The sequence below is a fragment of the Esox lucius genome, chromosome 11, assembly GCF_011004845.1.
Source record: "Esox lucius isolate fEsoLuc1 chromosome 11, fEsoLuc1.pri, whole genome shotgun sequence".
Lineage (NCBI taxonomy): Eukaryota > Metazoa > Chordata > Actinopteri > Esociformes > Esocidae > Esox > Esox lucius.
Genome location: NC_047579.1, coordinates 29,658,135 through 29,946,492, shown reverse-complemented (window position 1 = coordinate 29,946,492; position 288,358 = coordinate 29,658,135). Strand labels below are relative to the sequence as shown.

The 288,358-nt window shown below is 43.0% G+C and overlaps 1 protein-coding gene and 3 long non-coding RNA genes across 8 annotated transcripts; 2 read left to right on the top strand and 2 right to left on the bottom strand.

Annotated features, from left to right (window-relative positions):
• Nucleotides 1–42,453: 42,453 nt before the first annotated feature.
• LOC105029837 lies at nucleotides 42,454–56,445 on the bottom strand. Of its 2 annotated transcripts, none has more exons than XR_829531.2 (3): nucleotides 56,268–56,445; nucleotides 52,488–52,627; nucleotides 42,454–42,711 (listed from the first exon to the last, which is right to left on the bottom strand). It is a non-coding gene; the product is annotated as an uncharacterized LOC105029837 (long non-coding RNA). The 2 variants fall into 2 exon arrangements; XR_004576471.1 differs by lacking the exons at nucleotides 52,488–52,627; nucleotides 56,268–56,445 and adding exons at nucleotides 43,383–43,471; nucleotides 43,798–43,826.
• A 28,325-nt stretch (nucleotides 56,446–84,770) lies between these two features.
• On the bottom strand, nucleotides 84,771–89,646 carry LOC109616344. Its single transcript, XR_002197449.2, has 5 exons — nucleotides 89,559–89,646; nucleotides 86,952–87,155; nucleotides 85,970–86,164; nucleotides 85,786–85,865; nucleotides 84,771–85,342 (listed from the first exon to the last, which is right to left on the bottom strand). It is a non-coding gene; the product is annotated as an uncharacterized LOC109616344 (long non-coding RNA).
• adgrl1a (adhesion G protein-coupled receptor L1a) lies at nucleotides 89,341–273,502 on the top strand. 4 transcript variants are annotated; one of them, XM_013135861.4, is made up of 27 exons: nucleotides 89,342–89,995; nucleotides 90,233–90,351; nucleotides 169,142–169,317; nucleotides 209,971–210,184; nucleotides 210,944–211,053; nucleotides 219,309–219,323; nucleotides 229,786–229,993; nucleotides 230,555–230,819; nucleotides 231,158–231,485; nucleotides 233,517–233,813; nucleotides 236,085–236,188; nucleotides 237,853–238,038; nucleotides 239,349–239,387; nucleotides 241,375–241,555; nucleotides 241,703–241,825; nucleotides 243,417–243,622; nucleotides 244,444–244,617; nucleotides 245,872–246,081; nucleotides 246,524–246,744; nucleotides 247,023–247,089; nucleotides 247,272–247,363; nucleotides 247,556–247,724; nucleotides 253,321–253,476; nucleotides 256,258–256,354; nucleotides 260,241–260,363; nucleotides 266,580–266,597; nucleotides 266,717–273,502. In XM_013135861.4, the coding sequence occupies exons 3-27, from the start codon at nucleotides 169,248–169,250 to the stop codon at nucleotides 267,637–267,639; spliced, it is 4,596 nt and encodes a 1,531-aa protein (XP_012991315.1). In that variant the 5' UTR covers nucleotides 89,342–89,995; nucleotides 90,233–90,351; nucleotides 169,142–169,247; the 3' UTR covers nucleotides 267,640–273,502. The 4 variants fall into 4 exon arrangements, with proteins under 4 accessions (XP_019906604.1, XP_012991315.1, XP_012991316.1 ...); XM_020051045.3 differs by lacking the exon at nucleotides 266,580–266,597 and having other exon boundaries at nucleotides 89,341–90,351; XM_013135862.4 differs by lacking the exon at nucleotides 219,309–219,323 and having other exon boundaries at nucleotides 89,342–90,351.
• A 5,782-nt stretch (nucleotides 273,503–279,284) lies between these two features.
• On the top strand, nucleotides 279,285–286,662 carry LOC109616234. The gene is made up of 3 exons (XR_002197365.2): nucleotides 279,285–279,490; nucleotides 281,837–282,139; nucleotides 285,648–286,662. It is a non-coding gene; the product is annotated as an uncharacterized LOC109616234 (long non-coding RNA).
• The last annotated feature ends 1,696 nt before the right edge of the window (nucleotides 286,663–288,358 follow it).

Below are 288,358 nucleotides of genomic sequence, written 5' to 3'. Positions count from 1 at the left end.
GTATAAAAGTTTTGGTGCAACACATGCTGCCATCCAGACATCATCTTTTTCAGGGAAGGCCTTGCTTATTTCAGAAAGACAATGCCAAACCACTTTCTGCACATATTACAACTGCAATGCTCCTTAGCTAAATTGGCCTGCCCGCAATCCAGATCTGTCGGCCATTGAAAACGTGTGGTTCATTATTGAATGAAAAATATGACAGATCAGATTGAGCAGATGAAATCCTATATGAAGCAAGGATCGAAAACATTTCACCTTCAAAACTACAGCAATAGGTCTCCTCAGCCCCCAAAAGCTTACAAAGTATTGTTAAAAGGAGAGTAGATGCAACGTAGTTGTAAACATGCCCCGGTCCTAACTTTTTTTGAAACCTGTTGCTGGCATCAAATTCAAAATGGGCATGTATTTTTACAAAAACAAAACAAATTCTCAATTTCAACATTTGGCATGTTGTCTTTGTACAACTTCCAATAAAAAATAGGGATAAATGATTTGCACATCATTGTATTCTGTTTTTATTTGCATTTTACGCAGCGACCCAACTATTCTGTTGCAGCTTACCTTGTGTTTTGGATCATTGTTCTGTTGCGAGATTCATGTTTGGTTCAACTTCAGCTATATGACAGATGGCTTCACATTGTCCTTAAAAGATATCTGGAACAATATTCAATTCAAGATTGAGTTAGTGATGACAAGTTGGCTAATCTTTATGGAAGGCCAAGTTTTGGTGCGCCTGATTTAAATTTTAGACATTGTTGTTATGGTTTTGGTAGAGGTTTACTAACTCTCTGCATAAGGAAATAGAAATGTTGTTAATTTGCATAAATGGTTTCAAAGTTCATTTATTTATATGATTTGTTATCTTTATCAATGAACGGGGTAGAAATGTAGCTCAAATATCAATGTATCCAAATATGTAATAAAACAGCTTTTCTCATGGAGATGTGCCTACTTCTCATGACTGTGTATACAGTATCTGCACGCATGTATGTATAACCCATATAATCAATATTTTGACAAATATTCTGACAAGGTCTGACAAGGTTTGCAAACACTTTTGGAGCCACCTCCATGCTGCACATCTCTGTATCCACCATAGTTTACCAATGAATTCATTAAAAATCCTACAATGTGATTTTCTCGATTCTTTTTTCTCATTTTGTCTCTCATAGTTGAAGTGTACCTATGATGAAAATTACAGGCCTCTCTCATCTTTTTAAGTGGGAGAACTTGCACAATTGGTGGCAGACTAAATACTTTTTTGCCCCACTGTACATGTAGATATGTTTGTGCTTGTTTTCATTTGGATTCAAGCCTTGAGGCAGAGATGGTCTTGGCAAAACATTGATTTGGTGGTCACGCATTATACGTTACATTTACTTTGGGTATATGTGAATATAATGTGGTAGGAATGCACCCCTGCCTGCTTCCTCAACATCACAACAACCCCTAAAGATGGCTGGCAAGTACTGGAACCATCCAGGTGTAGCCAGCAGGGCCAGCAATGCCCCTGGCCCAGTTGTAACTTATCAGGACCTCATCAGTGGAGGTATAAGGAAGCCACCGGTGACCTGGTAGGCGGATGAGCCATAATTAGAACTGCCAAAGGACATGCATTGCGTAAAGTGTATGGAGCTTGAGAGTAGGAAGCCGCAGCAACAGGGCAGAGAGCGGGCATCCCCAAGCCATGCTGCCCTGACAGCTGATTGGCTCCAGTGAGGCGAGAGCCTAGGAGGGGGAGGGACAACTGGGGAAAGAAGTGTTTAGAGGCCACCGGGAAGCCGCCACAAAGATGACGGTGCCTTCCAGTGACAACAGTTTATTTTTTGATGTTGATTACTCCCTCAACTCCTCCCCTTTCCTTTAAGAAAACGTCCGCCAGGGCATTAAACACATAATCAGTATCACCTCCCTGTGTCTTCCCCGTTACAATATCTATCTATCAAAGACTGCTTTCCCATTTTAAATTTCAACTACATGTTTTTATGCTCAGAAATGCAACAAATTATGTGTTTATGTTTTTAATTTCTTCTGGAGATGAATAGTTTTGACTTGTGTTTTGATTCTGTGTAGTAAGGCCATCTTTAAAGCCAAACTGTGTTTAAACTGCCAAGTGTTCTAGTGTGCCACTCAGATAAACACTAAAAGCTATTTTTCATTATACCAAAAACGAATATAAGTAAGTGAATTATTTTTGTTTCTTTAGATTTGGAGATCAGGGTGCTGGTGCCTCATAGTCCACAGCTGTACGTTAACACATAAAATAACAATGACGCATGGGATAAAAGGCCCTGAAAAAAACACCACTGACAAAGTGGTAGCGAGAGACACTTTCATTTTTAGAAATAGATGGAAATAATCTGTGTGTGTGTTTGGGGTGGAAGTGTTGGGTGTGTGTGTGTGTTTACACATGATGTGAAAGTCAGGTAGGACTTCAAATCATTCCTCTCATCATCTTCCATGCAGTTTGTTGGCCGAGTGTCAGAGAACAGGAGAGTGATTGATGAAGTTCTGTCTTTCCTAGTGGCTAGTGTTATGGAGCAGTGGTTTGCAATGGACTGGAGAAATGAGATTACATTCAGATCGGACAAACATTACTACTCTAATCTAGTCTAACCTGGAGGGTATTAACGCAGTTAGCATAAAGTTAGCATAAAGTTAGCATAATCTCAATGCAATCATTCAGAGTATTCAAAGCAATGTGCTTAGACAGTTCTATTTATGTTAATATGCCTATACCAGCGAACTCAAATGGCAACCAAAAGCACTAAATGCCATAAATGCTTGAATGCTTGATTCTCCAGAGGCTCCGAATCACTAGTACAGGAGCTGTGTGCTTGGACAGTTTTTTGGAAATGTAGAGTGACTCTTGACAAGGAATTCTAATACTGTGTATGCAGAGTGAACACTTGGAGCCCTATCTTTATCCTCCATCAGTGGGTGACCAGGGCCCATACCTGAAAAACCTCTGCCCCACAACCACTCACATTCTTGGGTGCTCTGGGGGACGTGTACGGGGGGCAGCTATGGCAGCTATCCTCTATGGGATCGATAGCTTTGTCTAAAGCTGTTTGCAGACACAACTTAAGTGCCCGTGGGTAGCCTTGGTGACACACAGATAAAAAGGGGAAACACTTGAGGCTAGTGTCTGTCCCTCTGTGTCCTTTCCTCGCTCAAACTCCCATGATCTTCTCTTCTCCCTTCTCTTTCCCCACCAGGGGAATGATGGATCAACTAGGCACACCTTTAACAAGGAGGGCAAAACATGCTAATATTTTCATGATCCAAGACAATATTGTCATGACTTAACCTTTCTCACGCAGAAGGGAAGAATGGGGAGATGCAGCCAATCTGCTGTTTGCTGAGGCAGCACAACGTTCCAGGGAGGCGGGCTCCATGTATATTTACTAACTCTCGTCTCCATTAATCAAAAGCCAGTGTGCGTTGGCTCCACCTGTCTGTCAGTGCCCTTTTTCATTGCCTTTCCACTCACTCTTATACTGCCAGTAACAAAGCTCCGGCTCCAGAACTAGATACTGTACAGTATGTGCATCTTTAAAAAGTCTACAACTCCCCTCCCTCAGCCCTCACTCCTCCACTCTCATCCAGCTGTCCCTGGACTTGTTTGTGTCACAGAGGTCTCTATTCTCTTCCTCCCATCTGTTTTTTAGTTCAAACATCAAGAAATTAACGTTGATGTATGTTGAACCTAAGGGGCATTCAAAATAATATGCAGTGTTCAGTATGTTAAAAAGCTGTGAATTAAGGCCTATGAACTATTTCAAGAAGGCACATTCTAGAATAATCCTAAATATGTCATATCAACTAACATTTTCCATTAAACAACATACATTGCATTTGGAAACAATTCAGATCCTAACATGGATGAGAATTATTTTTATAGATAAAAAATCTTCATGAATGTACATAACTTTAGGCATTTTTTTTTATTCATAAAAAAAATAAAACCAGAAACAACACATTTACAAAAATATTCAGACCTGGTCACTTTGACAGAGATCCAGAGTTCATGCAGGGCGATGGATGTAACAATTCCAGTCAAACAGGATTGTTCCGGAACATGTTTTATGTGTGTTCTGGGGTTTGTCATGTCCTTGTTGGTTCTTTCGTGCTCTCGGTTCAGTTAATCAGTTCATTCTGTTCATCCATGTTGAGCCATCACCTGTTTCTCTTCCCCTTGTTAGTCTGGGTATTTAGTTCAGTCCTTTTCTCCCCATCATGGTCGATCATTGCTATATTGTGAGGTTCCTGTACAGTATGTCTCGTGTAAAAAACATTTGTTCAGCTTATTAAATATCCTTGAATTTGCCAAATGGCACCTAAAGGGTCTCTCAGACCATGATAAACAAGATTCTCTGGTCTGATGAATCCAAGATTGGAGTCTTTGGCCTGACTGCCAAGTGACACGTCTGAAGGAAACCAGGCACCACTCATCACCTAGCCAATACCATACCTACAGGGAAGCAGGGAGGTAGCCATTTAATGCTGTAGGGATGTTTTCCAATGGCAGGGACTGAGAGAGTAGTCAGAGTTCTTCTTTAAACTACTACCAGGAGAGGATACATATTTACTAGTATTTAGTGAAGTAATTACAATAAAGCAATTTTTACTGTGGCTACATAATTTAGTGGAAACTGGATATCAGGTACTGGTACTTCACAAATTCATTGATCATAATTTGCAATTAGGCCTTTCATAATTTAGATTGCATTTACCTGATGCAGCAGTGGATATGTTTCAAGTTTGTCATATGAACAGATTGCATAAGGTAGCTATTTAACAAAGTGCTTACTTGTATTTCTGGTATTTCTTCTGATTGCTCTTTTATCAAATCTAAGGTAGACCAGGTTTGATCCCAAATATGTCAGACATAAGGGTGAATATGATATAAATCGGGTCTGATATATATCAGACCATAACCAGATCTATCTAATATAAAATTAATTGTAGTCTACACTTTGATATTGTCATAATGACATCCTAATTTAAAAGCTGGGATAGCATGTCAGATCAATTAGGACATCATTATTGCATTCTTTACTATGAGTTGTAGCCCATTCCAGAACTCATTTTTTTATATATTTATTAAAGTGTATTATTTAAAATATTTCAATATGTTTTGCAATATATACGTTCATAGAAATGTTTAGCTTAGTTGAAATATGTAGATTCTTATGTAGTATTTCACTTCTTTTGAATATTTCATAGGTCCTTGAAAAAATTGGGATTTAAAAAATACTTTTCTTGTACTAGTATAAAAAAGGAAACATTAATCCCATGCCCGTCATATTCTATACGTTTTACTTAGTTTTACAGGCCTGTAATAGGGACGCAATGTAATTTAGCCCATGCAGTTTTTTGGTGGCAGTGTCATGTTTCTGCTTGTCACAGGCATGGTTTTTTTTTTTACCAAAGATTTGCTGCCTTTGCATGTCACCCTATAGGCTTACAGGTACTTTAGCCCCAACTCACCACAGTTTATTCCGAGAGATTATCAGTGATTATCTATAAATGACTGCCAAACATATTTACTGAGATTGAGACTGGTTTAGAAAGATATATATATATTTTTGTCATAAGTGTTGTGCAAAGTTGGTAGAATAGTGTTCCAAAGTATTCACAGCTCCAATAGCTGTCAAATGTATTTTCTCCAAGTAATAACTCTGGGGTGTGACAATGTACACAATCAATGCATCTTCATTTTGTAGGAAAAAAAAATCCTCTTTAAGATTTACTTTTGTTGTACATACTATACTGTACCTTTGAGTCAAAGAGGAATGCACAAGGTGCTGCTCTCCCTTTCTCTCTACCTTCCTCGTAAATTGTTATTGAATAAGCTTAACTTGCATGGGAATCGTCTATATAAGTACAGCAAGGGAAAACATCAACAAAAAATAATTATTTCATTTAACAAATTAAAGTTAAAAACAGTCAGACATTATGTAAAAGTTTACTAAAGAATAACATTTAAACACAATATTATTAGCAATTAAAAAAGTTATATAATTTAATTTGGGTATTATAAGCTGCCTACAGTTTTATGATAATGTTATTGTACATTGAAAAATATGGGCCAACTTTGTATTTGATGCCAGCTAAAATTTTTAACAGGGCAACAAAATACTGGAAAAGTTGTCTAATGCTAAAAAATAAACTTGGAGGAACATCTCACAACTATTAGGTTAATTGGCAACAGGTCAGTAACATGATTTGGTATAAAAAAGAGTTTTCAGAAATAATGATGGGGAGGGGTTGAACCCCCAATTTAAGAATAACGCTTCTCAATGTAAAACTGCGAAGAGTTTGGGGATCTAATAATCTACAGTACATAAAATCATAAAAAGTTTCAGAGAATCCAGATAAATCTCTGTACGCAAGGGACAACAATTAAAATACAACAAAAAGCAAACTCGCAATATTGTATACTAAAGCAATTTACTATACAATATATACTATAAATGTTTATATTGTGGGTATATATTTTATTATATACACACACTATACCCCCCATAAACACATGCTTTGTTTTTTGGTTGATTTCTTCCAGTTTGTCATATCGTTTTTCCCATGATTTTGTTAGGTGTAATTTTGTTGCTGTCTCGGGGCTCTGTGAAGCCTGTCTGCGAACAGAGCAGAAGGGCGAACAGAGCTCTTTTCTAGTCTTGCATTTCTGTGGATGAGAGATTTGTTATAGAAGGTTTGAGAATTGAGTTAAGTGTTTATCAATTTTTTTGATTCTTTGCTGCTAAGTGAACCCAATACTCCACAGCTATACATGGTAAACAGTTCGATTATAGATCATTTTTGGGATGATAAGGTTTTATGTTCTTTTCGGTGCAACAGAAGTTCCTTCTTGCCTTGTTTCAATTGTTCACAGCTTTGTCGGAGTTACCTCTGGTGTTAATGGTTAGGCCAGTCTAGGTGTCATTTTTTGTTGACTCTAGGGCACCACTGTATGCATAGGATTAGCTTTTTTAACTATTAGTATTACTTCGTGTTCAGGATATCCACCCTTCTTTTGAAAAACATTCATTTTGTCTTGCTGAGAATCACTGACAGAATCTGTAAAGAAGATCTAGCCCGCCCCACAGTCCTGTCCATCTCTCCTACCTCTTTCTGTGTTGTCACTCCCTCCTCTCTGCTCAGCTCTATGTTTCTGTCTCTCCCAGCAGGCTGCTGCAGGTAATTTGAGCATGTGTTGGTGGTGGTGCCTTGGGGCTCTGATCCCCAGACAGGGAGGGCTGGGAGGGGTGCTGCGTTTGGACGCTCTGCTGAGAGACACGAGAACGGGGTGTCGGTGCTGCTGTCGCCAAAACTGCCAGGATCAGTTACACCTTGTTAGAAAGCAGAGTAAGTGCAAATGAGTAAAGGAGTAGACCAGCACGGTGAGGAGTGATTGAAGTTTTATCCGTATAGACAGTCGACGAAGTCCACCATGATGTCCCCTCTCCACTGAGCGTCGTGTTTGCCTTTGCACTGATATCCATTTGCACCTGACATGGGGAGAGAAATGTGTTTTCTACCTGAATCCACATGTGTTCTGTGGGTATATGCGGGCATATGTGTCTGTGTGTGAGTGTGTGTGTGTACACGGATGCATGAGCACTCATGTGTGTGTGTGTGTGTGTGCTTTGTTTGTTTGTTTGATAGCGTTTGTGGGAATCAAAGCAGGACTGAATGTAAACCTGAGTGAATTTCTGTGCATACAGGGGCAGATGGAGAGTGTGTGGTGAGGCAGACAAACACAAACACACACAGAGTTTAGTTGGAGTAAAGCAGACAGTAGATGCGCGGCTGGTAGAGAGGCAGTTTTAATATGTTTGTCTGTCTCTCCCAGTCGGCCTCCCCTCCCCCGCTCAGCTCAGGGACAGCCCTAATGCCATTAACTGTGGGACATATCTGTTCCATGTCTGCAGGCCTGCCAGTCTGCTGGTCTGCCCCGAGACCACTCTGCCCCTCTAATCCCATCCTCCTCTTCTCCTCCTCTTCCACGCCAGAGACAGGAAGAGTCGGCGGGCGGGGAGAAAAATCTAATAAATAAATGAGAGGATGCAGGGGAAGAAAAAAAAAATACAAATTAAGTTCTCAGTTCTCGTAAATCATGTTGCGAACTTCCAGTAGACAGGAGGGGCGGAGCTTAGTACAGGAAGAGAGATCCAAAGAGTGGAGAGAAAAAGAGGAGAGGGGAGGAGAGGGAAGAAGGGATAGCAGGAGAGTGTTTGCGGGAAGCATTTCCGTTCCACCCACAGACCGGGCGGGCTCTCGAGACTTGGCGGCGAGGTGTTTTTAATTGATTTTTGATTAGACAGACATGAGAGGGGAGGCGGGGCTGTGGTGTCCATTAGCATGTAGGGCCGGCCAAGAGAGGGGGAGAGAGGAAAACAGAGGCAGGGTGGAGAACAAAAGAGCAATGAGAGAAATGAAGAAAGAGGGTAAAACAAAGGTACAGAGAATAAGGGGTAAAGAAATGTAGAGGGTGCTGTAAAAAAGGCAAGTATTAAGCAGTTTGTGAGGGGAGCGAGGAGCATGTGGAAAGTGAGTGCAATGGCATAATCCTGCACACGTACCACTGGGATAGACAGATCAAGTCTCTGTTTTATTCAAACTCTTTCACGGCTTAATTGACTCAATTATTTGGCTTAATTAGTTACAATTACCCTGGAGTTCAAGGTACTCATTGACTGCTGAGAAAGGAAGGCACAAATTCTGCTCTCTGGATAAACTCTTGACTTGCTGTGACAGACACGTACACACGGACGCAGTCACACACACGTAACACATTGTTCGCCCTCGCACAAACACAGTCACACTGATTCAAAGTCACACACGCATAGATGTACATTTAGAGCTTGTGCAAACACCAAATGCATTCATAGCACATTGAACACATGCACACATGGACACACACAAAACACACTTACACAGATGTGCCTGCATACTATTAGAGGTATAGAGACACATATAAATCACATATATCACACACTGCACATGTAAATCAAACACTCACACACATACAAAAGTTATTTGGATTGTAAGACCTTTAAAAAAATGTGGGCTCCTTATTCCAACACTTTGTATTGGAAATGACACAACATCTATGGGGCTTAAAGAGCAGACTGGTGGCTTCAATTTTAGGGATTTTCCATACCTACTGGAAACCATTTAGAAACTTACAAAGGAATGATGTTTTCATTCACATGCACAGCAGAGCTGTCAGTGTCTAGTCTTGATTCTTCACTTTGTATTCAAAATGCTTCTAGTGTCTGACAACATGAAACCAAAGTGTCAATGATGGCCATCGTGAAGGCAGATTCATCTGAATAAATTGATAAGTGACAATCAAAATCAACTGTTTGGTAGATTAAAAAGAATTTAAGCACTGTTAAGTTTAGCAGTGGCAAACCTGATTGACCATGGATTACCGAAGACTAGATTGTGAAGTGGCTTGTGTCACTTTTATTAAGTATGACGCTGGTGGGTGTGTCCATGATGTGGTGGGTGTGTCCATGATGTCTTAAGGGATGGGACTTATGGGATAACAAGGCTATACTTCTGTTATGACTGGGTTGGGCATCTGTTAAGACATAGGCATATTGAGGGAATCGATTATGATCTGATATCAAAGTGGGAAATGCTTGAACCATGCAAGGTGTGTGTGTGTGCTGTGTGATTAATCACTGATCACATTACTTACAATTAGAAGAAGAAGAAAAAAGACATTGGACAAGACAATCAAACACCCATCTATTGTTTTATTTCACAGTAGAAAAAATACTGTGGACCACCATAGCCCAATGACGTGACATCACCATCGATGATCAGTGTTAGATGTCCATAATAAAGTATGCAAAAAAAACATGTAAAACTGTAGTCAACAGAACTTGATAACATATGAATAGAATTAATAACGCACCCCCAAAAGTGAAATCCCATAACTCCACACACCTCTCTATTTATCATAGTCAGATCCTAAATTACACCATCAATCCTGTGTAAGAAGCATTTTCTATACGTGTTACCCTATAGCAATATGGAGTCATATCATCCCACGCTGATCATTCGGAGAATAATTCCAATCAACCCCACACACACATAGACAGGTGCATGCACTCACATACACACACACACGTTTCAACCACATCCATACATTATAAAAATCACTGCATATTAAACTAGTCTATCCCATGCGCAAATCCAAATCAAGCTAATGTTCGTGTAATACAGTTTATTTTAGTTAATATGGTGATATGAGGACGTGCGTGTCTGTGGAATCGTGATGGCAGTTTGTGGCGTCTCCCTGTATCTGAACAATTCTTAGGTCCTAAGTACAACAGCACATTCAGGACACTCAACAAATTGTAGGATACTGCACTTCGTAATACATTTCTAGAACATTCATATGTTGTGATTAATTCAAAAAGCAAGCTTAAGTGGTCAGTGTATCTGCGTTGTTCATGCAAAATGAAATAATCCAAAGACTTTTGGGGGTGTGTATGTGATTGGTCACAACCAATCCCTAAAATGCCCCTAGACTTTACAACCTTCACAGATACAGCCACCACTGGGTAATTGGTCTGTTGGCCAGGGGGGATATAACACTGAACCTAATGTAGAAATGTGTCTTATCTTATCATTGATTATTAAGTTCTACATTAGATTATGGCAATGCCACTGTTTAATTAAAAAAAGTGAAATAAAACAATAATTGCCGATGGGCAGATCAGATCTTAATTCAGTCTGCTGTCAAAAACCTGGCATGTAAAATGTAATGCTTTAAATATTATAGAAATATAAATATTGGGTGGATCTTATATTATTAAGTATTATTAAGTCATAAATTCTAAATCACACACCATCACATGCTAAACATGCCCACTGAGGTCATAAATGTTGACAGTGACAACCCTAAATACAGCCTTGGCAGAGCATCCCAAAAAAACATTATCAGTGTCCAATGATGCGTATGGTTTGGACCATCATCTTTGGACCGTCTTTGGACCATCATCGCACAAAATATATATGCAAACCAAGTGTTAGAAATGATTATTTTATTGTATATAATTTTTATCTGGCCAGACACTTTGGCTAACATATTCCAGAGGGACAATGTACAAAATGTGCAATAGTCACTAAATAGTTCATCGGATATGGTTGAATATATCCGAATAATAAAGCTGTCAGTCTGTACACCACTGTCATTTTATAATTCCAAATCCAAAGGCAGCAGGAATACACAGCCCGAGTAACCAAAACATTTACAGTACCTGTCCAAATACTTCTGTAATTCACTGTATACAAACTGGACATATACAAACATGTATACTAAACAGTCATACACAAACAGCAGAGGGAATTCATGTATAATTAAGACAATGCACCATGAGTGATTCCTATAAGTATTTATTATGCAGTCACTCATAACCATGTACAAATAGAAGCATTGACACAGCACTCTCGGGTATTGATGTGCTTAGACTCATACATAATGAGAATTTCACACCAATAAAAAGAAAAAGAAAATGTTATTGTAAACATTCATTGAATGTCTTCAGATTTTCCATGTTTGCTTGTGATGGAGGGAGATCACAAAATGTATCATTTCAATGAGAGATGTTTCTTCAGATCTCCCCAAAATAGATAATAAATATATTTTGCACGTCAGTGTTAACAAAGGCTACCTAAGATTAGACTCAGACCCACAAGACTCTGTGCTACTGGCAGCAGATTGCCCAGCTATGCCACTACTGTTAAGAGGTCCATTGCAAGCCTCTGGAGTAGCTGAGTTTATTTAGCATTTTTTACTTCACCGATGCAAAGTCTACCAGAAAGATCACCGATGCAAAGTCTACCAGAAAGATCACCGATGCAAAGTCTACCAGAAAGATCAGTTCCAGAACTTTCTAAAACTATGCAGCATTAATAGTTATTTTTGGTCAAGGCAATATAGAGTATACTTGAAGGTATGTATTTTAGTAATATCTATTTAGGCACAAAACTAAATATTTGAAATTAATTTCAAAGTAAATGATACGGTGTGGGACCTTTGTGAATAACAAAGTATACATATTTTTATGTGTAATATGTTATTTACAGTGGGGAGAACAAGTATTTGATACACTGCCACTTGTGCAGGTTTTCCTACTTAAAAAGCATGTAGAGGTCTGTAATTTGTATCATAGGTACAAGACGGAATCTAAAACAAAAATCCAGAAAATCACATTGTATGATTTTTAAATAATTAATTTGCATTTTATTGCATGACATAAGTATTTGATCACCTACCAACCAGTAAGAATTCCGGCTCTCACAGACCTGTTAGTTTTTCTTTAAGAAGCCATCCTGTTCACCACTCATTACCTGTATTAACTGCACCTGTTTGTACTTGTTACCTGTATAAAAGATACCTGTCCACACATTCAATCAAACAGACTCCAACCTCTCCACAATGGCCAAGACCAGAGAGCTGTATAAGGACATCAGGGATAGAATTGTAGACCTGCACAAGGCTGGGATGGGCTACAGGACAATAGGCAAGCAGCTTGGTGAGAAGGCAACAACTGTTGGCGCAATTATTAGAAAATGGAAAATACAAGATCATCCTCATGATCATCGTGGGGCATCAATGATCATGAGGAAGGTGAGGGATCAGCCCAGAACTACATGGCAGGATCTGGTCAATGACCTGAAGAGAGCTGGGACCACAGTCTCAAAGAAAACCATTAGTAACTAATTACGCCGTCATGGATTAAAATCCTGCAGTGCACGCAAGGTCCCCCTGCTCAAGCCAGCGCATGTCCAGGCCCGTCTGGAGTTTGCCAATGACTATCTGGATGATCCAGAAGAGGAATGGGAGATGGTCATGTGGTCTGATGAGACAAAAATATAGCTTTTTGGTCTAAACTCCACTCGCCGTGTTTGTAGGAAGAAGAAGGATGAGTACAACCCCAAGAACACCATCCCAACCGTGAAGCATGGAGGTGGAAACATCATTCTTTGGGGATGCTTTTCTGCAAAGGGGACAGGACGACTGCACCGTATTGAGGGGAGGATGGATGGGGCCATGTATTGCAAGATCTTGGCCAAACTACCTCCTTCCCTCAGTAAGAGCACTGAAGATGGGTCGTGGCTGGGTCTTCCAGCATGACAACGACCCGAAACACACAGCCAGGGCAACTAAGGAGTAAGAAGCATCTCAAGGTCCTGGAGTGGCCTAGCCAGTCTCCAGACCTGAACCCAATAGAAAATCTTTGGATTTTCCCACTGTATATGTGCATAGTCCATTAGTTGAATTACTATTATACCCTACCGTTCAAAAGTTTGGGGTAACTTTGAACTCTACTGTTTTTGAAATAAAAGCACATTTTGTCTATTATAATAACAAATAGATCAGAAATGCAGTGTAGACATTGTTAATGCTGTAAATTACTATTGTAGCTGGAATATTTACATAGGCGTACTGAGGCCTATTATCAGCAACCATCAGTGCTGTTCCAATGGCACATTGTTTGCTAATCCAAGGTTATAATTTTAAAGGGCTAATTGATCATTAGAGAACCCTTCTGTAATTATGTTAGCACAGCTGAACACTGTTGTGCTAATTAAAATGCAATAAAACTGGCCTTCTTTAGACTAGTTGAGTATCTGGAGAATCAGCAACTGTGGGTTCGATTACAGGCTCAAAATGGCCAGAAACAAAAAAACGTTCTTGTGAAAGTCATCTGTTTACTTGTTCTGAGGAGTGAACTCTATTCCATGTGAGAAACTGAAGATCTCGCACAACGCTGTGTACTACTCCCTTCACAGAACAGTGCAAACTGTCTCTAACCAGAATAGAAAGAGGAGTGGGAGGCCCTGTTGCACAACTAAGCAAGAGCACAAATACATTAGTGTTTAGTTTTAGAAACCGAAACTCACAGGTCCTCAACTGGCAGCTTCATTTTATAGTGCCCCCAAAAACCCAGTCTCAATGTCAACAGTGAAGAGGTGACTCCAGGATGCTGGCCTTCTAGGCAGAGTTGCACAGAAAAAAACATATCTCACACAGGCCAATAAGAATAATAGATTAATATGGGCAAAAGAACACAGACACCTTGATAGAAGAAGATTGGAAAAATGTGTTATGGACAGACGATTCTAAGTATGAGGTGTTCGGGTCACAAATAAGAAGATTTGTGAGACGCAGATCAAATGAAAAGACATTAGAGCAGTGCTTGACGCCCTCTGTCAAGCATGGCGGAGGAAATGTGATGGTCTGGGGGTGCCTTGGTGACGGTAAAGTGAGTGTCACGGTTGTAGTGGTAGGACACAGGCACAGATACAAAAGGGGGCTGTAGTAATTCATGGTTTAATGAAAAGAGACAAAACAATAGCAGCAACCGATGACTTCGGGCAGCAAGCGCAAACACAAAAACAAAATGATCCACCTCGGGTGTGGCCAAACATTGAACATAAGTAGGGTCCCCAATTGGAGGCAGCGATCTATCAATCAATCAATCAATCAACATTTATTTATAAAGCGCTTTTTACAACAGCAGTTGTCACAAAGTGCTTTACAGAGACACCCGGCCTTAAACCCCAAGGAGCAAACAACAGCAGTGTTGAATTTCAGTGGCTAGGAAAAACTCCCTAAGAAGGTCGAATTTTAGGAAGAAACCTAGAGAAGACCCAGGCTCAGAGGGGTGACCAGTCCTCTTCTGGCTGTGCCGGGTGAGATATTAAGAGTCCAATTTGAATAATAAATAAATTTCTCTTGGCTAAATCCAGAGTATATTCAATTTTAGACTAGGTCAGAAGTATGACCAGGTGGACAAGGACAGGAACAGCAACGGTCCCCCCAAACCAGGTAATCCGCAGGTGTGGACCAGGACCTCATCTCCTTCTAAAATTTAAAATTGGAGGAAACTGAGAAAAGTTAGTAGTACATCCCTCATGTCCCCCAGCACAATAATATAGCAGCGTAACACCTTGGAAACTGAGACGGGGGGGTCCGGTGACACTGTGGCCCTACCCGGGGGAGGCCCCGGACAGGGCCCAACAGGCAGGAAATCAATCCAACCACATTGCCAGGCATCAACCAAAGGGACACCCACCAACCGCAACCCCCCTGAATGAGGGCCGAGTATTGCTAGCAGCGTACTACACCTGCGATCTACACCTGCCTCCAATTGGGGAGACCAAAATGGATAGAGATGCCTAGAGGCATCACATTCTGTCCGGTCCTGACTATGGCCCCAGCCCAGCACAGAGATGGCATAGCCTGGACGTGACAGTGGGAGATTTGTACAGGTTTAAAGGGATATTGAAGAAGGCTATCACTCCATTTTGCAACACCATGCCATATTCTGTGGATGGCACTTAATTGGAGCGAGTTTCCTCCTACAACCGGACAATAACCCAAAGCACAGCTCCAAACTATGCAAGAACTATTTAGGGAAGAAGCCGTCAGCTGGTATTCTGTCTACAATGGAGCCAGCACTGTCACCGGATCTCAACCCCATTGAGCTGTTCAGGGAGCAGCTTGACCTTATGGTACGTATGAAGTGGCCATCAAGCCAACCCAACTCATGGGAGGTGCTTCAGGAAGCATATCTTTAAATATCTTCAGATTACCTCAACAAATTGACTACTAGAAAGCCAAAAGTCTGCAAGTAATTGCTGCAAATGGAGGATTCTTTGATGAAAGCAAAGTTTGAAGGACAAAATTATTATTTAAATAAATATCTGACGATATGTCCTATTCCTTTTGTTACATGTCCTATTCAGACTCATTTTGTTCATGTTTTCATGGGAAACAAGGACATTTCTAAGTGACCCCCAACTTTTGAATGGTGGTGTACCTTAGTCATGATTTATGAGTTTGAAAGCTAATAGTTTTGATGATATGGGGTACATAAACAAAATCTTTGCACCAGTTTTGGCTCAACAGTCCCATCGTTACAGTGGTCAAAGATCCAGGAATGTATCTATAACAACACTATCCCAAACCTTAGCCGTGACTTTAACCAGAAGCTGGTAATCATTGTTTCTGTTTTAACCCTATTGCAAAAAAAAATAATAATTGGGTTCCATAGAAGGGAATCAGAAAAATTATTTTGGTAAAGTGTCCGTATTTGCAGAAAAGGAGATTTCCACCTGGAGTGGAACTTCCACTTTGTTCTTGTGAAGCTGATCCCTGTTCTCATAAGTTTTAATGTCTCCAGACACCCAATCCATGTTCATCTGGTCAGCGGAAGCAGTCCCAACTCACTTAAACACAGACGCGGACTTGCCAACGTCAACACATTCACACACTCCCCTCACTCCTCTGCTCCCACACACTCCCTCTTTCCAAGGCACAGGAGGAGTATACTAATTTCCACAGTGCAGATGGGACCAAGTTTTCCTAACAGAAGTGACAGGCCAACGGATGAGCGGGTGAGGGGAGGAGCGTGGTAATGGAGTGATGATGGCTCCTGCGTAGCCAGAGAAAGTGTAGACAATAGCAGTGGGGATAAAAAGCGAGCTACTCATGGACTTGGGGAACTCACTCGCTCACTAATTGTGTCTTATGACTAATTGGTAAATTAGCGAAACCTATTTCAGGGCTCCTCGCCTAAAGCTTTGTGGGACACCCCCAGCTCATTACCTGATCTTAGTCTGGGCAGGAGAGGCTGTTGTGGAAAAATAAAGGAAATTATACAATTGGTCAGGTGAGGATGGCAATTAAGCATGTGCTTTACTTCACAAGCCAGAGGAAATGAACCCTTGTATAAGCATAATTTACCTCCAGCTCTCTAGTGCCTGTCTTTGAATCACCACTGATCCAGGGCCAAGATGAGTGGAGTGTCGAAAGAAAGTGAGAGATGGAGAGAAAGAAGCGCTATGTATGTCTGTGTGTGTGTTTCTATGTGCAATGACACTCACAGATGTGTGTGTTTGGTGTGGACGTAGTGGCTTTGTTAGTGTTCATAAATTATAAAAAATCATGTACATTCTGTTGTACATCCATATCTCTGTTCAACCAGTGAAACCTGCTCGCTACCACACAGCTTAATGACTTCCCTGCCGTGTCTCTGCTCTTAAGAACCTTGTAAGCCAACTAATCTCCTCAAATACATACTGTGAGGTTATGGAAGAAGACACATATGTGTAAGGACAGTATTAGTGAAGTATTCACCCCTTCTTTGCCCATCATTTGCAAATTCTCCTAAGGAATTGTTTTACGATGGTGACACCATGAATCCTTTTCCAAATGATGTAGATGTTCAGTTTTAGACCCTGTGTATCTCAAACTTCAATACAATTCTACAGATTGACTGCCATATTGCATATAAATGCATCCTAAACCATACAGTATGCTTAACTAATTAGGATATTTTTTTTAAGTGCATGTCCTATATCTGAGAGTTAGAAGAAAATACAGGGATCTCTTTAGTTATTCTTTTACACCCATTTTGGACAACGTTGTCTTGCAATAGTGGTCTTCCATTTGCATTTTAGCCATTTTTACAACAGCAGTTCTAGGCTTACCTTTAGATGGAAATCAAAGCTTGTTTGCGTCATACAGCAAAACAGCAGATTTTTGTATTCCAGCGAATCTTGAATCTAACTGATGTATTTATTACTTTGTAGCTCCAATTGTTACGTCCAAGTAATTCCTTTGACAAATTCAGGAAAAAAGTTGGCAACCCTTTAAACCAATTCATGTAGTGCTGGCTGTGAAAGTTCCAGCTAAAAACCAGGACTATGGACTGTCCTGTTCGCTACCACACAGTGGACTGTCTGATGTTTCAATTCGTGACTTGATTGTTTGTATTTCTCAGACAGTTCCAGTACCACAGATGTTTTGATGACCTTTGTACTTTCCAGAACCTTCTACCCTGATCGAATACAGCATTATTCAAGTCCAGTGCATTGCAATACATAAACGCATAGTATCTTCCACAAACACACACAGAGCTATTTATTACAGAACGTGATGACGACACTGTCTTGCCGATGAGAAAATGTTCCTCTGAGGTTGGGTGTAGGTGCGTCATGGCTATATTATGGAGGTTTATTGAATGGTTCTATACTGTAGATATGTTTTTTTACCTCACTTTATTTTGACTACACAAAATCAAGGAAAAGGGGTTGAAAAATGTTGCATCTCCTTTTTACTTTGTATCTATACCATGTTTTCCTTCCATCATCCACCTTGCTCCCTCTCTTTCATGTCCTCCTTCTCACCCATTTCCTTATCAAGACACAAAGCGCTCTATTATGATTTTGTTCATCACATTTTCTCTGCTTCTGGTCTCCTTATCTCTCTGTTTCTCCTCCACCATTTGAAGTCCATCACCACAAGGAGACCATTGAACTCTGAAAAAACATGCCCTTCCTCACACACACACCCGCCCCACCCGCCCCCCACACCCCCAACCCATTCCTCCCCAACCAATTTCCCAGCCAGTAAAACTAATATTGTTTTTAATCAGATGCAATTAAGGCGGCAAGTTAAGATCTCCTCGCAATTAAAACTCATTAGGTCCATAATATCATTAGAGTGTTGGGTAACTACTGCTCATCATGGAGCGAGGTGGCGGCACATTCAGGGTGTGTAGGTGTTGTTGTGTTGTTACCACTAGCAACACTACTAGCCAATAAGTGACCCCATGACGGGATGTGGGTACAACAACCGCGGTCAAGACTGCGGTTAACTAAGGTTAACCCTCTGCCCCCCCCCCCCCCCTTGTACCCCTGCCCTTCCAAAAACGATGTACCGACCACCAACAGCTGTCTGAAGTATTTATTTCACCTATACATGTACAGGGGATTCACTTAAATACTGGATTTCTAATTCATTCATATTTTAACGCTAGTGAAATCAAGGGGTAAAAGCAAATAAACGTTTCTTGGAACAACATTGTTTTCCACGTAACTCTGTTTTCTCTGTGTTTCCTGCAGTCGTTTTTTCCCATTAAAGTCTACCTTTTTCATCTCTTTGGCAAATACTACAGTTCATCATAACTACCATTACCATCTGTGCAATTCTAGCCACAATCTATTGCAAGAGGACCATGTTGCTTATAGTGTAGAGAACACTTTGAAGTTCATGCTCTCACATATTTGAATCATCGCTTAATATTAGTAACAATGGTAATACCCCAGAAAGGGAGGAACTAAGAGAAACTATTCATACTGACATGTACAACACATTTCATATGGCGTTATCAATGAAGCTGGAGTTGACGTATTCTGAAGGACAGTGTTTAATCAACTGCGCTGTCCATGGTTCTGAAAAGTAATTTCCCATGTTTGTTCCTCAGGGGAGGAAGACTGCATATAATCTTAATCCTGAATTAACTGAGTTACACCAAATCTGAAATGTTGCTTACCTTGGAAAACACAAGGTAAACAAGTTCATCTTATCATTCAGCATCAAAAAGCTATATTGACTTTTGATTACCTTTATGCATAACTGAAGGCATACAGTAGGTGGCTGAATTCTGTGTGTTAAAACAATTCCCCTGCCTACAGTAATTTGCATAACAGCATATTAGATCAACAGCGAGGAATGTCATGTGGGGAAATAGGGTTTTATGAAACACCACCTTTATCAGTACAGAGTCAAATAGTTTTGATAAGGTCTGTGGAATGTCTGAGTGTCACAGCCAATATGGGATAATTACCAGAGGGCCTTGAGTTTCTCTCTTGCCTATTTGCTTCTCGCTGTCAATCAACATGTTGTTTCAGTTCACTACTGTACTGCAGAGAGATGGCACAAGTAAGGCCAGTGGGATAATTGAGAATAATTGAACAAATTGAGAATCGGAGAAGTAGGCTTGATCGCCACTCACTCCGGGGGCAGAAACTGTAGCATGCAGAAGAGAAGAAAAAGTTGAACAGAGAGAGGAGTCAGATCTTAATGATAATGAACAAAACAGCCCCTCATTTGTCATCTCCACCCCAGAGGAAACCTCTTTCCACCTTATCTGAATAATCTTCCCTGTCCTGCGGCGCGTCTCCATGACATGTGCACGGAAAGGAAAGGCACCTCGGATTTCTACACCCTCAGCTCAGCTAGCTAACCTTTGGAGCCCTGACTGTATGTATATGTTTATGTATGGTATACAATGACAGCGGAGTTGTTGAGTCTGTTCTTATATGATTTATTGAGCGCCGGTATCCACTACTGTGTATTTTGCAATTGCATTTTCACGCATTATTATATTCTACAAAAGTTTGCTCCTGTTCAGACTTACTTGTTTGATTTATTGACTATGTGTGTGTGGGTAGTGATATCCGTCTGCCATTGTATAATCCTCCATATACCTCCTTCACTAAGTGTATGGCTATTTTACTGTCTAGTGTTAACTCACATATATTATACCTTGTTAACAGCAGAAATGTTTGCGTTTGCACTACAGAGGCAGCCCATGGAAGACAGAGGCAAGAAGACGGCACCAAAATTTTGTTTCTCGTCATCTCACTCCCTGGCCCCCCCCCACTCTTCCACCTACTCTCCCCGTCCTCAAGAGCTACTTACCTTCCACCGCTTAGAAAAAAGAAAAAAAAAAAGAAAAAAGAAAACATTTCACCGTGCAATTTACATTTCCATATGCTGGCAGTGGCGCCAGGGAGAGTGGATAATTGGGCTGAATGCGGTGACGGTGAGAGAGGGATAGAGAGAAGGCCATCTGAAAAAAAGAGCTATTACTGGGTGGTTTGCTTTTTTCCCTCCACCACCACTCGTCATTTTACCATCCTGCTCTCAACCACTTGTGCAGCTGAAAAGACGCACAGTACCTTGGCCTCCCTCGTTCTATCCCTCTCCCTTAGTCTCACTCTATTCTTCCCTCCCCCATCACACACCTCCTTCTCCCTGCTGTCTCTTCCTCCCTCCTTCTCTGTTTCTCCCTCATCCATATTCATCCGGCGTCTCTTCCTCTCCCCCCTGTCACCCACAGCACGGCGTTAATACACCAATTAGCCCTGAGAGCAGATAATGGACTATTTCATATTGCAAAGGAGAATGAGAGAAAGAGAGAGAGAGAGACCGAGAGATTGCCAGAGAAAACATTGAAACGCAGCAGCGTTTGTTGTTAAGATCCTACCGATGGACGGTGGAAGTCATACATTAGCGGGGGGGGGGTCGCCTTTACAGTATCAGCAGTTGGTGCGTAGAGAGAAAAGGCATCAGTGGTCAGGGGGGTAATGGAGGGAAAGTGTGTGTGTTACTACAACTCTTTGGCGTTTTATGAAACCATGATGCCTGCTTGGCTTTGTCCTGCTGCTCAAAGTGGTGGCCTAGCCTTTAACAGCCCATTCAAATGACACACAGTTGTTCCCAAAAATAAGTAGCCAACCTCAGTAATTACATCTCAAATCAAACTTTTCTCACCATGTATCTTTACCATGGAGACAGATTTAAATGTCACCTCAGATTGATGTCATGTCTGTCAACATGTTATACAGATATTAACTGATCATATTATTTTGGTCCCTAGGATGAATCGCAGCTGCTTTTTGTCAGTATCTATTTAGGAACCTAATAAAATCCCATACTCCAGAAAAACACATGAATTATTTTAGAAATGTCCCGTTAACTTGTAATTATGATAATAACGCGAGGATGTGATTTAGGGAAAAAAGATCTCAAGGTTTTGCAATACTTCTAACCTCAAAAAAGAATAAACTGACAGAAATAAACATAAACATCTATAAATAATACATAGCAGGTTAGACGTGTAGTAGAAGAAAAGTTTTTACGCAATAGTAATGATCTTTGACATTATACAATGTCCCTTGTCATTACATGAAATTAAGTTATTTCATTTAAGTGCCATATTTAACAATTGCATTGCTAACTTTAGTACTTTACATTATATCTGCAAATATGAAGCGTTGACTGTACCAGAGGTGTTGCTAATACACTTGTTTGTGATTAGTTTGCAGTACTACTAAGAGGAATAAAACCCATAGTACAATAGCTGCTAAGAGACTGACCTTGTGCTTTGTGACTGCATTGAACTACGCCGAATCATGAATAAAATAACCAATAACATGCATTTGCTGATCCATGGCTCACTTCATTACCATAGATGATACAGCTTCCATTTCTCCAACATCTGACACTTACATTTCATACTGTTGTGTGACAGACTGCACAGATCTACTATGACCTTTGATTTAGAACAAGCTAAGCTAGGCATACTTTTATATAATGATGCAAGGCCAGTTACTCTATGCATAGAATATACTGGAAGCTAAGACTAAATGAGAAAGTCAGTGAAAGCCAAGCAAAGATAAAACCATCAGAGGGCAGTGCAGCCAAGAAGACAGATCCATAGACATAGACTGACTAGTTGTCTCTGTTTGAGTCAAAGAGGATATGATGTTGCAGATCTAGAAATGATATGTCTATGAACGTGGAAGAGGTAAAACGTTCTCATCCTACCACACACCTGCAGTCAAAGACCATTAGTTACTGCAATGGAATTTCTTTGGTTTTGAAGGAAGACTCATTTGTTTCATACAAGCACACAGGTGAGTAATTCATGAATCAATATCATACAGTAATGTGAATATGTAAGCACAAACCCTGGAAAGTTGTATGTTTTTCTTTAACATGTTCAGAAATATGGATATGTAATCTTCACTACATATAACACTACTGACAGATAAAGGTATTTTTTTTAAACAAATAACACTGAAAATTGTACTTCACACATTGTCATAAAAAATCTAAAGAAATGCATTTTCATAGTGCAGAACAAATACGTTTTGTGAGTCTCTTACATTTTTTGCCCATGGTTCTTTACGCTTCTGCTTCAACTGTGTCATGGTTTGTAGAAGAACCTCATACCAGCCATAATGCATGGATGTGGTGAGTTTTTGGTTTGAAGATACTTTGGACCTGGCCCAACTTGAGTCAACCATGAATTCCACTCCACTATTAACTCATCTGTCCAGAGTACAGTTTCCAATAGTTTTTGTCTTTACCCAGGTGTTTTGGTCTTTACCCGGGCAAATGGCCTATATATCCTAGACACTTATGCAAAGGATTGAGAAACTGGGGTGGAGAGACCCCCTGGAGGGAGGTTAGAAAATTGTAACAATCTGTCTGTTTTATTCTATTGCATTTTTATATATTTCTTTTCATTGTAAAGCACACTGAATTACTTTTATGTATGAATTGTGCAATATAAATACATTTGCTTGCTTGCTTTTCTGAGCATCTTTCAGTCAGATCAGTCAGCTGAATTTGGTGGGACAACATGTCCATGTAGAAAGTGGTCTGGAATTCTTCACCATTTCTGAATGATCCGTTGGAGCGTGGAATGATTCACTTAAAATTGCTTGGAAATGGCTTTGGTATAGTAACCCCTCCTAGACTGATGGGCATCAGCGATATTTCTTCTGAGGCACTCAGTTAATGAACCGAGAGGAAGTCCTCAGAGGTGTAATGGAGGTTGAGGCTTGTCCGAGATGAAGGCGAGGCGACTGAGGGATCCGAGGGGGACAGGCGGTGGTGTGTACAAGGTTGTACACGGGAGGATTCCCAGCGAGGAGGAGGGAGCGGACGGTAGAGCTGGAGCATGCAGGTAAGCGGAGGAGGCAGCGGGTCAGGATGGAATCTTGGACGGAAACACAAGGGAACGTCAAACACTAGAATGCAAGGACGAAACAAAACAACAGGAGCTAGAGCCTAGTTACCACATGGGTTTGTAGTTAACGAACTGGCGCTGAAGAGTTGATCAGCCCGGGTTTTAGTACTGCAGTGTTGAATCATGGAGAGAGGTGAAGAAGAAACGGCTGTGAAGAAACGGCTGAGCAGGGCTGATGTGGCCAAGCCCCTAGATGTACTATCCTCTGGGAATGCCTTCAGTGCTCCGACAACACAGAGAAACACAGACACGACATAAAAGAGAGTAGCCAACCCATAACAGTACCCCCCCCCTCAACGGGCGCCACCCGGGTGCCCCCTTAGGCCCGGGCTTGTCAGGATGAGTCCGATGGAAGTCCCTAACCATCAGCGGGTTCAGAATAAAACTCCCGGGAATCCAAGAACGTTCCTCCAGGCCATATCCCTACCAGTCGACCAGATACTGGAGCCCCCTGCCCCGCCGCCCTACGTCCAAAAGACCCCGGACGGTATAGGCCGGGTGGTCGTCGACCATGCAGACAGGAGGTGGAGGGTCCGCAGGAGGGCACAGAGGGCTGGAAACAACAGGCTTAAGCTGCGACACGTGAAAGGTGGGGTGACACCTCATGGCCCTTGGCAACTTCAACCGCACAGCAGTAGGATTGATGATCGACTCACCAACGAACGGACCCAAAAACCGAGAAGCCAATTTGCGGGACTCGGTCCGCAGAAGGATGTTACTGGAGGACAGCCACACCTTCTGTCCTGGTTGGTAAAGGGGAGCCGGGTTTCTGTGCTTGTCCGCCGTCCTCTTGTTCCGCTCCGTGGTTCGGAGCAACGCCTCCCAGGCGTCACACCAAACCTTGTGACAACGGCGTACGTGCTCCTGAACTGAGGGAACAGCCAACTCCGTTTCATGAGCAGGGAACAGGGGAGGTTGATATCCTAGAGACGCCTCGAAGGGGGACAGGCCAGTAGCAGAGGCAGTCAGGGAATTGTGTGCGTACTCTATCCAGGGAAGATGCCGTGCCCACGAAGATGGATGTTGAGCCGCCACGCAACGAAGAGACGCCTCCAGGTTCGGATTGGCCCTCTCAGTCTGGCCGTTGGATTGTGGATGGAAACCTGAAGATAAACTAACAGAGGCACCGAGAGCAGAGCAGAAATCTTTCCATACATGAGAAATAAACTGTGGGCCTCTGTCTGAAACAATGTCCACAGGTATTCCATGAGGACAGAAAACATGTTGGACCAAGAGCTCCGCTGCTTCACTGGCAGTCGGTAACTTAGGGAACGCGACATAGTGAGCAGCTTTAGAGAATCTATCCACAATCGTAAGTATGGTGTCGTTACCTTCGGAAGGAGGGAGACCCGTGACGAAGTCCAAGGCTATGAGGGACCAGGGACGACTCGGGACCGGGAGAGGTTGGAGAAGACCCAAGGGAGATTGATGGGAGGCCTTTCCCCGGGCGCAGGTGGTACATGCGGCAACGTAAGCCCGGACATCGGCTTCCGCTGACGGGCACCAGAAATGTCTCCTAAGCAACGTTAAGGTACGCTGCATCCCTGAATGACAGGCGAAACGGGAGAAATTGACCCACTGCAACACTTGCGACCGCACCGACAACGGAACGTGCAGTCAATTAGGTGGTCCATTTGCCGGTCCAGGGTCGGATTCATGAGCCGTCTTGATGAGTGATTCGATTTCCCATTGAACCGCAGCCACCAAGCGAGTAGAGGGCAGGATCGTGTCTGGTTCACCGGACTCATCTGTGAAAGAAAACTGGCGAGACAAGGCATCAGGCTTCACGTTGCGAGAGCCAGGATGGTAGGTAAGGGTGAAATTAAACCTACTGAAGTACATGGACCATCTGGCTTGGCGAGAATTGAGTCTCTTAGCTGACTGGATAAAGGCCAGGTTCTTGTGGTCAGTCCAAACAACGAATGGCTGCTCCGCCCCATCCAGCCAATGCCTCCATTCCTCCAACGCCAGTTTCACGGCCAGCAACTCACGATTTCCCACGTCGTAGTTTCTCTCGGCCGGTGACAATCTTTTGGAAAAAAAGGCACAAGGATGGATCTTCTGATCCGTGGGGGAGTACCAGAATCGGAAGCGTCCACTTCCAGTATGAAAGGCAATGAAGTGTCAGGGTGAATGAGCACAGGTGAGGTGGAAATCTGTTTCCTGAGGGTGCTCATGGCTTGATCTGCTTCTGGTGACCACAGGAACGGCACTTTAGGGGAAGTGAGCTTAGTGAGAGGAGCAACTACCCGACTAAAGTCCTGGAAAAATCTCCTGTAAAAGTTGGCAAAACCCAGGAAATGTTGCAGTTGCTTACGTGTCTGGGGAATGGGCCACTTGGTTACCGCTTTAATTTTGTCCGGGTCCGCGGACACCTGACCTTTCTCTATGATGAACCCAAGGAAGGGTACTGACTCACGGTGGAACTCACATTTTTCTGCCTTGACAAACAGTTTGTTTTCCAACAGGTGTTTGAGAACAAGAAGAACGTGGGACACGTGTTCTTCAAGAGTTCTGGAGAAAATCAGAATATCGTCCAAATAGACAAAAACAAAACGGCTCAAATAATCCCTCAACACATCATTAACCATGGCTTGAAAAAAGGCAGGTGCATTAGTGAGTCCGAAAGGCATTACCAAATACTTGAAATGCCCCAGTGGTGTGTTAAATGCTGTCTTCCACTCATCTCCATGCCGAATCCTGACAAGGTGGTAGGGATTGCGCAGGTCCAGTTTCGTGAAGACCGTGGCTCCCTGAAGGGGTTCAAAAGCAGAATTTATGAGCGGTAACGGGTATTTGTTTTTGACAGTGATGTTGTTCAGTCCGCGGAAGTCGATACAGGGGCGCAGTGTTTTGTCTTTCTTGTCCACGAAAAATAATCCTGCCCCTAAAGGTGACGTCGAGGGGCGAATAATACCTGCTGCCAGAGAATCTCCGATGTATTTTTCCATGGTCTCTCTCAGGTCTGGACAGGTTGTAGAGCCGGGCTGAAGGAAAAGGGGCCCCTGGAAACAACTAAATGGCACACTCATAAGGTCTATGGGGAGGCAGAGACAAGGCTTGTTTTTTGCTAAATACATTGGCAAGGTCTAGGTGTTCCCGGGGAACAGATGACAGATCAGGCGGTGTAATGGATGCAGTAGACGTATTGACGATAGGAGGAATAGCAGAACCAAGGCAAGAAGAATGACAAAAAACGCTCCAACCGTTAATACTCCTGTATTGCCAATCAATTTGAGGATTGTGTAAACTGAGCCAGGGAAATCCGAGAATGAGAGGGGAAAAGGAAGCTGACCCTACTTTGAAAGAAATCTCCTCGCGGTGGTTACCGGATAGGAGCAGAGACACCGGGACTGTTTGCTGGGTCACTGTGGCTAGGAGCTGACTGTCAATAGTAGTCACGTTAATAGGGGATGGAAGTGGCCTGAGGGGGATGTTAGCCTGCTTAACCAGATTCACATCAATTAAGTTATCCTCTGCCCCTGAATCTATAAGGTCTGATAACGGTAGTGATAGCGTTCCAAACTGGATAGCGGCATGAATAGGGCTCTCTAACGTTCCCACTCTAACTAGCGAGCCTCGTCTTTTGGGGCGTACAGGACACTTAGCGAGGAAATGGGTGGAATCTCCACAGTACAGGCACTCACCTGCCTGTCAACGGCGAAACCGTTCGGCTGGGGATAACCGAGCCCGGCCCAATTGCATGGGTTCCTCTTCCTCTCTTGGAACGGAAACAGGAGCCACTGAAAAAAACCCACAGGGCGGTGAGGACCGAGGTTTAGCTGCTCTGAAATTCCAAACCGGAACGTGCGTGGGTCCATGCCTCTCCCGTCTCCTCTCCCAGAGCCTGTTGTCAATCTTGATCGCCAGGGAAACGAGGCTGTGCAGGTTACTGGGTTCATCAGGAAGAGCGAGTTAATCTTTAAACAAATTATGCAAACCGTGCAAAAATGCACCGCGTAGGGCCTCCTCATTCCATTTGGAATCAGCTGCCAATGTCCAAAAATCTACAGAGTACTCCACGACGTTCTCTGTGCCCTGTCGGAGGTCCAACAATCCCTTGGAAGCGTTTCCGACGTAATCAGGGTGATCAAAAACGGTTTTCAACCATGAGGAAAACTCAAGCTAGAGAGATGTTGATTGGAGCACATAGCCTCAGCCCAAACCAGAGCTCTTCCCCTAAGTAACCCCATAGCATAGCGCACCTTAGATGATTCCGAAGCAAAAGACAGAGGTTTCTGATCAAAGATGAGTCTGCATTGGAGAAGGAATCCTCTGCACTTGTTTAGCTCACCAGAAAACGGCTCAGGCGGTGTCAGGGCAGGGGAGAGTAGCCAACCCATAACAGCATGTGTTTGCACACAGGAATTTTTACATGTTTATACATACAGTGGGGCAAAAAAGTATTTAGTCAGCCACCAATTGTGCAAGTTCTCCCACTTAAAAAGATGAGAGAGGCCTGTAATTTTCATCATAGGTACACTTAAAAAAGAAATCCAGAAAATCACATTGTAGGACTTAGCTAGTAAGCTATATGTGTGTCCAAAACCATTTGCTTGTTAATAATAATTTGCCAATAATACTATAATGATAATTTCAGCTGCCTGTGTGATTGATTGAATTTGATTGATAATAATGTAAAAATATTGAGGTTCCAAATCACTTATTTTATAAAGCTAGCTAGATTACGAAGCTAATTAGCTTAGAGGCTGAACCTTAACTCCTAAAACTTAATCTGATTTGTTCCCGTAAAATCTTAATCTGATGAATTCCTTTAAAATCTAGTTGTTGCTAGCTAGTAAAATCCAATGTGTTTAGAAAAAGCGCTGCTCCCACAAACGGCGCTGTTAGCTCAAGTGCAGACGTTTACAGATGTTCTGAGGTAGTTCATCGTTTATGAAAAAAAATGTGGTTTCCCGTAGAACATAACCATTGATACTTTGCTAGTTTTGGGAAAAACCTATATCAATATATCCTGGCCTTCCCATTTTGGAACACTATATTGGTTTCCCTGTTCACTTCTATTGTTGCCTGGAGAGAGGCTTCCTGTAAATTAAATTACAAACTCAAAACTGTCATAATTCCAAAGAAAAATGTCCTGGAATATGTTAAATAATCTGAAAAAGGTCCCAGGGTCAAAAGTAGCGAACCTCTCCATTAATATTATTATTCTTTTTTTTGGACACATATTCCTGTGAGATGGCATGTGCTACAGACACGCCACTTTGCCCATACTTGTATATCGTCTGCCAAATGTATCTATTAGACGATGGGTCCAACTGAACCCTAGGTGGCACTATAGTATGCCATCTAATTTGCTCCAAAAGCTCCACTGGCATATCCACTCCATATAATCTAGAGGTCTGAAATTCAGTCCACAGGTCCCTCTTTACCTAAGGAACAAATTTGCCTCAAAAACCCATAAAGTCTGCCATTTTGGATGTTTTTAATCTTCAACTACCGCGCTGCACTGATCTTCACACAGCCCAGTATATAGCAACTCTTTTGTCACAAGCCAAACATTTCAAATATCATGTTTCATGGCCTACGTTATCCTCAATGCTCCTCATCAGTCAAGTCCAGAACACAAGGGACGGTGTAGCAACCTGGGAACTCAGAGATGATCAGTTTGGTGACTTTGATTTACGTATGTGTGTGTGCCTATATCAGTTATCATAAGTGCCCATAGGGTGTAGGTCGTTTAACACGAGCCATACAGTAAAATGGCGTGTGTTCCTGGGTCTAACAGAAAGTTAATTATGCCCACGACTCAGGGATGACTAGAATGTCATGGGTTCCTGGGCCTAACCAAACTGCTTTGAGAATTCCAGGACTTGGGGACTCCAAATCTGGTCACTTAGACTTACTTATGTGTGTGTAATTACCAGTAGGCCTACTAGCTTTAGTATGGAGATGAACGAGGAGTGCAGTAGTAATCTGTATTCCAAAGTAACACAATTTATTCCAATCAAGTAATAAAGTTACAATACAAAACATAAGTACATACCAACACGATTCAACATCCTCCCAACTAGCCTAGTGTTCTATTAATTATTCCATAGGTATTTCAGACAATATAGCACGAAGGTGTGCTAGGAGCTTCTGGTAACGATAGACTCCTGAATATGACTACGACACAACGTAGGTCTCTTTAATGATGACAAACTCATATATATTAATACAACACAGTGTGTTGGGAGGTCTCTTTAACGATGACAAACCCAAATAACATTTTGGAGACATGGCTATTTATCCTAAAATCAGACACATTTAAAACACTCCCCCAAATTGTCATTAGCATTACTTTTCCTAGGCAAACACAATGAACACGAAGGACAGGAATTGCTAAATTTTCGAATGGATGGGGCGTTGTTGCCGGTTGACATCAGACATGCACAATCATTTCTACAATGTTCTTGTGAACTTTGACCATAACCCGTACAGTACAATGAAGCATATCAGCCTATTCTGCCCTTTATGGGATACAGGGGAAATCCAAACACTACAGATAAATGTCCACAATATCATGCATTAAGTTACACTCCAGTTTGCTCAGAGTTTCACACCTCTCCAGGTGAGGGCAGATGACCCACATCTGGTGTTCCACAACTTCAGATAAGCAAATATTACCCAGGACACTGATTAAAATCACCAGGGGCATGTTGGAGACTTGGTGGGACCAGACGCGCCTCTTCGTCGAATACACTTCCACTCTTCCTCAACAGACATTTCTCATTACACTACAACTAAATGGGAGTCTGTGGGAAACGCATGGAAGTCAATGGGGAATGAATGGGAGCAGGGGCCTACCCAGTTTGATATCAGGCCTACGCAAAAAATTTCCCAGGAATTTTTCAAAATAAATTGTTTATTTTATGACATTTTTAAAAGAAATGTGAGATTTCTTTTCTACGGGTATTTTTTTATAATGTAACGAAGAAATAGTCGGTGACAATCAAGTTGGCTTCCCACTATTGGTTACTTTTGAATTGTTTTCAGACCGGGTATACCTCAACAACCTGGCAACATCACGTGGCTAAACTTTCTACCATGCTAGCTTATTTGAACTGACTCACCAGCTAATGTAATGTAGTTGTTCTAGCAATGGCAAATCAAATGTCGATCACAATTTTTTTCAAGAAACGATGTCTGGAGGAAAAGGAGTGTGTGCCAGATGTGGATCAATCTAACAGATTCCAGATTGAGACATTAACAGGTGGCACCAGAACAGAAACAACGACAATCGCCATCACAACTGCCAATCCCACGTTGAGCCAAGCATGCTCTCCTACCCCATCGGCTCCTCTCCTTGATCTTGCGGGCAGGGGTGAACCTGCACAAGGTCTACCGACAGACTTGTCTGTCATTGATGAACCAGCCTTTTGACCAAAGCTAGCAAAGATCCCTTCAAGTATGATAAATGGCAAATCACGCTGCTTCTCATTAAGGTGGTATGACCCGTTTGTGTGGATTGAGTATAGTAAAGCAAAGTTTCCTGGGGAAACTCTCTGTTAAGGGTCATTGTCACACTTGCAATGACATCATGCAGTGTGGAGAGACTTTTCTCGACAACGACTAGGATAAAAAATTGTCTTCGCACATCAATGACAAGCGTCCACCTGAACCACATCAGTTTGCTGTCTTTTGAGCATGAACTGACAGATAGATTGGATTATGATGAAATCCTCACCATATTCAACTCATATCCCACTGATGTAGGTCACGCCTTGAGATGTTAGGTACTATTTTATAATAATACTGCCTGCCGTGGTATAAATTGCAACATCAAATAAAGGCCTGTTTACCCATCGAGATTAAAGTGCGTCTGAAAATGATTTTTATGTTGTTGGCAAGTTGGCAACTGATCTAAATATTACTGTCTTATTTTAATATGCTGGGATATGTGTAACGAGGTTGTTCCAAGTTCTGTGCATTGGTATAAAACAGTTGTATTACGAAATAATATACGTTGCACGTCGCAAAATAAATTAAATACGTTTAAAAAATGCCCATCCAACAATGTTGATTCAGTGAGAGTCTATGGGGTACACATAGAAGTAATTGGGGAATGAATGAGGGGCAATGGGGAATAAATGGGGGTCTATGGGAAAGCATGGAAGTCAATGGGGAATGAATAGAGGTCTATGGGGAATTAATTGGAGTCAATGGTGACTCAATGGGAGTCTATGGGGAACACTAAGAAGTAAATGTGGAATGAATGGAGGTCAATGGAGAATGAATGGGAGTCATTGGTGATTCAGTGGGAGTCAATGGGGAATTGATGGTAGTTAATAGGGAATGAATGACAATGGATTAAGAATAAAAGGGTGTCATGGTGATCCTGGAAGGAAAGGACCCCGCCATTTCCACATGCGGATATAATTTCTGATGTATTTGTCTTGTTAGGGCACCAAATCACAGATAAACATCAGAGCAAGGAACAATGAAATGCACATGTACAGATTTAGTTATTTCTTGCACATATTCAGTTACAAGTTTGCGCATGGGACTGTGTTTACAATTACAGATTCTCACATCTAAGTTGGGTTTACAACTACAAATATATTATCCACATTCACATAATTATGTCCATGATTTACACTCATAGCAATCATGTCTTTTCAATAGACAATTTTTGGTGTTGGTCATGTTCTGACCCGGGTTCATTCAAGTAATGCAAATGGTAATAAAGCTGGGGCATGGGGCAACAGGGCTAGTTGGCTGGCTTGTTTAGTTTATAATAGTTTATTCCATTAATTTTAAGTTATACTATTTTAATACAAAGGAATATATTCACAGGAAGAAAAGTAGTTCCTAAGAAAAATGAAAAATATTGTCGGCATTTGCTCAACATTGTTTTCAGGGTAGTTCTATAATCTGTTTCTTATTTGACCTGTCAAATAATGTTATTTAACGTGTTAAATAGTGTAATTTAACATTTTCATTTTGACATGCAAAGACCGCCGTGAGATAGCATAGCAATTAAATAAATCTATGTGAAAGGTGAATTGATATATAACAACGTAAGGATAACAAAAATATATACACATGCATTGGCTGCGGGCCTGATAGTCGAGACTACTATACTTACTACTTGTAAATATCCTGCCCTCTTCTATTTGCACTTCTGGTTAGATGCTAACTGCATTTCTGTTATACTGTACTTGTATGGTTCAATGACAATAAAGTTAAATTCAATCTAATCATAGAGATATTAAATATTATGGATTCCTATTACTATGCATCATAGATGTTCTGTTCTTTGACGGTGAAATGGTGAAACAATTTGCATGTCCATGTAGTGGCAATGTTTCAACCTCTGTGTTGAGAAATGTGTGTTTAACCTACAGTTCTGTTTTTCTAAGAGCCCAAAAACTACACTAACCACATGCCTTAGCGGCACAACCATAGCCATTAATTATCTTCAGAGCCAACCAAAGTGGAAGCTAATTCAACTAATTTCATCTGGTGGTTTTGAGGATGGCCAGGTACAAGCAGCCAGTAGCCTAGTAGCTAAGGTAGTTATGTAGCAACATTTTCGTAGCTAGTAATAAATAATATTGCTGTACATTTAGCTAGGTAACTAGCTATTTACCGTATTAGTCTGATCCACCGGCACTTCTTAGCATCTTGTTGGGAAACCGGTAAAACTATTTGCAATTACTTACTCCACTTGTATTTAGTAGACAATTGGACAATACAGAACACAATGTTTAATGGGATAAGTAGTTCATTTTCCCACTCAATCTCCGAAAGGTGCACAGTCTTGTACCCTTTACTTTTTTCCAATATATCAAAATTATGATAATGATTTCCAAGCTTTGAAGGTGATAGTTCAATTGATAGCTTTGCAGAATGATTGATCATTTCAAACATCCATAACGTGTTATGAAATACATACATACATACATACATCTTCTTCCGCTTCATCCAGGGCCGGGTCGCGGGGGCAGCAGTCTAAGCAGAGATGCCCAGCTCTTCCGGGGGGACACTGAGGCGTTCCCAGGCCAGCCGGGAGACATAGTCCCTCCAGCGTGTCCTAGGTCTTCCCCAGGGTCTCCTCCCGGTGGGACGGGACCGGAACACCTTCCCAGGAAGGCGTTCCGGAAGCATCCGAAGCAGATGCCCAAGCCAACTCAGCTGACCCCTCTTGATGTGGAGGAGCAGCGGCTCTACTCTGAGCTCCTCCCGGGTGACCAAGCTTCTCACCCTCTCTCTAAGGGATCGCCCAGCCACCCTGCGGAGAAAGCTCATTTGGGCCGCCTGTATCCAGGATCTTGTCCTTTTGGTCATGACCCAAAGCTCATGACCATAGGTGAGAGTAGGAACGTAGATAAACCGGTAAATCGAGAGCTTCGCCTTACGGCTCAGCTCTTTCTTCAGTACGACAGACCGATACATCGACCGCATTACTGCTGAGCCATAAGGACCCGGAGGAGCAACTCTGGCTGGGACCACTGCTACCTGTGCCGTATTCTTCATCTGTTCCTGCTACTCCCACTGATGCACTGGGGACCCGGCACTCAGAGGGGAAAGCGTGTCGCCATGTGCAGCATCGCCGTGTCAGGGCTGCTCCATCAGAGTCAGGAACAACTCCAACTAACTGGTGTGAGAAGAGAGAGCCTCGACACTTTCTCCTCCTCCTCCTTCTGCCATTGGTCAGGCGTGGGGAGCTGGCTGGCTCTGCCGTACAAGCGAAGTTGCACCTCACGGGTTGGGGGTAGTGTCCCTCGGGCACTTCCCCACCCTGTGTGGGATTGGTGGGGAGCTTATCATTTGGTTAAAATAAAGCAATGTTTATATCTTATTTATTCATGAGTGAGCCTTCATTGCAGACAGCTATGGTGCAATTAGTGAGCGGTCCTCCTCCTCTCGGTCTCTGCCTGAGTGGACGGCCCCAGCTCCATGAGTCCTCCTCATGTTGTCAGGTGCCTTGTGGCAGGTGCCTTGTACTCTGCCATACCACCCGCTGTAGCTGTGCCTTCCCCCTCCCTTTCGGGTTAGCCCCACCTTGGGTGAGGTGGCTGTTTTTGGACAGTCCCCTCATGGTGGCCTCTCAGTGTTACTCAGAATGGTGGTGTCTGTGTATGCTGCCGGCCTGGTGAGATCTAGCTCTGAGAAAGGGTCCCGCCTCCACCATTCTTTGGAGTATTCGAAACATCTCCTGCGAAGTTCGCAGCCCTGAGAGACGAGATTGCGAACCTTCTGGAGAAGGGGGCGGAGATGCTGGTCCCGTGGGAAAAGAGGCTGTACTCCCCTTACTTCCTTGTGCCCAAGAAGATGGGGGGGGATGAGCCCTATCTTGGATTTCTCCGTTTTGAACCAATGCATGTCCAAGAGGCCGTTTTGCCTCTTGATGCTGTCAGCTCACGCGGTGGTTCCGTTGGGGCCATTGCGCATGAGGGGCTTACAGCACTGGTTTGTTCATCTCAGACTGGACCCTGTGAATCATCAGCGACATTTGGTAGTGATCCCGAGCTCTCAAGAGACAGACCTCGAGTATTGGAGGAACCCACGCACTCTGTTGCGGGGTGTCCCCAAGGACTGGGTGACCGCACGTGTCCCCATGTTCACAGACATGTCTTTGACGGGCTGTGGTGGGACGTGCCAGACGCTGTATACGAGCTGTGTGGTCTCCATCGGAGTGCGGCATCAACTTTCAGGAGTTGGACACGATCAGGCGTTTGCTGCTACATTTCGCGCAGACCCTAAAGGCTCAGGACATGCTGGTGTGGTTGGACAATCACACTGCAATCGTGTACGTCAACATACAGGGTGGGGTCAGGTCTACCACCACAGGGCGTTGACGAATGCAAACGGCTTGATAGGGGCATTTCCTGTGTTGGGTCAGCTGCTGCGAGCTTGGCTCCTGAGAGGGCTAGGCTGATGTGGCGTGGTTTGGCTGAGGATGTCATCACAACCATTCAGACCATGAAAGTGGCCTGCACGTGGTCTGCAGAGTGTTTATGCTCTGGTGTGACAGCGTGGGGGTGGACCCCCTTTTCTGTGAAATGGGCAGAGTCCTGATGTTCCTGCAATTCCTAGTTGATAAACAGGAGTCACCTGTAGGCTTAAGGTGTACGCGTGTGCGATTTTGGCGTGTCATGAGGGTTTCATTGGAGTGTCTGTCTTTAGTCATCCTCTGGTGAAACGTTTATGACTGGGTCCCATCGTCTCAGACCGGTGGCCTGGAGGACATTACAAAAGTGGGATTTGGCTTTGGTTTTGGAGGCATTGTGTGATGCACCATTTCAGCCTATAGACCAGTTCTCATTGAGGATGCTGTCCTCAATAAAAAACAGAATGCAATGATGATTTATCCCTAGATTTAATTGAAAACAGTATAAAGACAACAATACGTAATGAAACAGAGACTTGCTCATTTTGACATTGATGCCAGCAACACGTTTAAAAAAAGTGGGGTATGTTTACCACTCTATTGCATCACCTCTTGTTTTAACATTACTCTGTAAGTGTTTGTGAACTGAGAGGTCCAATTATTTTGTTTTTGAAAGTGAAATGTATTCCAATTCTTGCTTGATAAAGGATTTCAGCTGCTCAACAGTTCTTATTTTTCATTTCATAATGTGCCAGATGTCATGACAGGTCTGGACTGCAGGCAGGCGTGTTTTGCACCCACACTCTTTTACTAAGGAGCCATGCTGTTGTAATTCGTGCAGCATGTGGTTTGGTATTGTCTTGCTGAAATAAGCCTACCCTGAAAAAGACGTTGCTCCAAAACCTGTATATATTGTTCAGCATTAAAAGTGCCTTCACAGATGCAAGTCAAATTGAAGTAGGCATATGTTTTTCAAGAAACAATAAAATGTCTCAGTTCCAACATTTTATATTTTGTCTTTGTACTATTTTCTTTTGAATATAGTGTTCTGTAAGCGGAGCCGGCCAAGAAGAGCGAATGTCTCGTAGTGAGTGAGAGACTGACTGACCAATCGACAGCCTGCCCACCCCTTTTAAAATAGCGCAGTGGTTAGAGAAGTGGACCTGTGAACTATAGGTCCCGACTTCAAATATCCTCGCAGGCGAAGCGAAGTATGCATTATGAATTATTACGTATAGGCGAAGACTTTGCTGGCTAAAACCTCCAGTATCTATATTATAGTAAGCCTGAAATAATTAAACAGTTAACGGTTATGTCGCAACTGTTTCAGGTGGATTTTCAAAGTATGCATCCGTGCATGCGTTTTGGGTCAGGATAGACAAACACATTTGTTGGCTACAACATACAATAGTTACGTTATAGTAAGCCTTAACTGAAACTGTATGCGGTTATATTGCGACTGTTTCTGGCATGGAAAAGGTCATCTTCAGTCTCGCTAGCAATTGCTCAATTCTTATGATTATTCCTAGGAAGTTAGTAGATACTAGTAAGCCTATTACTGGCTAATAAGCTGTTAAAACGGCTAGTGGCAAAAGCCATACAGTTCATAGACGCTATGGTGGAGGTAAACTTAATAAAAAACTTTAGTCAGTTCAACACAATCCTCAATGGAGTCTAGCAACTGCTGAAACATGTAGCGCCGTGGCGTTGTGGTTAAAGACAGTGCCTCTCATGTGGAACACCTAAGTTCAAATCTATTGAGAGCAACGATATTTATTAATTATTTCTGGTAGATTCCAGTTTGTTATCGTCACCTTTATTGTATAAATGTCATTCATTAATGAAAGAAAAAAGTATGTTGTTACAACGGCCAGTGGCAAAAGAGGATTTGTTCAGGATAGACACAGGAGTCTATACTGACACCTGGCAAATGTACAGCTATGTGGTGCTGTGGTGTAGTGGTTAACGACACAGCCTTTCATGTGGGTGACCTGGGTTTGTATCTTGAGGGGGCAACACTTTCTAATGTTATGCAGCATCCCAAATTTTTGGGAAACCGGGGTTGAAGTTTTGCTCATGGGTACTATTTTGCCAAGTGCTATAATCCTGGACAGTTGTGTATCACAGCGCAGTTGCAAAGCTGTCTTTGCGCTACTTCATGTATTTTTTGTAGAAGAGGCAGAGTATACTGAACAACAGATCACACTGAGAAGTTCTACGTACAGTGGGCAGAACAAGTATTTGATACACTGCCGATTCTGCAGGTTTTCCCACTTACAAAGCATGTAGAAGTCGGTGATTTTTATCATAGGTACTCTTCAAATGTGAGTGATAAAAATCCAGAAAATCACATGATTTTTAAGTAATTAATTTGCATTTTATTGCATGACATAAGTATTTGATACATCAGAAAAGCAGAACTTAATATTTGGTACAGAAATCTTTGTTTGCAATTACCGAGATCATACAATTCCTGTAGTTCTTGACCAGGATTGCACACACTGCAGCAGGGATTTTGGCCCACTCCTCCATACAGACTTTCTCAAGATCCTTCAGGTTTTGGGGCTGTCGCTGGGCAATATGGACTTTCAGCTCCCTCCAAAGATTTTCTATTGGGTTCAGGTCTGGAGACTGGCTAGGCCACTCCTGGACCTTGAGATGCTTCTTACGGAGCCACTCCTTAGTTGTTCTGGCTGTGTGTTTCGGGTTGTTGTCATGCTGGAAGACCCAGCCATGATCCATCTTCAATGCTCTTACTGAGGGAAGGAGGTTGTTGGCCAAGATCTTGCGATACATGGCCCCATCCATCCTCCCCTCAATACGGTGCAGTCGTCCTGTCCCCTTTGCAGAACAGCATCCCCAAAGAATGATGTTGCCACCTCCATGCTTCACGGTTGGGATGGTGTTCTTGGGGTTGTACTCATCCTTCTTCTTCCTCCAAACACTGCGAGTGGAGTTTAGACCAAAAAGCTATATTTTTGTCTCATCAGACCACATGACCTTCTCCCATTCCTCCTCTGGATCATCCAGATAGTCATTGGCAAACTTCAGACAGGCCTAGACATGCGCTGGCTTGAGCAGGGGGACCTTGCGTGCGCTGCAGGATTTTAATCCATGATGGCATAATGTGTTACTAATGGTTTTCTTTGAAACAGTGGTCCCAGCTCTCTTCAGGTCATTGACCAGGTCTTGCCTTGTAGTTATAGGCTCATCCCTCACCTTCCTCATAATCATTGATGCCCCATGAGGTGAGCTCTTGCATGGAGCCCCAGACCGAGGGAGATTGACCGTCATCTTGAACTTCTTCCATTTTCTAATAATTGCGCCAACAGTTGTTGCCTTCTCACCAAGCTGCTTGGCTATTGTCCTGTAGCCCATCCCAGCCTTGTGCAGGTCTACAATTTTTTCTTTACACAGCTCTCTGGTCTTGGCCATTGTGGAGATGTTGGAGTCTGTTTGATTGAGTGTGTGGACAGGTGTCTTTTATACAGGTAACGAGTTCAAACAGGTGCAGTTAATACAGGTAATGAGTGGAGAACAGGAGGGCTTCTTAAAGAAAAACTAACACCCCTCACATTTTTGCAAATATTTGATTATATATTTTCGTGTTACAACACTGAGGAAATGACACTTTGCTACAATGTAAAGTAGTGAGTGCACTACTGCTCTTCCAGTGACCAATATGAGAGTGTGAGGGCGATAACACCAAATTTAACACACTTGCTCCCAATTCCCACCTGAGACCTTGTAACACTAACCAGTCACATGACACCAGGGAGGGAAAATGGCCAATTTGGACATTTTCACTTAGGGGTGTATTCACTTTTGTTGCCAGCAGTTTAGACATTAATGGCTGTGTGCAAATGTACACTGTTATACAAGCTGTACACTCACTAATTTACATTGTAGCAAAGTATCATTTCTTCAGTGAAAAGATATAATCAAATATTTACAGAAATGTGAGGGGTGTTCTCACTTTTGTGAGACACTGTATCCACTAAAGGGTGCACCGCGTATTACCAGTAGTGCACATACCATAATTTGAGGTCAAGTGATGTAGTGATTTACAGACCGGTTGTTTTCAGAAACGGACAAAAACAAAATTTTGTGAATAATATAACTCCATAGGAATTAGAATTTGCATAAATGGTGTTTCCAGTAACATTTGTTTTACATTAATATATTAATATACATGTTATACATATAATAATATTTATTTATAGTATTCCATTATAATATTTCTTTTTACTTTAAATCATTATTTCTTCATTAAACTTTAGATGCTAATTTAAATGTGTAAAATATTGGTGGGTGTGTAGAGGAAGTAGGCGCAGGCTTGGACGAGGGTCTGTAAACAGGTAATTTATTCTGAATTGGTACTCACAAACGAACACGCTAAAGTTTGACAGTACAAACAATAACCCAAAATGACTGGGAGGAAAGGATCAAACTAAATACACATACTAACAAGGCAACAGGACACAGGTGCGTGGAAACACAGGAGAGATTGTTGGAACTGATTAACTGAGGGAAGACAGGAAGGAAGGACCAAATATGGACATGGGAAGCAACAAAAGACCAGGAGAGGGCATGACAGGACAAGACAAAGCAGAGCTGCAAACAGTCCCATTCGGCTGTGACCGTAACAAAATGTCACGTCTGTCTTTGGATAAAATTGTCTGAAAAGCCAATAAATCTTTTGTTTCTTTTTGATAGCCAACATGTATTAACCTTAAAATGATGCAAGAGTTTAGTGCCAAACTAAAGATTGGTATTGATAATATACACTGCACCAAAAAATTAAGGGAACACATAATCATCACAGTATTACACCAAGTAAATTAAAGAAATCTCTAGAGACGCCATGGTGAACGTTATGCTGCCTGCAACATCATCCGGCATGACAGGTTTGGCGGTGGGTCATTGATGGTCTGGGGAGGCAAGTCCTTGGAGGGTCGCACAGACCTCCACGTGCTAGCCAACGGTACCTTGTCTGCTGTTAGGTACCGGGATGAAATCCTCAGACCCATCGTTAGACCTTCCGCTGGTGCAGTAGGCCCTAGATTCCATCTGGTGCAGGACAATGCCCAGCCTCATGTGGACAGTGTGTGAATCGATACCACTGACTGGCCCTTATGTTCCCCAGAACTGAATCCAATTGAGAACCTCTGAGACGTTATGTATCGGTGCATCCGACGCAGCCAAGTAGTGCCACGGACTGTCCACGGACTGTCCAAGAGCTCACTGATGCCCTGATCCAGTTCTGGGAGGAGATCCCCCAGAACACCATCGGCCATCTCATCAGGACATTGTCGGTAGTGCATACAGGCACGTGGGGGACATACACACTACTGAGTTGCCGTAATGAAATTAATGCAAGTTGGAATGGCCTGGGATTTCAGTTGTTTACTTAGATTTTTGGTGTAAATGTGAATCCAGCCCACAATTGGTTGGGGATTTTGGTTTCTATTGACCGTTATTATGTCTTTTTGTTATCAACGAATTACACAATGCACAGTAAAGATTTTGATCTTCAACATATTTTCTTCATCAAGACCCGATGTGTTATTTAAGTGGTCCCAATAATTTTACAGCTCTTGGCATTAGGTTCCGATACTCTGGGCTAACTCACTGCCATCACATGATCGTTTATCCAGTGTTTCTCAACTCTGCTCCTGGGCGCCCCCCTGCCCTGCATGTTTTGGATCTCTCCCTGCTCTGTCACACCTGATTCAAAAGATCAGCTCACTATCAGTGTACATTTTCTCTTACAGGCCCAATGGTTGTTTTTTTAGACAAAGCCTTTGAACATGTGAAGGCTTGGTCTAAAGGTAAATATGCAGTAAACAAATAGTTAATGCCTTCATGGCTTTTCGTCAGTCCATGGCGGGGCCTGTGTCCGTGACGGTGCCTGAGGATTTTTTTATGCAGATCGAAATTGGAGCCTCAGTCTGAATATGAGGATTTTTTCATATTGTTCTATGCTGAATAGCTATTTTCTTAGTCAATTTAGCTTTGAGGTACTACTTGCACTGTTTTGCCATACGTCTGGTCCTATTGCAAGAGGATAGTGATGATCACAGCAATGTTTTTTATCCTTTTCCTTGTTAAAATAGATTTAGTTCAGGTAATCACCTAATCAGTACCTCATTAAGTAAAATGAGGTGTGCCTGTTTTGTACACGAATGGAATGTGTGCCATACATGTAGACATGCTGATTTATGAAAAATTAGGAGTGGTCTCTTAATTTTTTCCAGAGCTGTATTTTTTCAATTCAAAAGAATCCTGATAGAACTCCTGAGTCTGATTGAGAATTTGAACTCCTACTTGATTAAATATAAAACATTTTGAGTATACTGCAAGTTAAGCTGAAAAGCCTAAAGATTACTGTGAAATGAAACTAACAAGTTTAAGTTTAAAGTCTACCTGAAGATGATCAGATTCCAGCCTCTGGAGAGCTTGCTTATCCTTCAATGGCAAAAGGACTTCATAGATTATAAAATCTACTGTATTCTGCTGTCCTGTTTGAATTTGGCGTAGGATAAGTGATTGTTTTTCTAGAATAATCTCCTGCTTCATTAGTATTTGCCAAATTAGCTCTGAAAAAATGTCAAGTGGCCTTTCAGTTTAGCAAATCCACCCCAACCCTCTACCAGCTCGTACTAAGACATGAACATGTTAAGTTTATATAATGTGCTCACCAGAAATGATTAGTTGAGCACATAAGTGCTATTCGTCTACAGAATGCTTCTGCACTGGCTTCTTTTGTCAAATGGAAAAGCAGCACCCTTTCTGTGGCAGACAGGGCAAATTAAATAAATAATTTCCTGGGTGTTGAAATTCTACACAGCTCACTTAATGTTCATGTGAGAAAAGAGATGCAAATCTTAATATTTCCAAAAAATTATTTGCTAAATTTTCCAGAATTTGAATATATTTCAAATATGAATTTTAACCCCACACTGAACATACCATTACATTCTAAACAGTAAAATGTTTACTTAATGTTTAATTATATTTCATAGTAAATGTTCCCTTATGGGTAGAAACTGGATGGAGGCCTCTGATGATCATGACTGAGAGGAGGAGAGACAGGAAAGATGTGTCCATCCTTGGCGACAGATGTACACATCCTCCCCATCTCTCCCTGGTGTGTCTGGTAGCTTCTTCAAATGTCTTGTAGTGGTGACATCTGCTGGGGCCAAGGACTAGTATGGACTTCTGTGAATAAAAAATAATATTTTGATTAAAACGGGTGGAACGTCAAAAGTGCATACTCACATACACAAGACTAAAAACATACACTGAACAAAATGATAAACACAACACTTTTGTTTTTGCCCCTATTTATCATGAGCTGAACTAAAAGATCTAAGACTTTCTCTATGTACACAAAAGGCCTATTTCTCTCAAATATTGTTCACAAATCAGTCTAAATCTGTGTTAGTGAGCACTTCTCCTTTGCCGAGATAATCCATCCACCTCACAGGTGTGGCATATCAATATGCTGATTAAACAGCATGATTATTGCACAAGTGTGCCTCAGGCTGGCCACAATAAAAGGCCACTCTAAAATCTGCAGTTCCATCACACAGCATAATGCCACAGATGTGAGCAGGAGTTTGGGTTGTCTGCCCGTATGCTTCCCTCACTATGTGAAAACTGGCTATAAGTTGTACCTTAAAGTTTGAGAGTTTTTTTCCCCTTTAGATTTAAGCCTCGTTGGGGGGTGCAACCTTAAGGATGCCGTATGGAGGGTAATGGGTCGGTTTTTGAGATTTTTATTACATTTTTGAGGATTTTCCCAAAACAAATCTCCTGCAATTTACCCTTTTACAATACTGAATTCAGTCTGCATTTAAATTTTCACATCTTCACATCAATTAGTGCACCTGTTCATTTAGCTGCTGTGCAGAGGAATCTGATGTCATCAAAAGCCTCTGGGAGTGATGTGGAGGCAATAATGAAAAGGTGGCTGCAGCTGACCAGGACGAAGGTAGAAGGAGACAAGAAATGAATAGTGACACGTCTGGCATGATGGACTTTGGAAGAGGTGTTGAGGTTATGAAGTGTGACATGGTATAGTTTGTGCCAGCTGATGGAGTGAGACATGGGGAGGGTGCGTCCATCCGATGTTGAGGATTAAAATGTTCGGTTTATCATCCCAGCTCTATAGTCTATAGACTTACTTGGGAAAATATTACTTACTCTGGAAATTGTCATTTTAGCTATTATACACTGATCAGCCATAACATTATGGGGTGTTCATAACATTGTGGGGTGTTCCCAGTTTGCAGTGGTCAGTACCTGTCAAATGTGATCCTAGGAAGGAAAAGTGGTGAACCGGTGACAGGATCATGGGCGGCCAAGACTCATTGATGCACATGGGGAGCGAAGGCTGGCCTGTGTGGTCAGACCAACAGATGAGCTACTGTAGATCAAATTGCTGAAAAAGCAATTAATGCTAATAATGCTGGTACTGATAGAAAGGTGTCAGAACACACAGAGCATTGCAGTTTGTTGCATATAGGACTGCGTAGCCGCAGACCAGTCAGGGTGCCCAGGCTGACCCCTGTCCACTGCCGAAAGCCCCTACAATGGGCATGTGAGTATCACAACTGGACCTCGCACTGGAAGAAGGTGGCCTAGTCTGATTAATCATGTTTCCTTTTACATCACTTGGATGGCAGGGTGAGTGTGCGTCGCATACCTGGAGAACACATGGCACCAGGATGCACTATGGGAAGAAGGTAAGCCGGCGAAGGCCATTCCCTGATGGCATTGGCCTCTTTCAGCAGGATAATGCGCACTGCCACAAAGCAAAAATGGTTCAGGAATGGTTTGAGGAACACAAGAACGAGTTCAAGGTGTGGACTTGGCCTCCAAATTCCCCAGATCACAATCCAATCCATCTGTGGGATATGCTGGACAAACAAGTCCGATCCATGGAGACCCCACCTTACAAATTACAGGACTTAAAGGATCTGCTGCTAATGTCTTGGTGCCAGATACCACAGCACACCTTCAGCACACAATATTAGGTAGGTGGTCATAATGTTATGTACTGTATATGTTTAAGATATAATGCAATTGAGTTTATTAACATACTAAAATGTATGGACTTAATTTGCACTATTAACTATAATAAACTCTCTCAACAGTCTCTTGAACAGTATATTTTATTTCTTGCCAGACAGCAGTTTCCAGCAGCCTGCAGGGCTTTTTCACCTCAGTTTCCTGTTAGAATGACTGTTTAACCTTTTCACACGTAAGTTCCAAATATCTCTTCCAGGCACCCCAGCGTGAGTTTTTTTGCGCGTGATTTCAGTGTTAGCTCTGAGTTCTAGAATGTGATTATGACGTCACAGGATTGACCTGCAGCTCCATTCGCTGCAGTTTACCAGAACCACGCTGTTTGCTATATATTTCGTTCTTTTTTTTATTTTGACCAGTCAATTTAAAATTATATTTCTATATGACAACCAGCAATAACATAGGTAAATCATTTTAAAAACACTAACTAAATAATACATTGACAATACAACTTCTGCAGTGTAGAATTTACTTGAGCTAGCCATTAGCCAGCGTGTTTCTTTCAATGCATCAACTAATGTACTACTGTAGTGGCTAAAAGCACATTATCTGCAAAGCATGGCACTCGTGTAAATTGTAATATTATGTTAAACAGTGCTTAGCCCATTTAACACAGTAGCCGATTTCATTTAGCCTACCCCAGTGCAATATGCAGAGAAAATATTTTTCTAAAAAACTTTTCAGTTGATGTTGGTAGGTTAGAACTGAAGTACTTAGCCGATGCATTGACTTTAGCTAGGTTGGGTATAGCTAAGGTTAACCTTATGGTCTGTCAACTTTTATGAAATCGTTAAGATTATTTGGGACACGAGAATTTGCTGAACGACTTCCGGACATGGCTATGCATTCGTGACTACGGATCTTTTTCCGACACAATGGTGAGTATTGTATAATTGCATAAACTGTAAACAGAAATGTGTTGGTTTTCGTTATGGTCTTCATGTCGATGTATGTATAGCCAATAACATTGTGATCAAGAGGCGGTCTGAATTCAGTGTCCTTGTGCATAGTTTTCTTGGAATTAAAAACAGTAAGAAAAGGCGTTAACTGTATTGAGGACACTGCATACGAGTATTCCACTGAAAAAAAACTTTATTTACAATTCCTCTAACTGGAATATAAATAACGCACAAAGTTAGAAATACAGTACTGTGAAAAAGTCTTATGCCCCCGAAAGACTAACTAAATACATTTTACAATAACAATTTATTTGGGTACTAAGACACTTACTAGAAGACAAAACATGCACAGCAGTAAAAAAGACCACACAAAACAGAACAAGGAATATAATTGCTCAATAGTGCTTGAGAGTGTGGTACTCCCCAAAGCATGGTGTAACACATAGGGATGTGTCACAAGGTACACACATGTACTTTGTTAACTTCCTCAGCTTCCTGCTCCTGGTCCCGGACAGACATACTTTGCAGTGCCTCCTTGTTCGGCTGCCTTGGGCATCTGTCTGAGGCATTTCAGCTGGGAAATGTCGTGCAGTGAGGCGCAGGGGGTTGTCGCCAGAAGGCCGGCCTCCTGTGGGTGGACGGCGAGGGATGTGATGCTCCTCCAGCAGCTCTCTCATGAGGTTCTCCCGATATTTCTGGTATGTGATAACCTCACCTATACGTGTGACAGAGTTGAAGATAATGAGTGAGAGTTACATTATGCAATTATATTGACATTTGTGTATACCCAATTACAAAGAAACAACTTGTTCAGTTGTTATCTTACCGGTCAGATGGCGATGTACAATATGGCTGTTGAAGAGTGCAGTGTCCACAAGATGGAAAAATATCTTCTTGTACCACTTGGTGGTTTTGCGGGCACACTCCACAAAGCTGTTGACCATGTCAACCCTATCAACAGCTCCCATCTTTTTATTGTACTCCTGCACACAGTCAGGTTTCACCTTCCTCTCTCCTGTCAGGTGGTCGACCCTTCCGGTTTCTGACATGGTGGCCGTATGGACAGTGGAGAGGACATGAACATCCCTCTTGTCATGCCACTTCACAGCTAGCTGTTTCCCATTGTCCAAGAATTCAACCTCCCCTTTCTGCATCTTCCTGCTGCTGAATCTTGGCATCCCCTTCCTGTTACTCCTGACTGTGCCACAGGCCCCAGTGTTGTTAGACAAGAGATGTTGAAACAGAGTTGGACTGCTGTACCAGTTGTCAACATAAAGTGTGTGGCCCTTGCCAAGGTGAGGAGCCAACATGGTCATTACCACTGATCCAGACACACCAAGACCCTCATAATTCTGGATGTCAGTAGTGGACCCTGTGTATATTATAATGTCTTGAACAAATCCTGTCTTGACATCACACAGAAGAAAGAATTTGACCCCGAACCTGTGCCTTTTGGAGGGAATATACTGTCGAAAGGACAACCTACCCTTCCACAGCATTAGGGATTCGTCGATGCACAGATCTTTGTAGGGGACAAAGACCTGACCAAATGCTTGTGTCAGTCCTGATAGAACTCTCCTTATTTTGTGCAAGGGATCTTGGAGGTTTGCTGTGGCGTTGTTGGCAAAGTGCAGGCATCGTAGGAGGACTAAGAAGCGGTCTTGGGAAAAGAGTGTTGCAAAGAAGGGTGTCGCTAACATGGGATCTGAACTCCAATATTCCCTCAGGGAGTTCTTCCTCACTATTCCCATGAGGAGGACAGCTACCAAGAAGGTATACATTTCATTAACAGATGTTGACACCCACTTGACAAGCTTCCCCCTTACTCCTGGCTCTGTCTTCTCCTGCAGCTCCAGTGCATAGCGGTTGGTCTCCTCCACTATGTCTCCAACCAGCTGCTCTGTCATAAAGAGCTTGAAGCACTCTGCCTCAGTGGGAGATGGCAAACTGGTTTGCACTCCTGACTGGCCCTCGTCAAAGGCAATGGCAGGGACAGGGGGGGTAAAATGACTGTTGTCCTTCCAGTGGCTGCTGCTGACTTCCATCACATCACCCACAAGTGGCCTGCCTCCATCCTCATCACCATTTTCCATGAGGATTTGGGTGGTTACCTCAGGGTTCTCCATAGCCACAAGATTAGGGGGTAGCTCCTGGTCACTGTCAGAGTCTGACGCCTCACTCTGATATTCTGACTCATTGTCAGAATTAAAAAAACAACTCAACTATGTCTTCATTTGTTAGCTGTCTCCGTTTGAAAGACATTGTATTTCCCCCAAAAAATGTAGTAGCTAGGTAAATTAGATTAGAGAATAACTAATGAGCGACTGTCAGCGGTGATGTTATTTTCATGAATGAGTACCGGCGCGAAAAGTACTGGCACGCGTCACTTGTATCAATAAAACAAGCTTACTATCTGATAATGATTTGTGTGGTAATAATTTCTTTATTTATGTTATTATACTCATGTTTTAAGTGCATATGACAAATAATTAATTCCGATTCTTGCATACTTAAGAGGTCGGTGTAAATAGTTTGTTTCAAGGTTATAGTGATGAGTGAGCTATTTTAGATAAATACGGTCTGAGTGCGTGGCCATTTCTGTTTACATTGCAATGCAGTATGGGAGTCGTAAGGTCAACCCAACCTAAGACAATCAAAAAGGAGCTGATTCACCAATATGTCCAGAAGGCAAGCAAATGGAAATGACTGGGGCTGACCGTCCGTTCAATTAGGATAACCAATCTACATACATACATACTCTTCCGCTTACCATTATATATGGTTGATTCGCATAAACGAACATAGCAGCGCCAACAAACGTTAGCTACTTTCGGGTTACTAACATCTATGGATTTATTTGCCCAATGATTTTGACCAGGCGTCAGCTCACCGGGATATGGTAAGTTGTTGCTAACATCATTCGTTTTAGTGTGAGGCGTATTATGAGTTTTGATTTTTTTAGATTCATCTTTGTCAATGAACAAGTACAATACTAAGAAATACAGTTAGCGTCTAACCAGCAGTGCAAACAAGAGGTCAGAAACTTTACAAGTGGGATGTATACATGTGCAATGCAGGCAATGCAGTACAAAAGTAGTGCTGTAATACTGTTTTAGTTTGAGCCATCGGTTCGCTACTAGATCTGCCAATTGAGCTATTGTTAGTGAACCCAAACAAACTGACTGGATTAACCCCACGTTAGCTACATGCATTGAGTGGCATTCAGACGGTTGACATGAACAGTCACTTTGCCAGATAAGGAACACGACATACAGTGCATTGCAAGCTTCTCTCTATGACTCGAATTCAAAGCTGCAAAAGCTGGTTGATGTGTAGCTAGCTAGCAAACGCCAGTTAACCGCTAGCTAACAAAGTGTGACAGCGAAAATGAAGATCACAGTTTTCCCAGGATGGCAAATCTGTCTGAAAGACTGGTAAATGTAAATGACCATCAGGTCTTAAGAGTTACTCACCTTTCTTTATCTTCGGTTGATAAAAAGCATAGCAGCGCCCTCAACGGGTAACGTAACTTCTAGTAAGGTTTTACAAAATTATTTTGACAACTTGTCAGCTCTTTCAGGAAATGGTTAGATGCTCTATAGAAGTCGCTAATATCATTCGTTTTTGTGTGTTATGTTTATTGTAGAAAATATAACTGCTAGTGTTGGCTGCCTGTTGGTACATAATTAACCTTTTTTTAATGCTTGCTACCTGGTTAATATCATATTGTGGTCTTGAAACAATTACAATCAGGAAATAAAGTTATAAACGCTGTTTGAGCTAAATGTGAGTAAATAACAGCGCGGTCTGACCAGCCATTGTTACGTCACTCGTACCTAGGCGTTCTAATGGTGCGTTCTAAACAACACGTTCTAATCACACCGGTGTGATCGTACGCTCCAGGGACCACTCTAGATTGATCACACCGGTGTGATCGTACGCGTCAAAGGGTTAAAGTCCAAGTAAGCATTTTCACGTTTTAGTCTTTATAGCCCAGGTGTCTGACACCTCCACCTTGGTTCAGCAATGTACAGAATATTAAGATAACAGTGCAAAATATCTGAAATAACAGAAACAAATGCAGTATTGGAAAGAAATGGTCAAGGTGTTATACTTTGTCCGATTCTATTTTACTTGTAATAAACAAGATTGACTTTATCTGCAACAGCTCATGTCTTGTGTTTTAATACAGCTTATTTTCATTAGGTTGCTAGTTTATTTTAGCCACATATAAGGTCGGTGTGGCCCTCTGCGTATGGCTCACTTCTGGACCAGGGACTTAGACAGGAATTCAGCCATACCTTTTTACAATATGTGGGCCAGACTTAATGTGTGAGCTAGATGGCCCAGGTTTGGGCCACACCTCTTAGAATGAGTAATTTACAGTGTGTAGGCCAATTCGATGCCAGGACCTTTAATTGTTATGGCAGTGCAGTATGTGTGCCAGAGTTGGGCCGGGGAACTAGGCATATAGTGGGCCAGCAAAACAGAAAGTATGTGGCCCACTTATACTGTTGGCCAGAGTAATTTTGCTGTCTGGCTTAGTGACAAACACTGGGGCTTTCCTTCATGCCAAGTTATTTAGTGTTTCCCATATATTACACATAAACAATAGCTAAGTAGCCTATGTAAAGTTGGTAATTAGATAATCTGACATCACTGTCACAGTGCTGAATCCAGTATTAGTTTAGGTCTTATGTGACAGCACACCTTTTTCATATAAGTTATGTTAATATTTTATCTTCCACAACCAAGGATGCAAACATTTTTCAATTATTGTTGATCAGGAGATTGAACTAAATTCTATGATCAAGGCTTGCTTTGAAATTTCAACCCATTCTAATCCATGCTAAAGGGCTGAGTCTTGCATCGGTGTAATACCATGTGATTAATGAAATCCGAAACCTCGTTTGATCACGTGCATTTTCCAAAGCCTCTTGTAAAATGTAGGCTTCTAGGGTTGTTCGGTGCCTGAGACTTTCAAACAAGTCCAGTAACTAAACAGTTGGTTGTGTCTCCAACTTTCAGTCATTAATTTGCTGTAGTGTGAGATCAAATCCAGATCATGTTTAACTTTCTGAATGCAAACGATACTGTTTATTCTTTTTTAAATAATTTGTTTTATTTTGTGTATCGTATGACACTCTTGACTTAATAATACAAAACATTAGAACGGATGCATAGCTGAAAAGGCAAGAATGTGAGAATTGTAATTTCCCTTCGCAAAGCGCAAGCTTAACCACTGCATCACTTAGTCATGTAGAATACTATGGAAAAGACGTCGATATAAACAATAAACGTGATATTTATTATTTATTCCTGACCAGCAGGTGACACAACTGTGCACAATTATTGGTGATGGTGGCTGATAATAGGGGGTCATATTTTTTTAGCTACGTTGCTAACCAACTACCTGAAAATATTAATATTAATTATGACAGAAATCAGGAATGGGGCTCATGTCACATGTCACTACTTTTCAGGAGAGCCGTTTGTAAGAAGAAAAACATTTTCTGGTATATTTTGTATTTTTTGCAGAAATGCCTTTTTGAAGGTGACTTATTTACACTTCGCACACTAGTTTGTTATTATGAATAAAATGTAAAACTCAAAAATACTGGGATTTTCCTGCTAGAGATTGGCTGAGGTAATGAAGTGGCTGGACATGCTGACATACTGAGTTCTGATTGGTCTGTCAAGTCACCGGCTTCTGTCATAACAAGACTACTTGGTCTGCCGGGATTTTCAAACATAGACAAGTGCGAACGCGTTGCTAGAGCTCTCAAACCATATCACAGCCCTGATTTTAGCTGACGTTGTCAACAATTCTGCGTGGTAACAAGTTGTGAGAGAATACTTTCTGAAGGAAAAAATTGCCATGACCGTCGCTGACTCGGAAGAGCATAGTAAACACAGTCAACAAATCATATGTAATCAGGGGATATTCCATCTGCCATACAACATTCCTACTGTAGATGTATACGTGTAAATCTATTTGCTATCTAATTCCTTTTCATAAAGTTGTCAAAGTCCTTTGCATTGCTAGTTATCTAGTTATAGCTACTGATGTTAGCTAGCTAGGTAATGATGTTAACTTACCAGCTAGCTAGCATTTCCTGGTTTGTAGCTTGATCATTGGGTAGCTAGCTTTTCTTCACAAAAGTGAAGAAGTCACTTAGTTTGATAATAAGCTACCTGATTGACTGGTATTCATACACTCTTTCTGATTTTGATGCGGACAACCCAGTCCATCAATACAGTAAGACTGGTAAACAGCTGCTAAGCCACTTTACCTTTCCCTGTACTGTTTATACCTGCTGTAAGAAGTGCATGTGAATTATTTGTAATTGCATTTAATTTTATATGGTATGTGTTTATTAGAGACCAACCAGTCTAGGTTAGCACAAGGCCAGGGTGTCCACATTTGAATACTTAAATAGCTGGGTAGGTTTATGGCCTAGAGGGTGTGAGCTACGCTGAATGGGCGTGAACATAGAACAGCTCTCTGGCAAGTGTGAATCCTTCATGTCTTTTTTCTCAGCATTCAGTAGAGCAGATTATCAACTTTTAAAGCTGCATATCTTTCCCACAACGTTATCAAACATATTACAATGTATTATATAACATTACAAAGCTCTGAATCTGGACCTCCATACAATTAAAAAAATGATAGGACCCCATTCCTAAATTATGTCACAATTTTGGAAATAATAATTAATTACATGCTAGCTAACATTTTTATGTCACTAATAACATCGATGTCTTGGTCAAATGATTACTCGGTACAAGAGGATATACTTCAAAACTTCTGTTGGATATGCCAATAATAGAGGATTCTAAACAAAACATCGACCTAAGGACGTGTTTTACAAAAAGACCAGGCAAAAGTAGCAGAAAGATGTTTAGCTTTACATAGCTATTCAGCTGGCTAGATCTATACAGTTGATAATGATTCTAGAAAATGTAGAAATAATTTACAAATATAGCAGTCGTCACATACTTCACCTCTAAACAGCATGGATAAATGCATTCTTTGTTAGGCGAATGAAGAGGTGACAGTGGTGGCACAATTCAGCTGTGCAGCAGCTGGATGAACAGTGTCACGTCAGGTCTTAAAATAGTTGTTGCACTGCAAACCCGAAAATCTGAATAAAAATGGAAATGAAGAAAAATTTGTCAATTATACAGAACATATGCCAGTTTTATGTCTTAACACAGTTGTTGTGCTTTGCAACAAGTTACATTTTATATACTTCATGGCAATGTATAAAATCTGTTTTTCTTAGAATGCTTCCTGATGTTGTAGATACAAACCTACTATCGTTTTGGTTCAGAAATCTGGTTACAAATCTACAAACCACTCATTTTCACAATCACACCATGAAAAATAAATTACTAATTTAGATGCATTATAATGTTTCTAAGAAATATCTCCCTATTACAAAAAAAGTATATAAAACAATGTCTCAAACAATTTTTAAAACAAACCAACGCCCTTGGCTACATCTGTAAAACCCAGAAGAGAGAGTACTGCACAAATGACAAAAAACAACGTTGACATCTTCTAAAACTAGGCTGAAAATCTTTACATTTTCTTCTGCCTTTTATTAATCTTTTAATAATCTTTCAGCCCTCTTTACCATGTTTTATTTGTGCCATTTCCTTTAAATGTGCACTTTTCTTTTGATATTTTGTTTTTTATGCTACATTTATTTTTAGTATGCCTGATGTTTTTCATGCCTAATAATATAAAGAACTTGAATTGCTTCTATCTATGAAACGGGCTATACAAATAAAAATGCCTTCTCTTGCCTTCCTTTGTTGGTACTGCCTGTTAATGACAGTTGCTGCATAGAGCATTGGTATTTTTCACAGATGCAAAGAAATATGATATTGGTGCCTGTTCAAGCAATGTTTTAAACAAGTGTGTAAGCAAAAAAGTGTATTTGTTCATAAATAATTACTATGTTAATTCAGAACAAATCCCCTCTCCCCCAGGTATGTAAAATTGTAATTTGAATGCCAATAATAATATTTCTGAAATTTCATTGGGACCTAATAAGACTGAAATATACAATTTTAAATATGATTGTTGAAAATTGATCACACCCATGTGGTGTTGTTGTGCGTGACAGTACTTATCTCATGCTGGTACAAAAATAGTGCTCTTTTGCTATTTAGTTTGCCTGATGGAGATATGTTCATGTACTCCAACGTACAGATTCAACATAGCTCGGTGGAACAAAGCACTTATGGATAACACCAGATTCTATATATTATGGAATCATTCATCCCACTTTCACCATTGTTGCCAACAACCACCAGCATTAACATTTTGAAAGGCTAAAATTATTTGACATTTTAACATCAGTTAGCCTATATGTAGAAGCAGTGTTTTATAAGGTAAAGATTGCTAGGCACAGATCTCAGTAGTCAGCTTCTTAACCCTTTATCACATACAATCACAAGATGTGATTACACAAGAGTGGTCCCTGATGTGTAAGATCACACAGATGTGATTAGAATGTATCATTAGAACACTTAGTTTTGCATGATGCAACAATGTGGTCATTCTGTTAGTCACTCACATTTAGCTCAACCAGTCTTTACACCTTCTACTCAGTATGTCCAGTTCAGTTCATAACGTAGATGTTCAAACTTTTACAATCAATCAAATTTAAATAAATCAAATTGATTTTATGAAGCCCTTTTTACATGAGCAGTTCTCACAAAGCACTTTTATAGATACCCAGCCTGAAACCCAAAAGAGAAAGCAACAAGAGTTAATGAACAGTGGCTAGGAAAAACTGCCTAGTACTGTAGGGTCCAAACATAGAAAGAAACCTAGAGAGGGACCAGACTCTGAAAGGTGGCCACTCCCATTCTGGGTCATGTCAATGTTTTTTCAGTGATCAGATGACAAGTAGGTCAATAAATGCAAGTGGGCTCTAACCAGAGTTATTAAACAGAATCCAATAACCAGCATAACCAGCTGGGCAAGGACAGGACACCAGGAAAGTTATAGAGAGCATTCTTAGGATTCACAAGGATACCTAAGCATACTTTTCAGACTGACTCTTTACCCCTGTTCACATTTACTAATGCAACGGAACCACTCAGACTGAAATTCATCAGTCCAATTGATTCTATAGGGGCTTTTTTATAACAGCAGTGTTTGTAAAAAATGCCCAGTCTAAAAACCCAAAAGAGCAACCAACAACTAGAGTTGATGCACAGTGGCTAAAAGAAAACTCTCTAGTCCCCCAAAACATAGACTATTGCAGTGTCGTAATTATGGATGGAGACAGCATGTGTGGGCAGATGGAAAGACACAATTTCCTTGTCCTGAAGGTGGCATAATAACTAGTTGTCCTCTCTTGGGTTTGGGGTTGAGTACAGTCCTCCCAGTGGAATGCATTACCCCCAGGCTAAACATAATCATAGATTATAACCTTGCTTTGTGGTAAAGAACCAAAAGACATATGCTGCGTCTTCTGACAGCATAAGCCATGACAAAGGACATTCTCATCACAGGAAAGATCAGCTAGATAATCTCACATGATTTTGTGGAAAATACGAATAGCATTTGATAAGGCTGAGAGAGCCAAAACACTCAGCAGAACAATTTCCAGTTAGCAGATGATTCCTGGCAACTAATTGGCACATCTGGCTCAGCCTCAATTACAGCCTGTGCTATGCGTGCCAAAAGTGGGCCAAGCATGGGATATGATTTTGTTTTTATCACAGCACGCCAAGTTTGGACCAGTTGTGGCTTGTGATATGTTGCCCACATTTGTTTAACCAAATTTGTGAAATTCAGAAATGGGGTCTTATCGCAACATTTTAGTTTGTCTTTTTTTTAATACATTTTATAAAGGTCCAGATTCAGAGCTTTGTAATGGCGATACAATACAATGCTGTTTGATAAAAGTAAATGTTTGATTATGGGTGTAATGATTGCAGTGTGTTGCGGGAGTAAGGAACCAGGTGCAGGCAGAGGTAGTCGGTGTAGATCTTTAATTTAAACAAAAGTAACACTGAGCACAAAACAACAAAAGAAAAGGCTGACTTCAGCAGCAAAACGGAGGTACACAAATCTCTAAAGGTACTTACATTAAACAGCAACACACACACACACACACACACACACACACACACACACACACACACACACACACACACACACACACACACACACACACACACACACACACACACACACACACGACAATAACAATGATCCACACTGTGGGGAGCAGAGGGGAAACATTCAAACACTTATAAATTAGTAGATAGGGACCTGGTGTGCATGATTAAGACATGTGACAAAACAAGTCTGGGTTAAGTCAAGTGTGAAAAGACAAAACAAGTCTTTTCACACTTGCCAGAGAGCTGGTCATTGTTTACGCCCATTCAACAAAGGTCACACCCTCTTAGGCCTTAATGCCACCCAGCTATTTAAGTATTCAAATGGGGACACTGTCCTTGTGCTAAACTGTTCTGGTTGGTCTCTAATAAACACATACTATATCAGACCAAAAAAGTAACAGTATTATTTACAAAAGTATATCAAATCATCAGGCAAAGCTAGATACAGAACGAAAATGCTAGAACCAGGATATGTTAGCTAGCTGGCAAGTTAACGTTGTTACCTAGCTTGCTTTCGTACATTAACAGTAATGTCAGTAGCTATTGCTAGATAGCTAGCAATAGAAAACACTTTTACAACTTTCTGAAAAGAAACAAAGAAATTATCTGTAGCTAGTTAGCAACTGTTAGACTTACATGTAGGTCTGTCGACTTTGTTGACTCTGTATGTTTTCGCATAGTTCACGCTCAAGGTGTTCTGTACTCCAAGAAACTATACATCACTTCATGTCTCTGTCATGGATGCCATGGTTGCCCTTTATTTGTTAATGTAATCTGTAGACAGTTGTTATATACAAGACGAGCCAGCGTTTTCTTTTCGGCCACCTCCACATTTGCAATGAAATGCCTGCATGTTGTCCATTTCCTTCTCATACAGTACGCTGCTTGCCCAGGAAATTCCACTGATTTCATCACATGGTCAACTTCCTCAGTGACAACAACACAGTACATCTCAGTTCCTTCATCATCACTTTCATCAGAAGAATCTACAAAGTCTTATTCTCTGACAATGTTTTGAGCAGTATCGGAGTCTGGGATTTCCTCATCGTTGTCCGATTTATCTTCTGAGTCAGAGAGGGTAATTTTCCTCCAGAAGGTCTTCTCTAACAACTTGTGCCCACTCTGATTTGCCTTGACCAACTAAATTCAGGGCAGTGATGTGGTGTACAGCTCTAGCAACTCATTTGCAGTTATCCATGTTTGAATATCCTGGGGTCGCAATGATTTACTGACCAAGTAGTTGTGTTATGACAGAAGCCTGTGACCTGGCAGACCAATCAGAACTCAGTATGTCAGCATGTCCAGCGCCTTCCTTATCTCAGCCAATCATCTAGCAAGAAAAGCCCTGTATTTTCCACTGGTTGAAGAAAGGTTTGCATTTTAAATTTTATTCATATTTACACTTCGCATACTAGATTGTTATGAAGTCACATGAAAGTTCACATATTCAAGAAGGCATTTCTGCAAAAATAAATGTCCCAGAACATGTTTTTATTCTGTCTGTAAAGTAGTGACATGCGACATACGCCTCAGTTTCTGAATACTGTCACATTTGACTCCTCTCCCAATTACATGATCTCTCATGAACCCACCACAGCGGGTTCATGAGAGATCGATAAACAACTCTGCATCTGATCAAACTGCTAATTCAACCATGTGTGTTCCCCCACCACATGTGTTAGAGGAGAGGACATTTCCTGGCCAACTACCATAATTGAGATTGCATGTACCTGAAGCACAAGACAAGGCCACCGTGTACACTCCTCCACCCTGGGCTGCGCTGAACCAATTTACACAGCTTTGTTGCAGGATCCCCAGGCACTGTTGCTATGCTGAGACCAGCATTCAACCTCTTGGCCAAAATGACATAGCTGTACTGCTAGGCAGGCCACTTAACCACTCACGGGCTCCTACTCATTACGTTTAATTAAGCCTTAAATTGAACATCAGTTTTCACAATCAAAATGCCTGAGTAACACTAACATCAAATTGAATATATTAAATAGAAATAGAAAATACTTATATTTGGAAACCTCTTGATTTTATTACTAGATAACTTAATTGAAACACATTTTTATTTACAGAATGGACCAAGGGGGATCTTATGGAGGAGCATTTACGGTTAACTGTCTTGCTCATGGACAGAATGACTTCACTTTCACCTCAGTTCGGGGATACCTTCATTGATGTAGTTTGAGGAACATTTCTGAAATTTTAACATGTATTGTATGTATTTTAACATGTATTATCCATTCCCTTATTTTAGGGCATGTAAAAAAAAAAGATCAATCATAAGGGTTATGTCCACATGCCAAGCTTTTTCAGTCTAAATTACTGAATCAAATTACAGTAGATTGGCTTTAGTTTTGAATGAATACTAGGTAGATTTGTGAACTGCTTGATTGTAGAGATTTGCGTTCAAGATTGGCCAGACAAATTCTCACATCGATACCATGTTAACATCATAACTCATGCAAAATGTTTAGAATTGCTGGAAAATGCATTTATTATTGCCCAACTGCAAAAGGAGAACAATTGCATGGGTTCTAAAAGGATTTTCTTTTTGCCCCTGACAATCCAAGGAGGCTGCAGGACACAGGCACAGAGGTGGTGGAACAAACAGGTATTTATTTCCAAAAGTCTTGAGGCAACATTACAACTGTAACATGCAACAATGACTGACAAAACACTAGGGCATGAGGAACTTAAATATTGACGTAACGAGGAGGCAAACAAGACAAAGGTGAAAGCGATAATGACAAGGACAGGCTGCATACAAGAACAAAGAAAAAAAAAATAAGAACAGGCTTCATTCAAGAAGGCAAAAATGAAACCAACAAAAACAGAACCTAACAACCCTATTGGCAAATACGTAAAATTGCAGAAAAACAATGGCAAAATGCAGTAGTCTTTAAATTATTTAATCAAGGTTGTATCCAAAATGTATAACCATTTGATGTCAGTTTCAATTCATGGGGATGTGCCTTTTGATCATTAATTAATCTTTTGAACAGTGAGCACATTGTAGAGCAGATTATTTTAGAATACTTCAAAGATTGCCAGTTCAGTGGCTTGTTGTATGAAGGGAGATTATGGTTTAGATTCAAACCTACAGTATTATATTGTAAGGGTTATGTATTAAACAAGGTTCTCCAGTTGGGTTTATTTCATTTTAGAACATTCCTTTAGTCCAAAGGAGAAACCTTCATCTACTTATAGACAGTGGTTCTCAAATTAGGCTTGTGTACACCACTAGACACCCAGATTCATCTCAGAAATAAAACTTTGACCTAAACCATTTTAGGGGAATAACAAAAAATGTAAATGTTTTCTATATTCATAAATCCCATACGTTTTTGATAGAATGTCTCTGTACGCAACTCTCTCACTCAGAAAGCTATTAGAAAGGGTCAACTTCAAAACCTGCAGCTGACATGAATCCCAAATGAATATGTCATGTACCAGAATCGACATGTTGGGGTTCGCTAATTTAGTGTTTTCACTGTGACAAAACATTTGTTTATCACAAATGAAACAACAAGTATCTATCAAATTGCATTAGTGGGGGGAGAGCAATGCAGACCTGTCAACATCTTTTTGCGTAGGATGTGCACTATTTCATGTCAAATTACGTTGCTATGAAATACTTGAGTAACCGGCCCAGTGTCTGCAGGTTTTCGCTCTCACTTTGTACTTGATTGATTAATTAGGTCACTAATTGGTCAGTTTCTACCTAACCTGGTTGTCTAGGTCTGAACTGAGAAACAATTTATAGGAAAAACAAAGAACCTGCAGACACTCGGCCCTCCGTGGAACTGTTTTGACACCCCTGATCTAGGTGGATAAACTACACTACAGGTGAACTGTGCCTTTAAGTGTATAAAAAAGAATGAGAATCTCTTAAAAGGAACTCTTTCCATGAGACAATAAAATAAACAATCTGCAAAAGATTATTATTGACTTCATTCCCTTTCTTCATTGCATACGTTTGTGTATGATTCTATGTATTAAACATAGTACGTATGTTAATAATACTTAATTGTATTATAAAAACGATGAGAAAATGTCTTAAACGATACTCTTTCCACATGAGATCCTGAAGCAGCTATTTCAGAAACAGAAAGAGTTTTATTGCCAAGTTTAACAACAAACTAGGAATATGTTCTGGTCTGTTAGTGTAGCAATTTTGTACAAAATAAATAAAAACAAATAAGAATAGTGGATTGATCATAAAAAAGTAGACTGAGCATTAATAAATTCCCCCAAAAAGATAATAAAAAATGTGTTAGTTATGTATATGTATGCGTGTATACATACACTCACCTAAATGATTATTAGGAACACCTGTTCAATTTCTCATGAATGCAGTCATCTAATCAACCAATCACATGTCAGTTGCTTCAATGCATTTAGGGGTGTGGTCCTGGTCAAGACAATCTCCTGAACTCCAAACTGAATGTCAGAATGGGAAAGAAAGGTGATTTAAGCAATTTTGAGCGTGGCATGGAGTATTTCACAATCTGCTCAGTTACTGGGATTTTCACGCACAACCATTTCTAGGGTTTACAAAGAATGGTGTGAAAAGGGAAATACATCCAGTATGCGGCAGTCCTGTGGGCGAAAATGCCTTGTTGATGCTAGAGGTCAGAGGAAAATTGGCCGACTGATTCAAAGCTGATAGTAGAGCAACTTTGACTGAAATAACCACTCATTACAATCAAGGTATGCAGCAAAGCATTTGTGAAGCCACAACACGCACAACCTTGAGGCGGATGGGCTACAACAGCAGAAGACCCCACCGGGTACCACTCATCTCCACTACAAATAGGAAAAAGAGGCTACAATTTGCACAAGCTCACCAAAATTGGACAGTTGAAGACTGGAAGAATGTTGCCTGGTCTGATGAGTCTCGATTTCTGTTGAGACATTCAGATGGTAGAGTCAGAATTTGGCGGAAACAGAATGAGAACATGGATCCATCATGCCTTGTTACCACTGTGCAGACTGGTGGTGGTGGTGGTGGTGTAATGGTTTGGGGGATGTTTTCTTGGCACACTTTAGGTCCCTTAGTGCCAATTGGGCATTGTTTAAATGCCACGGCCTACCTGAGCATTGTTTCTGACCATGTCCATCCCTTTATGACCGCCATGTACCCATCCTCTGATGGCTACTTCCAGCAGGATAATGCACCATGTCACAAAGCTCGAATCATTTCAAATTGGTTTCTTGAACATGACAATGGTGTGTGACTGGTTTTGTCTACTAGTACAAATGCTCTACAAAGCTAATTCAATTTCAGCAATCACAAACCGCAACAATAGAGCAGGGAAGCCACGTCCCCGATTTGTGCACCAGCTGTTCCCAGAACAGACTGTGAACATCCGGTGCTCAAATTGTGCATTTGTGCAAATTAACTTGTTACTGTCAGTATACAACATATAGGACATAGCAGTTATTCTATCTACAATTGACTACACAATGATACAGACCCCCCATGGTATGTGGCACCAAGACGTTAGCAGCAGATCCTTGAAGTCCTGTAAGTTGCAAGATGGGGCCTCCATAGATCGGACCTGTTGTTCTAGCACATCCCACAGATGCTCGATTGGATTGAGGTCTGGGGAATTGAGGGGCCAAGTCAAAACCTTGAACTCGTTGTTGTGTTCCTCAAATCATTCCTGAACAAATGTTGCCAGCCTAGAAGAGCGAATTTCTCTCACTGACTGACTGACTACCCACCCAGCCACCCCTTGTTAAATAGCGTAGTGGTTAGTGGTTAGAACAACAGGAACCGTGTTTGCCTCCCGTAACAACCATAACGCATTATGCCTGAGGTTCAGGACAGATTTTTTTTTTTGCTGGCTACAACCCTATGTAGCTACGTAATAGGAAGCCTAGAATAAAACAGTTCTGGTGGATATTAGGATTTGTTGAGGATAGACAAACACTTCACTGGGTACACGATTCTCTCATCTTTTTACTTGACAAAAAAATCAGTTATCGTTAGTGATGGCTGTTCTGTCATTAGATTTATTTAAAATTTAATTTATTCAAAAAAGATTTAATTTCATGTGTTAAATTTAAATCTGTTGTAAATTATATTTAGGAATGGTTTGCAAGGAACCTTTATTTTGAAATACATGGCACGTAACATGTTTACATTTCCGTAACTAGTTATAGTAGAAGAAGAAGTAGGCTAGACGAAACATGGTGAATCTCCGAGTTGGGCTATAGATTTTTCCCACGCCAGCATTGGCTGTAAGTTCAGTAAATCTTTCTGTCAACACTTAACCTGCATGCTTTATTTGGCTGTAAAGTCAGTGAACCTTGTTGAACCTTGTTCATTCATCATTGAATTCATGTTATCTGTCGCGTTTGTATGCTAGCAATGCTATTCTGAGGTTAATACAGCCTGTAATGTGTAAATTGGCAGTTAGCACATTGTTCACGTGTTGTATATGAATAGTTAAAGATAGCTTAGCAACTTGCTGTACAAGAGACTACGTATCTGTCTTTTCCTTTCTGTTTAGTTTTCACTCGTCAATTTCACCTGCCTGAAGTGAATAAAAGGAGCGAGGTGCTCATTGTCCTGGCTCGTGAATTCGAGTTTGGCTTGCTGTTAAACTGTGTCAACGTACTGGAAGTGCACAACACATTGGGAGAACAGTATAGTGAAAAAGCCGTAATAGCAGTGGGTGTAAGAAGAACACAAAGACCCAAGCATGGACACCAACTGCAATATCAGTGTTAGAAATGAAGAGGCGAAGTCTGAAGCAAATTCACGTCATCTGTCTTCTCCAAAGTCTTCACGCTATGCTAGCTCCAAGCACTCGTCATCTTCCAAGTCCGTCCAGGAGGCTGCCGCCAGAGCTAGAGCCTCAGCTGAAGCAGCGTTTACCAAGTTAGCCTATGCTAAAAAACTGCTGGAAATGAAAAAGGAGAGAGCTGAGCTAGATTTAAAAAAGGCTACATTAGAAGCAGATTTGGAAGCATTAGAAATAGAGAAGGAGGCAGAGGCAGCTAGGGTAAAAGCTGAAGTTTTAGAAGCAGCTATAGAAAACGAAGTTTTTTGTGAGAAGTGCTGTCCTGCCGAACTTGATTAGACAGCGCACAGAAGTGTATGTGCAATGCCATTCACAGCTCAGTTGTCGGTCTCCTGTCCACTTGCCATACCATGGAGTCCGCTACGATGAAAACCAGCCTACACGGCAGTCAGCACCTGTAGCTGCAGAGGAGAAGCTTCCATGGAATGCCTTCAAACCCCCAGTGAATGACCGTGCACATGCCACAGAACCAATACCTACCTCAAGACCATCAGACAATCCACACGGACAATATGGTCCGCATCCCCCTCTTCACGTCAACCCTCTGCCCACGATAGATAAAGTTCCTAGCACACAGAGAATTAGTGACTACTGGCCTCACTAGATTCGATGACACACCAGAGAACTTCAGAGCGTGGCAGTCGTCATTCTTCAATGCAACTCAGGGCTTGGGGCTCACATATAGTGAAGAGTTAGACTTCCTGGTAAAGTGGCTGGGTAAAGAGTCATTTGAGCCTGTGAAGAGGATCCGTGCCATCCATGTTGCCATCCCACGAGCTGCTCTCCATCTGTCCTGGGATAGACTTCAGGAATGCTATGGCACACCAGAAATGGTGGAAAATGCCCTATTCAAAATATTGGATAGCGTCCCCGTCTGTCTGCTAAAGACAACACAAAGCTGAGAGAGCTCAGTGATCTTCTCATGGAGCTGCTGGCAGCCAAAAACGATGGCTATCTCCCTGGCCTGGCCTATCTCAACACGCCCCGAGGGGTAAAGCCTGTAGTGGAGAAGTTACCTCCAGGTCTGCAGGACAAATGGCCACACACTGGCTCGAAATACAAAGAATTTCTCATTCTTTGTTGACTTTGTGCATGGCCAAGCGAAGGCCCGAAACGACCCAAGCTTCATCTTCTCAAGCAACAGTCAGCCATACAGCAAAGATGAGAGAATTACATCAAAGCATAATGGATTTAACACTGCGATCTGTCTTGCTGTATGCAAGACAGATCGGTCTGCTGCTGTTGACACAGGATCTACAAGCGCCACAGACCCTGATAGAAAAGACAATGATCCAGCACGATACTGCCCTGTACACAGAAAAACTCATCCCTTGGATAAATGTAGGTCATTCAGAATGAAAGCAATGCAGGAACGAAAGAATATCCTAAAAGAACACAAACGCTGTTTTAAGTGCTACTCTCCAAACCATCTTGCCAAGGATTGCCAGGCAACACTGAAATGCAGTGAGTGTAGCAGCAAAAGACACTGCTCTGTAATGCATCCAGACGCCTCTAAGCCTCCAGCTCCATCACCCACTCTACAGCCAGCTGCAGAAGCACAAAGTAGTCAACCACTTGACACCAAGGTCTGCGGTAATGGTGGCCTCGCGCGATCCTGCTCGAAGGTGTGTCTGGTGCGAGTTTTCCCCTGGGGTCAACCAGAGCGCTCCATCAAGATGTACATCATACTCGACGATCAAAGTAACCGCTCACTGGCCCACTCTGAATTTTTCCATCTGTTCGGAGTCGAGAGTAGCCTTCCAGCACTCTTGTTTCTCATGGACGGGTGGTGCTTTCTCTGCGTGCTTGTTTTCGTATAATGGCCATTCGAGGCTTCATTACCATTCTTCTAGCAGCAAGATATTATGCTAGCCGTGCTAACTCAGGTTTTCTTTTTCAAAATTAAAGCCATCATTGAAATATATAAGGTAATATAGTTAACAATCTAGTCTGTACATTTTTTGTTTAATATCCGTTCCAATGTTATTCTTGTTGGTTCTCTTTCACAGACTAGATTGTTAACTATATTGCTGTATACATTTCAATGATGGATTTGATTGTGATAAAGAAAATCTGAGTGCTGCCAGCATAATATCCTAGTTATTGTTACCTATATTGATACATACTGCATCTATGTCATTCACAAATGGCTAATTAGCTGTTAACCTTTATACATGTGAGTTTCAAATATTCCTTACCGACCCCCCAGCGTGAGTTTTTTTGCGCGTGACTTCAGTACTCTCCAGCATTTGAACTCACGCCAGCATTTGAACAGTCACCTTGCTAGGTAAGGAACACTACATGCATTGCATTGCAAGTTTCTCTCGTTGACTCAAATTCTAAGAGCTGCAAAAGTTGGTTGATTTATAACTGTAGCTAGCTAGAAAACGTCAGCTAACCGCTAGCTAACAAATCGTGACCAGTAATTCAGTGAAGTGAAAATGAATAAATTATATAAAATGCATACAACGGGTAACGTAACTTCTAGAAAGTTTTTGCAATGGTTTTGATCGGTAGTAGTCGCTAATTTGTTTTTGTGTATTAGTGTTGGCTGTCTGTTGGTACGTAAGTAACACTTCTTGTCCCGATTTGAATGCTTTCTACCTGGTTTATATCATAGTATGGTCTTGAAACAATTACAATCAGGAAATACATTTATAAACACTGTTTGAGCTAAATGTGAGTAAATAATAGCGCGGTTTTACCAGCCATTGTTATGTTACTTGTAGCTAGGCATGCTAATGGTGCGTTCTAAACAATACGTTCTAATCACACCGGTGTGATCGTATGGGTCAAAGTGTTAAGGCATATTTGAAACTCATGTGTGACCACGCAGACACCTGTGATGGTCATTCAGTATTGTCTGAGTAAACGGTCCTACACATTACAAACCATGGCAGCAATCAGTGTTTTGGGTGAAACACCATTGAAAGCTAACAGCTTAACCGCAGCTCAGTGAGTCGGCAAGAGATTACAAATGGACTGCAGATAAGCAATCAACATGCTAGCCCTGAAGAAACCGATGCAGAGTTTAACCCGAATCCATCAACTAAAACAGGATATGTTGGCATGGGAATGGATGTTGGATGACGGTCGGATCGGTGGATACATTTTCAACCCAGAGATACCGGAGGTTGAATTTTATGAATTAACTGAAGGCCAAGAGCTTAAAGGTCCCATGACATGCTACTTTTTGTAGGCTTTAATATAGGCCATAGTGGTCCCTAGTACTGTATCTGAAATCTTTTTTCAAAAATTCAGCCTTGCTGCAGAATTATAGCCACTACAATACAGTCACAGAATGATCTTCCTTCAAACAGCCCGTATTGGTGTCTGTGACTTTAAATTTTAATGAGGATGAAAAAGGCGGGGCAAGGTGGTGGGTGGGCGGGGCCTTTACTATCTTGCGGCAAAGGTAACGTGCATGTTTACCGGTATGTCTGGATCATATTGCAATGGCACGAAGACACATTGAAGTATTTCAGTTTGACCCAGAATCCGATCCAGATGGAGAAGCAACGGATGAAGAAGTTGCAACTCAGCGCCTCCAGAAGGATGTTTCCGAATGGTTAGTTAAAAATATTATGTCTATATGATACTTTGTTAGGATGTCTGATTATCATGTAAGTTTTTTTAAATGTAAAAATTCTCCCTTCATATCATGAAGTCACGTTACACAAGATATATAAAGCCTATATATTTATGTGCGCGCAGGAGTAAATCATTTTGTTGTGTAACATTATGTACATAGTCGTCGGTGAAATGTTTGCCACAGACATGCAAAACTTTGGGAAGCTGTGTCGGCGCTTTTCCGGAGAAAATGAAATCATTCCACTGGTTCTTCTGTGGCATGTACGAAGGAAGTAAAAAAAGGCTTTGTTGCTCATCTCTACATCCTATTACTGAGCAATTATTGTGTTTCCTTCGCTCAAAAGCCATGATGCCCCTCCTCGTCGCGTAGACAAATTGAAGTCGCGCTCACACACATGTGTGCCTCACACCTGGCTCTATTTAAATTCTTTCTCTGGGCGGGCAAAGCAGAAAAAGGGGAGTTACCATGGGAGTTAACAATTTCTCCTTGCGACGTCACAAAGAGACGGGTCCAGATCAGCCTGTTTGATTCTCCGTTTTCTCCAAGTCAGAGAAAGATAGAAAATGCTCAATTTACACCGAATGGAATTTTTTGAAAATATGGGACCATATATAGGCTAGGTGAACTCATATTAATGTTAAAAAACCTCACAAAATGAAAATTTCATGTCAGGGGACCTTTAAGGCCGGTGTGTCTGATCAAATGGTTTTTAATTCTGGTTTATGGAACACCTTTCGGAAAGTGATTTTTTTGGGGCCAAAATAGGGCACACATAATACAGTAGATATGCTGTTTAAAGTTGTTGAGGGAATGAAGGAGTATGACTCTGTTAGATTGGAACTGTTTCCGGAAAATGTCAGCGGGTTAGATTGTGACTGTGACTGCGGACTGTTTGACTGACGTAAGACCCTGAAGCCCTGCCTTACGCTAACACCGTCCTCAACACAGCATAAAAACAGACAGACCACCTGTGACTATCAAGCTGTCGGCAGAATTTCCGAAACATGTCTCAAGAATACAACCAACTGAAGCTTGAACTCCACAGGGTTGAGGGCTGGCTGTGCGACGCCATGGCTGACAACATTGTAGAATTCTATGGTACCCTGGATCCTGACAGCTCGATTCCACAGGCATACACAACAAGAAGCTACAATTGGCTTGACTGGTTTGGTGATCAGCTTGAACCTCTTAATCTGTCATACCTTTCAAATGCTGACAAGAGTTATCACAAAATGGACAAATGTCTTGCACCACACGTCTTAAAGATAACCAAAGCAAAATTGGGTATGATTCTGGAAAACGTTGTTGCGGCTATTCTCCACAAAGCATGCATCGGATGTGAAGTGGACCACCCGAGCTAGAGAAGACATTCTTGTCTCAATCCGCCTGATCATGTTTTGCGACCCATTATGATGACATCGCGGAGACAGTTTTAACACCGCGACTGAAAATGTGCTGGTCAAGGCTTTGAACGCATCAGGGTTTCATGCACCGATGACCAATGTTCACATGGCCACTGAGAACTTTCTGCATGAGCTCAAGTTGGAGCCGAACATCACACAGAGATTGAGCGAGAACAGGGATGAATACATGGATACATTTAATGAGTCCCTCCAGCGTGTCCTAGGTCTTTCCCGGGGTCTCCTCCCGGTGGGACGGGACCGGAACACCTTCCCAGGAAGGTGTTCCGGAGGCATCCGAAAAAGATGCCCAAGCAACCTCAGCTGACCCCTCTCGATGTGGAGGAGCAGGGGCTCTACTCTGAGCTCCTCCCGGGTGACCGAGCTTCTCACCCTATTTCTAAGGGATCGCCCGGCCACCCTGCGGAGAAAGCTCATTTCGGCCGCCTGTATCCGGGATCTTGTCCTTTCGGTCATGACCCAAAGCTCATGACCATAGGTGAGAGTAGGAACGTAGATTGACTGGTAAATCGAGAGCTTCGCCTTGCGGCTCAGCTCTTTCTTCACCACGACAGACCGATACATCGACTGCATTACTGCAGAAGCTGCACCGATCCGTCTGTCAATCTCCCGTTCCATCCTTCCCTCACTCGTGAACAAGACCCCTAGATACTTAAACTCCCCCACTTGAGGCAGGCACTCTCCACCAACCTGAAGTGGGCAAGCCACCCTTTTCCGACTGAGGACCATGAGCTCGGATTTGGAGGGACTGATTAACCCTGACCATGTCGGTATAAAACGTTTTAATAATCTGAAAAAGCATATGGAAATGGTCACATCTGATGATTGGCTGCAATTGTTGTCAAACGGTGTTGAATCAACAGCCCTAAACAACTTAATGTATAAACTTCAAACATTTTCAAATGCTGATAAAAAATACTTTAAAATTGGGCACCTTTTAGTTTGTTTACGTATGTAACAGATGTTTGTGTGGTAAAATAGTTGAGTATTGATGCTGTGGATGTAGAATGTATTTCTAAATTGTTTACAGATTTTCTAATCAGCAGAAATCTGAATGTTTGTGTAACTTTTCTGAATTTCTTCAGAATGAAGAAGTACAACATAAAACATTTTTCTACAGGAAATGATGTCAAAGCAAGTATCGTTGAGAGATTTAATAAAACAATGAAATCACAAATGTGGATGTTTCTCACAGCTGCCAACACTCATTGCTATGTTGAGGTTATTCAAGATTTACTTCATGGTTGCAACCATAGCTACCATCGGTCTATTAAGATGAAGCCTGCTGACGTCTGTCAAGAACCTGTTTGGTACAACAATAATGAGAAATGGTAATCACAGCTACAAGTTACGGGTTGGGGATACAGTGAGACTCTCAAAGTTGAGAGGAGTGTTTACAAAAGGCTAGGAAAAAGGCTACACAGATGAATATTTTACAATAACAGAATGCATTCCGAGGGTACCTCCTGTATATAGAATAAAAGATTACGATGGTGATGTGATAGTTGGGACCTTTTATGAACAGAAATTACTGAAAATAATCATGGCTAAAGATAAACTTTTGAAGTGGAAGCAGTTCTGGATGAGAAATTACAGGAAGGGATGAAAATGTGTCTTGTAAAATGGGTTGGTGTGCCTTAGAAATTCAACAGCTGTATAGCATTGGAACAAGTCCTTGACCTAGAAACTGGATAAAACTCAGGATCATGTCATTTACATTGACTGCAAACAGCATGGGTGATGGTGGTTTCTACATAACGCTGCCGAGTAACTCGTCGAGACATGTCTATCCAGACAATTTGAGTTCAAGCTATACCACAAAATTTGCCAAAGGTATAGATTTGAAAGGTAATTGGGAAGTATCTTTGATACAATACCCACATACGTGGAAGACTTCTACATGGGGTGAAAACGCATTTGAACTACATGACTCGAAACACGACAAAACTTGGAAATATGAACTCAACACCGGTTATTACAACGGCATAGGAAAACTAGTGGTAGAGATCAACATTTATATAAAGTCACATGGTGTATGAGTGGGGTATAATGAATTTAAAAATGGAATGTTTCTAAAAGGCAAGCCCCATTTTAGTTTGAAATTCAGTGCAAAACTGAAACAGACTTTAGGCTTAAAACCAGGCGATCGGTGGTACGCCCCGTGGTACGGATATTCTGGCAGAGTTTAACACCCTATACATCTACACATATATAATTGATTATCAACGTGTTGGTGACAGTCATGTCCCGCTGTTCCAAACTGTACATATTGCAGGGAAAAAGAACGAAGTTGTCACAGTGATGTACAACAAGCCACGTACCTACTTAGTAAGAGTCAGTTTGATGAGATCTGTATTGAAGTGAAATCTGATCAGAATCAGCTGGTTTCATTCGTATTGTGGAAGGTGATTGCAAAATTACACTTCAGACCAATCAAACAATCTTTTAGACTATAATATGCAGCCTCAGAAACTCTACGATGATCCTCAAAGGTATGTTGAATACTACACAACACAGGCCATTACGGTTCACCAGGTTATCATGGTAGCGGTGCAATGTATGGGACTGCTGTAGGGGGCCTTTCCCAAGATCTTTTCCAGATGGCAATACCTTTGTTGAAGTGTGGGTTCTCAATAGAAAAACCACATCTGAAAAATGCAGCAAGGAATATATATGGCGATGTTGTCAGCAGTGTTATGTTATGACAAACAAAACAGCAGGGCAGATCAGGAATGATGGTTATGAATCTTGGTGTCAAAAAGAGACAACCTGTTAGGAGGAGCCTACCAAAGAGTAACGCAAGAAGGAGAAAAAAACAAGAGCCACAGTTAAAAGAGGACATACTCAAAGGGAACACCACAAAGTTGATTAAGAATATATTTCAGAAAGATTGCACTCCTACACCGTATGTCTGGTGAATGTATGAAAACAGAGTTGGATTTATTCACAGTTCCCTTCACACAGACATCTATTAAGAAAAATACATACACTGAAATACCAACCCTATCAGCAATATCAGACACAACCCCTCTGGAGTCATTTATTGCAGATGAAGACAACATTGATCTAAACAATACTTTGTTGTAACTATGTGTAAAAGTCACTAAACCGGACTGAACTAATGTTGATGCCGGAGAACATGTTGGGGTTATCAACTACCCAATAGCCACCTATTTTCACAAGTGGATGTCTCCTTGTGTGATCGTTTAATTAGCCAGAGTAGCAACACATACCCCTACAGAGCCGTTATAGAGAGCATTCTGAATTATGGATGTGATACATTAAAGAAACAGTTTTCAGCTGGTTTGTTTTACAAGGACGCTGCAGTTCACATGGATGTTAAGGACCCTGCAGACGAGAATGGACTCACGATAATGGCTGCCCATTCAGCGGATTGTACAATATTTGAAATGATTGTCCCTGTTCATAGCGATAACTTCTTTCAAGTTAAACTCATGTTAAATGGCGTTGACATAAAGGTTAGGATGGTCCGCGGTAAAGACGAGTTCTGTTTTATGGGGGCAGGGGATGTGCGTTATCGTTTGCATATATTATCTGCGTCACTATTTGTCAAGAAAGTGACTATTTCACCAGCCGTGAAACTTGGACACGCTCAAGCGCTACTCTTAACCACTGCCAAGTACCCAATGGAAAGAGTGTGTATGAAGACATTTAGTTTAGCGGCGGGGGGCGCGTTTGCAACCAGGAAAACCAATTGTATATGTGTTGTCATTGGATTGGTGGACAATGACAATTTTACAGGAAGTTACACAAAAAATCCATTTAATTTCAAACATTAGAATTTGGAGAATTTGGAGTCAGCAGTGCGTGGATTTTACCAGTTGGCGTTAGCTTCAGGAGCACCTAAAGGACCAAGCCTTGGCTATTGACAGGTCTGACTTCTTACAGGGTTATGCCCTTTATGCATTCAACTGCACGCCGGATGAGGAATGTGGTAAGCACCTATCCTTGATCAAATCAGGGAATGTACGACTTGAGATGAGGTTCAGACAACCACTACCCCACACAATTAATTTGGTTGGTTATTCAATCTTTGACTCCATTATCGAAGTGTCAAACCGGCAACAAGTCATGATTGACTACTATTAGGAAAATGGTGTGGAAATGAATACAGCAGTTGACCAGTGTGGTGAACCAATTTTAATCTAGGATCCATTTCTATGGTGTGCTTGCATGCGACCAACTACCTAGTGTACCAGTTCAAGATGTTGCAGGACATGATTTCAACCACGTGTGGATAACATTGTGTTATTTCTCTATCTAATGACAAGAGGTCGGAGTTATAAAGTATGTATTTCTATATTGATGAGTTACTATGCGCTAGTCTAAAAGTTTGTAGCTAAGATGTACCAGAGTAAGCGTGATAAGCAAATGATTAATTGCATACAACATGCTCAATCTTGTGAATCGTTTAATTTGTGTCATGGTTGTTGAAGAAATAGAAAAGTAAATCATGTGTAGTCAGCTTTATTATTCAAAAATAAAATCATTTGTAAAACCACATCAATGTTCACATAGTATTTTCCATAAAACATTTATTCAAGGTAAAACATACACTTTGACCATTAATCACAAATGATTAAAAAAAGCATAAAATAAAAACACATAGAAATGGAAGCATTTTGTGGGGTACGTGGTAGGGGGTACAAAAAAGCTTTGGTTGGTTGATAACCAGTTGCTGGGGAAGTGGCTAAATCATCCATTGTGTCACCAGACGTTTGTTTATACAAATGTATTTTACGCCTTACAAGCTAATTTGGAATAGTTGCAAAAGGCCTCTGATAACAATGGCCATCTAGTTTCAGCAATTTATTGGTTGCTGTCACACTTATAACCAGATCCAACAGGTGGGAACCCTTGATTATGTCTCCTTTAAAAATGAATTCACCATTTGAAGTCCATGAAGTCAAATCTTTAGACCAGTGCATTCTATTAAGTATATATTCAACATTCTTCCTACGCCTTGCAGGAACATTATCCAAAATGTAAACAACAAGGTCAACATTTCGGTCAACAGTTTGCTTAATCTCACTCATGTTTACTACATCAGGCCCACGCTCAGACCCGGGTAGACTTAAAGTCAGCGTATTTGTGTCAAGCTCCCCCTGTCTCACAACAGTCCAAAAAAAAAAAAGGCAGATAATATTTTAGCTTTCTCATGTAAATCCATATCAGGTTTCAACAGTATATTGCAAATCGACTAGTCCAAATAATGTTCAACAGATTTTCTTACATCGGTGCTAGTCGCTTTGGATTCTCGCAGATTTTCTAACTGATGTTGTGGCACCAGAAACATTTTCTGAGCATGATCCATGTTGTTTAACCGTGCCTCGATGCAATTAGACTGGTTAGGAACGGTACTGCAACACTTAGTAACGGTAGTAGAAAACTTCCAGATTTGTTGATGTTTAAAATTTTCTTGTCAATAGTTTTGGCTTTTTGTCAATTTACTTTTCGGAGCTGAAATTCTGTTAAAGATATATTTCCGCGCCTTAGAATAAGCGCTATTACACAGTGATAGAATGAGGTTGGTAGATGCTGATTCTAAAATAACAGTTGTCACGTCCTGGCTGTGCCCCTAGCCATCTCTGCGCTGGGCTCGGGGCATAGCCAGGAGTTTTTTTGGGGAAACCAAAAAAAATCCTTTTTTTGGTTTCCCCAATTGGAGGCAGGTGTTGGTTATTGCCTCCAATTGGGGACCCTATTTAAGTTCAGTTTGTTGGCCAGGTTGGTGTGGTTTATTTGGGTTAGCCTGATTTCAGCCTTAAATAACATCTTCAAAAGTGGTACTTTTCTATGAATGCATTTAGACATTATCAAACTTTCTTAGGAACGTAGACGATAGGCCAATCCTCTGAAAATAACCCCGTTCTCAGACGATAGTCTTCTGGTGTTGTAGTTTTAAAGTAAATAAGTAAATAACCAAAAGGCGGACGTGTCTTTAAAACTTTCCTTGAAGAATTGAGAAAGACCGGGGTATGTCTGCCTAAAATACTAATCTGTTGATTGTCATGGGGGTTTTTAAACAAGATGAGGTAGTTTGTGTTCAAGTTAATATTTCTACTAGATTTTCCTTTAACAAACATGTTTTGAACAAGGTAAATTGCACTCAGGTTACGGTGGTGTGAATATTGTGTGAAAACTCCCCTCCTCTCCAGACTCTGATGCACTTTTCTTTAAATCGTCAATAATTAAAAGGTTGTTTTTCTGAATTGGTAGCATATTGTCATCACACAGCGATGTTGGTAGACCTTCTGTAAATGTAATCTCCCTCACCTTCAACATTTCGTCATACAGCGGTTGCCAACATGAATAAACCCAGACGATATTACCCAGACAATATTCAGAATTTCTTTGGAGAAAACAATGTCAGCATTATCTAACAACATCTTCACAAAATATGTTTTACCCGAGTTACTGGGGACACTAATGACACAGCTGAATGGGTGTTACAGTCGCGTGTCAAAACCGCTATCCATCCTAGAATGTGATTTTAAATACCTTTATAGGTATTGTAACCATATGTCTTTGGCTGACCACTAACAAATTGAGCGATGCTGTCACCATCTGGTAACTCATCGGTCAAGTCACCCAAGAATGGCCCCAGTGGGGGTACCAATCCCCATTGCATGTGACAAAGACCACTGAAACAGTGTCTGTGTAGAGTACAAGTCTATCCAACTTCTCCAAGAGTGAATACAACTCGAGACTAGCATAAGCGGTTGTGAACGCGGCAATAGACATTTTGCCGTTACGTGGTTTGATTAGTGTCTGTTTTGTACCATCTCAACTGTGTCTGAGATGAAAGAGAAATAATCAACTTCTATTTCACTTGAAAAAAGGTAGTGGCTAAACTCCTCCGGATCGCTCACCCCAAAGACTATTCATTGACAATTTTGTCAAAGATCGCCTAGCACGGTTTACAACAATGTTTTCCTTGTCAAGCTGCACACCCTCCTTTTCATGATATTCATGGATATACTGGTCTTTAGCATCATTGTCAACCACAGATGGCGGGAAGCCGCTAGCTTCCTGCTTGTGCTTCAGGAATGTTCTCATGTAATCTGCAAAAAAGATGATCTGATGTCCTGGTGAAATCCCAGACTTTGAATATTTTCACAATGCGATAACCTTTCTCAACAGCCTTAACCAACTCAATAGAAACCCAGGTACCAGTTAAAGATCTTTCTGAATCAGTATGTGAACAATCACTTACCTGGTTTTCAGACTCTGCACATAATCTACACAAGGGAAAGAGCAGTTTACCGCCAACCCTGTGCGGTAAAACGAGGTGATAAAGGCCTTTCGGTGGACACACCGTAGCCTTAACAATGCCAAAGTAGGTGTGTAGCGGTTTGAAATCTCAAAGATTATGTCTGGATGACCAATCGGATAAGTCTTTGTCTTGTTGCAGAATGGGTAAAGACTACAGACATCGTTATACTGAACAGTCTCCCCTTCTCGAGCTGTAAACTTCAAATGAATTCCGTTGGTACGACCGCCAAAAAAGAGCATCCCGAGGGTCAAGGCGCTCTGGAGCATTAAAGGTCTTCAAGAAAGCTTTGACATCTGCGGATGTGTTTTTAAGCTGATTCCACTCACACTCCCATATGTATTGAACGTTGTGTTGTTCTTTTAAAGCCTCAAGCTTTGTCAGCCATTGCTGGTGCATCAACCCGTACTGAATCTTTGTCACCGGATTGGTGCTTGCTGAACAAAGACACTTTGGGTGACCGTGCCAGAAACAGCATATAAATTCATAGACTGTGAAAACTCCATCGCGTTCAGCATATCAACATAGTATGCCCCGATTTTCACTTCACCCCTGTTTAAGGCGTGCTGTATTGATTTATTCTCATCAGAGGACACATTTCCAAGCCATTGGATTGAGCTGTTTGAGAATGTCTTCTGACAACGTTGGTAGTTGTCTGAGGGGAGTCGGGGACCAATGCAATGGTGTCCTTGGTGAGGAATCTGTTGCAAAAGACTTTCATGCAAGCCGAAGCAATCGTAATTGACCGGAATGGGTCAACACCACCACACTCCTGAGCTTGCTACCATTAGCAATAAGTGTCGTGCCAATACCACTGTTAGCGAGGTCCTGCATCAAGATGTAACCATTGAAACCTTTAGAGTTGTGTGTTATAAATGTGTAGTCATTATATTTCAGTTGCCTAAACTTTTGTAAAAAGCAGCGACACAACCATCTCCGGCTGAGCACCACGTCTCCTTATCAAAGCAAATTGCGCACACCATATTTGCAGTGTGTACACCATTCACCGGATTGGCAATTGTCTCAAAATCATAAAATATGTAGCGCACATTGGGGTCCTCAGGCTTAGAAGGTTTTATGAAACACTGATGATTAATTTCAACAGCCAGATCCACATTACTTTTGGGACACATGTTAGCCATGCGCTTTATAGTTGGTAATACTAACATTGTAATGACGGCCGCAATCAACACAGTATTTCTTCTGGTCATACCTGCTAACCCAACCACCCACACTTTTGTGTTGCTTCAAGTGTTTATGCTGTCTATAACAAAAGTCAGAATAAAATATCCGCTTACAGTCTGGGCACTGTTTTGTGTTACGGGGTTGGGTATGACAATCTTCATGAAGACAGACACTACAGCTATGTTTACAGCCATAATCGTCACAGGTGTTAAAACCTGTATAACACCACTCACAAACATATGACACACCCAGAAAACCCTTCAGATTCATGATACCATAGTACATAAAGACAGTTCTAGTGTGGGTGGCCTCGCTGTTTTGAAACTTTGTAAAGTGACTGTCCCGTATTCGATGAAAGACAAAGATGTTACACCCTGTAATTTCTTCAAACCGAACAATATCTGTGAATGCCACATAATCATGTAACGCTAAACCAGCACCCGTATGTAACTCACGACCACTAACCAGGGCCTCAGCATATGTGTACTGTGCATACCCATTAAACAGACAGAAAAACATGTAGAATCATTATTCAACACCACACATAAATGCCTTCTTTTTTTTATTGATAGTATATTCTATCAATAGTGTTTGAGCTTTACGTTGTGGGGCATCACCCTCACGGTTTTTGACAATTTTTACCACCAGCTCTAGTGATTCATCAATCATAATCTCAGCATTACTCTGCATAACACTCAGTAAATTACCAAACGTGCGTTCATTATATTCATCTGCTCTCATGGTAAGGGGGATATCAGAGATTCACCAATCAACTCAATCTGCAGACGATCACCAGGCCCATGTACAAAGTCTGAAGCTCTAACAATCAAAATATCCAAGCCTGCCATAATGATTGCATAGAATGTGCCAAAATCCCCAACTTCACCAGTATTTTGTAAATGTATCAACTGCCGTAATTCAATGTTGTCAAGCGCATTAAGTATGTATAACACTATCATCGCCATCATTGCAACGAGTTTGCATCTGAGAGGTTGGAGGACCATCAACTCGATTATGTGAAAAACGGGGGCTACTAAGCTCTGTTAACAAACCTTGCATCTGAGGATTATTGTGTGCATCGCTATGTAACAAAGTAATGGGTGGTTCATTTGTATTTTGGGTTGTGGTCTGTGGGTTATGAGTAGATGTTGGTTGTTCCGTGTCTGGTCTGTTGTTAGCATTATCTTTCGCCATTTCTCTAGCTTAACGTGTAAATAACGATCCACTTACAGGTTAAAATATTCTAACTCAAACATTTACAGGTGCTGGTCATAAAATTAGAATATCATCAAAAAGTTGATTTATTTCAGTAATTCCATTCAAAAAGTGAAACAAATTCATACTTATACCAAAATCATTGTTTTTATTTTTAACAATATTTTAAACCCAACCACGATACAATCAATCTGGGCATAATGTGTGGTCGGCCCAGGCCAAAACTGTTCCTTCAAAATAATAGCATTGCTCATGCAATGTTTGTTTAGTGTAGTGCTTTGTTGGACTACAATCCTTAAGACCCATTTCTTGTTAAAATGAAAAATGGGTTGAAACTCAAAATATTAAGTCCTGACCCCTTCTTTATATCTTACACAAAAAAGCATGTTTCCTACATGAAATTCTGTGCTTGTGGAAAAACACCATTGTAATACACGCATATTGTTAGCACCCACCGGTTGTAGGACATCTGTTGCCGGGGGTTATAGCATTGCTGAACCCTGGCGCCCCATTTGTTAAACATGAAACATCTTGCCTCTGATATAACACTTATTTATTGCCTGGGAATTTAACATTCTGGAACCTTAAGACCCATTTGTTAAACATCAAATATAACCCACCTGTTATAAAACTCGTCTGGGGTGCTTATCAGTCGTTGTAAAACATCAAACATGGACACATCAATGTAATCATTAATTAAAGTCATGCACACGTCATTCCAGAAGTCCAGCCCTAACACACGTCATACAGGAAGTCCATACGTCACACAGGAAGTCCCACCCTGCAAACCGGATGTCCCGCCCACCTGTCAAATCAATCTGGAAGCAAGGTCATAAATCACCAAAGTGATACAATATACCCTACATTTACTACTCTTGTCAAAGTCACTCAGATCCTTAAGCTTGCCCATTTTTCCAGCAAATAACACATCAACTTTGAGGTCAGAATGTTCACTTGCTGCCTTATATATGCCATCCACTGACAGGTGCCAAGATAACGAGATTATCAGTGCTATTCACTTCACCTGTCAATGGTCATAATATTATAGCTGATCGGTGTATATACACAACCACTTTCGCATTACAGAAAAAGATATGGTCTACACCTGATGACGTCCCCCGCTGCACACCTGGCCAGACCAGCGCCGACCTCGGAGGCCTCCCCGGCCTGACCCGGCTGCTCCACCACCCTCTCCGGTCCCGGCCTTGGCGGCGCCCCCTCCTATCCCAGCCTCGTCAGCGCCCTTTCCAGTCCTGGCCCCTCCGCCGGCTCCTGACCCTCCGCCGGCTCTTGACCCTCCGCTGGCTCCCCCTACCCGGCTTGTCCCACCCGCTCTGCCGCCCCGGCCTGTTCCTGTCCCTCCGCCGGCTCCTGACCCTCCACTGGCTATCCCAGCTCCTGGCCCTCAGCCGGCTCTCCCGGCTCCTGGCCCTCTCCCGGCTCCTGACCCTCCGCCGGCTCTCCCGGCTCCTGGCCCTCTGCCGGTCTCTGCCCCTGTACTGGCTCCTCCTCCCTGGCCTGTCCCGGCGGCTCTGGGTGCTGAGCGCCCCCCCCGCCCGCTTGGCTGTTCCCGGTCTTGCGGTCGGGAGCCCGCGCCTTTGGGGCGGGGTACTGTCACGTTCTGGCTATGCCCCTAGCCATCTCTGCACTTGGCATCTCTGCACTTTCCATTACTTTGACTCTGCGCCTGTGTCCTACCACAACCACGACCGTGACAATGTCTTTAATTACCTGCTTCTTTCCAGACGTGGCATCAAGTCCGGCAAGAAAAGATTTCAGAATGTCTGTGCTGATGACTCTTTTGAACTCTGCCCTAATCTGAAGAGACACAGAGAGCGAGTAAATACTACTCAAACATTTAGTTTCCAGTATGTTATGCACGTCTCCTTTTGCCTGGTTGTGAAATTGTTGCAGGGCTATTGTTGTTTGTGGCCATATTCAAAAGGTGTGTAAATACAGTCTCAAATCTGAGTTCGCTAACACATTCTGTTGCACTAACCACGAGGCTAACTCCAGTGATTAAGTAGATTTTCAGAGATGGCAACATTTTGTTTCGTGTGTCCAAAAGCAGTAGTATTATGCAGACTCTGATCTCTGATCCATATTGGCTTATTTGGTTGTCGGTTATCTCGGACAGAACTTCAGTGATCTCCTAAAAGTTTTTAAAGATAACGGAGACCATGGTCAGATGACCAGACCATTGTTGGTCCATTAGTCGCTTCAGGCTATCACCCTTGTAAAGGACCACTAATGGTTAGCTTACTAAAAAACTTGTAAAGCATGCCTCACATCTTACAGGACTCCGCATGCACGTACAACCACAAGATGCAGTTGGTGGTTTGACCAATGTACGTACGGTATCTTCCTTCCTTGTTTGTTCTGTTTTTGAACACCTCCATGCTTCCCCGACATGAGAGAGGTACCATAATAACAATGATTCAAAATCTTAGATGTGCTGAGCCCAGTTTTGGTCATTTCGGATACTATAGTGTCCTGTGAGTGTCTGTGCATCGCCTGCCTCAGAAGTTGCAACGGTGAGCAAACGCTATGTCACCTCTATAGTTTCCTCTGATATAAAGCGAATCACAATTAATATGTTCTCACAGCCAGTTGGATTGTTTGTCCCATCTACTTTAATCGTAAACCAAGATGTGCCTATGTTCCTCACAATGGCATCAGCCACCACATTGCTCATTACCTCTATAAGTTCATTTTGAATAACATGGCTTGTGTACGTTGAATTGCTAGGAATGGTTTTGATTACTTTGGCAAGCTCTGGGTCTTTTTGGAGAGTGTATTCAAGCATTGAAAGGAACATTCCACCCCCACCCCCCCTTCTGACATGCTATTAAATGCATCCAGCTTACCTCTCAAAGGCAACTGACTTGTTGCTCGAAATTCAATTATATCTTATGGATGAAATATAATATTTATTTCAGTTCAATTGGTCAGTGAAGGGCAATGAGGAAATCCAGAAGGTGCTTGGAAGTAGCATGTTTGTGAAATCCTTTGCTTGATTCCATGACATGTTTCCAACTGCAGTTAGGTAGCCCTGCAACCTAGGTGTTCTATTGACCTTATTCACTGCGCCTCCATCTTGAAATCCAAAACGAGGCTAGGGGGTACACTCTAAACCGGAAGTTCATTGACAGAGTGCAGCAGCGGGCGTCTGTCATCATTGCGATACCTGTGTGGACATCAAATCTTTCATGTCTTCCCGAAATAACAGTGGACTATGTCGAAAAATGGGCCAATAAGGACTGCATGATTCCCCGGGCTGTTTTGCTGAAAGGATACAGCAACTGGATCGAGGGATATGTGCACGACGTGGAAGGTAATGCACGGACGATCACAGCTTTTTTTCTGAAATCAACATTAGTTAACGTTACTTTAAAAGTTAGCTTGTTAGCTAGATAAAACAACAGGATGTGACAACATTACAAGCTGATGCTAAGCATTGTTAAGATATATTAACCACACCAGACTGACTGTTATTTTGAGTGTTAACAATAAATGATTTTACCAACAGTCAAGAGGAGCGAGACAGTCAGTGTGAAAGCTAAGTCTTTTCGTTCAATGCGAAAAAACGAGGCACCTTACAACATTCAGGTATCATGACTGTGGATAAACTGCTCAGTTTGCGGAGTGGTGCCACTGCTAGAACAAATACGCTTGCTAAACGTTCAAATGTTCATCTTGTTCGTTCATATCAATAGTTCATCTTGATCGTTCATATCAACAGTTCATCTTTCCCTGCTAGACTAAAAATAACATGTTATGTGCAGTTGATGTGATCTTTAGCCAAAAGTGTATTGGAACCATCAGTCAAAATAGCTTGTTTCCAATGTGTCACTACAAAGCAAGGCAGGGTGCTATTGTTGGTTATTAAAATTAATAAATATTAAGTATAAGTTAATTTGTTTACAGGCATGGGTTGCTCAGTTCACATAGCGATGTTACGTAGGGTTGGGGAAGGTACTATTCAGGTCTCACAGGTAACACAGATGCTAAAAACGAATCAGTAATGTTGTCTACTGGGATGCACGAACCCAGTAAAATAGATGTTACTGTTTATATGTAGTTGTGTGCATAACATGGTCTAGATTAGCAATGGTTATTATCATAAACAGGCACAGATCACGTCTTGTTTATATTTTGCTGTAAGACACGCGGCAGGATGTTAGCTGACCAGGCTAGTAAAAAGAGCAACAACTTGCTTAACGTTACCCCCGAATCAGCCCTTCGCTTGTTATAACTTAAAAAGGACCGGTTCGTGACTAATTAAGTCATGTCTATTTAGCCAGAAGGTTTAGCTAGCTATCTCTATGACAGTTAACGTAAATATGGCTAATGTTAGCATCGTAAACGAATGTTAATATCTTACCTTGAAATTAGCGACTGTGATCTCTTCTTATTTTATGAATCCATTCACGGCAAAGTAGAGGACCTTTGGGGAAACGATGGAAGGTTTGACCTGTATAGTGTTGAGATAAATGTAGTTTAAATAATGCTGATTTAATAACCATGTATTCTTGTGTTTTTGTTTTATTAAATTGTATGCTGCAGCCAGGTTAGGGAAATATGATTGAATACAATAACCATAAAAAGTTTACATTACACCAGAAAACCTTTGTCTCTCTTTCTGGTCACCTTGGATGCAAGATGAGGAGTCAGATAACGAGGTCGGAGAAGAAACTGAATCTCTTGTATAAATCAAGGTGTACTCTATTCTTTACAACTTGTTTACATTCCTTTCCAGCAATCTACCATGAAGTATTTTTACAACTGGTCTACAATAATTGATGTTTACATTTGTCATATTTCTGTTTAGGTAATGATCTTATTCTCAGTGACATTTATTGTTATTTTCACACCATAAATGGTGTGAAACGGGGGATTGTTGAGATAAATGTAGTTTAAATAATGCTGATTTAATAACCATGTATTCTTATGTTTTTGTTTTATTAAATTGTATGCTGCAGCCAGGTTAGGGAAATATGATTGAATACAATAACCATAAAAAGTTTACATTACACTCAGCCACACTCACTCAGACTTTACACCTGGCTCAGATAGAGAGACAGGATTAAAACCCCACAATTAACATACAAATGAAACTGCCTCCTATACAGCACAAAGAGACCTTCTGTCTCCAGCCCCCTGATATTCTAGTCTAGGTTAGGACAATAGAATGTAAATTACTGTAACCTGGTTAAGATTTCACACCTGTATGCAAATAACCTGTTGATCTATGACCGAGAGTGAGAGCACGTCCTTCCTCATTGGATGGCGAAAACCAAGAGATTCGTCCAACATGTCACCAGGCCAACGAAGAGCCAACAAGGATGGGTTTTACTCACGAGAGTGAAAAGTAACCGCCCCTGTGGCGGAAGTATTAAAACCAATGTTCGATCTTCTTTCGGTGCAAATATTTTGTGGAAGCTCGAGGGTTGAGCAAATATTTGACCGCTGCAGTGTATTTCATGTATTTTGACTTATCAATTCTTATTAATAAATCTTTGTGCTAAATTTCAATTTGGACCGGAGCCTCGTCCTTCTTCAGAAACTCTGATACACGTATAAATTCTTAACAATAGGATTTCTTTCTCTTTGAAGACGTATATTTGGGAACACAACAATGCGGCGGCATTGTAGGTAATGTTATGACAGAAGTCAAAGTTACTTCCGTACCCCTCAGCCTCGTTTTGGTTAAAAGGAAGTGCCGTAGGTGAATAAGGCGAATGGAGTAGATCTTAAATAATTAACAGTGAGTAATGGGTCAAAATACCCCACCCCCTGCCGCCGGGCGCTGGTGCCAGGGCGAAGTTTGGAGGGGACAATTACATAAAATGTTCTCAAGAGCAATTTTTGCTAATACTGTTTTAGTCTGCGCCATCAGTTTGCTTGCTACTGTAGCTCTGCAAATTCAGCTATTGTGTGTGAACCCTACCAACATAAAACAAATTTACTAGCCTCACGTTAGCTATGTGAATTGAGTGCCTTTCAGACAGTAGACACGAACACATGTCACCTTGCCAGCTAAGGAACACTACTTACACTGCAGTGCAAGCTTCTCTCATTGACTCAAATTAAAACAGCTGCAAAAGCTGGTTGATATTACTGTAGCTTGCTACCAAGGATCAGCTAAATGCTAGCTAACATAAAATGTGACCTTTAATTCAATGCAGCGAAAGTGAAGGCTGGTGATTGTTAGATTTATTTATTTTTTATTATATTGAGTGGTAGAAGTAAAGAAATGTCTAACATATGCTTTGTTTGACTGCCTTACTGAAAGTCCACCACCAATGACAGATTGACAGATTCCCATATACACTGTACCTGCAGGATGTGCCCCTGCTGAGGGTTGGGGGGCAGTGGATCAAACCACTGTGAGGCAAAGGGCAGGGGTGTCTAATATTTTTTTAATCTGTACTAAATCCTTGCACTTTTCTCACCCATTAGAAACTGCTGCCAATAGATGAGCTGTTCCTTTTCTTGATGGCCGATACACCAACCCCTAAGTAATCGCTGACTGCACAGAACTTAGATGTCAGACACCCTCTTCCCTCCTGCTGCAGAATGAGGTTTTCTCAACCTACAAGTCACACAGCACCTTCAAGGCCATGGTTGGCATGTCCCCTCACGGAGCCCTTACATTTGTATCTACCCTCTTTGAAGGCTCCATGAGTGACAAGGAAGTGTTTCGCCAGTCACAAATTACATCTCTTTTAAGCCCCCGAGATGGCCATTATGGTTGACAAAGGATTCCTGGTGGATGACCTGGTACCTGGGACTGTTTATCATGTAGCTTTTGTCACTCAGAGGGCTCAGATGCCAGAGGAGAATGTCTTACAGACCCAACCCATAGCTCGGCTGAGGGTGCATGTAGAAAGGATGATTAGAAGAGTCAAAGAGAACAAACTGTTTGACACCACCATCCCCCTCTCCATAACTGGGAGCATTAATCAAATATTTACTAAATGAAATGACAACTGGATACGTTTGATAGCAAGGAAACTGCATTTCCAGCTGTATTTGTGTGCATGTCGGGTTGTCAGAGGATTGACTAAACTCAAGTAACGTTATGTAGTCCATGGTTACGCCGCTGTATTGTATTCATTACGAAATCCTGCACCATGCTTGTAAAATAAACAAGACCAATGTCCTTTAATAAGTGCAGCAAAATCTGTTTGGGTCGACACTGTCTTCATCAACTTAAACTAGCATGCTGTTGTAATATGTCTGACTAATGATATAGAAGGTAGGGCGGGACTCAAGGTCAAACTACCTTTCTTGCTCGAACTTCCAACATTGATGTTTACAACAGTGTAACAGAATTTGTTTACGTTAGACAGGCTGAAAGGAAGACGGGGCAGTTTATTACAAACCCAAAACTTGTACTATTAATGCTTATTTAAAGTAACAAACAGTGAACTTACAGGTCTTTCATACATTTTTCATTATTTTATGTTTTATTTTATATTTTGTGTGAGAATAAAAAAAAAAGACAAGAACGTAACAATGAATTGCTGTTATTTATTGTATGGGACAGACACTTTACATGCATTTTGCCATATAAACATAGAAATAAAAACAGTCAATTTTTTCTCTGATGACTTTGCATACATCATTGTCCCTGTAAATCTGCTGAATCAGCAGGTCATCTTCAACCGAAATGACAAAATCACACCATGTCAAACCGGTAATGAGCATCTGACCCTGTACCTGCCAGTAATATGCATGTGATTTCTTTAGTTCCACATTGCCAGATTAAATTTTAAGGTACAGTCCACATAACTTTTTAGGTTGGGGCATTTCATTTCTATAAGCCCAAAATGAACTGACTCTGAAGGATCAAAAACAAGTCCGTCTGGAGACGCCCACAACCAGGGAGCATCAGGGTGGATTACAAATCCACAGGGGTAATGATTGACGCGTTTTATTGGGCAGTATTCCCAAATTGCATCTAGATGGTATCCCTGAAGGGGTAGAGAGGGCCATGGTGGGGCAACATGAAAGGAGTGGTCTCTCCTTGTTGCTGCTGGCTGCTGATAAGACAGTGGGCTTCCACTTTGGACCATCCTGAGGCTTGAGTTGGTGAGAAGGACGTCACCGCTGATGGCCATACTGCAGATTATTGGTTAATCAGCCGGGGGGAACTCTTTGTAGGCCTCGGTCACCTGGAGATGGACTAGTATTTTAACAATATACTTAAATACCAAGTAACTACAATTTCACATCACACGGAGTAATAACAAAAGACCAAATTGGCTATTTATTTGATATGGTATGGGAATCGGGTTCGATTCCGGGTTGCGGTCTTTTCACGGTCCCATTTAGTCTCTCTCACTCCCATTTCCTTTCGGTCAGTCTCTACTGTCCTGTTCATTAAAGGCATAAAGAGCCACACCCACCCACCCAAAATATACTTTAAAAACCATTATCCTTACATGTTACTCTATCCCGATTTACCTGAAGCACAGAGAGATCAGGTAAATCCCCGCTGAGGCCTTTGTACAGTGTGCTCCTTTGTGTAAAAACTTACGTTACTTGGAAGGTCAGGAAGCAAACAAATTTCAAATAATATTCACACATTCCAATACATCTAAAATATGTGACTTACTTGACTCCCTCTGTTGTTGCTTGAGTCTTGGGTTTAGCAGAGAGTACAACCATCCTGTCCACTGGGCCTGGCTTTATACCCTGTTGGGCATATTGGGTTTCAGCATATCCCGAAATCAGTTTGTAAATACAGATTTAATAATAATAACAACTACAACCACAATCATAATAAACATTATAATCACCAAAGTTCTAGGCTTGTGCCATTGTTGTTCTCCCTCAGTGCAGCTTAAGACAGGGGGAACTGCAGACAAATTCAGCTGACTACAATGTGCAGACTGAAACAACAATGCAACACAGTAGTTGCAAAGTGCTGCTCCCGCAATACATGAGCATCTATGATGTATTAACTCCACAGGGTTTGAATCTTTCAGGACCACCTGCAAAATAAAGTTGTCTAAGTAAATTCTCAGGCCTATCTAGGCTTGATCATTCACTGGATACTTTATGAAAGAAAAAGCATAGCAAGGAAGTAAGAGAGCATTAACCCTGTGGGGATCCAGCTAAATAAACGTACCTGCCTGGCCACTGTTTCTACTACATTTTAGTCACGCTAAACATGTATGAAGAAAACTACAGTACTGTAGGCCTAGAACTAATACTTTATTTCCATGTACAAAAATGTGCACTTCTACAGTAGTAGCTGAATATAAAACATACGTTTGTGCTTGTGTTTTATGTTCATCATCATGGACCTTAACTGAACCCCCAAGAACGTTAACACTGGGTTACAACAGCATAGTAGCGTAGCATAAGATAAAGAGACAGTAGACGTGAACAAAGTCCAGAAGGCCAGCGGGGACTGGCAGAGTAAAGTCAACAGCTATTTTCAGCCATTCAGTAGTTTATGTACAGTGTTGAGCTGAACTTAACACTGGATTGTGAAAGTCACGTAACAACAACATATCTTATCTAATGTTACCCCTATCCCTATATCTTCACCAAACACTCAAACTGTGCGCTTTCTCCGATTTCTTCAGGGACCTGTGACACTGTGCCCTGATGATTACCTCTCCTGACACCTGATCTTTATTAAATACTGAGAAAAGCAGAATCAATCAAATTATTTTGACATAGTACAACAGTTACAGCAAGTAAGTACCAGTAAAATAAGCTAGCAGCTAGCTCTAGCAAAGATGCTACCATCAAAAACAACGTAGTAATTACCCTAATAATTGTGGATATAGGATGAAATGTAAAAAAATTGAATCCTTTATTCCTCTTGGAGTTTGGAGCCATTGCACAGGAGTCGACAATCCTGTGTACGTCACCGATATTCAGACGTGGAAGGTCTTGGAGGCATCGGCTTAAAATAATGGAGGCTGAGTGATGTTTCGCCGGAAGTGGATGTGCCGATTTCTGGTCATGATGCTGTGCACAGAGCGTATTCGCAGTGTTATGTTCTTTCCAACTTAAAAACCTGATTTGGAATATTGAACACTCAAAACATTCAGTTGACATTGCTTAAATCATTGTTAAGTTGAAGTAAATTAAATAAATTATTTATCATGACTTAATGATCAAATATTTTTTTACAGTGTGTGAATCACTTCAGGGCCCAATGAAAAATGCTCAGTGAACTTCTGGCTCAGGAGATCCTTATTTAAACTGACAATATACAGTGGGGAGAACAAGTATTTGATACACTGACGATTTTGCAGGTTTTCCTACTTACAAAGCATGTAGAGGTCTGTAATGTAGAGGTTTTATCATAGGTACACTTCAACTGTGAGAGACTGAATCTAAAACAAATATCCAGAAAATCACATTGTATGATTTTTTTATAATTAATTTGCATTTTATTGCATGACATAAGTATTTGATCACCTACCAACCAGTGAGAATTCCGGCTCTCACAGACCTGTTAGTTTTTCTTTAAATTTGGTGTTATCGATCTCACACTCTCATATTGGTCACTGGAAGTGCAGTAGTGGACTCACTACTTTACATTGTAGCAAAGTGTCATTTCCTCAGTGTTGTAACATGAAAATATATAATCAAATATTTGCAAAAATGTGAGGGGTGTTAGTTTTTCTTTAAGAAGCCCTCCTGTTCTCCACTCAATACCTGTATTAACTGCACCTGTTTGAACTCGTTATCTGTATAAAAGACACCTGTCCACACACTCAATCAAACAGACTCCAACCGCGCCACAATGACCAAGACCAAGACCAAGACCAAGACCAAGACCAAGACCAAGACCAAGACCAAGACCAAGACCAGAGAGCTGTGTAAAGATATCAGGAATAAAATTGTAGACCTGCACAAAGCTGGGATGGGCTACAGGACAATAGCCAAGCAGCTTGGTGAGAAGGCAACAACTGTTGGCGCAATTATTAGAAAATGGAAGAAGTTCAAGATGACGGTCAATCTCCTTCGGTCTGGGGTTCCATGCAAGATCTCACCTCGTGGGGCATCAATGATCATGAGGAAGGTGAGGGTTGAGCCTATAACTACGCGGCAAGACCTGGTCAATGGCCTGAAGAGAGCTGGGACCACAGTCTCAAAGAAAACCATTAGTAACACACTATGCCGTCATGGATTAAAATCTTGCAGCGCACGCAAGGTCCCCCTGCTCAAGCCAGTGCATGTCCAGGCCTGTCTGAAGTTTGCCAATGACCATCTGGATGATCCAGAAGAGGAATGGGGGAACGTCATGTGGTCTAATGAGACAAAAATAGAGCTTTTTGGTCTAAACTCCATTCGCCGTGTTTGGAGGAAGAAGAAGGATGAGTACAACCCCAAGAACACCATCCCAACTGTGAAACATGGAGGTGGAAACATCATTCTTTGTGGAAGCTTTTCTGCAAAGGGGACAGGATGACTGCACTGTATTGAGGGGAGGATGGATGGAGCCATGTATCACGAGATCTTGGCCAACAACCTCCTTCCCTCAGTAAGAGCAAATTGAAGATGGGTCGTGGCTGGGTCTTCCAGCATGACAACGACACGAAACACACAGCCAGGGCAACTAAGAAGTGGCTCCCTATGAAGCATCTCAAGGTCCTGGAGTGGCCTAGCCAGTCTCCAGACCTGAACCCAATAGAAAATCTTTGGAGGGAGCTGAAAGTCCTGAAGGATCTGGAGAAGGTCTGTATGGAAGAGTGGGCCAAAATCCCTGCTGCAGTGTGTGCAAACCTGATCAAGAACTACAGGAAACGTATGATCTCTGTAATTGCAAACAAAGGTTTCTGTACCAAATATTAACTTCTGCTTTTCTGATGTATCAAATACTTATGTCATGCAATAAAATGCAAATTAATTACTTAAAAATCATACAATGTGATTTTCTGGATTTTTGTTTTAGATTCCATCACTCACAGTACAAGAGTACCTAAGATAAAAATGATAGACTTCTGCATGCTTTGTAAGTGGGAAAACCTGCAAAATCGGCAGTGTATCAAAAACTTGTTCTCCTCACTGTATGTCCCAGTTCTGGGGACCATGCTGAATTACTGCCTGCCATGCAATTATACAGTGGTTAGGTTCTGGCTGACTTTAGTGTAGCCGCAGCTGTGCCACTGCAGCTCCGGAAATCCCAAACTAATGTGGGCCGGAGAGAAGTGGCGGATGTGTGCCAGATCTGGCCCAAATATTTTTGGATGTCAGGGTAGGCCCTATACTCGTTATTTTCTCGCCGCATGAGAGCTTTTCAATTGAACAAAATCCAACGTCCACCTTTTAATCAATAATATTAGGCATATCTGAGGAACTTGACCTCAGCTGCGGGAGACCATCAATCTATGATTACGCACAATTATTTGGAATATTTACTTCATTCAGATGTGCGAGAATATGCGACTTGAGTGCTTTGGAGTCCTATGTAGGCTATCTGCGAGAGAGACGTTTCCACATTACTGACGGAGAAAGGGAAGGAACGACTGATCTTTTTCCACGCGTAAGGACATGAGTCGGGATAGAGACCTTTGATCAGATACAGTGTTTTCTTCACAGACTTGCGATATCTGCATTAAGAGTCGACATGGAATGGAATTTCTTAACCTCCTGCATTAAAACCGCGTCGGTATTTCAACACAATCTCTCTAGCCATAAAAACCGCCAATATTTAGCATGACCTCACAAAAGAAGTTTCTCAATTTCAAATAGCTTACTACCATTTCAAAAGGACTGCGCAGCACGAATTCGAGTAGCCTAGCCTGTATGTTATTGTGGTTAACGTGGTAGAGACGTTGCTTATCATGGAAAACTGGGTGAGTCGTTACGCGCCTCAACGAAACATTGTCTTAAAATGAGGCGAGGTCGCGTCTCTGTTATTTATTTTTGATGCATATCTTTTTAATTCCACGAGAATAGACCTAAGATATCAGCGATACTTCGCCACTGTTTTTTGTCATTTTTAACCGGGAGGATTTTCCCAATTTTATTTGCAGTGGTTGTCTCGAAGATAGCAGGTTATTAATTTTTAATCTTTATGCATCCGCACGAAGAAGGAACAAGAAAGGAGAAACGACGGATAACCAGAGGGGAGGAATGAGACTGAGTGAAAAGAGAGACAAGGAAGAATGAATGAGATAGACTGAGCAACGAAGGAAGGAGAGTAATCAAGGTAGGACACGAATCAAGGCATTTTAATGTCTATCCTTCGTAACCTATTTGGGTCTACAGGATGCTACACTCACTTTACGTTACCATGGAATAGGACTCCCACCATGGTCTTTTTAATTTATAGATATTTTATGCATAATTGAACAGCTGGAGTACATGTTTACGATGCGTCAATATCAGACGCTTCATCTTTAAAACGTGTGGTTTGCGTGTGTGTGTTTGTGTGCTTCTAGGCTCGTGTTTGGCAAAAGGGACATTATAAGGTCATTTATATTGGACAAATGTCTAAAGTGCAACGTGCAATGCATTAATTCAATTGACCCTTGTTAAAGTTAATTAATGTTAAGAGCCTCTGCCTGCTAGGCTACATAATAATGTCCCAGAAATTGAAAACGATGTCTTGGCTATAATCCACTTTTGATTTTACAACCTCATAATAAATGTAGGCTACATTGTAAACAATGCTTTTGATATTTATGGTTATGCGCAAAACCACAGAAACGACCGATTCTTATTTGATTTGAATTTGTCTGACCGTGCCCCAGACTGGTCATGTACCAGGAGTTGTACCATTCACGGGCATGACGTGCACGCAGATGACATGGGAAAAATAGTGAGCCAGTTTCCTCAACACTGAATGTGAATAAATGAGTGAGAGATGAACTGTCACGATAAGCTTGCCTGGACGAATTGCCTGGCTTAGAGCACAGGGGGTTCACATAATTTACACGGCAATATCAGACGACTGCCCAGGTCCTTTTCAACCACCCATGAGGAAAAAAGAAGCCGGTGTGCAAGAAAAATGCGATGAAGAGAGGAGGCAGCTTTAAGCGTTGTGATGTACACCTCCCTCCGTCTATTTCCCTTCATCCAGCAGTAGCAGCAGCACAGTAGCAGGATGTCTTACGGAGATACAGTGCACCGTTAATCATTAGGGGGCTCATTGCGTGTTATACAAGAAAAGCCGCATTAGAGCGATGGAGAGCTCAAAAGTGAACTACTCGTCCGTCCCCAAAGTGTGGGACTAAAGCGTTAATCCTCAAACTCGTTAAACCATAACCCAGCCTATAAACTATACACTGCATATTCTTTCAGTTTCATACTAACATATTCACTACTGAAATAGGCCTGTAATTTCTCTGATCTTTTTAGAGCAAGGGCATGAGAATTCAATGGTAGCCTATAACACCATAAGCATATTATATTCGGTCTCTCTATTTTTTCGGAAAAGGGAACCCCTTTTGAAGGTACTTTTAGATTTTCTACCAATGACTATCAGTTTCTTGTAGGCTAGCTAAGTTATTAAATACCAGAGTTAGTTTTAGAATTATGTTTTGTTTGCCTCTCCACAAATAAGTAGTGATATTAAAAGATTATAATAACTGGCAGTTATTTTGACCATTGCTGTACGGCCAAAGGCTCTATCAGTACCTTCAAGAAGCATCCTTCTAGAATTGGTCGACAGTCAAGCATTCTCTTCTCTCCTGGAAGACAAAACAGAAGGATTTATGTTTCTGGCTCATGTCACATAACCATCAGAAAAACTATTATTGTCTTTCAATTGGACAACTAATACTCCGGGCTAGATATATATCACATAATGTAATCCGAATTTTACATGGTGATCAAGATAGAAACCATTTGAATGCGTTGCCTATTCTTTAAAGAATGTCATCAATTTTAAACCTAAATCTAAACTGGCAGTACAGATCAATCAGCACCTCAAAAAAAAAAAACCTGCACCTGAACAGTATAATTCCCTGTGCTGTTGCCCTTGGTAACCATCTGTCACACAAAGAATTTACAGGACTATGATAGCCACAACAAGAGACCACCTACCTGTTAATTGCAAATTAAATAGCTCTATAAATTGCTCAGTCTAGCTACTCCAAAAATTGTCTCCATACAGTACATCTAAATAGATTAATATAATATTTCCGAGTGAATATATAGGATATAACGGATCTCAGTTGGTACCTACGACCCTTTCCATATCTCCCTAGCATTATCCACCCTGTTCAGCATATTCATTGGATTGTTTCACTTAACTACCCATATGGCTGACTGAATGTATAAGTTAATAAAAAGTTTACCTTTACTAATCATGTGGTCAACCAAACGGATAAGTTAATACAAAGTATGTCAAAAGGTACACTACTGATTTTGCACGCTAACGGCCCAGGATATTACCCAGTACCCTGTCGGGCACCTACTGCATCTTCAGTCCACTTTGAACTGATGCTAATAGTTGTATAGGGTTGTGTAACAACTGTAATGTTCAATCAATGTTAATTAGCCTTTTTATATTGAAAAAAAAAACTAAAGGCTATAACACTACATAATGATCCATAAATGAAGCAAAGGCGTCTATTTGAGTTAGTAACCTAAACTGAGTATACATCAGCACACTCTGGTCCCTTCTCTTGGATTAGGTTGAGGTGTTCACTGATGAATACATCCATTTTTTATAGTGTTAAGTGCAGTGCCGCTGTACGCCATTGTCTCATATGATGTTATATAGGCAGTGGCCAGTAATATTTTATACCTTTTCTTTAAAATAATGTCACATGCAAGTATTTTTCTTTCATCTGACCTAGAAACTATTGTGTGCTTTATATTACATGGCTCTGTTCGTTCTTTTTCTGTCGCCACTTTTCTGTCTCTGTTTGTCTGTGTCTGTTGGGATCTCTCTCTCTCTCTCTGTTTGTCTGGCTGTCTATGTCTCTGTCCTGCTCTATCATCTTCTCTCCCATTGGTCAGGGTGTTTACCTGCTGTTGACAGCTCAGTCCTCGCTGGTTATTTACCAGCCGTGTAGTGTGATAAGGTTTGTTCAGACACAGAAATCCATTATGATTCTAATGACAGTTATTGTGGGGGATTGTAGGGGGAGTCGATGGGCAACTTTGTATTTATTTCAGCTGGTAAAAAGCACGGACATACAAGGACGGTAGTAACAGCTGTTGACGGAAGTCATTATCGTGTTTAAATGCACCCTAAAAAATATTGTGTTTTTTAAAAATCTTTCAAAGCATTTTTTTGGGGGTTTCCATCATGATGAAGTTTGTGAATGTTTATGAATAATTGCACAGATGGGGGGTTGTAGATTTGTCCCCAATGGTCAACAAGCAGAAACTGTCCACGTTGTTGTGTGAGGGCACAAAGGCGATGGTACGGAGCGTCTCTGTCGGGGCCATTCCCAGACTTGGGCTCAGTCAGGGCCTTTGTGCGGTGGAGTGCTGCAGGGGGATATGTGTCTGTGAATGCAGTAGCCTGGAACCGCCGCCTCCCAGCACCAGCACCTTTATGTGAACCAGTCACACAAGGTCTACTACATCCTACACAAGCTGCTACACCTGGAACATGGCAAGGCCCCCCGACCCAGTGTTCGGTGTCTGTGTGTAAGACTGGGAAATGGTCCGATTCAACAAGTGGACAACACAAACAGGGAAAATCAATGAGGAGTACTCTTTCATAAATGGAGTGGGCTGTTGAATTAGCCTGATGGGTCCATGTTGGAACACAGTGGATTGTTTGCCCTCCGTATTTGGGTTGTGTCTATCGACTGTGAAGGGGCTTGGTTTACAGCTGTGAAAAGACAAAGGCCCAATCAATGGACCACTCAGCCAACCAAGCAACTCATTTGGATTTGCCTAGGTTTACAGTAGTGTGTGTTTGCGTGTGCGTGTGTGTGTATGTAAAAGTGAGAACTGGTGTTAACTAGCTCCATTGCTGTAGTGTTGTAGGAAATTCCGCCAGTCCAAACAATCACCCTGCAACCCACAGATACTAATTGCCCTTTACATGCCTGATTATTCCATTCACAGGGGGGAAAAGGTTTTAATTTAGCCAGTCTCATTTACAGTGGCTCTAGCCAGCGTCTTAATAATTGTTATGGTATATCCTGCAGCATAGCATTCCCTGCCTCTGCCCTTAAAGCTGAGCACAATACCAGGCAATTTCCGCCTCCTTCATTTCTCCACAAATATTGTATATTTAGAGTTGTAAGGTGGTGTTTTTGTAAAGCGTGCCAAGGGGTCCGTTGTGGATGTTTTTAAACAGAATAAAGGAATTGTACTTAATAATGATAAGTTATTAATCATTCTGGATGCAATAAGTCTGTCATATTATGAGGGAATCTGTTATGGAAGGTGTTCTTGCTTCCCTGCTACTGCTAAATATTTTTTCCTTAGGAACAAAGTATGAATATTACTTGAAGGGCTGTTATAGTTCAAAGGAGCTTATGAATTCATATAACAACTCAGGGGTTCACAAACCTACCTTTGCCTTTGACCTTGTTTTGATATATTTACTGCCTGGTAATGTCCACCATGTTATCTGAAAGAGACACAAAGATTGTGAAATGTTGTTTATTTTTTGCGAGGGAAAATAAAACCTGGAAGGCAATATTTTGTGGGATATTTAAAAAAAAAAAGGTAGTCCCACATTTTGTAGAAGATAATAGAAACTGCTCTGTGCTTTACTTATACATTTTTCTGCTGTTGGAGGTTTCTTGCATAATTTGAAATTAAATTCTAATGAAGTTTCTAATGAAACCACTTGGGGTTGCTACCTCTAGTTTGGGATCTCAGAACTGCTTTAAATTATGCCTTGAAATATTTTAATAAAAATAACTATTTTATAGATTTGATATCTTCTGTTATTTCTTTAAAAGTCATCAAACCTATTTGTATTCCAAGTACCTATCAACAATAAAGCAAGAATATACAGTTTTTTATTGACAATACCTTTAAGGTCAGGATTCTGTACTCTTTACACTTGACTCCATTTTCCCATGTCTGTTTTATCCAGAGACAGTAAAAGAAAATACATTTTGAGAAAGAGGGAGAAAGAACGGAGAGGAGAACCATTAGCACCATCCAAGTGAAGCTTTCCTTCTCGTTAAGCTAAATGGGCTGCCTGCTGAACCTGCCCATCTGAGAAAGTACAACTGGACCAGATGAAAAGAAACAGGAATCGATTGACCTAATAGCTTGTTCAATCAATCCCTATGTTTTTCTGATAGATTGACCGAGGGTATCGGCTGGAGAACCACTGGTAGTAATGAAGCTGCTGGGAGGGTCCAAACTGGTTGAGTCAGACCAATCCTTTTCCTATCCTGGTCTTGCCCACAAAGGGTAAAGAAATGAGAAGCTTTCATTCATGTGTGTTCATTTTAGTGGAACATTAAATGGCTCGAAGGGGCATTTTACCATAGCAAACTAATTAATGTACCAATTACCAATGTTTGCAATGATACATTTGTGTCATAAATACACAAGGTCTCTTCAACTGACTCTACAATGAGTCAAATTGAATTTAGCGGTAGAATCTACTTCCTCTGTATTGGTCAGTCCATAAAATCCCCCATAATTAACTACAACAGATCTCACTGGTAAACACCATATTTTAGTTTACCTCTAGTGCAAAACATGTCAACAACCAATAACATTAACACATATTTACGGATGGAAATTACCATTTCCATTGATAATTTGCTTTTGACATGCTAATTCTGTACCTTCGTGTTTACTGGGCAAAAAGGCAAACATAAATGAGTTTAATTCATGCTTTCTCAACTCTCCACTAAATATAGTAGTTCTATGATGGATGCCACAGCAAGGTAACCATGTTTAAAAAGAGTAGACATTGTACAGGAGATTGCTAGTGACAGATCACAATAATAATTTCCATAGCTGTGGTTTTCAATAACCAAGATTAAAATCAATTGCCGTTTTAACTAGACAAATCAAAAAACACTACATTAACCCTAGCGTTATTTTCAGCTGCGTTTGGCAAAAACATTAATCTATTTACCAGTGGAAAAAGCTAACAATTCAACTCTCCACTAAATCTGGTTGTTCTGTGAAGGATGCAATCGTTTGTTGTGCTAAATGTTCATACAGTAGCTCCAATAACAACAAGGTAACTGCATTTGTTAAAACATTAGGAAGTACAACCCTGTTTCCCAAAATGTTGCGACTGCATAAACTGCAAATAAAAACAGAATGCAATAATATGCAAAACATTCGTCTCTATATTTAATTGAAAATATTACAAAGGAAACTGAGAAATTGTATTGTTTTTAGAAAAATACATGGCCATTTTGAATTTGATGCCAGCAACCTGTTTAAAAGAAATTGGGACAGGGCCATGTTTGTCACTGTGTTGCATCACCACTTCTTTTAACAATACACCGTGTTGCACCCAAACTCTCTTACTACGGAGCCATGTTGTAATATGTGCAGAATGTGGCTTGGAATTGTCTTGCTGAAATAAGCAAGGCCTTCCCTGAAAAAGACGTTGTCTGGATGGTAGCATATGTTCCTCCAAAACCTGTATATATTTTTCAGCATTAATGGTGCCTTCATAGATGTGCAAGTCACCCATGCCATGTGCACTTATGCACCCCCATACCATCATGGATGCTGGCTTTTGAACTGTTCGCTGATAACAAGCTGGATTGTCCCTCTCTTCTTTAGCCCAGAGGACACTGCGTCCATGATTCCCACAAAAAAAATCACATTTTGATTAGTCAGAGCACAGGACTGTTTTCCACTTCGCCTCAGTCCATCTTAAATGAGCTTGGGCCAGAGAAGGTGACAGCGTTTCTGGATCTTGTTTATGAACGGTTTCTTCTTTGTGTGGTGGGGTTTTAACTTGCATTTGTGTATGCAGCGACCTACTGTGTTCACAGACAGTGGTTTTCAGAAGTGTTTTTGAGCCCATGCAGTGACTTCCACTACAGAATCCTGTCTGTTTTTAATGCAGTGCTGTCTGAGGGGCGGAAGGTCACGGCCATCCAATACTGGTTTCAGCCTTGTCCCTTGTGTACAGAGATTTCCGGCACAAATCGCTGAAAGACATCTTAATATTTGTTGTATAGAACAAACCGTCTTCAACTGAAAGTTGGCTAATAGTAGCAAAATAATCTATATAATACAGCCCGAGTAGAATTAAATATTTAATTGCATCTTAGTTTCTAGCAAATCATGTGAGTTGGTTTTCCATGATAGATGTTTGAATGATCCCCACGATCAGCCTCCTTATTCTCAGTACTTGTCTATACACTTGGTAGGTCGGTCTGTCGGTCGGTCTGTCTGTCTGACGGTCTCTTTTTCTCTCGATGTACCTGTGTCAACACTGACAACTTTTTCCTCATTAAATTGTCAGCCTGCACTCTGTGCCACACAGAGACACTTCTTCTCCCTTCACTGGCCCCTAATAGACCAGTCTTTACATGGCCCACTGGCTCCTCATTGCTCCTTACTGCCATTGACCCTCTCAGAGCAAAGCAAGTTATTCACAGTCTTCTTAGAGCAATCAGTGACTCAGATGGAGCATCAGGCTTCATAATGCATAAGGTTTGATAATCCATGGTGCTGGTTTGTGTGTGTGTGTTTGTGTGTGTGTGTGTGTGGGGTTACCGGCTCTGTAAGGGCAGTAGTAATGCTCACCTGAGACTGACATGAGTCAGTCCACAGAGGACTGTGCACCTCTGCCAGGCTCTGCTGTGTGTGAGGGGAGCTGTTATTTGTGTCAGCAACATTCCCTCTGGAATAGATATGTTTGAAGAGAGTGTTTGTGTGTGAGTGTGTGCGTTGTTTTACGTGTTTGTGTGTGTGTGTGTGTTCTACCTGTTTGTGTGTGTGTCTTTCTGTGTGTTTTTGTGTGTTGTTCTACGTGTTTTTGTGTGCGTGTTTTTCTGTGTGTTTGTGTGTGTCAGCCAGGGTTTAGAGCTGTGAGAGAAAAGACACCACAATGAAGCAACACGGGACCTCAGGCAGCTGTTTATTTGCCTGTGTGTGGAGAGATGGGAGATGGAGGGGAGATGGAGGAAGAGGGGGGAAATGGAAGGAACATAGAGAGGTGAAGAGATGAAGTTAGAGGGGCGTGATGGAAGGAACAGAGTAATGTGAGGGGATGGAGGAAGAGGGGAGAGATGGAAGAAACAGAATGAGGTGGAGTATGGGGGCTCATTTGGAGACAGGGTGAAAAGCCAATGTGGCTTTCATGATGATTCATAAATAAGCCTCCAAAACACCCACAGCGTAAAACATAGGCAGATGGAACAACACATTTAAGTACCTGAGCAGGTTGGAGAGGGAGAGAATACAAACCATTTAGATGTTGATGGTATACTGCATTAAATGATAACAAATTTAAATGGGCTATTCCTAAACTCTTCGATGCTATCCTGTGCGCTAGCATGTTCCCTATTATCCAGAAACTGGGTCCAGTCAGCCCTCAATCCCCCAAATCCACGATCCTTAAAAAGATAAATTGTCTTAAATATTTGAGTACAATTTGCATCCCACCCAGTAACTTCCTTATGTTTATTATTTACAGCATCATGAGATAGGAATGCAGCTTCAACTACAATCTTTCTGACATTTGTTTGAACAAAGCCTGCTGGTTCTGCGCGGTTTGAAGACAGAAACCCACAGAGCCACAGGCAGAAACAAAGATAGGCCCAACCAAATAATGAGGGAACCAAAGAGAACAATTTCACACACTAGAAAGAATCAACCAAAAATCTGAGAAAATTGGAATGCAATCTTCCCCTGACAGAATAAACAGTTTCAGATTTTTTACCAATGTGACCAAATTAAGAAAAAAACATGATTATGTACAGTACATATTCATTGTGTATGGCCTTGAAATCAAGAGTTCAGAATAGGCGTTGGTGGAATTCGAGCTTTAGTTTTCAGTTTCCACCAAACTGATCACAGTATAGATGTACTATATTTTCCCACAAACATACACAAGGAGAAAACATGGGAAAAATATTGATTAATTTCCATATCTGCTGTGCAGTCACAATGGTAAGATGTGTGTTCCGTTGTCATGTGAAAAGGGCAACCAGTGAAGCCCAACAACATTGTAAACACGACTAATAATTATCTGTTCATTTATTTTCCTTTAACATCAATATTATTGGCATTTTACAACACTGTACATAATATTACTAAGAGCGAGAGTGAGTGCATTGGATTAATAATTACAGTTACAGTGGGACTACACATTTCTCATCAGAGACTGGCCGTGTGGTCTGCTCCCCACTCAATCAATCAATCAATCAAATTTATTTGTAAAGCCTTTTTCACATCAGCAGATGTCACAAAGTGCTTTTACAAAACACCTGGCATTAAACCCCAAGGAGCAAACAACTGAAGTGTTGAATTTTAGTGGCTAGGAACAAAAAATGTGGCCTAGGAATGCCAAAATTTAGGAAGAAACCTAGAGAGGACCCAGGCTCAGAGGGGTGACCAGTCCTCTTCTGGCTATGCCAGGTGAACATATTAAGATTATAATTGTAATAATTAATAAATGCGTGTGGGCTGGGTCTATAGTCTATTTAAACTTAGTCCAGGTCGGAAGCATGACCTGATGGACAAGGAGAGGGACAACACGGGGAAGGGAGGGGTCAGCACAGTGGCAGCTGAAATCGTCAGGAATCATCTCGATCTGCAACACAACCAGGAGGACTCTGGACAGGGACAGCAACGGTCCCCCAAGCCAGGTACTCTGACTTGACAAACAGTCACAATGACTGGTTTCCTTGCAGTTCAATTGCTATTATACGTAAAATATCAGATCTCATAGCTTAAATAATTTAATGTGGATGATTGGGCTACACTGATACCGATAGCCAGATATACAGATATTAATATACCACGATCGACCGATGCCAGTGTTTTGACATTTCTGTACCTGTGTATCCTGGCATACATTTCATTAAAGAAAAATCTTGTTTCTGAGGATGCTCCTTATTTCAACAAATGTAAATTAAATCATACAATGGTTACCTTTGCCTATATTTCAATAACCAAATAATTCTGACAATGAATGGACAATGTATAAAATAAATGATAAATACACACTCCCTTTCTGTTATTTTACATTGTACAGTTTCAGGATATAAATGTGGTAATGTCGGTAAGGTATTTAACCTTCAAAACTGCTTCATCAAATGCCGTTGTTGCTCTTTCGATAGGGAGTAATTTGCTAAAGAGTCATTTATATGTATCAGCTGTGTTTCTGATGATCGTTAAGTGCTCTGACAGTTTGTAGTCTTAAAAGCACTTAAATCTTCTAGGTAGGGCATCGAGTTTACTTTTCGGTTCACCGGCAAATGTGCCAGTTTGATTCAAAATATTGACAGCCAACCCCTATCCCTTTACCCCATGAATTACATGATTCAAAAAAAAGTATACAAGTACTTCTAGTAACAAGTAACGTATGTTGCTGCTCTTTTGATATCACCTGATTCTACTCAAAGGGTTAGGGTTAGGGAAATGTTCAGCTGTGCCTGAAAAGAGATTACCGTGGTAACGGAAACAACAGCCCTTGCATACATCACTATGCAGCCGGCATTTGCTAGCTGACTAGAGATTTGTGTAAAGTTTCTTGCGCTGGAAAATAATCTTTCAACGATCCACTCCGGTACAGTTTCGCATACATACGCTGTTGCTGTGCGCTCTCTCTCTCCCTTTCCCTTACTGAAGACCATGCACACTCAGAAGTTGCTCGCGTGGCTGGTCTACATAGAGTGAGCTGGATTCTTTTGCTGGCTCGGACTATGCAATACTGAGTGCCACTGTAAAATGAACACAGGGGAAACGCTGGAAAGCACAATCTGTATGAAATAGCAGGTGAATTTATAGCAATCAGCCGATACTGCTTCTTACATTTTTTGCCTATAATTGGTCCAAACTGATGGCTGGCCGATATATCGGGCATCCCCAGTGGATTACACTAAAGTGTTTTCTTTATCATGTTCAGGATACAGATACACATTTACATGAATTTAGTGGGTAATTTAATATCACCTTGTGTGTTCAATGTCCTTGCACCATTTCTACTCAGCTCCACCAATAAATACGCTATCAAACAAACCACACGTCATATACCACACAATCTACAGTACACTGACCACATGACCTCATAGTCTTCCACTGACCACACAGTGTGCTCTAACCACACGGACCAAAGGTCTTCACACTTCCAAAGCATTAGCTTGACATCAAATGCAACCAACTACTATCATAATTACTTTGCATTACAACCGTGTTCTAACACTTTTGGTATTTTTTTGATAAGGGCTAAACAGTTAACTTAACTGACTGACAGCACGGCTGAAATGAAATTGGGAATTGGGAAATTTATATTCTGGAATCTGGAATAGGGGATTGATAATACCTCTAGAACAGGCAATTGAAAATGCCTGTGTAATTAGATTTTTTTTTAACAATTCGAGAATAGGGAATTTAACATGTCTCTAATTGGGAATTGAAAATTTCAGTGAATTTCAAATTTCTTTGTAATAGGTCATTTTAAATTCCTAATGGAATTCTGCATACACAGCGCTCCCCTGGAAATGGCTCATTGCTTTGCTTGTGACTTGATTTATTTGAAAGATTGGCTTTATTGATCTAGTGAATGAATGTGGTGGTGGCTGTATTATCAGTGTGTTATGGAACTATGCAGAAATTGACATCTCTGTGAACTCAAATGAATTGAGAGTACACTATTGATCTGGGTATCCACTGTATTTATACAGCTATTTGTCTAAGGCCTGATTAATTATCTGTGTCTGTGTGTGTGTGTTTGTTTTGGCAGTGGTAATTGGTTCTGTTATGGATGGCAGGTTTTACACCTTTATTGGAGTCACAGCAATGAGAGCAGGAGGTACTGTACTTAGAAATGATATTAAACCACCATTCCTGCTCAGACAGCACCACAGTTTAGCACACACACAAACACAGGCATACAAACACTATTGTGCATACTGAAATACTGTGTATTTTGTAATGTATACTGTTTGTTCCAACTCAGACCTGAGATTGGTGTTTTGTAATGAACCGAGTTCCAGTGAGAATAAAGATGGATGCTTCCTGACAGCTGTCTACAATGACGCAGCGCCAGTCAAACTGCACCGTTTGTTTGTAGATGTTTGTTTGTGCTCATTATAGATGAAAGACAGGGCCTTCCTCCATCCTCCCATCATTTTTAAGGAAAAACCCAGAACAAAATCAGGAGTAGGTAAATAAATGGATATTTCTTTTTTTTTGTATTTAATAAAAATCATAATTTACAATGATCAATTACATCAGGAACTATACTGACATTTTGCAGACATAATAACTACAGTGATGATCACCATTATATCTGTTCTAGAGAGAAGTTATGAAATAATTGACTGACATTTTTTGCTGTTTACTTTCTGCACATTGGCTCTTGCTGAACTCTGTGATCATTTATTAGTTATGGATCATTTATTTTATTAGATAACTATATAATTGTATTGATTTAAATTGAATGAAAATGTTTTATTTCACCTATTTGCACACGCAGGTGTATTCTGAAGACAGCACAGGCCCTAAGGGCGTAGCATTTCATTTCTATATCCCTTTATGGTTTCAACTAACACATTTATTTATTTTGTTCTTTCTCCTTTCCATAAAATAGTAAGCATCGCAATACCCACTGGAGGAGTTCTTTCAGATACTAATAATGCATTTCCAAGGTAAATTCTAAGTTGTTATTAATTACTCAGTAAGTGCAATTTCTCACCTCATAATTACCATGCGTGTTAAATTGGTTATTAAGACCAACACCTAACATATCATTCTGAGGATACCTTTATGGTGATAATTGGTAAGAATATATAGACTTATTTCTGTTAATTAACAACAAATTCAATGTCCCATTGTTTTACACAGTTAGTCTTTCACTGCGCTGTTTAGTTCCATTGATGGCCACTGACCTTTGTAGTCTAACTACTTACAGACTAGTAGTCCCTGAAATGCACTGCCATTCAAAGGTTCGGGGGGGCCATAGAAATGTCCTTGTTTTTGAAATAAACCATTTCTTTCATTCATTAAAATGGCATCCAATTGATCAGAAATACAGTGTAGACAATACAGTGTAAAACAAACTGAAATCTTTGAGGGGGAAAATAAATAAAAAACTCACAATAACCTGGTTGCATAAGTGTGCACACCCTATTAGCATGGCACATCTTGACATGGCAATATTTGCCCGCTCTTCTTTGCAAAAGCTCTCCAAATCTGTCAGATTGCGAGGGCATTTACTGTGCACAGCCCTCTTCAGAATCACCCCAGAGATATTACATTGGATTCAGGTCTGGGCTCTGGCTGGGCCATTCCAAAACATTAATCTTCTTCTGGTGAAGCCATGCTTTTGGGGATTAGGATGTTTGCTTTGATTCGTTGTCGTGCTGAAAGGTGAACTTCCTCTTCATCTTCAGTTTTCTAATGGACGCCTGAAGGTTTTGTGCCAGAATTGCCTGGTATTTGGAACTGTTCATAATTCCTCCCACACTGACTAAGGCCCCGGTTCCAGCTGTAGAAAAACAGCCCCAAAGCATGATGCTGCCACCACCATGCTTCACTGTGGGTATGGTGTTCTTTGGATGATGTGCAGTGTTGTTTTTGTGCCAAACGTGGCCATACCTTTTGGAATTATGGCCAAAAAGTTCAACCTTGGTTTCATCAGACCATAACACATTTTCCCCTGTGCTTTTGGGGGACTTGACGTTTGTTTTTGCAAACTTCAGCCGGGCTTGGATGTTTTTCTTTGTAAGAAAAGGCTTCCGTCTTGCCACCCTACCCCATAGCCCATTCATATAAAGAATACGGGAAATTGTTGTCACATTTAGCACACAGCCAGTACTTGCCAGAAAACTTTCCAGCAGTTCATTTAATGTTGCTGTAGACCTCTTGGGAACCTCCCTGGCCAGTTTTCTTCTTGTCTTTTCACCAATTTTGGAGAGACGTCCAGTTAATGTCTCTGTTGTGACATATTTTCTCCACTTGATGATTACTGTCTTCACTGTTCCATGTTTAAACTAATGCTTTGGAAATTATTTCCTCTTTCAACAATGAGATCTGATATCTTTCAACAATGAGATCCCTCTGATGCTTTGGAAGCTCTCTGCGGACCATGTCTTTTGTTCTGAGATGCAACTAAGAAAATGTCAGGAAAATCCTACTAGAACAGCTGAACTTTATTTGTGAGTCATTTTAATTAAATTATGGCAGATGTGTAATGACTTCTATTTAACATGAGTTTGAACATGATTGGTTAATTCTGAACACAGCCACATCCCCAGTTATAGGGGGTGTGCACACTTATTCAGCCAGGTTATTGTAAGGTTTTTCTTTTTCATTTTTCCCCCTCGACATTATATGTCACATTAAAAGTGGAAACATTTCTGACATGATTTATCTTTATTTCATTGTTTTACATCAAAAAAACCTGGCATTTTAACAGGGGTGTGTAGAGTTTTTATATCCACTGTATGTCCTCCAATCACCTTCACACATGCCCTTTCAATCAACCCCGTGTTAGCAGATATGGATAGAAATACAATCGACCCTGAATGAACCCAGATATTGAGCTTTAGTAAGGCTGAACCTATCCCTGTTCCTGCTCAGCGTTGTCTGTCTCACTGCAGTGGGTGGGGGCCGGGGTCTTCCCAACATGCACTGAGGAGTTTTGGGTTGTTTTTGGGGGGTGAATGAACATTGTGGTTCTCAGCAACGTATTAACATCCTCTGGCAGGCTGGCACTCTTCCCACTGGCTGGAATTTGCAAGGCGAGGTAAACAAACAAATTACAGGGAAACAAACAGAACGGGTAATAAGCATGTAGTGACATGAAAAGAATGCTTTCAGCAAGTTGTGTGTGTGTGTGGGGGGGGTGTTGCACAACATCATTTCACCCTTCTTTCTCCCTCCCTCCCCTATTTCCCAATATTTCCTCATCTCCCTCTCTCCTCTCTCCATTTCACTTTCCCTCCGTTTCCCCCCACTCTTCCCTCTCCCTCGCGGCCCCTCATCCGGAGATCATCCCTGCGTACAGGCAGTGGAGACAGATGGGCGGATGATGGATCTGACGTGATAGACAGCGGCGTGATGGATGGCTGGCCGGCTGATAGGGGATTAATGCAGTGGCCGGGCAGCGACGTCCAGAGCGGATGGCTCCGTGATAGATAGATTAAACTGACGAGCAGATAAACAAGAGAGCGCTAATCCACGCCCCCTTGATGGACAGAAAATCAAAGCCGGGGAAAAGAGCACAGTGGGAGAGGTCGGGTCTTAGTGCTCAGGGCATACCGCCTACAGGGGGCTTCATATGGTGTGCAGAGGTGCCTGGAGGAAGACAGGGACATGGGCTGAGGAGATACTGGAGAGGAACGAAGATTGGATTCGGGCGAGGTTGAGGTTTTGGGGCAAGTCTTTGGAGATAGGGCTTTGTGGGAGGGATTGCGGTGTGATAGGGAGTAACAGAATGGGACGGTGCAAACTGGGTGAGGCTAGGGTTTGGTGAGAGCACGTAACTGGGCGAAGGCGGGTTGTGTGGCTGTTGAGGAGAGATTGGCCGTAAGTAATTGGCCGTAGTGGGGTATGATGGGGTGATGGGAATTGGATGCTACAGAGTCTGCTGGCAGGAGTTCGGGAAATAGAGGAGGTCGTTGGTCTGTTTTTTCGGAGGAGGATGTTGTATTTTGTTATACTCACACACACACCCTGTGAGGGAGTGAAATGAAACAGACGAGTGGTGTTTTCTCAGGCCATCTTCACGTTATCATTGAGTGTTAAATTTTGTCTTTGTGTGCTGTTCTAGGGCGCCCCAGGAGCCGGGACATCGATCCCAGAGGCAGCGTTCGCAATATGCTCTTGGCCGCGTCACCTACTGTATTTAAACACACACTCCCTCTGCCATGCATTACCGTTGGCCAACAAACACAAGCCTTTACTTATTAGATCTTGTGCTGTTGGCCGCGCCGATGACAACCTGATTAGCACTTGAAGAGGCCCTTAAATCTTCCATTGGAAAAGGCCAGCCTGTGCAGTACTGAGGTACCAGTCTGAGAGCATGTTTCTTATGGTGGACTGCTATGACCTGGGAGCAGTCCAAGGCAACAGGGAGAATTATGGGGGATGGATAGGAAACGAAGGTGAGTGATTGCGAGTAACAGTGGTGAGATGACAGGGCGTGGCCGAAGGGGAACGGGAGAAGGAGTAGGGGAACCGAACATAGTTAGAAATGGAAGGAGCAAATGGGCGAGGATTCAGGGGAAAGAGAACATTTAAGGAATGGAGGAGGGGGGGGGTTGTAGACGAGAGGTCAAAGTCAGAGCACAAGTTGTCGAATGGGGGGGGGGGTGTATTGAATGAGCGAGGGTGAGGGGTGTAGTAAAGGCTGTGGGAACAAGCTGTTTAGTGAAAACAGAGGGAGTGAATGAAAAGGTGACCGAGGAGTGAAGCAGAGAGAGTGTGAGTGAGTAATGGGGGTTAGTGATGGGTCTGTTGACAGAAATCGTCAGCCTTAACCACACTGACCTGAGGAGGTGCCAGGCTCCTGCTGCATGCACAAAGAAACGGCTGGATTTGAGTGCCAGCAAAGACGTGGACTGACTGTAGAATTGAAATGTGAATTTCTGGTTGGATGTGAAACGAATGAGAATGGGAAAAGTGGGTGGAAGTGTTAGTGAATATCTACGTGTTTGTCTACTGTCCTTCCCCGAGTATTTTCTTTGAGCCAAAGCCGAGTGGCATTCTCACATTTTGATGCTACCTTGGATGTTTTAGTAATGCTGTGATTTCATCTTCAGTGCGTTTCCTTTGTGTAACATTTTTTGTTTGTGTTTTTCCGTCTTTGGGGAGCACCTTCTTCCTTTCTTGTTGTTAAAAGTTATAGAAATAGCTACATTCTGTATTAAAAAGACAGCAAATAAGACCATTAAATAGCGGTTCTTGTGATAATACTATCACTCCTGGCATGCTGTGAGTGGGAACCATTTTGTTTCATGTAACCGAACATATTTAGTCTCAGTCCGTCACATTCTTGCTCTGCCTGTCCTCAATTAGAGGGGAGCTGTTACTATGGAGCGCACACTGAATTTATTCTTGTTTCTTCATTCTTCTATGGAGCGCACACTGAATTTATTCTTGTTTCTTCATTCTTCTATTCCCTCTGGGAACACAGCTGCCGTGTCACTTCAGATGGCCTGGAGTGTGTTTATGTGTATGTAGTAGTAGTAGGAGTCAGATTCAGAGTAGTAGTAGTATGAGCAGCATGGAGTAGCAGCATAGAGTGGTAGAATTAAGTAGTAGCATGGAGTTGCTGCATGGAATAGTAGCATGGAGTAGTAGCATGGAATAGTAGCATGGAGTAGCAGCATGGAATAGTAGCATGGAGTGGTAGCATTGATTATTAGCGTGGAGTTGTAGCGTGGAGTAGTAGCTTGGAGTGGCAGCATGGAGTGGCAGCATTGAGTTGTAGCACAGAGTAGCAACATTGAGTAGTAGCATGGAATAGTAGCATGGAATAGAAGCGTGGAGTAGTTGCAAGGAGAATGCAGTAACGGTTGAGGACGACGCCATTGTCTGTCTTTATGTAGGTTGTGCTGCACTCAAATACCCTGACCCCCCTCCGCCTCCTTGTTGGTGGTGTGGTTGTGTGTTTGGGTTTGTGTGTGTGTGTGACTGTGTGTGTGTGTGCGCGATTGGGCATGTGTGGGTGTGTTTCTGTGTGTGTGTTGCTACAAAGCAGTAATGACCATGAAATGTCAAGAGAATCTGCACGGTATGAAACAGTACATTGTTTTCCTCTCCTTTCTCCCTCTGTTCTCTCTCTCTCTCTCTCTCTACTTTTTCCCTCATCTCCTCTCTCTTCCCCTCATCACTCCCTCTTCTCCTTCTGCTACCCTCCATCTCACCCTCCCCTCTCTCTTCTCCCGTCATTGTCTGTCTTCTCCTGTCTGTTCCCCGTCTCCTGCAATCCTCTCTTACACTCTTGACTCCAACATGTTTGTCCGACCCTGTTCTGGTCCCACCCCTCTTCAGCTCCATTATTTACAATGTATCCTGTTTCTCCATCAGTTCCCGCAATGGAACAATTGATACAGATTTCCCTGACTGTCACAATAGCAGTGGGCCCCGGCAGAGTTTGGAAATGGGATTAGGCTTAAATGGAATTTAATTTGCACCGTTGCTGTCTCCAACAGCCTGTCTACAAGCCAGAAACTGTTGTGCGCTCCTAGTGTGTGCTTACTGATGTGTGTCTGTCTGAGTATGTGTTGTGTGGGTGTGTGTTACAGGTTGCGTGTGTAACAAGGTCTCACAATCTCATTTTAGTATTTGATGTTTATCCAGAGGAGTTGAATGTCTGTAGGTTAAATTAAAATGTTTTCTTCCGCACCAATTTATGCGTACAGGTCCAGGGCACTAAATTCTGTGTGTGCAGAGTTTACATACAGTTAGGTCCGGAAATAATTGGACACAGACACAAGTTTTGATTATTTTGTTTGTTTACCAAAATATATTCAAGTTACAGAGTAAATAATGAATGTGGCCTTAATGTGGAGGTTCTCAACATTAATTTGAGGGTATTCACATCCAAATTGGAGGAAGGGTTTATGAATTACAGCTCTTTGATACACTCACCTAAAGGATTATTAGGAACATCTGTTCAATTTCTCATAAATGCAATTATCTAATCAATCAATCACATGGCAGTTGCTTCAATGCATTTAGGGGTGTGGACCTGGTCAAGACAATCTCCTGAACTCCAAACTGAATGTCAGAATGGGAAAGAAAGGTAATTTAAGTAATTTTGAGCATGGCATGGTTGTTGGTGCCAGATGGGCCAGTCTGAGTATTTCACAATCTGCTCAGTTACTGGGATTTTCACGTGCAACCATTTCTAGGGTTTACAAAGAATGGTGTGAAAAGGGAAAAACATCCAGTATGCTGCAGTCCTGTGGGCGAAAATGCCTTGTTGATGCTAGAGGTCAGAGGAGAATGGGCCGACTGATTCAAGCTGATAGAAGAGCAACATTGACTGAAATAACCACTCGTTACAACCGAGGTATGTAGCAAAGCATTTGTGAAGCCACAACATACACAACCTTGATGCGGATGGGCTACAACAGCAGAAGACACCACTGGGTACCACTCATCTCCACTACAAATAGGAAAAAGAGGCTACAATTTGCACGAGCTCACCAAAATTGGACAGTTGAAGACTGGAAGAATGTTGCCTGGTCTGATGAGTCTCGATTTCTGTTGAGACATTCAGATGGTAGAGTCAGAATTTGGCGTAAACAGAATGAGAACATGGATCCATCGTGCCTTGTTACCACTGTGCAGGCTGGTGGTGGTGGTGTATTGGTGTGGGGGATGTTTTCTTTGCACACTTTAGGCCCCTTAGTGCCAATTGGGCATTGTTTAAATGCCACGGCCTACCTGAGCATTGTTTCTGACCATGTCCATCCCTTTATGACCACCATGTACCCATCCTCTGATGGCTACTTCCAGCAGGATAATGCACCATGTCACAAAGCTCGAATCATTTCAAATTGGTTTCTTGAACATGACTATGAGTTCACTGTACTGAAATGGCCCCCACAGTCACCAGATCTCAACCAAATAGAGCATCTTTGGGATGTGGTGGAACGGGAGCTTCGTGTCCTGGATGTGCATCCCACAAATCTCCATCAACTGCAAGATGCTATCATATCAATATGGGCCAACATCTCTAAAGAATGCTTTCAGCACCTTGTTGAATCAATGCCACATAGAATTAAGGCAGTTCTGAAGGCGAAAGGGGGTCAAACACAGTATTAGTATGGTGTTCCTAATAATCCTTTAAGTGAGTGTATGTAGCCCCCGCTTTTTCAAGGGACCGTAAGTAATTGGACAATTGACTCAAAAGCTGTTTCATGGATAGGTGTGGGCAATTCCTTCATTTTTTCTTCATCAATTAAGCAGATAAAAGGTCTGGAGTTGATTCCAGGTGTGGCATTCACATTTGGAAGCTTTTGATGTGAACCCACAACATGTGGCCAAAGGAGCTCTCAGTGCAAGTGAAACAAGCCATCCTTAGCTGCAAAATAAATCCATTAGAGAGATAGCAGGAACAATTGCAGTTGCCGAATCAACAGTTTGTTATTCTGAGAAAGAAAAAGAATGCACTGGTGAGCTCTGCAACACAAAAAGGCCTGGATGCCACGGAAGACAACAGTAGTGGATGATCGTAGGATCCTTTCCATGGTAAAGAAAAACCCCTTCACAACATCCAGCCAAGTGAAGAACACTCTCCAGGAGGTAGGCATATCATTATCCAAGTCTAACATAAAGAGAAGACTTCATGAGAGCAAATACAGAGGGTTCACCACAAGGTGCCAACCATTCATAAGCCTCAAAAATAGAATGGCCAGATTAGACTTTGCCAAAAAACATCCAAAAAGGCCAGCCCAGTTCTGGAACAGCAGGCAAAGACATGGAATATTCTGCAATGGCCGAGTCAATCTATACTCAACCCGATTGAGCATGCATTTCAATTGCTGAATTCAAAACAGAAAGACCCACGAACAAACAACAACTAAAGACAGCTGCAGTAAAGGCCTTGCAAAGCATCAGAAAGGAGGAAACCCAGTGTTTGGAGATGTCCGTGTGTTCCAAACTTCAAGCAGTAACTATTAAAAATGAACATTGTATTTATGATTGTGTTAATTTTAATTGTGTTAATTCCAATTACATTTGAGCCCGTGAAATAAGGGGACTGTGTATGAAAATTGTTGCAATTCCTAAATGTTTCATATAATATATTTGTTCAACCCCTTGAATTAAAGCTGAAATTCAGCACTTATGAAAATTGTGTCAGTGTCCAAATATTTCTGGACCTAACTGTATGTGATTGTTTTGGGATGAATTTTCAATTATTTTCTAATTTGATATGAAGTTGTAGGACCTATCATGTAGCTTTCCTGCAAAAAAAAATAAAAGAAAAAGATTTGACATTGAAAGTTTGTAAAAGCTGATTCTATAAAATTTACCAAGTTGTCTATAAAAAGTTTTGTTTACTAATGTACTGAAACTTTTTTGATGGGGGAAAAGTATACATTTATTTTACCCTCATTGTCTACTTCCTTGTTCTAGAGGCTCTACTGAAAATTGTTACTAGTACCCGTTCTGTTGCTCCAACTGGTACCCGTTGTCTTTCTCCAACTGGTACCCGTTGTGTTTCTCCAACTGGTACCCGTTGTGTTTCTCCAACTGGTACCCGTTGTGTTTCTCCAACTGGTAGATGTTGTGTTTCTCCAACTGTTACCTGTTGTGTTGCTCCAACTGGTACCCATTGTTTTTCTCCAACTGGTACCCGTTGTGTTGCTCCAACTGGTACCTGTTGTGTTACTCCAACTGGTACTTTTTAAAGAATGTATTTGTAATTGCACATGATGAGGGTGATTCCCCACTCATTCCTTAGCTTATCTTTTGGTTGAGATGCCTTTTAGGAGTTTTACAGCAAAACTAAACACATCCATGGGTTCCAGAGCATCTCCTGATTCGATGAGTTTGTAGCTCCAACCATGATGTAGATGAGTTACGATGCATTTTAAGTCCAAAAGCAGAAATCACTGCTTTCCTTTGAAAACCGGGAACCTTCTTAGCATGAAAATTAAGGTTAGGTATATATTTATAAGTTGTTACAGAAAGTGTTTTTTTTTGTTTGGAAAGGCTTAAAATAACTATATTTTCTAATGTAGTGTTCACACTAGCCCCTAGTGGCTAGTTCTACCCACCTGGTGATGTTAGTCCGTTGTGTGTGTTTTTCTTTTTGCTGAATAGAAAAATGTGGCTGTGTTTTTGGCAGCTGGAATATCATACACTTTTGTAACAGTATCTCTGTGACAGTTGTCTTAAAGCATGTTAGTCTGCCTCAGCCTGCTCAATTCTATGTTAATGAAATTCTGTTTCTGCCTTTGCATGTTGTCATCTGTGGAGTAGATTCTAAAGATAATTTCCTTGATTAAGACAGACAGATAGACACACAGACAGAGAACAAGAGAGTGAGAAAGAGAAAAGGAGAGCGAGAGAGAGAAAAAGAGAGAGCGAAAGAGAGAGAAAAAAAACCTTTTTGATTGATGGCCATGGAAAAACACCCTGCAACAATATACTTTCTTTCTCTCTGGAGAAAAAAAAACTTTGCTCAAATTGTTCTGTTAGAAGCTCTGAAATTCTCCTTCCAGAATTAATCATTGACTAAACTTTATCCATATAGTATGGAGCTGGGTCAGCTTTGAGATGAAATGGATAAGTGGATGAATGAGTAAATAGATGAATGAAAAAGTGCTGTCGAAGTGTGAATCAATGTTTATGGATTGAGGTTCTGCAGGCCCACTGTGGTGCTGATGAAATGACCATAGGGCTTCTGTTGGGAGGGGCAATGAGTGGGGTGCATGTGTGTGGGTGTGTTTGTGGTGTGGGTGTGTGTTGTGTGAGCGGTGTGTGTGTGTGTGTGTGTGTGTGTGTGTGTGTGTATGTGTGAGAGTATGAGAGAGAGATTGAGTGGTGTGTGCGAGTGGTATCTGTTGTGAGTGGTATTTATGTTAGTGTGTGTGTGTTTGTCTGTGTGCATATTTAAACTAGTAATGTGCCAAGGGCTGGACAATATGAATTAAAATGTGTTCTGAGTGGTCTGAATGTATTGGCTTTCTACACTAGGATGATGTTATAGTCGACCAAAGTAAGACCTAACTGGCATTGTAGAACCGTTCACTTAGTTAAGCACTTTACGAAAATATTGTATTGGATGCTATTATAGGGATTGGTACCGGTTTTTCTATCCTTTCTAACTTGTAGTATACTGGTGGTAATGATATTTGGGCCAATGTGCCTACGTGCCTACGTGTGTGTGGGACAGTATGTGTACTTTTTCTCAAGCATGACGTTGGCTGTGTTTCTGACTAATTCTGGTGGTTGTTGTTCTGAATTTCACAATCTCTTTTTCCTCACACTTGGAGAGACATGATCAATATGGCCCTGGCCTTGGCACAGCATTTCCCCCACCCCCCCACACCTCCTCTACCCCAGCTGGGCTGAGAGGAGACGAGGAGAAGAGAGGAGAAGAGAGGGGAGGGGCGGGGCGAGCGGACAGGGCAGTAAATACAAGCGTTCACAGGGCCAAATTGGACGACGTTCAAACTTTTCTATTTTTTTTTATTTGAATTATTATTCTTTTTATTACCTGCCATATTAATTCACGTCCTTATTATTCAGGAGGTCATTGTGTTTTGCTCCCCACCAGGAGGATGGCTGCTGTCAGGGTGTGTGACTGTCTGGGGGTCTAGTCTGTGGGAGGACTGACTCCTGAATGGTTAGACGGGCCACAGGTGGGGGGGGGGACTGAGACAGATGGTTGTTCTGTGGCTGTGTGACAGACACATGTAGGAGGCGGGTCTTGTGGCCCCACTATTTCTCCCTTCCATGGTGCACTGATCTCATGCACTCCACATGACATGCCCTGAGGCTTTTGTGTGTGTGTGTGTGTGTGTGTTTGTGTGTGTGTTTGTGCTTTACAAAAGTAGAATCACTCCGAACACTAATATTGTGTAAAGACCATGAAAAGTGGTATAAGCATGAAAAAATTGCATGCATAAAAGTGATATCCTGTCTGATACTGAATACAAAATATATTTGTACTACGATAATTGTTTATTTGAGACTTAAATGGGCACAGTGTAGAATGCTGCTTAACAACCTTTACAAGCCTTAAACAATAACACAATAAACAATAATAACTTTCTCCTCCTCTTCCCTTACCGAAAATGACCAAGATAGTATTACCTGGTCTAGTGGAGGGGTGGTACTGTGTGTGTCTAAAGCGCATATCAGTTGATTACACCTCAATGCAAACTGATAGACGGGCTGGCTAGAAGGTTTGACTGGGAAATCTCAGGTCCTTGGAACAATTCAGTTGAAATAAATATTTGAAACATACATTTTAAAGCATTAGCCGCAGATGTCTTCAGGCAGTGATGCCGACGGGGGGGACAACCGTGAACGTTGTCCCGAGCCCAGGTCTGGGGGGGGCCCATTTGGTTGGCTTAAATATAATTATTAATGAGTCTGTCAGTGTTATTATTCAGTACTATCGAGAAAGTTACACAGTTATTGAACAGAATAATTGCATTGATGAAGGGATTCGTGTTTTTTCTCTTTGCTGTTTTTTTTTTTTAATACAGCGTTATGATTCAACCTTTTCCTGTAGAAATTGTTTGCTCTACCAACAACAATCAGAGTGATACCCTAACACCTACACCCAATCAGAGTGATACCCTAACACCAGGTCCAATGCAACTTTGTTGTCCATAGGGGAACGAACCTTGCTTATCTTAAGAATCTGTAATGGCAGCTTGAGACCAGGATGACAAACTGTCAGTTCCTCCCTGGTCTACCACGGCATGCACTACAAAACGGCGAAAAAAGCTTAAGAAGACTTAGGCCAACCCTCTGTAGCTAGTTACTAGGAACCCTAAGCTAAAGTAAGCAAGGTTAAGAATAAGTAGAACTCTTGGGAACAGGTCATTCTATTTTTCATATTTTTCTTTGGAATGTCTTTATCGGGCATTGGTGCGGAACCACTTCCTGACCGGTGAGTAATAGTTTTTTTTTTTACTGAAAAAATTGTGCAGCTTCAAGAATTTGTATTTAACCAACATACACTTGTCTAAATACAGTAGGTATCTGGCTAAAACATTGCCACCATGCAACCAAAACAAGGAGCACAGTAATGGAAGGACAACTCTAAAAGAGAACATGAAAATGTGTGTAATGTAACCATTGTGTGTAGTTTATTGAGTGTAGTTTATTTTAGCAAAGGGCAAGGCACCAAACTTTGTCATGGGGGAAACAAAAGGTCAAGACACAGAATCCTCAAAAGGCAAAGGTACAAAATCGCTAGACAGGAATTGTGGTCTATGGACAATGCTGTAATCCAAACATGGGTAGTCTAAATAACAGTTCAAAAAGCTTTAATACTCAAACAAACTTTCAACAAACTTCACATTGAACCAAAGAACAGCATAGGTAGAAATAGAGAATGTAATCAACAACAGGTGCGTAAGAAAACCGGTGAAACCAAGTAGAAGCAAAAGGACGGGCGACATTCAGAAACAAAGGAAAAAAACCAAGCAGAACAGGTGACATTCAAGAAGAAACAAACAAACAATTCTCACAGAAAGACATGGATGTTAACATGCTACACTTTCAGGAGGATTAACACAGTTTTCATATGTTTACATTTTCTGAGACTTACCCTGGACTCTAGGACATGTTTAACTGTATTGTATTTGTGTTCACTTACTGTGTGAGACAAAGCACTGTATATGTTTTACATATTAATAAAGAATGTTCGCAAATATAAGTAAGAAAGTGTTATAAAAACCATATTAAGACACAGAAACACACAGTGCGGTTCTTCAATCTAAATAAAATTAATTTTAGAGTTTTGTTTGCGAAGCCAATATAAAGAAATATAAAAAGGCAATGGTTATGAAAGACAATCGGTTTATAGCCTAAATATGAATTGTCTAAAATGGTCTCCAGAGAATTTTCTAGTGGAATTCCACATGAGATTAAAGTGGGTCATAGTGCAACAAGCAGATGCAGAATTTGAACCCCTGACATTTGGGGCTGGTTGATAGTCCATTTAACTGGAACGTTACACACTCATCCACAATGCAACACTGTAACACATTTATTTTGAAACCGCCAGAGAAATTAATGTTCAATGTTGAGACGACACATTCCCACATTTCCATTGTTCAGTGGCAGAGGCAAACAGTACCCTGCTATATTTACTGTTAAACCTCTCATTACTTCTGGTCATTTGGGTTATGTGCTCAATGCCTGCCAAAATCTGTTAAGCTGGAAAATGGTCAGATGCGTAAATCAATGTTAAAAATGTAAATACATCTCCAGAAGTTGTGAAATTCTGTACTAAACAACGAAATAATGTTTTCAACATGTTCATGGTAGTTCGTCCAGTCCCTGGCACAGTATAGCACAACATATGATACAACCCACAATACAATATTTCAACATCTCTCAGGATGATGTGTTTCAAGACTTGAATTCACAATATTCACAAATTCACTATGTGTGTGTTTGTCCATCTGTGTATGTCTGTGTGGGCAGGCGTGGGCGTGCCTGTGATTGTGTGTGTTCTCTTTCCGTCCATGGTGTGAGAACACACACAGAAAGAGAGAGGGGGACACTGAGCCGTTGAGCTCTGGAAGTAGAATGGTGATTTGTGTTGATTCTTGTATGCCTCTAATGCCGTCAGATCAAATCAGCCAGAGCCAATAATGCAACGCTGTGCCAAACGTCTGACTGCTATTTCTTCATATCTCACCCTCTACCTCACTCTCACTCTTCTTTTTACTGCAGCGGGGAGCCAGCCCTTCTGCAGAAATAAAGGCAACGGTTGGGAGAGTCTGAGAGAAGGATAAAGAGTGAGAAAGAGACAGTTAAAGACTGAGAGAAGATTGAAAAAGTGTTATAGAGGGGTAAGCACAGTACAGGTGCTGAATAACAGTAGAAGGTAGCGACTGATGAGAAAGAGATATCTGCATCGTTTATTAGTGTGCCTGCAAAAGTCAGATTCTTCATGAAGGAAATTCATATGCATCACACACACGTGCGCCGGTGGGCTACCCACAACACACACTCTACAAACACGCATTAGTGTGTGCTTTTGGCCCGTGCTGGATGGCGCTTGGCAGAGGGAAATTAAGTCGAACAACCGTGGCATCTGTCTCAGCAGCAGGAGAGCCCCGCCTCCCCGCACGCCCACCCACCCGCGACCCGCCCCGCGCCCCGTCCACTGAGCCCGCGCCAGCCCCGGGACGTGCCGCTGACTCGCCGTCACACCTCCATCCGGCCAGCCAACCGCTCCCGTGCCCGCGTCCATGCCTCCCGCGACAACGACAAGCTAGCTGTACCAACACTTCAGATATTCACGGCGCTCTCACAGCGCGCTGCTGCGGCATCCCATAACTCTCCTGCTTTAGCAGCTCGCGCCACCAATTACACCCCAGCTCTCGTCTCCTTCGCTGTTTGTAGAGAGGGATCTCTGGGAGCTGGCGCTAATGGGTGTGTGCCTCTGGTCCTTGGCCAACACACAATCAATGTTTATTGATGGAATATGTAAGCAGTGCTCTAATTCCTCACTCAGTGGCTCGCAGTGAAGCCTGCTCCTCCAGCGGTTCCAACAGCAGTCAGTCTTGCCTCCCAGCTGATTGTGCACGGAGCTAAATATAAATCCTGATCCCCTCACTCCCCCGTTTCCTCTCCCACTCTCTCGCACATGCTTCTGGTTGTTATCTCTCTCTTTCCTCTGTCTCTCTCCCCCTCCGTTGTCCCTCACTCCCTCCTTCCCTCTCTGCCAGGGCTCAGCACATTGGGCAGCGGTAGATGCCAACCAGTGGTGGACGCTAGCACACGCAAGGCTGGCAGAGGCCGAGCAACACACTACGCGAGGGCAGCCGTGCCGAAGCCTTGTGGCACGGCAGTCGACGGGCACACTCGCAGAAAACACACGTGTACGGACTGTGACTCATTTGTCTCATATCAAACACGCGCATCCACAAAGAAGCGCACACATGATGACATGAATGGAGTCAAACACACAGGCACATATGTATGAATCAATATAGACAGGACCAGTCCTACCTTTAAATGCGCTTACACCATGGGTGTGTCCAAACTATTGAATGGTACTGTCTATATACTGTATTATTATTTTACATTCATGTTGAGCGAGACAAAGATCTATTTGGCAAGGACAAAATAAAATAAAAACACAATAGAATCAATAAACAGCATTATAAAACAATCAAATTTCTCGGCAAAGAGGTCCAATGAACATTGCAAACTGCCAGAAAGGCCCTGTTACATCCATTTGAAAGGAACTCTAGATTGCTCCATGCAGACGGCACAAAGAAACCAAAAGCAGATTAAGTTAACTCTGTAGAGACTTAAGGGACTTACAGATTTTGCCAACCTCAAACGAATATGGTAACCAGTGCTACATTTGTGAATCTGAAGGTGTCTGAAAACAAAGTGACTGCAAGAGGTGACTTGGGGCGCTCTGGAATACCGGCACCTTGGCTATAATATAGGCCTTCCCTTGGTGTGGTATTCTGACCTGTTTAAATGTCTTTAAATCAGACAGCTATAGTCTGGCTTAATCCACCTACCTGACTGCACAGCAGTGAACTGTGACTCATTGATCTGGATTGAAGGCTGTGTAAAGTTCAATGTTTGTTCAAAGTGAGCAAACTTTTTCATTGGTTCTCATATTCATGCTATTTGCATTATTATGCAAATGCAACACCCTCCATCCTTCATCTACATACTGCTCTTGCGTGTAGCTCTCCATTCCCCATGGTCTGTTGCATTGTTCGGTGTTCAAGCAAAGCTATGGCTTTCTGAAATTGGATTGCTTTTTGTACAGTATATCAACACGGTGATGACGTAATGTGAGTACTCTTTTAATTACAGCTGCATGTCGGATGAAGCAAGCTTCCGTAAACCAAGCTTTGCCCTACTTTTTATATTGCATAATTTCAATGATTTACTTTTTTTAGGGACTTTTTTAGTCTCAAATTATTTGAAACAAATACAACGTTGACAGCTCCAGCCTATGGACCTCCAAGCCAATGCAATGTTTCATTTGAAAAACTGTGCTGTAGACATTTTAATGTCTCTTCACTATTTACAGCCATCTAGAATTGGAACCATAGTACTCCGAGGCTGAACAAGAACTGTTCCACTGCTCTGGGGTACAGAGAGAGATGAAAGACACTTTCACTCTGCATCTTCACCAAGTTTAACTTTTACATTTCAAATTCCACGTTTGCTTAATGCATAATGTCATACTGTAAAAATAAAGTACTTTATTTTTTTTACATGCTCTCTATTTTCTTCATCATTACTAGTAGTTGTTGCTGTAGAAATGTTTGCTTGACTGGGGTTTGGTCAAACATGTTATAGTCTGAGAGTTTGGGTCCTTACTATGATGTGTTCATGTATAGGATTATTACAGTTTTTCCAAAATTAGGAACCAAGAGCTCATGTTATTCCATTAGTGAATTAAATGTGAACAGAACATGCATGAAAGAAATTATAAATGAGGAAAATAAATAACATCAGTTGGGTAAGGAAATGTTCACAATGTAATTATCTAACTGGTACATGCATTACTAAAGCTAATGCCTATCACCCAAGTTCCTTGTAAGAGGGAACAAGATACAACATTTTATGGAGGTACACTATTTTATCACGCCTTTCAAGGACAATGAGGGCTTGAGCCCGATTGGAAGACCTTCCTTCCAGGTGATATAATCACAGCTCGGCCCCCTGCCCTCTGATTCAGCTCCGCTTTTAATTAGCACACTGATATCATTAGGCCTAAGTGCTGGGGCAAGCTTGTTGTTTCAGGACTATGTTTGTGATAGGACTCGGGCTGTTGCGATCGAAGGGGTGGTGCTGCTTCTTGCCACACCGCGCTGTTGAAACAAAGCAGCTTGCGTTTCGCAGGTCTCATTCACACCGTCCCAGATGCATTCACGTCGGCACGCAAAACACTCCAGGCTGGGCTATATATATATATTATTTTTTTTTACTGTTTTGAGCTGACAGATGCATGGGCTCCGATACCTTCTGGGACTCTCTGGCTTGCAGGGGCTGTGGAGGTCTTCAGTGGCTCCCTCTTATAGAAATCTGGGTATTTGAATTGATGACTAGTTGTCTTTTAAAATGCACATTACTGATGTAGTAATAAAACTAAATCTAGCTTGGACTCCTTTACAGAAATAGAGCTTATCTATCATTTAATAGTATAATAGAAACAGTCATGGGCACTTTTATTTCTGTCTTGGACTATGGGGATACAATCTAAACGCAAGCGGAGGCTTTTACACCTAAACTGTTAGATTCTGCCTGTTACTGTGTCCTATACGATTTATATCTGAGGATATTTTTAGGACTTATCATTTAAAATTGCCTGAAAAGGTGGGATCGGACTCTGTGTAAGACATGAGAAGCTTTAACAAGCCACTTATGCAGAAACCTTCAGCATATCTCACATCCTTTATTAAAGTTAAAACCATTTATTACAACCCAATAACACAGGATTGGTTTGTTCTGGATACACCAAGTGTAGACTCTGAAAAACGACATGTCTTGTCCCATTTAAGTGAAATGAACTTAGGCTTCAATACCTTGTACCCTTAAATGAATTTAGAGCATTATTGGAGGTTTCACTAGAAGACAAATGGTTTACGCTTGGGATGAATGATTGTGTGGTTTGCATTTTGAATGAATTATTATGCCTTTTTTTAGGGAGTGCCGTATATGTTCTATACTTCCTTATGAATGGAACTTTATAGTTTTTTAATAAAACATAATAAAAAAGTGCCCAGGATGCCGACACACCCCTTTTTGCATGGGCATCCTGTTTGGCAACCCCTATCCTTCACAATCCAGCAGGACAGCAGCAGCATTTAAAAAAATATATCGTACCAGGTAAGTACGACAAAGAACACATTCTCGTTTCGGGCAACAACCTGGGAGGGATTTACTGACTTTCTCAGGGATAGAACCAATTCTTCACTTTGACCTCGGGAATTTGAACCAGCAACCTTTCTTTCATCTGGTCCAGCTCTCTTGACAAATATGCTACTGTGTCGCTCCTAAGTGTTCGTGAAACACAATGAAATTGACTGTTTATGCTGAAAGAGTCCTCATAGGAACATCAAATTGTCCACGGTCGAGTTCTGAAAGAGGGCAATTCCCCTGCGTCTGCACCACGATTCAAGTGGCTGCCACTCATACGCGGAAAATGCCCTTGTAAAGGGTGTCCTTGCTGATGGAGTTGGCCCTCTCAGGGGCCTGGCCCATAGATTCCAATACTGTTGCCTTGCGTGCCAGTTCTGCCCATGTACATGGGACAGTAAATCCGGTCTAAATGGCAGCTGCCACGGATCCCTGCCCAACAGGCGGATTACATCCACAAACCACATTTTCTCTGGGCTAATGGGAGTCACTGAGTCGGTGGAAGGCCCTTCATGCGCACGCCGCTGACTGGATCCGGTCAACTGGGGGAAAAGTGTAATCAAGTGCCTGCGCCAACTGGTGCGAAGGCGTTCTGCTGCCCCCCTGTCAAGAAGTACAGCAGACTGTGTGTTTTCTACCCACGTGCGATGAACTACGTCGGCCCTGCCAAAGTAACCAATACCAGGGAATACCAATGGGTTGTGGCCTCAGGTCCCAAGAGCCGAGTGCTCTGGTGGAAATCAGAACTGCACTTAGGTCGCGGAAACTGGGAAGAGTTGTTGTGCATTGCGCCTGAAGGCATGCAGTGCTATATAAGTTTAGAATTGTCCCCAGGGTTTGAGTGTACGCCCGTTTGTGGACACCCCTGCCAGACTGTTGTCAGTCCTTACCAGCCGGTGCTGTTCCAATAGGGTCGGTGCAAACTAATAAAAGGTTTGCTAGAGTGTCCAAGTAATTTACGGGGTTTGTGCTTTCCAAACTGCACTCCCCTTATCGAGTTGCCACCAGACAGCATTCCCCACCCCACAAGGGATATGTCTGGCGTGATCACTCTGCCCATCCGAGTACCCGGCAACTGGAGTCAAAGGTCGGCGGAGTAAGTACACCTTCTCCCTCAGATATCCAAAACAGGCAGTATAAAAGTAGTTAGAAAAGCTCGTTCTTTAGTGTGAGACCCTCCATTTAGTGCATTCGACAGCAGAGGATTGGGGTGCTGAGGGTCGAGCCGTATTGATATTACCTGGGAGGCTCGGCGTCCGGTCAGGCTGGAGTTCTCACTGGCTTTTTGGAAGGAGTGTCTGAATATTCAGGTGTGAAATCTCCGACAGCGGGTACCCCCAATAATCTGCCCTACCAAAGTGAATGACTGAAAGTGAACACAAAGTGCATTTGCTGACCAATTTTGAGTTGATACATAAATATTTCTGTGGTGTTTCGCTGACTAGCGGGCTTGAAGAAGCCAACCGGAAAGGCCGGCTTGAAGAAGCTGACAGGCTGGGGCTGTCCCGTGTAAAACAATACATCATGATTTGTTCAGGTCGTTACAAGCATATCCGAGGAACGTGGGGTGCAGTCTAGAAGTCGTAGGGCACAGCCCCCACATTATCTAGAGTTCATTGCCACTACATCAAAGAATCCTTTCTAGCCTCTCAAGGCACAAGGGCTGGAGAGCTGATGTCAGCTGGACTAACCCCACTAGGCGTAATTCCATAACATTTGCAAATGTATCAATTTATCAGGGGTGCTGCAGCATGGTTCTCACCAAGGCAAGGAAATAAATGATGATATGCTACGCTGAAGGAATGATAGTTGCAGGCCCGTGTCTATCATTCAGTGAAGAAAGTGGGAGAAAGAGAGATGATGGGAATTGAATTAGTTCCTTCGGAGATGCTGCTGTACGGTTAGCGGCCGTAAGCCCGGCCTGGCCAATTTGAATCCATTTCTGCACAGCCAGAATATCCAGGCTGTGTTTCCACGTTGTGGTTTTTTAAAGGGGTAATAGAATTAATAAGGAGGCTACTCAGATAATAACTCGGATTAGCTTTTATTAGAATAGCCACGTTGCAAACAATGAACATTTTATTTCATGCCACAAGAGGTATCGGATCCCCCCAAATAGATGGGAGAAAACAGTACAAGAAACTGACAGGTGTTATGTTCCGCATTCCAAATTAAACCATCTTTGAATCAAACTAGGTATCATCAAAAAAGGCCAGCTTACACTCCAATAAAGGATGTGGTGACGTGAATGAAACCTGCCATCTGTAATAAAACACACAACAGAAGTGTTGATAAGGTAAAATGCGTCGGACAATTTTTGGGAAGTGGCATTTCCATTGATATACTGTAGTTGTTGATTATATAGTCAAGGGCCCGTGGGAACGTGAATTGAATGAACTGCTTTCTCCTATTTGGCGAAGCGCATGACCTATTTCTATAGAATAAATATGTGATTTACAAGCCTTCCGGGTAGCAGAGAGAGGAGCTTTATTAGCCGTCTCTGTCTTCCAGCCTCATTGAGCTACAGGCTGGAGAAACATCCATGTGTAGCGGCAGATGCCTCTGTCTCCCTCTAATGCCCTTCCTCTTCCTCATGCTCTTCGTCCCTCCTCCCTTGCATCCTACCCCCTGCTGACTGGTGTCTGCCTGTCTTCTGTTAACCATCCCTCTTCCTCTCCCCGTAACTCCCTCTCCCAGTTCTTCATCCCCGCCCTCTCACTCACTCCTCCTGTTCCCTTCATTCCCGCTCTCCCCCTCTTTCTTTCTTTCTTTCTTTCTTTCTGTCTGTTCCTTCCATACTCTTCATCCTCTGCTTCATGTAGGCCGCGTGTTCGCCCTGGGCCTTGGTTATCTCAGACTTCCTCTATCTCCAGTCTTATTTCTCTGGGGTGTATGCCCTAGTGCGCATTGTGTTATCAAGCTCATCAAGTGTGGAGTGGCTGGCAAGTAGGGGATGATGTCAATGCTTCAGCAAACAGGTGGGTGCTGGGACTTTGGCTTTGAGATATGGAGACGTGGTGTTATTAGTGTTGATATTATTAGGGTTATTGATGGTTTCCTAGGAGGTTTCAGTGAACAGAAACATATGGCCGAGACAATGTTGACTTGATATTATGCAGTTAGCGAGATATACTGTAGAGTATGCAGGATGCCAGTGAGCTGAGACACACAAGATGGATGAGGTGCCGGAACTAATATGGCGACCATGATTTAAACATTGGTCTTGTTTGAGCACGCTGGAAAACAGGTTCAGTTTGGGAATATTATGCTGACATTATTATGGATGTTTTGGGGAAATCAACTGAATTAGAACAGATTTTTGTTTGGTCTTTGATTAGTAGTCTTACGTGGTTTGCTCCCTTATGTTGGCAAAGCTAAATTACAATGAATCTGTTTTTCTTCCACTTCCTATCATGGCTTAAAACTGCACCCTATTCCCCTGAGAGAGATTACCATGGAAGAAGGGGGACAGAGGGAGATAACAGAGAGAGAGTGAGGGGTGAGACCATAGAAATAGAAAAGAAAAAGACCAAAGAAAAGGAGAGACAACATAGGCTGAGTGAGAGAAAATAGAGACCATGAAGAGAGAAAGAAGTGAAGGTGAGAGGTAGAGAGTGAGGGAGGTAGGGAGGGAAGGACGTAGGTAGGGAGGGAGGGAGGTAGGGAGGGAGGGAGGGAGGTAGGGATAGCAAGGGAAGTAAAAAGGGGAGGTGGAGAGAGAGGGAGTTAGAGACAGAAGAGGGAGAAGAGAGAGTTAGAGACAGAAGAGGGAGAGAGGCAGTTAGAGACAGAGGAGGAGTTAGAGACAGAGGAGGAGTTAGAGACAGAGGAAGAGTTAGAGACAGAGGAGGGAGAGAGGGAGTTAGAGACAGAAGAGGGAGAGAGGGAGAGAGGGAGTTAGAGACAGAGGAAGAGTTAGAGACAGAGGAGGGAGAGAGGGAGTTAGAGACAGAGAGGGAGTTAGAGACAGAGGAGGGAGAGAGGGAGTTAGAGACAGAGGAGGGAGTTAGAGACAGAGGAGGGAGATAGAGACAGAGGAGGGAGAGAGGGAGTTAGAGGAGGGAGAGAGGGAGTTAGAGACAGAGGAGGGAGAGAGGGAGTTAGAGACAGAGGAGGGAGTTAGAGACAGAGGAGGGAGTTAGAGACAGAGGAGGGAGAGAGGGAGTTAGAGACAGAGGAGGGAGTTAGAGACAGAGGAGGGAGAGAGGGAGTTAGAGGAGGGAGAGAGGGAGTTAGAGACAGAGGAGGGAGAGAGGGAGTTAGAGGAGGGAGAGAGGGAGTTAGAGACAGAGAGGTAGAGAGAAGTGGTCTGTGATGCACCAAGCCAGGCTCCCTTATTAAAGCTGTCCTCTGTGGCTGTCTGCTCCCCTCCCACTGTTTCGCCCTGTAAATCAGCCCTTTAATTGGAGAGGGCACCAGGAGAGAGAGGCACTGCCTCACCCCAAGTCTATTCCATATTCAGCCAGATGGATGGACATAGGGAGTGGGGGGGGGTGAAGACACCATTGGTGGTGGGGGTGGAATGCGTGGGAAGGACGGGAGGGACTACATTCACTGGAAGACAGCGAGAGACTTATAGATACATCACGAGGGAACGGGACAAGAAGCACAATATTCAGGGAAGCCAGGGTGGACAGGGACTAGATGGAAAAACAGCATAATCACGGAGGAAGACTGGTAGAGGGAGGTGATGGAAGGTGGGGTGGAGGAGAGCAGGGAAGGCGGAGTGAAGGACATGAGGTGAGGGAGGGAAATGAAATGAAGGCAAATGGGCAGAAGTGGTGGTGAGGGAGCGGGGAGGTGAGAAAGCCTGATCCCACCCGACATCCAGCCCGATTGTCCTTCCTTGGAGTTGCCATGACAACAGTACATAAGCTAGGCAGGCTCCTGTGGAGTATGTATGTTCACCCTACTCTTCCTCCGTCGAGTGTTTGTTTGTGAGAAGACGACTGGAGCCAGACAAACGCAGAGACCATTGTATGCGATGTATAGCTTTTCGTGAATCGAAGGAAGTGCGTTTTCCTTTCGATTTGGTCGTGGGGCGTCTTGTTTATTCATTGGGTGTTTGTCATGTGTCCTTCAATACAAAACAAAAGGGTGATGTAGATGGAGAGGGTGTAAAGCTCTATTTCTATGGCAACTACAGTACTCGTGTTCCGGGGTAGAGTTGGCTTGTTGCCGACGTTGGACTGTGACGGTCCCGATGTCAGACACCGTGTAACAGGTCAGGTGATGTTATGATGTCACAGCTGGTCAGGTGACATGGTTGTCACGGAGCCCAGCTGCCAGACAGCAGAGACAGTGGTCCCAGCAGAGGGCCAATCTGTCATCATTATATTAATGACACACGTTGCACTGCTTGCAATGTCATCTCTTGTGTGTGCCAAAGCTAATGAGCAGGCCTTAATTGTAAAATTAATTGAAAAACATTTTGATTAAAGACCACCCTCCCCACCCCTGGAACCTCCTCCATCTTCATCCATTCCCCTGTTCTTTGCACGCTTTTTTTTTATTCCATTCATTCGTCGCAGCCTGTGTTGGACCTCTGAGGGTGGCGATAGGTGTTTTGCACTCAGGTTGCTGTTTACTTCCCTAGTTTATATTCCTTGACCTCCCTTTATCCATTTCTGCCCTGTGTTCTCTCCTCCCACTTTCTGTGTTAATGTTGTTTAACCCCAGAACTACCGTCTGCTTTTCTCATTCACCCTCTCCTCTCTTTGGCTAGTTCGGTCTTTAGCCTTTCCACTCAAACCGGACGTTTCCTATTCTAAATAATGGATTCAACTCTTCCTTCTCTAAATAATATATCCACATTTGACTCTCCTCTCATTAATCCAAATACAACTCCCATTATTTCTCTGTGACTGTATTCCCCCCTCTTTTCCCGGCAGATTCCCTCTTGTGCGGCTGTCTTGTTCACTCCTCATGTCTCCATTCTGTTGTGTTTTCTCCCATCTGATTGTGCGTATGTCTTCCTCTCAGCAGGGGGGGGGGGGGGATTTGGGGTGTGGTCCTGTTCTCCCTACCAGTACCCTGGGATTCTGCCTGGCCTTACTTGACTTTCCTATTGGGCTGCTCTCTTTAGTAGCACAGTAGCACACGAAGACAAGCTGGCCCCTATCCTCTTTCTCACCCTCTCTCCCCCCTCTCTCCCCCCCTCTCTCCCCCCACTCTCTCTCACAGGTCCAGAAGCGGGAGGAGGGTGGAGATGAGGGTTGGGGGTGTGCTGAGGGAGCAGATCAGATCTCTCCTAGTCTCCTGCTCCAGCACACTCCTTCTTTTGTGGAGGGTGGAGTTAATGTAGAGTCTCCCTCTTCTCGCTGAGGTGTAGTTATGTAACGGAGTGTCTGAGATTTTTTTTTTATCTGAACGTTTGTATTTGATGTGGCGTATGGAGTCCATGCGTACTTTACTTACATGCCTGGATGCATTTGCCTGTGAGGGCAGTATCCAATTCATCTTATCCAATTCAGTCCATTTCCTTCCACTGGTAAACATAGAGAGTATTTTTAAGCTGCAGTAATAATTTCTGCTCTCTGGCTCATTAATGTAATTGTCTTTACTAATGATAGAGAGAGGATCAGACATTGATCATCAGTAAATCATCAATAATGACCTTCATTGATTAACACAGTAGTCTATCACCAATGAGCTGTCCCTCGAGGAGACTGGGCTTCCCCGGAGATTGCGCGTGCGTGCGCGTGCGTGTGTGTGTGGTGTGTGTTCATAGGAAATGTGTATGTATTTTCTCTAAGATGAAGCGTACAGTCAAACAAAGGGGACTCTGATGAATGTGTCTTCTGTTAAACTTAGCCCGTAGTCAATGGCAGAATGGATTAATGAATTAAATCCTCATTGATCAATAACAAGGCCTCAAACGTAAGTATTGAGCACTGGGCTAGGGGCAGGAAACAGCGCACATTTGTCATATTTAGAGAAAGACACTGGGATCCATGGAGTACTGACATGAATAAGAGCACATGTAAAAGATAACAACATATTTAAAGGATGGCAGTAAAGATCTCTGTGCCATCAGCATAGCATCCTATCCAATTCAGTCTATTTCCTTTTCATTGGACTCCAGCCCAAATGTTGTCAACATCCACACTTCTAGCTATTTTTTCTATCTGGATTCAGATGTTATAATAGAGAAAACGATCTTTCAATGTTAGAATGCAGAGAAAGAACGTCCATGTTAGGACCGAGAGAAATATTGTGTATGTTAGAACAGGGAGAAAGGTCATCCACATTAGGACAAGGAGGAAAAACATCCATGTTAGAACAGGGAGAAAGAACGTCCATGTTGGAACGGAGAGAAAGACCGCCCATGCTAGAACCAAAAGACTGTCCATGCTAGAACAGAGAGAAAGACTGCCCATGTTAGAACGGAGAGAAAGACTGCCCGTGTTAGAACAGGGAGAATGAGAGTAAAACAGGAAAGTGAGTGGAACACAGAAGAACAGGGTGCCAGGTTGCCATGGAAACGGAACATCATAGAGCCTGAGCAGATTGCAGATGGCTGCTGCTCCACTCTTCTCCTGTACGGTTGTGTGATGTCAACCATTGTCCTATCAGGATTATGTACACGGTACTGATGGATTGATCCAGTTTATTTAAGGGTCATACACCCATGGATTTCACCTTGTTGTCCGTGAACCCATGATGGTCTGCCAGGGTATGGCAGGTAGTTCTTGATATGTGGAAGTTATTTATGTCGTTGAGCAGTAAAATAATGATAATAAAACGTGTATTATGATATCATAATGGTCTTTTTTCCATACATTTTTATAAAGATACATTATACATTTTTCAAACCTCAAAGTGGTGCTGGAGTCCTGACTCCAACGTTTACAAGACGTTTAAAAATGTAAACCAGAACATGATTGTCTCCTCTTCCAAGATCGGAATAATATTAGCTAGTCCAGTTGCGGCGATAGTACTACATGTGTCTAAAGCAAGTATGAGGAGACTACAACTCAACGCAAACGGATAGATGGATCGGCTATAAAGTCTAAATGGTTAATATCTTGAATTGGGACTGTGAATGGTGTTCCTAAAGAGCGGTTAACATTGATTTGGTGTTCCCCAAAACATAAAATGGTGGAAACCACTGTCAAATAACACTTAACGTTTTAGCAACAACAACAACGTATACAAGTTAAATGCAATAATCACTGTAGGCACAGCTTCCATCTGCATAATCAATGCGTTACTTCTCACCGAAGAAATGCGTAGCCTACTTACAAAACATTGAGACATTCACACCATTTTTGTTTCAGCCCACTATTTTGGGCAGTGACCAGGAGTCCTATAATGGGCGTTACGTACTGGCCCGGCGCCGCCTGGGCAGGGAAGCTGACATTGTTTTCCTTGAATGTCTGGTGCCTAGAAGCTTAACTGAGGTTGTAAGTCGAAGGAGTTATCCCATCCACGCACTCGCTGAGCCTGGTTGAGTGATCAGTGTGGAAGGGACCGGAACGGCTGCTATCACACGTGCCTTCGTGGACAGGCAGTGACGCACAGATCACGTGCTGCAACCGGGGCGATCGTGGCCAGAGATAAGCTGGTAAGCCTGGGCAGAGGCTGTGTGGAGGGATATGACTGCGTTACATAGGCGGCGTTTGTAGAGAGACAATCTACTGGCGTTGCTGCAGGGGAGAGGGTGGGGTGTTGGAGGGAGGGAGGGGTCATCAGAGAGAAACCCGTAAGCAATTAAACCAAGCAAAATGAATGTTGGTCATCATTCCATCTGACCAGACGAGGTGTCTTTACATGGCATCCAGATGCACAGCCCGGGGAAATAATGTAGCCGGTCTGGTTTAAACCACTGAAACCATTGTTTGTCACTTACTGTAGGCGATTTGTTTTTTTTTATTTGTTTTTTTCAGACCAGCACTACTCTCCTTCTCTTCTGCTCATCCCTCTATCCCTGTTGTCCTGATTCTAGGTCCCTAGACGTGCGCGGCAGATCACCCAAACAGCTGTGTGTTAGTGACTGTGAGCGGAGCTGACGCTCAGTCCATCCGGTCTGTTCCTGCAGCTTGGCACGCAAAGGCGAGGAGCCTAGTCCAAAACGCTGCTCTCCAATCCACCCATCCTGTCCCCCCTCCAATCCACCCATCCAGTCCCCTCTCCAATCCACCCATCCAGTCCCCTCTCCAATCCACCCATCCAGTCCCCTCTCCAATCCACCCATCCAGTCCCCTTTCCAATACTCCCATCCAGTCCCCCCTCCAACCCCCCGTCCAGTCCCCCCTCCAATCCACCCATCCAGTCCCCTCTCCAATCCACCCATCCAGTCCCCTCTCCAATCCACCCATCCAGTCCCCTCTCCAATCCTCCCATCCAGTCCCCTCTCCAATCCACCCGTCCAGTCCCCCCTCCAATACTCCCATCCAGTCCCCCCTCCAACCCCCCGTCCAGTCCCCTCTCCAATCCACCCATCCAGTCCCCTCTCCAATCCTCCCATCCAGTCCCCTCTCCAATCCTCCCATCCAGTCACCTACCCCCCTTTCATCCCCCACTGGACAGTAGGGGGCCTACGCTAAATACCGATTCGGCCGAATGAGCACAGGTGCAGTGGGGGGCCTGTTCCCTCTGCCAAATAGTGTCCCTCTTCTCCTGAACAGGGGTATGGCTGGGGTCTGTGACCCATCATGTCATGTCCAAAGGGACTGAATATGCTGCAGATGATGAGTCTGATCAATCCTCCCTCCTTGGCCTAAGAACACAAGAGAGAGAAAATGAGAGAAAATGAAAGATGGAAACAGACGGGGGAGAGAGAGAGAGAGAGCGAGAGCTATTCGCTCATTTTTCCAACGCTGTCCATAGCTTATAATATAGCACTCGAAATGCCTTCATCCTAGAGAGAGAGAGAGAGACAGGGAAAAGAGAAAGCATAAAGAGACGGAATTGCTGCACTCGTGATAAACAGCCGTGTGATGTGGCTTGGTGTTCCGGGGAGTAAATGAGGGATGGAGTAGTTCTGCTTCAGATTCAGTGCACTGCCGCCAGGGAACGTCTTACGCAGGCCAGGCGGAAGTAAAGGGATGGGGGGCCGGGTTTTAGGGACGGACACCGCTGTTAGGCCATCCTTAGGAAGAGCTGTGTTTGGGCTTAGGAGGCGTCTGCCCAGGATATCTTTAAAGAGGATCACTGCAGGCCTGGGAACGAGGAAAAGGAGGAAGGGAACACTGGGACAGGGTCACGTTGTCTCTCTCTCTCAGCGTGCCTGCAGGAGAGCCTCTCAAAACTCAAGTGGAAGCTGACCTCCGTTTGTCGTGTATTTAAAAAGAATGCGTGCACTTATGTGCTCCTTGTTGCCTCCTCGGTCACGTGGACACAGACATGGAGTGAACAGGTACACTCGGAGCGAATGACATGTCATCTGGTTGGCTATGTATCCCACTTTCTCTCGCACCCACACATACGCACACACACACACACACACACGCACACACATACACTAGCCCAATAGCCCCGGCTCTCTGTAGCTTTATATCTCCCTGGACAGTGCTCAAAGATGCTGAGATGGGGCCTGACCCATAGAGTCGTTTAGACTTTAAGTTAAACAAGGGCACTTACATTTTAAAGGGCCATAATCGTCAAAAAGGCTAACTAAAATCGATACAGGAGACGTTTAAGAAGACAAAGGCAGAATACTAGGTGTGAATGTTGGTGGTGAGTAGAAGGATTTTACGACGAGACATTTATCTATGTGGGCAGATGTGTGGGTGTGTGTGTGTGTGTGCGTGTGTGTGTAGGGGTGTCTCCACACGTACATGTGTGTGTGTGTGTGTTTGTGTGTTGTTGATTTAAAGAAGATTGCCAAGTGATTATCAACTGGCTACCCAGATATCTGCATATCTTAAACACTGACTATACACATACACACACAAAGTATACAGTAATCTACCCAGACACTCACACATTGCCACCAATTTCCATGTACAATAAATATACCTAATTAAATTGTTCCCCTGCACACCAATTTGGTAAAGCTGCTCCCTGTTAATACAAGGTTATTAATGTAATTGTGTTTTCATTCATTTTTATTGGAATATATATATTCCACAAAAGTAGCTCCCCATTCAGTAGCTCCCCATTCACACCTGAGACCTTGTAACACATTCACATTCACACCTGAGACACGAGTCACATGACACCAGGCAGGGAAAATGGCTAATTGGGCCCAATTTGGACATTTTCACTTAGGGGTGTACTCACTTTTGTTGCCAGCGGTTTAGACATTAATGACTGTGTGTTGTGTTATTTTGAGGGGACAACACATTTACACTGTTATACAAGCTGTACATTCACTACTTTACTTTGTAGCAAAGTGTCATTTCTTCAGTGTTGTCACATGAAAAGATATAATCAAATATTTACAGAAATGTGAGGGGTGTACTCAATTTTGTGATATGTGCAAATCATTGATCAGTATTTTTAATTGAAAATTGTACATAGACAACATATCAAATGTTGAAACTGAGAAATGTTATTGATTTTGGAAAAATATATGCCCATTTTGAATTTGATGCCAGCAACACAAGTTGGGACAGGGTCATATTTACCACTGTGTTGCATCACATCTTTTAAAAGCACTCTGTAAGTGTTTGGGAACTGAGGAGACACATTGCTATAGTTGAAATGTAGTGAAATGTTTTCCCATTCTTGCTTGATGTACTGGATTTCATCTCCTCATCAGATTGGGGTCTCCTTTGTCATATTTTTCATTTCATAATGCACCAAATGTTTTCAATGGGTGACAGGTCTGGACTGAAGGCAGGCCAGTTTACCACGCGGACTATGGAGCCATGCTGTTGTAATATGTGCAGCATGTTTGGCATTGTCTTTCTGAAATAGGCAAGGCTTTCCCTGAAAAATACGTTGTCTGGATGGCAGCATATGCTCCAAAACTCGTATGTATTGTTCAACATTAATTTTGCCTTCACAGATATGCAAGTCAACCATGCCATGTGCACTATTGCACCCCCATACCATCACGGATGCCAGTTTTCAAACTGTGCGCTGATAACAGGCCGGATGGTCCCTCTTCTTCTTTAGCCTGGAGGACCCAGCGTCCAGAACACAGAACAGTTTTCTAATTCGCCTCAGTTCATCTAAAATGATCTTGGTCCCAAGGTGGCTGCGTTTCTGGATCTTGTTTACATATGATTTCTTATTTGCATGGTAGATTTTTTACTTGCATTTGTGAATGCAGCAACATACTGTGTTCACAGACAATGCTTTTCGGAAGTGTTCTTGAGCCCATGCAGTGATGTCCACTAGAGAATTAATGCAGTGCCATCTGAGGGCCCGAAGATCACGGCCATCCAATATAGATTTTTGGTCTTGTCCCTTGCATACAGATATTTCTCCAGGTTCTCTGAATCTTCTAATGATTAAATGTAGCGTAGATGATGGGATCCCCAAACTTTTAGCAATTTCTTTTGAGAAACGCTATTGTTATATTGTTGCAGTATTTGCGCGTACACAGAGTGGTGAACCCCTCCCCATCTGAACGACTCATCCTCTGGGTGTAACGGTTGTGTAGGTTTGGAAATAGGCGCAGGCAGGGTGGTGGTTCAAAAGGCAGGTTTATTGAACCAACAGAGAAAAAACTAAAGGGAACCAGCACACTCCTTTGATCCTGCGCTTGCCTCTGCCTCCATGCCTAGACGTGACACGTGGATGTTCTTTTAATACCCAATCATGTTACCGACCTGTTGCAAATTAGCCTAATTAGTTGTGAGATATTACACCAAGGGTTTTCTTAGCATTACACTGCTTTTCCAGTCTTTTGTTGCCTCTGTCCCAGCTTTTTTGAAATGTGTTGCTGGCATCAATCAAAGTGAACAATAAAATGTTTTCAGTTCCAATGTTTGATATTTTCTCTTTGTACTATTTTCAATATAATATGGTGTTTAAATGATTTGCACATCGTTGCATTCTGTTTTTCTTTACATTTTACACCGCGTCCCAACTTTTTTGAGTTTTATATACCTGTTTTTGTTGTTTTCTATCATCAGATTACTTTTATTTTCAGATTTTTGGAAAGTGTCCTGTTAGTATGAATGCAATTAGTATGAATAGTCTACTATTGTGCTTAAAAGATTTGTTTGAATTTCATTTGACTGGACCATGGGTGTGCAAACTACGGCCGTGGGCCTACTCTGGCTCACAAGGCAATACCATTGGAGCCGCGGTACTGTAGGTAATAAAATAGTTTTGAGGGGAAGTAAAATGTAACTCACCAGTCCATTCTTATACATTTGAATTTCAGTTATTTAAGCATTATAATGGACCTACTGCCCCTTTCTGGCCTGCAAATCATTTATGATTAACAGATTACAAAACAAATGTGGCCCTCCATTTAATTTCAATATCCTGATGTGGCCCCCTGAATTAGACACTGCAATTGCATCGATGTCAATGGTACCCTGGAAATGGACACAATTTTAAATGGTAAACCTGCTTAAATACACCTTAATAAACATCCTCCATCTTAGTTGAGGGGATCTGTGGGCTGTCTGGCATGAAGTAAATTCTCTGACACGTACTGGACCTCTGGGCTGGGGAAGAGCCGGACCCGTAGGGCCACATTGCTGCCAACCAGGCTGAACGTGTTTGAGGGTGAATGGAGTTGCTGGCAGCGGGTAAGGAGGTAGAGTACCAGACTACCAGACTGCTGGGGCAGGATGTGGACGTTGCTGGAAGCTGGCCGGTGTGATTGGATGTGGGGCTTTGGATGGAATAGCTGGCCTGTGTGCGGTGTGACATCGGGGGGCGTGTGCGTTGGTTTTTGTGCTACATGATTCTGACACTCTTCACCTTCATTCGCCATGAATGCCTGGATGCACTGGCTCCAAACGGAGGGCAGCAGGCGGAAGATATGTACCACATATAGATTTGATTGACAGCCCTGTTAATTCTATTGGGATTCATATTTTAGAGCTGTCTTGTGGTGAGGATGTAACTGTAACCTAGAAGAGTCTTTTAGAGACCCACTCAAGTCTCTGAACTGGGACATTCTCCGCAATCTGATTGGAAAGTGTCTCTTAAGGTCCTCTGTGTCGTCTTTCTGACTGAAACGGTTCTCTAAAGGTCCTCCCTGCCGTCGATCTGACTGAAACGGTTCTCTAAAGGTCCTCTGTGTTGTTGATCTGACTGAAACGGTTCTCTAAAGGTCCTCCATGTCGTCGATCTGACTGAAATGGTTCTCTAAAGGTCCTCCATGTCATCGATCTGACTGAAATGGTTTTCTAAATGTCCTCCGTGTCGTCGATCTGACTGAAACGGTTCTCTTAAGGTCCTCTGTGTCGTCGATCTGCCTGAAATGGGTCTCTAAAGGTCCTCCTTTCCAATGATCTCAGTGGTTCTATTGCTTTAATACTCATACACTCTCTGAAAATGTTATGCCTTTATATTACATGCACTATATGGCTCTGAAATAATAAAGTAATTCACTAGTTTTTTACAGGTCTGCAACCAAAAAATTATCAGTTTACTATATTGAATGTAAACTGCTATGTGTGAAGAACACTCCTGCGTTTGCACAGTACTCCAGCATGCACTGAACCCAAAACTAGCCAGCGGGAATTAGCAGAGATATATAGCCTGAATATATGCGGTTGGTTAGTGATTACCAAAGCCAGTTATATTCATCCTACTCTCCCTCCAGTACTTATCAGATCAGAAGACTCAGAGCAACCAGCTCACCCACAGCACAGGATTGACTTTCCAACCCAAGCCATAAGCCATGGATAAACATCAGGGAAGACATGGGCGGGCCGCCACTAGGCGTGTCTACGGCTAAGGTCAGGCAGGGTGTCGTGACATCACAGCAGACGTAATGGGACCGAGGGAGCCTGCACACGCACACGTGAGAGAAGGGGACTGAGAGAGGAGAGACGGGGAGAGCAAGCGAGTTGAAGAAATATTGAGAGGGTGGAGGGCGGGAGAGGTTTTTGGCGTAGATGCCGTGGTAGTAGAACCTCCGGATGTTACAGGATAGTTCTTTGTTGGTACGTAGCTGGTAACATCTCTTCTATCTCTCTGTGTATTGTCAATGACACATACAGACCTTGAAGGGTGGGAGACCTTCTCAGTCACTGTGGGAGTGGGAGCCAGCGGATCCTGATGACTGAGAGGAACACGATGGCAGAGTTCTGTGGGTTTGTATTTTCACTGCTGATAAAGGGGGTTGTTTTCCAGTGTGGTCACGTATGAATCAATTTCAAAAGGGCCTACGTTGCTGGGATATAAAACATGAAAAAAGTATCACTCGCATCATTTTTTCCTCCACAAATTGGTTTTAAATTAAACAGCATCTGACTCCAAATGATTCACATAGGAAGGATGCTGAGAACAAATACTGCATTTACATGTTGAATGGCATTTAATGGCACACTGTCGTTTTGGCTGTGAGAAACTACGGCTTTTTATGTTAACAGATGTATAATTGCACATAAATGCTGTAGACGCCAATAACATTCAATTGAAAACATTAGAAGCCAAATGAATGTTGGCAGAGGGACAATAGAGTCCCGGCAGGGGGGCCCGTCACTCTGACGTAGAGGCTGGGAGAGACGTGGCTGTGGACCTGGTTCTGACAGTGTCAGTGTGTGTCTGAGACTGAATGTTCACTGGGGGGTGTCTTGGGAAGGGGGGGTGGGGAATGAAAAGTGACAGAAAGCTGACAGAGGGATGAGGAACACTGTTTGTCCTTTACCGGCAGATCAACATGTGTTACGCAAATACGGGTCCCGAAGGTGGATGCGGTTTGGCAGATAGAGGGTTCCACGCTTGAGTGGAACTCGCCTGCCTGTAAGTCAGTGCGAATGCTATCCAAGCTAACGATGCTAACCGGGGAATAGTGCTTGAAAACACCGCACGGTGATAACGAGACAGCTATCGGTTGCCGACGTCGTTATGTATGAGCTCCCCTCGTTCTGTGCCGTGAGAAAAAAGGCTTAGAGAATTGTTCCGTTAACAAGGGTTCTGCCATTGGTTTGCAGATTAGGGTGAAACATCCGAGCCCTGGCCTACCTCCACCGTGCACCCCTCCTCTACTCCCACCTCCCGCATATCCACCCTGACACGAGGGGTCAGGGGTTGGGAGGTGGGCCTGGTGGAAGCACAAGGGAGCAGGGGTCAAGGGAAATGCTTGTCTGAAGGCTTCTGCAGGGTGTGTCTAATTGAGCGCCGTGTAGTTAATTGTTTGTGCGTAGGAGGGGAGAAATCAATCTGTTTTCTCACAGTCGTGACTTCTGGGCCCTGGGGTGATAGAATGGAACTGGCAGACACACACCAATCTCTGCCAAAACGTCCAAAAAGCCGACCTTCTTGTCTCTTGCACGCACATTACGTTTGACGAACACGCGCACAAACACATGCATGTAACAAACACACATACAAACATACATACAAACACACAAGCACCCACACACACACAGACATATAAACACACATACACGTACAAATGCACAAATACACACACACTCACACACACGCACACAACACACAGAGAGAGAGAGACACACACAGACAAAGACAACCCTGAGGAGAGGTGGAGGATGTGCATGAGGGGGTTATTGAGTCAGGGTAAAGTCAGATCCATCCATCGATCGCCTGTGGAGAGAGATGGAGAGAGAGAGGAAAATGAAACCTGTGCATGTCAGATGACCAGAAGACAGTAGTGAGAAAAGACTGGGAGGGAGGGAAAGATCAGGAGAGAGGGGGTTGGTGAAATATGTATTAAGACAAAGAAAAAGCCTTCAAGCTAATAGATGCAGCATCTGATTAGAAAAACAAGTAACAGTAGGATGTGACATTCAGACAAGGTGTGGTTGACTACAGTAGAATACGACAGTCAGATAAAACGTTGTTGACTACAGTAGAATACGACAGTCAGATAAAACGTTGTTGACTACAGTAGAATACGACAGTCAGATAAAACGTTGTTGACTACAGTAGAATACGACAGTCAGATAAAACGTTGACTACAGTAGAATACGACAGTCAGATAAAACGTTGTTGACTACAGTAGAATACGACAGTCAGATAAAACGTTGTTGACTACAGTAGAATACGACAGTCAGATAAAACGTTGTTGACTACAGTAGAATACGACAGTCAGATAAAACGTTGTTGAATACAGTAGAATACGACAGTCAGATAAAACGTTGTTGACTACAGTAGAATACGACAGTCAGATAAAACGTTGTTGACTACCGTAGAATACGACAGTCAGATAAAACGTTGACTACAGTAGAATACGACAGTCAGATAAAACGTTGTTGACCACAGTAGAATATGACAGTCAGATAAAACTTTGTTGACTACAGTAGAATAAGACAGTCAGATAAAACTTTGTTGACTACAGTAGAATACGACAGTCAGATAAAACTTTGTTGACTACAGTAGAATACGACAGTCAGATAAAACGTTGTTGACCACAGTAGAATATGACAGTCAGATAAAACTTTGTTGACTACAGTAGAATAAGACAGTCAGATAAAACTTTGTTGACTACAGTAGAATACGACAGTATGATAAGCTGTGGTTGGTTCTTCAGCAATCAGTGCTGGGAATTCTATTTTTGTTCAAGGGAACCCTCTTAATTTTGCCCATAAAGCAATGCATTATGTGAATGTTTAGAATGGTATGTCAAATCAATAGAGACAACCATAGACTGGTTAGAGACATGGACAGCTAAGCATCTGGAGAATAATCTCTAGGGTGTCAAGTCTATTTGGATTACTCAAACCAGCAGCAGAGGCCCCAAATGGGCCTGCCTCCTAATGGGTTATGAGGTACAACAAAGTGTGGTTCAGTTTAAACTAGCAACGGACGTAACAAATTAATGTTATTATCAGGACTGTAAAGAACTACAACTACATTTCTCTGATATTGGCATTATTTTTCACTACATTCTACGGCAGTGGACAAACACCCAAAACATGTTATTCTACCTTGAATCAAGATAAAGTGATCTCCTACTCTGTGTCTCATCCATATAAGCTTTTGCGACCTTTGGGTTTTTGGTACTGCCTCACTGGTTGAGTAAACTGGCTCTATATGAAACATTAGCAAACCAATGGAGTAGAAGCAGACACATTTGTAAACAACAATGAATGGTTATGATTGCTATTTTATTGATATCAATTGCTTTAGAGTAGATTATTGTATCATTACTATATCATTAGGTCATAAACAAAGCAACCGCATTCTGTCCTTATAAATGCCCTCCATACATAATCTGTTACAATGTTCGGCTAATAAGCTAATTTACTGCACATGTGTTTAGTTATATTTAGAGATCCTTCCAGTTATGACTAAGTGCTTCTGTCAAAGAAGCAAGTCTATTTGCATTTTATCTCCTCTTCCAAAGAGAAAACGGGGCTTCTGTTTGGTGCACCGAACCACCCTGTGAAGTGGGTTGGGAGGAGGACTTTTCAGTCAAAACATGTCGTCTAAATAATTTACTTGGTCTCTAAATGAGATCAGAGCACCGGCACACTTCTGATCTCATTTGAGCCCTGTCTCTCTCTCATTGGCCGTCAATAGCCTCTAGAATGGCTGTATACGCTCTTTCGATTGGCTGGGACTTATGTATTTTTCCACCCAGTCAACAACCTCCTTCATTATTGATAGGAATGAAGAGCTCCTTAGGTAGAATGGATGGTATCTAATGAGGAGAAGAGGAGATAGTGGGTTATGAAGGAAAGGAAGAGGACTCTTTGCGGAGGGATGAAAGGAAATAAATATAGATATATAGAGGGATAGAGAGAGAGATGTTAGAGAGAAAAATGTATCTATATAGAGAGAAAGAGATATATACTGAGACAAATGGAAATATAGTAAATCATATAGCTATATTTAGAGAGGACAGGACAATAGAGGGATAGAAAGATACTGTAAATCGAGGGAAATATATACAAAAGAATAGAGAGAGGGTTAAAGTAGGATGGAGAGATATATAGAAAAATAAGAGTAGTTCCACAGGGAGAAAGGGATGAGATGGAGGGGGGATAAAGGGATGAGGTGTAGGGGGTGTGAGGGATGAGGTAGAAGCACAGACATCTAAACTGCACTGTACAGTACTGCTGTGGCTGGTGGCCACTTCCCCCTCAGACCACATCTCATTACATGGTCTTTTATTGTCTCTCTATATCCGGCTAGGTCTCTTTTCTCTGGCAGATCCGGCAGAGTCTAACAAAGGCAGAGTAGCAGGGAGGGAGTGATTCAGACAGAGTGACCAGACACGCGGGACCTGGGGAACAGAGGAGAGAAAGGTCACACAGAACACAGGACTCCATGGAGACTGTCTGTCCAGAAAGAATGTGTCAATGAGCTGATGTTCTCAGCCCCCGGGACAGGAGAAATAGAGGGAGGAATTAGAGAAAATAAAGAAAAATAGGAAGGGAGAGGAATCGAGGTGTGTGTATGTGTGTGTGTGTGTGTGTGTGTGTGTGTCGGTGTGCACCCATGTGTATGTCTAGACTCAGCCGTGAGCATTAGGAGGAAGGCAGATAGAGAGGAGAACAGACCCTCTGGATCCACTCCATGCTCTAATGGGCCTTCACCTTGTAGCGGCCCTAGCAAATGGTTCCAGCGCCACACTGTTGGTAATTAACAGGAGCAGACAGTGGAAAGCAGCACCTGTTACTGCATGACTGGGGTTCTGGTCTGTGGGCTGTCTCCTTCCACTCCTCACTAATAACCAGCACACCAACACCGGGTGGCACACCCAGGGAGAAGAGGAGGGAGGGGGGTAAGGAGTGTGTGAAGCGGGGAGGGGGGGTATAGTTGGGTTGTGGTAATGCTGATGATGGCCGTGGTAGTTGCTCCCGACAATGCCTGAAGGGAAGGGTGGTTCTGTGCATTTCTCTGGATGGTAAAGAGCGTGGGTGTGCGGCGTGGCCCCGTGGAGGCCTTCGCTCTGCCCTGGGAGAAGCATGTGCAGCAGCCTCTCTGAAATTCGGTCAGTATTATTCAGGCATGACGTCCATATTAGGAACTCATGCACTTCAGACTTTTTTTTTCCCCATTGAGGTTTACATTTGTGTACAGGAAAGTAATTTGTTCAGGGGTTTTAGAGGGGGGGACAGACTGGCAAGTGTGTGGCGTAATGCACACAGATTAGTTTAGCTATGTAACGCTTATTTCCTGCTTTTATACACATCTCAATATATAGGAATTATGGACCTGCTAGACAATACTTTTTTTTAGATTGTAACAGTAAGCTTTGTGAATAATCTGGTTCAGATTTGACCAAAGCCTACCAAATTTAGAACTAATGTACTTTGAAGAGTGAGTTTAAAAGCTACACATTTTGTGTGCACATTTGTGGTGAATATATTAAAGATACCTAGATTTTCATGGTGTTTTGCAGTTATACATAAATCTAGTTCTATTTTGTTTTCTAAATGACTAAAATCTGAATAGCTTTATGTTTCATTGCAACATTCACCACCCCATGCTGTCTAACCCTGCTGGTATCTCTGTCATCTTCTGAAGCATTTCAAAGAATAACCTTTGTTTATTGTATTTTGCCTCAACAGTGAAGGCTAGATCACATATTTCACTATATAAAATCAAATAAATACTTGAGAGGCACTATGAGAAGTTCGGTATGTGGATTGGAGGAAAATGTAACTCAAATGCAAAGACTCAATACAGTAGATTGAAGTCAGACAGTCCATTACATGCATGTTTTCAACTTTAGATGCGTTATAGACGTTAATGGAGCTCCAAACAATGGAAACGCTTGGGGGAGAGATTGTCAATCCACTCACCGACCTCAACAAATTAATTTACATTCAGGCTATTATTTGCATGTGTATTTTACACTATGCTGATGAATGTTGGAGTGTGTTGTTTGAAGGGCTGCACGATTAATCAAATTATCACAGAAGAATATCTAGTTTGCGAAACCGCCAGTGAATCCTGAATGCTGATTGGCTGAAAGCCTTGGTAAATGAGACCATATACCACATATACCAAGTATGACTTTACATCACTTTTTACTGATCTAATTCCATTGGTAACCAGTTTTTTAATAATAATACGCCATCTCTGGGGTTTGTGGAAATTGCCAATATCCCAAGCCGAAGCACCGCGTCTAGGCATCCTGCAATATCTAGTGGTTAATATACATATACCACACCTTCCCATGCCTTATTGCTTAAATAACAGGGGATATTTTGTGAGGCATATATGCATTTTATAATCCAATAATAAAATCAATGTTTAAATAATGGATATGACCATTACACTGATTCCAGCATCCCAGAATATAGATTTTACTGGATTTTCATTTAACTCTAGAACGGTGTTTCAGTGTTCATCCTTTCAATTTTTAGGCTGCACAATTCACCTCAGGTCAATAGGAATTGTCTCCCCAGGCTATGTGACCCTTCTGGGGTCCCTTTCTTGCCTTTTAAGAGGTGTTTTTTTTTTATTATTATCTGGGAATCAACACGATAGCTATAACCAGGCCAAAAATATATGTTTTGGTTAGATTGCTAGTATGGACAACTTGCTGGTTAAAATATCTACATATATCTACATTTCCCCACACACCACAGCTGAATGTAAGCGATGTACACTAGATTCAAACACCGCCGAGCCTTCTAACTACACAAGAAGTCACTGTTAGTTTGCTTGTGTACAACTATCAGCACTTAATAACCCAGCTTTTGTATCACTGTGACATTCTAAAACTTGGGGAGACATAAATGTGATTTCAAAAGGTGAAGGAGCCATGACCCCCTGTCCCTAGTGAAAGTTCTAATACATGGATAATGGGTGCTGGCTGTGACTTGCTAGAACTTAAGTTTGGGCAGAGCAAGTGTGTACGTGAGTTGGCGTGTTACTGTCTCTTCCTTTAGTCGGTTTTGATTGACGGCCATGAAGACCGGCGTGCATGTATGCAGGAGTGTCTCTGTGTGTGTGTGTGTGTGCGCGTGTGGGTGCATGTAAATATGCACGTGTGCACGTGTAATGTCTCTGGTTGTGAAATCAGGGCACATCAGACAGGCCTGCTGTGTCAGAATCTCCTGATGGCCCACTCTGCCTACCATCCCTGGGCTGGTAACCTTTGCAGGCAGAATAGGGTCAGTACCATCAAGCCACATATATCACACGCAGACACAGACACATACTACGAGATGCACCATATACTGGACAGGTAGCACTGTACTGGATTTACTATAGTACAGTATACTGCCCATAGACAACATACTCCTCTACATATGTTGATACACTCTACATTCTATAGACCACACCTACCTGTCCATACTGTATAATGAAGATGTATTATGCTGTTTATAGGCAGCACACACCTGTACATATACAAAAGACATACTATTCATAGAGTGCTCATTTCATCACAATACTGTTTTTAACATCGTTTTGAAGCTAGCGTCCAATGGCACATTCTACTCAATGTGTCCTCAATGGGGGCTGCTGAAAGCCTTAGGAAAAAGGCTTAAAAACACATTAAGAACTAAAACAAGGCAAATAATTAGCTGCTACACCTTTTGTTGATGTTTTGATGTCACCAAATAGATTTTAGATATAGTATAATGTTAACTAGGTAATTATGGACTCAATCAAAACTGACATCGCAAGATATTTTTGACTGAATTTGGTATATATTAACAACATTGCCATCTGTCAAAGTGCATTTTATGATATGATGATGATGGCATTGTTGTTTCCTAATAAATACTATACTACTGTAACAATGTTGTAATATTTCCAAGTCCCTAGTGTAAATGTGCCCACATTCAGCTTCCGGTCATCAACATACCTGTGCAGCATCTATAGAATGTTAGTGGCTATAGCAGCGAAGCAACCCAGTCATGAAGGTGCAATAATTGAACAATAGAAAAATAGAAAACACAGTTACGCATGTAGCAATGACAATCAACACAATGAGACAATGAGAAACAGAACTCTGAGTTCTGGAATACAGCATTGAAGTTTACTAGACTAACCGGCCGATGTTATTGACAACAAAAAGACTGCTAAGTTTCATTGTATGGCCAAAGAAACCCATGAAAAGAATGTCAACCTATTTTTAAGTGTTTTTTTGTTCCTGATCCTTGCTCCACTTTGTGTCACAGATCTAAACTGGGTCAATATCACATGTGGCGCCCTGGTGTGCTCATTTGTGTGTGAAGGCTCGATGTGTGTGTATCTGTTTTCCAGTGTGTGTTCCTGTTGTGTGTGTGTGTGTGTGTTTCCATCAGTGTGTGTTCTAGTGTTTGTTTGCATGTTCCGATGTGTATGCATTAGTGAGTAACAAGTGTTTTAATGAGTATCTACTGTATAAACCCACACTCAGAGGATGGTGTACAATCCTGTTTCCCAAAAAGTTGGTCGCTGCGTAAAATCTAAATAAGAACAGAATGCAATAATGTGCAAGTGATTTAATCCCTATATTTAATTGAAAATAGTACAAAGGCAACGTATCAGATTTTAATGCCAGCAAAACGTTTCAAAAAAGTTGTGGCAGGGGTATATTTATTACTTTGTTGCATTTCCTTTTCGTTTAACAACACTCTGTAAGCTTTTGGTAACTTTTAAAAGTGAAATATTCTCCTATTCTTGCTTGATTAGGATTTCAGGATTATCGGCTCAACAGTTCAGGGTCTCCTTTGTCGTGTTTTTTTTTGTTTCATAATGTGCCACATTTTTCAATGGGTGACAGGTCTGAACTGCAGGCAGGCCAGTTTAGCACCCAAGCTCTTTTACTATGGAGCAATGCTGTTGTAATATGGGCACAATGTAGTTTGGCATTGTCTTGCTGAAATATGCAAGGCCTTCCCTGAAATAAAACGTTGTCTGGATGGCAGCATCTGTTGCTCCAAAACCTGTATATATTGTTCAGCATTAATTGTGAATAATGCACCCCCATACAATCACACATGTTGGCTTTTGAACTGTGCATTGATAATAAGCCATATGATTCCTTTAATTTTTAGCCTGGAGGGTGCAGCCTCCATGACTCCCCAAAATGATTTCAATATGTCAGACCACAGGACAGTTTTCCACTTTGCCTCCGTCCATCTTAAATGAGCTCTGGCTCATAGAACGCGGCTGTGTTTCTGGGTCTTGTTTATATCTGGTTTCTTCTTTGCTTTGTATAGTTTTAACTTGCATTTGAGGATGCAGTGACAAACAGTTTTTACAGACAATGGTTTTCAGAAGTGTTCCGGAGCCCATGCAATGTTTTTCACTACGGAATCGTGTCTGTGTTTAATCCTGTGCCTCCTGGTGGCCCAAAGATCACAGCCATTCAATATAGATTTTTGGCCTTGGTTTTATTTGTTTTTAGCCCTGCCTTATAATTTAAAGATTCTCTGAATCTTTAAATTATATTATGTTCTGTATATGATCAGATCACCAAACCCTAACCCTTTACAATTTTACATTGAGAAATGTTATTCTTAAATTGTTGCACTATTTGCCTGTGCGGTCTTTCACAGAGTGGTGAACCCCTCCTCATCTTTTCTTCTGAAAGACTCATCCTCTCTGGGGTGCCCCTTTTTATACCCAATCATGTCATTGACCTGTTGCCAATGCACCTAATTAGTTGTGAGGTGCCAGGTTCCTTTTTTGTATTACGCAACTTTTCCAGTCATCTGTTGCCCCTGTCCTAGCTTTTTTTAAATGTGGTGCTCAGATTGCTCAAAGGGGGCATATATATTTAAAGGAACAATACAATTTTACAATTTTAAAGGAACAATACAATCAGTTTCAACATTTCATATGTTGTCCTTTTCTATAAAATTTCTATTGAATATAGGGTTTCAATGATCTTTGCATTCTTTTTTCATTTCCATTTTACACAGCATCCCAACTTTTTTGCAAACGGGTTTGTATATAGCTGTGTTACTATCATCAGATTACTCTTATTTGCTGAATTAGTAATTGTGTCTCAGAATAAGAAGTGTGCAGGATGGTATCTGGGAAGTGCAAAACATCTTTGAAAAGTTGTATCTGGAAAGTGTTAAGTCTTTAGCATGTTATCTGTGAAATGTTATGTTTTTAATGTTCATATGCATAGGATACAAACCATACAACAACATTTGTATTTGCATGTTCCAGCTTGAAAATGCTAGAATAAAATGGTAAATGATACTTCAAACAGAAAAGGAACCAGGCCAGACTAGTTCAGCCGGCCCACAATTAAAAGTGATAAAGTGTTGTTGCCCTCGCTAGATTCAAACCCGGGTCTCCCATGTGAGAGAGTATTTAACCACTACACCACGGAGCTGTAAGGGTGTGAGTGTTGGTATAGCATTACACCACGGTGCTATACGTTTGCCCATTGTCGGTGTAGCATATCGACATTAGATCATTTTGTCACACATTTACATCACGCCAAGTCTGAATATTTTGCTAGACACCGTTAAGCATTGTGTTAAATTGACTAACTAAATAGCATCTATGAAATGTATGGCTTTTTCCACTGGCCGTTTTTAACAGCTTATTAGCCAGTAAAAGGCTTACTAATATCTACTAGCTTACTAATTGGAATAGTCATAAGAACTGAGCAATTTCTAGCAAAACTGAATATGAACTTTACATTGCCAAAGCTATTTAATTTCATGGCACCACACTGTTCATTTTTCTTTCATTAGTGCATGACATTAATACAATAAATATCAATATAGGTGATGATAACTGACTTTTTCGTCAAGTGAAAAGATGAGAGAAATTTGGATACTCTTTATCTTTTACTGCCCATCTAGCCTGTATTACCCCAAAAGGCATGCACGGATACGTATTTCGAAAATCCATAAGAAATAGTCACAATATAACCATAAACAGTTTTATTTTAAGCTTACTATAACACTAGCTACTAAAGGTTGTAGCCAGCAAAGTTTTTGTCTATCCTGACCCAGAAAGCATGCATGGATGCGAACTGCAAAAGTGCCCCAGAAATAGTCGCAATATAACCGTAAACAGTTTTATTTTAGGCTTACTATAACGTAGCTAGTGAAGGTCGTAGCCAGTGAAGTTTTTGTCTATCCTGAACAAATCCTAATGCATATTTGTTTTGACTGTGATGAGGCTGGAACGTGAAACATATTGGTTCATAGTCCACATCTCTAACCACTACGCTATGTAACATGGGTCAGTCAGTCAGTAAGTCAGTCAGTGACTTTCGCTCTTCTTGGCCAGCAAAAAATACTGTAATTATAACAACAATCATAAAAACAAAGCATATTAGGATTATTAGGGACACCTATTCAATGTCTCATTAATGCAATTATCTAATCAACCAATCACATGGCAGTTGCTTCAATGCATTTAGGGGTGTGGTCCTGGTCAAGACAATCTCCTGAACTCCAAACTGAATGTCAGAATGGGAAAGAAAGGTGATTTAAGCAATTTTGAGCGTGGCATGGTTGTTGGTGCCAGACGGGCCAGTCTGAGTATTTCACAATCTGCTCAGTTACTGGGATTTTCACGCACAACCATTTCTAGGGTTTACAAAGATTGGTGTGAAAAGGGAAAAACATCCAGTATGTGGCAGTCCTGTGGGCGAAAATGCCTAGTTGATGCTAGAGGTCAGAGGAGAATGGGCCGACTGATTCAAGCTGATAGAAGAGCAACTTTGACTGAAATAACCACTCGTTACAACTGAGGTATGCAGCAAAGCATTGTGAAGCCACAACACGCACAACCTTGAGGCGGATGGGCTACAACAGCAGAAGACCCCAGAAGTACCACTCATCTCCACTACAAAATAGGAAAAAGAGGCTACAATTTGCACGAGCTCACCAAAATTGGACAGTTGAAGACTGGAAGAATGTTGCCTGGTCTGATGAGTCTCGATTTCTGTTGAGACATTCAGATGGTAGAGTCAGAATTTGGCGGAAACAGAATGAGAACATGGATCCATCATGCCTTGTTACCACTGTGAATGCTGCTGGTGGTGGTGTAATGGTGTGGGGGATATTTTCTTGGCACACTTTAGGTCCCTTAGTGCCAATTGGGCATCGTTTAAATGCCACAGCCTACCTGAGCATTGTTTCTGACCATGTCCATCCCTTTATGACCGCCATGTACCCATCCTCTGATGGCTACTTCCAGCAGGATAATGCACCATGTCACAAAGCTCGAATCATTTCAAATTGGTTTCTTGAACATGACAATGAGTTCACTGTACTGAAATGGCCCCCACAGTCACCAGATCTCAACCCAATAGAGCATCTTTGGGATGTAGTGGAACGGGAGCTTCGTGCCCTGGAAGTGCATCCCACAAATCTCCATCAACTGCAAGATGCTATCCTATCAATATGGGCCAACATTCTTAAAGATGCTTTCAGCACCTTGTTGAATCAATGCCACCTAGAATTAAGGCAGTTCTGAAGGCGAAAGGGGGTCAAACACAGTATTAGTATGGTGTTCCAAATAGGTGAGTGTATGTATGTAATGGTGACTGTGTGCATGAGTGAATCCATGCTAATTTCAGCCGAGTCAGTGTAGGTTGACAGACAGGTCTGGTGTCTCGCACTCTGATGTCTAGAAACATTCTCTGAGACTGTCAGTGTCAAGTCCCTGTGCTTTGATACAGTCTCCGTCTGACCCACATTACGCACAGCGTTTGGTCGGAGTGGGAAGTGTCCTTGGTAACGTTGCAGGCTTTTATAAGGCATGGTTTCTGATACCCGTCCTGGATGGGTGGGGGCATGGCCCCGGTTTTCGCCACCTACTTGATGGCCTTGCGGTCATGCGTGGAGCAGCTCCCATGCATGCCAGGCGGAGAGGGCGTTGTGTGGCACTGCGGTGCCTGCTTGCTCACATCTTCCCTGAAGACTTACTCAACTGCCGGTCAAACGACCTAGAACCGTGCTGCCTTGCCTCTGGCAAACGTCACAACATAGTTGACGTTACGCAGGGCCACGCAGTAGAGTGAAGCAGACCTCAGTCCTCGTATGTTATATTGATACACTTCCTACAAATGGCGGCTGTGGTACACAGACGCGCTTGTACCCATCCCCCCTGAGCTGGCAGCCGGGCACTGCCCCAGCCCAAAGGGATTTTCCATGCACAAGAACGTGTCTGGAAGGAACAATATAACGTAGATGCGCCTCTTCTCTAGGTGTGTTGTGGAAATGTAAATCGTGGATCTGTAGTGGAGAAGGCTGTAGTGATCCTGGCATCATGCAGCTAGATTTGCCTTGGTAATCTGTGACGTTGTGTATTCCTTGCCAGCTGCGTCGCAAGACTGAATTGTTGAACCATCATTCAAGTTGGAGTCTGTATTTTATTTTTGCATCCTAAATGGTTTAAAGATCGTGTGTTTGCTTATCTTGTATGCATCATGCACCATTATTGGTGTACTTTAGTTTGACATTGAACGCTGAAGTACAGGCTTTCAGCACAGGCTGTCAGCACAATCTGGTTTTATCCATTCATCCAAGGTCTTTGGTCAGGATATATCCACATTACTTCTATGTCTCCTATTGAAGCCTGTCACTGTTTATGTATATTCCTCAATGTTGATCAGCCTCCTCAAGAGGTCGTTGACCCCAATAGGTCTCTAAAGGTCTTTAGCATATGTTATCTGTGAAATGTCCAAGGTCTTTAGCATGTGTTATCTGTGACTTGTCAAAAGTCTTTAGCATGTGTAGTGGTATTTTCGATGTGTTATCTGTGAAGTGTTAGTGGTATTTTCAATGTGTTATCTGTGAAGTGTTGGTGGTATTTAGAATGTGTTAAAAGTGTTCAAAGGTTCGACCACCTGTATATGTGTTTCTGCGTGTGTGTGTAGAGTACAGTCTGGTGGACGAGGGGTTGAAGTGGTGAGTGTTGCCCTGATAGAGCTCTGCAGATGAATAGACAGTGATAATACACACATCTCCTAGCCCCTCTGTCCCTAATGATGATGGATCAGGCCGGGCTGGCGTGTGCGGTGGGCTCACGGTGTGGCGCCATGCCAATCACAACGCCGCGCCACACAGGGACTGGAGAGAGAGAGAAGGAGAGAGGAGAGACGGGGGGTTGTAACTTCATAACATTATTATGTTATTATTATCTGTTGTTGGCGGCTCATAAGATTAATGTCTGGGACGTTAGTTATCACTGTTGTTGTTATTTAGGCTTAATGGTTATGGTAAATTATTCAAATTCATCTACTTCCACTGATTTGTTATGCAATTCGTGTCAGAAAAGTAGACAGGGCTGGTAAGAGATACAAAGTATCGCTAATTTGTGTCAGTGGGGGGGGGTAGAAGAGAGGGAAACAGACAAAAGTATGCAGAGAAAGAAAGAGCGAGACTAAAACAAGAGGTCAAGAGTCAGGTAGTGAGAGGAAAGAAAGAAAACACAGAAAAGTATCTAACAGAGGGAAGAGAACAGAGATAGAGACATTATTGTCCCCAGGGTGAGACATATCGTGAGCCTCATTGGCTTTGTGTTGTGTGATGAGACAGGTGGGCGCTGAGGTCACTTCCCCCCGCCGACTCCACCCCCCCCTCCATCGCCTCCTGTTGCCTCAGTAATAATAAGCAGTGACATGCCTCCCACAACTATACATCACAGTGAGGGAGAACACCCACAGGGAGCGTGCTCCTCACTGTACTGCCTGGAGCATGGTGTCACAGACTGACACACACACACACACAGTCTGCGACAGAGACGATATCACACACACAGACACTTACACCATGCATGGCACGCGGAGACACACCGCTATAGTAACTAGACTGTGACTGGACCATGTAGAAAACAAATCACGGGCCCCATCTCCCCTAATATACACAGCCGTATTCCACACCAGGTAGGCCTACCTCACACCCCGCCTCGCTACATCCCTGGGACTGGAACGGAAGCTATTTTGTTGGTAGGTTTGTGCAACAAATAGGAGCGCCAAGCATAACAGTAGCAGACAATTAATCAGGACCTTATCAAGCAGAAACACAGCAGCTAATCACAGGGGAGCATAGACATGCTGATGGCATGCATGGGAAAGGCCCAAAGCCCAAATTGAGACACATTTGTACAATAGCTGATGCTTGGGCAAAAAGACACAGTGTTCACACAAACTTCCAGCCAATGCCAATTGAAACTTAAAATTGTTGGACTTTTGGACTGAAATCTTTGCATTACAATAAAACATTACTTTTTAACTGCTTAGTGAGATTTGAGAGTAAAATAGGTTTATTGCAATCAATATTTGTTAATATTATTCCATAGTTTTTGTGAATTCTTTCCAGTGGCAAAAAGATAGTTATGAAATAAGTACCATGACTAAGATTAGGTTGTCATGCAAATACGTTCAGCTACTTTTTTGATATGTTTTTGATATGAGGCAGGATTTGCCAGTTATAAAAGGACCAGGCTACGGGCAACCAAAAGACCTGGGCACCTGCACCGTCACAAACACCTGCTCCAACACAAACAATCCAACATAAACACATCCAGCATAGACACATCCAACACAGACAACTTCAACACACACACATCCAGCACAAACACATCCAGCACAGACAGCTTAAACACAAACACATCCAACACAGTTATGCCTTCAACACAAATACATTCCACACAGAGGCCTTCAACACAAACACATCCAACACACACACACATCCAACACTGATGCCTTCAACACAAACACATCCAACACAGACACCTTCTGCACAAACACATCCAACATAAACACATCCAGCATAAACACATCCAACACAGACACCTTCAAAACACACACATCCAGCACAAACACATCCATCACAGACACCTTCAAAACGAACACATCCAACCCAAACACATCCAGCACAGACAGCTTAAACACAAACACATCCAACACACACACATCCAACACAGTTATGCCTTCAACACAAATACATTCCACACAGATGCCTTCAACACAATTACATCCAACACACACACATCCAACACAGACGCCTTCAACACAAACACATCCAACACAGACACCTTCTGCATAAACACATCCAACATAAACACATCCAGCATAAACACATCCAACACAGACACCTTCAAAACACACACACACGTCCAACACAGACACCTTCATAACGAACACATCCAACACAAACACATCCAGAACAGACAGCTTAAACACAAACCCATCCAACAGAAACACATCCAACACACACACACACCTTCAAGACAAACACATCCGAAACAAGCATCTTCAACACACACCTTCAACACACACACCTACAACACCTACAACACCTACAACACAAACACATCCAACACAAACAAATCCAACACACACACCTTCAAGACAAACACATCCGAAACAAGCATCTTCAACACACACCTTCAACACAAACACATCCAACAGATAAATATCCAACACAGACACTTTAACATACACACCTTGCACACAAACACATCAGACACAGACACTTTCAACACATAGACACCTCAAATTGTCTGTCCCTGAAAGGGAGGAGGTTATTAAGTGAGGCGAGTCAGTTCCAGTAGCATACAGTATGATATAGATAAAAGTCACTAGAGATTAAAGGTTGAGAGTGTTTGAGATTATGGAGAGAGGACAGGGGTGCATCTAGAGAAGAACAGAGTGGTACAGGAGACAGTTTAGTCAAGAGTTTTCTATCTCCGTCTCATCTTTCCTCTATCTTCCTTCCTTTCTCTCTCTTATCCTCGGTCTCTCCCGCCTTCTCTCCCATCATACCCCCCTTCCTCTCTTTTCCTTCATTCTCCCCTTATCTCTCCCTTTCTCTCTCTCTTGTACTGTGGCACCAGCTCTGTTTGATATCCTACCAGTGTGTTCTGCTGCTCTGCAGATTCCCCCGTCTCATTTGCATTCTCTTAGAGCACAGAGTTCCATTAATGTCTTCTTCTGTTTAATGTCTCCCCCCTCCGCCTTCCTCCCTCTGTTTTCCTCCATCATGCTTTCTTTTTTTTTTTTTTACAGCTCCCCCTGTTTTTGTAGCGGGGCCGTATTCCCTGTCGACGGTGATACAGCTCTCTGCTCAGCCAGAGTTAGTAATCAAACACATTTGCCTCCTAAAACACAGGCCATTACATGACGCCTGATGTTCCATCAGCACACGGCCTAGCACAATGGTGTCATTAGAAGAATAAGCCTGCCGCTCCCTCTAAAGTAGGACTAGTCACCAGCTCCCTCCTTTTTAACAGACCTGCCTAGCCAATAAATACAGACACTGTTAGCATGATCTGCCCTGGCTTGAATGTGCTAGTGTTGTTTAGCATTATCTGCCCTCAATGTGCTATTATTTGCTAATGTGTTAGCATGATTTATTCTGAATGCTTGCTAGAGTTACTACTGGCAGTGGTGCAGAGCAAGGTATCGTGTCATTCTGAGGCCACTGACTTGAGCAGTGGTACAGTGTGTAGTGAAGAGTCATTATATCATGGTGGTGGTATTGTTAGCTGTAAGACTATTATGGTGTGGTGTTAGCAGTTGCCTCACGAAAAGGATTAGTGTCGTCTGTGGAGAGGGGATAGGGTGAAACAGGGTTGTAATCTACTCTGATGTGTAATGCTAGCTAGCCAAAGAATGCCAGTCACTGTGGGCTACACAGACTCGGCTGCTTCATTGTCTCCTAATGTTTACTTAAAAATGTTAGTCATTTAGCAGAAGCACTTATCCAAAGAGATTTATAGTTAGTGCCTTCATCTTAAAGTGGAACTGACAGCATTCCTTTACTTTATAAGTGGTTTTAAAACAGGTCATATTTTAATAAAAATGCCATGACTTAGATAGACTTAGGCATTGTTTGCAGAATAGATTAATGCAATTTAATGGATAATTAATATAATTCAACAATATATTGATTAGTATTTGTGGTTGTTTGATTGGGACTTGTCTTGTAAGAAGACTCTAGTTTTACCTACCTACTGTATAAGTATGTATTATTTTCCTACAATGCTTTCGAAAAGTATTTAGACCCCCTTTACTTTCTCCACTCTTGTTGTATTTGTATACTTATTTTTTATATATATATATATATATACACACAATAAAAAAATGTTTGTTCCAATTAATTCAAAAAGAAAACAGGAAATATCTCATGTACATAAGAATTCAGACCATTTGCCTTGACACTCCAAATTCAGCTCAAATGCTTCCTGTGTAAAGAACTGGATTTGAGGCCCACCTGTGGTGAATTCAATTGATTAGACATGATTTAGTCTTAGGCACAGATATGTCTAGATAAGGAAGTGTATATTGACCCCCCTTATAGAATTGTGTTGAAGGATATATACCCTGATGAGCCAAAACATTATGACCACCTGCCTAAATTGCTGTTGGTCTTCCACATGCTGCCAAAACAGTGCCAACCCACCGAGGCATGTACTCTACAAGACCCCTGAAGGTGTCCTGTGGTATCTGACACCTAGGCAAATGCAGCAGATCCTTCAAGTCCTGTAAGTTGTGAGGTGGAGCCATGGATTTAATTTGTTGGTCCAGCACATCCCGGAGATGCTCTATTGGATTTAGATCTGGGGATTTGGAGGCCAGGGCAACACCTTGAACTCTTCATCATGTTCCACAAACCATTTGCAAACAATGTGTGCAGTGTGGCAGTGCATATTATCCTACTGAAAAAGGCCACTGCAATCTAGGTATATCATTGCTATGAAGGGGTGTACCTGGTCTGCAATGATGTTTAGGTAAGTGGCATGTGTCCAATTGCCATCCATATGAATGTCCAGAACTTCAAACTCCCTCCATCGGCTAGCCTTCAATGCCCTTGCACATTGATGAGCCTTGGGTGCCCAATGTCCGGTTGGTGGTTTGTCTTTCCTCAGACCACTATTGGTAGGTACTTGGCACTGTTGACCGGGAGTACCCCACACACCTTGCCGTTTCAGAGATGGTCTGACCCAGTTGTCTGGCCATAGAAATGTGGCCCTTGTCAAAGTTACTCAGGTCTTTACTCCTGCATCCAGCATGTTGACTACAAGAACTGATTGCATCCAGCATGTTGATGGTTCTAATCTACCCAGACCTTGACATGTGACCTTGTTAAGCCCAGGTCATACGACAGATGAATGTCAATGGCGTCATTATTGCACGCATAATTTTGAAATGATCGATTCACATTAGGCACGCCATTACTGCAAATGTTGTTCTTTGTTTACTTATCTGTATTGACACCTTTCTAGGTACTTGTTGGAATTCATGGTGAAAAGTATGTATCATGCCTAAGCAGTGGTTGACTTGGGCCTTCTAATTTTAGGCAAACAGTGTTTCGGTTCCATTTTTGAGGCATGCCCTATTAACACATACATTTTCATTAATATAGTCCAATGTGCAGTTTTTCCGTTCCTGCTCATATTTTATCCCAAGTCTAGCGCTGTGGGTAAGTGAGTGTTTGACTATTTGTAATACAAATATAACTTGATGATTAGCTTGCTTTTAATAGGGGTAATATTAATTAAATTGTCTCCAATAATGTAACAGTGTAACTACAGCCAATTGTATTGATTTGGATTTACACATCTTTATGTTCTACTTGAAATGGCCACTACTAGCAGGCTACACAAGATGCATGAACACAAGCTAGCTCAAATTCACTAACTACATATACATTGAAGATGTTTGGAAACAAAAAGGCTCCCTAGGGCTGGCTGTCAAGCCAATCTTTGTATTCGGGTAAGAAGGGCTTTGGTCTGGGGGGTGACCAAGCACCCAATTGCCACCCTAACCGAGTTTTTCTACAGTGATGCGAGTACCTGCCTGAAGGACAACAGTCTCTGCTGCATGCCATCAAAGACTGTAGGCCTTTATGGTAAAGTGGCTGGATGGAAGTCACTCTCGTAAAGGCATGTGACATGCCACCTAACATTGAGTGCATGAAAATAAATAGTCTCTAGTCTGGTGAGATCAAAATTGATTAGTCCTGAAGGCCAAGTGGTACATGTGGTGTAAACAAGATACCACTCATCACTTGGCTAATACCATCCCTACGGTGAAGCGTGGTGGTGGGAGCATGTTATGGGGATTCATCACAAAGCAAAGACAACGCTGGAATGGCTTCGTGACAAGCCTGTGAATGTCTTTGTGTGTCTTAGCCAAAGCTCAGATAAGAACCCATTTGGACATCTGTGGGAAGCCCTGAAGAAAGCAGTTCATCAATCCACTCGATTCAGTCTAACAGAGCTTGAGAGGATCTACAAAGAACATTTTGAAAAACTGCCCAAATCCTGGTGTGCAAAGCTATACCAGGAATACCTAAGAAGACTACTGAACAAAGGATCTGAATAGTTATGCCTCCCCAGACCATCACTGACCCAGTGCCAAACTGGATGATGTTGCAGGCATAATGTCCACCACGTCGTCTCCAGACATGTGACGTCTGTCACATGTGCTCACTGTGAACCTGCTCTCATCTGTGGCAAATGCCAGTCAAGCTGCACGGTGCTGGGATGTGAGCCCAGGTTACACTAGAGGACGTTGGGCCCTCATGCCACCCTCGTGGAGTCTGTTTCTGACAGTTTGGTGACAGTTTGGTCAGAAACATGCACACCAGTAGCCTGATTGGAATTCATTTTGTAGGGCTCTGATCAAAAACCCTTTAATGATGATAAACATTTTGAGGACCGTGACGTTGCCGGTATGGCGCAGCCGGGGCCCCACCCTGGAGACAGGCCCGGGGTTGGGGCTCGTATGCGAGCGCCTGGTGGCCGGGCCTTTCCCCACGGGGTCCGGCCGGGCTCAGCCCGAAGGAGCGATGTGGGGCCACCTTCCCGTGGGCTCACCACCTGCAGGAGGGACCATAAGGGGTCGGTGCGTGGAGGATCGGGGTGGCAGTCGAAGGCGGGGGCCTCGACAACCCGATCCGTGGACACGGAAACTAGTTCTAGGGACGTGGAACGTCACCTCGCTGGCGGGGAAGGAGCCTGAGATGTGCGTGAGGTTGAGAGGTTCCGACTAGAGATAGTTGGGATCACCTCTACGCACGGCTTGGACTCTGGAACCACACTCCTTGAGAGAGGATGGACTCTTCACCACTCTGGAGTTGCCCATGGTGAGAGGCGGCGGGCTGGTGTGGGTTTGCTTATAGCCCCCCAGCTCTGCCGCCATGTGTTGGAGTTTACCCCGGTGAACAAGAGGGTCGTTTCCCTGCGCCTATGGGTCGGGGATAGGTTTCTCACTGTTGTTTGTGCCTATGGGCCGAACGGCAGTGCAGAGTACCCGACCTTCTTGGAGTCTCTGGGAGGGGTGCTGGAAAGTGCTCCGACTGGGGACTCCATCGTTCTACTGGGGGACTTCAACGCCCACGTGGGCAACGTCAGTGACACCTGGAGGGGCGTGATTGGGAGGAACGGCCCCCCCTGATCTGAACCCGAGCAGTGTTCAGTTATTGGATCCGATGGCGGGGGAGGAAACTGGACAGACTCGGCAGACCCAAGCATACTGTAAGGGTCTGCTGGGAACGTCTGGCCAAGTCTCCTGTCAAAGAGATCTTTAACTCCCACCTCCGGCAGAGCTTTGACTGTATCCCGAGGGAGGCTGGAGATATTGAGTCCGAGTGGACCATGTTCTCCACCTCCATTGTCGAAGCGGTCGCTCGGAGCTGTGGCCGTAAGGTCTCCGGTGCCTGTCGAGGCAGCAATCCCCAAACCCGGTGGTGGACACCGGAAGTAAGGGATGCTGTTAAGCTGAAGAAGGGTCTGGTTGGCTTGTGGGACTCCTGAGGCAGCTGAGGGTGTACCGACAGGCCAAGCGGACGGCAGCCCGGGTGGTTATGGAGGCAAAAACTCGGGCCTGGGAGGAGTTCGGTGAGGCCATGGAGAAGGACTATCGGCTGGCCTCGAAGAGATTCTGGCAAACCGTCCGGCGCCTCAGGAGAGGGAAACAGTGCCCTACCAACGCTGTTTACAGTGGAGGTGGGCAGCTGTTGACCTCAACTGGGGATGTCGTCGGGCGGTGGAAGAAGTCACAGAGGTAGTCAAGAAACTCCTCGGTGGCAAGGCACCGGGGGTGGATGAGATCCGCCCTGAGTACCTCAAGTCTCTGGATGTTGTGGGGCTGTCTTGGTTGACACGCCTCTGCAGCATCGCGTGGCGGTCGGGGACAGTGCCTCTGGGATGGTGGTCCCTCTTTTTATGAAGGGGGACCGGAGGGTGTGTTCCAACTTCAGGGGGATCACACTTCTCAGCCTCCCCGGTAAAGTCTATGCCAGGGTACTGGAGAGGAGAATATGGCCGATAGTAGAACCTCCGATTCAGGAGGAACAGTGTGGTTTTCGTCCAGGCCGTGGAACACTGGGCCAGCTCTATACCCTCTACAGGGTGATGGAGGGTTCATGGGAGTTTGCCCAACCATTCCACATGTGTTTTGTGGATTTGGAAAAGGCATTCGACTGTGTCCCTCGCGGCATCCTGTGGAGGGTGCTTCGGGAATATGGGGTCCTGGGTCCTTTGCTATGGGCTGTCAGGTCCCTGTACGACCGAAGCAGGAGCTTGGTTCGCATTGCCGGCAGTAAGTCAGACTTGTTCCCGGTGCATGTTGGACTCCGGCAGGGCTGCCCTTTGTCACCGGTTCTGTTCGTAATTTTTATGGACAGAATTTCTAGAATTTCTTGTCATGTTGGCCCCTTCAAACCAGGACCTTCAGCATGTACTGGGACGGTTTGCAGCAGAGTGTGAAGCGGTCGGGATGAAAATCAGTACCTCCAAATCCGAGGCCATGGTCCTCAGTCGGAAAAGGGTGGCTTGCCCACTTAAGGTTGGTTGAGAGTTCTTGCCTGAAGTGGAGGAGTTTAAGTATCTAGGGGTCTTGTTCACGAGTGAGGGAAGGATGGAACGGGAGATTGACAGACGGATCGGTGCAGCTTCTGCAGTAATGCGGTCGATGTATTGGTCTGTCGTGGTGAAGAATTTACCGGTCAATCTACGTTCCTACTCTCACCTATGGTCATGAGCTTTGGGTCATGACCGAAAGGACAAGATCCCGGATACAGGCGGCCGAAATGAGCTTTCTCCGCAGGGTAGCTGGGCGATCCCTTAGAGATAGGGTGAGAAGCTCGGTCACCCGGGAGGAGCTCAGAGTAGAGCCGCTGCTCCTCCACATCGAGAGGGGTCAGCTGAGGTGGCTTGGGCATCTGTTCCAAATGCCTTCTGAACGCCTTCCCGGGAAGGTGTTCCGGGCCCGTCCCACCGGGAGGAGACCCCGGGGAAGACCTAGGACACGCTGGAGGGACTATGTCTCCCGGCTGGCCTGGGAACGCCTTGGTGTCCCCCCGGAAGAGCTAGAGGAAGTGTCTAGGGAGAGGGAAGTCTGGGCATCTCTGTCTGGACGTCTAACGGCCCTGTCTCCTAGAGGCTGTATAGGGAGACACAGCAAACCTTTATGCGATGGCACATATGGATGTGCCATTGTGGAGGAGCTAGACTACCTGTGGAACTTGAATGGGCTGCAGATACTGCCTCATGCTACCAGTAGTGACAAGGACACTAGCAAAACGCAAAACTAGAGATGAATCAGTCAGGAAGGATAAGGAGAGAGCAATTGTCTGTGGCCACCATCTATAAAACCAATCCCTTTTTGGGGGTTATCTTGGTGTTGCCTCTCCAGTGCACCTGTTGTCACTTTGATCTTCACCAAAACTGGTGATATTAACAAACGCTTATGCTTCCTAACTGGACAGATTGATTTCCCAGAAGTTTAATTTACTTGGTGTTATACTGTGATGATTGTTTTCCCTTAATTTTCTTGAGCAGTGTAAAAGTCAATTTGACAAAAATAATACAAACAAATACTAATCATACATCTCCAAATAGTCCTATAATAATAGTGCTACAACCTGGTTTCCAAAAAACATTGGGACGCTGTGTAAAATGTAAATAAAAACAGAATGCATTGATGTGCAAATCATTTATCCCTATATTTGATTGATAATAGTACAAAGACTACATATTAATAGTGTTTTCCACTGTGTTGCATCACCACTTCTTTTAACAATACTCTGTAAGCATTTAGGAACTGAGGAGACCAATTGCTGTAGTTTTGAATGTGAAACTTGACATAGTATTTCAGCTGCTTAACAGTTCGGGGTCTCCTTTGTTTAATAATACTTAATATTTTCTTTGGGTCTGGATAGGTCTGGGCTGCCGGCAGGCTGATAAAAAGCTGGATGGTCCCTCTCCTATTTAGCCTGGAGGATGGAGCATCCATGATTCCTAAAAATAATTTCAAAGTCAGACCACAGGACAGTTTTCTACTTCGCCTCAGTCCATCTTGAATTTGCTCGGGCCCAGCGAAGGTGGCGGTTCTGGATCTTGTTTGTATATGGTTTCTTCATTGCATGGTGGAGTTTTATTTGTGGATGCAGCAACGTACTATGTTCGCAGACAGTGGTTTTCGGAAGGGTTCCTGAGCCCATGCAGTGATTTTCACTACAGAATCCTGTCTGTTTTTAATGCAGTGCCGCCTGAGGGCCTGAAGATCACGACTATCCAATTTCGGTTTTCGGCAGTGTTCCTTGCGTACAGAAATTTCTCCAGATTATCTGAATCCTTTAATGATATTATGTACTGTATATGATGAGATCCCCAAACTCTTTGCAATTTTACATTAAGAAAAGTTATTCTTAGTGGTGAAAACCTCCCCATCTTCTGAAAGAATCATCCTCTCTGGGATGCTGCTGGGATGTTACTAACCTGTTGCCAATTTACCTAATTAGTTGTGAGATGTTCCACCAGGTTTTTTAGCTTTACACAACTTTTCCAGTCTTTGTTGCCCCAGTTACAGCTTCATTGGAATGTGTTTCTGGCATCAAATCCAAAGTGGGAATATATTTTTCAAGAATCAATACCATTTCTCAGTTTTAACATTTGATGTGTTTTCTTTGTACTATTTTCTATAGAATATGTGGTTTTAATGATTTGCGCATCATTGCATTCCGTTTTTCTTGACATTTTACACACCATCCCAACTTTTTTGGGAACAGGGTTGTGGTAAAAATAGTAATAAATGATTTAATAATACAAAAGCTGATGCTTTTCAAACATTTACAGTTGCTATTGTATTTAAACACAGGTCTGCTCATGAGATGGCATGTTGTCATTGGTATATTTGAAAACAGCCCTACTATGGCTCCAATTGGCCATGCCACGCTGGTCTGTAATTGGTCCAGATGCACATCTGCTTTCCACTGGTCAAATCACTTTTCTATTCAGGTGGCAAAGAACATCCTATTGTCTTTTGAAACTACACATAACATGACATGTGCCTCAGCACTCAACGTTACTTTTAGTGTTTACCATCAAAAGCCAAATACTTGTGTTGTTCCCTAATAATCATATTTATAGCGGAGAGAAGTGTGTCTAAATTGATACTTCTACTAATTGACATAATAATTTAATTAAATGTAACTGTCATACCTTCTTCCACGTTCTGAAACAAGAGTTTGACAGAGAAATCTCCACCGTTTCCTCCCACTCCAAAGCGCTCCAACCCAGATGGTGATGGTAATGATATTTCATGGTATGTCTGTTGCATTTTGAAAGGCAAAGTGGGATGATTATATTCATTTTGTAGAGTGATTAGTTTTGTGGGGGTGAAGGACGAGTAATTAATGAATTACATTTCATCTACATCTGTGTACACACCTCCCTGTATTGGTCATACTGCTGGATACTAAGCTTGACTGGTGCATTTTGTTTATTAATTTTTTGGGTCAGAAATCTAAAAGAAAATGCATATTCTGAGTCTGACATACAAAACCATTTACACCAGGCCCTATATTTTTTTTCCTTCCGATTCTTTGAAAAATGTGCATTAACGTCAGTGCTGCGGCCATTATCAGTGGCAAAATGTTGTTCAATGTAGCTGTAGAGAGGATGCAGTAATGAGTGAAAAATGGTAGCGTACTACTGGAAAAATGATACGCAACTGAAAATATTGTGGGATGAATCATGACAGGAGCTTGGCTGCGTTTCATTTAGTTGCAAATTGCCTCCCATTTAATAAGAGAGGAAACACAAAACTGGCACCTGTCATCATTATTCCTTTTACATATGCTGACCATCAACTTGCTTGCTGCCTACAGTTTCTGATTAAAGAGACTGAGAACAGACAGGCTATGCATTTTATAGGAAACCTTCTGGATAGAAAGAGATATCAAACTCAAATGCACACACTCTTGCATTTTGGTGAGAAAGTGTAGACTGTTACCACCCATACAGTACAGTAGCTTTAGCAATGAAATATTTGTTGGCCCCCAAGACCCTAGATGGATCATATCTGTCTCTACAGTCAATGACATCAGTTAATTATAATAGAACTGGTGTTTACTAGCTCTGGTAACAGGGTAGTGACAGTCAGATGGTTTGTGCATTGCACTGTGTTATAACTGGGCTGAGACCAAACCAAAGAGCCAATAAAATACCAGTATTGAATCGGGACCAGTAGAGCTAATGTACAGAGAACACTAAGATTTCATGGTAATTATGCCAGAATCTGCTTCTCCACCATATTCCTGATCACACTTAGTGTCTTCAAGATGGCTATTTTGGCTCTTAACACATTTACAAAGACAGGCAGTAACACAACTGGGCTAGTCCAGTAGTGTAGTTTCACATTATTGTGTGAAAGGAGAGCACATAATAATCTATTCCTATATTTATTAGAAAATAGTGCAAAGCCAACATATCAAATGTTGAAACTGAGAAATGTTATTGTTTTTGGAAACAATAACATTTTGAATTTGATACCAGTAACATGTTTCAAAAAATTTGGGACAGGGGCATGTTTACCACTGTGTTGCATCCCCTCTTTTACCAATACCTTAGAAGCAGTTCTGAAAGTGTAATGTTTTCCCATTCTTGCTTGATATAGGATTTCAGCTGATCAACAGTTTGGGGTCTTCTTTATTGTATTTTCTTTTCATAATGTGCCAAATGTTTTCAATGGGTAACAGGTCTGGACTGCAGGCAAGCCAGTTTAGCACATGGACTCTTTTACTTCAAAGACATGCTGTTATAATACATGCAGAATGTGGTTTGACATTGTCTTGCTGAAATAAGCAAGGCCTTCCCTGAAAAAGACATAATCTGGACAGCAGCATATGTTGCTCCAAACCTGTATATATTGTTCAGCATTAATGGTGCCTTCATAGATGTGCAAGTCACCCATACCATGTGCACTAATGCACCACCATACCATCGCGGAAGCTGGCTTTTGAACTGTGTGCCAATAACAAGCCGGATGGTCCCTCTCTTCTTTAGCCCAGAGGACGCAGCGACCATAATTCCCAAAAATAATTTCAGATATTGAATCAACAGACCACAGGACAGTTTTCCACTTCGCCTCAGTCCATCTTAAATGAGCTTGGGCCCAGAGAAGGTGTTGGTTCTGGATCTTGTTCATATATGGTTTATTCTTTGCATTTGTGGATGCAGCGATGTACTGTGTTCACAGACAATAGAATCATGTCTGTTTTTAATAATGAAGTGCCGCCTGAGGGCCTGAAGATCACGGCTATCCAAATTTTGGTTTTCGACCATGTCCCTTCCGTACAGAGATTTCTCAGGATTCTCTGAATCTTTTAATGATATTATGTACCGTAGATGATGAGATCCCCAAACTCATTGCAATTTTACGTTGAGAAATGTTATTCTTATATTTTTGCACTGCGCAGTGCAACAATTTGCCTGCACAGTCTTTCACAGAGTAGTGAACCCCCCTCCGTCTTTACTTCTGAAATACTCATCCTCTCTTTTTATACCCAATCATGTTATTGATAATCATAAAATTTGCGTGGGTGCCTCGTTATCTTACCGGTACGTTTCCCGAAAGCATCGTTACTTAAGTGGCACTTAACATCACTCGTTAATTAATCGGTGCTGGTGCCTTTCTACCTCATCAAGAAGAACATTGATTTCTTGAGCTCTGAATGCCTGTTTTCTCTTGCATTCCATTTTTATTCCCAACAATTAGAATGGATGTTTCCCACTATGATTTATATTTCCAGTTACCAATTAAGTGTTGTTTGCTATGTGACCAAGCAACGTAAATTCTATATAGCTACTAGAGGAACTGATAATTGGATGTTACATGATCAATTTCCAGAGATATGATTTTGATTAGCTGAACGCCACACCATGTGTTGGATAAAACAGTTTTGTCCACCCAAAAAGGCACAACTTTTTCAAGTTTTGCATTTACCTATTGATGCCTAAGTAGTAGTAGAATACATCGCCAGCAATATTATATGCTTCTGATGAGTAATCAAGCTCTATCGAAATGCAGTCGGCTATATTTCAAAACATTTTCATGACCTCCATTCCAAACCCCAAACATGGCCTGATTCCATTCCATAAGTATGTAACGTAGCACTTACGTTGCACTTTATAAAGTGCGACATACGTGGTGGTTTGGGAAACAGGCGTAATACCATCGTAACAGAGTCCATCTCATGGTTGCGTGCATCGTTAAACTGTCGTAAGTGCCACGTTATCGGGAAACCGGGACCTAATTATTTGTGAGATGTTCCACCAGGTTTTTTTCCAGTCTTTTTATGCCCCTTTTTTTAATTGTCTTGCTGTTATCAAATTCAATGTGGGGATTTATTTTTCATGACAAAATAACATTTCTCAATTTAAACATTTGATGTTGTTTTTGTACTATTTTCTTTAGAATATAAAATGATCTATACATCATTGCATTAAACGATTTACACATCATTGAATTAAATGATTTACTTATCATTGCATTCTGTTTTTACATTTTACAGTGTCCTAACTTCTTTGGAAACGGGATTGTAGAATAATCTACTAATCTGCAGTCTTTTTTATGATTGTTGTAAGAGTCATTTACATAAGCAGTGTTCTCATGTTGGCTAGAAAAAACGATAATGCCATTCACGGAATTACTTAATATATTTTCTCATATGAATTTAGATCTGTCTCTGCTACATTTCAATATGAACCCAGTACTAGGAGTTTGACCTCGGATGGCCTGTATTCTACAGTAATTACTTTACCAGTCATTTAATTCCTATTGCTACACAGATCTTATTACTGTCTGTACCGACTCATAATAAGACTATATGTGCATTGAATTGGCTTGATGGAATAAATATTTTTATACTTACCCTCTCTTAGACCTCTATCATTTCTCAAAACATCTGAGGTACAACCATCAATCCTAATCGCTCACGAAATGACTGAGCTTCGTCTTATAAAACACTGACTTTTCTATCCGTGAGGTAACTAGCCATCATAACTCATGACTGTCAAGCTAAAAACACCATCAGTGCCTTTTTTCCCACGAGCATTAGAGTTTATTTGTCTTCCTATGTTCGCCTACTTGGCCTGGCTGTCTTGCATCATTTCCTGAGGTTTTTTATGTTACATATGGTAGCTCATCTTGAAAGCTATTGAAATGCTAATTAAGTTACTTAGGGTTGACTGGGCTGTTTCTTTGGCAGGCGTTCAGGTGTAAATTTACTTTTGAAGATGAAGTAGCATTAGTCAAATCACCTGTGTGGATCTATAGGCCTCCGACCACAAACTGCCCAGAAAACACTCAGTCAAGGCCACCCAGTGACCACATGGTCATAGCTTAACCTCCCACTCATCATGTTGAGCTTGACATTGATTCAGTTTTTTTCTCATTCCAAGGTTTATTGGTGTGGGTGTATAGTACTGTATCCGAACATGATATGCATTCACTGCTTTAGCACCCAGAAGACCATACCAATATAGTGGGTCTACTGAGCAGTACGGCATTTTGCTGTGTACTTGACAATTGTAATCCCTTATATAATCCTTTATGAGGTAATTGTCAATTCACATCCATGCATTTCTTTTCTTGTCGTGTTATATAGACTGTGTACAGTGAAACTGTGTACATGGATGTGTTACGTCATAGAAGAACCCAATCAGCCCCTTCCTGTCCTTCTTGATGCACTAACAATCCCCATTCAGTGATAGAAAGATGCATAGCCCCCCCGATCCCCCCCGTTCCAGTTGAGCCTGTCTATCGTCACTAAAGCAAATAGATAATAATAATCACAGTGATTATAGTAATGATCCAATAGAAGGGGATAATTTGGTTATTTGCCCATAATCAAGGCAGCCAGTGCATTAATGGCAGAGGGAGACAGAGGGGTTGCATTGGAGACTAGAGTGAGAGACAAGCAGCGTTCAAAACAGTCCCAGACTCAAAGCTCCTGTTCCTTGCTGTCTATCTCCCTCAATGTCCCTTCCTCACTCTCCCTTCCACTCCCTCTAATGCTCCCCCGGCCTAGAGGAGTCAGTGCTCCATTATTTTACTGTCTCCAGTGTCGTCGTAGATATTCCACTCTTCTCCGTTGGAAGAGTAACGGTGATAGTAATAATGGTGAATATGATCGGAGCAGAAGGTCAGCCTTCGGCCCCTCGCGGCAACGTCCTCAGAGCAGAGAGGGAAAGACTGCCAGGACGCAGCTTCACGGCCCTCTGCTCTTCTGAAACACTGTTCCTCTGGATACCACGCTGTTTTTCTTACCTCACTTCCTTTTCTTCTTCTCAACTCCTTTCACTAATATTTCCCTATTCTCTCTGTCTTTCTATCTTTCTATCTTTAAATCTGTCTCTCTCTTTTTCTTATCAGCAGTGTCCACAGGAGAGCCATTGTGGAGAGTGCAGTTGGAGGCAGGATCAAAAGAGAATGGTTGAAAGACAGATTTTTCTTATTACCAACTACAAAAGGCAGGGGGAAAATAGAAAGAAGGCCGTCACACAGGAGGGGACCAGTTTTTGGACCATTAATAATACAGAGAGAATGAGGAGGGCTGGAGATAGAGAAGGAGGGAGGATTGTAGATAGAGAAGGAGGGATGGCTGGAGAGAGATGGAGAGAGGGAGTAGCCCGACTCCAGACTCTGAAACATCCTTGTTTGTTTACTGTTATTTCTACTAATTTCCTTGCCTCCTGTGTCCTTGTTTTGCAGACTGTCATATCATATGTGGTTGGTCTAACTCGCACAGGTTGGTGGCTGTGATGGCTTTGCCACTTGAGAGGAGGGTAAATATCAGAGAAGGTCAGAGGGAGGGGACAGAATCCCTGATGTAGGGGCAGAGGGAGGGGACATGTGTGAGGGACAGGGGACAGAATCTTTGATGTAGTGGCAGAGGGAGGGGACATGTGTGAGGGACAGGGGACAGAATCCCTGATGTAGGGGCAGAGGGAGGGGACATGTTTGAGGGACAGGGGACAGAATCCTTGATGTAGGGGCAGAGGGAGGGGACATGTGTGAGGGACAGGGGACACAATCCCTGATGTAGGGGCACAGGGAGGGGACATGTGTGAGGGACAGGGGACAGAATCCCTGATGTAGGGGCAGAGGGAGGGGACATGTGTGAGGGACAGGGGACAGAATCCCTGATGTAGGGGCAGAGGGAGGGGACATGTGTGAGGGACAGGGGACAGAATCCCTGATGTAGGGGCACAGGGAGGGGACATGTGTGAGGGACAGGGGACAGAATCCCTGATGTAGTGGCACAGGGAGGGGACATGTGTGAGGGACAGGGGACACAATCCCTGATGTAGGGGCAGAGGGAGGGTGGAGCCATTTCGATTGTTCGCACAGTGGAGTGCATGCACTGGACACCTTTTTGGTGTGTGTGTGTGTGTACAAATCTGATGGTGTTGTGTTTTTCTGCAATCTTTATTTCACTTCTATGGCTTGGGAAGATCAATCAGGGAGAGGGTTAGTGGGATCAAAGTAAATCCTCTCAGTTGCACAGGCACACACACACACACACAGACACAGACACACACAGCGCAATCTGTCTGTTCCATCAGCGGGCTCAGCAGGAGCGATATTAGCGCGTCTCCATCTCTTCCCTGGCTCAGCCCTGGAGGTAGCAGAGTCTACAACCAAATGACAGGGAAAGTTCCAGATTGTGATTTATTTCATTAGGCAAATGAGAAGTGTGATCCCTACAGCACTACTGACTGAGTCACCGCTGTCCACACCGTCGGACACACGCGCACACGTACACGCACGCACCCTTTTTACTTCGACTCACATGTTGAATATCCAGTGGCACCCTAAAGAGCCACGCGCATGCATATGCAGCTTGTCTCATCCAGTCAAAGCTTCTTAAATTACAGAGTGATAAGGCGGCTCTGGCTGGGGGAGCGGAACAGCTGTTGCCATGCCAGTGTGCACAAAATGGCTACCCTTCATCTCCCCGTAGCACAGTCATTCTACCTGGTCACCGCAGGGGGAGCCTCCTCTAATCTGGTTCTGCAACACAGATATCTGCAGTGTCAAACTAGCTCTGATAGGAATTGACAGCAGGCTCGGATACAGCCGGGTTTTTCATTACAAACAACTTTCTTGGACCTGCACTTCTTGTTCTCAACTGGGCTTAATACAGAGGGGGGGAAATATTGTAAGATACGTAAGAAACATAAAAATGTGCCAAGTAATTGTCACTCGTTGCGTAGAACTGAAATGCATTTGCCATGACAAATGTACAGTGGCGATTTACCAAATGTTCCTATATGAGGATTTGCCTGTATTTTAACATAATCGGATCATGCGACTGTTTTTATATAGCGATAGTGTGGTATGGTAATTTCTTACCAAAGAGGTAAGGGGAAAATTAAAAACACTATGCAACCAGTATGTTGCCATAAACTTTAGTGAACTATTTAAAAATGTATATCAATATTTATAGGAGAAGATATCCCAAGTGTATGCTTTTTCTATAGGCAAAAATGCATTGCTGCGAAATCGCTGTCTGCTCCTATTTCTTTCTTGGTTGACCTGCCATTTTAGGGCCTACCTTCCACTGCCCTCATTTCACCCAAGAGTGGGGCTAAAATATCCCTGGAAAGTCCATTTTTGAGTGTGTAGCTGTAACAATTAAATTGTGACTGAGTTATAAATCAATATTATTCATGAAATAAAGATGCAATCTATGCAATTATTTTGAATGCTATATGAGCCTATTTTATTTTGCTATTCAAGGTGAAATATTCCACTACTATGTTTTGGCAGCCTTACAGTTTCTAATGTTTCTAATAGGGTGATGGCATTTCACTGCAGGCAATAATAGTGAATCTAGACCAGCTGTTTAGTATCATAATTGCATGACATGGTAATAAGGCGAGATTGGCTAATCCGGTGGGTTATTCTTGTGGCTTTTCTGTTGCAATCAAGCTTAGTTTAGCTCACAGGTGCATGTAATCTCCTGCTAGTAGCGTTTTGTTAAAGCCAGCGGAAACCACTAGAGCGGTTGAGTTCTGCTTGTTGGTAGCAGTCTCGCCTTACTCTGTAAATATGATTAAGCCCTTATAAAAAGTGATATCAGAATCTTGTTTGTTGATCACCTGACTTCCTTTCTCTCTCTCTCTCATAGGATCACCCTCGTAGAGAGGGTGTGAGTGGAGGGGCTCTCTCCACACACCTGTGCCTGCTGACCACGCCCAGATCCCCACGGCCCGCCCCTGACCCCACCCTCCAACATGGCACTGTCTGTCTGGCTGCTGTGTACTTGTGCTGTCACCTCCCTGCTCATCGCCCCCTCAGCTCAAGGTTGGTAAAGCACTGCTGTCATTCCTTCATGTCCGTGCACTAATTAAGCAGACACTCTTATCCAGAGCAGCTTATGCTAATGCTTTCCCAGTCATATTGTGCGTGGACACAGGGGTGTGATGGTGCTGGACATAGTGTGTGATGGTGTTGGACAGGGTGTGTGTTGGTGTTGGACAGGGTGTGTGATGTTGTTGGACACAGTGTGGGATGGTTTTTGACTGGGTGTGATGGTGTTGGATGGGGTGTGTGATGGTGCTGGCTATTGTGTATGATGGTGTTGGACAGGGTGTGTGATGGTGTTGGACATGGTGTGTGAGGGTGTTGGAAACGGTGTGTGATGGTGTTGGACAGGATGTGTGATGTGCCGGCCACTGTGTGTGATGGCGTTGGACAAGGTGTGTGATGGTGTTGGACAGGGTGTGTGAGGTTGTTGGACATGGTTTGTGATGGTGTTGGCCACGGTGTGTGATGGTGTTGGACAGGATGTGTGATGGCATTGGACACAGTGTGTGATGGTGTTGGACAGGGTGTGTGATGGTGTTGGACAGCGTTTGTGATGGTGTTGGACTGGGTATGTGATGGAATTGGACAGGGTGTGTGATGGTGTTGGACTGGGTGTGTGATGGTGTTGGACAGGGTGTGTGAGGGTGTTGGACAAGGTGTGTGATGGAATTGGACAGGGTGTGTGATGGTGTTGGACAGGGTATGTGATGGTGTTGGACAGGGTATGTGATGGAATTGGACAGGGTGTGTGATGGTGTTGGACAGGGTGTGTGATGGGTGTGTGAGGGTCTTGGACAAGGTGTGTGATGGTGTTGGCCACGGTGTGTGATGGTGTTGGACAGGATGTGTGATGGCATTGGACACGTTGTGTGATGGTGTTGGACACGTTGTGTGATGGTGTTGGACAGGGTGTGTGATGGTGTTGGACAGGGTGTGTGAGGGTGTTGAACAAGGTGTGTGATGGTCTTGGCCACAGTGTTTGATGGTGTTGGACAGGATTTGTGATGGCATTGGACACGGTGTGTGATAGTTTTGGACAGATGGCATTGGATAGGGTATGTAATGGTGTTGGACAGGGTATGTGATGTCATTGGACATGGTGTCTGATGGCATTGGACACAGTGTATGATGGTGTTGGTCAAGATGTGTGATGGCATTGGACAAGATGTGTGATGGTGTTGGACAGAGTGTGTGATGGTGTTGGAAATGGTGTGTGATGGTGTTGGACAGGATATGTGATGGAATTGGACAGGTGTGTGATGATGTTGGACAGGGTATGTGATGGTGTTGGACAGGGTATGTGATGGAATTGGACAGGGTGTGTGATGGTATTGGACAGGGTGTGTGAGGGTGTTGGACTGGGTGTGCGAGGGTGTTGGACTGGGTGTGTGATGGTGTTGGACAGGGTGTGTGTTGTGTGTGTGAGGGTCTTGGACAAGGTGTGTGATGGTGTTGGCCACGGTGTGTGATGGCATTGGACAAGGTGTGTGATGGTGTTGGCCACGGTGTGTCATGGTGTTGGACAGGATGTGTGATGGCGTTGGACAAGGTGTGTGATGGTGTTGGCCACGGTGTGTGATGGTGTTGGACAGGATGTGTGATGGCATTGGACATGGTGTGTGATGGTGTTGGATAGGGTGTGTGATGGTGTTGGACAGGGTGTGTGAGGGTGTGATGGTCTTGGCCACAGTGTTTGATGGTTTTGGACAGGATTTGTGATGGCATTGGACATGGTGTGTGATAATGTTGGACAGGGTATGTAATGGTGTTGGACAGGGTGAGTGATGGCATTGGACACGGTGTCTGATGGCATTGGACACAGTGTATGATGGTGTTGGTCAAGATGTGTGATGGCGTTGGACAAGATGTGTCATGGCGTTGGACAAGATGTGTGATGGTTTTGGACACGGTGTGTGATGGTGCTAGCCACTGTGTGTGATGGTGCTGGACAAGGTACTTTATGTGTGTGTGTTCCCACGGTGTGTGTAGGTGTATTTGCATTGTTTGTGTGTCGTGTGTCGTGCCAGCTGGTTTGACCCCAGCAGCAGGTGACCTGGTTGGGCCACAGTGGGGCTCGGGCAGCATGTGTGGCGGGGGGAGGTATGGCCAAAGGGAAGGGGTGGGGGGGTTGTGGGGCATCCTGCTAGTTGCCTACTACACGAACAGCAGTACGCCATCTGCTGTGTGCTCTCTGTCACTTACTGTGCCAAGTAGGAGAGAGGAATGGTGGAACGGAGGGATGTTTTAGGCATGGATGGATTGAGGGATGACTTCAGAAAAAAAAAAGAAAAAATATGTTTTTACTTAATTATAAGATTCCAACATTTCTCAAGGGAGGGAAGGATGGATAGAGGGTTAAAACAATTCAGCAATATTTATAGGTGCACACAAAATAGAGATGCTTTTGTCAGTGTCAGAGGTTGATTGGCCAGGTGTGATTATTATGATAGTGGTTGGTTTGTTGCTGTTGTGTTCTGTCTCTCTTTTCCTCTGTCTGTTTCTCCTGTCTCAGTATCTCTCTCTCTCGCTCTTTAATTTGCCAGGTTTTGCTGCATTGGATTTATGTGACACACTCAGTGTTCCATTGGACACATTTGGCCCCTGGCATTAAGCTGATTTATCAACTGTGTGTGTGTGTGTGTGTTGCACACTTGCTCATGCTTGTGTGCAGACAAGTGTGTAAGTACCCCTCTTGGGTGTTTGCCCCTCTGTGTGTGTGTGTGTGTGTGCATGAGAGCCTCCAGCTGTCTATGTGACCTGGCACTAGAGAAGTATTAATAATGCATTTATAATCAATTGAGTGTTATCTGTGTTCTGCCCTGAGCACAGGCACAGCATTTGGGCCAAATTAAGAAAACCTTTTCTGATGGTTCCATCGATCAACTCCCCTCCCACACAAACACACACACACACACACACACATCACCATTGAAGGCATCCACGATTTTCATTTAGTCTAAAGTGTGAGACATCTGACTTCATTGGCTGATCCTTCCTGATCACTTTACTCATGTTAAGGTTATTATTAGGAGGGAGGCTTACTGAAACTGGGAATGAGAAGAGCTTGTTACTCCATGGTCTTGCCTAGAGAGGAGCAAGGGGAACTGCTCCTACCTAATTTCAGGATGTGCTGAAACTCCACACCCCACCTTACCGATGGGAGCTCCCACTTAACCCAATCAAAGCTCTTCTCTGTATGTTGCACCCCAGTGGTAGCTTTCATCAACTAATGCTTGAACCTTTCTCTCTCTTCTCCCCCCTACATCTAGCGATGACTTTGAGGATGGCTACTTAACTGAGTAAAAAATAGTCACTATTATCGGGTGGCGTGGTTGTCCCACCTACCTAAGTTAAGATTAATTCACTAACTACAGTACAAGTCACTCTGGATATGAGGGTTCTATAAGAATGTCTAAAGTGCCTTGTAGTGGATGCGAGCTTCAGCTAGATGCCAGTGGAGTGTCCAGCGTGCAGAGAAACATGGTGATACGTGGCAGTTTTGAAATACCGAACCCCACACAGATTGTATCATTCAGGATAATTTGCAGTGATTTGATGGCACAATGGGGGAGGCCAGTCAAGAGTTAGTTGAAGTAGTCCAAAAGGGATAGAACCAGTGCCTGGATTAGGGCCTATGCTTCTTCCTCTGGGAGGAAAGGGTATATTATTTGAATTTTATAGAGCATAATCCTGCTGGAGCTTTTAACTTTACATAGATGACAGCCTTTTATTTTGGGTCACGCCAAGGTTGGTTGCACTCCAGATGGGGACACCGTGGTGTTATCAGCCATGATGGAGAGGTATTTCAGTTGGCAGGCCTTTCCCGGGAGGAAGAGGAACTCTGTCTTGTTGAGGTTGAGCTTGGGGTGGTGAGCCGAAATATCGTCCAGAAATATGTTTCATGAATTACTGGAATTGATTCAGCCAAGTGCAGCTCTTAGTTAATTGCATCCATTTTCTTCAGCAGCCGTGGAGGGAGGTGCATGTGCGCTCCGCATCTTACCGCCTTGCCTTTTTCATTTAAGATCACTTCGCGACCCACACTAGCTGTAGTGCTGTGGTTCAGTAGATGTGCTTACACTGATTTGCCATTCTCGCTCGGCATTACTCATGCTGTCACTTAATGGGCTCAAATCGCCCTGCCACAAGTTCTGACTGAAGTTAGCCCTGCTTCAAACTTGTTCAATCCTCATGAAATGCAAATACACCCATGAGTTAGTTTCTCTCAGTTTCAAACACATTTTAGAATTTACAAGGAGTGCCCGTATTGTGTTTGCATCAGTGAACAGTGCTTAGACAGTGGATGCGTTAGCTTGCAATGTTGTCATTTTATAACTGATGACAATATATGTATATATGCCTAGTAGAAGCTGGTGTAAAAGTGATTAATATAATTTTCTCCAGTTAAGAATAAAGACAACCTATCAGTAAGCAGTATAAGTTTGGAATAAAAACAACATTAGAACAACGTTTTATTTTTCTTAATGGAATTAAATTAACATGAATGGATTGCCAATATGGGTAAATAATGATTGATTTAGTCAAAATTGCATATTCTTTAGCTATAAAGCAATGAAATGTACAAACATGTAGATAATTGCATGTTTTTATTAAGCATTGGTTGCCAATTATTTTTAAAATTATTATTCTATCCTGGGTCCCGGGCTGTAAACGAGGAACTCATGGCATAGCAGGACCATAGACAATGACAATATATAACTGATGTTGTGTATTGAGAATAAGAGATAAGGGCGAAGAGACGAGACAACCAACCAACATCACTTCACCTCCCCCACAACATCACTTCACCTCCATTCACCATCAGCCCCACATACTCCAGATCTCTGCACATCCACTTACATCAGCACACATCTCTACACATCCACTTACATCACCACACCTCTACACATCCACTTACATCACCACACCTCTACACATCCACTTACATCAGCACACATCTCTACACATCCACTTACATCAGCACACATCTCTACACATCCACTTACATCAGCACACATTTCTGCACATCCACTTACATCAGCACACATCTCTACACATCCACTTACATCAGCACACATCTCTGCACATCCACTTACATCACCACACATCTCTACACATCCACTTACATCAGCACACATCTCTACACATCCACTTACATCAGCACACATCTCTACACATCCACTTACATCAGCACACATCTCTACACATCCACTTACATCAGCACACATCTCTACACATCCACTTACATCAGCACACATCTCTGCACATCCACTTACATCACCACACATCTCTACACATCCACTTACATCAGCACACATCTCTACACATCCACTTACATCAGCACACATCTCTACACATCCACTTACATCAGCACACATCTCTACACATCCACTTACATCAGCACACATCTCAACACATCCACTTACATCAGCACACATCTCTATACATCCACTTACATCACCACACATCTCTACACATCCACTTACATCAGCACACATCTCTACACATCCACTTACATCAGCACACCTCTCTCCACATCATGCTCTGATACCCAATCTAATGGTAATTAGACAAAATATAGCTAGTTACAGTGCCTATCAAAAGTACTTACCTCTCGCAAGACCACATTTCATTCTGTGACAACATTAAATCAAAATAGATGTAGTTTAGAGTTTTTATTTTCAGTGATCAACAGACAAGTCCATAATGTCAATTTGAAAAATTAAATCTGCGAATGTTTCTAAATTGCTTGCAAATATAGATTGATCCAGTGTCGCTTTGGCTGTATGTTTTGGGTCATGACACACATGTCCTGTTGGAAGAGGAATCTTCTCCCAAGTCCCAGGTCTCTTGCCGCCTTCAGCAGGTTATATTCCATGTTTTCTGTTTACTTTGCTGCACACATTTTACTCCTTTATCTTCATGAGCTTTCCAGGCCCTGACGAAGAGAACCAACCCTGATACTGCCATCACCATGCTTCACGGTGGGAAGGTGTCTGCAGGGTCCTTTGCGTTGTTAGGAGTGCGCTAATCATAGTGCTAAGCTCCGAGACCAAAAGGCTCCCACATGCCTTCTTGTGAGTTTATTAACAATGGCTTTCTTTTTGCCACTCTTCCATGAGGGCCTTTTTGTGAAGCGCCCAGGCTATAGTTGCAGTATGCACCATGTTTCTCACCTCAGCCGTGGAAGACTCCCTTAACCCTTTGGCACGTTGCCGTAGGCCCCTTGGTGGCCCCCCTGACTAGTACCCTTCTCGCGCCATACTCAGTTTTTGAGGTGTGTCTGTTCTAGATGACCAAAAAAAATTGCGCTGCACCAGAAATGTACCGTGACCTCTAAACCAAAATAGGTGCCGTATCATGGCTTAGGTGTAGCGTTACACTCATACCTAACTCTAACGTATGGGTGTACAGTAATGTCTACATTATGGCATGCATTGTACAGTATCTACATGCTAAATTATTCAGCTGAGCTGTGGGACATCCAGTCAACAATATCAAAAAGCAATTGATGTTGAGTACATACACGCTAGCCCAGCACCGAAACACCGTCAGTCAGTCAGTCAGTCACATCCGCTGTCCCAGTCCCGGTGCCTGTAAACATATTGACATGCGTACCCTGACAAATAAACTCTCCCGCTGATTCCACACAACACTAGTTGCGAATATACAGCCTCCATAAGCTGTGTTGTGCTCTAAAACCCATTAGGCGTGTTTAATGTGGCAGGAAGTCATCGTATCCCAATGCAGGCAGCTGCACCACATGATGAAGCCTTGACACCCAGCGCACATTTAGCTACAGCACTGAGCCACTGTGTGTGTGTGTGTGTGTGTGTGTGTGTGTATGCGTGCGGGCATGTGTGCGTGTGTGTGTGTGTGTGGGTGCCCGGGCCGTTGATGGCGGCAAGGGACATTACCAGGTCTTTAGCACACTTGCGTGCGTGTGTGTTTGCGTGTGTGTGCGTTTGAGTGTGTGTGTGTGTGTGTGTGTGTGTGCGTGCGTGTGGGTGTGTGTGTGTGTGCTCCATCCGTCTCATGGTGGCCCAGCCACAGCTGACTGGTGGAATCTGTTCTCATCTCACATGTGTTTAAACGTTTGCTCTCAGATCAGTCTTGTGGAAAGGCCTCCGGTCCTTTAATGCACACGCACACATTTTCATCTTCCACTTTTTCTACTTCTCTTCTGCCTTATTTTCAAGCCTAGTTGGTATTTCAGGTTGGACGAACAGTTCATTTCTTATTACGTAGTTATTCCTGTTTCGTTCTGATTTGGTACGTATTGCTTATTTAATAATTCAGTCCTTATTAAACTCTATGCTTGTGTTTATTCTAAAAACATGATTTTCCCGATGTTGTTTAAAAGGAAATGTGTGATAAAAATGGGTAATGGCTTTTATTTCCATGCTCCCATCTATTTCCCTGTCTCTAGATCTGGTATGATTTGTTTATGGTAATGGTTGATGGTATATGATGTTTTTTTTGCACAGACATAGCATATTTTTTTGATCTGCTGTCTCTGTCTTTCTTTCTTTTTCCCACTTTTTTCATTTTGTTACAGCCTTTGTTTCCTACTACTCTCATATTCAACCCTCCTATCTTATTTTCATTCAATCTTTTTCTCACTGTCTCTCTCCCCATCTGTCTCTGTCTCTCTCTTTCTGTCTGTCCCTTCGTCTGTTATCTCCCAGTTTTGTTACATCCACTCCTAACCTTACCTGTCATATACTTTCCTTTCCTCTCTACTTCCCTCCTCTCTACCTCCCTCCTCTCTACCTCCCTCCTCTCTTCCTCCTTCCTCTCTACCTCCCTCCTCTCTACCTCCCTCCTCTCTTCCTCCCTCCTCTCTTCCTCCCTCCTCTCTACCTCCTTCCTCTCTTCCTCCCTCCTCTCTACCTCCTTCCTCTCTACCTCCCTCCTCTCTACCTCCTTCCTCTCTACCTCCTTCCTCTCTTCCTCCCTCCTCTCTACCTCCTTCCTCTCTACCTCCCTCCTCTCTACCTCCCTCCTCTCTACCTCCCTCCTCTCTTCCTCCCTCCTCTCTTCCTCCCTCCTCTCTACCTCCTTCCTCTCTTCCTCCCTCCTCTCTACCTCCTTCCTCTCTACCTCCCTCCTCTCTTCCTCCCTCCTCTCTACCTCCCTCCTCTCTACCTCCTTCCTCTCTACCTCCCTCCTCTCTTCCTCCTTCCTCTCTTCCTCCCTCCTCTCTTCCTCCCTCCTCTCTACCTCCTTCCTCTCTTCCTCCCTCCTCTCTACCTCCTTCCTCTCTACCTCCCTCCTCTCTACCTCCCTCCTCTCTTCCTCCCTCCTCTCTTCCTCCCTCCTCTCTACCTCCTTCCTCTCTTCCTCCCTCCTCTCTACCTCCTTCCTCTCTACCTCCCTCCTCTCTACCTCCTTCCTCTCTACCTCCTTCCTCTCTTCCTCCCTCCTCTCTACCTCCTTCCTCTCTACCTCCCTCCTCTCTACCTCCTTCCTCTCTACCTCCTTCCTCTCTACCTCCCTCCTCTCTTCCTCCCTCCTCTCTACCTCCTTCCTCTCTACCTCCCTCCTCTCTTCCTCCCTCCTCTCTTCCTCCCTCCTCTCTACCTCCTTCCTCTCTTCCTCCCTCCTCTCTACCTCCTTCCTCTCTACCTCCCTCCTCTCTACCTCCTTCCTCTCTACCTCCTTCCTCTCTACCTCCCTCCTCTCTTCCTCCCTCCTCTCTACCTCCTTCCTCTCTACCTCCTTCCTCTCTACCTCCCTCCCCTCTACCTCCTTCCTCTCTACCTCCCTCCTCTCTTCCTCCCTCCTCTCTTCCTCCCTCCTCTCTACCTCCCTCCTCTCTTCCTCCCTCCTCTCTACCTCCTTCCTCTCTACCTCCTTCCTCTATACCTCCCTCCTCTCTTCCTCCCTCCTCTCTTCCTCCCTCCTCTATACCTCCTTCCTCTCTTCCTCCCTCCTCTCTACCTCCTTCCTCTCTACCTCCCTCCTCTCTACCTCCTTCCTCTCTACCTCCCTCCTCTCTTCCTCCCTCCTATCTACCTCCTTCCTCTCTACCTCCCTCCTCTCTACCTCCCTCCTCTCTTCCTCCCTCCTCTCTTCCTCCCTCCTCTCTACCTCCTTCCTCTCTTCCTCCCTCCTCTCTACCTCCTTCCTCTCTACCAATCTTCTCTCTTCCTCTTTTCTCGCTTGTCCTCTATTTACCACTTTCCCGCTCTTTTTACTTCTCCCCTCCTCTCTTCTCCCCTCTTCTCTTTACCTCTCTCGTCCTCTCTTTACATCTCTCGTCCTCTCTTTACCTCTCCCCTCCTCTCTGTACCCCCTCGTTCATCCTTTCCCTCTCTCTCCCTAGTGGGAATGGTGGTGCTGTGCTCTTCAAAGCCCTTGGCTGAGAGCCGTAGATCACACAGAGGCCTGTGTGAGTGAAAGGTTAATGGATGGCCTTTGAACATATATTGGGAGGTGGGGGTGTGAGGGGGAGACGCTGGGCTGGCGGCGGTGTGTTCTTTTAAATAGCCCTTTGAAGATGGTGCTAGCCACTCTCATGTCCCCACGCCATGGTGTGTGTTTGTGTACGTGTTTGTTTATGCCTCAGCATGTGTGTGTTTTGTTTATATTTCAGTGTGTGTTTGCTCAGATGCGCGTTTGAATAAATGACGCAGAGGTGGGGGGGCTTTGTTCCTGTGTTTAGCCTGATAAGCCTATACTGGCCTCTGTGTATCTCTACGTGCATACCTTGACCTTTGTGTTTCAACAATATTTGTACGCAAAAACAATACTTCAAGGATATTTGTATAGCTTGGTTTGTGTGTTTTGGGGTTTATTTGTTGATGTGTTAAGGCTTTGTGATGTGGCCAAAATGTTTTTTTTTTTTTTTGTGTATAAGCAGATTTTAAATATACCTTGTGAGTAATGTAGGACCCAAGGGTTGTTACAGATAAATCATGAGTGACTTCAACATTGGTTTTATGCTGTTCAATCCAGTACGAAACATGAGTTATTTTCCTTTGTTATAATTTCTGTATTGTGAATGGACATACAGTGGATTCAGAAAGTATTGTGACCCCTTAACATTCTCCATACGTTGTTGACTTATTGACTTTATTTTCAAATTATTACAATCAATCTAAAATAAATCCCCATTGTGACAAAGCAAAAACACCTTTTTAGAAATCTGAGCCAATTTATGAAAAACTAAAAAAATACTTGAATATCTTATGTGCATAACAGTTCAGACCCTTTTCCATTACAGTCCAAATTTAGATGCATATTTTGTCCTTTTAACTTTCCCTGAGATGTTTCCATCACTTAACATTACTTTAAATATCGGATCCAAATTACAACAAGCAAATTACAACAAGCAAAGATCAATTTTATAGAAAGAGAGCCAGAAAGCAGAGAGAGATGTTGAGATTTTGAGAATCTGAGAAACCTCTGCTTTAACCCCTGCCATCATTGTTCATCTTTTTCTGGATTACTGTGTTAAGTTCTATGTGATGTGATCTTTACTGAAACATTTTACACAGAAACACTGTTTTATGCGAGGTATCAAAACACAATGCAAGCTTTTCTTTGCATTGTGTCAATTAATCAAAAATGGATTTATTAATCTTGTGCAAGCTGCTATTGTACTTCTCAACAGGACAGTGATTCCTCACAAATAGAGTCAAAACAATACACGATAATGTCTGGAATGTTGACCCAAATAAATCTGTATAATTCTACAGTTAGATTTTTGGAAAGGGGTGGTGATATGTATTATTTTTGAGGTTAGACAAGTAATATACAGTACTTAATTAATTATGTTGAATAACAAAGAAAGGCTACTAAAATAAAGTAAATCTCATTAGTATTACATAATTGAAAATCACTGATATAAGCAATAGAAGGCTGTTGAGCACTCATTCTCTTGAGTAAAAAATATATCTGGGGAGAGTTATGTGTTAATGAAAATGATAAGCTAAACGCATGCTGAATCCTGAATCACCACCTTCCCCATTGCCTAAATTATGCATTTTCACCTGGCCTCTGCTACTTACACAAGTATCCCACTTTTGGAATTCAATCATTATATTTTGGGAATCCACTGATAGCTTTGTGTGTCTAAATCCAACTATATACAGTGTGGAGAACAAGTATTTGATACACTGCCAATTTTGCAGGTTTTCCTACTTACGAAGCATGTAGAGGTCTGTCATTTTTATCATAGGTACACTTCAACTGTGAGAGACGGAATCTAAAACAAAAATCCAGAAAATCACATTGTATGATTTTTAAATAATGAATTAGCATTTTATTGCATTATTTGGCATTCTGGTGCCAAAAAAGTTTGCCAATGACCATCTGGATGATCCAGAGTAGGAATGGGAGAAGGTCATGTGGTCTGATGAGACAAAAATAGAGCTTTTTGGTCTAAACTCCACTCGCCGTTTTTGAAGGAAGAAGAAGGATGAGTACAACCCCAAGAACACCATCCCAACCGTGAAGCATGGAAGTGGAAACATCATTCTTTGGGGATGCTTTTCTGCAAAGGGGACATGACGACAGCACCATATTGAGGGGAGGATGGATGGGGCCATGTATCGCGAGATCTTGGCCAACAACCTCCTTCCCTTTGGGGTAATATAGTCCACAACACCCTGCCTAGTAAAAGAGGAGGGGTCTCCATGATTCTCTCGTCTTTTCACTAGACAAAAAAGTTATCAGTTATTGTCACGTATATGGATAGTTATTATATCATTGTCATTCACGAATGAAAGAAAACGAACATTGTTGGGCCATGAAATGAAATAGCTTTGGTAGGGTAAAGTTCGGCTTCAGTCTCGCTAGCAATTGCTCAATTCTTCAAAACAAATTATGCATTAGGATTTGTTCAGGATAGACAAAAACCCTGCTGAGTTCAAGCATCAGTAGCTACTTAAAAGTTCATCTTCACTCTAGCTAGCAATTTCTCAATTTTTATGACTATTCCAAGTAGTAAGCAGATACTTATAGGCCAATTACTGGCTAATAAGCTGTTAAAACGTCCAGTGGCGAAAGCCATACAGTTCATAGATGCTGTTTGTGGTTGAAGTACACTCAATAAGAAATGTAAGTCAGTTTAATACAATGCTTAATGATGTCTAGCTAAATATTCAAACGTGGCGTGATGTTTATGCATGACAAAATGGGTAGGAGTCTATTAGCGTGGCAATATATGCCCACTCTTCTTTGCAAAAGTGTTCCAAATCTGTCAGATTTCGAGGACATCTCCTGTGCACAGCCCCCTTCAGATCATCCCACAGATGTTCAATTGGATTCAGGTCTGGGCTCTGGCTGGGCCATTCCAAAACATGAATCTTTTTCTGGTGAACCCATGCTTTTGTGGATTTCGATGTGTGCTTTGGGTCGTTGTCGTGATGAAAGGTGAACTTCATCTTCAGCTTTCTAACAGACGCCTGAAGGTTTTGTGCCAAAATTGCCTGGTTTTTGGAACTGTTCATAATTCCCTCCACCCTGCCTAAGGCCCCGGTTCCAGCTGAAGAAAAACAGCCCCAAAGCATGATGCTGCCACCACCATGCTTCACTGTGGGTATGGTGATTTTTGGGTTATGTGCAGTGTTGTTTTTGCACAATACATACCTTTTGGAATTATGGCCAAAACATTCAACCTTGGTTTCATCAGACCATAACACATTTTCCCACGTGCATTTGGGGGACTTGTTTTTGCAAACTTCAGCCGGGCTTGGATGTTTTTCTTCGTACGAAAAGGCTTTCGTCTTGCCACCCTACCCCATAGCCCATTCAAATGAAGAATACGGGAGATTGTTGTCACATGTAGCACACAGCCAGTACTTGCCAGAAATTCCAGCAGTTAATTTAATTTTGCTGTAGACCTCTTGGAAGCCTCCCTGACCAGTTTTCTTCTCGTCTTTTCATCAGTTTTGGATGGATGTCCAGTTCTTGGTAATGTCTCTGTTGTGACATATTTTCTCCACTTGATGATGACTGTCTTCACTGTGTTCCATGGTATATATAATGCTTTGGAAATTCTTTTGTACCCTTCTCCTGACTGATATCTTTCAACAATGAGATCTCTCTGATGCTTTGGAAGCTCTCTTACCATGGCTTTTGCTCTGAGATGCAACTAAGAAAATGTACAGCTGAACTTTATTTGTGAAAAATCATAGTCACTTTAAATGATGGCAGGTGTGTAATGACTTCTATTTAACATGAGTTTCAATGATTGGTTAATTCTGAACACAGCCACATCCCCAGTTATAAGATGCACACTTGTGCAACCAGGTTATTGTAAAGTTGTTATTTTTCTGTTTGTTTTTCAATTGAATTGTTCACATTATAGGTCACTTTAAAATTTGAAACATTTCTGACATTATCTATCTGTCTCGTTCTTTTACATCACAAAAACCTGTCATTTTAGGGGTGTGTAGACTTTTTATATCCACTGTACCTGTTGTTGGTTTGGATGTTTGCTAATGTAGGGAACTAGTCTTGAGAACCGTGGAGTTTCGACTCATTGGTTTAACAATGCAGAACACTGCCTTGTTAATTTTCTTGTCTCCCAAAATTAATTAAAATCAAAACAGTATATATTTTGCAGCAATTTATCTAGTCCCCCCTTCTTGAAATGTCAAAGCGCTCTCCGGCCTTCTTTCTTGATTGAGCTCACAGGCACCCAAGCTGCCACAAGGTGTTGGTAATGCAAGTCAATTTGATTAATAACCCCAAACCCCAGACACTGCTGGCTAATTATATTGCCCACTGCTGGACACATGGGCTAATCTCTGAGTCTGATTCGAACACTGGTCTCCCAATGACAAGGCAGTGGCTAGTTCAGAAAACCTTGGGTCGTCAGTGCAACAAAGGTGTTTCATTGTTAGACCCTTTGCATTTCGTAAGCATTAGCCTAATTGCTTTCCAGACAAAATTATATAATTTGGGCCATAGCAAACATATTTGTGATATTATGACACTTAACCAGCTGTCTAATGGCAAGTTTTAAAGCTATTGTACTGTATCTTACTTGGCAGAATGGAAGCATCACAAAAGGGCATATTATGACTGCAGTATCTTTTCTCTATCAATCACACACACAGACAGAACAAACAAACATAACATAGATTTACTGACATAATGTAGAAATGAAAACTTGCATGTCAATAGAGACAGCAAGGAAGTGCTGAGAGAGCTATCTTAGGTAACTAGCTTTCTTAGCTACAGTAGGTAACTGCTTTTGCTAACATAGCTACTGTAGAAGTTCATGTTCTCTCCCAAATTTAGTCACTATTTAGCAATTATAAATTAGGGGTTTTAGCTTAGTTTAGAGCAAGACCAAATGGTAAAATGTATAAACAAATTATTTTTCACTTACTAATAGTATAACTTAAAATACAGTATAAGTAAGAGTCTGTCAATCAAGATTGTAGTATTTGAACAAGTGTTCTGTGTAGATTTCATAAAGTTTAATGAGTTGATTCTCTGTATGTTAGGATATTCAATAATACAGTGGGGAGAACAGGTCATTTATACACTGCAGATTTTGCAGGTTTTCCTACTTACAAAGCATGTAAAGGTCTGTAATTTTTATCATAGGTACACTTCAACTGTGAGAGACGGAATCTAAAACAAAAATCCCGAAAATCACATTGTATGATTTTTAAATAATTAATTTGCATTTTATTGCATGACATAAGTATTTCATCACCTACCAACCAGTAAGAATTCCGGCTCTGACATACCTGTTAGTTTTTCTTTAAGAAGTCCCTGTTTGAACTTGTTACCTGTATAAAAGACACCTGTCCACACACTCAATCAAACAGACTCCAACCTCTCCACAATGGCCAAGACCAGAGAAATGTGTAAGGACATCAGGGATAAAATTGTAGACCTGCACAAGGCTGGGATGGGCTACAGGACAATAGGCAAGCAGCTTGGTGAGAAGGCAACAACTGTTGGCGCAATTATTATAAAATGGAAGAAGTTCAAGATGACGGTCAATCTTCCTCGGTCTGGAGCTCCATGCAAGATCTCACCTCGTGGGGCATCAATGATCACGAGGAAGGTGAGGGATCAGCCCAGAACTACACGGCAGGACCTGGTCGATGAAGAGAGTTGGGACCACCATTAGTAACACACTATGCAGTCATGGATTAAAATCCTGCAGCGCACACAAAGTCCCCCTGCTCAAGCCAGCGCATTTCCAAGCCCGTTTGAAGTTTGCCAATGACCATCTGGATGATCCAGAGGAGGAATGGGAGAAGGTCATGTGGTCTGATGAGACAAAAATAGAGCTTTTTGGTCTAAACTCCACTCGCTGTGTTTGGAGGAAGAAGAAGGATGAGTACAACCCCAAGAACACCATCCCAACCGTGAAGCATGGAGGTGGAAACATCATTCTTTGGGGATGCTTTTCTGCAAAGGTGACAGGACGACTGCACCGTATTGAGGGGAGGATGGATGGGGTCATGTATCACGAGATCTTGGCCAACAACCTCCTTCCCATAGTAAGAGCATTAAAGATGGGTGGTGGCTGGGTCTTCCAGCATGACAATGACCCGAAACACACAGCCAGGGCAACTAAGGAGTGGCTCCGTAAGAAGCATCTCAAGGTCCTGGAGTGGGCTAGCCAGTCTCCAGACCTAAAACCAATAGAAAGTGGGAAGACCTGCAAAATCGGCAGTGTATCAAATACTTGTTCTCCCCACTGTATATATAAAAAAACAAGCATATCTGTAAGCCCAATTCATTCCATGTGTTTGCTTTCAGAAATCCCACAGAAGATGAGAGAATCTTATAAAAATCTAATTAATTATTTGAGATTTTTATAAAAATACAATAATAATCTATTGGTGTCTATTACACTTTGTATGAAATCCTATAGGATGTAGAAAATCCTGTAGAATTGTATGTGAAACTTTTTTGAATAGGGAGGGCACTCCTACTGAATTTTAGTCAACAATATGATTTAAATTAAGATTAAAATAACCATCTTTGGTTTAGGTAACTAGTCAGACAACTTGGGATTAGCATTAGTGGCTAACACACTATATTTTATCTACAACTTGCTAACAAGTTGTTTTGAAGATGTTTTGACCAGAAAGATACACAAACAAAAATGGCTTGAGACAGGTGCGACAAAAAGATATGATAGCTAAAGGGATAACAGAGAAACAAGATGACAAGCGAGGATGAGATGGCTATAGAGAAACAGAGAGGAGAGTTGGAAAGATGAGAAAGAGACAAGATGGCTAGAGAAAAAATGTGATGAGGTAGAAAGAAAGATTTACTGTTAGAGCTGGCTGTAGCCTTTTGGGTGCCCTTAGTGAGATTTGGTTTGGGCACCTCCAAAACATTTTAATGGCCACCTCCTTGAGGGTAGAGATACAAATGTATGTTTTAATGTTAACTTCCTGCAATTTTACAAATGTTGCTATGGGATGCAAAGAGAAGGTTGCAGTGTTTCCTTCAATACTGCCAGTTTTGCGGTGTAAAGAGAGATATTATTTGCCATAATACAAAATAAATCTACTGCAGCCTTGTTTTATAGTGGCAAATCCTGTAATTTTGCCACTATAAGTAGGAAGCATTGATAATTTTGCATCTTGGTTTTCATCACTACATTCAAGCATTCAATTGGACTAAGACACACACACACACACACACACACACAGTCAGCGCTGTGGATCAGCGTACGAGGTTAATTAAGTGTCTAATGCAGTGGCAGGGCCTCGGCTTGACACTCATCCCCCCTAACAGGTCTCTGGATGCCACTCGCAACTCTCCCGTACACACACTCATCTTTCTGACAGCTGGCCTTCAATGGTGCTGCTCTCTCTCTACCACCATGTCTCTCTCTTCCTCTTCATCCCTCCTCTTCTCTTTCTTCCTCTTTATTCCCCACCAACCCTCTGTGTTGTCTTTCCTCTCATCCTCCCTTCTTTCACATCCTGTCTCTTCATAGTGTCTTAGTCCATTGGGTTTGACTATATATTCTGAACTGAATCTCGCCTTAATCATAGTCATTGCTGACTGGTTGTTCTGATTTTGTAGATACATCATAGTTTAATATTAGGCCCTGATTGATTCTTCTGCTTGTGCTGGTTGTGGTGACGGGGCTGCTTGTGGTGACGGGGCTGCTTGTGGTGACGGGGCTGGTTGTGGTGACGGGGCTGGTTGTGGTGATGGGGCTGTTTGTGGTTCTGAGACTTGTTGTGGTGCTGGGTCTGGTTGTGGTGACCGGGTTGGTTGTGGTGCTGGGGTTTGTTGTGGTGCAGGGCTGTTTGTGGTGCTGGGGCTGGTTGTGGTGACGGGGCTGGTTGTGGTGTCGGGCTGGTTGTGGTGATGGGGTTGGTTGTGGTGGTGGGGCTGGTTGTGGTGACGGGGCTGGTTGTGGTGACAGGGCTGGTAGTGGAGACGGTGTCTGGTTATGGTGATGAGCTGGTTGTGGTAACGGGGCTGGTTGTGGTGACGGGGTTGGTTGTGCATTCCCTTTAAATGTTATCAGTGACCAGCACATTTTATTTGCTGTTGTAGCTATTGTAGTCCAAACATTCTGTGTTGCATAAAAACACTGATGTAATGAAAAGCTTGTTAATAACATCACAACGAGCCACATGTTTTAATAAAGTGTTTGCTTACACAATAATTGATTGTTGTAAAGCAATAAAAGACTGTGCTCAATATAAATGTTGATGATAGTGGTGACAAGAACTACATGTTACTGCATTAATGCATAGTTTGGGTTTATGAACAGGGAAGAAGATTTACTTCAAGACACAGTTTTATTAATTCACCTCTTCTTGGGGAAATCTGCTTGTGATGCTTCAGTGGAAATACTTGTGATTAGTTCTCATCCCTGCTTTAAATTGACACATACATATTCGAGTTGTAACAAAGAAGGTAAACTGAATAATTGTTTTGTATTAACTTTTTATATAAATATTTATAGCTGACATAATTGCTGTTCATCATGTAAACCCCAAATACGTTTTTCCTAAGTAATGTTTACTTTAAAATGTACAGCGGATATAAAAAATCTACACACCCCTTGTGATGTAAAAGAATGAGACAAAGATAAATCATGTCAGAACTTTTTCCACCCTTAATGTCACCTATAACGTGAACAATTCATTTGAAGAACAAACTGAAATCTTTGAGGGGGAAAAATACAAAATAAAAAACTCACAATAGCATGGTTGCATAAGCGTGCGCACCCTTAAACTAATACTTTGTTGAAGCACTTTTTGATTTCATTACAGCACTCGGTCTTTTTGGGTAGGAGTCTATTAGCATGGCGCATCTTGACGTGTCAATATTTGCCCACTCATCTTAGCAAAAGTGCTCCAAATCTGTCTGATTGCGAGGACATCTCCTGTGCACAGCCCTCTTCAGATCATCCCACAGATGTTCAATTGGATTCAGATCTGGGCTCTGGCTGGGCCATTCCAAAATGTTAATCTTCTTCTGGTGAAGCCATGCTTTTGTGGATTTGGATGTGTGCTTTGGGTCGCTGTTTTGCTGAACGGTGAACTCCCTCTTCATCTTCAGCTTTGCCAAAATTGCCTGGTATTTGGAACTGTTCATAATTCCCTCCACCCTGACTAAGGCCCCGGTTCCAGCTGAAATAAAAACAACCCCAAAGCATGATGCTGCCACCACCATGATTCACTGTGAGTATGATGTTCTTTGGGTGATGTGCAGTCTTGTTTTTGCACCAAACATACCTTTTGGAATTATGGCCAAAACGTTGAACCTCTGTTTCATCAGACCATAACACATTTTCTCATGTGCGTTTGGGGGACTTGATGTTTGTTTTTGCAAACTTCAGCCGGGCTTGGATGTTTTTCTTTGTAAGAAAAGGCTTCCTTCTAGCCACCTTACCCCATAGCCCATTCATATGAAGAATACCAATTGTTGTCATATTTAGCGCACAGCCAGTACTTGCCAGAAATTCCTGCAGTTCCTTTAATGTTGCTGTAGGCCTCTTGGAAGCCTCCGTGACCAGTTTTCTTCTCATCTTTTAAAAACAGCTGAACAGCTGAATTTTGTTTGTGATTAATCAGAGTCACTTTAAATGATGGCAGGTGTGTAATGACTTCTATTTAACATGAGTTTGAATGTGATTGATTCATTCTGAACACAGCCACATCCCCAGTTATAAGATGGTGTGCACACTAGATTATTGTAAAGTTTTTATTAAAAATGTTCCCCCCTAAAGATTTCAGTTTGTTTTTCAATTGAATTGTTCACATTATAGGTCACATTAAAAGTGGAAACCGTTCTGAATTTTGTGTAGAATTTTTTTGTGTAGAATTTTTATATCCACTGTAGTTTAAAAAATCTACATTTAGATTATCTGCTAATCCTTTGTGTGCACAATTTGGCTTGTGTTTCAATGCACTGTAAGCATTTTCTGTGTGAAACGGAATTCTGGCACGTCATTCATCTCGTCATCTGATGGTGCTTCACCTAACAATATTGTTATGAGTTGATCTTTACAAATGTGTACATCTGTCTGTGTATGTGAGGTGTGTGGTGTAACCATATTTGGTTTAGGTAACTAGCCAGCTAAGCTGGGTGTTTGTACACTCACCTAAAGGATTATTAGGAACACCTGTTCAATTTCTCATTAATGCAATTATCTAATCAACCAATCACATGGCAGTTGCTTCAATGCACTTAGGGGTGTGGTCCTGGTCAAGACAATCTCCTGAACTCCAAACTGAATGTCAGAATGGGAAAGAAAGGTGATTTAAGCAATTTTGAGCATGGCATGGTTGTTGGTGCCAGAGGGGCCGGTCTGAGTATTTCACAATCTGCTCAGTTACTGGGATTTTCACGCAAAACCATTTCTAAGGTTTACAAAGAATGGTGTGAAAAGGGAAAAACATCCAGTATGCGGCAGTCCTGTGGGCGAAAATGCCTTGTTGATGCTAGAGGTCAGAGGAGAATGGGCTGACTGATTCAAGCTGATAGAAGAGCAACTTTGACTGAATTAACCACTTGTTACAACCGAGGTATGCAGCAAAGCATTTGTGAAGCCACAACACGCACAACCTTGAGGCGGATGGGCTACAACAGCAGAAGACCCCACTGGTTACCACTCATCTCCACTACAAATAGGAAAAAGAGGCTACAATTTGCACGAGCTCACAGTTGAAGACTGGAAGAATGTTGCCTGGTCTGATGAGTCTCGATTTCTGTTGAGACATTCAGATGGTAGAGTCAGACTTTGGCGTAAACAGAATGAGAAAATGGATCCATCATGCCTTGTTACCACTGTGCAGGCTGGTGGTGGTGGTGTAATGGTGTGGGGGATGTTTTCTTGGCACACTTTAGGCCCCTTAGTGCCAATTGGGCATCGTTTAAATGCCACGGCCTACCTGAGCATTGTTTCTGACCATGTCCATCCCTTTATGACCACCATGTACCCATCCTCTGATGGCTACTTCCAGCAGGATAATGCACCATGTCACAAAGCTCGAATCATTTCAAATTGGTTTCTTGAACATGACAATGAGTTCACTGTACTGAAATGGCCCCCACAGTCACCAGATCTCAACCCAATAGACCATCTCTGGGATGTGGTGGAACAGGAGCTTCGTGCCCTGGATGTGCATCTCACAAATCTCCATCAACTGCAAGATGCTATCCTATCAATATGGGCCAACATTTCTAAAGAATGCTTTCAGCACCTTGTTGAATCAATGCCATGTAGAATTAAGGCAGTTCTGAAGGCAAAAGGGGGTCAAACACAGTATTAGTATGGTGTTCCTAATAATCCTTTAGGTGAGTGTATGTGTGTTTGTACAATCGTGGCCAAAAATACTGGCACCCTTACGCTTTCTTCAAATGACTTGTCTCTAATAATATGAGTATTGTTTTTGATTCAGAACTTAATATTAATATTTTAAAGCAGGAAATGAAAATATATTACATTGGATTAACTTAATTTTGTAGCACATCCTTTGGTTGAAATAGCTGAAATCATGCATTTACTATAGCCATGAATTTCCTGCCCCTCTGTATTGGCAGTTTGGCCCTGTCTTTTTGTTCTAACTCTTCCAGTTCTCCCAGATTTGAAGGGTGCATCTCTACTGATGTGTTCAAATTTCTTCACCGGTTTTCAATAGGATTTCGATCTGGAATCATTGCAGGCCATTTCAGAAGGGTCCAGTGTTTATTCCTTCCTGGGTGCTTTTTGAAGTTTGAAGTCATTGTCCTGCTTGAAGACCCGTGACCTTTGAAGGTGACCAAGCTTTCAGAGACTTGGTTTGACATTGCGCACCAAAATGCCATGATATTCTCCTGATTTCATGATGGTTCAAGGCTTCCAGTGCCTGAGGCAGCAGGGCAAACCCAAAACATCACTAAAACATCTCCTCCCTGTTTGACTGTGTGGAAGTTGGTCTTTTCTTTAAATGCTTCATTTTGTTTTCTGTTAACAAATGGTGTGCTGTTCTAAACAACCCTGTTTTGGTCTCTTTAGTCCACAGGGATCCCAGAAGAATAGTGACATTTTCAGGTGTTTTGTCAAATCGCAGTCAGTCTTTCTTATGACCCTCTCAGCAGTGGGTTTCCTAGAATACGACACCATTTCACTGAGTTAGCAATGGATGATGCAAGTTGAAACAATTTTAATTTGTGTCTGAAGGTCAGGTTGAATGTGTGGCAGTTGATCGAGGAGCTTCTCCATTCAAACCATCCTTCACACTGAACTTACATCAAGATGTCTATGTCTAGGCTGATTGGCTAGTCAGAGTCGTCTTACTGTTTTTCCTCACAATATCCGACCACCATCGTAATACATTTACAGCCGCAGCAACTAACCCAGTAGCACCCCAAAAAAAGATCTTTTAAAGCCATAACATAAAAACATTTGTTGTACTCTTCCAGACTGTCCCCACCAACACAAGGATTACAGAGAAAATGAATCTGTTAATAATCTACTGTAACAAGGGTCTAATCTCTACCCTCTGTTATACCTTAGATATGGCTGCTCCATTTACAGAGCACTTACGCAAGCCTCTAGAACATTGCAATGCCTGTGGCTCTCCATCAAGTTGGAAGTATTTAGACCAGCCTGGAAAGACAGTGCAGTGCAATACCAAAAAAGCTCTCCTACCTGCTCATTCAGTTGCAAAGTTAACAAAAAAGCAACATTCAACAAGTAAAGCAGGTCTTCACTTCAGCGGTGATGAATACATGAACTTATTTAATGAAAAGAATATCATAATTAGAAAACAAAAAAATAAGCATACTCTTAGTTGTCCAGAGAATGCACAGAACATCCCTGACCTGGAATCAATGGGGATACCTCTACTATTTAATCCTGTAGCACTTGACATGTTCACTAAAACAGTAGAAAGCTCAAAACCCACCAGCTGTCAACTGGACCATATTCCAACTTAACTGCTTAAGGAGCTACTTCCTGATCTTGGTCCACCTATGTTGAACATAATACATTGCTCTCCATCTTCCAAGTGTACCTAACTCCCTAAAAGTGACAGAAATAGAAAACATTTAAAAAAAAATTAAATTAAACAAAAACATATTGGCCCATATCAAACCTTAAAGAAGTTGGAAAATGCTGTTTCTCAGGAACTTAATGCCTTCCTAAAGAATAATATTTACACAGTGCTTCAGTCTGGTTTCAGAACCCATCATAGAATTGAGACTGCACTTGTGAAGTTGGTAAATTACATTTTAATTCCATTAGACAAAGGTTCTGCATCGGTTCCATGGCTTCTTGACCTTAGTGCAGCCTGCCTTCGACACCAATGATCACTCCCTTATTATGAAGAGATTGGAAACTCAGGTTGGGCTACACAGACTTTCTTGCATCGTTTAGATCCTATTTATTAGATTGATACCAGTTAATATGTTTGGATCGCCTGTCCTCCAACAAATCAAAAGTCAAGGCTCAGTTTTGGAACCACTATTGTTTCCACTCTATATGCTGCCTCTTGGGGATGTCTTTCGGAATCACAATGTCGATTTTCAGTGTTATGCTGATAACACCCAGTGGTATATTTCAATGAAACATGGAGAAGCACCAAAATTACCTACCCACAAATCTTTCAGACATAACAAAGTGGATTGTTTTTGCTTCTAAATTATTTTTGCTTCTGAAATGCTTGTTGTAGGACATAAGAAACGTAGATTTGTTGTCAGATCTCACTGTGAACACCAGTGGTTTTACGGTCACCAATAAACTTTGAGAGTCCTTGGTTACCCTCAACCCTGATCTTTCTTTTGATTAACATATAAAATATATTTCTAGAGGCTTTTTTTCCATTGATGCAGAAAGGCTAATTCATGCTTTTGTTACTTCAATATTATACTATTACAATGCTCTTTTCTCCACTTACCATGATAAGATGATAAATAAACTTCAATTAGAATGCTAGAAACTTAACTGAGATAAAATATATTATCACTTTACTCCAGTTTTTGCCTCTTTACAGTGGCTGCCTGTTAAGGCTCGGGATGATTTTATGGTTTTATTATTAAGATGCTCATACTTGGCTTCAGTCTTGTGTTTAACCCTCTGAGGCAATTCCCTGGTTTTCTTTCTTTTCCCATATTCATTGGGGCATAGACAGGGACAAACTGACACCTGCAACTCACCTGAACCTGCAGTTCAATTCTGAAGAAGAAATTAAATAATTTGTATACACTACTAGAAATTGCCAGTAATATGTCCAGGACATTTTAGGACATATTTGTGGCATGAGTAAATTATTCATATTTTAGAGTTTTCTTTTAACCAAAGACATAAACATGTAGATACCAAACAATTTTTTTATGTCTATTGTTTCTGGAAAATAATACTTTTACTAATACTTTTGGCCATGACTGTATGTGTCTATGCATGTGTGTGTGTGCATGCATTTGTGTGTTTATCTCTCTGGGTGATGTAATGTTGTGCTGTGTTCTGTAATTGGGTTCAGTCAGAGTGTCGGGGCACTGCAGTCATAGTGAGAAGCTGTGATGAGAAGAGAGATTCAGGACAATGAGTTTTTTTCTGTTTTTCCCTCAACTGCTTTCCAGCACTCTTTATTGTCTCCCCTATGCTGTTCCCCTGACCTTCTGTGTCTACAGTGTATGGGTCTATTGTTGGTACATCCTTTGTTATGTTTTTTTCCTGTCTTAATGTCTTTGTCTGTCTGTCTGTTTTATGTCTGTCTCTCTCGGTTCCCCACTCTTTTTCTTTTTATCTTTCTTTGACTCTCTAGCTCTTTCTACTTCTGGTTGACTAGGCTTGCACAGACGAGTGGACATGTGTCATTTTGGCACTGCTTTGTCTTTTGACCCTGTGGCATGACTGGAGACTCTCCATTCAGTCAGGTCTCATCTTCTCTCTCCCTGTCCTGTCTTGGCCTGACTCTAGGGATTTAGGGGTTCACATGTCACTCTATAGAGAACAAGAGGGGAAGACCTCTTGATTCTTCAATGTCTTCTATTCCTTTTATTCTGCCCTGTGAAGCACAGACACACCCAGCCCAGGTCAGCTGCAGTGCTGAAACTGGGGCCATGATTACTGTACTGTACTAACTAATACTCTTAGGCGCAGTACTGCACCAGCACAGTCATTTTAACCAATGACTGTAAGTTGATTTGCTACTGCGCAGTCTCACCAGAAGTATCCGACTAAGAAGTTATAGCAGACTTACAGTGCCAATGCAAACGAATGGCAGAAGTCTGCCAATTACCTCTAACTCCAGTCTGCACTGATGCAGTAGTAATGCTACAGCAGCACATTCTAATAGCATACTAACTAATACTCTAACCTGCAGTAGTAATACTAACCGAGGTTCTACACTACCATACCATACTAACGTATACTCTAACCTGCAGTAGTAATACTAACTGAGGTTCTACACTACCATACCGTACAAACTAATTCTCTAACCTGCAGTAGTAGTACTAACTGAGGTAATACACTCCAATACCATACTAATACTCTAACCTGCAGTAGTAATTAGGGGACCAAGTATCGTAGGTACTGGTACCCTATTGTTTTTGTTAGTTTTATTATTATTTTGTATGGTACCCATACTCCTCATGGTGGCGCTGTAGCACTCAGTCAAAAATGGAAAAAGTGAAGCTCAGATCATAAACCAAAAGTTATAGAGACATGCAACCAAGTTCCAGATATACCCCTTCTCATGCTGACCAAAAAAGTCTCTGGGGTCTTTCAAATTCGCCAAATTCCTTCATTTTGAATTTGGTGAAAAACACGTTAACGACATCTCCTCCGAGACCGCTGAATGCATTTGCATGCTGTTTGGTGTGAAGGACCTTTGAAACATTATCTTTAAATGTTATATAAGGAAAGTTGATCTCAAACAATTGGGCCAAAATCTGCGAATTAAATTGAGCTGGGCGGGTCTATGACTTTAGACGTCCATTAATCCCAAATGGAACATCAGACAGCTACAAAACGAAACATACTCGTAAATGTGTCTGCTAGGAACGGACAGGAAAACTCCCATACAGAAATACCGCTTTGGGGCGCTATAAAGATAACCGATGTTTCTCACGATTTTGCCGTTGATAAAAACACACTTAAACGACATCTCTTCCGAAACAGCTGAATGGATATGGATGACAATTGGTGTGAAGGACCACTGGACCATTGTCTTTAAAGTTATATAAGAAAAGTTGATATCTCAATATTGCCTCTATTTTAACTTTTGTGAAAAACTTGTTAACAACATCTCCTCTGAAACCGCTGAACGGATTTGCACACCATTCGCTGAGATGGACCCTGGGACCGGTATCTTCAATACATTTTTTTGGGGAATTTTGATATCTGAAATGATGTGCGCGTAATAGGCTAATTACTTTTACATGGGTGTGGCACTTTGTCAGGCTATATATCCCGTCAGGAATATCGGAGACTTACGCTCTTTAACACAGCACTAAAGCAGTACCAACCAAATAGACCTTAAGGGGGCGCTACAACGACCCTAACAACTTTGAGCATTTATGAACTGTAAAATACACACTCTAAGGACATCTCTTTGGAGACTGCTGAACGGATGTGCACGCTGTTTGCTGAGAAGGACCCCTGGGACCAGGATCTTTAACTGAATTATTTGGAATTTTGATATCTCAAACGATTTGACTGCAATAAGTGAATGAAGTAAAAATCACCTAAACGCCATCTACTCTGATATCATTTAATGGATTGGCATGTTGTTTGCTTGTGAAGGATCTTTGGACCATGGTATTTAAATGTTCTATAAGAAAAATGTATATCTCAAACAATATGGCAGCATTCAGTCCCCAAATTTTAAAATGTAAACATGTTCCAAATGTAAATATATAAAGGTAAAGTTGAGATATAATCAAGCTATATACAATTATTTACTAAAAAAGCAGGTGTAGCCATAGGCATTTATTTTTTTAGCTTTGCCACTCTTCAAAACAGTTTATGTACACAATTATACAGAGAGCTACATTACAGGCCTTGCATTCCCAAGAGCATGAGGGGTTCCCAAATAGTGCAAATAGAACATAAAAAAGGAAACATTTAGATAAAATCAAACTATATTTGGCAAAAATCAGGTGTGGCAGTAGGCATTTGTTTTGTTTTTTTCAGCTTTGAAATTCTTCAAAACACTAATTACAATTTGACAGAGCTAAATTACAGGGCTTTCATTCCTTGAGTATGATGAGTTCCTAAATAGTGCCAATATAACATAAAAAAGGTAATATGAACACAAAATCAAACTATTCAAACAAATATTTACAACAAAAATCAGGTGTGTTTTTTTAAATTATTTTTTTCATTTGTGCCACTCCTCAAAACAGTTTCTGTCAACAATGAGACAGAGGGCTACATAACAGGCCTTGCATTTCTCTGGTGTGAGGTTTCTTTTCTTCTCCACTTGGTGGCAACGTTGGCAGGACCTCCGGCCATGTGTTGCTTTCTTTTTTACATCTGTAGCCACGGCAATGGCAACAGGAACATGGTCAGTGGTCCTTTGAATGGGAACTCCCATCTTGTCCACTCCACACAGCTGCGACACCAGTTCTACCAGGAAGTTCTTGTGTGTGTTGAACCTGAACCTGTTGTGTGTTGCTAGTCTCACAGTGCAGGATGTAGGCATTTGTTGTAGCAATGTCCACAAAGTGCAGGAACAGGGTACGGTACCAGCGAGCAGTTCTGCGGTGGGTGGAGTAATCCTGGAGAAGCTCGTCTGACAGGTCAAGCCCTCCCATGTTCTTGTTGTAGGCGATGATGGGGGTAGGCCAGGGAATGTCTTTTACTGCCCAGTGTCCAGCTCCACCCTTCACTCTCCTCTGGACAGCCTCACCAGAAAACGCTGGATGGACTGTGGAGCACACTGACACCTCCTGTGTGTCCATCCACTTCACAAAGACCAGGGGATCCTCTCTGATCCATCTCACGGTGCCTCTCTTGAATTTTTGTTGAGGGCATTTGCTCTGCCACTAGGACACCCTTTCCAAACTTCATGCTAGCCAAATCAAGCAACAGTTGTGTAGAAGTTGTCCATATGTTATCCTGTCCCAAGATGTGATGGCTGAATGAGGTCCATGACAGCATCATACGACAGTCCATGCATGCTGGGTGTGTGTGATTTGCCCATGTACAGGTTGAAGTTGATGGTGTAGCCATTGCTTGACTCTGCCAACACGAACAGCTTGATCCCCCATTTTGTTGGTTTGTCCTTCATATATTGTGTCATGCCAGTTTTAGTTTTAGTTGCCACCATCCTCTCATCGACTGCCAGTTCCTTCCTTGGGTGGTAATGAGCCTGTCAGGCATTCCGAATGTCATCCATCAGAGGATGGACTCTAAACAGCTTGTCTTACTGTGGTGTTCCCTTCTTCTGGTCATTTCTTACATCCTCCTCTGGATCACAGAGGTGGATGTTCCACAATAACAACCGGAATCTGTCTCTTGTCATGACAGTAGCTGGAAACGGCACAGACGAGGTGGTTTTGTTTCCAGTAGTCCTGGATACTTGGCAGCGACACCAATGATATGTACATGAGGAGACCAAGGAATTTGTACAGTTCCTCAACTCCAACATCAGTCCATTTGTTTATTTTTATTTGCTGCCTGCTTGTTGGTGTTTTTGCAGAGTGTTCTCATGGTATCCGTGGCAAACTACAGCTGGAAAAGGTCCATTGGTGAGTGTACTGAATGCATATTCACCTGGGCTCCTAGAGCGTTCCTAGGGCAAGGCACTACCCTAATTTACTCCTGGAAAATGTACCTGTACTTATAAGTCGCTCTGGATAAGGGAATCTGCTAAATGACTAAAATGTATAAACTGTACATATTTTTCACATTAATGCATTTGATTTGTCTGTAAACACTATTTTTATTTACAATCTTCAAAGTGGAGTAAGACAAAAATGGAAATTGATTCCTTTATTAGAAACTTGCTAAAATTGCAATAAAAATTATTTGACATAACTACTCAATTCTGGTAATGGTGTGATTGTTATTAATGTACAGAAGTAACTTCTCTAATTTATTACCTACATTATCTAGCCCGGCTAGCTTAGCCTTTCAAATAGTAATTTCCATTTTCAATGGGTAGCTTGGAAACATTTAGCTTTTCACTATACAAGATGTTCTGTGAGTGACATTCATCAACTATCTACTTTTATTACACTGATGCTGAGAAAGTTTTTTTGTAATAGTCTAAGCTATTCCACAATCAAAGTCATTAGGGTTTCAACAGTATGCATAGAATCCTATTATGTTTTTTCCAGTTCACTAATATTTTTCTTCTGGCAAAAAACTCATTTTTATATATATATAGTAAAGCTTCAAGAAACACAACTTCTGGTGCAGTGGACATGCTAATCAAACATGCCTCATGGTGGCACAATCCTGTAAAGTTGGACATTTTAAAGGTTCACCACACCCATCCCTTTTGACCTAGTCTTGGAAATCAGTTCATAGGTGTATCTCTTGTATCTTGGATTTTCAACCATCTTAATTATTTTGAAAAACACTTAAAACACTACTCATATGGCAGCAAATGATCAATCTTGATGTAGTTTGACATTTGGTATCTATGTATGAAGATCTTCAAGTGTTGTATAAACCAGACCAGTATGTAAAAAACTACATGGGGTCACCATTGGACAGGAAAAAACATCCAACTTTGGGTTAAATGTTTGTACACGTGTGCACATTTATGTCTTTTACCCTACATACCGTATTGCATAATTTCCATGCTAACTAAATTCTGAAAACCACTAAATGCTGCTTTCAGCTTTAATTGAAGTTGGAAATGTAAAGACAATTGTTTAGTTACAGTAACATATACATTCCAAGGGTCTTCAACATTTCCTTTTGTCATTACTTGGTCCCCTTAATCGCTGCTTGCAGCAATATTGCTAACTGAGGTTCTACACTACCATACCATACTAACTAATACTCTAACCTGCACTAGTAATGCTGACTGAGGTTATACATTACCATACCATACTAATACTCTAACCTGCAGTAGTAATGCTAACTGAGGTTCTACACTACCATACCATAATAATACTCTAACCTGCACTAGTAATGCTAACTGAGGTTATACACTACCATACCATACTAACTTACTCTCTAATCTGCAGTATTGTAGTAATGCTAACCGGGGACCAATGCTGCTGTACTACACTATACTAATACTCTGATCTGCAGTAATTATGCTAACTGAGGCCCTCACTACCATAGTGTATTAATGCACTTCACTACTGTGTTATACTAATGAGCAGTTGGGTGAGATGATGAACGCTGGAATAGTCAGCAGGGCTTTGAGAGGCGGAGCCAATGGAGGCCCAGACAGACAGACAGACAACACTGGGAACTGGGGTTCTATAATCTCCTAAAGAGGCTCAATGACAGACAGACACACACATCACAGCACTTGCCTAGTGTCTGCCTGGAAGGTCAGAAGTTCATCCTGAATCAGTCCCAAAACATGGGCAGTGGCAGTGTGTTTGTCTATGGCAACACCCCAAGGTGAAAATAAAGCTGCTTTCAGTTGGATTCCTGAAGGCTTTATGTTTGACTTTCAAAAACTCTCTAATGTGTAGATTATGTTAGAAAGTTTGATCCGTTCATTTAGATCTCTGAGTTTGGTGATCTCTTATTGGCAGTCTTAAATATCGCCAGTCTGTGTCTCTGTCTGCTTTACTGCCTGCTCGTCCGTCTGTCTGTCTTTATAATTGCATCGCTTCGTCTCCCTCACTGCCTTGTCCTGTTAACAGCATTTAAATTGTCCTCTTCCACATTTCCTTGGCTCTTGTCTGTCTGGCCATCTTGCTGGCTGTCTGTTTCTCTGTCACTCTGTCTATCTATCTGTCTTTAGCCATGTATGTCTGTACTGTATGTCCCTGTATGTCTGTTTGTATGTTTCTCAGTGGGTCTGAGTCTTAGTGTGTTAGTGTCTGACTGACCAATACTATCCTGGTCCTCTGCCACCCCCAGGCCTTTTTTCCATGGGGAGGATAATGAGTGATTCAATCGGATGTGTTTCCCTCTCCTGCCTCTTCATTAGTATGTTGCTCCCATTATGGTGCCACCAGTCTGATTTCCAGTCACACCATCTGACCTGGAGACTAGTTTCATCCTGCAGACAGCTAACTGTGTGGGGGTTACGTGAGTCATTATACACACTGTGTACTGTTGCCCTGAGAACTTAGTTGTGTGGTGTTCTTGTTGTGTGCGTGGCTGTGAGAGACAGCTCCAATCCCAGGATGATAACTATGCCTCCAGAGAGGGATAAGTGACTGTTTTGGCCGCAGAGGCCCAGAACCATTGGTGGATACCAGCAGAGTGAAGGACACCACGATAGCTGACTAGCACATCATACTTCACCTTCAGCCCTACTTCTGCCTCCACTCAGTAAACACACGCATTTACACATTCACTGACACACCTGCACACACACTCAATGATCATATCTGCATAATCACAGCTGTCATGAATGACTACGGAATTACTTTAATGTCTTTGTCAGGGGTGGTTTATTCCTTTTTAAGTATATGAAATGTGGCAGTCAAACCTGGCTTCAAATGGAATTCCCCCTGATCCTGACATTTCACTTGACTAGTCAGTCAGATGCTATAAAAGGCTGAATAAGAGAGCATAATTATGTAAGATTCTAAACAGGGAATTTTAAGAAGTGTGTTTTTATTGCAAATTTATTGCAAAGGATCTTGTATACTGTGCAATTTATCTTCCCCGTTTTTAATTGCAGGTGTGGAAATGTAAAAATGGCCAGTCAACCAGTAAAAAAAAAAATCCAATAGTATGTCCTCCTGTTACTATTTCTCCCATGGCCTCGGGCCAATCAAATGGCGGATCTCTATGGCTAGACACACCATTTACCAAAGTTCTCCATCAGGCCTATGGCGTCTGTAGTTGTCACATGTCACTAAATAACGAATGGACGGAGAGAAACCCATACTCCTCGCTCCATTTCACCCCCATTGTAAAGTGGAAGGATGGCAATATATTTGACTTCATCTGCTTTCTGTAAATATGGCTGTATCCTGTGATGTGGCCTCCCAGGTGGGCATATGTCACGTTTAAACTTGTCTCTACAGTCTTCTGAGGGGAACGAGGTCTGGGCTCCTGTGGCCCAGCTCTGTTCTGCTCTCCTGATTGCCACCGTATTATGATCTAATACGTGGCCAGGCATATGTAGCTGTGTACTTACACCACAGGGGAGCTTAGGAGAGCTGGACCACACACTGGCACAATACATTAACCCACTGGGTCACTTTGGGTGGGTGTGTCAGTGTGTCACTTGGTGTGTGTCTGTGTGTCACTGGTTCAGATGTGATGGGTGTACAGGGCTTGGCATCAACGCTTGTCTGGGTCAATTAAAAGGAATAGTCAGAAAAGGAGATAGTAAACTGAGCTTAGTTATATATATATATATATATATATATATATACATATATATATATATATATATATATATATATATATATATATATATATTTATATATATGTATAGAGAGCGAGTGAGAGAGAGAGAGGGAGAGGGAGAGGGAGAGGGAGAGGGAGAGGGAGAGGGAGAGGGAGAGGGAAAGGGAGAAGATATAAAATGTCTACACACCCCTGTTAAAATGCCAGGTTCTTGTGATGTAAAAGAATGAGACAAAGATAAATCATGTCTGAACTTTTTACACCTTTAATATCACCTATAACGTGAACAATTCAATTGAAACACAAACTGAAATCTTTGAGGGGGAAAAAATAAAAAATTACTACAACCTGGTTGCATAAGTGTGCACACAAATAAACTAATACTTTGTTGAAGCACATTTAGATTTTATTACAGCACTCAATCTTATTGGGTAGAAGTCTATTAGCATGGCACGCCCACTCTTCTTTGCAAAACCACTCCAAATATGTCAGATTGCGAGGACATCTCCTGTGCACAGCCCTCTTCAGATCACCCCACATATGTTCAATTGGATTCAGGTCTGGGCTCTGGCTGGGCCATTCCAAAATGTAAATCTTCTTCTGGTGAAGCCATGCTTTTGTGGATTTCGATGTGTGCTTTGGGTCGGTGTCGTGCTGAAAGGTGAACTTCATCTTCAGCTTTCTAACGGACGCCTGTAGGTTTCATGCCAAAATTGCTTGGTATTTGGAACTGTTCATAATTACTCCCACCCTGACTATGGCCCCAGTTCCAGCTGAAGAAAAACAGCCCCAAAGCATGATGCTGCCACCACAATGCTTCACTGTGGGTATGGTGTTCAGTTCTTGGTAATGTCTCTTTTGTGCCATATTTTCTCCACTTGATGATGACTGTCTTCACTGTGTTCCATGTTATATCTAATGCTTTGGAAATAAGTTTGTACCCTTCTCCTGACTGATATCTTTCAACAATGAGATCCCTCTGATGCTTTGGAAGCTCTCTGCGGACAAGGAAAATCCTGAACTTTATTTGTGATTAATCAGAGTCACTTTAAATGATGGCAGGGGTGTAATGACTTCTATTTAACATGAGTTTCAATGTGGTTGGTTAATTCTGAACACAGCCACATCCCCAGTTATAAGAGGGTGTGCACTTTTATGCAACCAGGTTATTGTAAAGTTTTTATTTTTCATTTTTCCCCCTCCAAGATTTCAGTTTGTTCTTCAATTGAATTGTTCACATTATAGGTCACATTAAAAGTAAAAAAAAATGTCTGACATGATTTATCTTTGTCTCATTCTTTTACAACACAATAGCATTTTAAGAGGGGTGTGTGGACTTTTTATCTCCACATTATCTCACAAAAGTGAGTGCACCCCTCACATTTTTTAAATATTTGAGTATATCTTTTCATGTGACAACACTGAAGAAATTACACTTTTCTATATTGTGAAGTAGTGAGTGTACAGCTTGTATAACAGTGTACATTTGCTGTCCCCTCATAATTACGCAACAAAAGAGAGTACACCCCTAAGTGAAAATGTCCAAATTGGGCCCAAAGTGTCAATATTTTGTGTGGCCACCATTATTTTCCAGCACTGCCTTAACCCTCTTGTGCATGGAGTTCACCAGAGCTTCACAGGTTGACACTGGAGTCCTCTTCCACTCATCCCTGACAACATCACAGAGCTGGTGTATGTAAGAGACCTTGCGCTCCTCCACCTTCCATTTGAGGATGCCTCACAGATGCTCAATAGGGTTTAGGTCTGGAGACATGCCTGGCCAGTCCATCACTTTTACCCTCAGCTTCTTTAGCAAGGCAGTGGCCGTCTTGAAAGTGTGTTTGGGGTCGTTATCATGTTGGAATACTGCCCTGCGGCCCAGTCTCCAAAGGGAGGGGATCATGCTCTCCTTCAGTATGTCACAGTACACGTTGGCATTCATGGTTCCCTCAATGAACTGTAGCTCCCCAGTGCCGGCAGCACTCATTCAGTCCCAGAAAATGACACTTCCACCACCATGCTTGACTGTAGGCAAGAAACACTTGTCTTTGTACTCCTCACCTGGTTGCACAATAAGTCTCATCAGACCACAGGACATGGTTCCAGTAATGCATGTCCTTAGTGTGCTTGTCTTCAGCAAACTGTTTGCTGGCTTTCTTGTGCATCATCTTTAGAAGAGGCTTCCTTCTGGGACGACAGCCATGCAGACCAATTTGATGCAGTGTGCGGCGTATGGTCTGAGCACTGACATGCTGACCCCCCACCCCTTCAACCTCTCCAGCAATGCTGGCAGCACTCATCCCAAAGACAACCTCTGGATATGACGCTTAGCACGTGCACTCAACAAAAAATTTTTTTCAGATCCTCAGAGAGTTCTTTGCTATGAGGTGCCATGTTGAACTTCCAGTGACCAGTATGAGGGAGTGTGAGAGTGATAACACCAAATTTAACACACCCGCTCCCCATTCACACCTGAGACCTTGTAACACTAACGAGTTACATAACATCAGGAAAGGAAAATGGCTAATTGGGCCCAATTTGGACATTTTCACTTAGGGGTGTACTCACTTTTGTTGCCAGCTGATTAGCCAGTAATGGCTGTGTGCTGAGTTATTTTGAGGGGACAGCAAATTTACACTGCTATACAAGCTGTACACTCACTTCTTTACACTGTAGCAAAGTGTCATATCTTCAGTATTGTCATATAAAAAGATATAATCAAATATTTAAAAGAATGTGAGGGATGTACTCACTTCTGTGAGATACTGTATACATATATATACACACATATTACTAGTCAAAGGTTTAGACACACCTACTCATTGTCTTTGTTTCTGGGTTCTCAATGTGCATAATAAATTGCTCTGCACTCACATGCTCCAGGGCCTTTCACAAGGGTGTACTCTTGAGAACGGTCATATGAGGATGAGTAGCCTATGTGGAGATCCAATAAAATTACATTTGAGAAGTACTCATTAGTCTGTAATACACCTCCCTAATCGAGACCTGCTTCCCATGCTGTATATATATATATATATATATATATATATATATATATATAGGTACCTAGTTACTTGAAGTTTTTAGGTAAATATATGTGAATTGTAACAATCGGGCTTGCCAGCTACTGTTCATTAAACTAAACAAAAAAGACAAACTATTGTTGTGCGGTAGATGACCCATACTAGATATAAATTGTGATGCATGTGGGAACTTGGGCTCTGTTAGCTTGCTTGCTAGCTTCCATTTCAGAAGCAAGTTTCCAAGCAGTTTAACATACCAAAATGAATTATAGTCAGTGTACATACTGTATTTGGTATTGACCACACTTTCTCTCACAAAATCTTTACGTGGTTGTGACAAATTATGTCAGCATGTAGGGAAATATCTGACAACAGTCCTTTGTCTTATGGAAATACAGCAAATGTTTTTGCCATCTTTTGCCAGGTGTGATTGTATATCCTTATGGAATTAGTGAACAGGAAATTATACAAAATAACTGATTGGTATCATAGCTTGTCCACACATGACTTATAGGGTAAGAAAAACCTTTTGTAAATGTGTAGTCTTACTGCCAGAAGATATCCAACTGCAAAAATGTGCAGTAAGATTATCGACTTTAAAAAACTGCCAGAAGATAACCAATGCCCATGATGTGGATGTTTGAATGGTTGACATTTGGAACTATGAGACGGTCTCATGCAGTGAGTCATGGACCTGTAGATGCTCAGTAAATGACCGACATTGACATTGACTCTGAGGAGCACATTTCCTGAATGGACAGAGACTGAAACCTAATGCAGCCAGAGCCTGGTCATCAGCTGCCAGGGATAACAGGCCTGATGGGCAGTGTGTTTTCCACACCTGAGAGAAGAGTCTCTAATACAGCTCATTTCCCTCTCTTAAAAAGAAGTGCACAAACAAACATGATATGCTTAATTTCAGTTATTTTTATATTCATATTTATTATTTTTGATCTCCCACACCTGACCAGTACTGTTATGTTGAATGTTATTCGTTTTAATTGATTTCTTTTTTTTTCATATCACTAATCCAACAGCAAACCTATACCTGGTGCATGGTATTCAACATCTCTCTCAAAGGTTAACACAGCCAGGCCAGGGAGGAGAGAGGTTAAGAGAGTGAATGATTCACTGAATATATGAGGACAGATTGAGTGAGAGGCTGATGACAGTTAAGTATTTGTATATTTTTGGGGGATCACCATTTGCTACTGCAAACATAGCTCATAACCAGAAAAGGAACCAGACAATCCTAGTTCAGCCGGCCCGCAATTGAATGTGTTACATGTTGTTACCTTCACTGAATTCAAACCGGGTCTCCCACATGAGTGGCTGTGTCTTTAACCACTACACCACGGTGCTATACGTTTTGCCCATTGTCAGTATAGCATCTCGACATTAGATCATTTTATCAAGCATTAACATCACAAAAAAATCAATCTAGACAGCATTGTGTTAAACTGACTGACATTTATTATTAAGTTTACCTCCACCACAAATAGCATCTATGAAATGTGTGGCTTTTGACACTGGGCGTTTTAACATGAGTATGAGTATTTAACTCACTACTTGAACAGCCAAAACTATTTAATAGCGCAAAAACATTTTAATTTTTTTCATTCGTCAATTACATTGATACAATCAATATAGGCGACGATAACTGACTTTTTCGTCATGTGAAAAGATGAGAGAATCGTGGAAACCTCTTTTCTTCTACTGCCCACTACTGGAGGTTGTAGCCAGCGAAGATTTTATCTCTCCAGAACAAATCCTAATGCATCATTTGTTTTGACTGTGATGAGATTCTCAGTCACTCAGTCATTCACTCAACTACTCACTCACTTACTCACTCAACTGCTCACTCACTCAACTACTCACTCACTCAGTCACTCACTCAACTACTCACTCACTCAACTACTCACTCGCTCAACTACTTACTCACTCAACTACTCACTCACTCACTTACTCAACTACTCACTCACTCACTCACTCAACTACTCAGTCACTCACTCAGTCACTCAGTCACTCACTCACTCACTCAGTAAGAGACATTCACTCTTCTTGGCCGGTTTCGCTTCTTGTGCAGCAATAAATATATGTGATCAAGTATTCAGACCTCTTCACTTTCTCTGCCTTTTATTGTGTTTTAAAGTTTAAATGTATTTTCGTCATCAACCTACACACAATACCTCACGGCAAAGTGAAAACACGTTTTTGGAAAAAAGTAAAATATTTCATGTACTTATGTATTTAGATGCTTTATTCAGTACTTTGTAGAAGCGCTTTTGGCAGCGACACAGCTTTGAGTCTTCTTGGGTATGCCTCAACTGGCTTTGCACACCTGAATTTGTGGAGTTGCTTCCATTCTCAAGCTCTGTCAGACTGGATGGGGAGCGTCAGTGAACCACAGTATCCGGGTCTTCCTGCAGATGTTCAATCGGGTTCAAGCCCAGGATTTAGATGGGCCACTTGAAGAAACAAAGCCAACTTCAGTGTTGTCTTGGCTGTATGCTTCAGGTAGTCATCGTGCTGAAAGATGAAGCTTTGCTAAAGGATGTTGCTAGTTTGAATTACAGAGACGTAATAATTACTGTTTTTAGTTCATGTCCCAGCCATCCTGCTGGACTTTGGGACTGTGAAGAGACCTCTGGTGGCATGTCTCGTGTGGTATCGATGGGTGTCTGAGCTGTGTGTTCATTGATTGAACCGCCATGTCGGTTCAACACGTCAACACCTCTCACAAAGACCAATAGTGTGGCAGTCTTTCTCCCCTCTACTTTGCGCCAGGAGAGACTGACATGCAAGTTATTGACATACGCCCTCCGGGTACATCTAAATGTGATATCTGCTGCTCTGTTGTGGGCCAACTGTAATTTGCCTGATGTCCTTCCTTGCTGTTCAGGAACAAACTACTGGGCAGTAGTCCGATGTGACAAAACAAGGGCCTGTCGGACCTGTCTAGTTGACTGAGTTGTCAAGAAAGAAGAGCACCCTCTTATTATGGACCAACCTCTTGCCATCCCAACAAGCACTCAGTCTATTATGTTTTGTCAGAGGGAAGTAGCTGCTTTCTTAAGGCTTTCAGCTCCAATCCGGTTGAATGTAGATAGCAAGATAGATTGAACTCTGGTGTGAGGTGAGAAAATAGTTCAGAGCTATGGACAGGCCTTAATGTGTGAAATGTCCCTTCTGTAGATTCAGTGCTGTTTTCAGTGGCATGGACAGTCACTAAAAAAGCACAATGCATTGCTTGCTCCATTGGTTTTTTCAGTCTGGCTGATATAGCACATAGCAAAGCTAGAAGAATCCTTTGTTTATTGCTCTCTAAATACAGTTCTGACATATTCTCATCACCCTACTTCAGCACCATGGACAACGCTTGTCTGTCTAGCTTGCAGCTCTGCTCCTTTGTACTGGCTGTCCTTCAGCACCAGGAGAGCTCCCTGCCAACTCCAGTCCCTCAGCCTCTAAGCTCTGACTGGCTGAGGCTGCAGCCATTTTGTGGGGAGCTAAGAGGCTGAAGGGCTGAAGCAGAGGCAGTTGGAAAGCCTACTTGTGCAGATTAAGAGAGATTGAGAGAGGGATGTGAGAGATAGAGAGAGAGAGAGAGAGAGAGAGGGAGTAGTGGGAGAGTGTCTCTGTGCTTCTCTACAGTCCTCTCAGCCTTGGCACTGTGATTAACCCCTGGTACCCTGGTGGTCCTCTCAGCCCTGGCACAGTGATTAACCCCTGGTACCCTGGCGTTCCTCTCAGCCCTGGCACAGTGATTAACCCCTGGCAACCCTCTCAGCCCTTGCACAGCGACCCTCTCAGTCCAGGCACTGTGATTAACCCCTGGTGGTCCTCTCAGCTCTGGCACAGTCATTAACCCCTGGCAACCCTCTCAGCCCTTGCACAGCGACCCTCTCAGCCCTGGCACAGTGATTAACCCCTGGTGGTCCTCCCAGCCCTGGCACAGTCATTAACCCCTGGCGGTCCTCTCAGCCCTGGCACAGTGATTAACCCCTGGCGGTCCTCTCAGCCCTGGCACAGTCATTAACCCCTGGCGGCCCTCTCAGCCCTGGCACAGTGATTAACCCCTGGCGGTCCTCTCAGCCCTGGCACAGTGATTAACCCCTGGCAACCCTCTCAGCCCTGGCACAGTGATTAACCCCTGGTGGTCCTCCCAGCCCTGGCACAGTGATTAACCCCTGGCGGTCCTCTCAGCCCTGGCACAGTGATTAACCCCTGGCGGTCCTCTCAGCCCTGGCACAGTGATTAACCCCTGGTGGTCCTCCCAGCCCTGGCACAGTGATTAACCCCTGGCGGTCCTCTCAGCCCTGGCACAGTGATTAACCCCTGGCAACCCTCTCAGCCCTGGCACAGTGATTAACCCCTGGTGGTCCTCCCAGCCCTGGCACAGTGATTAACCCCTGGTACACTGGCGGTCCTCTCAGCGCCCCGTCTCAAGATTATTCACCTCTCCTCACCTATCCTTCTTTCGCTCTCCTCCTCTCACCTCCCCTCTCCTCTTTTCACACCTCTCTTTCCCTCTCCTATTACCTCTACTCCCCTCTCCTTCTCTCACCTCCTCTCCTCTCCCCTCTCCTCTCAACTCCCCTCTCCACCTCTCACCTCTACTCCCCTCCCCTGTACACCCTCCCCTCTACTCCTCTCACTTCTACTACCCTCTCTTTTCCTCCCATCTCCTCCTCTCACCTCCCCTCACCTATTCTCTGTTCTCCTCTCCTCATCTTCTCCTCTCCCCACACCCATTATGCTGACTGCAAGATGGCAGTCATTAATTGGGGACATTCTATTTTTAAAGGGAGTGTCAGACGTGTGTGTGTGTGTGTCTGTGTGAGTTGTTGGGGTTGAGATGCTAACTATGTGTAGGAGTCTGTTAATATAACAAACTAGAAAGTTACAAAGTTACTCTTTCAAAATGGGTAAATGCATTGCTGGGAGTGCTGCGGCATCTCCCAAATGACACCCTTTTCCCAACCCTTTTCCTGCTCAAATCCAGTGCAGCAAATAGGGAAGAGGGCGCCTTTGGGCCGGCAGTGCTCTTTTAGGATCCGCCATCTGCTTGCGCTCTCCAACTATATGAGGCTGGCTAAACTCTGATTTCTCTTGTTGCACTGTAAAAGCGCACTCTTTAAATAGTTCTGATGGCGTCACTGCGTTCATATTACATTCTGACTGCTATGTGAAATCTGTCTCATGGGCTTCTGGAGTGACGCAGACAGCTAAGGCACTTCACTGAAGTAGAGTGCTGCGCCACAACAACCTGGTGCCATTCCAGTCTGTGTATCAGCCAGCTGGCTCAGCACATCTGGGTCAGGGAATTGTGGGCCCACCCGGCAGGGTAGTGTATGGCTCATCGCGCTCTAGTGACTTCTTGTGGCGGGCACGGTGTCTGCAAGCTGATAGGTCGACAGCCGAACCATGTTTCCGGAGACAAATTAGTTCTGCTGACTTCCTGGTTAAGCAAGCGTAGGGCTAAAAAGCGGTGCATCTTGGCACAGCGTGTTTCAGACGGTGGCTCTTGCTGCAATGAGACATGGTTGAAATGACAAATTGGAAACCACGAGAAAGATGGTATCCAATTTCATCCAATAACACTGTCTCTCTGCCTCCCTCTGTCTCACTCTCCCCTTTCTCACTCTCCCTCCCCCTCTCTCTCTCTCCACCTCCCTCTATCCACTTCTCTCTCCCCCTCTCTCTCTCTCTCTCTCACTGATATAGCTCTGAGTCGGTCAGCGATGCCCTTCGGCCTGATGCGTAGAGAGCTGGCGTGCGAGGGCTACCCCATCGAGCTGCGCTGCCCTGGCAGTGATGTCATCATGATCGAGACGGCCAACTACGGCCGGACCGACGACAAGATCTGCGACGCCGACCCCTTCCAGATGGAGAACGTCCAGTGCTACCTGCCCGACGCCTTCAAGATCATGTCGCAGAGGTGCGTGGCGGGGGGCGGGGGTAAGGTGGGCACACGGCGGATGTGGCGGAGGCCTGCGGTAGGCGTTGTCTGTGAGCGTGGCGGAGGACTGTGTCCGTGTGTCCTCGGGGGTGGGTTCATGGCGTGGCTTCACTTTAGCGTCTCCTCCTCCCGCAAACGATCGAGGCCGGCCTCTCTCCCTCGCATCCACCCCGCACATATTGGAGGGAGAGGTGCTCCTGGGGAGGAGAAATCTAGGCAAGGAATGGGGTTGGGAGGGAGGGAAGGGGGGAGGCAGAGAACCGATGATGGAGAGATAAAGGGAGTGCAGCGGGGACGTGGATAAATGGAGAGCGAGAGGAAACGGGAGGGAGATGATGCCAAAGCTGGCAGAGGAGGAGAGAGGTGGGAGGATTATGTGCTGAGAAGGAAGTGTGTGAGGGAGCATACATTGAGCCGTTCAGATGATGTCGGTATCATGTGCATATAAATGTTACCCTGCGTGTACGCCTGTGTGTGTGTCTGTGTGTGTGCGTGTGTCTGTGTGTGTGTGTACGTCTGTGTGTGTGTGTGTGTGTGTGTGTATGTTAGCAGCACTAGTCCCCCCGTTCTCTCACCTCTAATTGCTCCCACTCGCGAACCCTCGGGGGAGGGGGGGATCTGACGTCACTCCACCCCCTCCCTCTCAAGTCTAGCTGTCACGTGGTCTACTCTTGTCGAGTGTGTACGGTATGTGTCTGTCTGCAGTATCATTTGTCTGACTGTGTGTGTTTGTCCCAGGTGTAATAATCGGACACAGTGTGTGGTGGTGGCTGGGTCCGACGTGTTCCCAGACCCGTGTCCCGGGACCTACAAGTACCTGGAGATCCAGTATGAGTGTGTCCCCTACAGTGAGTACCCAGACCCCCCATCTCCCCCGCCCCTTACCCCCTTCCCCCTTCACCGCCCCCCCATCCCCTCCTCTCCCCCACCTGACCCCCTTCAGCCCTCTCAACAATCGACCGGCATTCACACCAACACACACACGCACACGCTCTCTCACACACACTCAGCCAAGCACACACACAAACAGACCGAGACCAGACCAGACAGACACACACCGCTCTCTTGCTCTTGCTCTTGCTCTCCCTCTCTCTCACACACACACACACACACAGACACACAGACATAGCGCTAAACCCTTTTTCTCCATCGACAGTGTGGCGGTCCAGAGGCTGAGAGAGATTTTCACATGGGGAAGGTGCTCCACAAACACACGGCAGATAAGCACTTCACACAGCGAGTGCAGCGAGGGGTCAGCCTTTATTGGCGATCACGGCGGTAACACACACGCGTTGACCCCGGGGCCCGCTGGCTCGCTTTATCTGGTGCCAAACACCTTAGCTGTCTCTCTGATTTCCAATAAAAATGAAAATGGTCGGCCGGGAGACGGGGAGGCGGCGGTGTGTGTCTGTGTCGCCGCGGCACAATGGGAATGTTAACACACAGTGAAGGGCTCATTTCAGACCACGTGACCCCCGAGCTGCGCACATTTCAATATCCCCATGGTAACGGGCTGCCGGCTTCCTCGGGTGCCGCTCGCAGCTCCGTGGCAGGTGCCACATACACACGCAGCATGCGCTGTCTCGCTCACACGCGCGCACACGCACAGCGGGAAACAGACAGACAGGGTGATGGTGTTGTGTGGAGTCTCAGCCATGTGAAAAGCTCTTTTCAGGTGTGTGCCCCTCCTCCCTCTCATGTACTGTTACTCTCAGCATTGTCCCCTTACTGTGCAGGAGTACTCTGGGGGTGGGGCTCCCCACCCCGCCACTGGGCAAAGCCAGGAGTACGAGGTAGGGTGTCTGAGTGGGGGGGGGGGGGGGTGGCAGGGGGTTGATTGATGGCTATGGGAGGGATGGAGGGATGATGGGTAGAGGGGGGTAAGAGAGGTGAATTTCTCTGCTTTCTCCTTCAGGGAGCCGCGTGGGGACGAGCTGGAGAGCACAGACGGAGATCTAGAGCTCTCTAACCTGTTCTGTCTCCTCCTCTTCTCACCTCCCTCTGGGTCAATAATACCGCTCTTCTTCATCACTCTTTCCTCTCACCGTCTACTCTCCATATCATGCCATTCTCCCATGCTCTGTCTGCCTGTCTCTAGATCTCTCTGTTTACAATGTTTACTCTTTCATTCTCTCTATTTCACTCCCCCTCATAATCTCTCCATCTCTTTCCATCCCATATCTTTTGCTTTCTCTTTCTTTTTCCTTTACAGGTTGTAGGAGCAATACACTTTAACACACTGAGCATACACAGTCTGCTCCACACCACTAGGGGAGCTGTTTTAACCATTGGGCCTCTTTAAGATTTCAGTGAACCCTCCTTTGCTCAGCGCTCACAGGACCTCAGCTAACCTAGATATGATGTATTCAGGGTTGGGAAATTCTTGAGTCTGTGTTTTCTTTCTTGATCCATCTCTTATTCCCAGCAGCTTTTGGGTGAGCAAGGTCCTCTTCTGTCTCTCCTTTGAATGGAGCCCTAGCATGTGGTGTGACTTGATGTGGTTGTTGAAGAGTTGTCATGTTGTTTGGCCCCTGCTGGTTTGGCCCCATGTTGGTTGGCCCCTGGCTGGCTGGCCCCTGGTTAGTTAGCCCTCGTTTGGCCGGCCTCTGGTTGGTTGTCCCTTGGTTGGCTGGCCCCTGGTTGGTTGTCCCTTGGTTGGCTGGCCCCGGGTTGGCTGGACCCTGGTTGCTATGTTCTTCTTGATTTGGTTCTCCCTGGTCCTGGATTCAAAATAAACAGTTTCCTCCTCTCCTCCTCTCCCTTATCCCAGCCCAGGCTTTTCCCTCTGACTGCACACAGGAGCCAATTCAAAGTGATGATTAAATAGCTGCTGACTTGCATTTCTCCTATTCCCCATCTTCCATTTCTAAAATGTTGTTTATTGCGTCGGAGATGAAGGGTGGATGGTGCCGGGGTTTAGAGAAATTGGGAATCTGACGGCATCCTAAGGAAAAGCCTCGGCTATCTTAAGTGACAACGACATGCCAATTAGAAGAGTCCTGCGTCAGTCTCCCTCAGGGATGGGGTGTGGGCCGGGCATGCAAAGACACGCACACACGTTCCTTCTTCCCGCCCACACCGATTCTGGCCGCGTCTGGTCACATGTTGTCGTTCTCCACCAGGGGAATAAATAGATTGTGACGGAGTGGACGAGTCAGTGGTAGACCTCCCCTTCACCTCATCCAAACCGAGTGGCCGTCCTTAATTGCTGAGAGAGGGGGGTAACATCCCTCCTCCTCACTACCGCTCTCCCTCTGCCTCCCTATGCCTCCCTCTGCAGAGATTTGTCGAGATGAATTTAATTTGCTGGTGCTAATCGCTCTGGTAATGCCCCATCCTTCATGGCTGGCTGGGAAGGCAGGGTGTTTGGGCATCTTTATGGGTGACATATGTTTGTTTGTTGGTTTGGTTCTACTTAAGGGGTGAAGGATGGGGAAATAAAGTTTTAAGGGCCGCTGTTGACAGCTGACTTGGCGCGTACAGGCATGACGCGCATGTGTGAGTATGTCAAGGGGAGCGAGCGGTGTGTGTTTTGTGTGTGCGTGTCATACGGTGTGCTAGCGTGTGTCATATGGTGCTTTGCGTTGCCAGCCACCTGAAACATGGAGGTGACAGGTGAAGCAGCAAAGTCGACATTTCTGTCAGGTGCGCTTAGAAGACGGGACCAGGGTGTGTGTGTTGGGGTGTGTGAGCACGCCACCAGAACGTAGCAACAGCCAGCAAGTCATAACACTCAAAACCTCTAGAGCCTTCTGCCTTAACCAGGCAGAATAGTTTGGTAACCTTGTGCTGCAGAGCAACAGATTCACATCAGAAGAGTCTGTTGTATTTATTACCTCAGAGCTACAGACGGCTGAGTAGCCTACTTTTCATGAGCAATATACCACTACTATATCCTACTAGAACCGTCTTTATTTATTTTCATAATTGGGTTCCTCAACCAGGAAGTCAACATGTCTGAAGGTAGGCTGACTAACCCGACGACCTCCGTTAGCTTTGCAGCTACCGGAGTCGCCTAAGTGAGTTTCTACAGCGGGATAACACCAGGAAATCCCTGCCGATGATGCCTCCTGGCTCTCCAGTCGATGCTGGCCAATTTACATCACCCATGGGGTTTCCCAGGGGTTTCTCGACAGCTAGCGCCACAGTCGAGGCTCACTGTGGGACTGTGATGGTTAGCTTGGTTGAAATGAAAGTGATCCTTAGACCGCAGCGCCACTAGGGTGGCACGCATTATACTTCACTGTTCTTCACTATACTTTACTGCACTGTAACACAGTCCTCCGAGGTGCCATTTTGAGATCATAAACTGGTTACCAGCCAGAATAAAATGTTTTTTTTTGGTCAAATACCCAAGTTGTTTTGAATCATGAATGTTGAATGGCTGACATACTGTATCATACCAAAGGTATGACATCACATCACGTTTTACTGCTCTAATTACATTGGTAACAGGTCTATGATAGCAATAAGGCATCTCAGGGGTCTGTGGTATATTGCCAATATACCATGGCTGAGCACTGTATCCAGGCACTCCATGATGTGTTGTGCATAAAAATGATTTTGTTTCTATGCAGAAATGTAAGTACTTTGAGGTAGGATATGTAATGCAGGGAATTGACATTGTGTAGTGAAGTATAGTGACATCTCTTCTAATGAAGTACTGTATAGTATTCCTACGCAATGAGACATGCCAAAGAACAACTTTTAGCTGTGGTATATTCGCAATGTCGCGGTGTTGCTTAAATATAGAACAGCTTACAGCCAATCAGTATTCACTAGCCAGTTTTTACATCTTAGGCTTGGAGACAGCTCTTAGCCAATGTATATTGGCCATACACCATAAACGTCAACGTTTCCTTTCTGCTGTTATGAACCTGTTATAAACTTGTTGGCAACGCAACAGAGTTAAAGTAATGTAATGTTTTTTCGTACCCGTGATATACGGTCTGATACATCAGAGCAATCTGCATCCTGTATCAGAATCCAGGATTCAAACTGCTGGGTTTATAATATACAGTACTGCAATTCACTTTATTATACTAGGCTATACTTCATGAGCGGGTGTGGTATATGGCCAACTTACTACGGCTAAAAGTGGTCCTTAGGCACGACTCATCGCGGAGTAATACTACACTTCATTAAACAACACATCACTGTACTTAATTACACTACGTACATTTCCTGTGTTAAATATCCGACAGCGAAGTACTTTCATTTCTACATAGATTTTCCCGGGCAGAAACAAATGTAAATGTAGCCTGCAGAGGACAGTGGAACTCTGCCTGTCTCTGCCGCTAGTGAATTTAGCACTACATCATTATTGATCCCTGATGCTCGTTCCAGTGGGGATATCCATGCTGCACCAGCAGGCCGATCAGGCTCAGTAGATCTGGCCCTGCTATTGCATCAGATGGCCCCCCTTGCCTTGTTAATATTCACCGTGCAGGTACCTGAACAATCAACCACTAAATCCCCATCGTGTACAGTGGCTAGCTTACACTGGATGTTAGCCCTAGCTATTGTATAATGTCCTTCTCCACTAAGTCATCGCTGTGTCCAAGCACTGTGGATCGGGGCATTTTGCAGTTCATTCATTGATTCATGGAAATGTATTCAGGGGGCGTTCAATTCATTTTGAAACGTTGCCTTTCTGGACACAAAGCATCCGTAAATGATAGTTTACGTGTCTGGATGGGTTTGTCAGGAGGAGGCGTGATTGTGTTGTAATTTGATCAATTTTGGAGAAAAAGCGCGTGAAATGCTTTCATGTGTCAGAAAAGGGAGATTCTATAAATATGTATTTGGGCACCATTAGGCGTGAGACTGAATGACAAGGGAGAGGATTGGGTTGAGTCCGCGTGGATGAAATGCTGGGGGGGAAAAATGAGAGAAACGGAGCGAGAGAGGGGAAGAAATAGAGAGAAGGACGGAAAGACAGCAGGAGAGGAGAGAGGGCGCGCTCGTCTGCGAGAAGCGCGGTGAAGGATGGAGGGGAAGAAAGGTTGTCCTGCCGTGCTCTTCAGGTGTCTGTGTGTGCGCGGCTCTTCGTTAGCGTGCTGCGCCTCGTTAGCGGCGGGGGTAATTGATAGGGTTCTGAAGAGCAGCGCTGAGCAGAGGGGGGCCCTGGGTTTTCATCCACAGCAGGGGCCAGAGATGGAGCCTGAATGAATCAGAAAAACAGGCACCCGGGTGGTCCTACTGAACATGCCGCAACACACTGTGTGTGTGTGTGTGTGTGTGTGTGCGCACGCATGCTTGCGTGTACATGTGTTTATTCTCTGTCTGTCTTTGCTCTTTCTGTGAGCGTGTGTGTGTGCATGTGTGTGTGTTTTTGCTACTTCACAGGGCGGCATAAAAGGACCAGCGGATGTCAACGAAGCAAGGTGCCTCTCTTCTCCTCCCTCTCGCTTCATCACCAAAGAAGTTCACCCCTCTTTTATAGGACTCTACCTCGTTCTCTCCTTCTCGTCCTTCTTGTTTCCAATCCTTCACTTCATGACCCCCTGCATATGCTAACACAAACACACACCTCCGTGACGGTAACCTATGTGTCTACAGAACAGGTTTCTCAGAGACGTTCTGTGAAGGACCCCCTGCTCCCCGTTGGATGTGTCTGACACATCACCACCATGACGTCAGGCCCCGACAAAGCGCCACGCAGGGCCCCTCTTTACCCATCAGCCAACCGGGTTTCTGCTCTCTCTCTCGTCCATCCATACTGATCTCACAGTGTGAACTGAACGCTTTGGGCTTTCCCGTGCCCAAACCTGCCTCGCCTCCCCCCTCCCTCTCCCCCACTGCTCTGACCGCTCTTAAGCTGCTTCAGCAGAGGGGTTAGCTCCTTCCACCTGCCCCGGCCACTCAGGTGGGACCCCTGTGCTCCCCCCCAGGGATAAAATGGCTGTCGTGCCCCCAGTTTGGGGGGGTGTCTCCCCGTCTCTGATCTGGCTGTCGCATGATAAAAGCTACAGAGATGCTGCTCGAACGCCGCCAGGCGGAACGGCCTCAAGACTCTGTTTCTATGCACCCTACTTCATTCTATCTCTCCCTTTCTCTGCTCCCTCGTTCTACCTCTCTGTTTCTCTGCTCCCTCGTTCTACCTCTCTGTTTCTCTGCTCCCTCGTTCTACCTCTCTGTTTCTCTTCTCCCTCGTTCTACCTCTCTGTTTCTCTGCTCCCTCGTTCTACCTCTCTGTTTCTCTGCTCCCTCGTTCTACCTCTCTGTCTCTCCCTGGCTCTCGCGGGATGTGTCCAGTGCCGACACTTCTCGCGCCGTACCCCTTTGACGAGAGAAGCGATGGTGATGAACTCACATAGCACGGCTCTCCAGGGACTCAGAGCCTTCACACGGCATTGGCACGTTCAGTTGCAGCATCACGCCAGACACATGCCGATGACACGTCTCCCTCCACATGGCAGGGAAGACACGCGCTCACAACTCATTTGTCAGCCACAGCGAGCGAGACACATGACAGCGACAGCCAGGAGGTAAAAGGCAAAGCCAGGAGACTCCTCCTGTTCTGCCTGTCTCCCCATCTGTTTCTCGACCTCGCAGACAAGCCCTCGTCCCGTTGACACTCAGTGAAGGTGCCCAGCCTGACACACAAGCTTTTGGTGTCAATGAAAACTGCCTCCGTGACGGTTTTAAAGGAGATGTTTATAACTTGACGTTTGATGGTTTGTCACTGTGAAAGTCATTTATGGGCCAAGAGAAACTGGAATATGTGGTACGGTTTTCTTTTCAAACCGCCGTTACAGACTTAGGCTAATTTTAGCTAGCGCTAGCGAAACAATCTAGAAAAGTAAGTGAGCGTATGTGAGCGTCTTTCAAAAAAATGGTACTCTCTTAATAACCTGGTATCAAACCAGTTGATTTGGCCTGTAAACTGTAAACATGCTCACATGCCCTCATTACTTCCATTGATTTTTAGCTAGCGATGGGTAAAGAGAGCTAACCTTTGTAATGGCTGTTTAAAGAAAAACCGAAGCTTGGATTATAATGAATACTTAACATTTGAGTTGAAAAAAAAAATGAAATTTTCCTTTAACTGCTTATGTCAGCCAAGGCCTCAGTGTGGCTTAACACTGAGGCTATTGATTAGTGTGTGATAAGCCTCTTGTGGAAAATACCATATGTGCTCCCTCTTTCCTTTTGTCTCTCAATACCTCACAGTATTTTTTTTCTCTCACACACTTTTCTCTTTTTCTTCTTTTTCTTTCTTTTCTGTCTCTCTTTTTCTGCTCTCTCTCCCTCTCTGAGGGGAGCTGTTAAACTCTGACAACCACCCCTTTCTCCTCCTTCCTTGGTCCGGTGTTTATTCTCTCCTCTTTTGATGAGCCCGCCTGGGCCCGGCGAGCAGACCGGTCGATAGATTGAGCGAATGGCAGGGTTCCGTAGCTGAGTGGCGAGATTCGGCGCACCAGGCACAGTCAGACACAGCACCGCTTTCTCTGTATTATGAGACAGGTTCAGTCTAGACCCTGTTACCTTGTCGAGGCGCTAGACACGAGACGTATAAGCCCTCACAAGGACACATCTCAGCCCCCACACTGGGCCACTTTTCACATCTCCTTCCATCTCTATCACTCTCTCTTTTTTTATTCTTCCTCACAGCTGCTTCCAAAGACGATTATTAAGCAGCATAGGCGTGTGTTTTTTCTCTCCCTGACAGGAAACAGGAGTTGCTGTTTGGAAGAAGGAAGAGAAGGAGAAATTACTTGGGGGGGCTAAGACTTTGAAACGGGAGTATGTGCTGTTGGTTGGGGGTGGTGTGTGTGTTGTTTGGGGGGGGTTATTGGGTTAATGGAATGGATATAGAGTTAAACCCAGGTCAGGCCATTTTCCCTCCTCATTTTTCATTTGAGCCACCATCCTTTCTCTGAGTAGCCAACCGTAACACAGTACAAATAACATGCTTAAAGAACAGAGAGAAAGGACAGCGTTTTATTTAATCTCAATTTTCTCTTTTTTCCTGCACCTGTTTTTCTTTCATTCTCTTTGCTCTATCTCTCTCTCTCTCTCTCTCTCGTTTCTCTATCACTCTCTCTTCCTCTGTCTTTCTCTCTCCCTGTCTCTCTCTTTTTTTCCGATGCTTGAATAGAAGTGGATCAAAAAGGTAAAGACCACAATGAACATAAAAACCACAGCTCGCCCCTTCCTTCCTTCCTCCTTCCTCCTTCCTCCTACTCCTCCCCGTATTCTCTCCTCCCCTCATCCCCCTTCCTAACCCAGCACCTTGTGTAGTGGTCATGTTTGATGTTGATATCCCTCCCTTTCTTTTCTTTCTCTCTCTCTCTTCCTCTCTTTCTGGCTTATAACCAAGACTCTAAGATCCTTCCAGATTTCTGCCTCTGATGACAACAGCCTGACCTACATGCACGCACCATGCACATACACACACACACACAGACACACACACACGCGCGTGCACGCACAGACACTCAAACACACTAACCAGCCAACCACTCTGGAGGTCTACAAACTATTTCTGAGTGATTAAAAGAGGGTTTTTTGTGTGACAAACTACATGCTGGTAGTCATTTCCAAATATACAGTCAGAGGACGTTGTGTACATTCATGGCGGTCCATGGGCGCTAAACCTCTTCTCCTCTCCCATTTGCTCTAATCCATATCAGTCCACGTTCAGAGCCAGACCCACCCGCCGTCTCATACTGACATACATACTTCGCCATCTGACTGTGCACTCGATCGCTCTCATTGAGTCTCATTGAATCATTTAACCCTTTCTCTATTGTTTGCTATTATTAATTTGTCCCTATCTCCAAACGGTCCCGTCCAGATCCAAATGACTCGTCTCCTTTTTCCTCCCCCCTCACATTGTTTTGGATCCTTCTCTCTGCCTCCTTTTCTCTTTGATTCTGACTTCCCCTTTTTCATTTCTTCCTTCCTTCAGGAGGAATCTTGCGTTTTTTCTTTTTTTTTTCTCGACTCAAAAAGACAAGGTGTTCAGAATGACACGATCACTAGGCCAGCGTTTCCTCCTGGTCATGTGACATGGGTCTGTCCCTCGTCAACCCGTTTCTCCCATTTCCAGGTGCTTCAGTGTCCACTCTCACACAGCCTTCCATTCAGCTCCCTGTGCTCCTCTCTCTCTTTCTTCTGGCTCCGTTTCTGCCTCTCAGATCTCTCATCTGTTCATCACAAGCAGCCGCTGGTTCTCTGAGCCTCCCCAGATAGCCCCTCCTATTCCCCCTCCTCCACCTCCTGTCTCTCTCCCCTCTTTCTCTCTTTGCGGTTATCACTGCCATTCCCTCCTTCACCTCCTTCCGTTGCACTCCCACCCCCCCCCCCCCCCACACCCGTGTCCTGATTGGGCCATCAAACAATCCTCTTTATAGTAGAGTCTTCCCAGCCTACAGCAGGTCTGTATGGATCCAGAGCGGTGCTCCAGTAGGCGCTGTAGCATCTCTGTTCACTGGGTGGATGACACTGGGCCAAAGAGTCAATCAGCCTCTGGTCTCCCAATCACAGAGCAATCACAGAGCTTGCAAAATGCTGCACAGGGGACGCCAGGCACAGTCTGAAGGTTAGAGGAAGGACGAGTATTGCTTCCACTGGGAACAGGCACCATCAGGGCCACCTCAAAAGGGCCCTTTAGTCTCTCGGGTTTGTGTCCAAAACAGCTTCAGATGGATACCTTTCTTCATCTGACCCTTGACCTTGTAGACGTCCCCGCCGACCACACCGTCTCACATCAGTCTTGACTAGTACCCATGGCTGTCTTTTTCCGTGGATCGATTGACATGTTGGTTGTTATAGGTGGAGAGGATTAACCTCTAAAGGAATGCCATTACCTCCTTTATGGTCCCATATCCATCTGCCTGGATGTAGCTTTTCACTGACATTCATTGTTCCTGACTGTCTCGTCTTCAACTTCCCACTGACCACCATTTTGTTACTCCCTGCCTGGTAGATATAGCGACCTGCCCCCCCCCCAGCCTCCCACTGATCCTGTTGTTGTTGTCTTTGACCCAACATTTCCTGCCGTTCCTCCATGTGTCCTCGAGACCCCCCGTCACCCCTCTCCCTCCCTCTGTTCGCGCCTCGACTCTCCTGCTAATTATGATTACCTCTGTATCCCATAGTCTCTATTAATGAACAATTCTCCGAGACTCTGTTTCCCCTGGTCCCTTTGTTCATTCCCCAACCCTCGTTGATTGATCCATTGATTGACAGATTATGGTTCATCTCGGCCGTTTTGTCCGGGAGCTGGTCTGTGAATGTCATTTGGCCTGACGGACACTCTGTCCCCCTTTCGTCAATTTAATTAGTTAGCGAGACAGACACTGACTGCGGGGCCCACACCCTCCCTCGGCCGCTCTCTCCTCCTATCGCTGGTCTGTTACTTAATAGTCTCCCATGGTCCTTTCTTTGTCACTGTTCCTTTATTACTATTGACAGGCAAATTGACTGAATGTGTGTCCGCCGTCTTTCTGCCACCGATGCAGTGCTTTTTAATCAGTGATCATGAAGGAAGCTGGGTTTGACTATTGGTTTTCAGACTGTATATTGGTTTCTTTGGGGGATAATGAAGGGCTATGTCCCTCACACCTGCGGACACACGCAGTACTGTACCGCTGATGTAGTGTCGCGCTGGGCCAATGAGGAGAGAGGGCGAGAGACGGGGGAGCAGTCACTATAGAGACAGACGTGAGCTAGGTCCTCATTAGGAATGACCCAGCACACACGCCTTGTCACGTGAAACCCTGCAAACAGACACTCAGCAGGCAGGCCAGGAGGGAGGAGAGAGGAGACAGGAGAGAGAGACACAGAGGGAGAGACACTTAGGAGCTCTCTGACTGTACGCTGAGAAGTCATTGCATTGTTACAGCCGGAGAGCTCTGACCCAGGGCAGGTGGCCATGAATATAAATAAGGCTGGACTCAGATGGGTCTTTATGGACAGAAAGACAACATGGCCGTCGGGAGATGACAGTGTAGCACTCACCAGAGTAGGAAGCGATGAGACAGGATGAGGGTAGAAGCTGGCAGGGTGACTTGGCTCTGCATCTGTTTAAATTCAGTCAATTCAGGAGGTGAACTGAAAGTGGAATTTCACTTTTAATTACAAGGAAATTAGCAACACTTGCGATTGTCCACCTTCTTTGCAAATTCGTAGCTACCCAATGGTCCCGGGAGAGTTGAATGTCAGGACATCTTCCAAAACAAAATCTGTGCTGCTTTTTGTCGCACCTCTTGTGAACCAACGTGTCACTGGAGATGCTGCTTTGACTGTTGACCTTAGTCGGTAGAGCACAAGGAAGCTCCTGCTGCCTTTAACTCCCCCAACCAACCAGCAGGCCAATACGGACAGCGCTTGTGGGACCTAAGCACGGCAGGTGTGGGGCAAGCGGGACTCAAACCCGGGTTTCAGTGATGCAGCCGCAAGCACCATTGCCCTGGCATTAGAGACCCCTGGATCCTACCCGACGCCTGTAAAAGGCACATTTTCTATTGACTTCCTGAATTTACTGACCGGCACCCCCCACAAACCCTCCCCCCCACAACCCCCCCCCCCCTCCCTCCACCAACTAGAACTTGATTCCCACCGCCTGTCACCGCAGACCGTCAGTCCTGGGCCGTGCCGGGACCAGGCAGTGTCCTATGTACTGTAGCTTTGTCGGCATGACCACCTGTGCCGTCACTCACAAAGATAATGCGTTTCAATGGCCACTATGTTTCTCTACCCAGGCCCGGCCTGCTGACCTGCCTTTTGGTCTCAGTTAAGGTTTTGTTTTGTCTGGGGGAGAACATGAGGGCTGATCAAAGCGCCAGCCCCTTCCTTCTGTCTGTACGGTGTGTCTGGGTGTCTGTTTATGTCAGTGTGTGAGTGTGTGTGTGGTTGTGTTTGTGTGTGGACATGTGTGTCTGTTTGTGAGTTAGTATTCTGTTTTGACAACCATGCCTTGACCCCTTTGCTGTCCAAAAGGAACAGGACACAATCTGGGACTCCCACCTCGCTCTCTCTCTCTCTTTCTCTCACTCCTCCGCAAAATTAACTCACTCCCTCTCTTATTCTCATTTCACAGGAAGTAACCTATTGACTCCTCTGACACAGTCTGTCTCTCTCTCTCCTCCCTCTCTCTCATTTACACACAAAATACACTCTCACTCTGTCCTTTGCTTCTTCTCCCTCTTTCTCTTTCTCTCTCTGTCGCTTGCTATCTCTCCACACACCCACATGCACGCACACACACCAACATGCTCATGGGTGACAACACACACACAAACAGACACATCTACACCCCACACAATACAAATATATTCTTACCGCGTCACACGTTCGTGCTGACGGAGGGCTTCTGTGGCCCTCCATTGTGCCTCCTAGTGGTTGCTGGCTGCGTCTACCTGTCAGGAAACATGAGATTCAGTTTGAACATTGGGCTTTCAGCAGCAAGGCCATGTTTGTCCAGCGACTACCTACCTCCTGACTTAAAACCATTTCAAAACGACTCCTGATGAGCATAAACGTAGGCAAAGCAGGGTGTGTCTAACCTCTATGAGCCAGGCTAGGTCTTAGAGTCATCTCTTCAGACAGACACAGAGAGTGTCAGATTTAGAGTAAGAAAGATCTGGTCAGGAAGTCTCTGAGCCAATAGGCTGTCCTTCCTGTCCATAACAAATATCAATCCATGGACTCACATTACATCAACCTGACAGCCATTTTAGATGCAGTCTCCATTGTCATTTCTCTGTATGCCTTTATCTTGGAATTAGAAATACATTTATTGGCAAAGGGGATGCGGTTTTCCCTTCAAATTACAGTAGAATAAGATTGTTTTTGCTACTGTAATACATATTCTCTATATAATCTAAATGATCTCTCTCTATATATAAATAGTATGCATTCTAGGGCACAGTGTAGTGTGATCCTACACACATTCATCACTATATAGCCTGTCACCAATCAATCTTTTATCATTATTATTCCAAACAAGAGCAAGGTACAGTAGCTGTCATTTCAAAGGCGATCCGGTCCTTTCATCATCGTCGTGCTGCAGCTTCCTATTGACGAGAAACACTGACTTTCTGCTGACCTGTTATATCGTGCCGGGGAAAAAACAGGAGATAATGAATTTCTTATTATTTTATATTATTTTTCCAAGTCAGAATTAGCTGTCACTCCGACTGGCACAGGCACACTGACACGTTAGTGTACGCACTAGAAAATACAGGGTGCGTCCCAAGTGACACCTCTGTTCTCTTACGATGCCATTTGGGATTCTGACAGTGGAGATCAAAGCAAACGGCTGTCTTGTTAATCCTTGATGAGGTAAGTTGTTTTACAGTAGGTGAGGCTCCATTTGGGCCGTGACTGCTCTGATCGCGTCGGGCCAGATTTCCACAGTTTCTAAAAATGTATTTAATCTCATCTAAAAATCTCAACTAATCCCTGCTCAATATGACTCAGGCTAACCTGTTCTAGGACGGACTAGGATAATACCTAGTAATATCTAATGCTCCATCCCTAATACCTCATTCACAGAGTGCTGGTCTTAGTAATGATAGGCTGTGCGGTGGTGTGTGTTAGCATGCCGTGGAAGCCCAGGAGGTCAGGCTGTCCACACAGAGAGAGAATAAACAGGGAGAGGGCGTGCTGGCTGAAAGAACAGGTCAGAGTTAATGAAGCCTCCCAGGCAGGGTGTGGAGCTGAGCAGGTCTGTGTGTGTGTGTGTGTTGTGCATGTGTGTGTGTGTGCGCGCATGCGTGTGTGCATGTGTGTGTGTGTGTCTGTCTCTGTGTGGGCGAGTGTGTGTGTCTGCCTCTGTTTCTTTTTTCTCTCTCTTTCCCCTCATCTCTGGTCTGTGTGTCAGTGCCAGCTCAATGTGAGCGCCTGGGAGGCCAGTCCAGTGTTGAGGCCAGTCCTGTGTTGAGGCCTGCTGACTCCAGACCCTGCAGGGCACCAACACTCAGCTAATTAGAATAAGCATAGCCAAACAGCCTGTTTTACAGTTGCTATATCTACAGACTGTATTTTAGGCAATAGATATTAACATTGTGAATCAGATAGCAGTAATCCAATCCCTTGTGAAACAGTGACAAGCTACTGTTCCTCTGTGCTGTCAATATATTACAGGGTTTAGTTTCATGGTGCTGTCAATATATTACAGGGTTTAGTTCCATGGTGCTGTCAATATATTACAGGGTTTAGTTCCATGGTGCTGTCAATATATTACAAGGTTTAGTTCCATAGTGCTGTCAGTGTATTACAGGGTTTAGTTCCATGGTGCCGTCAATATATTACAGGGTTTAGTTCCATGGTGCTGTCAATATATTACAGGGTTTAGTTCCATGATGCTGTCAATATATTACAGGGTTTAGTTCCATGGTGCTGTCAATATATTACAGGGTTTAGAACGATGGTGTAGTCAATATATTACAGGGTTTAGTTCCATGGTGCTGTCAATATATTACAGGGCTTAGCTCCATGGTGCTGTCAGTATATTACAGGGTTTAGTTCCATGGTGCTGTCAATATATTACAGGGTTTAGCTCCATGGTGCTGTCAATATATTACAGGGTTTAGTTCCATGATGCTGTCAATATATTACAGGGTTTAGTTCCATGGTGCTGTCAATATATTACAGGGTTTAGTTCCATGGTGCTGTCAATATATTACAGGGTTTAGTTCCATGATGCTGTCAATATATTACAGGGTTTAGTTCCATGGTGCTGTCAATATATTACAGGGTTTAGTTCCATGGTGCTGTCAATATATTACAGGGTTTAGTTCCATGGTGCTGTCAATATATTACAGGGTTTAGTTCCATGGTGCTGTCAATATATTACAGGGTTTAGCTCCATGGTGTTGTCAATATATTACAGGGTTTAGTTCCATGGTGTTGTCAATATATTACAGGGTTTAGTTCCATGGTGCTGTCAATACAGGACGGAGTTTACTTCCATCGTGCTGTCAGTACAGGACAGGGTTTAGTTCGACGGTGCTGTCAGTACAGGACAGGGATTAGTTCCATGTTGCTGTCAATATATTAGAGGGGTTGGTCCATGAAATTATGGCTTTCACCTCGATAGAAGATGAGATAGCATTGTGGATGAAAGGTAACCCTTAACAGAGCTCTGCACTAATCATTGGTTTTGAATGACACAGCATTAATCCCAGCCTGTATAGTAGATCTTCTAGCAGATAAAAAAATAAATACCTTGACTTTATGCTTTCCTTGTTTGGTTGTGAAATACGGGTGATCTGTCTGTCTGTGTCTGTGTGCCCAGGTGTCTTTGTGCCCAGGTGTCTGTGTACCCCATGTTACTTTGTGCCCATGTGTCTATGTGCCCATGTGTCTGTGCCCATATGTCCGTGTCCAGGTGTCTGTCTGTGTACCCCATGTTACTTTGTGCCCATGTGTCTGTGTACCCATGTGTCTGTGCCCATGTGTCCATGTCCAGGTGTCTGTGTGTGTATCAGTCTGTGGGCATGTGTGTCTGTATTTCTGTGTGCCCATGTGTCTGTGTGCCCATGTGTCTGTGTGCCCATGTGTCTGTGTACCCATGTGTCTGTGTGCCCATGTGTCTGTGTACCACATCTGTCTGTGTGCGCATGTGTCTGTGTACCACATGTTACTTTGTGCCCATGTGTCTATGTGCCCATGTGTCTGTGTGCCCATGTTACTTTGTGCCCATGTGTCTATGTGCCCATGTGTCTATGTGCCCATGTGTCTATGTGCCCATGTGTCTGTGCCCATGTGTCCGTGTCCAGGTGTCTGTCTGTGTATCAGTCTGTGGGCATGTGTGTCTGTATTTTTGTGTGTCCATGTGTGGTGTGTTGTTTATTGTGTGACTGTAGAGAACATGTCGATGTTGCTTTGTCCTTTATCCTACCTTGAGGCAGGAGAATGTTCTGTCTTTGTTTACGGGTCACCTACATAGAGCTGTTGGTTCCACATTGCTTTTTGCATGCTCTAATTTTCCTTTGATCTTTACTTAGGAGTTCTGATGTCTCTAATCCTCAACACAGCTTGGTCAATAGCATTCTTGATTCAGGCATTTATCAATGAGCAAGTTTTGTTGGATGTTTTTATAGGATTCCTGAAAATGTTACAGTATAAAAATAGAGACCAAGCTTAAATATGTTACCATACAAAGTCGCTATTGACAAGGGCAATGAGTTCAAATTATACATTGAAGTGAACATTCCCCAAAACCAGTGGACTGTACCAATGTTAATATTTTGAACGCTACGGGGGTGCCATTGCCTATGTTAATAAATCAAATCACTGTGGTGGTGCCCAGCACGCTTTAACACCCTGCCCATTGGAGCTATTCTTATATCAACCACTGGAACTTCACGGCTGCGTGTTTAAACAATGGAGCATAACAGTCCCTGTGAGAATCCCTTCTCTTCAATGTGTTTATGCCCGGGTTTGATTTAATTCATGTTTGGACGTCAGATATTCATCCCTTCTGAATCCCTTCCGACACAACAGCAGTCTCATAACTGAAGACGGGTCATAGCCGCGTGGAGTCACACACCCATAGTAACCAACGCCAGGAGGGAGAACGAACACAGAAGCAACATATTGCTGTTATGCCGGCATGTATTTCCTCAATCCATTGAGGGATGAACAAAGAGGGAACCAATAGAGTACCCTAACTCCTGCTGGGGCTCTTATTCTAGCCCTCGTTGTGTCCCTGTCTACAGTATGCAGCATCCTGGGGTTAGTTCCAGCCTAGTAAATCTGACAGCTGCGTTTGTCCCTCTCAGTGTGTGGACCATGTCTAAACGCCCCTGCATTGACCAGTTAGACCACAGGTCCGTTCAGTCATAATGTGGCCAGCGTGAATCTGCTCTGTGAGTTTGTTTCCTGTACACTGTTCTCATCACTGACTGGCTGTGTTCTGGTCTCAACACTGACTGACTGTTTCCGGTTCTCATCACTGAGTGTCTGTGCTCTGGTCTCAACACTGACTGACTGTATTCTGTTCCTAACATATAGTGTTCCTGTAGTATCCCTGTAGTATCCCTGTAGTATCCCTGTAGTGTTCCTGTAGTGTTCCTGTAGTATCCCTGTGGTGTTCCTGTAGTATCCCTGTAGCGTTCCTGTAGTGTTTCTGTAGTATCCCTGTAGCGTTCCTGTAGTACCCCTGTATTATGCCTGTAGTGTTCCTGTAGTATCTCTTTAGTACCCCTGTAGCCCTGTAGTGTTCCATTTGTGTAACTGTAGTATCCCTTTAGTATCCCTGTAGCGTTCCTGTAGTATCCCTTTAGTACCCCTGTAGCCCTGCAGTGTTCCTGTAGTATCCATATAGTGGCCCTGTAGTGTTCCTGTAGTATCCCTATAGTGGCCCTGTAGTGTTCCGTTAGTGTTCCTGTAGTATCCCTGTAGTATCCCTATAGTGGCCCTGTAGTGTTCTGTTAGTGTTCCTGTAGTATCCCTATAGTGGCCCTGTAGTGTTCCATTAGTGTTCCTGTAGTATCCCTATAGTGGCCCTGTAGTGTTCCGTTAGTGTTCCTGTAGTATCCCTATAGTATCCCTATAGTGGCCCTGTAGTGTTCCTGTAGGGTTGCTGTAGGGTCCCCACTGCTCCTGTTGTCAACTGTACTGACGATGGCAGCGTCCTGTTTCCATAGATCTCCCCACCCTACTGGGCTCCCACCAGCCCGCCCCACCTGACAGTCCTCAGGTCCCAGGGCAGGCACTGTCTGGCTGAGAGAGAAAGTGCGTCAGCCAGCCAATTTACACCAGTCCCCAGTGGGTGACCTCCAGGAGAGAGAAATGAGACATAGGGAGGAGGGGAAGTGTATGTGTGTGTGTGTGTGTGTGTGTGTGTGAGTATATACGTGTGTATTGTGTACGTGTGTAGTATGGATTGCAACGACAAAGGAAGGGGAAGCCTGGTCAGACTCATATTTTCCACCCCAGACTGCTTCATGGCGTTAATCTTGACTGAGATCCTACCACCTGTCCTTTTTCAATGTTCTGCAACTCAGACTGTTATTTTCAGACCAGAAAGCAGGAAAACCGAGCCTCTTAGAATAGAAAATCACAATAAATCCTGAAGTAGGCCAAGATGAATCAGATTATAAAGACCCTATCTGAGATGCCGCAGCCAGGATTCTACAACGTACCATAACACTACGGGCAGCTCTTATAGGCCTCCATGCTGATATTTAACAAATGAGCTTTTTGTGTTCCTTCATTTTCAATCTGATAATATACCTTACCTCGCTCCCCTTCTCTCTATCTCTCTCTCCCATTCTTCTACCTCCTCTTTGTCTACCTCCCCTCAAAATCTGAAACTTTTTATCTTCCACATCTCTCACATTGCCTCCTTCCGTCTCGCTGTCTCCTCACAATTCTCCCATACCATCTTCTCTCCTTTTTTTTCCGTCTCCTCTTCATCACCTCTTCTATCTCTCCTTTCCCCTTTCCATTTCCTTCATGTCCTCCCTCATCTTACATTGCTGCTTTTTATATCCCTATCTCACCCCCTCTCCCGCGGTCCGTCTCTCTTTCTCTCTCTCTCTCTCTCTCTCTCTCTCTCTCTCCCTCTCCCCCTCTCTCCGTCTCCTACTCGGTTCCCCTCTCCATCTCTCCTCCAGTCTTTGTGTGTCCGGGCACACTGCTCCGGGTTCAGGCTGCCAGCTCGCTGCAGGAGGCGGAGCATCAGTCGGGGGCGTGGTGTAAGGACCCCCTGCAGTCGGGGGACCGGCTCTATGTCATGCCCTGGACGCCCTACCGCACGGACATGCTGTATGAGTACGCCTCCTGGGACGACTTCAGACAGAGCCGCGCCACAACCACCTACAAGTGAGAGGCGCCGCCCCACCCCTGGCCTTTCACATCAAATCCTCCCATGGCCTCGCCATTGATTTATTTGAATACTGCTGTAGACGGATGTCCAGCGGCTCTGTGGTTTTGATGGGCCCGTGTGGTGATGTGTAGACCCCCTGCCAGACCTCCGCGGTCCATTGGGTTTTGTACAAGGAAGGGGAAGTGGACAACATTTGTGCTGCAGGTTATCCTACTGTTGGACATGGATTTAGCGGTTGAGCAGCGGGGGTCGTAGCCTAAAAGGTCATAGGTTAATAGGTAGCACGTCCCAAGATTAGAATAGGAATGACGTGTCACTTATCAGTTTATCGGGCCCCAGGAAAATACGCTGACGCGTTGAAGGCATTGTAGCCGAAAAGCATCAGCGTATTTTCTCTCCAGGATCCCGGCAAACCCTGTGCATTGTAGTGATTCATCATTCTAGTTTTGTTTACTGTTTTTGAGTTATCTTCAAGTTTGCTTTTTTCTCACTCTTTCCACAAGGTTTGAGTGCACTTTTCTCTTCCTGGTGGTTAATGTCTCTCTGCCTTCCCTCAGATTGCCTAACCGCGTTGACGGCACCGGCTTTGTGGTGTACGACGGTGCCGTGTTCTACAACAAAGAGCGCACGCGCAACATCGTCAAGTACGACCTGCGCACGCGCATCAAGAGCGGCGAGGCGATTATCGCCAATGCCAACTACCACGACACGTCACCCTACCGCTGGGGGGGGAAGAGCGATATCGACCTGGCGGTGGACGAAAACGGCCTGTGGGTCATCTACGCCACCGAGTCTAATAACGGACGACTGGTGGTCAGCCAGGTGGGTGGAGGAGAGACAAGGATGATGGAGGCAGTAGAGGAAGAGGTGGATTTGGTGTGGACGTTTTATAGCACAACCGCATAGGCCTGCAGTAGGCCTAAATTACATGTAGTTCATTTTGGGTTGAGGACACTTTTATTTGTACATTAGCTCCAGCAAAAGATTGCCTAGGCGTCAGGGCATCTGACCAGGAACAGAAGGCTTACTGAAGTGAAACCGTGTAAAACAACCTTGAATCCTGAATTTAAGCAACAGCGTCTTTTGAAATTGCTCACAGGGCATGTTCGCTAGTGCGGTTTTCAGTGTCCAGTGTTCACGTCGGCCATTGTCTCCCCCAGGTGAACCCGTACACGCTGCGCTTCGAGGGCACCTGGGAGACCAGCTTCGACAAGCGGCTGGCGTCCAACGCCTTCGTGGCGTGTGGCGTGCTGTACGCCGTGCGGAGCGTCTACCAGGACGACGACAGCGAGGCCGGCGGGGACCTGATCCTGTACGCCTACAACACTAACCGTGCCCGCGAAGAGCCCGTCCACATCCCCTTCCCCAACCCCTACCAGTATGTCTCCTCCGTGGACTACAATCCCAGAGACAACCAGCTCTACGTCTGGAACAACTATAATGTCCTGAGATACCCGCTGGAGTTTGGTCCACCGAACCCCACCACTGGTGAGTCAGAACGTAGAGACTAGCATCGTCCTTTTAATTTGGGTCTATTCAGGTCATTGATGTCAGTGGGAGTGGTCTATTTCTACAAATCACCAATGTTGAGCCCAGTAGTATGTTGCTTACATCAAGTATCCATTGATTTCTGGGTGAATATTTTGGGTGTTTTTTGTCTGATGCTTGTCTTTATGGAGCTGGTATTTGTACCTGGAAAAACTGTGAAAGAGGGAAAAATGGAATGAGTAAGAAAGAGAGAAAGCGGGAGAGTTGGTGAGAGACAGATAGTCTGGTCCCAGTGCAGTTGAAGGAGAGTGAGCATTAGATCAGTTGAGATGTGTTTCTTTTATGAATGCTTTAGAGTTGGTTGTTAATGTTGCTAACCACTTCTGTGATACATTTGATCAATAATTTATTTGCTCCTTTCTTCTTCCTTTTCTTGAAATGCACTCTAAATCTCTTATTTTTTCTCTCTGCGGAGAGGCAGATGTAGGAACACTAAGAGTTATGTGCAGATATTAAACACTGATATACTGTAACTACTATCAAGCTAACTTTTGAACCAAACATCCTGAGAGACATCTAACATTGTTTTAATATTCTGTTTTGTCTCACCTTATCTCTTCACTTAAATGTTCATTCCAGCACCCTTTTAAATGTTTTCTAGTCTTAGTCATTTTCACTTTTAGTCAAATTATTGTCATTTGAATCATCATTTAGTCTAGTTATTGTCAATTTGACCAAATCAGTGGGACATTTTAGTAAAAAAAATTCACTTAGTTTGGAGTGACAGTTTAGTCAAATCCAATGTGTTGCATCAGCTCATAACAGTAATTGTGGCAGGTTGCCAACATGTGTACGGGAACACAACTTTTTTTATTGCAAAAAATATCCTGTAAAATCGTCTAGGATAAACCGTCAATACAATGGCAATGAATTACTTGTATTTTCTCAATTTGCTTGTTCAGAAGAGAGATGCCTGCTGAATGAGAATAATCTACATTTGGAATTTACCTCGTAGAACCATAATGCAAAGCTTCGTGTTTGCCACAGTGGATAAATATCATGGCTTCACTTAAAACCATGTCTGTAGTAAAAGCATGCACCTACTGCCACGGACTAGCATACATTGTTTGTGATTAGACGTTACACGTTGGAATATCCACAGAAAGCATGTCTCTCTTCATTTTAGTCAACCAAAATTCATGGAAATGTTTATTTCTTGTTTTTTTCTGGATATATTTTGTCAGTATTATCTCATCAACTGCCCCTTCAACATTTAATTTGACACTAATTAAAACAGCTTTTACTCATTTAGTCTTTATTTTCTGTTTCTCACTCTTTCACACTGGTTGTTTAAACCTTTCACTTTATCATCATCCTCAGTGAATAATTTTATAGGCATTGAAATGGGGAGAGACACAGGGAAACAGACACAGAGCATGTGTTTAGGACCCTGGTGGGCGTTTTATTAAAGAAAAGATAATTGGAAGGGGAAGAGTTGAGGGAGTAATCAACAACAGAAAACAAACCGCTGTGACAGGCTGGTGTCTCGTTGGCGGCCTCCAGGTGCCAGTTTGGGAGGTTTGTGCTCCAGTGGTTGCTGTTTGAAAGGCCTCTCCACCCCTCTTCCCCGACCTGCCTTTCTCCCTCCTGGGCTCTTGTGTCCCTGGGGCTGGGCAGCATCGAGAGCATCATGGCTGGGGGTCGCTCTATGTCTGACCTCCGTTGCTGCCGCTTTCTCCTCTCCAGCTCCTGGAACGTCTCCCAGAGTGTCTTTTTCTGAGGTTTCTGTTCCGGATAATCCCCTGTGCTGCTCCCCTTTAGCCTCCTTTTTGCCTCCCTTGACGAGCTGAGCAGGGGTGGGGTTGGCCCAGCTGGCTGCCCCCAGAATGTCCCGGAAGCTGCCAGCTGTCTTTGGGGGTGTTGGTGCAATGCTGATGCAGCAGATGGGGGTGCGTTTGCTCTGGTGTGCTTGGTAATGTCTATTTAAACTATACATAAACGCTTCCTTTGTCTACTACCCCTTTCCCTCAGGCCCCGTGACCACCACTCAGGTAATCAGCACCACTCCAGTCCGACCCTTCACATCCAGTTCCAGCCCTGCCACAACCCGCCCCCTGGCACCGACCTCTCGCCCCATTGGTTCTATCAACAAGGGCCCAGACTTGCGGCCAATCACAGCCACAGTACCAGTCACCAGGCGTCCACCGCGCCCTCCCGCTCAGGGCCCGGAGTCCCAAGTGTGTGAAGGCCGAGTGGCCAGAGGGGTACAATGGCCCTCCACCCAGAGAGGGGAGACTGTGGATCGGCCCTGCCCTAAGGGATCCTTAGGTGAGGACTTCTCTTATTTATCTTCCGAGGTTATTTCTGTGATCCAGGTCTTACAATACAATGTGGGGACCAGACGTTGTTACATACATAGGAATTGTTGGCAAATGGATCCCTCCAAGGGCTTTCAGAGGGTCCCAACAAGGGTTTTTAGATGGTCCCCACTAGGAAAAACGCTATTTTGGTTAGGTTTAGAGTTAGGGGATGGAGAGACAGATTTCTGGTTCTCAGTGGAAAAGGGAAAAAAATATGTATGTGTGTCTGTGATTGTGTCTGTAAGTGTGTGTGTGTGTGTGTGTGGTTTCCTCTGGGACCCAGCCTGCTGTTGAGACTAACGCAGGGACTGGAGAGGGTTGACAACACAGTAAGCCACAGAAAAACAAGAGTTGCTGTACAAACACACACAGGAACGGAGACGTGTGTGTGTGTGCAGCAGCGCTTGTTTTTCCGCGGCTGGCCGTCGTCTCCCCTCTCCTGTCCCAGTGTTGGACTCAGCAGCAGACTGGGTCCCAGAGGAATCCTCACATGAAAGGTCTGTCCTACTCTGTCCTGCAAATGAAAGACTTATCTCACAGCCAATCAGGGATAGCCAAGTGGGGAACAATGAAATGAATGACTTCTAAAACTCATACAAGCATCAAATACCCCTCACTAGTTTTACAAAAAAATACTCTAATTTTACCACCCCATGTCCCTTTCTGCTTTCCTGTTGAGTCCTCTTTCGCACTCGTCTCTGACAACAAGAGCAACGCTAAATTAGCAGCTGGCTTAATTGCCGTGTCTTGGCAGAGCTTTCAAACCCAATCTGCACTAGATGGAGGAGCGAGGGAGCAGAGCGAGGGAGGAGAAGGAGGGCACCTGAAACGCAACGTCACGTCTGCTCTGATCCCTCCGCTGCTGTCTCTGTCATCTTCTGCACCTCCCTCCCTCCCTCGTCCTCGCTCTCCCCTCTCGCTTTCCAGTCCTCTGCTGTTCCCTGTTTGGAGCTGTTTGTGCAACTGCAGTGGAAAGAGCATTCCCTGGTTTGATCCCAGTGTGCTGTCCTCTCTCTGAACTCTCCTAACTGAACAGAAAATGTAGCTGACAGCCAGGGTGGAGGGAGGTCCCTCCCTGCAGGTGTTGTTCTCGCCGATGAGAGACAATGCCTGATGGTGCCGTCTTTGGTGTGTTCATGTGTTGGATGGGTGGGGTTGCTGGTATTTGCATGCGTGTAAAGCACATTTGTGTGCATTTGTTTTCCTTTAAAGCCATCTTCTTACATCCAACTCACTTTAAAGCCCCGCCCCCCTCGACTGTTCTTTCTTAGACTCTATTGTTTCACCTTCCCAAGTCTTTTTGTAATTCATTTGTATAATATTTAGGGGTTCAGCAGTTCACTGGGGAAACAATATTGTATCTTTTATGGTTTATTATCATTATTATTATTATGCTTCCAGTGATTTCCGTTTTTTTGGCTAATTCCAATGAGGTAAAATAGTCCAAAAAGGCCTAAACTTGCATTGTAGTACGGTCCCATGGGCCACACCCTCACATGCAATGCTTTGCCAATCAGCCTCATGGTGGCACTACAACAAGTATTTAAATTGACCGACTTAGCAAGCTCACCACTCCCATCACATGTGACCTAAAGTTTCAGTCCGTATGTGCCTCTCACAGGAAAAGGTTTTGCCATTGGCACTCTGGCAGTCTGCTATATTGGATTTTCATCCATTCTGAATTGTGTGAAAATCACTTTTGATTTTGTACCACATTGCCAATTTTCATGTAACTCTCAACGTAAAACATTGTTAGTTGTTCAAAGAAAAGGCCACTTTTGACTAATAAACATACAAGTGTGTGTGGTTTTGTGATTATATGCACGCAAAACAGCATGCATAATTGGATTATAGTACCACTTAGTACACATTATCTAAATAAAATCCCACCCACACAGCGGATGATGCTTGGCCAATAAGTATTGCCAGGGGCAGGAAGGGGCGTAGTCATGACTCGACCGTAGACTGTGATGGACAGCTTGACACTACCAAAGATCAGCTTAGACAGTTGCACTACCTGGGTGCCCCAAAACTTTAAATTATCTCGCACACACTTACTCCTCCCTCCTGTTCTCTCCTCCACCAACACATTGTGCATATTTAAAGTTAATTACATTTTTCTTTTTTATCTACCGTACTCACTGAACATTTCTTTTTTCTCTTTAAAATCAATTTTCCTGTAATTGCCCATTACCTAAAGCTTATTATCTCTCCATCCTTCCCTCCCTGGCCATCCCAGGCATTGCCTCCTTCCAGTGCTTGGTGGCCCCAGTCATGTGGAACCCTCGGGGGCCTGACCTCAGTAACTGCACCTCTCCCTGGGTCAACCAGGTTGCCCAGAAGGTAAGACCTCCACCTCTAGTCGTCCCCCTGTTAAGGGCCTCTGGCCCTGCGTCTGGGCCCGTCCCTGTGTTGTGCCCTGTCTCTAGGCCTGGGTCCCTGTTGGGTGCCTCTGGCCCAGTGTCTAAGCCTGGGTCACTGTGTCAATTAGCATGTCTCCGAGGCTCCCGATTAAATCCCCCTTAATCACCATATCACTAACGGTTTCACTCATTAGAGTGACTAATTTCCACCGGACCCATATTGAATTGCACCTACTGATTATACTGTATCTGGATATGCTTAGTAATTAATCCTATGGACAATGTCGGGATATAGTGGATATAAAGTCTACACACCCCTGATGTAAAAGAATGAGACAAATATAAATCATGTCAAAACTTTTTCCCCCTTTAATGTGACCTATAACGTGAACAAGTCAATTGAAAAACAAACTGAAATCGTTGAGGGGGAAAAATAAAAAATTCAAAACTCACAATAACCTGGTTGCGTAAGTGTGCACACCCTTAAACTAACTTTGTTGAAGCACCTTTTGATTTTATTACAGCACTTTTTGGGTAGGAGTCTATTAACATAGCACATCTTGACGTGTCAATATTTGCCCACTCTTCTTTGCATAAGCGCTCCAAATCTTCTGGTGAAGCCATGCTTTTGTGGATTTAGATGTGTGCTTTGGGTCGTTGTCAGGCTGAAAGGTGAACTTCCTCTTCATCTTCAGCTTTCTAACGGACGCCTGAAGATGTTGTGGCAAAATTGCCTGGTATTTGGAACTGTTCATAATTCCCTCTACCCTGACTAAGGCCCTGTTTCCAGCTGAAGAGAAACAGCCCCAAAGCATGATGCTGCCACTGAATTCGGGAGATTGTTGTCACATTTAGCACACAGCCAGTACTTGCCAGAAATTCCTGCAGTTCCTTTTGTGTTGCTGTAGGCCTCCTGGAAGCCTCCTTGACCTGTTTTATTCTCCTCTTTTCATAAATTTTGGAGGGACGTCTAGTTCTTGGTAATGTCTCTGTTGTGCCAAATTTTCTCCACTTGATGATGACTGTCTTCACTGTGTTCCATGGTATATATAATACTTTGGAAATTATTTTGTACCCTTCTCCTGACTGATATTTTTCAACAATGAGATCTCTCTGATGCTTTGGAAGCTCTCTTACCATGGCTTTTGCTCTGAGATGCAACTAAGAAAATGTCTAGAACAGCTGAACTTTATTTGTGAAAAATCATAGTCACTTTAAATGATGGCAGGTGTGTAATGACTTCTATTTAACATGAGTTTCAATGATTGGTTAATTCTGAACACAGCCACATCCTCAGTTATAAGAGGGTGTGCACACTTATGCAACCAGGTAATTATAAGGTTTTACATTTTTCCCCCTCAAAGATTTCAGTTTTTTTTTCAATGGAATTGTTCACATTATAGGTCACATTAAAAGTTCTGACATGATTAATCTTTTTTTCATTCTTTTACATCACAAAAACCTGGCATTTTAACCGGGGCGTGTAGACTTTTTATATCCACTGTACATTAGAAATGAAAATATATTTATATTTCCACTGTCTGCTGGGTAACCTGAACGTGCTGCTCTGACCGTCAGCAAACCTAGGCACACACCCACTCAGTGTTGAGGTATCCACTATTGGATGTGTGTGTCTCACTGTAGATAAAGAGCGGTGAGAACGCTGCCAACATAGCCGGGGAGTTAGTGAACCACACGCGGGGGCGGATCCACGCTGGTGACGTCAGCTCGTCGGTGCGTCTGATGGAACAGCTGCTGGACATATTGGATGCTCAGCTTCAGGCCCTACGGCCAGGCAACAAAGAGTCAGCCGCACGCAACTACAACAAGGTACTACACAAACCTCTGCGCGAAACACACTTACAACCTGGTTGTATTATGATGCGCACTAACAGGGGCTCACTTGAAGATATCTGCTGGTTAAAATTTTAGTCCTGCTCTGAAAAAATAGACTCAAAACAGTGTTGTATTGAAAGCATGAAACCATGAAAACATTTGGCTGCCGTCTGGTGTGGGAGGGCTGGACTGTTTTATAATGTTATAATACACAGAAAGGGTTTTAATAAGAAATGCTTTGAAAAATAAACAGAATATAAGTACTCAGAAACACTCCCAGGAACACAAAGTGCTTTTGCATTTGTGTTAAGAATCTTGTAATTCCATGAAGTGCAATATATCATGAAGAATAAAGGTTAAAACTAACCAGCAATATGGCTATCAATTTCACATTTCCAAACTTTAGAAGAGCCAGTGTCCTACAATAGTGCCTGACAAAAGGACTGATGTAAATATCACTTTTTAACAGGCCTTATGTAGATTTATTACACAGTAATGTAAGAAAAAGTGTATAATGTATCTGCAGCTGTACAGTAGATAAAGGACAGTGTTTCAAAACATTTATTCAGCAAAAAAAATGTTGTTGCATACAAAAACATTCCTGTTTACAATAGAGCACCAACTTCTATTGTCAAATGGAAAAGCCGCACCCTTCCTGTCTTTCATTGGTGTCACTAAGACATGCTATTTTATTTAATTAACCAGGCAATGACAAATGCACCAAACAAAATCCCTCGGCTGCTTCCTGATAAAACCTGATAAAGTTCATAAAATGTCTGTTAACGTGCAAAAACAAACACTTAATAGTGTTGGGAATCAATGTGCCATCTAAAAGACATTCTGACATCCTACAAAATAGTTTTACAGCTTTTTTTTGTTAGCAGGTTGCCCAAAATATACAGTAAATCTGGTTTGAATGTGACGTAATTCCGCTAACTTCCACAAGGCGAGAGGAAATTTGGATATCCTCTTTAACATTAAAACACATCAGAAGAAGTGAAAACTAGTGTAGTGTTTAGAATCTCTTCTGAAACAACATCAAAAAGAAAATATCTTACACCACAGTAGGGTTTTGAACCTTTTGCTGTAGTTTATCAAGTCTCTGGCATGGTGGTTGCACATCAGTTTTGTAGAATTTCTATAACATAGCATATTTCTATAACATTTATAATCACCTCAGGATGATGTGTTTCAAGGTTTCATCTGCTTGGCATTGGTGGCAGCTTAGTTGCCACCTGTTTCGGTGTGACAAGGCACTTTGTTTTAACATTGACCAGTAATTACCTTCTCCTCCCACCTCTCAGCTACAGAAGAGGGAACGGACGTGCCGGGCTTACATCCAGGTAACTTTCCCCTGTTTTTATCACACCACTTCTAGACTAGCCTTTCAGTGTATTGACTGCTGACTGAATAACGTGGGAAAGAGAAACCCTAGACATTTCTGTGTGCTCAGGAATTTCTTTATTTTGAGGTATAAGGTTGTGTGTGTGTCTGTTTTCAGTGTAAATTATGTCTCTAGCTGATGCTAAAATTTTGTGTGTCTAGTGTACTGTGTGTGATTTATGTAGCCTAGGGTATCATGTAGTGGGCTTATAATCACTCTAGTTGCTGCTTTAGCGTGTTGCAGTAGTGTGTGTTTGTGAGTGTGTGTGTGCATGCGAGTGCTCTGTATGGATGATATCTCCCTGTGGATACTTCATTGAAATGTTGGTGTGATATTTCCTCAGGCATCCACTTGCTTTGTAGTTTTCTCAGACGCTCGTAGTATATCTCAAAAATGTGGGTCGGAGAAAGAGAAGTGGAATGTGTTCGTGTGACTTATCTTGGCAAGGTTTTACCGTAACGTTACTACGGCGCTGCGCAGTGCCCTGTCATGAGCCTCGGCTGGGTATTGTTCGGTATAGTATGTTATCTCTGACGAGGTTAAAGGGTCGTTCCACACTGTATGGAATTGTACTCAGCATGATAACGTTTGATGTATTTCTGTTGTTCTGTCGCTCCTTGACATGCCAGCGCTATTATAGACTACACATCTGCTTTGGTGGAAGATCAATGCAGAATAGGCTGTGTTGTAGTGTAACTAGAGCAGCCTGTGATGGGTGGCTTGTAGTATAACTTATGAAACGGCATCCTTTTAAACAGCCTATGGGATGTTACCACGGTGTTGACTAGAAGGGAACGTTTGGTGATGTATGAACAGCAGAGAAGTGGATGTGTCCTTTCAAATTTAGAATAAAGAGTGTCAATTCACCATATGGTTCACCATATAGCACTCTATAGATTGATACAGTTGATTAAACACACAACTCTCTGTTCAACTCTACATCCTCACAAAAATCTGGTCTACCGCTGGTTTAGAAGGCTTGTAAATGTGCAGTGGTAGCTTGCGGAGCGTATTGCAGTGTTGTTAACCATAGCGCCCCCTGTGTGTTGTCAAGGACGTAGTGCAACGGTGTTATACATAACGCCCCCTGTGTGTTGTCAGGCTGTAGTGCAGCGGTGTTAACCATAGTGCCCCCTGTGTGTTGTCAGGCTGTAGTGTAGTGTTGTTAACCATAGTGCCCCCTGTGTGTTGTCAGGCTGTAGTGCAGTTTTGTTAACCATAGTGCCCCCTGTGTGTTGTCAGGCTGTAGTGCAGCGGTGTTAACCATAGCGCCCCGTGTGTTGTCAAGGCTGTAGTGCAGCGGTGTTAACCATAGCAGCCCCTGTGTGTTGTCAAGGCCGTAGTGCAGCGGTGTTAACCATAGCGCCCCCTGTGTGTTGTCAGGCTGTAGTGTAGTGTTGTTAACCATAGTGCCCCCTGTGTGTTGTCAGGCTGTAGTGCAGCAGTGTTAACCATAGTGCCCCCTGTGTGTTGTCAGGCTGTATTGCAGAGGTGTTAACCATAGCGCCCCCGTGTGTTGTCAAGGCTGTAGAGCAGCGGTGTTAACCATAGCGCCCCCTGTGTGTTGTCAGGCTGTAGTGCAGCGTTGTTAACCATAGCGCCCCCTGTGTGTTGTCAGGCTTTAGTGCAGTGTTGTTTACCATAGCGCCCCGTGTGTTGTCAAGGCTGTAGCACAGCGGTGTTAACCAGAGCGCCACCTGTGTGTTGTCAAGGCTGTAGTGCAGCAGTGTTAACCATAGCGCCCCGTGTGTTGTCAAGGCTGTAGTGCAGCGGTGTTAACCATAGTGCCCCCTGTGTGTTGTCAGGCTGTAATGCAGCGGTGTTAACCATAGCGCCCCCTGTGTGTTGTCAGGCTGTAGTGTAGTGTTGTTAACCATAGCGCCCCCTGTGTGTTGTCAAGGCCGTAGTGCAGCGGTGTTAACCATAGCGCCCCTGTGTGTTGCCAGGCCGTAGTGCAAACAGTGGACAACCTGCTCCGGACGGAGGCTCTGGAGTCATGGCAGGACATGAACACCACGGAGCAGGCCCACACCGCCACCATGCTACTGGATGTCTTAGAGAAAGGAGCCTTCCTACTGGCCAACAACATGTACGGCCTCCGCTTCACTGACCGGGCTCCCAACATCGGTAAGAGACAAAGATTGGAGGGGGGAGGCAGACGTGTGTGTAAGGAACCGTTTGTGTATAGTAATAGTACTGGTTGTGCAGAATGGTGTAGAGGGTGGCAACATCCTGGCAAAGCTGAACAACTCAAACCCGATACGTGTGTTCCAGACCTGGAGGTGCACGTGTTGAACACAGAGATGGACCTGCAAGACCTGTCCTTTCCCCAGAATTATGTGAGCGACAGCACCATCAAGCTCTCCGCCTCCACCATCAAACAGTACAGCCGCAACGGTCAGTAACCTCATCACGTCTTCACATCGCGGTCGAACCCCAGAACCGACCAGAGATATGGGAACTGGGATCAATTTGCGTTTCCATGCAAGTCTAGACTAATGTGCATGCAGTTGACTAAGCTGTTGGTTCATAATAATGATATTAATAATAGTGAGACAGTCAGATTAATAAAGCGCTGTGACCATTTGATTCTTGATGGTTTGTGTACTGCACTTCTAATATAATAGCTGTAGAGCTGGGTAGATGCCTATCACCACAGCCTGAAAGCAATATCAGCACACTCCCTCCTCCCTACATCCCGTCCCTCTCCTCCTACACACCTGTCCCTCTCCTCCCTACACCCCTGTCCCTCTCCTCCCTACACTCATCTCCCTCTCCTCTCCCCCCTACACTCCTCTCCCTCTCTTCTACCCCCTACACTCCTCTCCCTCTCCTCCCTACACTCCTCTCCCTCTCCTCTCCTCCTATACACCTGTCCCTCTCCTCCCTACACCCCTGTCCCTTTCCTCTCCTCCCTACACCCCTGTCCCTCTCCTCCCTACACCCCTGTCCCTCTCCTCCCTACACCCCTGTCCCTCTCCTCTCCCCCCTACACTCCTCTCCCTCTCATCTCCCCCCTACACTCCTCTCCCTCTCTTCTCCTCCCTACACTCCTCTCCCTCTCTTCTCCTCCCTACACTCCTCTCCCCCCTACACTCCTCTCCCTCTCGTCTCCTCCCTACATTCCTCTCCCCCCTACACTCCTCTCCCTCTAGTCTCCTTCCTACATTCCTCTCCCTCTCGTCTCCTCCCTACACTGCTCTCCCTCTCCTTTCCTACTCTACCTCTCCTATCCTCCACTCCTACTCTCTCCTTTCCTTTTCCCTTCACTCCCTCAATTCTCCTCCTGTCCTACTTTCCCTGTCCTCCCTCTCCTCCTTCCTACACTCCATCTCTTCTCTCCTGCAATCCCTCTATTTCCTGCTCCCCCACCCTCCTCTACTCCTGCCCTGCACGCTGTCTTGCTCCCCTGCATTCTTGCTTCTCTCGCTCCATCTCTTATCCTCTCTCATCTCTCTCCTTCCTTCAACACACCTCCTCCCCCTCCCTCTAGCCCCCGCCTCACCCTCTCCCTCTCTCTTCCTCTTTTTCTTTTTCCTGTCTCCGCTTGGCTCTGAAGTTGAACGAGATTAGAATGATTGAAACATAAGCACATGAAAAATGTATATGGAATAATAAGAGATCTGTGAATGCTTGAGGGATGAATGTTCCATTGCCCTCCACATTAATTCTCCCCTCTTTCCTACCAGTCAAAATGAAACGGTCCTTACCATCATTCTAACCTTCACTAACTCTCTGTCTGTCTTCCGTCTGTCACTCTCCGCCTCACTGGCTCTGCCTCTCCTCCTATCCTCTTATTATTCCTCCCCTCTCCATTTCTCTCCCTTTCTATCTCTCTGTCTTTCTTGCTATTTGTGTCTTTATTTCTGTTTCTCCGTTCCCTCTTCTCTACCACTCTCTTCTTGTCCTTATGTTGTTCCCCTCACACTTTCACATGATCTCACTTTTTTTCCTTTTCTTTCACTGTCCTTTCTCTGTCTTTCTCTAGGTCAAGTCAAAGTAGTGTTTGTGCTTTATAAGAATCTGGGCTCCTTCCTGTCTACGGAAAACGCCACAGTGAAGATGGAGCTGGAGGCGGGGCTAGGTGGCCGGGGCTTGGCAGTGAACTCCCACGTCATCGCCGCTTCCATCAATAAAGAGTCTAGCAGAGTGTTCCTCACTGAGCCAGTGGTCTTCACACTCAAACACCTGCAGGTAGACAAAGGCACCATCCAATAAAAACACACACCAGAGCGCACACATACTGTACACACTAAATATTTTACACTTCAATATGCAAACTCAACCCTACATGACAATATACTAACTAGTCAAATATACACTACTCTAAAGTACACTAACTACTCAACCCTAAACAACACTACAATAAGTTACACTACTACTCAGCACTACACTGCAATATGCTGACCACTCATCCCTGTACTACAATATGTAAACTACTCTACTCTACAATACACAACAACACGCTAACTAGTGAACAATACACTAAACTACAATACACTAACTAGTCAACTCTATACTACACTATAATAAACTAACTACTCAACCCTACACTACACTACAATACGCTAACTACTAAACACTTAAACTACCCTACAATACGCTTCTGTAGCTACTCAACCCTGCGATACCCTAACTACTCACCTGTACAAACTACACTAACTGTGTTCTGTCCCCTAACACATGCAGTGCCATAGTACACAAACTCAGAGTGTCACAAACACAGAGATCCAGCTTGACCTCCCACACACTGTACTCAGACTACAAACATGCACTACATGATTTTTCACCTCTCAGCTTTTCCCTCTCGCCCCACATATGTGCCAGCTGTTTCAATCCACAGGTATTTCTTTCCCTGCAGTCTGGGTTCCACGCAAACGTTTCAATGCATAACAGCCTTTTGTGTTCCATGTTTCTGTTTTGTATGTTGTAAAACCTCCATGGATTGCATTTCCCCTCATGCATCAAAATAGTTTAAATCATTCTGTTAATTCTCTCTCCCTGTCTTCCTCCAGTTGGAAAACCACTACAGCCCCAACTGTTCCTTCTGGAACTATTCTGAGCGCTCCATGACCGGTCAGTGGTCGTCTCAGGGTTGTCGGCTTCTGGACACCAACAGCACGCACACCACCTGTTCCTGTTCCCACCTTACCAACTTTGCCGTGCTCATGGCTCACCACGAACCTGATGTAGGTCCAGTTTCTAGTAATTCAACACACACACACACACACGTTTGTTTCACAATCTCTGCGCCCATGATTTATTTCCCCACTCCGAACCAACATCGTTTTGCCTTCACAGAAGGCTTCCTCTGGTTCCTGGATGTGACTTACGACCTCAGATAATACACATGGCTTATACCTGGTAAAAAAGTGAAGCGTTGTTTGTTTGGTGAGGGGAAATGAAGAACTAGAAGAAGCATACATTTTTGTGCGGGAGCCTTCTTATTTTTCCATACACTGTTTTGCCAAGACAGGGATGTGCATATCTACCACCACTTCCTCATATTGACCTAAATATGTTTCCTATTCAGAAACTGCTAACCTTAACCGCCAACCCCTAGCCCCTAATGCAAATAACTTTTACTTGAAATCTAACCACTAAGTCTAAAATAGCCTCCTCATGGGGACTGGCAAAATGTCCCGTCAAGGTCAAGTGTTTCTTGTTTTACTGTGCCGGCTGGGATGTGTGGCCTACACATGTACAGTTATACCTGTCCACACACACACACTCTGCACTCCACACTACTCTCTCTTTCTTCTTTCATTTCTCTCTCTCTCTTGATTTATTTATTTCAATCTCTCTTTCCCCCTCGCTTACTCAGACGCACTTATGAATTCATGTCCCACAACGCTGACTGACATTCAGTTGAATTTGAATGTCATGTCTTTTTTCAGGATGTCTCCTTGTCTCTACATGGTAGCTGAATGCGAATACATTTACAAATACCAGGCTCAAGTGGAAAATAAGAAAGATAAAATTAACAATAATGTAGGAAATTTGAAAATAAAATAAAAACTATAAAGGCATGTCTAATGCTATATCATTATCTACTAATGTATGAACATTGTTGTAAGAATAGCCAACTATTTCAATTATGAATGTAAAGTTTAAAAAGTTCACTGTTGTTTGTGCTCTACTGGTTGGCTTTTTGTCATGGCACCAGGTTACAAATCACACTGGTCTGATCACACTTTGTGGTATTTTGCCTTACAGATAATTAGAGATAATTAGAGAGAATTTGTTATTCAGCATAGGTCTATATGACCTTACAGCAGCTTGATTCTTTCTAGCATGTCAAATAGTTCTCTTTTCGTCTGGTCCCTATTAGATTAGATTTGATTTAACTAGTACAGTACAACAATCTGGTTGTGTCTGTCTTTGTTCTGTATTTGTGGGGCCTGTCTTTGACCCCGTCCGCCATTGTCACTTCTCCTCCACAGTACCCCGGGAGGATGCATGAGTTGATCCTGTTTGTGATCACCTGGGTGGGCATCGTGATCAGCCTAGTCTGCCTGGCCATCTGCATCTCTACCTTCTGCTTCCTGCGAGGCCTTCAGACCGACAGGAACACGATCCACAAGAACCTCTGCATCAACCTCTTCATCGCAGAGCTCCTCTTCCTCATCGGCATCGACAAGACCCAGTACCACGTGAGTAGAATAGAGACGGGCAGTCCCAGATCTGTTTGGGCTGCAAAGTTCCATTACCTTCGTCACAAATCCAGATAGCCCGGTAGGAGGATTCCCAAAATCAGAACAGAATAACTGGAAACCAGAATTGCCAACCAGGATTTCTGGAGCACTCAGATATGGAATTTAATGAAATTTTGCAACCATACTTAACAGTATGTGACAAAAGCTCTTAAGGTAATTGTCATATGGTAGTTTGTGAACTGGTCTGGAACCAGGGTTGGCCTTCTTACATGAATCCACGACAGGGAGATGGATGAAAAGGAAAAGGCTTTAACTCTGGTCCGTCCTATCCTTTAGCTCTCTTACCTTCGTTTGCTCTATTATCCCATCGGTCCTCTTTCACCCCTATAACAGTCCTTCAATTTTCTTTTACTATCCTTCCCTCTCTCTGTATTTTCAGATTGCCTGTCCCATCTTTGCTGGTCTGCTTCATTTCTTCTTCCTGGCTGCATTCTCCTGGATGTGTTTGGAGGGCATCCAGCTCTATCTGATGCTGGTGGAGGTGTTTGAGAGCGAGTATTCCCGCAAGAAGTACTACTACCTGTGCGGCTACTGCTTTCCTGCTCTGGTGGTGGGCATCTCGGCAGCCATAGACTACCGGAGCTATGGGACCAAGAAAGCGTACGTGTGAAGCAGTCCCTTTTCACCTGCAGATTGAGAGGCACGATTATGCCAGCCCAGACTGCCGAGACTATTCCCCCAGCAGGGAGAGTAATCTGGAGTGCGGTGTGAAGAGGATCGTTCTCTTTTGTTCTTTTCCCCCCACGGACGAGGGGTTTGGAGTTAGCCAAAAGCCCGCTGATTAGCTTCTGCTGTACACAAGATAATCCTCTGAGAGTGTGTGCGCGCGCATGTATTTGAGGTTTATAACTGAATCTTTTCATATGTCCCATGTGTAGGTGCTGGCTGCGGGTGGATAACTACTTCATTTGGAGCTTCATTGGACCTGTGTCTTTCGTTATTATGGTACAGTCATTTTTTATGATGCTGCTTACATACTTAACTAATCCTCTTTGTCCCTGGAGGAACGCAAGGCCTATACTCAAGGCTAACTTGAGTAAGTGTTATTATTATTTAGGATGAGTGCCTTCTGGGCTTCCGTTGGGTGTTTTCAAAGTGTGTAACCTTTGACCTCCACCTCCCCCCAGCTGAATCTGATATTCCTCATGATCACTGTGCACAAGATGACCCGTAACTCCTCAGCACTCAAACCTGACTCCAGTCGACTGGACAACATCAAGTGAGTCCCTCTCAGCCGAGGTCAGGGATTAGTAAAGCGTCTTGTGAATGTGCCGACACTGTACAGTGCTTTGGGCCGGAGCACATCTGAGCTGCTTACCTTCTGCTATTTTGTAGTCTGGTTATTCTGATAGAATAGTTTTTAAATTCAACCCCTGTATGCTAAGCAAACGGTTCTGCTTGTCTTCCCCAGGTCGTGGGCTATTGGGGCCATCGCACTTCTGTTCTTGCTGGGTCTGACCTGGTCTTTTGGCCTCCTCTTCATCAACGAGAACACAGTGATCATGGCCTACCTCTTCACCACCTTTAACGCCTTCCAGGGCATGTTCATCTTCATCTTCCACTGTGCCCTGCAGAAGAAGGTGCGTGTGTATGTGTGTGTGTGTGTGTGTGTGTGTTAATGCATGTGTGCACGCATGCGAATAAACTCTGAGAATTTGCCAAATGATGGTTGGTTAATAACTAGGGCTGTCAAACAGTGTGTTAAAATGTGTTGTGGCGTACTGACAGTGCCTGGGAGCCTCCACGGGGCACTACATATTGGCTGGGCACCACTCGGGGTTGGCGGGGTTTGTGTCGGACTAGCTAGTCCCTGGCAGCCACGTTTGTATGATGCTTGCAATGGCAGGTTGGTGGTATTGATTTCCATGGGGGCACAATGCACACAATAATTACTATAAGTCTCTCTGGATAAGAGCATCTGCTAAAGGACATAAATGGAAATGATTTCTTGCCAAGTCACATTGTAGCTAGCAACTGCTGGTGCAAGCTCAATTTGTGGTTGCTGTCTGTTAGATATTTGTTTTTATTCATTGTCATTTATATTACCTGGTAAGTATGCTAAGGACACATTGTTATTTATAGCAACGACCTGTGAGTAATTAGGGTTAACAGTCTTGCTCATGGACAGAACGACAGGGTTTATCACCTTGTCGGCTCGGGGATTGGAAACAGAGCGGCTTGGCAAGATGTACTTTGAGGACAGGTTTTGATTTTCAACTCGCAGCCTGCCAAGAGTATTTGAGCTGTGGCAAGGCCTTTAGTGCAAAACATTACGAAATTGGAAAGATAGAAACAAATGATTGCATGAAATACTGTTGTTACAATTACTCACAATATTTGAATTTACTCAAATTTGGATGTTTCCATTTTAGAAAGCAGCACACTGAGTTACAGCCATACTACTCTTTGATTTTAAAGGGTGAATACACAAACAGCATGAACATAACAATGGTGGTAGCAGCATCTTCACCAAAAACAACATGCAAGTCACTGCAACACATACATACATTGTCATCTGTAAGTATTGGGACAGTAAAGTCAAAACTGATATTTTTGCAGTGCACTAAGGAGTATGAAAATACAATTAAAACCTACATAAGGGTCAAAAGTACAGAATGACATCTTGTATTAGTCTGTTTCAACACAATCATGGTTTACTTAAGTAAGAGTAAAAATACTTTTAGAGTCCCATCCCCACATTTTATGAAAGCATAAGTCTTTATGTACAGTGGGGAGAACAAGTATTTGATACACTGCCAATTGTGCAGGTTTTCCGACTTACAAAGCATGTAGAGGTCTGTAATTTTTATCATAGGTACACTTCAACTGTGAGAGACGGAATATAAAACAAATCCCATTGTATGATTTTTAAATAATTAATTTGCATTTTATTGCATGACATAAGTATTTGATCACCTACCAACCAATAAGAATTCAGGCACTCACAGACCTGTTAGTTTTTCTTTAAGAAGCTCTCCGGTTCTCTACTCATTACCTGTATTAACTGCACCTGTTTGAACTCATTACCTGTATAAAAGACACCTGTCCATACACTCAATCAAACAGACTCCAACCTCTCCACAATGGCCAAGACCAGAGAACTGTGTAAGGACATCAGGGATAAAATTGTGGACCTGCACAAGGCTGGGAAGGGCTGCAGGACAATAGGCAAGCAGCTTGGTGAGAAGGCAACAACTGTTGGCGCAATTATTAGAAAATGGAAGAAGTTCAAGATGACTGTCAATCTCCCTCGGTCTGGGGCTCCATGCAAGATCTCACCTCGTGGGGCATCAATGATCGTGAGGAAGGTGAGGGATCAGCCCAGAACTACACGACAGGACCTGGTCAATGACCTGAAGAGAGCTGGGACCACAGCCTCAAAGAAAACCATTAGTAACACACTACGCCGTCATGGATTAAAATCCTGCAGTGCACGCAAGGTCCCCCTGCTCAAGCCAGCACATGTCCAGGCCCATCTAAAGTTTGGCAATGACCATCTGGATGATCCAGAGGAGGAATGGGAGAAGTACCATGTATCGCGAGATCTTGGCCAACAACCTCCTTCCCTCAGTAAGAGCATTGAAGAAGGGTCGTGGCTGGGTTTTCCAGCATGACAACGACCCAAAACACACAGCCAGGGCAACTAAGGAGTGGCCTAGCCAGTCTCCAGAACTGATCCCAATAGAAAATCTTTGGAGGAAGCTGAAAGTCTGTATTGCCCAGTGACAGCCCCGAAACCTGAAGGATCTGGAGAAGGTCTGTATGGAGGAGTGGGCCAATATCCCTGCTGCAGTGTGTGCAAACCTGGTCAAGAACTACAGGAAACATATGATCTCTGTAATTGCAAACAAAGGTTTCTGTACCAAATATTAAGTTCTGCTTTTCTAAAGTCGATCAAATACTTATGTCATGCAATAAAATGCAAATTAATTACTTAAAAATCATACAATGTGATTTTCTGGATTTTTGTTTTAGATTTCGTCACTCACAGTTGAAGTGTACCTATGATAAAAAGTACAGACTTCTACATGTTTTGTAAGTGGGGAAACCTGCAAAATCGGCAGTGTATCAAATACTTGCTCTCCCCACTTTATATATCATTGTTCCCAGTTTTAAAGCAGTATTATGATTCTTATGAGGTTAGACCTTATTCTGAGATTCATTTAGCTTTCTAGTTGTGTGCACGAGCCATATACTGCAAAGACTGGGCTCACCGAAATAAATTATTCAAAAAGTCCCAAAAATAAACTGCACAACAATATCATGTCTTTCAGGACTACAAAGGCATGTCAATGTAAAATCAGAGCTGTTTCCACTGTTAGATCATAAATGTGTATCACTTAAACTTTATTTCCTCCTTTGCCCTTTTCTCTGAACTCATTTCTAAATCTGTGGACTGCTAGTCTCGGGTAGCCACACCTCCAAAATTCAATGGAGCGTGGTTCTCAAGGCTACCCCGTTCAAATATCTGACTGTGATTGCAGTCTTTAGAACACGTTTTTGGGTGGGTCCCTGCAGTATATGGTTTGTGAGCACTAGACAGCCAATTATAGATCCGAAATTTTACTTGGACCAAAACAACTGCCTGGATGAGTAAAAGGAGGTGGAAAGTGAGGTCTAACATGCTAAAAACAAAAAATATCTATTTAAGTATGCCTAGTTGCAGCTGGCATTTTTTCTTCTTCTTTGGATTAAAGAACAAAGTGCTTTTCAGTGTCCAAGAATGTTAAGAACACACATTAACCATCTTTAATGTTCAAATAACTACATAAATACTGTGGGCATATACACTCTAACTCTCGCACTTTCTCTCTCACACACAACACACACACACACACACCACTCTTGCATAATGTATAAAGCCTATCCTGGAAGCAGATCTCTTTGAATAGCTTTGAGTTCTTTCTGCACTATTCAGATGTGTGCATAACCTTGTAGTCAATGTCCAAGATATCTTGTTACCTATAGCTTGCATGACTTTCTAAACATTGCTTCTTATCAAACCAAATAATAGTGCTTTGTAAGTAGCTACAGTAACAGTCAAAGGTTTGCACACAGCTACTTATTCAAGGGTATTTCTTCCATATTTTCCACATTGTAGAATAATAGTGAAGACAACAAAACTATGAAATAACACATATGGAATCATGTAGTAACCAAAAAAGTGTTAAACAAATCAAAATACATTTCACATGGTAGATTCTTCAAAGTAGCCGCCATTTGCCTTGATGACAGCTTTGCACACTTTGCATTTTCTCCAACAGCTTCATGAAATAGTCACCTCAAATGCATTTCAGTAACCTGGTGTGCCTTGTTAAAATGTAATGTGTGGAATTTCTTTCCTTCTTAATGTGTTTCAACCAATCAGTTGTGTTGTGACAAGGTAGGTGTTGGTACACAGAAGACCATCATTATGTCTGTACTCTTGTAGTCCAAATATTGTGTCAAGAACAGCAAACAACAAATAAGCAAAGACTCTTCAAGTGCATTTTCAAAACCATCATGCTTTATGAGGAAACTGGCTCTCATGAGGACCGTCGCAGGAAAGGAAAACCAAGAGTTACCTCTGCTGTAGAGGATAAGTTCATTAGATTAACTAGCTTTTTGAATCAGCAATTAATTGCACCTCTGATTGCAACCCAAATAAATGCTTCACGGAGTTCAAGTAATAGAAACATCTCAACATAGGCTGTTCAGAGGAGCCTGAATCAGTCCTTAATGGCCAAATGTCTGGGAAGAAACCACTGCTAAAAGACATCAATAAGAAGAACACACTCGCTTTGACCAAGAGACCCACGAAATGGAAATCTGTGCCTTGGCCTGATGAGTCCAGATTTGAGATTTTTGGTTCCAAACGCTGTGTCTTATTGAGATGCAGAGAGGGTGAACGGATGCTCTCTGCGTGTGTGCTTCCGACCATGAAGCATGAGGGAGGAGATTCAATGGTGTCGGGGTGCTTTGCTGGTGACACTGTAAGAGTCAACCAGCATGGCTACCACAGCATTCTGCAGCAATATGCCATCTCATCTGGTCAGCAGACAATGACCCAAAACAGACCTTCAGGCTGTGTATGGGATTTTTGACCTTGATGGAGGCATCCCCAATCACCCAACTTCAACCTAGTTGAGATAGTTTGGTATGAGTTGGACTGAAGAAAAAGCTGCAAACAAGTGCTCAGCATATGTGGAAACTCCTTCAAGACTGTTGGAAAAGCATTTAGGTGACATGAAGATGGCTGAGAGAATGTCAAGTGTGCAAAGCTGTCAAAATTCATTTAAAATATACATGTATTGTGATTTCTTTAACGCTTTTTTGCTTACTACAAACTTATTTCATAGTTTAAATGTCTTCACTATTATTCTACAATGTGAAAAATAGTAAAAACAAATACTCTTGAATGAGTAGTTGTTTCCCAACTTTTGACTGGTACTGTAAGTAAAAGTGAAGACCTGGATATGCGATTAATGCTGTCAAAAGTGTTGAAAAGTGTTCAGGGGATAATTGTGACGATGACAGCCCCATTACTAACCCAGCTAGTGCACATCAGCTGTAACTGCCATTGCTAATGGAATAGTGTCTGTTGCTACTGGTTAATGGGTACGGTTCATGCAAGGACTAACAGTAGATATTGCTAGGCATGAATGCCTTGTTGTCATGGTAGCTACTAAAGTTAGACAAGCAGTATAAGCAACAGCATACATTCAAAATCATACTGTTGTTTGAAGAGTCTGGTTCAACACTGCTCAACTGACCAGAGTAGAGTAGGCCATGTGTAATATATTTTACTTATGGATTAAACACCTGATCAAATCCACAAACCTTCAAGGTGAAAAGTCTGTCAATCTGTCCCTGAGCAAGGCAGTTAACCATGATGTTGGTGGGTGAGAGAGCCTTTATTATTCCAACGGGGAGATACATTTTTGCATCACAGCAATCCCCTTACAGCAAATACATAGAAGTGCACAAATGTAACAATCACAACAGCAAGAACATGACACGACACACAATGCTACTGCAGCTCCCCTGAGAAGGCTGATCGCGGTGGAAACAACGGGTTTCATGACCAACTTGTTTTAGGCGTCAGACATCTCTGTTTCCCTAAGAGCGTATTGCACCTTTGGTCTAACGTGTTGGATAGTGAGCGAGGTCAGTTAAATAAACCCCCTCCCCTTGCAGGTCCATAAGGAGTACAGTAAGTGTCTTCGTCATTCGTACTGCTGCAGCCGGACCTCCACCACCAGCTCCCACGGCTCCCTGAAGAACTCGGCCCTGCGTGCCAACAACCGCTACTACACCGGGAGCCAGGCCCGGCACGCTGCCGCTCACAGACAGGTCAGTTAACACACACACACGTATGCAGCACACAATCACTCTAGGGACCACACACTAAAACAGTACACGGGTTCACACACACACACACACACACACACACTGACCTAGATACTAGATCGCATACTAGGGAACAATCTTGTCTACACACACTCATGAGCTCATACAGTTACTCTCCACAATTGTCACACCACACTTCCCAAATGTAATCAGAAGCCCTAATCAGAAGGCTTCATCTCTATTGGATCAGACTCCAATTATTGTTTACCACAATTAAATCTGACGGTTTTTGCCTGTGCACATTAGCTTGTTTTCGGTAGCACTTCATGTATCTCTGTTTGCTTGCATATCGCTGTCTGATGAACACTGCTTCTCTCCAAAATAGACCCCTTTCAGGAAATTGTCAAAATTGCCATTTCATCTAATTACCTAACATAGAATAATGATACAGAAAATATTTGGACATTTATTCCTATAGTCATAAGAATAAATGTCATAAATGAGTAGTGGCAGAGGAAGGATTTACAGTATGTTGATGTATATGGTAAACATTTAGTTACAAGATTTTCACAAGACAGACAGGTTGTCTTACTGTCATTGTGTATCCAGACTGTTTTGTATGATCCTGTCATTGTGTATTCCAGACTGTTGGTCTGTATGATCCTGTCATTGTGTATTCCAGACTGTTGGTCTGTATGATCCTGTCATTGTGTATTCCAGACTGTTGGTCTATATGGTCCTGTCATTTTGTATTCCAGACTGTTGGTCTATATGATCCTGTCATTGTGTATTCCAGACTGTTGGTCTGTATGGTCCTGTCTTTGTGTATTCCAGACTGTTGGTCGGTATGGTCTTGTCATTGTTTTTCCAGACTGGTGTGTATGGTCCTGTCATTGTGTGTTCCTGACTGGTCTCTATGGTCTTGTCATTGTTTTCTCCAGAATGGTCTGTATGGTCTTGTCATTGTGTTTTCCAGACTGTTGGTCTGTATGGTCCTGTCTTTGTGTATTCCAGACTGTTGGTCTGTATGGTCTTGTCATTGTGTATTCCAGACTGTTGGTCTGTATGGTCTTGTCATTGTGTATTCCAGACTGTTGGTCTGTATGGTCTTGTCATTGTGTATTCCAGTCTGTTGGTCTGTATGGTCTTGTCATTGTGTATTCCAGACTGTTGGTCTGTATGGTCTTGTCATTGTGTATTCCAGACTGTTGGTCTGTATGGTCTTGTCATTGTGTATTCCAGTCTGTTGGTCTGTATGGTCTTGTCATTGTGTATTCCAGTCTGTTGCTCTGTATGGTCTTGTCATTGTGTATTCCAGACTGTTGGTCTGTATGGTCTTGTCATTGTGTATTCCAGACTGTTGGTCTGTATGGTCTTGTCATTGTGTATTCCAGTCTGTTGGTCTGTATGGTCTTGTCATTGTGTATTCCAGACTGTTGGTCTGTATGGTCTTGTCATTGTGTATTCCAGACTGTTGGTCTGTATGGTCTTGTCATTGTGTATTCCAGTCTGTTGGTCTGTATGGTCTTGTCATTGTGTATTCCAGACTGTTGGTCTGTATGGTCTTGTCATTGTGTATTCCAGACTGTTGGTCTGTATGGTCTTGTCATTGTGTATTCCAGTCTGTTGGTCAGTATGGTCTTGTCATTGTGTATTCCAGACTGTTGGTCTGTATGGTCTTGTCATTGTGTATTCCAGACTGTTGGTCTGTATGGTCTTGTCATTGTGTATTCCAGACTGTTGGTCTGTATGGTCTTGTCATTGTGTATTCCAGACTGTTGGTCTGTATGGTCTTGTCATTGTGTATTCCAGTCTGTTGGTCTGTATGGTCTTGTCATTGTGTATTCCAGACTGTTGGTCTGTATGGTCTTGTCATTGTGTATTCCAGTCTGTTGGTCTGTATGGTCTTGTCATTGTGTATTCCAGACTGTTGGTCTGTATGGTCTTGTCATTGTGTATTCCAGACTGTTGGTCTGTATGGTCTTGTCATTGTGTATTCCAGACTGTTGGTCTGTATGGTCTTGTCATTGTGTATTCCAGACTGTTGGTCTGTATGGTCTTGTCATTGTGTATTCCAGTCTGTTGGTCTGTATGGTCTTGTCATTGTGTATTCCAGACTGTTGGTCTGTATGGTCTTGTCATTGTGTATTCCAGTCTGTTGGTCTGTATGGTCTTGTCATTGTGTATTCCAGACTGTTGGTCTGTATGGTCTTGTCATTGTGTATTCCAGACTGTTGGTCTGTATGGTCTTGTCATTGTGTATTCCAGACTGTTGGTCTGTATGGTCCTGTCTTTGTGTATTCCAGACTGTTGGTCTGTATGGTCTTGTCATTGTGTATTCCAGACTGTTGGTCTGTATGGTCTTGTCATTGTGTATTCCAGTCTGTTGGTCTGTATGGTCTTGTCATTGTGTATTCCAGACTGTTGGTCTGTATGGTCTTGTCATTGTGTATTCCAGTCTGTTGGTCTGTATGGTCTTGTCATTGTGTATTCCAGACTGTTGGTCTGTATGGTCTTGTCATTGTGTATTCCAGACTGTTGGTCTGTATGGTCTTGTCATTGTGTATTCCAGACTGTTGGTCTGTATGGTCTTGTCATTGTGTATTCCAGACTGTTGGTCTGTATGGTCTTGTCATTGTGTATTCCAGACTGTTGGTCTGTATGGTCTTGTCATTGTGTATTCCAGACTGTTGGTCTGTATGGTCTTGTCATTGTGTATTCCAGACTGTTGGTCTGTCTCTGTATTTGTGTTCCTCACTGTGTTTCTCTCCTTTGGCGTTCCAGAGCCGGATCCGCAGGATGTGGAATGACACGGTTCGAAAGCAGACAGAATCTTCCTTTATGGCTGGAGACATCAACAGCACTCCTTCACTCAACCGCGGTGAGACCTCCCTCTCACCCTGCCCCCCCCCCCCTTCCCACTGTCCTCCTCTCCAATCACACATACCACAATCGCAGGCTCATCAGAACAGACAGACAGTTGAACTGAAGTGGAAGCACTGCTGAGCCTCCTCTGGGGGAGAGGAAGAGGTGTCAGTGTACATCGACATAAGCAACAGTCTGAGCTGCCGTTGGCATAGCGTCGCCTTGGCAGCCATCGTCATGGTGATCAGCATGATCTAGGAGGAAAGGTGTGTGGGGGGTGATAGGGAGGGAGGGGTTGATGATGACAAAGAGGCAGTCACTAAATCAACCGTCACTCTTTATGGTAATTTCATCCATTTTGTTTTTAATGAACTGATTAGCGTACCAGCGGGCAGGGGGGGGAATTAGTCTAATTGAGGAGAGTGACAGGAATATGTAGGGGAGGGGAGCAGGGTGGGGAGGGAGGGAGGGGGTCGGAGGAGGGAAGGCTGGTGTAGCTCTCACCTTGTGGAACTGATATCCTGGAGCAGCAAAAGAGGGAGGAAGGAATGGAGAAATAGAGGCATGGCGGGATGGAGAGAGAGAATGTTGAAAAAGAGAGGGGGGCTAGAGTTAGAGGTTTGAGAGAGATTGAGAGAGAGAGGGATAGACCGATGAAAAACAAAGTGAGGAATAATGAAGCAGAGGAGCTACAGGTAGGGAAAAAAACACCAAACCGTAGAACCTCAAATACAAAACAAAGGTGCTGCCAAGTGTAATCTTTTCCCCCTAACATTTCAGTAAATTTTGTCATTGTTGGCAGAAAGTGAAAGACAGCCGCTTCATTTAAGGAATGCAGAGAAAGAAGGAGGAAAGAGACGCTATCATGAAGTAATGATTAAATAGGACGAATCTCGGCGAGAGTCTCTGTCATCGTGGCTATCGCTGGCATCTGTTATCGCTTTGATTTCCCCACTTCACTTCTTTATGAACTTGTTTCTCTCTAGACAATAGTGATCTGTCCAAGAGACAAGACGTGATGAGGCTTCCTCCTCTCTGAGTGAATCCCTAGCTTCACAGTTTTCGCCCCATTTTCCCTCTCCAACACTTGAAAGTTGTTTTATTTTTTTTATTTTTAGATAGGATATTCCTCTGAGGTGTTTCTGGACAACTAATCCTGAGTAATGTGGTGTTTGTGTTGAGAGAGACGAGGATGAGAGAGAGAGAGAGAGAGAGAGAGAGAAAGAGAGAGAGAGGAGAGATTTGTATCGGTGGTGATAATAAACTATGGGCATTATGTACAGAGAGAAAGAGCATAAGAATAAGTGAGTGGGTGAATTGATTGGTGAACAGATTTACCAAATAAATAAATGAAATGAATGTTTGTTAGTGGGACATCCGCGGTGATGAATTCTTTGAGACCTGGAGGTTGCACTTCTCCTTAGACTACACTGGTCATGCTGTCCTATTTTTAATTTCATGGCATTTCCACTTGCCTGCCTGGGGCTGACACCATACATGGGCATTATAGAACATTCTCGATGTTCCGTTTCTTTGAATGATATTTGTCTACCGGTGGTATTCACATTTCAGTGTGAAATGAACAGTGTTTCAGTGACTGCCCCCTCCCACTACTGTACGTAATGGCATTCATTACTATTCCCCCTCAGACTATGTTGGGAGAGACAGAAAAATAGTTCAAATGGCAATGCAGCCTGCACCTTTTCACTGAGAATGTGTTTTGCTCAAAGGTTACAATAGCAAGGAATAAACATATCCAGGGTGAACTGCACCAGCACATAAATAATCGCTATTGATTTGAATATGAATGTATTGTCTATTGGAATGAGCTGTGCATGTGCCTTCAGTATTATTGTTATATTTTGAGTCACTGCTGGTGTTTCACTTTTGTTTTGTCAGTGATAACAATGCCTTGAATTACATTGTATTATCATATATTTGATGTTACAATTTAGCAATACCTTATATTGACTCATTTTCACAAATTAATATTGTATTGGCACATATTCAATGTAGTTTATTCATTTGTTACTCTTTTTTGTGACTAAAGTATAAATCGGAGAGAAATAATTAGATAATATCCACCTCAAATGTATCATCAACTTAACATTTACAAAATGCCATGTATTATGATGTAATTCTCCTGTGGAGGATGAGCTGGCCAATCAGAAGTCTGTAGGGATGACTTAGCCAATTGCATTTTTGGACAGTTATATGCACACACAGTTCAGGTTTTGCGGTACACCCACAGCAATCCTACACAGAAATACAAGTTTTTAACATTACCTCTCTAATTGGAAGTAATTATAGGTTGTATTTCAAAGCAATCTGGACATACTGAGCAGTTACATTTTTGTAATTTAGCAGACACTCTCATGCAGAGTGATTTACAGTTAATGTATTCATATTAAAATCAGTGGGACCACATAACTCATCTTCATAGTAAGTACATTTTGCTCAAAGTGCTTAAGTCTATAAATTTAAAACTACTAAGGGAAAATAGTAAAGTGTTCAGAGGATGGGCAGGGACATTGTCCAAGCATTTACCCAAGCTGGTTCCATCATTTGTGTGTCTGGACAGAGTAGAGTTTTTACTGGGCAGAGCCAGAGAGAACTGCCCCCATGCTTGTGGGAGGTTTAACAGTCCAGAGTCAGCAGAACTCAGATTTGGGTGTAGGGTTTCACCATTGCCAGAATGTTGGGAAGGCAAGATAAATGCTAGGAAAGAACACTGAAAATCAGTGCTTAAGTAAGAGTATGGTTAATGATGTAAACATTTTCCAAAGGTTACCATCTGATAAACCTTCTCAGGTAAGAGTAAAAGAGTACTTGGTCAAAAAAGTACACAAGAACCTGTTACAAATTTAGTTGATACATTATAACACCACAGACCAAGGACAGACCAAAAAAACACCCAGGACTTTCACCCAAACCGGCCACCACCACAGCCCAAAATTGATGTCTTATCAAGTCTCCCTCCCTGCTCACGCTCCCCATCACTTTCTACCGCTTCAGCACCACTTACTTAGCTTGCACTAGTACTGTAGGCCCATAATCACTGGCTGAATCGGCTCTGCTGTCACCTGCTGCTAATGTTTGACCTAGGACAGGCATCGTGGCATCATTTTCTCCATTGCCGGATTCAGCACTGTAGCAGCAGCACTGTAGCAGCAGCACTGTAGCAGCAGCACTGTAGCAGCAGCACTGTAGCAGCAGCACTGTAGCAGCAGCACTGTAGCAGCAGCACTGTAGCAGCAGCACTGTAGCAGCAGCACTGTAGCAGCAGCACTGTAGCAGCAGCACTGTAGCAGCAGCACTGTAGCAGCAGCACTTCGGCAATGGTTTCCAAGTTGTGTATGAAATGAATGGATGCCCAGGCATGAACAGTACTTTTTGCTGGGACTGAAACGTTTAAAGTCCCAGCCAGCTGATGCGTGTGAACATTGGCAATAGTAATAAAACGCCAAGCTGCGTGATAGACTGAATCCAGAGGTTTCTGTACTGACATTGAAGCGTGCATACAACACCATAAATGCTAGTGGTGAAGTCAATGTTGATTTTTAAGTAGATGGCCATGGTGAAGTATTTGTTTATTGTAAAGTACTGGAGATGCTTATTGTTAAGTAGATGCTCATAGTAAAATAGATGGGTAATTCCACAAAATGATTCCCATTTCTGTCCTTTAAAGTAGATGTCAATTTACGTAGATGTAATATTTTAATGCAAATATATTGGATTATGAAGACCTGCTACGTTAAATCAAATGTCTTTTAATGTACACCACGCACAGTAAAATTATACATACCTGTTTTTCATGCATTCCTGTTTGAGATATTCATAACAAGTGAACTTAAGCATTTCTCCCAGCTTCAATGAATTGCTCATAATTGCCCTTTTTTTAGCCACCATGGGAAACCACCTGCTGACTAACCCAGTGTTGCAAACCCGCGCCGGCACGTCTCCCTACAACACCTTACTGGCTGAAAGCTTCACTCCCCCTTCCCCTGGGGTCTTCAACTCCACTGGTTAGTAAAGTTCTGTGCGTGTGTGTGTGTGTGGGGGGGGGGGGGGTTCATAATCAGATCGTTTGAAATAGTGTGTGGGAGTAGGAAGGGGTGCATGTCTTGCACTAAAAGAGTTTGTGTGGTTGTGTGTGTCTGCCTGTCTGTTTCACTGGCACAGCTGTATGTCTGTCAGATTGATTCAGCAGTAGAGAGTGAGAGCTGTGCCTGTTACCTAACCATCTGGCCAGGTCTCTAATCCTGCCTTGTTGATATGAAGAAGCAGAAATTGATTAGAATTAAAACTTTATCTGTGACTGAAGGAGAAATCTGTGGGACAGCTTTCCTTCTCTGCTTTAGCAGAGGATGTGTACAGTTATAAAGCTGCAGTACTGAACTGGGAACAGCGGCATACAGCTTTGCGGAATTATTGGAACTGTGGGACCAGATGTGGTTCTTACTAAACCTAAAGGGACCAGCGACCATCGGATATAGTGGACAACTCTGGAGTTGTCTTTACTTTCACTAACTTTTAGATTTCTTTCCTTTTAAAAGACTAAAGAAGAAAACAAAAAGGACTGAATTTAATAACACCTATTGAAGGGTAAATCAATAGAAACCTTTTTAACTTGATAGGTTTTTAACCCTTGACTTTCTATTTCAATATATCATGGAATGTTTAATTTCCCTTGAGTTCCAAGAAGTTGAGATAGATGCTTTACCTTCAGTGCAATTCTAAACCGAAACCTACATCTATATGGCTAAAAGTATGTGGACGCTTCTTACTAGTTACTGAGTTCAGGTGTTTCAGCCACACCCATTGCTCACAGGTGCGTGAAATCCAGCACGTAGCCATGAAATCTCTATAGACAAACACTGGCAGTACAATGGGTCATACTGAAGAGCTCAATGGCTTTAAATGTGGCACTGTCATAGGATGCCACCTTTGCCAGTTTGTGAAATTTGTGTCCTACTAGATCTGTCTCAATCAACTGTAAGCGCTATAACTGTGAAGTGGCAATGTGGGTGGATTGATTTCCTGCCTGTTGGGCCCAGTCCGGGGCCTCCTCCGGGTAGGGCCACAGTGTCGCCGGACCCCCCCGTCTCAGTTCCAAGATCTTACGCTGCTATACTATTGTGCTGGGGGATTGGGTCAGTTTTCCTTCCCCACTAAGTTCTCCTTCTCCACTATAAATCGTTGTTGATATGAGGAATGCATTTTTTAAATTTTCCCAGTCTCCTCCCGTTTTAAACTTTAGGAGGACATGAGGTCCTGGTCCACACCTGGGGAGTACCTGATTTGGGGGGCCCGTTCCTGTCCCTGTCCTTGTCCATCTGGTCATACTTCTGACCTATTCTAAATTTAAATAGACTCTGTATTTAGCCCAGATACATACTTAATATGTCACCCGGCACAGCCAGAAGAGGACTGGTCACCTCTCTGAGCCTGGGTCCTCTCTAGGTTTCTTCCTAAAATTCGGCCTTCTTAGGGAGTTTTTCCTAGACACTGAAATTCAACACTACTGTTGTTTGCTCCTTGGGGTTTAAGGCCGGGTGTCTGCTGTTACAAAAAGGGCTTTATAAATACATTTGATTAATTGATTGATTGAAGTGGAAGTGTCTAGGAACAACAGCAGCCCAGCCACGAAGCGGTAGACCACGCAAACTCAGAGTGCAGGGCCCCCGAGTGCTGAAGCGCATGCCGTGTAACAAATCGCCAATCATCTGTTTCATCACTCACCACAGAGTTCCAAACTGCCTCTTGTAGCAACATCAGCACAAGAACTGTGCGTTCGGGAGATTCACAAAATGGGTTTCCATGGCCAAGCAACTGTACGCAAGCCTCACATCAACATGCACAATGCCAAGCAATTGGTTGGAGTTGTGCAAAGCACGCCGCCACTGGACTCTGGAGCAGTGGAAGAGTGTTCTCTGGAGTGTTGAATCACACTTCACTATCTGGCTGTCTAATGGATGCATCTTGGTGTGGCGGATGCCAGAAGAATGCTACCTACTACAATGCATAGTGCCTACTGTAATGTTTTGTGGAGGAGGGATATTTCATATTTTTCAGATTTTGGGCTAGACCCCTTAGTTCCAATGAAGGGTAATCTTAATGCTACAGAATACAAATACATTTTAGACAATTGGTTACTTGCAACTTTGTGGCAACAGTTTGGTGAAGGCCCTTTTCTGTTCCAGCATGACTGTGCCTCTGTGCACAAAGCAGGGTCCATAAAGACATGGTTCAATGAGGTTGGTGCGGAAGAACCTGAGTGGCCTGTGTAGAGCCCCTGACTTGAACCCCATTCAACACCTTTGGGATAAATTGGAATGGCGATTGCCAGCCAGGTCTTCTGTTCCGACATCAGTGCCTGGCCTCACAAATGCTCTTTTGGCTGAATCCTTTTGATTTCCATCACAATGGGCGCTCCACTGAGACACTCCAAAAGCCTCCCTGGAAGAGTGGCGGCTGCAGGGGGGGACAACTCCATATTACTGCCTATGTTTTGGAATGGGATGTACACCAAGCTCATATAGGTGTGATGGTCGGGTGTCCACATACTTTTGGCCATATAGTGTGTGTTTATTAAACCCTTTCTCAATCCCCTGGAATCTTACATATTTGGCAAAATCTGTATGAATAAAAATACAGTCTTTCTTTATATGGATCGAACAGTATGTTTATAATAATACTAAAGCATTTAACAACTGAATTATGAATTAAGCTTAAAATTCCTGGATAATGCTTTTGGGTAGAGAAGAAGTGCACTCACTGTAACTTCGTAACATCTCAGTCATGTTTCAAGATGGGACGGGTTTTCCTGGGGACACATCTCCAAATAAAATTATTTTAATGCAAAATCAAATGCTTCTAACAGAAAGAGTAACTTTAACACAATGAATAAAATGAAGATCAATAATTTCATTAACAGGGGTTCTTCAACAATTATACATAATTTGTATTTAAACAGTTCAAGTGCACAGCCACTTCATGTCCTTTGAAAGCAGCAGTAAATAATAAGTATTTTCTATGGATATATAATTGTTAATTAATTGATTATTGGCTGTTTATACCATGCTACTTTGCCAAGATGAGGTGAGATTTGAACTCATTGATCTGCTGTTTATGAATATGATTAGCTAACTGTATGGTGCTGCATATACATTTTTATTATATTGATAATATTGTCATGATTACATATATTGATAATCTTATGTTTAATGATAGTCAACCTAAATATTGTTTTGACTGATTTATAATCATATTTTAGTCTGAGGGAAGGACGGTGTGTAATTCATTAAAGAAAATAAGGCAATCATTGTGCATAATCTATGTTGAAAATACCATTATGCCTAGTATTGTTCCACTATGTTCTAAGGGATACACATCTGTTCCTGAGCATCTTATCTGTCGATAATGGGGTCATAACATTTTCTAGCTTAAACATTGAAATATTTTTTGCTCTTAATTTCCCATTTCTATTAATCCATTTATAAAATAATTGTACAACATGTATTTATAAAGGACTGTTTAGCAATTTAATTTGGTTGCAATCCAAAGTTGTGAAACACTGCCCTAGACGCTTGGTGTTCGTTGTAAGCAATACCACCAAGCCTATGAGAGGGCAACATGGAGCCCAACAATACATCTCAGATCGACACAAGTGTTTAGACTTGGGAGGATCAGAGCCAGAAACAGGGTTTGGGTATTATACGCTAGCTCGCTCAGTCTGCCACTCACTGAATCAAGCACTGTGTAAAATGTTAATAGATGTCACATGCTTGCTTCCTCTGTCCTTGAGAGAATTTCAATTGCATTTCCTCGATTCATCGCATCCTCTCCTAAAAACCCAGTGGAAGAGAAGGTCAGAGGTACCTTCGGATAAACTTAATTTCCAATGGGTTTTGAGGAAGGTGGTGAAAAGAGAGGCCGTGAGGAATCAAAGAAATTATGTTGACATTATCATCTTGTTTCTTCTATTCCACAACTCTCAAATCCAAAAAGTAACGAAGGCTCTGATGTACTTTGAGAGAGGCAAGTTGTGGAGGAATCAAGGAAAGGTCATAATGATTATGAATTAAAAAAATATATTATTACTTTACATTTTCTTGTCAGGAGCCCTTATATTATGAATTTTATACTGTAGATACTATTACATTAACTGTGAAAATGAATTGAATGATGTTGTTTATCATATTCCTTTTTTAACCTGCAATAAGTAATAGAGATGCGGACTAAAGTATAAACAGCATAATATTCTGTTATTACTTTAGCTATGGCCTCATTGAGCCTATCATCTCCATTATGCTGGTGTGCCTAACTTAAGGTACTATCATTTACTAGAGTAACATGTCTGCTGTGTGTCACTAGAATGACTATAGTAACAGGTCTGCTGTGGGGCAATAGAGTGACTATAGTAACAGGTCTGCTGTGGGGCAATAGAGTGAATATAATATCAGGCCTGCTGGGGGTCAGTAGAGTTACTATAATATCAGGCCTGCTGTGGGGCAATAGAGTTACTATAATATCAGGCCTGCTGTGGGGCAATAGAGTTACTATAATATCATGCCTGCTGTGGGTCAGTAGAGTTACTATAATATCAGGCCTGCTGTGGGGCAATAGAGTGACTATAGTAACAGGTCTGCTGTGGGGCAATAGAGTGAATATAATATCAGGCCTGCTGGGGGTCAGTAGAGTTACTATAATATCAGGCCTGCTGTGGGGCAATAGAGTTACTATAATATCAGGCCTGCTGTGGGGCAATAGAGTTACTATAATATCATGCCTGCTGTGGGTCAGTAGAGTTACTATAATATCAGGCCTGCTGTGGGGCAATAGAGTTACTATAATATCAGGCCTGCTGTGGGTCAGTAGAGTTACTATAATATCAGGCCTGCTGTAGGTCAGTAGAGTAACTATAATATCAGGCCTGCTGTGGGTCAGTATAATGACTATAATTTCAGGCCTGCTGTGGGGCAATAGAGTTACTATAATATCAGGCCTGCTGTGGGTCAGTAGAATGACTATAATATCAGGCCTGCTGTGGGGCAATAGAGTTACTATAATAGCAGGCCTGCTATTGGTCTGTAGAGTTACTATAATAGCAGGCCTGCTGTGGGGCAATGGAGTAACTATAATATCATGCCTGCTGTGGGGTAATAGAGTTACTATAATATCAGGCCTGCTGTGGGTCAGTAGAGTTACTATAATTTCAGGCCTGCTGTAGGTCAGTAGTGTTACTATAGTAACAGCACTGTTGTGTGTCAGTAGAGTTACTATAGTAACAGCACTGCTGTGTCTCAGTAGTTACTATAGTAACCGCCCTGCGGTATGACCTGATAGAGGCTTGAACTTTAAGACAGCAGCTCTTTTAAATATTAACATTCTCTGCACAATGCGTCAGGCAGCCTGATGGCCATGGTCTCAAGCTCAGCAGCGGCGGGGACATTTTTAGAACACAGAGAGGAAGTAGGAAGAGTACTTCATTAGAATGTCTAATTAGCTCTTCCCTCATCACCACCACCATTGCAACTACCGACGAGACTTGATTAAAATCATACCACGGATTAAAAATTAAACCCACACGGCAACACAGTCTATGCTGCCTCCCTTTAGAAGCCATGCCTTGCAATGCCTCACATATCGATGCCATTACTTTTTGACAAAAAAATAAGAAAATCATAAGATCTTTTGGTGTGTTGAGGGTGCGTCGTAAAATAAACATTACTTCTACTTAATGAGATGGCGGCACATGCATTATGGATGTACTGAATCACAGGCTTGCAGACAGCAGTAAATATATCACAGTTGGTTTTGTGTGTGTGTGTGTGTGTGTGTGTGTGTGTATGTGTGTGTGTGTGTGTGTGTGTGTGTGTGGTGTAAATGTTTGGTGGGTTATCATGGCAAAGCTACAAGTTGAGTGTTTATGAGGCTGTTTGTTCATGTTTCTATGTTTGAATATCTGAGTGGTTGATTTCTTGTTGGGGTTTTGTTGAATGATGTGTAGCTATAAAATATATTGCATGTAGATAGAGATGGATAGCAAAAAAGAGTGACAGGAAGAGAGTGGTGAAAGAAAGAGAGGAGTGAGAGACATTGGTGAAAGAAAAAGAGAGGGGGTAAGAGAGACATTGGTGAAAGGAAAGAGAGTGCAAGTATGTGAGAGTGGTAAAATAGAGATGAGAGTGACTCACTAGTATTTTTCCTTTTTTCATGGTTTCTCCATGGATCTAAAGGAACCTTCCGTGATCCAAGTATGTCCACCTCTACGACCCTATATAACACTCTCAGTTTGTTCTACAGTGTTTGTTATACATGTGCACATTTTCTCTTTCTATTTAATGACCCCCGTGTATGTCATGTGCTTGTCCAGAGAGTACTCTATCGAAAGGCCGTGACCCGTGTGGCATGGAGACCCTGCCTCTCAACGGAAACTTCAACAACAGCTACTCCCTCCGCAGTGTGGCGGCACCCGGGGGCGGCAGCGGGGGCAGCTGCGACTTCCTTGGCGGGGGCATGGGGGGTGCAGACAGCCCACCTCCCCTCCTCAACCCGCGCGGCTCGGAGACCCTGGGGGGCGGCGGCATACGACGCAACCTGTCCGACGCCGCGGCCTTCGAGAAGATGATCATCTCTGAGCTGGTGCACAACAACCTGCGCGGGGGAGGGGCCGGGCCCGGGGACCGGGTCTGTGGCAGTCTGGCCCGGGGACGCCCCCACGGCGGGGTGGGCCGAGGCGGCGGAGGGGCCGGGCCAGAGCCCAGCATCAACCTGGACGACGACTTCCTGTCCAGGGAAGGCGGGAGCCAGCGGACGCCGCAGGACGTGGAGCTGCTCTACAAGGCCCTGGAGGAGCCCCTGCTGCTACAAAGAGCCCAGTCTGTCCTGTACCAGTCCGACGCGGAGGAATCGGAGAGCTACACGGCCGACCTCACGGAGAGCCTGGGCCACAGCGGCCACAGTGGGCAGAGCGCCGGAGGCCAGGGGGCGGGGGGGCAGGGGACCGACTCGCCCGCGCGGGACTCCCTGTACACCAGCATCACCAACCTGCGAGACTCGCCTTACCCAGACAGCAGCCCGGAGCCTCTGGAGGTGGTGCCCCGCTCAGCCCAGCCCCCCGAGGAGCTCTACTACAGCTCCGGGAGGCCAGCCTTGGGTTCCCGAGGAGCGCCCATGCAGACCTTCTACCAGGCCCCGCCCCCGAGGAGGCCCAGCAAAGAGGGGGACGGGCATCCCGGCCAGGAGCCTGCCCACAGCGAGGGAGACGGACAGATGCAGCTGGTCACCAGCCTGTGACTGGAACACGGAGGATGCAGATGGGGACCAAGATGAGGAGGATTAAGGCTGGCTGGAAGAACCTGCCTCTCTTTCTCTCTCTCTCTCTCTCTCTCTCGCTCCTCTCCACTTCCTGCTCGATTGGTTGCCTTTTTTTCCTGTTTATTTTTCTGAAAGATGAGCAAAGTAATTTCCATTTCAGGAGAGTTTTAGTGGTCTCCGCGACAGCAGTTATACTAGAGACCCTCCCATGTCGGGTTTAGATGAATGATGGCTGAGTTGTTCTCCAGAACATTCACCTGCAATCTTCTCTATCTTCTAGATCCCTTATATAATTTGGCACACAGCAGACAGATGCCATGTCCAGCACTCTGAATGTACCTATCCAAACAATCCCTTAAACTTACTCCTAAAGAGTTACAGATTTTCTCAACTTTATTGAAAGTTATTTTTATTTACAAATGTCTACATTCCTTTAGAGAAACTGTCAGGATTTTTCTAGTTTCCTTCACTCTTTCCCATTTTAATGTTCGTATTCTTTTAGGTTTTTTTTGTTCATTCATCATTTGATCAGCTTAGTTAGCTACGGAGACAGGGGATATAGCAGGCCATTATACCATAAAAAATATCTCTGAAAGCTACTTCAGTGTTGCCAAAAATACCTTTTCCAAGCCAGAACAGAAACTGGAACATTCACACACACACACAAACACACACACAGACAGACATACACACCCACTCTCATTTACTCACTCACAGAAGTGCTTGTTTCTGAACATCAGACGTTGAAAACAACACCCCCTCCATCTGAGTAAAAAGGAGCCAGAACAACTGTTCCGACAAGGCAGTGGGAGCAGCCTCAGAGTAGTTGCCTTTATTTTATCTCGCTGTGAACTGACTCTTATGTACAGAAACAGAGGAGCGACTGAGAGTATCAGAACCTCCAGGGAAAGACGCCACGGGACATGATGTGTGTCTGTGGGTCAAGGGTCAAGAAGCGGAGCTTCACTTGTGGAAAGGACTTCAGGAAAGGACTTTTTTTATTTGGGCTTTTTTGTTATTTTCTTCAGACATTTGAAAAGTAAAAGAATGCCTAACTAGCTTTGGAGGAAAATATTATCTAGGGGACATTCTGTTGTAACAGCTGGGGGGTTTAATAAGGGACATATTGTGCACCCTTTAAGAATGGATGCCCCCCTGAATGGACGTGCACACCTCACCTGTGTATGGTTGGGACTAAAGGGACTCCAAATGTTGCAACCACTTCAGCCGTTACTCAAGTCTAACCCTGTAAATATGAACCACACAAACAAAGTACTTAACTTTACTCCTACTGTGTAAATAGAAACAACAGATGAACAAAAGCAACAAAAAAGTAACAAATATTAGGAATAACAGACTTCTTGTACTGCAACAAAACAACAAAAGAAAAAAATAAAATGTTTTGGAGTTTGTGACCTGAATGATACACTGTCTCTCCCTGTCCTTCTTCCTCTGCCTCTCTTTGCCCTAACTAATGCTGTGCCATTCAGTGAAAAAACCTTCAACACAAAAACAGAGAGAGAAAGAGAAAGAACATGATGGGTGGTAGATTTTGAATACAAAAAAAAAAGGAAGAAAAAAAAAAGTCCTGGCACAATTTTACAGTATGTAATATAATCCATTACATGTTGTTAATGTTTGACCTGTGACATTCCCAGACAGAGAGTGCTTAGCGTGGGCAGTGGGGAGGGGGAATACATGTCATTACATGTCATACTGTGCCTCATCACGTGCACTGGAATGCATTGTGGTTTAAGGACAGCAGCCATAATGTATTGTTTGAAGGATTTTATCCTAGATATAACTAGATGACATCTGTTTAATATGATGGGTTTTAACAAGTCAGATAGACATTTGTTTTCTATCAAATCCTCTGGCATTTTGCTGTTTCTAAAAGATTGTTTCAGCATTATCCCAGAGCCTCATGTGACAACTCATTCCCTGTGTGTGTGTGTGTGTGTGTGTGTCTGTTTGTGTGTGTATTTGTGCATGAAAAGACTGTGTGTGTGTGTGTGTGTGTGTGTCTGTGTCTGTGTCTGTGTGTGTGTGTGTGTTCAAATGGGTATGTGGTATGTTCAAGTGTATGTACCATATCCGTGTGAATTTTGTAAGTTCCAAAAAAAAAATATTTTTGTTGTGTGAATTGAATGCACATTGGATGAAGGGATAGTTATTCTCTCATCTGTGAGAAAGCATATTATTTTAGCTTCCAGGTCAACAACTAAGATAACCAGCTGATTCTGGCTGTTTCTATGAGGATTCAGTTACCAATGTGTAGACTTCAAGCTGTCTCGTAGGAGCTTGAGCAAGGAACAAAGACACGTGCGCTGTCCACAGTGGTACCCTATTACCCATGTAGTGCGCTACTTGTGACCCGGGCCTCCCCATTTAGTATGGAAATGTTGTACACTACATAGGGAATAAGGTGGCATTTTAGACCCTGAGAGTGGTGTCAGAATGACATGCAGGGTTGAGTGATGGTACCAATCATGTAGTCAGAATGTGGCGTTCCTGTGTGCAAGGGATTCCAGAAAGAAACCATCCGTCAAACCAGAGACATATTCATGAGGTTCCTTCCCCCTCAAGACTGTCCCAACCTTAAAAAGCATGAGTTTTGCCTTCACACTTTATTTATGTCTTTTTCTAATGCTTTATTTATCTATATTTATTTATCTGTTTGTAATATTTATTTCTATGTTCATTTATTCATGCTTTATTTTTTATTTTTCAAAATCTCTGTATATAGCTGAGCTGTGCGAAGGGAATGCAGAAGGAAGTACATTCAAATGTACTGTATGTTAAGGCAAGTAAATGGATTCTCCAGCGTCCACATCAAGGTGACATTTGACTAAGGCCTGGGAGTCCCACTTCATCCTAAAGACTTATAAAGGGCACACTGAGAATTGTTGTGGCTCTTGGGGGTGGGGGATAGAAGGAGGAATACATCAGCTTTCATCACCATTCCTCTTGGAGGGAGAATCTTCAAGTTCCAACTCCAATATCAGGCCAATGCGGCCTAGCCATTCTGAAGGGGGCATGTGTGCAATACTGTGCTGGTGTACCTGATTGGGTTAAACATGGGGAAAGGCCTGCTTGGACTGGGCTGCTGTGGGTCTACACTATCTGGGTTTATACATAATGATCCCATCATATGCACATTTTATTTAGCTCGTTATTAGATTAGATATGAATTAAACATTGGCCTTGCGGCTCATACTTAATTACACAGGCGCATTGACCAGTGGACAACAATGGACAGTTGAATGTATTTTGATTAGAAGGATTAAAGAAAAGTGAATAAATGCCCTATGCTGATTGCCATCATCCATCATCGTCATCACCACTTAAAACTTCTCGCCAGGAGGGGAAGAACCTGCATTACCATCTTCTGTGTGTTGCTATTCCAATTCTATGCCGTCCTAGCTCTCTCACCTCCCCACCCTTCTCGGTCTTCCCTCTCTCACATCCAACCTCCCCCCCATCGTATTTCACCATATCATCCCATTTGACTTAATGGGCTCTCTTTTAGCCCAGCCTTCATCCCCAAATTTTGTATTGAGTTAATTTGTTTGTCAAAAGCTGTGTTTACACCAGATTGATATCTCAATAAACAGTGGAGTCGTACTGTATTGTAGTAATTACAGTGATTATACAACAGAAAGAGGTGTAGGACCAAGAGGCCTGCTCCATGGGAATTTAACCCCCATCTAAATCCCCCTGAATTCTCTGATTAGGATAATAATACCGGCTAATCATTTACCGGTGAGCCAACAGTGAACCCTCCATTTTCCAACACACTATCTCTCTCACTTCTGGCTCACCGCTCCTGGCACATTCACCCGGCCCCTAGCTGCCTCCGTGTGTAGGTGGATGGGATGATGTTACAAAGCTAGAGGTAGAGGCAGTTGGCTGCAGCTCCAACCCTGCAAGAACAGTCCTGACCTTGTGATGCCGTTAGACAGCAGATGACCCTGGGATGTGAAGGTAGCCCTGCCCTGCCACTGACCCTTTCAGATGAACTGTTTCTTGCCCAGATTTGTGTGGCCTCTATCTTGTGACCTCTGCGTTAGTTCAGAAGCATGGCAGTTTTTCCTCTGAAGCAGAGCGGAGGACAGGAGTAGCACTGGGCCATGCCGTCCTCAGGGAGATGCCACGGAGGGAGCCACGTCAGGGAAACGGCCGGCAACGGACAAAGTGTGTTTGGGAGGGATGGGGGGGGGGGGGTGTCTGTGTGTGTGCATGTGTGCACGTTCTTGCGAGGCTGTATAGGAAGCAGAGATAAGGATATGATTTGTTGCTGTAGAGGCCTCCAGAGTCAGGAGGTTATCAGAGAACTGTTTCAATTGATCAACTAAGCAGGCCCACAAGATCAACTCCACTCTACTCACAAACCCATTCCAAGAGCAGCACAGGAACCTGTGTGTAGAGAAATGAGGTCCATACTCCTATCCCTGTTTATACATAATTTAGATATAATATGAATCAACTGCCACATCTGCTGGACAAGGCAGATTTTTTTAGAATGCAAAGGAATGGGACTTGGCATTCCTATTAAGATTTTTAAATCCAAATATAAACAATAAAAACGTAGTACTATTTTGTTATTGGTCTCTTGTTAAGTGTTCACATGACTACAGCACATATATCATAGTTTTAAGAATGTTTAGGCATAATATGACAAATGCAGTGACAAGGATTGCACTGTTTCCTTTTTTATGTTAGTAACTACCATGGAGCTGAGCCAAGCTTCAAAGTCGGCCATTTTTGATACAGAGAGGGTAGGCTTGGGAAATTCTACATACAGAATCTCTGGTGCAAAAGAAAAAAGACAACACACCCAATACAGGGATACTAACACAAGTACATGTCCGGCCAGGTTAGGTAGCTTAATCTACTATGTGCTGTGAAGTGGAATTAGAGATCCTATAAGATCATAATATACAGATTACATGTTTGAAGTCCATTCACGTAACAATAGAAGGTAGGAGCAGGCTGATGTTGACCTAATCATTTATGTAGGCATGCTTTTATATTTCTACATTGCCCAGCACTCAGGGCCCCTCAAACTGTTTGACTCTGAACTGATCTGTGTCTGCAACTCTGCATGTGTACATGACTAACTGTTTAGGGAGCGGCTTCGTACAACAACCACGGCCCCCAGGAAACACGGCACACTATGCAATATAGGTGCTGCTGTATTGCCGGGGCTTCTGCTGTTTGAGAGCCACAGCTATAAGTGTACATGGAAAGCCTCTGGGAAATGCATGAGGTGTTCTGGTGTCTATAGGGGCAGGCTATTAGTAGTAGGTCACTATTGTCATTGGTCTCACCCAGTCAGACAGTATTGGACATCAGAAGTGACCTGCCAGATACCCTGAGAAGGCAGACCAGGGGTGGGGACGATGTGAATGAGGACTGGTGTAACTGTTACTGAAGACAGTGGCCGTACAGATCGACGAGCACAGTTCGGCAGGCGGGATCCATTCACGGTCAGTAGGAACAGTGAGGAGTACGAAACTTGTGCCAATGGGGTGATGATAATGTGTAGAACACACCATTTTACAGTACTTCTCTGAGTTCTCTACAATGGGTTGTTCTCGATTCATTTGTTCTGTAATGCTGAATCCTTTTTGAAGAGCGGTGGATGTAAAGCCTTGATTCAGTTGTTTTATTTCTTTCATTTATTTCTTTTTTTCAGTTTGGGAATGATGCGTGATTCTTTTCTCATGGTCAGTGCTTTGACAGCTGTCTGTCTGGGCCGAAGGGGATGGTGGTTTTCTGTCATCGCAGGTCAGCTCGACCATGTATCAGCACATATTAATAAAAAATAATTCAAAATCGATCAAGCTACTTTGTGTCAGTTATGGACTAGAGTTTCTTTACATATTCATGCATGTGTGTGCGTTTGTCTACAGTAGGCGCATGCATTTGCGTTTGTGCCAGTCGGATTACCTGGTTGGAAGCCCCTGGTGTACCGGTCAAGCAGCCTACCGTTGACAGCCATAGCATAAAACAGATAAATTACTAAATCACCATTTAGTAATTTTTGGATTGCATTGCAATTGCATTGGTCACCGGGAAAGTTAAGGATATCCGTAGTGCAATGTCAACATTAGAAAATATTTTTACAAATACCGACTGTCTGGGTAATATAGACAAGCATGACTTTTCTATTGCTTTTAGATCCTACATGCTAATCAACTAAGTGGTAATTAGCTTCCAATCGCTGTAACCAATACTGCTAAATGCCTTTGAATGTGACAGTCCACTGTCCCCAAACAGCCGGCAAGTGAAACAAAATCCACTACCTTTCAAGGAAGATTATAACAGCCATTCCCTGGGTGCATCATTAACACATTTACATCTGAAATAAGCATTTGAAAAAACACCTTTCTTTGCTATAATGAAGTAAATGGGCTGATACTGTACATCAAAGTTGCTGTTTGGACATAATTCTGGTCCATTTTAGCTAAATAAAAAATAAATAACATGCATGGTTATATGCTGTATTTCCTTTACCTCTGGCCGGACCACCACTGCCAACACGGTCTCATGGGCTACAGTTCTGCCTACGTGCATGGGAGAAAGCAGATTATATTTCTTACTGTACAAGACCCTGCCATATTGTGCATGCCCACATTTTAGGGGTGAAATTATAGAATTACATATAATCTAATCTATGTCTTTGTCATCAGGCTTGTAATCCATATTCATTGGGTAGCCATGGGCGAAGGCCTGATCATATAACATTGGGTTACACTTTTTCTTGGGTAGTCAAGATTACAATCTGTGGATGCATTACTGAAACTGTCAACAAACTATCAAAAAACAAAAAAGTTGATGATTGCTACGGTTATAAATAGGATTTGGTTTAGAATAGGTGCTAGGTTAAGGGTTAGAAAAAGTAAATAAGATTTGGGATAGGAGGATATCAGGTATCACCTTGTAAGGTGACATACTGTGCCTTCTGGTTGATTACTTACAAACCCTTGGTCTGTACAAAAGCAGTGTAGGAACAGACTGTGTTATTACACCCTTTTAAGCATTATTTGGACATTATTGTAATGCAGGAAGTAGTATATTGCTATCATTATGGCAACAAAAAGGCAATTAACAACAGAACACAGACATGCCATTACATTCCAAGTGTAGGTCTTAAGAGAAATTGTGAAAATAGCCAAGGTGTCAGTGAGTACAGTTTCCTACACCATCAAAATGCACTTGGAAATTTGAGGAAACCTTGTCAGGAAGAGCTCTGGCAGACCCAAAGCCACTACAGAATCAGAAGATAGGTTTCTGAGAGTCAACAGCTACATGATAGGCGGCTCACAGGACAACATCTCCAAGCACAGCGTAGCACTGGTCGAAATAAGCAAGCCTCAGTTTCTTTGAAGAGAAGACTTCGAGCTGCAGGTTTGACAGGTCGAGTGGCAGTAAGAAACCCATTGCTAAGATGGAAAAAAAGGCTTGTCTGGGCCATGAAGCACCGCCAGTAGACTAGTGAAGACTGGAAGAAGCTCTTAGGGAACGATTAATAAAAATTTGAAATCTTCGGTTTATCACACAGGGTTTTGTTCAGGGGCTGTTTTGTTGGATCCAGAGTCAGCAACTTGCTCAGAGTGAGTGGCACTCTATAACAAAACAAATACCAAAGCATTTTGCAGCACCTTGCAATGCCTAGTTGGCCAAGGGTTCATCCTATAGCAAGATAATGACCCCAAACATACCTCCAGGCTATGTCGGAACTAACTTAGAAGAAAACAAGATGGTAGGCTTCAAATCATGGAATGGCCAACAGACTCCAGACTTAACCCATCGAGTTGGTTTGGGATGAACTGGGCAGAACGGTGAAAGCCAAGCAACCTGCAAACAACACATTTGTGGACATTTTTGAAGAATTTTTTTTGAAGAACTTTCCGAACAATATTTTATTTCCATTGCAGAAAGAATATGACAAGTGTGTCTGCATGTCTGCAAAAGATGGCTACTTTAATGAGTAAAATATTTTGATAAAATTTTATCTTAAATTTTGGAGTCCAACTTGACACAGTGCAGTCCAACACAGTCAAGACTCCATTCAAGTTCTAGAGACATTTCAAGGATGGACAAATGACACAGTGTGCATCTGAACTTAATTTAGAGTGTCCATGGGAAAGAGCCTAAATAGTTATACACATGAGATTTTTCAGTTTTCCATTTTCAAAAAAAAACATTGGTTTGCCATTATGGGCTATTGTGTGTAGACTGATGGAAAAATATATATTTAATCAACTATAAATTACGTTTATAACATAACCAAATGTAGAGAAAGTGAAGGAGTCTGAATACCTTCTGAAGGCATTGTAATCAAGACCAGTCATGATATTTTCATTTGATTGTCAGACAATCACTTCAAAGTGCAATCTTGTTCGCTACCCGCCCACATTTGTACACTCCAGCATACAACGCACCCGCAATTTGATGAATTAAAACAGACATCTGTTATAAAACCAAGTTTAATGATTTTTGTCTTTGTCATTAGGACCCCTAAACATGTAGACTGAATTGCTGCATCCGCTACTTAGAGTGTTTCTGTGTGTCTCCACTTATCTCCAGCTTTTACAAAAGTGTGATGTTTTCCTGAAATCACATTATATCAATTCAAATCAATTCGCTTATTATCAATTCACTTATTGCGCTAATGGTAAATTACAGTGTTTGCCTTTAGTTTCATTGCATGTAGTTAACATTACTTTGATTGACTCATACCAACATAGCCTTCTGCCATTTTGTTTCTTTACCATACTGGACCGTACCTGCTTACTCAATCAAACCTAGTGTCATTTCGGCTAAATGTTATTCATGCCTCATCTGGGTATGTATGCAAAAACATATCAACATCCACACATTGCTACTATTTCCATCAAACCATCTCCTGCAAACAATTTGATGCACATGTTCAATAAAACGCATTCAACACACAAAACATACTGCAACTTCCATTACAGGCCAATAACGCAAGGCATGCGCAACACACCCCTAGAAATGAACGTAGAGCTGTTGGCGCTTTCCAGTCGTTACGTTCACCCTTGCATGCGAGTGTATACTGGCACAACTACATGCATTAACTTGATAATCCAAGGCAGTGCATGTTCACTGTCCACAACGTACTTCATTCATTTGACATTTTATATTTCTGTCCCATGTTCCCGTTGCCAGCTTTTTAACTTTTAATATACATGTCTTTTATGTAAAAAAAATAATATTCATGGTTTGGCCTGCAGTGGGAAGGGATCAGGGCATGGTAGTGTATTTAACCTCTGCCTTGTATCAACAGGAGCATAAGACTCAACACTCATAGACTCTATTTGACTCAGTGTAAAGCTCTCCACTCAATTGTATGCAGAAGAAACTGTGGGCGGGATGAGGACTTTCTGTGGTTTTCTTTTCAAGGTCTTCAAACAAACCAAACAATAAAAGAGAAGCAAAAAAATAAATACTTAAAGAGAAAGGAGACGTTCTTCCTGTTTCGGGTCATGGTCTTCCTCCCACTCAGGGCTGGTTGCTGGTTACTGGTTGGTCCTGTACGCCCACCATGATTGGACGCAGACCAACATGTTGAAATGGGTGGGAAGGGTTAGTTCATCCAGAGTAATCAAGTGTTGTATGAAACAAATAGCACCAAGCACCAGATGCACATGTTAACAACATTGAGGGGGTTCTATTCAGTAGCATGAATACCACAAATGAACATGACTGGTAAATACAAATCACACTGTAACAATGGTATAAATAGAGCCCTTCGTAAGCCATGCTAATGTGAACTGCAGACAGCAGCCCTCACAAACACAGTGGTAGGGTAGCATTTTGGACGGTTCATCGAAAACACTTTCAAATGACCACTCAAACACCTTTCACACCAGGTTTCCCATGGCAACAACTAAACATCCAGAAGTAAAGGAGTTTGCGGGCTTTTTCGAAAAAGCTCCTTGTCCCTGAAATTGTGTCATCAGTGTTAGACGAGTGCTTCCCCTGGCCATTGTAGAGTCTGATCGCTAGCTAATTATTATGTGCATCAGAGCATCTTAATTCATAATTATAGACCAACAACTACCCTCTTCATCATCCATTCCACCCCCCTGCTGCTTCATTCTCTCCTGGACTGTGTGTGTGTGTGTGTGTGTGTGTCGGTACATGCCTGTCTGTATCTGTTCCTATGTGTGAGTCTTTTGTACAGTATAGTAGCTGTAGATTCCCCACACACTCCTCCCGCCCCTGGTGTGTCCCCTTGGTGCCAGTCCCTCAGTGGGGAAGCTTTCCAGCCCTGACCACCCAGTCACCCCACACTTCACCACTGTTTCAATAACAAAGACACGCATACAGACAGGCACTGGACCTTACCAGTCAGACTGACTGACAGAGAAGAAGCGGTTTCACTTTCACAAATCCTCTGTCACCCCAGAAATAGACACTCCACTCCCGGTCCCTGCCATCCACACAGCCACTGAAGTGAGGCCATTTCAGCAGAATGGCCTTTTTATTTTTTTTTTTACCATTGTCAAGGTTAGTGGCCATTTGGGGTACTAAGGTGGCATGTTTACAAGTATACACAGTAAACCTAATAACACACAGGGTTATTAGAGAGACTGCTTTTTATCTCAGACAGTTTTGGTGCTTTAGTGAAACAGTGAGATGGAGAAAAACAGGAGTTTTGATCTCTGAGTTCTACTTGGTTCTTTACTCCCACCATGTGGTGATATTTAGCTGTGTACCCTTACAATACAGAAAGAGCGGATACCTGGCTTTGATTGTCTTCAAGCTGTCCATTTATGTACAATGCTCTTGTTCTCTCTGCTTATGTTCACTAGAGTTCAGTGTGTCTCTCCTTGAGCTCTCTGCATTCCTCTCATTCAAGTCAATACAGTGCATCATAAGGAGAGAAACTAGACATGAACCAAGGCAATGTGCCTCCCACATTTAAATGCAGAGTGTAAGTAATAGCATAATTGATTTCATTTATCACATCTGGATACACAACAAGGTTATTGTTTGAAATATTAAAACAGAAGTTCACTCTTGAAATGTCAACATGATATATAGTCGTTGAAGAATTATAGGATCAGTCAACTTCTAGTGGAGGGCCGAGATTAGGACTTGATTATAGCTGATTTGAGTTTTCCAAAAACAATCGGTATTTAGAGTTGTTGTGTACACCGATTACGACCAAAGCTAGCGTATTAAAATGAAGGACGCATCGCAGTCAAAAGGACCTTGTGGCGGCAGAGAAGCCAAGGTAAGTTTCTAAATAGCGTGAAATGTATCTAACAATCAGTCATCACATTATCACCGGTTGGCTACACGTGGTTGATATTTCTAAGTGAATTTGCTTGTACGTCTTTGCATATAGGCTAACAAATGCGATTAATTTATCCTCAAATCACAGCCTACTTCAACTTCGCCAAACAGGTGCTGTTCAACAAAAGCGCATTCGCAAACAAAGAATACTCATTGTGCAAATTAAAATGGTGTAGGCTAACCATAAACAACGTGTCAGCTGACAGCATTAAATAGGGACGTAGGCCCAATGTCCACACTCACAGACTTTGAAGCGCGTTCTTACTACGTCTGTGAGGGCTTAAGGCTGTGACACTGTCAAATCGTCAAGTGCGCAAGGGCTCTCTCGCAGACATTTTGATCCCTTTATGCACTATTTCCTTCAGTCCGCATTTCCGTAGACTCTGCCCGAGGGAATTGCCCCCAGTTCATACCTTTGTGACGTGTACGGGGGTTACAAGGGAAGCCCGGAAGCGTCAGAAAAATCCCGGAAAACACGACTAAATATAGAAGAACGGTAAACTACACTACATTAACAAGGATTTAAGATGACACATACAACACATGAAATCAGAGGAATGCAATCACCTAATTACACACCTAGCCAACTAGGTATTTTAAAAACAAGGTGTTTGCTTAACAGTGCTGTTTTGATCAAAAATAGCACATTGATTAGTGACAAATATAGAGTATTATTGACAATTACCTCTCGTCCACTCTGTAGGGCAGCGTCGTCAAGGTAACATGATAAAGGCGCAAAGTCCCATGACTATTTATAGCATTTTGAGCCCATGCAGCCTCTTGCACTCAATCACTTACCAGGTGACATCAGTTAAGTCTGTGGGGGTTCAGGGCATAGGGTTTAGACCATCATGTTACTCTTCTGGAATGCATTGCAAGCAGTCACCTTATGCAGCTGAGTTTGCAGGATTGAAAACATGGTCTGTCTGCACCACACACATCATCACCTGGCCCGTTATCTGTGTGAAGACCATTTAATTTCTAGAAATACCGTAATCAATTCGCCACAATGTTACAATAATATTTAATAGTTAAGGATGATCAGTGTTAAATTAACTAGGGTTGCCACGCGTTCTGTGAAATATGGAGTCATGGGTCACAGTCAAGTGCCCGCTACATGTGTACCTTGTGTAGACAATCCTTAAAAGGTCCAATTGCTACATTTTTATGATTATTCCTAGGAAGGTAGTAGATACTAGTAAGCCTATTACTGGCTAATAAGCTGTTAAAATGGCCAGTGGCGAAAGCAATACAGTTCAGTGACAATTTTTAATAAGAACTTAATAAGAAACGTTAATCAGTTTTACACAATCCTCAATGGAGTCTAGCGACTACTGAAACGTGTATTGCCCTCGCGTAGTGGTTAAAGACATTGCCGCTCATGTGGAAGACCTAAGTTTGAATCTATTGAGATCATTGACATTTATTAATTATTTCTGGTAGATTCCACAATTCTCTCGTCTTTTCACTTGATGAAAAAGTAAGTTATCTTTGCCTTTATTGATAGTTATTGTATAAATGTAATTCACGAATGAAAGAAAAAAAATACATTATTATGCCACAAAACAGAATAGCTTTGGCAGACTTGCTAGCAATTGCTCAATTCTTATGACTATTCCAGTAAGTTAGTAGATACCGGTAAAGCTTATTACTGGCAAATACGCTGTTAAAACAGCCAGTGGCAAACGCAATACATAGCTGCTATTTGTGGTGGATGTAAACTTAGGAAGAAACGTTAGTCAGTTTAACTGTATAAATGTAATTCACGAATGGCCAATTAACAATTAAAACGGCCAGTGGCAAAAGACGATTTGTTCAGGATAGAGACAAGAGGCTATACTGACACCCAGTAAACGTTCAGCTCTGTGGTGTAGTGGTTAACGACGCAGCCTTTCATGTGGGCAGCCTGGGTTCTGTGTTGGTAATTCCATCAAACAGAACTTTTAAACGAGTAAAGACAGAGACATAATTCTCTTGGCACAATTGAAAGTTTATTTGCAAATAGAGATACGCTTACAGAATAATCGTCTGAGGACTCTCTAAATTAATACATGACAATCATCAGTACTTATAGGGGAAAAAGGGGTGTGGTAAGTTGTTGCCCATCTGTCTTATGTCACATAGGTTTTACCCAAAGGGTGGGCTGTCCCCCCACCTTATCCTTCCTGCCATAATGTTTACTGTTGTGTTTACCTAAAGAAGCCCAATTGCCCCTACTTCCCCCCAAGGGCCACATTCCTAAGGAACAAAGGACTGATTCCCTTGTTGGTTTAAACAGAAGAACAGATGATCAGAGTACCTAGTAATCCTCCGATATTATACAGACATGTGTGTCACAATCAAAGTAAAGAGTTACATACCAGTTAATAGAAAATACATTCCTCAAATGTACCTTAGTTAAAAAATGTCCATGACAATCCATCCTCTTGATACCAAATCAACCCTTGGTATCAATCATTAAACAGTTTACTCATTAGGATGTAGACTGCAACAAAACAGTACTCTTTAACAACATGACCCTGTTGATATCATTACCCCTAATGATTAGAGACAAGCCTGAAATGTCTGGATCCTCATTGTAACTGTCTGAGGGACAGTGTTACTGAGATTTAATGTTTAGTCTAGATTTTTTATAATTTCATTAGTGTTTCAATTCATACAGTAATTAAAAACATAAAAAATGTAATAAGAGTTTAAAAAGGGATGTTTGATCTAAATTTGTACTAAAATATTTAACGTTCAAAAAAGAAATCACTGTCTTATGAAAAAAATTTGGAAATAAATGATCAAAGGACATCTGTATGATGCTTGGCCTTATTTAATTGGACCAGTCTAATTACAGTGAAAACTTAACGCCAGCATGGCCAAGAGTCTAACGAGCAGCGTGTGTCCGTAACGAGAGAGAGAAGCATCGCTGAGCCAGCGTTTGACCGGACAAGACGCGAGAGAAGTGTCGTGCTGATCCGCGGGAGAAGGAAGGGGAGTCGTTCCTGACCCAGGGTGGAGAGTGCCGCGATTTCGCCAACAGAGGGCAGCAACAGCGAGGACTACAGCTCCGGAAATATCCCCTACAGGCCACAGAGTGCAGTATCTGTTTCGTCCATTGCTGTCAACACAAAACGGGCGGCTCCACAGACAGCGCCAGGTTTGATTGTGCTACCCTGTGCTTCTATATGGACCTTCGTACAGTTTGAAAGAAAAGACTTGATAAAACAAAATACTGGTTTATTAATGAGAGAGTAATTTAATTTGAGAGAGAGTCTTTATAGCCCAATTGCTGTTGCTGATTTATCAGTGTAATTGTTATTAATGTTTTAATGTTATTGTTAATAGTTTTCATCTGAGAGTTTAAATACTCAAACGAGTTTGAGTGAGTAGAAATAGCAGTTGATTGCACAAATAACTATATCGTTTTGAAGGGTTTATCTGCACAATTAGCTATAATTTGATGTATACAGTTTTTTTTATAAATTCTGTGAAATGTCAGTTCATGAAGTGCAGAATTAAGTGAAAAAAATAGAGCCTCTTCAAAAGGAGTTAAGTAGTTTGAGAGTATGGTTAAAGACACAAGCTGAGGAAACTGAAAAGGAGAGATTAGAAACACTTATAGGTGACATTCTTGCAAAAATAGAAATACTAAAAGTATCAATGGTTGATCTCTACCACCTCCCAGACAGACAACCTCAAGAGATCTTCATGAGAGAGAAAATTAACCCCAAAAAAGCTGGAGCTGAAGCAACAAGAGACCTCTCAAAATGAGAGTAAATTCAGAACTTTGTAGGAAAAATGGAAAGAGCAGGTTAAAGTTGCACGCACCAATCTTAAAGAGGAGTGCTCCGACAAAGGGTTGGGTGAAATGATGGATGCTGTGGAAGGGCTAGAGAAACAAGTGAAAGATGCATATGTAAATGTACAATCTCAATCAACACCTTCTACTGAGATTATAAGGAAGGTGGATTCCTGCACAGCGGTATCAAAAGACTTGATGGAGCTAATGAAAGTATGCATAAGTGAAGTAGGGCAAGAGGAATTTGATGCTAAGGCAGAAAGCGCAAGACTTCATTTGATACTGGACAGAGAGTATGCCCAGTCAATATTTGGGTCTTCAAAGACCAAATCTAATGTTCGTAGCCACCATTCAAACCGTTCTTCACAGTCATCAGAACAGCAAAGCATAACAGCCAAATGGGCAGAGTGTGCAGCGCAGCTGGCCGCAAAGAAGGTTGAAATAAACATGGAGGAGTCAAACGCCACACAAAAGCAAGAACTTAAAAGATTGGAAAATCAGAGAGATCTTGATGTGATAGCTGCTAAGCTTAGGGCATACTCTGAAACTGACTCAAATGAGATGTGCAGCAAAAACCAAGCAACACCTCCAGTACCACGTAAAGAAATTAAAAAAGACCAAACAGATGAGAATGATGAACAAACAACCAATACTAACAATGAAGCATCTTTAGTACAAGCCCTGCAAGATGCAATGTTTCTTACAAGATTTCCCACACCTGAACTCTCATTCTTCTTAGGAGACCCACTTAAGTTCTTAGAGTGGAGAACAAGTTTCAAAACACTGATAAAACGTTGATGTATAAATCCAGTGGACAAGTTGACCTGCCGAAGTACATCAGTGGTGAGGCAAAATCTGTAGTAGAAGGAACCTTTAACAGAAAGGATGATGAGGCTTACAATCAAGCATGGGAAGCATTGAATGCTCGATACGGCCATCCCTTTGTGATCCAGTGTGCATATAGAGAAATGATTGGCAGTGAAATTAAGACAATTTTCTGACAGTCTGCAGCAATGCCATGCCTCACATCAAAGTACACCAGGTGTTGAATGACAGTGAGGATAACCGAAAGATGCTACAGAAACTCCCAGATTGGTTGACCTCTCGCTGGAATCGCCACAAAGCAGCTGCGACAAACAGAGGAATTCCCCAATTTCAAGGAGTTTGCTGACTTTGTAGCAAAGGAAGCAGATATAGCATGCAATCCTGTGACATCCTTTCAAGCCTTAGAGTCTCCTGAAGAAAGGCCACTAAGAGATGTAAAACGTCCAAAGGCTAGTACATTCAGTACAAATGTGAAAGCAGATAAATCAGATAAATCAATGTCAATTATGAAAACATACAGTGCTGTAGAGAGCAGCTCAAAAGATTCAAATGGATCAAGGAAAGTGAGCTTATCAGCATTATCTTCAAACCCGGTAACATGCCTATGCTGTGGAGAGAGTCACTACATCCACAAATGCCAGAAGCTCTCCAGTAAGCTTGCAGAGGAGAAAAGGTTCATATTAGACAATAAACTGTGCTTTGGGTGTCTTAGGAAGGGACACAATGCCAAGGACCGCAGGAATAAAGCTACTTGTGGCATATGTAAGAAACCTCATCCAACACCACTTCATGAGGACTGTTCTGCTGCAGCAGACGCATCATCTTCTCATGCTATGCAAGCAGAAGAAAACACATCCTCCCTTTCCTGCTGTGTTGGTAGAGGTGAAGGTGGGAGCACATCCATGATTGTGCCTGTTTGGATTTCTTCAATCACCACCCCTGAAACAGAGACCTACACAGAGTAGCAACACTTTTGTTGACCAAGGGGTACAAGGGGCACAGAGCCAGTCAAGTTGAAGCTTACCACTATGATGGGAAAATATTCCATTGTTCAGATTGAAAGAGTCAGTGGGCTTAGAGTTAGAGGGTTTACCTCAAAAAGCATTGTCAACTTTCCACCTGCTTACACCAGAGACTTAATTCCACTTGAACGTTCTCACATTCCTACCCCTGAAACATTTGACCCAAATAGCACAGGGAATACCAGAGCTGAAGGAGTGTGAGGTTGGATTCCTCATAGGCTATGACTGCCCCAGAGCCTTGGCTCCACGACAAGTCATAACAGGAGGTGACTATGAGCCATATGGTATCAAAACTGACCTGGGTTGGAGCATTGTTGGCAATTCATCTCAGGTCGCAAAGTCAACAGAAGTGACAGGCCTGTGCCATTGGGTATCTGTCAAGGAACTTCCACCATTGACACCAGCCAATGTCATCAGAGCCCTTGAAGCTGACTTCAAAGACACTAACACTGGGGAAATGAGCATATCACAAGATGACATTGTAGGGATATTTTCATAAAATGTTTTTTCACATTATGACTGTAACAGCCAGGAGCCACTTGACTGGACATGGGGGAATCACAGAGGAGAGGGGAGTTTTATTTTAATTTTTAATACACTTTTTATATTAATGTTACTTTTGGGTCTTAGAAATTTTCTGGCAAATCCTGATTAAATTGTTTATTTGGTCATTGCTATTGTACTTCCAGGTAGTTTTAGTCTTTAGTTTTTTGCCCATATTGAAATGTGAAACAGTGTTTTGTAAAATGATACCCCTATAGCACCAAGAAAACAGTTTTTACTGATTTTGTGATTAGAAACCTATTGACCAAAAAAACATTCACATGGGTGGAAACATAACTTGGACAAAAAGGGAAGTTTTATATTAGGGCACTCATAATTCATATTGTTATTTTAAATCTAAATTGATAATTGTTTTGGATTTGTTGTGAATTATATGTGATGATTTTATACATCTGAAACATTTGTTTATTTGTCTGACATTTAAGTAATGGTCCCACCATCTTTCTGGGTTCCAGAACCTGATTCATGAACGTTTCATTGGTGGGAGATGGCGGAAGGCCTGACCTTGTTATGTCTGGAACACATCAACGGTGAGACAGAAGAGCAACAGATCTGAGGCACAGAGTGGCTCACTGCCAAAGAAGATGTTAAAGTATTTACAACATCAAGACCAAAGCATAGAGGCCTTTGGGTCAAAACGTCAACAGACAATAACAACAAAAGGACAATGTGCCAGGTGAAGGGAGAGGACTAGGGAGTAACTTCCCAGTTAAATTCAGACTTTGCCATGTATTGGGTTAGAGGTTGTGACACAAAGTCTAAATGGAGCGGGAATTCAAAATTAAAATGTAACTCTTTTGTTATAGGTATTGCACGACAACAAATATCCTAGGAAGATAGGTGAACAAATGTTTCATGATGACAGTATCATTACTCAAGACCGTATAATTGTGATTTGTGTCAAAGGGGCTGATTTCTGTGCTGAATTGGATTGTTCTCCACTGTTACTGAAGGTTTCAAGTTCCTAGGTGGCTTGTAGCCAACCTAGTACAAAGAGAGTACTGCTTGGAGAATTAGATGGTTTATTATTTTTATTATTTTACTTATATTCTCAATGATTGAAGTGATTATCATTCAAATGATGTATGATTTATTTTATGCAATTTATAGTCATTGTATAATCAGTTTATATTCCATTCATATGTAATTGTTTGAAACAAAATATTTTGCAAGGCTCTGAAAGAAATCTGCACATGCTTTATTGGTCAGGTTGGAAGTCTTTTACTTCCCCCCAGCCAAATGGGGAGGGAGAGGTTTGGCTTCCAGCCTCTGGAGCGGTGGTTGACAGAGGAGATGTTTTAGGTAATTGGGTTGATTTAAACTCTCTTATAGGAACTGAGTTCTCCTCCTCACCTACCGCATCCAGGTCTAGATTGTGGGACTTAGAAGTCCCAGAGGGGGGATGTGTAGGGATATTTTCATAAAATGTTATTTCACATTAACCTGATGAAGAGTAGACAGAACATCTCATGTGATCACTTGTATATTAATTGAGTTTTAATTGATAAAACATTTAACCAGGGCTCATATTATTTTCCCAAACAGTTTAATTGTTAAGAGAGAGTGATGAACTATTGTTCCCATGGTCAGTGCAATGAGTGGTTGTTGTTATCTCATATTGAGGACAGAAGGACCTGTAGCTTGTCCTTGACTGTCTTGGCAAAATCTTGGGAGGATGAGTGGGCCCATAGATAAGGAAATCTTTCCATTTCAGAGAATATGCTGAGTCATGATGAGTAGTGGCTGGGGGAGCGAATCCCAGAGGGTTGTGAGAAACATCGATGGAAGATTCGAGAAGGATCCATCCAGAAATTAGCATAATGGGAGGACCTAATATCATTGTATAACCATACTGTATAAAAATGTGTGTTTAATGTTTGGAAGTCGGTTGTTCTGCAGACCAACATGGCTTGGTTGCTCTGCAGATCAGCACGTCTTTATGACGTCAATAAAGTCTACTTTTGGATTCGAAGGCTCTTTGCATATTTTTTTGTCTGGAAATCTGAAGTGTTTTCCACGACAACATTCAGTTCATGCATATACTGAATGAAAGAATAAAACAGAATGCAGATGGACCCCTCGAGATGCCTCTTGCTTTTAAGACACGGCCACAACTGTCAGAAAATAAACGACTGGCTCTGGTGTGGCAGAAGCAGCTAAAGGGAACGTTTTAGAGAAATCAAAGATTCAAGAATGACTACATTAAGTTCATGGACAGTGTATTTAAAGATGGGGATGCAGAAAGAGCTGAGAATCAACCCAGTGCAGGAAACGTCTGTTATATCCCTCACCAGGGAGTATATCACCCTAGAAAACCAGAAAAATTCAGGGTTGTGTTTGATTGCTCCTCCAAGTATGAGGGCACAGCTCTGAATTATCACTTGTTATCCAGACTCGACCTCACAAACGGATTGACAGGAGTACTCTGCAGGTTCCGCAAACACTCAATTGCACTGATCTGTGACGTTATTTTTTTTTTACACATGTTCCATCTAAGCCCAGAGGACAGAGTCTACTTACGATTCCTGTGGTGGGAAAACAGGGATACGAAGGCAGAGCCAAAAGAATATCGAATGCAGGTCCATCGGTTTAGAGCAACATCTTCTCCAGGTTGCGCAAAACATGGAATGAAGTACCTTGCAGGCCAAAACAAGAAGGATTTTCCTGCAGCAGCCAATAATTTTTATAATGATGACGGGTTGATCAGCGTAGACTCGGTGGAGACTGCCATCAAACTAGTCAGAGAAGCACAAAATGTATGTGCAAAAGGGAACTTACACCTCCACAAGTTAATCTCAAACAACAGAGAAGTTTTGCAGTCTATTCCTGACAGTAAACTAGCTAGTGGAGTACAGGATGTTGATCTCAATCATGAGGAACTCCCAGTTCAGACTGTGTTGGGAGTGAAGTGGAGTGCGAACAGTGACACATTCTCTTTTAATGTCGCCCAGGATAGGAAGTCAGTGTCATGGTGGGGAATTCTCTCCACAGTAGCCTCTGTGTTTGACCCACTAGGCTTCCTGGCTCCTTTCCTTCTACTGGGAAAGACAATACTGAAGGAAATGTGACAAAAGATCATTAGATCATGGGACAAACAATTGCCTGCAGAATTAAGGCATCGGTGGGAGAACTGGCTGAACGATCTAGAAAATCTAGGGAAGGTACA

Excerpts from the sequence above, each read along its gene's own strand:
- adgrl1a (XM_013135861.4), top strand. The coding sequence starts at position 169,248 with ATGGCACTGTCTGTCTGGCTGCTGTGTACTTGTGCTGTCACCTCCCTG. Across the intron at positions 210,185-210,943 it reads TTCAAGATCATGTCGCAGAG|GTGTAATAATCGGACACAGT; the intron begins GTGCGTGGCGGG and ends TGTTTGTCCCAG. Across the intron at positions 253,477-256,257 it reads ACGCTGCCGCTCACAGACAG|AGCCGGATCCGCAGGATGTG; the intron begins GTCAGTTAACAC and ends TTGGCGTTCCAG.